The following is a 288358-nucleotide window of genomic DNA, read 5'->3' on the forward strand; positions in this document are numbered from 1 at the left end:
TTTTTTTTTTTTTTTTTACTCCATGCACCTTTTTGCTTTTGACGCTGACTCGTAAACATCACCTAACCCGAACCCACAATCAGAATTGGGACACATTCAGCTGCAGTGTGAACAAAGTCAAACATGCTGCTTTGCATTTTAAAGGAACAATATGTAACATTGACACGCAGCCCGCCCCCTCCTGCCCAGACTCGTTACTCCCGCAGGTTGCCAGGTGAAAACGGAAACAAAACAGACAGAGTTTCCATTTTCATAGATTGGAGAGCATGCAGCTAAATAGTAGTATGGTAATTAGGCCTAAACATGGAAGACATGACTCTGACTCCTGGAGCTTCTGCACCAAAACAAAACAAGAAGCCTATAAGTAGCCTAAAATAACTAAGAGGGAGGGCAGTGCGACACCCGGCTGGAGCTCCAGGAGCCCCGCAGATCATTCGGCTCGAAGTTCCTGTTCCCCGGCCCCCTGCAACACGGGAGACCGGACAATCCAGTCACCAATCCCTGGGGACCTGAAGGACCCATCGGCACCAAGCACTAGCTATATAAAATGCTAAAAAGGTATAGAACGGAGGGGGACAAAGCGCTGTCAGACCAAACAGAGTATAACCGGCCAGGGCCTTCACTCATTGGAAAGCTATACGAGAGCTACTGTATGTAAGTTAATTAAGGCTCTCATATTGTGTCACCAAAGCTTTTAAATTTACAGTTTATACTAGGCTGGGTAATGGCAAGGACCTCACAATACGATACGTATCACGATACATGGTTCACGATACGATTGTATCACGATACATTGCAATACAATACATATTGCAATATATTGCAATACTCTACATAATTGATTGAAAATAAAAAAAATAGAGCTAAAAATACAACACGCTGTGTACCACCCAGGTAGTGTAATAATATGTACATCACTTTATAATGATAACTTAGTGGACAAAATGAATCAAAACTACTGAGTGTTGAGTGTGTTACTAAACGCACTGAAATAAAAAGTATTCATATTGTGTCATTGAACACACGGCTGTGCAAAATCGATATGGCGATATATCACGATATTTTTCTGAAATATCGATACAGTATTGAAAAAAATATTGCGATATATTGCCATATTGATTTTATTGCACAGCCCTAGTTTATAGGACGAATCAGTGTGACGTCACTGCCACCCAAAAATGCGTCGGCAGTTAACTAGTATGAGTTGTGCCAAACAAACGTTAATATCTCAAAAGGTATACATCACATCGCTTATATTTTGACATTCTGAATGAGAGCATAATTAGCTCAAGAGTTTGATGTATAATATATGCATGTCGTGTTAAAGTTGTGTGACTGTCGCAGTTTTTAAATTGTAAACGCGGTCAGCCAGCTAGAGTAAGACGCTCAAACTCAGGCTCCATAGGGTTCCATTGCCGTTGCCACCCAGTGACGCGGTTTGTTTACCAAAATGCTCCCTCATATACTGTATATGCGGTTATGTGTAATGGCATCAGGTTAGTTTAGGTTAGGTTAGGATAGGTCAGCTATATTCTCAACCAGGAGCCCTGGCCCACTGGTGGGCCTCAGAGCGCCCTCTAGTGTGCTGCAGAGGCAGTGGTCCTGCCAAATGGTTAGATTATTATGTGCTCAAGAATTCACACCAAAAAAACAATCAATGACCAGCTATGTTTGAATATCACCACGCCAATCACAACACATCATCAGGTAGAGACAAACGTGGAAGGTGGACGTCTTTTTTTTTAATGATCAGAAGTGGGCCTTAAATTACAAAATGTTGAGAACCCCTGGTCAACCTTCATTTGAAGTATATATGCCAAAATGCAGAGAGTATTTACATTCAAGTCAATAGCCGAGTGGTTAAGACAGAGGACTCTGAAGCAGGCGCGCCGAGATAAAACCTCGCTCGGGCATCTCTTTTTTCTCTCTGAACATAGCCCTTGTGGGAGCGGCATATTTCGACGTTGTGGGGAAGGAGACGATCTACGTCCACCGGCTGTGCAGGAAACGTCATCGACTGTGCAGGAAACGTCATCGACGTCGCTACGATTTCCATTCCAGATATTTAATTAGACCCTGACTAGACGTAGTGGTTTGGCGTGCAGAAGACGGTCGTTATACGTGAAAATGTTTGCTGGGTCTTTACGCAGTGTGTGGACTCTACTTTTTTTTACTTGTTGCTGACCATTTGTTTGTCCTGCACCTGCAACACTGAGTGCATGTGCGTGCTCTACTTTTGTCTACACACCTTTTAAGGCATTACCTCCCAGCAAACATCGTCTTGACCGCAACGTCACCAGACGATAGAATTGTGGTTTGGAATCTACCCAGAAAGTCATGCCGCTGCCGGCCACAAGGTGACGTTCTCTCCACGTTCCCCCATAGTAGCGTCTATACCTCTTGTAAAACAAGAATTTTTGATCTCATATTGCTCTGAAAACACCACATGTATAGGTGTCTTTTGTGTTTTTGTTGAATAAAACGACATTTGATTGACAATTTATGTGTTGTGTGATCAGATAGTCACAGTGTGACAGTGCCCTCCACGTGCAATGACGACTATTATTGGACGCCCTTTTCTTTTTTTAAATATGAAAACACGTTTATGTCATATAAGTGACATAAAAGTGTTGTGCTGTATGGTGCTGTCTGCTAAATAAATGGTCAGGTCACGTTGGTTACATTATCGTAAATGATATAAAATATATACCTGTCTCATCGCTGGTTGGAATCATGAAACAGAATTAGCGAGGCAGCTAGCCTAGCAATGCAAGTTCCAGTAGGGACCGTCACCTCAAAATGCTAAGTTCTCAATGTTAAGGATTCTATATATGACCAAATCCAGACTCTTTCTAACAAAACCGATAGCCTAGTCAGTGGACACAGGACACCGAAGCGGGCGCCGACGAGGTGATATTTGTTTTCTTTCGATGTAGCAAAAATTGTTGAATCTGGACATACAATAGGCTATATGCAACGCTGCTGCATGCACACTGTGCAGATTTTGTATCTGAATATAGCCGTTGTGGGAGCGGCATATTTCAACGTTGTGGGAAAGTAGACGAATTACATCGCTACGATTTCCATTCCGGATACTTTTTTAGACCCTGACTAGATGTAGTGGTTTGACGTGCAGCAGACGGTCGTTATACGTGAAAATGTTTGCTGGGCTAAGACCTTTTACAAAACTCAAGACACTTTTCAAGTTTGTGCAATGGTGTGAGGACCACCACCTCATTGTAAACACACAAAAAACAGAAGAAATTATTTTCGATCCGGGGCACCTGGGGGACCATTCTCCTACACTGGTCCACGGTGCCCACATTGCCCAGGTTCATTCATATAAATATCTGGGTCTTCATATTGATGACAACTTGTCGTGGAATTTCCATGTGAACTCTGTATGCTCTAGGATTCAACAGCGACTCTACTTTCTACGGAGACTCAGGGTGTTTGGGGTCGGACAGAGGGTGCTTTTGTTGTTTTATTCTGCTGTTATAGAGAGCATTTTACGTTATGGAATTTCTGTTTGGTTTGGCAACTTATCAGTTAAATCAAGATCACAAATCAATAGACTGGTTAACACGGCAATGAAAGTGATGGGGGTGAGAAATCATCCCACCCTCCAAATGCTTTTTGAGAAAACTGTAATTAGACAAGCTAGGAAAATTACTGCTGACCCCTCCCATGTCTTGCATATAGAATACGAACTGCTTCCATCTGGTAGACGCTACAGAGTCCCAATCAAAAACAAAAAACGATACCTCAACAGATACAAGAACTCTTTCATCCCCATATCAGTTAGTCTCCTAAACTCGGGTCATAATAAGCATCTACTGTAACTATGATGCACTTGCACTTTAATTGTATGTTTGCACTGTCTTGTGGTTTGCACTGTTTTGTATGTAGCAGCCGTATGTATGTCCAAGACAAATTTCCCTTGGGATAAATAAAATAATCTTGAATCTTGAATCTTGAAGTTGGCATTATTCCAATCCACAAAGCAGCTCTTATTTAAATAAAATCTCATCTTTTAAGTTCACAAAGTTCAAACGTTTAGTTTAGTTGTTTGTTACCTGCTCCTGCTCATTACCATCCTCCCTGATCTATTAAGTTGGAGGAATACATATAGAATAACTTTGTTGAATAGCATCCTAATTCCCTAGGATTTGCCTCTCTGCCATTCAGCCTGGCCTGTTCACTGCCGCCGCCTCTGAGCAAAAGTTAATTCCAGCCTCAGCTCTTCCAACAGAAGAACAGGCAAACCAATTGTAGGATGTGAAGCTTTATTGGAATAAGTGCTGCATGGTGGACAGGCCTTCTGAACAAACACCCTTTTCATAAGACTTTTTCTTTTTGCTAATGTAATGTGTGTTTATTTGGTAGCATTTTTTGATATACTCCAGATCGTTATTGAAAACATAGGATAAGAAAGATTATTACCGGTAGTTACTCTCATCATTCAACACTCCCACTTTAGTATCTCGTGTCAATCCAAATAGAAGTACATCTGAATAAATGATCATCTTAATCCAGACCCAGAACCAGAGAAAACAATGGTAGAAAATATAGCCTACAATATGAACAAGCATGGGCGCCTGTCTATGTTTTAAAATGAGGGAGCAATAGTGAAAAATAGGAGGTGTGGTGTGAGAGAGTGAGAAGAGAAGAGGGTCATTTGATAAGAGTCTCACTCTCAATGAGTGAGACTTGGGAGCTATGATATCATTATGCTATCACTTGAAAAGCACAAGTTGTGCGGCCAACAAACTGGCTGAAGTACACATTTGATGCTCAGCACACTCCAAAAACACCATGTGACATCATCCAGGCAACATGATGTGAAACAAAGGAGTCCACAGCAGCGGCAGCAGTTTGTTTGTAATAAATACAAGAAGAACAGGCTAGTTAGTTAGCATGAGCAGTGATATTAAATACAAGAACAGGCTAGTTAGTTAGCATGAGCAGTGATATTAAATACAAGAACAGGCTAGTTAGTTAGCATGAGCAGTGATATTAAATACAAGAACAGGCTAGTTAGTTAGCATGAGCAGTGATATTAAATACAAGAAGAACAGGCTAGTTAGTTAGCATGAGCAGTGATAGCCACCATGATGCCTGAACAGACAAGAGTGCCAACGACTGAAACTCAAACTGCATGAAAAGGAGATCCAAGCTCCGCCCATGCTGTTTGATTGACAGATGATTTCTGGGAAGTGCAGCGCAGAAACACCACAGGAATGAGCGCTCAGCAGCACCCAAGGTGTCACCCAAAACCCACAAACGAGGAACTCAGAGAGAGACGACCGCTTTAAGATCAAACCTATTCGTTTTAACAACATTCTTAGCCCAAGGTTAGCCTTAGGCCAAAGCTAACAGCTAATCAGTGCTAATTCAGACGCCATAAGGTTAAGTCGTTGATTTCAATCGTTAACCCTGCTTAGTCGGGGATAACCTTTCTCTATAGAGGGAATGCTTCTACTGCAGTTATTCCTGTGATAAGTGTGACAGAGAAAACTTGTAATACAAACTGACAACCTAGCAGTGTTCTGTGTTGAGACACACACACAAAGATGGAATTATTCCACTGTATGCTGAGAGGTCTCATACTTGTTCCGGTACTTCCATATTCTTAATATGTAATATGTAATATGTTTCTTTAGTGCAGCAAGCACTTTGTTTCTCCTCCGGCTTTGTCAGGTTTGTACAAAGCCCGGAGGCGAAACACGTCATCCGCTCTGATGCAGCTACAGCTGCTCTGCAGAAACATGAAGATTATGAAAATCATGGAACAGATCTGAAGCCTTTGAGTGGGTCTTTTGTGCTGGACCTGCCATGGTGAAGTTAATAGCCCTTGATTGAATTACAAAAATAGAGCTATTTTTACATACACACAGTGAATATACTGACTTGACTCCAATAGCACCACCCAAATGTGTTTGATAACGGGGTGGACTTGTGCAGTGGTTCTCAATGCGGGGTCTGGGGACCACCAGGGCTCCTTGAGGAGGTTCCAAGCAGTCCCCCAGCAAATTGATGAATCCTTTAATTTCACCATTATTTCATTTTAACACAATAGAGCTGAACAGTCACGTAACATCTTTTGCCCCGGAAGTGAGTTTCCCATTCATTTTCTCCATAGACATAAAAAAAAAATCCTTATCTAACAAGTTTTAAGGCTGGAACCAAACCACCCCGTGACCTACTGATTCGTGGGTGACCATAAAACATTTAGTTGGAGCAAAAATAAAAATAAAATAACATCGGGGGGAAAAACGAATTTTTTTATTTTTTTGTCTTTATTTTTTGTTTTTGCTGGAATGGACAGTTTGTGTTGTACTTTGAAAGTTTTTTTTAATCAAATTGTACATTATCAGCTTTATTTTAGCATTCAAAAGTAGCGCAAGAACCCTTCCTGGCTGTTCATTGGCTAGGGTCCCGTATGAGTCACGCATTTTGGTCCTCCGCTGACGCCACACTCTCTCTCTAAATTGTTCTGATCCAGACCCTAATGAAGGATTCATTGGGACTGGATACCAGGCTAGGTCCGTGGCCCTATGGACTACACTAGAATTCACTGATGTGAAAAAGGTTGAGAATCACTTGACTGACTAGTGGTTGTTAGAGACTGGTCTGTAACTGTAAGGTCACAGGATTGATCCCTGCAACAGCCAATGTGTGTCCATCATTTTCAATATTTAATCTTATTTGTTTTTCCATGCTAACAATAATCCAAATCTGATTAACTGTAACTGGAAATCTAACATTCAAGTGCAGCATGCATCCAAAATTACATGTTATGGTTATCACTTAAGGTCCCATTCCGTGCAAAAGCTGTTTTTACTTGTAAATGCATATATACTGCTGTCATCCCTCCCTGTAATAAGTGGTCACAAGCTCAGAACTGCCACAGTTGGATTTGTCCCTATCCAGCTTCCCCCTGCAGTCTCCTTCAAGCCACGCCCCCTAACGCTCTGTTCCCCCAGACGGGTTAATGTGATGTCACTCGGGTCCTTAAACATACTGCGCGCGGTCTCTCTCACACAAGCTACCTGCACCATTTTGTCTATAGCCACAAAATTAACACTTCTAGCTTGAGCGACGCCAACTGTACGTGATCCAGCAACTGCGGAGGTGCATTCGGTAAGTCTAGGCATTTTGAGATGTCCTCTTTAGCGTAGCAACCGTTAAGTTAGCGATAGCTCGTTGCTAACGTTAGTTGTGGACACAACCTAGCGTGCTGGTCCACAGACGCTAATCTGATTGGCCGCTGGGAGCCTGGGGCGGGCTCTCCCTCAGCGGCCAATGGGAACTGTTAGTTCTGAATATATTATAGAAACAGACCATTCTTGGGACGCAACGAGATGAGGAAGTGACAACTCCGTCAGAACAAACGGGGTTGCTATATTTTCGACAAATTAATCCAGAATCATGTTTTATGGACCAGAGACACACGTTTTTAAGAGGTTACAGTTGCACAAATTGGGACCTTTAATATTTGTCTTTTATCTCAATTAGCCTAAAGCAGGGGTGGGCAATTATTTTTCATGGGGGGCCACATGAGAAACCCAGATTGTTGCCGGGGGCCGAACAAATATTCTCATGCCGTAACCCATGGATGGGTAACTTTGATGATAGAGAGGGCCACAGAAAATGTCCTCGCTACCAGGTTTTGCTGAGGGCCGAACGGCGCCAGCGTGAAAAATTTGGTGCATTTGAAGCCAGGTTTAGAGGAATAACTCATTTTAAATTAACAGTTGTGATGTAAGTGTCCCGGGATGATCAAAGCCTGTGTTGAGGGTCACACGAACAAAAATGCAGTCTTGAAGCTAAATAAATCCAAAACCAATGAGTTATTTGAGTTATTTAAATTTCTACTTCAATGTAGCCTTTTAGTCATAAAGATTATTGAAAGATATTCCATATTCCAGACTGAAATGCTATAACAGAAGTGAGTTTTTGCCAGAATATGAACATTTGGACACTTATTCAGTCGGTATCTTGCATGTTGCGTTCAGGTGCACTGTGTGTGTAAAAAAATAATAATAATAATAATTGTTGCAATTCCATCGCGGGCCACACAGGTGGCCGTATTTTGTCCATGTGTGGCCTAAAGTCATCATAAACCTGCTCATTGCCATATTCCTCAGTACCGTACAATATAAACCAAAAGTTATGTTGTACTGTAAAAAAGTAAACTTAGATTTATGGGGTTGATTTATAACCAAATGTTAAACAACAGTGCTGATTGGGCAGATCACATGCAGTCAAATGAGCATTTGGCCAATAAGCACATGCTGTAGCAAGCCCGAGTACAACAGCATCAATTACTATAATTACACGTCCTGAGAAAATGATGTCATAATTGTCATTACCCCCACGACTCTGTCATGCCATGGTAATTCTGACAAAGCTGACACATGACAGTCATTTTGGGATTAGTGTCGGTGCTGAGTCCAGCTGCAAGCAGACAGCTACTTCACACGCCTGCATCGGAGAGTTTTTAGTGTGCTTGTGCTTAGCCGTCTGCAAAATAATGTGCCAAAGGGAGTTATGTGCATTGAGTCTGCTAGCTAGTTGATTGGTTGACTATGAATGCAAGGTAGGCTAATGTAAATGTTGTTGCCGAGAACAAAGGGCATTAATACAGATAAAACTAAGCAAAGACTTAACAAATGTTAAGATATGAGGCCAGAGTGTCTGTGTGTCATTGCAGCACGGTCACGGAAGTTCGTGAAATAATCATGAAAATGTCATCCTGTACATGGACACAAATTTGGCAAATTTCTTCGGGAAATGAACACGACCTAAAAAAAAATGTGACTCCACCACTAATTTGAAAATGTAAGTTTAGGCAAATACAACAACTTGTGTTACGGTTATGGTTAGGCAACTAAAACAACTTGGGTCAGGTTAGAGACATGATTTGGTCATGGGTAATTAATAAAAATGTTCGTTAAAAGTTTGGGCCACCATTTTATTTGAACATCACACTATGTGCTGCGGGCACTATGAGACTTCCAAATGAAATACTGTACATTAATTTGAAAATCATTCTCCATCTGTCTGTCCGAATCCATTTATCTCTTCAACGGGTTGGCCAATCGATCTGAAACTGCACATGGGCTTTGAGCACTGGAATAGGCAGCCAGTTTTTAAATTTTCCCAAATTTAAGTCGTTTATTAAAAAAAAATCTGCATTTTCTGCATGTATGATGACATCATCACTGATGACATCACTCACTGAACTCTGTCTGTCTGAATCCATTTATCTCTGCAACGGGTTGACTGGTTGATCATAGGCAGCAAGTGACAAAGCCGGTTCTTCTATTTTGCCAAATTTAATCTGTTTATTAGCATTTTTTGCCATTTTTTGCAAGTCTGCACAGAGTTGCGGGTCGGGCATCCCTGGGTATGGACTAGTGATAACATTACTTGAAAGAAAAAAACGATCTGACAGACTTACTACACCAAACTCTCTCAACAGGTTCCTTCAGCTGTAACCAAACTCTTAACAACAACTCAAATTCAACAGCTCATCTGTCTCACATGTCCACACCCTCCTCCAATTTCTCTCTTTTCCTCTCTCATGCTCTTTCCATCTCTGTCTCCCGCTCTGGGATGCTATTTTGTGTCTATTTGCGCCGACTGTAGGGCAGTGAACTCTTTCAAAGCCCGTTAGGCAGTGGCTTTGAAGCTACGGATGGCCAGGGGATGGGAAGACTCCAGAAGTGCTGGAGGGATATGCTGATTAACTGTACATGTAAAAGTCATATTCTTGGGTCATCCTGGTGGCTCAGTAAGTCTGCATGGGTTCTATAAGTGTCTGTCAACACCAAAAGTGACAATAGATCAGCACATTTTTTGAGATAATAGAGATGTGAAAGTGCCTCCAGGCTCCAGCAAAGACCAACATGGTACAAAGTAAAAAAAAATAGATAAGTAGATAAGCAAATGTGGTTTGATGAAATTCTTTGGGAAATTGCCCGTTTCTATTGACTCAAAAAGTTGTCATGTATCAGGGTCGAATCTACATGACTCGAGTCTAACTGTACTTTCATCACCAGGATCTGCATGGTGTCTGACCTTCTGCTGCACATACCTTTAGAAAACAAGATACACAAATAAGGTACAGATTTGTACCTTTTGTTGCTGGTGTTGCACCTTCTTTAAAGAATCACTTTGCAGATTTTGAACCACCTTTGTATCATTACAATTGCTACGGTCTGATTGGTTAGGCGGCATGTTTGCCATGTGTTTGAGCAGATGATTGGCTGAGGCCTGACTTGATGGCGGGCCGACCTAGCGCTCAGGGGTCATTTCCAGCAGGAAGCATGAAGTGAGGTAGAGTGGGGCGTTTGGGAGCTTGGCAGAACGCCACACGGACACTGAGTTAAGCTGGACCTCAAAACCTAAGATAGTTATCTAACTAATGAATTATTGACTGTATAACCGTGAACCGAAGCCAGGCTCTGGACCAGGACACTAGCTCTCACCAGAGACAGCATCTCTGCTCTCACTAACGCCCTACAATTTGCCATTGAGCTTTTCCCGTCTGTCTACTGTACGCGTACTTCTCTAGACATTACTTACAGTAGCTGGGCACTGAAGTGAAGATGGTTTTCAAACGATGAAAGCCTTTTCTCTGAGGTGACATGTTTTGTGTCATCCGGCGAAGTTTCTCACTCACAGACAGTGCCCGTTCAAAACACACCTGTTCTGAATGGGCTTGGCCAGTATGGTTTTTAAATATGTACACCAAAAAAGTCAATGACAGCGCTTCATCACAAAATAACTCCTGGAATGCATTGGACATCAGATTGATGATGATTCCCTCATGCCGCTTAGAAAGTGTGTTTTGGGTTTCCTTTTCAAAAACCAAACAAGGAGTTATGACAACTCTTCTTTCAAATGGAAGAAGACAGCACGAAGCAGGCATTTGTTACTGAAAATGACACAATGTGTTTCCATTTACTGATACAAAGAACAGGCAGTGAGTGTCCGGTAGTTACTGGCGCACCACATGGGAGACATAGCTACAAACAGTGCATTTGATCAAACATCAATTGCCATACAAATGTCTCTGCAAATGTTAAGCTCCCTATTGTTTCTTGGCATTGAGCGCACACTGTGATTACTTTCAGCGTGGCGTCTGCAGCGAATCCCACGGCTTGCTAAACGCTGTCCTGTTGGCTCCGCCAGAGAGCCTGAGAGCAGACTGAAGGCTAAATTGACTTTCTGTGACCTTGTTATCTTTATTTGCCATATCAGATTGCAACCAGCGGGCTCCCCCACACCACATGGTCAGGGAGTGAAGCTGTTCTTCACACACCAGAAGAGAAATATGGGCCGCTATCACGCACACCAGCTACTTGTAAAAATCCCAGGCAGAAACCCTCTCTCCCCCTCTCACTGTCGAACCCCCCCCCCCACTCTCTCTCCCCCTCTCACTGTCGAACCCCCCCCCCCCACTCTCTCTCCCCCTCTCACTGTCAAACCCCCCCCCCCTCTCTCTCCCCCTCTCACTGTCGACCCCCCCCCCCCACTCTCTCTCCCCCTCTCACTGTCGACCCCCCCCACTGTCGACCCCCCCCCCCCCCCGCCACTCCACCTCTTTCTCTCTCTCCATCTGTCGCTCTCAGGCATGCTAGACATTTATGCTGGGGAGAATTATGATGTTTCCATCTCAAGGTATAGCCTATATATACTGTACAGCCTATATATAAAAGACAGAAAGGCATTGTTAACTCCCCCAGCTGCCCTCTGCCCTTCTCTCTCCGTTTGCCACTTACTCCCCTCCACCTCTGCAGCCTCTTCCCCCCCTTGAATGCACTCCCCACTCTCTCTGCGGCTCTCTTCCTCATTCCTTCCACTGTCACTCTCTCCCCTTCTCTCTCGTGGGTGTGTGTGTAGACTGGAGTGCTGGGTGTGTAGTGTGTGTAGACTGGAATGCTGTGTGTGTGTGTGTGTGTGTGTGTGTGGACTGGAGTGCTGTGTGTGTGTGTGTGTGTGTGTGTGTGTGTGTGTGTGTGTGTGTGTGTGTTTGTGTGTGTGTGTAGACTGGAGTACTGGCAGTGCAGAATTAGTAGGTGAAGCTGAAAAGGGATTAAGGAGTGAGAATCCAGGGAGTTGACTAATGGGAGTGCTGCGTGTGTGTGTAGTGTGTGTAGACTGGAGTGCTGGGTGTGTGTGTAGTGTGTGTAGACTGGAGTGCTGGGTGTGTGTGTAGTGTGTGTAGACTGGAGTGCTGGGTGTGTGTGTAGTGTGTGTAGACTGGAGTGCTGGGTGTGTGTTGTGTGTGTAGACTGGAGTGCTGGGTGTGTGTGTAGACTGGAGGGCTGGGTGTGTGTGTGTGTGTAGTGTGTGTAGACTGGAGTGCTGGCTTGGCTGCCTGCCGCTTTTGGCCATCAGCTGAGGCCAATTATCTGAAGGGCCACATCTGGACCGGCTCTGGCCCGGCTTGGCCTTGTAGGAAGTGCTGTCTGGTCACTTAGAAAACCCCCCTCACCCCTCTAGTCTAGAGGACAGAGAGGGGTGGCCGTGGGGTTAGAGAGACTGTCCTGCATATGAAAGGTCACATGTTCCGACCTTGCACCAGCCAAGGTGTTGTGTAGAAGTACTGAGGCCAACAGCCAATGTGTCGTGTAGAGTACTCACTCATTCATTAAAACTGCACTTGGCAAGACTTGTGTAATTCAAGTGATTATTGTGACTTGAGCTTTCTGGAGTGTCTTCAAATCAAAGCAACAGTAGAAAGGTCTGTCTGAACAATTAACCTACTAACCTAAGCACTGTAAGCAGCCTGAGAGTAAAGGCTTTTTGCACACCAAGTCCGTATTTTTCATCCAAAATTGCCACTACTTTTAAAATAAATACGACCTCATGCTGTGTCACTCATGTTTACACACTGACTCCAAGACTTTCGTCCGCCATTAAAGTTTTCGGAACAGGTCCGATTTTCTGTGTTTTTCGCATCGGTCGAAAGCCTTTTGCGAGCTGTTTAACCCGTCTGTGTTTTCAGATGACCGATTAAACAAGGGCAAATTTGGCCCAGGGCCACGTACGTACAGAATACACCACAATGACAGATTAGCAAAAAAGACACATTATCAAACTGTCACAGTAATCAAGAGAAGTGAAAGTAAAGTAAAATCGCACTGTTTCAAGCCATCTCAGCCTTCAAGGCTTAACATTGCATGGGGAGCTGTGTACCCCTGCATCTCATGCATAGGACCTGCTTCAGCAATGGCATAACAAAGGCTGATTTAGAGAAACTGAGGGCATGTCTACATTGGGCCGTACTGCACTTCGTTTGCATCTATTGTCCACACTACCTCTATTGTTTTGAGTGTTAAACACGAAGACTCCGGTCTCCGGCGGCCGAGCCCGTCTTCGTAATCAAAATCCGGATAGGCGTTTCAATTTTGAAATGATGCAAGTAACCTACTTGTACAGCGGGTGGCAGTAAGCAGCTTGAAGCTTTCAGCGACCCGCCTACACACAAGAGAAGAAGAAAGTGTGTCGCGCTGGTAACGCACTTTTGGTGGTGACACGATAACCCGCGACCGCATGTGGAAGACCAGCGTCAAGTGAGCAGGAATTTCTCAGCTCCAGCAGGAATTTCACTTCCACAAGATTATCTCGACAAACTGTTTCAGTCATCATCCGACAAGTCTGTTGGGCCATCGGGCCATCACCAACATCCTGGGTCCAGACTACATCAAAACACCGACAACAGAGATTGAAGTGAAGGACCTTGTCGGTATGCCTGGATCAAAGGATTTGTGAAAATTAACGCTATTAAATGTTGGCTCATTATTTACTATTCAGCTCGCCTGAGATTATAATGCTAACGTTAAACTGTGCAGGTTAAGAATATTCATCAGTTTAACTATGTTAAACCTAGGATATCATTGCAATAACAAGCCAACTGCTGACAGATTTAAGACTTTGAGAGATTTGCTTTGAACCATTTGTATGTATCTGCCAGTGAACGGAGAATATTATTTGCTTGTTTTAATGCTTTTGTCAATGAATGATGCCAACAAAGATGCCCTTGTTGTTAATTATGTAGGCTATGTACTTCACTAAATCACATATCTGAATCATCTGAATGTATCGCAAATGAGCCCATTTAGAGGAAGGTTGTGTAAAATGATAAGATGTTGATTGATATAATAATAAAGATTGTTGAGTCAGCGGGAGTCTCCCACTCTAGCCCCGGCTATGTTGTGACAGTTCACACAACTTTAACTAAACATGCATAATTTATACATCAGACTCTTGAGCTACTTCTGCTCTGAATTAAATCCTAATCACAATGCTACGAAGACATTAGCTAATCACCACAGAACCAGACAGATCACTTAATCAGGCCATTTCGCCGGGTATCACGGACGTAAATGTGTCTGTCCAGGCAAGCAGCTCTGAAGTCGGCTTCCATCAGCTAGCATGGTCGCTGTGTTAAAAGAACAAGCTGTTTTCTGATAGTTTGCTAAATTACGTCACCTTCTTCTTCTTTGCCTTGACCGTAGGCGTAGTTGCTGCCCTCTCGATGTGGACTCCAGTACTACACATTGAGGCATGCACATGCCCAGTGTATGTAAAGTGCATGGACTGTATATAATATCTGGACTACCTGATCTATGTTTTTGACACGGCAAAATGAAGCTCACTTCCCGATATTGTTTGATTTCGTTTGATTGGATGAATGGATTTTCCTGGTGCATTGTGGGAAATCTGTTCAAACCTGGAGCCGGGAAAACAGGAAGGGGCGTGAGCGTGGACGGGACTCGGGGGAGGGTCCGAATTGCTCTCTGAAAAATTTCCTCCTAGCCACGACAGCCATCTTGTTCAAGACAAGTTGTTTTCCCCCGATAGCCGTTAGCTTGGCTAACAAATGTTGCTAACGTTAGTTGCTATTGCTAGCCTTGCTCCATTGCTCTCACAGTGAATACAGTAGCCCGAAGAAAAACCAGAGTATTATTTCCTCCAGACCTCGCGCGGCGTCACCAGCCTGCCGCTTGCATCTTCCACAAAATCGAGGTAATCTTATTTTCTAACGTAATGCTAATTGCATAGCATGACATTAACGCTAGCTACATGTCCATTTGTCATTACAGGAGGACTAAGGTTAGACTAGAGTAGCAGAAGTTAACGTTATACAACGTTAAACAGTATTGCATGCTGCACAGATTCGGACGTAGACAGAAAACAAACGCAGTTCTGTTTACCTAGGTTACCTCTTTGAGATGAGGCAGACTCAGAGCATACTCATCTACCAGCTATAGCGTTATATATCTAGCTAACGTTAGATCAACTATCAATCAATGAGGGGTAACAAGGGGGTTAAACTCCTCTGGATAGTTTATCCACCTCTGCATTTACAGTATTTACCAATCGCACGTAGTGTTGGGTAAGCAAGTCAAGTCAAGTCAAGTCAAGTTTATTTGTATAGCACATTTCATACACAGAGGCAATTCAAAGTGCTTCACATAAAATGGTTGACAGGAAAATAAAAGAAAAGAAGAGAGTAAAACGGACATTTAAAAGCATCACAACAACTTTAAAAAAAAGAGTATAAAAAGTGTATTACAGGAAAATAAACGAAAAGAAGAAATAAAATGGACATTTAAAAGCATCACAACAAAACTTAAAAAAAAAAAAAGAGTATAAAAAAGTGCAATAGGCAGCAGGCGCAGCAGTTGCAGAAAGAGCTAAAACTTATAGAGGACTCATTTGGGTTTGCATAGTAGCTGTCAGCAGTTAAAAGCGACGGTAAACATAAAAGTCTTTAGTCTATTTTTAAAAGTAAGTAAGGTTGGGGCAGATCTGAGGTCTTCAGGCAATTTGTTCCAGCTAGCAGAAGCATAGTGGGTAAATGCAGCCTTCCCGTGATTTGATTTGATCCTAGGGACAGTTAATAAGCTGGACCCTGTTGACCTAAGAGTTCTAGACGGTTCGTAGCGTGGGAGCAATTCAGCTATGTATTTTGGGCCTAGGCCATTAAGTGATTTATAGACTAATAACAGTATTTTAAAATCTATTCTCTGACACACTGGCAACCAATGTAAGGACTTAAGAACTGGAGTGATATGATCAGCTTTCTTAGTCTTCGTTAGTACCGTAAATTCCGGACTATAAGACGCACCGGTCTATAAGCCGCGGGACCAAAATTGACTATTTTTTTCTTCTATAAGCCGCACCGGTCTATAAGCCGCGGGTGTTTTGATGTTTAATTACCATATGAAAGGGTTCGTGCACAGAGAGGAATGTCGGGAAAGCGATGGCTGTTTGGGGAAGCTCCCATTTATTAACATTTCAACAAAACAAAACAAAAGTCAGGTCACTAATCCCCAGACAAAATCACACAACAATAGGCTATATGTGCAGCAAACCTGTAACCAGAGAAGTCAAGTCACTAATCCTCGTCTTCCTCTTCTTCCTGCGTACTGAAACCACCAAAGTCCTCATCTTCAGTGTCGGAAACGAACAGGTTCAGGGTGGCTTCGTCAACCACTCTCCTCTCTCCTTCATTGTCACTCAAAACCAACGAACTCCTCTTCATCACTGTCGGCATCGAACAGCCTCTGAAGCCTCTGACGGCCCTCAGCGCCAGCTGTGGCGGCGTCATTCTCTTCATCCCGCAGCAGTCCAGCGTTTTGGAACCCGTTGGTGATTGTGGATGTTTTCACACTCCTATAATATTCCGTGCTGAGACAGTTCCTCCTGCTGCACCGTCCAACGCCTCACCATTGACTCATCGATGCCCAGGTTACGCGCGGCTGCTCTGTTTCCCTCTTTTAATGCGAGATTGACTGCTTTCAACTTGAAAGCTGCCTCGTGTGAATTTCTGCGTACCTTCCCCATGGTAAGTGAGAGTGTTGCTTCTACTGCTCGTTCTCATGCTGTCGAGAACGAGCAAAGCTTTTTTTTGGTGAAAGAATCCTCCAGGGCGCTTCTTGTTAACAGTCCGAGTGAGTGGCAGGTCGAACGTCAAAGGCACTTCATCCATATTTATGATCTGCTCCGGTTCGATGGAATATTCCTTGATCTTCCTTTGTGTGAATTCGCCGAAGTTTGTGATTTTCTCCTGGTAGTCGGGGGAGGGAGTTGATGGCCGAGTGGCCGTTTGCTTACCGTAATTACCATATGTAAGTGGTCACGCACAGAGGGGATTGTCGGGATGGCTGTTTGAGGAAGCTCCCATTTACAGTATTACCGTAACATTTCAACAAAACAACATAACACAACACCACCGTTGTTTATTTTTACAGTGCACACAGTGTCCGCGGTGTGGTGAAAAGAGGGCAAGAGAGGAAATTAAAACAGAAGTGGATTTATAGTTAGAAAGAGTGCTAAAAAAGAGAGATTTTATTTGTATTTTTTTTTTTTTTTCTGAAAAAATCCATAGATAAGACGCACCGTTATATAAGCCGCAGGGGCCAAAAAACGGGAAAAAAGCCGCGGCTTATAGTCCGGAATTTACGGTACTCTAGCAGCAGCATTCTGAATGAGTTGAAGTTGCCTAAGTTCTTTTTTGGAGAGACCAGAAAAAAGGCTATTGCAGTAGTCTAACCTACTATAAATGAAGGCGTGAATTAGTTTTTCTAGATCCTGTCTGGACATGTATCCCCTAATTCTTGCTATATTTTTAAGATGATAAAAAGCAGATTTTCTAATTGACTTAATGTGGGAGTTAAAGTTGAGATCGGAATCAATAATAACTCCAAGATTTTTGACTTGATCCTTAGGCTTCAGGGATCGAGACTCAAGGCATGCAGTGATTTTAAGCCTTTGTTCTTTGTTCTCCTTTGTTCTAAGCAAACGTTAACGTTATACAGTGATTAACAGTGTCATTCGTTTCTTCCAGGGGTAGCCGCCGTCCAGTACCGGTGATGGGACACACAACAGAGGATCATGATTTGTGCAGATCAAAGCTATAATATTCTGTTCTCCTGAGATTAACGCTAAACTACATGTTACTGCTGATCAGTTGTTTCAACATAGGATATTGCAATAACACACAAGCCAAATGCTGACATGAGAGATTTGCTTTGAACAAGTTGTAGCTAGTATCTGCCAGTGACCGGAGAATATTGTTATATTTGCTTGTTTTAATGCTTTTGTCAATAAACATCGTCAACAAAGATAGCCTTGTTGTATATTATCATGTATAAGATTGTTGATGTCGAGTGAACACAAACTACGAACCGAAGATTGGACATGACGACGGAGAAACTTAACCGACCAGCAGTCTGCTTCAATCAATGAATGCTTTATATTTATTGAAATGAAATATGGTGATATCTGGTGGTCTGAAATTATCTCTCTAGCTAGGGTAACTGGCTTATATTGTGTCATATTATTGTAACGTCTGAATCAGCGTTTCATAACTTTATAATAGCCTAACGTTACTGTATAGCCTGGATGACGTTAGCTAATGCTACCCAGCCTACCATTGGCATATGCTGCCTTTAGCTTGTGGTATTATGGTACAGTAATATTGTATAGTTTATCTGGAATCAGTGTGACAAGATCCCTGCTGCTAGCTTGTCTGCCTTTCCGTGTCAGAGTATCTAGCTACAGTATCTTAGCAGACTGCATTATGCTACACCATGCAAATATATTTCGATATAATTCAAACAATTAGCTCACCATACCATGGTGGGCTGGACTGTATAGTATTGCTGTGAAAAAGTTACATTTGATTGTGTCAAGTGTTACACGTTATCTTTTTAACTGAGCTTTGCGGAATTACCTCAACACAATTGTGTATCAGCTTTAAATGTCCAATATATACAGCATTAAACAAACGACCAGCAGCATTCAAATGTGCAAAAACTTTATATTTATTGAAATGTGGTGATCATGTCACATTAGCCTACATAACGTTATACCAAATGGTCTACTGCCCAGAAGCGTCACTTTACATGTTTGGTAGGGAATTATTTTCATTATGTTAAACCAGCATTTATCTTCCATAATGCATTAAATCATAATCACAATGCTATGAAGACATTAGCTGATCACCACAGAGCTGCACAGACCAGTTTATCAGATCATTTCGCCGTAAAATGTGTCCAGGTGATCAGCTCTGAAGCCCCAGCTTGTACGGTCGCTGCCCGTCCGCTAAAACCCGATTTCGATATAGCGTTAGGTATTATTTTGATCAACAGACCTCATAACGGGGATCTATACTGTTACGTGTGTCTACTAACATCATTAAAAGATCATAAAGGTAACGCTGTTTCTGGTAGTTTACTTTTAATCTATGGCTACGTTGCTAGCTAGCTAGCTAGCCTGCCTTGGCAACTGGTTGTGCTGTGGTTGGGATCATCTGGTTTCCTGTGGCTGGTGTCAATCAAGGAAAATCCCGCCCCAAAAGTTAGTCTTTTTTTATCGCCTCTTACTCGAAATTGGAACATCATTTAGAAAATGGAGCCCATGAGAGCATGAAAAAGACTTGAAATTGTTTATTCACACCATAAACTCATTCGGAAAATGTTTATTTAAGATACAGACCGAGTCGGCTCATTTTTCAATTGAAGCCAATGTACGTGTCGTCACTTCCGGACCTGACGTGCGCCCCCCTACGGCCTTTCGAATTAATGATATTCCAGGATGGGCTTCAGAAATTCCCCCATTCTGTTGGCCACTGGTAAAGTGTCATGTAGCGGGCGTCTCGCATGAGCTAATATGGACGGAGACTGCTCAAAGCCTGCTCTAGTGTAGACTGGGAAGGCTTTAACTGCGTTTTTGCATATGAAATAATGACGATGTAGCTTGAGGAAGCTTACAATTTCCACTAAATCAATTGATGACATCATCACTGATGACATCATATCCGTTATCCATGAATGCACACCAAAAAGCTTTCTCTTGACCACGCGCTGTGGACATGGTAAAAAACACATAAAAAATACAGATTGTGTGTGCAAAGACCTTAAGGGACAGCAGTGTGAACCAGTATGAACTAGAGTTCTTCACAGTTCCAAAATGTCCTGCCCGAACCCAAAAAGACCCGGAAAAGTAGTACGCAGAACCGAACCGGACACGTCTATTATTAGAAAGCTGAAACCTGGACCCGTACAGAACCGATAAATGTCGGACCCGGACCCGCAGTTGCTTCTTTTGAATGGACCCGAAACTGGGCCAGGTCTGGGTCGGACCCTCGGCTATCCAGGGATACCTGAAGAAGACCTCTCGTCATAAGTCGCGCGTCTATGTTAGAGGATGGGACATGACCCAAACTAAAAAAATCAAACTACACATCACATACATTTTCCCCAAAGATGGTTTCTGTCATTTTAGGTAGTTCTTATCATGCTGTAGACTGTAGTAGGTTCAAGTGCCAATTTTTTAGATAAGTTTGTTTTTAATTCATTTGACAGTATAAAAAGGGCTGATTGACAGTTGTGACAGCCACTTGCCGGGTCCACTTGGGTCCTAATGGACCCGACATTTCTATGTCAGCTATCTGAGACCTGCAGCAAATGGTACCGGACCCGACCCGGACCCACAGTTGCTTCTTTTGACCCAAGACCCGGGCGGGTCCATGTCGGAGTCGGACCCTCGGGTATTGGGGGGTTTGGGCATACCCAAAGACCTCTAGTATGACCCAGAGAAGTGCATAGGAGTTTAGTACTGTAATGAAAGCACTCTGCATAAGTTCCAAAAGCAAATATGACTTACATGGTTCCTCCTTAATGACCATGCCAAATAAAACACTGAAGATGTTGTGAAGATGAAGATGTGTTTGGAGTCCCAGGTTGTCTGGTATTATTTTCAGCCTTGCCGTTTTCTTCCTGAGAGAAAGGAGATGGGGGCGATGTAGGATTTAACACACAACAGATGCAATAACTGCCTAATTTTGGTCAGAACTTGACTATACAGATGGATGAATTGGGGGTCAAGTACTCACAAATAATCTATGGAATATGATATATATCAAAGTTTAGTCATGTGCGTCATCTTGACCGATGTGTGTCTGTGTGGGCCTGCATGTCCTTCACTGTGAAAAGGTAGAACAATGTGGAGGTTTGGGAAATTATCTAATCGAATGATTCAAGTTACAGCAAACAATAACAACTGTGATCCAGCGCTGCAATCAGAACAAAGACATTGAATTCTAAGTCCAGCTTCCCAGCTGACCTACCCAAATGTGAAAGCTGTGTCTATAGGTTCAAAGGCAACTTCACATGTCGGTCAGTCGGTGAGAGGCCGTTTGAAAATGTTCAACGCAGAAATCCTGTTACTGTATGTGACGTCCGTAAACGTCATGCAGCACGCTCATGTTTCCCAACCGGACGGTCTGTGATGCTGACTGCTGACAGTTTGGATTTGTCACGTCCCGGCCTGGGGTCAGGTCGTGGCCTGGGGTCACGTCCCGGCCTGGGGTCAAGTCCCGACCTGGGGTCACGTCCTGGCATGGGGCTGGAGAGGATTTACCACCAGTGCCCATAAATGACCCCACAATTTTATTTTGGCACATAGAGTGAACGCATGCCGTCTCTATTGCAGCCCCACCACTTTGTGATTGAGGCTGTGGTGTAGCCCAGTTATTCTCAACATGGGGTACTGGGGGCCACCAGGGGTCCTTGAGGGGGTTCCAGGGGGGCCACAGCAAATTGGCGATTATTTAATTTACAAGAAGTTAAAACAATTAAATGTAGTTCAATCATGAGAGACTAGTAAGAAGGTTCAATAAACCTTAATGATACAATAAACAAATTAAGTTTGGCATGACTCCATAATATGATGCTCCTCCTGAGATGTGAGGAGGGCGTCAGTGATGTATAGGATAGAGAATCCCCCATAGGGAATTCTTCAGGAGTCTTGACGTTGGTGGTGGCAGGGGAGGAGGTGGGGCGAAACAACTGCTTCAGCGATGATCACAGCAACTGTGAGGCGACAACACATAGGTGAGTAATGACATGATAAAACAAGGACTTCTAATATACTCCCGCTTAGGTGATTGGCTCAGCGGACAAGCGAGGGAAATGGCTTGAGCTGCTTAGGTGATTGGCTCAGCGGAAAAGCGGGGGAAGGAATGGCTTGAGCTGATTGCAGGGCTCCAGAGTGCGTGTATTTACACGCATTTTCCCACCTTAAAATCTGCCAGTGCGCATACATATTTTCATAACACACACTGGTGCGTGCACCTTGGAATGTGTAGCGTCTCAATCTCTCTCTCTCTCATCTCACCCTGCTCTTGTCTCACAGTGTGCGGTGCGGTCAAGCTAAATCTCTCACATAGAAAGACAGGGGAAATACAAAAATAAAACATTTTTAGTTGCTTCCGAATCCTTTTACTTTGAAAATCCGACTGGAAGTCGTATCGTCCTTATTGCTAGTAGAACACAGACAGGATAAGCAATAACCACGCCCTGTGGCGCCGGGATTGGCCAGGAGCATTGAAGCTTGGGACTAAAGCACCTGGGTTTTTCATCTTTTAAAATAAAGATGTTTAAAAAACTATTGCTTGTTACATTTTCAGTGCTGTACCTTTTCTCTGGGTAAGAATTGAGCTTGAAATTAACGATATGATACTGTAGTGATCCAGGTAATTGCAGGTATTGTGGTGTTTCCGTGTGTAGCTAGGAACTGATATGTGTGGGTGTGTTCCTAGGGGGAAGGGGGTATATGGGACCAGCGGCCGCGTGGCGGAAGTCAGTCAGGCTATGTGAGCGAGCTGACCGGGTGCGTGTAGAGCTAGCAGCGAAGCTAGCTGCTAGGTGCTGTTGTGAAGCCAAGAATAAAAGCCTTGTACCAACTTCAAGTCTCCGGTTCCTTGGGCGAATACCCGATTCGTTACATTGGTGTCTAGGAGTGGGATCGATAACCCTCTGCGACGGCCAAGAAGGGAGAGGGTGAGAGAAGGAACGGCAAAAGAGACTGTGTGGTGCGGTTTTTGGGCTCAAGACCTAGCGCTAGTAAGTTAGCTACCAGGGGTGCTAACTGCTAACTGCTAGCTGCTAAGACCACGTGCGATGGTGCGCGGAGAATGGCCATCGGTGAACGGGAGGAAAGGGGAGCTGACGGCGGGGATCAGCTCGATGCTGGCGGGCATGGAAGCCCGTGTGTTGAAAGAAGTCAGATGGCTGGTGGAAGAGACTCCTGCCTGGGCAGTAGAGGTGATGCGGGCGCTGCGGGAAGTCATGCAGCGGGTGGATTTGATGAGCACGGAGGTAATGCAGCGGGGAGAGCGGCCGGAGGAGCCGCGGGGGAGACTGTGTTGGACATGTGGGAGACCGGGCCATCTAGCGAGGTGGTGTCGCAGCGGTCCCGGGGGAAAGACCAGGTACGCGACGCGACGGTACTGGGAAAGACCGGGAGCCTGCTGGTTATGTGGAAAGATGGGACACCTGGCCAGGGAGTGTCCAGAGGCTGTCGGAGATCGGGGGACAGCGGGAGAGGAGAGACGTGCAGGCGGCGGGCAGGTGAGACTCTGTTGGACTTGCCGTTCGACGGAGCACTTAGCCAGGGACTGCACTGAGAGTGTGGAGGCCGGAGGTGAGACGCAGGCTGGGAAGAGTGTGAGCAGCCGGGGAGAAGAGAACGTTGTGACGGACAGGAGAATGGTGCTGCAGGGGAACAGCCAGAGGGAAGAGAGGGACATCGTCTGCAGCGTTGTTACAGTCGAGAGAGCGACACTAGTGTCTCCGGGTGAGCGAGGGGGGTTACCGCCGGGGGAACCGGCCCAGCCTAACCGCTATACACCCCCTAACGTTGCACTGCGGAGAGCCGAGGGGAAGATCGACGCCGGTGGTGTTCGCCCTGCTGTCCTGAACACGCCGCCCCCTGGGGGAGCGGGACGGGAGGACGAGCGAGTGCAAGCTGTGGACCTGATGGACGACAGAACGACCATCAAGGATGTCGACGTGGGTGAGTGGAAACGCAGACAGATGGAGGATGCGGATATCGGTCCGGTGTACGGGTGGGTAGCGGCCGGACGCTGCCCCCCTGGGGAGGAGATTCCCCTGTGTTCCGGTGCCACGAAGGGACTGTGGAGCTTGTTTGCCGAGCTGCGTCTGGACGAAGATGGGCTGTTGGAGAGGACAGGGCCCGGCGAAATGAGGAGACAGACTGTTGTACCCAGTTACCTGCGAGAATTGGCACTGAAGGGGGCGCACAAGGGCCCTGGATCCAGTCATTTTGGGCCCGAAGAGACACTCACCCGCATCCGTGGACATTTCTACTGGGGCAAACAAAAGGAGGATGTGCGAAGCTACTGCGGTGCGTGCGATGGCTGTGGGACACAGGGGGAACCGTAGAGAGCCAGGGGCTCCGGGACACTTGAGGGACTTTGAGCGGTATTAAAAGAAGAAAATGATGTAAATGTTGGGGGCTTGTGTTTAATTGGAAATGTGGGGGTTATTGTTGAATGGGAAATGTGGGTTGAATTTAAATGTGTGAAAAAGAAAGGAAATAATGCAAAACTAGACATTATGGGGGTACCTAATGGAAAACTAGACATTACGGAGTACCTGATGCAAACTGGACATTATGATGGGGGTGTTGGAAAAAAGAAGGGACTAATTGTGGGGAATTGAAATGTTGTGGGGTTTGTGGGAATTAGAATTTGATGTGGGGATGGGAAAAATGTTGTGTTGGGTGTGTTTTTGTACAGGGGGATATGTGTGGGTGTCGCGTGGGAGCGACATTAAAGTTGGTGGGGGAAATGTAGCGATCCAGGTAATTGCAGGTATTGTGGTGTTTCCGTGTGTAGCTAGGAACTGATATGTGTGGGTGTGTTCCTAGGGGGAAGGGGGTATATGGGACCAGCGGCCGCGTGGCGGAAGTCAGTCAGGCTATGTGAACGAGCTGACCGGGTGCGTGTAGAGCTAGCAGCGAAGCTAGCTGCTAGGTGCTGTTGTGAAGCCAAGAATAAAAGCCTTGTACCAACTTCAAGTCTCCGGTTCCTTGGGCGAATACCCGATTCGCTACAATACATTATATTATATGAGCTATGAACGTGAACACAACACCGTTTATATTATTGCATGTTTTTGTAGATTGTGTAGCGTTACATTGTGTAGATTACAATTATTATGTTTATTATTATTATTACTATGCTAAGGAAGGTAGGTGACCATAATTCATTTCAATGTCCGCTCGCTGTCCGTTCTCAAGAGCTATTCAGTTGGGTCATGAAATCGCTGGGCAGCGTGCCCTCCAGTGTTGCTCCTGGCCAATCCCGGCGCCACAGGGCATGGTTATTGCTTATCCTATGTGGGGTTAGAAATCACGCATCCATTACTGGTGTCCGGCCAGACTCACGTCGTACAGGAATCGGAGTCACAAACACATGGAATTAAAATGTGTCAACTGGTGGTTTTGTACACGGGAGACAAAGCTACGGCTTCAGCAGATGAGGTTGGCTGGCAGTGGCATGACAATGACATCTTAGCGTCTAATGTTACCATCGCTAGCTGGATGCTAGCTAACTATCAAGCAAATTCTAGGATTACTAACGTTACCAACATGTAATTTAAGATCGCTAAAATGTGTTGTTGACAATATGACTATGCTGTCTGTTAATGTTAGACCATCTAAGAGCAGCTATCTGCTACGGTTTTTCACTGTCTGCAGTGCACAGTGAGATTTCACAGCACACTGGGATATGTCACTTATAATCACAGTAACGTGAACTTCCACAATCATGACCACCATTACATAATGTTAGGCAAACTACAGATGACTAAATAAATGCTTATCGAGTCATTCTTATCTGGTAAGACCTTCATAGTGCATCATGAGAATGGTAGCCTACTTTAATTGAATTAAACTAGATTGTAATGTATCAGAGATGAATCATTGTGTCCTTAAATGTGCTCCTAACTTTTTCAACTTAGGAGCATAATGTAAGGTGATAATCACATCACAGACACAAAGTTCATAAATGCTGCAATACTTAAAATGCAAAGGCTTCCATCAGTGGGCCATAGGCTCAATCCCCACTGTGTTAACTCGGTTGGTGATAGTGACTTTAACAGACGTTTATTGACATGAAAATCTTTGATTGTATCATTTAATAATTTGACAATATGAATACAAAATGACAAAGAAGGTAATGCTTAAAATGTATTATTGCGGTGCCAAAAGGCATGGTGAAAAATTTGGGTGCACCTAAATTATGTACTGGTGCACCTAAATTTAAAAGTAAGGTGCACCGGTGCACCTAGTGTAAAAACTTAGTATGGAGCCCTGTGATTGGCTATTGCCAGAGAGGGAAAGTGTGGGTGACTGTGAATGGACGGGGGAGAGACATGAATGAAAGGGGGCATGCATAGTAATGTTGAGCTGGGCATGGGCTGGGAGGTAGTCTTCATCATTGAAATTAGTACAAGACATCACAAAAAAAGACTGTTTTGATCATTTGTCACTGTTACCTCTCTACCTACAATACAGATAGTCTTGAAATTCTCGACAAAAACATATCTGACAATAAAAACTATTCTCAGATTTGGGTGAGAGGCGGAAAAACTCATCAAATGGGATGAAATTACTGGTCCTTCATAAGAAAAAGGTTGAGAACCGGTGTAGCCTATTGATAATGGCCCTAATAATCATTTGATGTGGGGCGTCCCAATAGAGACACTGCGGAGCCAGAAACCACGCCCAAAACGGGGGGAAACAAACCCCCCCCCCCAATCATGGTGTTCTCCTATGTGACGTCACGTGTTGCACACAAAGATCAGCCCGTCCGTCTTTATTGTCACACGAACACACTACAACACATGCATGCGGCCACTACACACACTCATGCTGACGGTGGCCGGTGAAATATGTCCTCTGCATTTGACCCATCCAGGCTTGTCCTTTCCTCCAGGGGGCAGGCCGGGAGCAGTGGTCGCTATTTCTTTCCAGCACCCGGGGACCTTCATTGGGGACAATCATTGGACCAACTTCTGATGTTGTCGTCACTGGTCGGATGACGATCTTCTGCATGTTTTTAGTGGGGGGTTATGTACGGAGGAACCTCCTGGGGGGTACGGGGAGAACATGCAAACTCCACACAGAAAGGCCCTTTCGACGAGATAGCCCACCTGGGCAGTAGGCACTGAAGATATGGGGGGGTCACAACTCCAGCGCCCACAGCATCCCAGGTGAGAATCGAACCCAGGACCTTCGAGCTGTGAGGCGACAGCGCTTGCCACTGCACCACCGTACCCCCAAGATCATATATACGGAAGATGAACACTCCAACTTACTTCCTTGACAGCTAGATCCACATTTTTCTTCTTGCCAATTCTCAATGGCTTCCTTGTTTTGCTCAGGAGTACAAAAAAACTTTAACTAACTTTAATTTGATTTTTTACATTTGTTGTCTGCGCAGCCCACCACACAACAGCTTTTAGCTATGTTTAATTCAAGGAAAATGACGCTGGTGTATGGAAGTGAATGGAGAGCTTTCCCCTGTGATGGACATGGCCTATTTCAGTGGTTCCCAACCTACGGTACGCGTACCGTAGGTGGTACTTGCGACCCCTGCTGGTGGTACTTGGAAGGCTCTGTGAAAATTCAATTTTTTTTTTTTTTTTAGTTTTTGTGCAAAATCCATGGTGGTCATTAGTAGTAGTTTTCAAACATGTGAAAGTGAAATAATAATTATTATTATTAATATTATTGGCAGTGTTTCTCAAGGTAGGTGGTACTTGCGCCCCCCCTGCTGGTGGTACTTGATCCCTGGAATCCCAATGTTTAAATTATGAAGTGGATCAAAACGGGAGGGAATCGTAAAAGAGCTGTAGTAGAGGAGAGCAGCAACGATGAAGCACAAGGAGGTGAAGACAGCAGTCAACCCAGCACAAGTGCAGCTGCTGCAGGTTGCACATAGGCTGCAGGTTGGAATAAATTTGCCTCCTGTGTGAACTGTGCATAGCTGAATACAGGCCCGTAGCTACCATTGAGGACACCAAGGTCATGACCTCGGTCCCCAGATCTATTAATCTGTCATTGATGTTTTAATGCGACAGTTGATCGGAAATGCAACAATTTGCTTCCTCTCTGTGTGCTATAGAAGAGAGATAACTCACAACATTCAGATTTTGCATTGAGGCTAGATTGGGGCTAGACTTTGGGGACAGTTCTATTGAAGTGAATGGGTAAGTAACTCCCCTGTAAGTGATGTTTGTGTAGATGGGCCATTGTATTTAATTGAGCAGTATTCTGCCATGTGACCTGTATGCAGAATATAAATTATATCATATGGGGAGACATTTATTTTTTGTATCATTTTAAAGCAACAGCACAGTAAAGAGGATATTAATCTAACATGATGTATGTAGTTCTTTATAGATCTAGCCTCTTCATTTTGCTCTCAAAGTGCACCAGATTGAAGCATTTTACTTTAAAATGGACAAAATTTTCTATCCGGGGGTGCACAGCCCCCCCTGGTCCCCCCACGCCGCGCTAAAATGACCTTGGTATTTCTCAAACCCTGGCTACGGGCCTGGCTGAATAGACTGTATTTTAACGTCGGTCATATGGTGGTACTTGGAGAGCCAACTACTTTCTCAGGTGGTACTTGGTGTAAAAAGGTTGGGAACCACTGGCCTATTTCATGCTGTGGCTCAATGGCTCACCTGATACAACACCTATCACAAAGGCTTAGTCCTTCGCACAGCTGACCCGGGTTTGAATCCCCTCCTTTCCTGTCTGCCTACTGTCCTATCAAGTAAAGGCAAATGCCCCAAAAAATAATCTAGAAAAAAAAATTGTTATTTGAGGTGATAAGTAAATGTTGGAAATTAGGCTGCACATTGTTTACTGTTTGTTCACATTCCTACATCCCCCTATCCCCGCGTGGGATACAGGAGTATCTTTTTTCCAATATTAATTTCAACATAAAGTAAAAAAAAAAAAAAAAAGTATTGAGGAAAAAAGTGCTAGTTTCCTACCAAATTGTAAAGCAGTCCGTTCCTTACTTTTTATTTCCCCTAACCACATATTGCATTCTGCCTCAGAAACGAGTCGAGCCACAGCTGAATTCTCACAGCAATTCAACAAAATGCAAAAAGGCTGGAAAGAACCTCAGCAGAAGATATCAAGTGTCTGATGATGCTTATGGCTCGCAGACATCTAGAAGTCACTGCACACCAAGCATTTCTGACTACCGTACATACTAAAAATGAATAATTTATTGAATGTAACCTCAATCCCTCCAAATTTTTTAGGCACCCTCAAATGGAGGCACATAAACAAAAAGTACCGTACTCTAGTTCTTTAACTGTTTGTCCGATCTGACAAACACATACAACTCAAGCTGACAGACTGCAATTTACCCTCTTAGCCATTATGTCATTTCACATGCAAAAAATAAGGGAATGAGGCCAAAATGTGTTGTCCAAACTTGTAGAGGTCAATGTGCAAGAGCCATACCACAGCTCTGCTGCTGGCTGCTGCCAAGCATGGCAGCCACCAAACACGCCTTCTGAACAACAGCATCAATTAGAGCTCAGGACTTTTTCAGCCCAGTGCATGTTTCTGCAAAACACGGGTACGTTGAATCTCAACATTTGTAACTCAAAAATATTTTGCATATCAACATTTCTACATACAGTAGGTGTAATGTTATAGCCTCTAGTGGCCGTGTAAATAACAGTCTAATCAATCAAGTCATTATATCTCAAGTCCGAGTTGAGTCTTGAGTCCTGAGTGTTTGAGTCCATGTCCAAGTCGAGTCGAGGCCGAGTCGGGAGTTACTGAACATGAGCTTGAATCCACATGTAGGTGGAACACACATGCCTGCCCTTATCTTAACACCAAATTATTAGGGCCTGCTACAATAAAACAAATCAACAACAAAACAGTCTTTATCAATTAACAATTCAGTCTCCAACTTCCGAGTCCGAATGCATGAGTCCAAGTCCAAGTCCGAGTCATCAGTGCTCAAGTCCAAGTCGACTCACAAGTACTGAAGATGAGTCCAGGACTCACACGGTGAGATGTTCAGTGCCTTGCTCAATGGCACACAGACTAGACTTAACTAGATAGATGTTGATGGAGGGGACAGCATTATGTGTTCCCTTCCCTGTCCAGGATATGGTCCAAAGCATCAGAGAGAAAGGACATAGGAGGCCAACATGAAAATAGCCCTACTGACTTGGCCTTTACTAAAGCAGTCACAGCCCAGTCACACCCTATCTGACTCATCCTTTACTAAAGCAGTCACAGCAGCCCTATCTGAGTCATCCTTTACTAAAGCCTAAATCAAATAAATCCATTCTGCCTGACCATTCAAACATGTATGATGAAGGTGCTCTTTGGTGGGGATTACAAAAGTTAAAAAAAGGAAAGGTCCAAAAGCACTCTTCTGGCAAAAAATCTTAAAAACCGAGATGGCTATTTCCATCTGAAATTATTACAAACATACTGTAGCTAGTAGGGGTGTCACGATACACTCAGTTCACGATACAATACGTATCACGATACTGGGTTCACGATAACGATACGATACGATACGATTTTAACAATATTTTTTTTAAATTGAATAATGACAATATATGACTGGAAAAGTAGTATTTTATTTGAAATGCACAAATACAAAACAACCTGGCTGTTGTGGGAAATTGTTATTACAATAACAACTAGAAAAAACATGAGATTGGAGATAAGGCTTATCTTGAAATAGAATGAGTTACACGTCACTTAGATTTACTTTGAACTAAAAGGTTTCTCAGCAGTATAAATTCTCATTATGCATCTTCAGTTTTTCTTCAAACTCAAACAACAAGACTTTTCTTAATCTATTTTTTATGCATCTTCAGTTTTTCCTGTCAAGTAAACAGTTTTGCCAGAAACTCAATTGAATGGTTTCTCTCCTGTATAACTTCTCATGTGTCTCTTCAGAGACTTGTTCAACTGAACTACTTTCCACACATTGAACTTCAACAAACAAAGACGTTTCTTAGTCTATTTTTTGAAAAAAAAAAAAAAAAAAAAAAAAATTGCGATATGAGATTTCATCTCAACGATACATATCGTGACGTTTTACTATCGCGAAATTTCGTGGGACGATATATTGTGACACCCCTAGTAGCTAGTGTGTGTTACAACTGAGATACAACCCATGCGTAGCGCCACAAACAACCTTCTTCCTGTTTAGCTGTTTGTGCCACTATGCATGGTGCTAACCCACTAACCCTAACCCTAACCCATGGGTGAATGAGTGCTAAATCCTGGAGGTTAGCATTGCCTGGTTCCCTCGTCTGGAAGTCAATGGGTTTTTAGTATGGGAATTTTGGTTAGATGCCTGAAATAAGGTCTGTGATTAACAAAAGTTTATGAAACTGTGACCTTTCTGTTCAACAAGTTAATGTTCACAAATTAACACCATGTTTATGATTTTTGAAGCGTTTTCTGTCATCGCCTTTTTCTTTCAAAAATGATGAAAGGTCGCAGTTTCTAACCAAAATCCCCATACAAAAATCCCATTGACCTTTTTCACAGCAGCCATTTTGTGTCTAAAAGGCAGGAAGTAACACAAGTGCAAGCAAAACATTAATGAGGGTTCCCAACTTCCAATCCATTTAGATGCTCCAGCGCCGGGGCCCTCATTAATGTTCTGGTTGAACCTGTGTTACTTTCTGCCTTTGACACACAAAATGGCTGCTCCAGATGAGGGAACCAAGCGCAATGCTAACTTTGGGGTTGGCCTACAAAAATACGTCATCCCTGCGGTACTCTATTTTAACATGCATGTTATGTTTTTAATAATAATAATCATAATTTCACAATGAAATAGCAATCTCATTAAAGGCTTTTAAAATGTTTGCTAGAAGAGTGCCTTGGACCTTTTTTTTTTTAACTTATCAGATATAAGTGTTGAACAATTAAACTCGATTCTATTTTCATGTGTGAAGATAAAAATGGTTGAAAATAAGAAGAGCACAGTGACATCACAATGAAATGGAATCTGGCAGAATCGGTCAGCAAGGGAATTCTGCAACTTTCTCTGCAAGTTCCATCTCATTCAAAGAGCCAATGATGCTGGACTACTACAGGCTGTAAATCAATGACGGTATACAGAGTACACACTTTCTCTGGATCTATTCTTTATTCTAACACAAAGCTTGTACAAAATATAGTGTACATCAAAAAAGAAAAAACATCTTTCACAGATTTCAATGAAAACTGGAGACTCAAAAAGTTACATGGTAAGTGTGATTTTGTCAATAAACTTGGCCATTTTGATGTCCCGTTTTGACAGTCCTCCACAGTCATGTGTAGTCAATGTGATCTGGACCTGTGTGGAAAATGAAGAAGTGAGCATTGTTTGCCATCAATAAATAACCACAAAGGAAGGACAAACCAAGACATTCAGAATAAAGGATAATCAAGGCTAGCCTAGGTAAACCCAGCCCCCACGTGACCTGCTCTCTCAGTTCCCAGTCACTAGCGACTGAGAACAGGTCTGAGAGCAGGTCACGTGGGGGATGGGTTTACCCAGGCTAAATCAAGGCTATATTTAGAGCAGATTGGAGTTTTAGTTAAACCATATAACATTTCTCACAGGTTGAGCTAATATGGAGGCAGAGATAATGAAACGTAATTCCATTGCTTGAGTTAAAACTCATGTTAGCTAACTGGCACAGAGGGGACTCTGGTCAAAACATAAAGTAGCAATTACTTATTTTTTTATTTTTTAAATTTTATTTATAAAGTGCATTTCATTACAAGTAAACACAATGTGCTTTACATACATGTATAAAACAGAAGAACATAAACAACAAGTCATGACCACGGTATTCACTGTTCGTGATGTTGGAGGGTTAGCAGCTAGCTAACTACAGTAGCTTACCTAATACCTAGATAGCTATAGGCTAGTATGGCTGGTTGGAAATTGGGAGGTCAGCAATATCCTGGTAAACCATGCTGATCACATGACCTTACATTATGTTTCATTCTGCAGATCAGCCTGGCCTCCAGCCCGTCCACTGCGATTTCAGTGGGTGGGAGTTAGGGATGGGAATTTCGACTAATTTCCCTGCCGACTAGTCTCAAATTTTATTTGCGACTAGTCGACTAGTCTATAAGCAAGAAAACTTGCAATTTAATATACATATTAAATTAAAAGTTTAAAAGTTTAAAATGCAAATGTTTTGTGTATTTAGGAGCTATCTTAGCCCAAACATTCAGTACAAGCTGTTAATTTAAATTATATTGATGTAACAACAACTGATTGAATAAAGGTGAACAAATTAAAGAGAAATACATTTCTGATACGTTTGCCAATGCAATGCATGGCATTTATTATGAATAATGTTGTAGGACGGAGTTCCAGCGTGTCTTGCATGATTGTGTAAGCTATTTTTATGAAGGTGCTATATAATAATAATAATTTATGTTTACGTTCTAGACAGCCAATGCACTGTAGGCTCTTATGTTGAAGACAGGAAACGGAAGTGTGTGTGTTGTTGTTGTTGTGGGGGCGCTTGACGCTAGGTTATGCTGGAAGCAGAAAAATAATAAAGCTGGCGTCTCATGCTGAGATTGTTCACGATTGGAGTTGCCCCGTTTATTGGTTTTTATGTATTATCATGCACACAGGCGACGACTTTGTTATCCAGTCCCCACTCACTCATCGCACCTCGCAGGTGGGCAGCCAAGTTTTCAGCGGTGTGTCTTTCCCGCAGGGTGCACGTCTGAAGCACACAGCTGCGGAGATGTCCTTCATCCAGATAATGACATGTTATAGTCATGTATGACTGACAGTTCCTCCAGCCAATCAGTGTCACCAAATCCAATCCCAAATCCACTCGGAAGAAGGTGAAAACGTCTTTTCTGCCAAGAAACTCCGCTGATGCATACTCTTGTTCTTGTTTAATTGTTGTTATTGCGACTACTTCTTTACTCTACTAATGTTAACGTTACCGCTTGTTGCTTCGGGAGCTGCCATACTGTTTTGCCAGCGGTGACCCTGATTGGCCGGTTACGTTGTCAACTACGAGGCAGGTCCCTGATTGGCCCATGCACTTTGTAATTTCTGGAAATCACTGGTCAGACTGATCTACAGAATGAAACAGAATGTGAGTACATGTGATATGGTTTACCAGGCTAAGTCAGCAAGGCTAAGAAGCTAATCTATGTACAGACTGAATTTTCTCGCTTAGTAGCAAGAATGCTAGGCTTAATAATATTAGCTTCCTCCTCTCTTACCCTTGCTTTTTTCAATAGGCTTCAGTCTAACTTTACTAGCCATAAACAAGCTAATTTTTATATATTTTATTTTTTAATAGAGCACTGCACAAACAAGACAAAACAAACAGGCTCAGGCACAGGAAAAGAAAAGAAAGAAAAAACATCGACAACATTGCCTTATAACATCTAGGGACAAACATTGCAAACTAGCTTAGGCTATAAATGTCAGGATATATAACAAAGACTGTTTCCTGTGAATGCTCTATGTTTATGTATCTGTCCCTATAGAAATAAACTTTTCAATCAATCATTCAATATTACAACATGGTGCTACCACAGGATCCCGCGCGAGGGGTCCATGAGAAACCAGCCAGGCGAGTCACCCATCACCCCTAACCTCATTGAGGTAGGCTAGAAACAGGTCCCAGATCGTGAGTTGGTTCTCAGGAACCTGAGCCTCTCCATCCGTATAACAGAGATCATGTCCATCAACCACAATTGAAAAGGAGGTGAAGAGGGGGACTTCCATCCCTTCAAAAGGAGTTTTTTGGCAACAATTGTCCCCAGTGTCAGAGACTGATGCACAGCTGTAGGGAAGTTCAGAGAGGACTCCGAGCAGCCAAAGATGGCAAGTTCTGCCTCCGGCTGAAAGGTTATTTTGTAGGCATTGCACAATAATTATTATAATTATTTTTAATGCTGGTTCCGCCCATTAAGGTTTACCTCAACCAATCACATTATTTCTGCCTCCAGCTCTGCCCCTAAAGCTCTGCCCCTAAAGCCAATAGAACTGTACAGCATAGTTAGGGCAGTAGTTCTCAATGTGGGATCCGGGGCCCACCAGGGGTCCTTCAGGGGGTTCCAGAGAGTCCCCACCAAAGTGACCAATTGTTAAACTTCACCATTACTACTTAACAAGAAGTTAACACAATTGTGACCTGCTCTGACAAAATCAGTCGCATGTCGCACTGGCCCATTAGAGAATGTAGAAGAATTGTATTGATCATAGTTTTAGATAGTCATGGACTAGATACTTGTGGGGCCCTATTCTCCCACAGGCCTTAGGTGCAAAAACTGGCGTTAAACGCAAAAAAACGTGCCTTGCGCCTGCCTCGGGAAGATAGCAACATGGCTTTACGCCCCGAAATGCGCTTTACGCCAAAGAGGCGTGGCGCAGTGTCAGAATAGGCCAGAATGGGCGTTTCAGCCTTAAATACCGGCCTAACGATATCTTCCGCCCTTGCGTTAATTTAGCGCTTAGCGCTTTACAAAACCAGGCCTATTCAGTGCGCCGGTTGATGACTGATGGGAAAAAAGTTCGCCGGCTCTATTATTGTGCGTAATTGCGCGGACTCTCCTCTGCCATCTCACTCTCTGTTCCCCCTCTCTCTCTCTCACTCCCTCACGCATCAGACAGCAGACAGGCACAAAGCCACACATGTGAAATGACTGATGGGAAAAAAGTTTGTCGGTTCTATTATTGTGCGTAATTGCGCGGACTCTCCTCTGCCATCTCACTCTCTGTCCCTCCTCTCTCTCTCTCTCTCTCACTCCCTCGCGCATCAGACAGCAGACAGGCACAAAGCCACACATGTGAAATCTCCCAGCATGCATTGGGCTAATACATTTAGATAATAAATAGCAACCAAATGAGCCTAAATAGATAGAAAGATAGATAGAAATAATGTGTAATGTTAACACAACATGCAATTGTAGAACATTTCAATATTGGACAAAATAAAATCTCGAAATCAAAACACAACCCTATGTGAAACATATATGTCACCCTGGTGGTATATATATCCCTCGCAGATTTAACATAATTTAGGAGATGAGTGACAGCCGTAACTCGGTTCTACTGTGACTTCCTACTGTGATGTCGCTCCAATAAGACGACTTACTTCACATTTTCTTTTACAATAAAAACACATTTATGCAATGACTTTACATAATGTAGGCTATATTTATGTGCATCATCCTACCTGTGCAGCAGGGGAGAGAAAACGATATCATTCTGGACAAACTTTCACCAATCTAATCTCATCATGACAAAGGGATAGGCTATATTTTTCTAGCCAATGCGTTTAGAACATTCTTTTCACTTTGATCTTGCTATAGTGTAGCGTATTTACATGCTTGCAGTATTTAAACTGCAGTTAGATTGGATTGAGAAGCATAATAATATGGAATAATAGCCTATATATGGAGACAGACAGACGGGGATGAAAGGGAGGGGGGCAGCAGAGCGCTTGGCTTTTCTGGCTTTACTTTAATGGAAGCTTGTGATTCGTTTACTGCACTTCCCCAATGAGCAGATTGTGCATAATTTTATGCTTAAAAGGCGTGGTTATAATGCTTAAGGCCACCTGTAGCGCCGACACCAAAATATTGTATATATATTGTATATACACTAAGCGCAGTTTTTAGGCCGTTGCAACGATAGAGCCCGTGGAGTTTGGACCAAATCATATCAACAATAACAATATTTTTACAGCGCAAACACATTGGAAACGGAAGTGGTGCCGCATGTAAATTCAGCTCGAGCAGGAGCCTGGCCATTCACACCAGAAGCGCTCCGTTTTGCTCCGCACCGGTCACAACTTGTACTGACTTCCAGCATGGCTGCATACAATGGCTCGCGTCAAAAATAGTCCAGACGCAGAAGGTACTGCTGCAGGCCGCGGCCGGGTTGACGGGTATAATCTGATAACAAGGTCGCCGAACTGAAACTGCCTGTGGTTCCAGATGCTTCGCCTCACTTCTGCGTCGCTTCTGTGTCCAGTGTGTTTGTGCCATCAGATTTGGGTCCGGGAGACAAAACCCCATCAAATGGGGGCGCTAATGTGGACTAAATTATGGGTCCTATGAACAAGGATGGAAATCACAGTATTGGAGCACATAATAGTGATGTAATAGTAACAGAACACAATACAAGACAAGACCACAGAACCGAATAGAATAGATTCTAGAACATAACAGGAATAAAACATGAGTAATATAATAGAATAGAATAGAACATGTATTTTCTCCAGGGGGGGACCTCAGCGAATGTGGGATTTATTTGGAAGTGTCTGGTGGAAAGAGCTGTGGGGCCCAGGGACCTGCAGCACCGTCCTACAGCCACTTTCATAAAGAGTGGATTATCTCCCAGCAGCCGGGGCCGCCACACACTAACTCAGTGGCTACAGCCTAATGCTGAGAGATTTTCAGGGACTGGCTTTGTCATATCAACCACTACTTTATTTCTGACGCAAAGAAGAGTATGTGTGAGTGTGTGTGTGTGTGAGAGAGAGAGAGAGAGAGAGAGAGTGTGGTGGGGGGAGTGGGGAGGGGAGGTGTAGATATTTGCAGAGCTTTTCACAAGAAAAACGATGGGATTACTGCTTGAAGCTACTGCCTCCCCTCGTCGCCCTGACTAACGGAGTGTGTTTCAGGCGCTGGAGCGGAACGGAGGGGAGCTCTCCAGAGCCTGGGAGGATTGTTTGACATGAAGAATCTGACTTTATCCGGGGCTGATTGATCTCAGTGCATGTGTAATTTGTTATCAAACCAACCGTAGCATTGCAAATATGGCGGTCACTCAGAAGACGCATTCATGTTAACGCTGTTTGACTCTACAAAGTGTGATTTCGGTGGGTGTGTGTAGTGGATACCAAACCGACCACAGCATGGTCCATGAGTGACTTTTGAAGTGTGAAGTATTAACTGTTACCAACCATTATAAAGTGTAATTTTTGGCTATAACCTGAAGAAAGTTATTACCTTATTATAAACATTGAACCATTCTGGATGATGGTTCAACTTCTCTGCTTGCAGGGCCACACGTGACATGAAGCCAAATGCCTGTAGAGAGGGAGAAACAATCAACGTTCAATCAAAAACTGTGGATTTTCTTCAAAAAATGAAAAAGTGGAAAACATTGACCATAAAAACGAGAGTTCATTTGCAAAAACAGGTAACTCCGTTTGGATTTTTTGTAATTTTATTTTATATATTGATGTATTTATACTGTAATTAATTTATTTTTGGGACATTTTTATTATCAATCATAAGTAAAACATATTCATCTGATAATTTTCACATAAATCAACTCAACAATGTTTTCTATGTGCACTCCAGGGGGTATCAAACAGATGTTGTTTGTTTATTTTAAGAATGGTGTTTACCTGTTTTTGCAAATTAACTCTTTATAATATAAATCCATAGACAGGAATTAAAGGAGAATTTCGTTTTTTTACACCACGGTCCTCATTTCCAGCTTAAAATATGATGTTTTACTCAGCCAAATACGTTTGGCTTCATTCGGATGCCCACGGAAGATTTTGAGCTCGGAGTAGCATCCTCAAACAGGCTATAACGGGAGCAAACGGGGCAAGGTGCATGCGCTCTGTAAATAACACTTTTTCTGTCACATCGCGGTTCATTATGGTTGTTAATATAATTATGAGAACATGAAATAGATATCTAACTAACCATCCTCTGCTACCGAGTGCCGACAGCCCGCTCTGTTTGCTGTCCGGGTGTCCATCACATAGATAACATCTACCGCTGCTGTTTGTTGTTGTCGATATGTGGCCTGATTCCACATGAGCGGTAATGGAATTGAAACGTCCATAATCTTGACATCAGATATCTATGCCAAGCTAGAAGCTAAGCTAACAAGAACACAACAGAGAGCGAGTCAACTCTGATCTGCCCCGGATGGGCTTACAGTGCTTATGCTCTTCTTCTGTGGTTTCTCCTCTTCTTCTGTAACCAAACAGAAGCGCTTCTCACTGCTTCTTCTGAAGCACATCCGGGGCACCCGGACAGCAAACAGAGCACTCGGCAGCAGAGGATGGTAAGTTAGATAGCTATTTCATGTTCTCATAATTATATTAACAACCATAATGAACCGCGATGTGACAGAGAAAGTGTTATTTACAGAGCGCATGCACCTTGCCCCGTTTGTTCCCGTTATAGCCTGTTTGAGGATGCTACTCCGAGCTCAAAATCTTCCGTGGGCATCCGAATGAAGCCAAACGTATTTGGGTGAGTAAAACATCATATTTTAAGCTGGAAATGAGGACCGTGGTGTAAAAAAACGAAATTCTCCTTTAATAAGTGAATTTACATGTAAAGCTTAGTTAAATTAAAATTGATTGTCTTTATAAAATTCCCCTGGTAGAAACCTGGATCGCAAGACAATAAATACTTGACCATAATAAATGCCACTGTAACAAAAAAGTAGTGATGCACGATATGGAAATTTTGGCCCATACCGATATTAGCATTGCTGTTATGACCAATAACTGATATTTACCTATGTCGATCTGTATAAAAATAGGTTTCTATGATAATCAAATTTTGTAAATACTGAAAAACACATGTAAGTGAATTTGAAAAAAGTTTTTTCCCCTCTCAATATGAACATTGGCACATTGGCACATTTTGGCACATTGGTCTCATATGTTGAGCTACGGCTGGTGACCATCTTTGAAAATGGTCATAGAAATGCCAATCTGCAATGCCCCAATATCCAGATATCTTCTACATATATTAAGCTATTTCTGTGCCAAATTTGGCACTTTTAACACAAAATGAACAATAGCCGCACTAATAGGCCTATAATGTTCACACATAATATAATGAAATGACCAATTACTTTGTAAAAGTCCATATAATTTTGAATGACTATTTTTATTTGGTTCTCAGGCTTACAAGGGATCTATATTATGTCTGGTATTGCTTGTGGGTCCAATGGGATAGGAAATGTAGACAAATTGATGGTAGCCATTTTGAAAAATGTCTGCCACAGCCACCAGGGGGCAGATTTGCGATGCCCCAATATCTAGTTTTGTTCAGAATATATCTGTGGACATATCTGCAGAATTTGGTGCTTTTATCACAAAATGAACGATAGGTTAGCTATGCCGCCCCACTATTATATTAAAGAATGACTAACATCGCCGATACTGATATGATTGGCGATATATTGTGCAATGCTTCCATCTGACACAGTTACCCAAGACGGCATTTCTGTGCATGTAGAAAAAAAGATGAATGCATGCGCGCGTGCGCGCACACACACACACACACACACACACACACACACACACACACACACACACACACACAGGCGAGCATTCATGCACGCGTGCACACAAACATACACACTCTTCATATTTCCAGTTTGGCATGTGGCGCCCTCCAATCACAGGCCATCCAGGGAGTGATTATGGTTATTGTAATTATCTACAAAGAGGAGAGTGAAATCCCTCGTCATGCCGACTGTGAAGAGAAAAAAAATCAGGTAGACCTATTTCAGAGCAATTTCCCACTGCAATCTCAATTAAGACCCTAAATACTTCCTCCCTGCCTAATTAAATCAACTGAAACGCCATTGTTTACGTCGGCCGTCGCCGCGGCCCGTCCACCACCTGACATGACGAAACAGAATTACTCGCCGAGAGGAAATTGCGTTGAGCCTTTTTAGTGCATTGTAACCAATTTGGAAGACCCCATGTTCGGTGCCCGTGCAGCGCGGCGCGTGTAACACGATCGGCAGACGTGATCAAATTGGTTATCAAGGAAACCGTCTCCCGATCAATTTAAGTAATTGGCATATTCCTGCAACTTGACCCCGCTGGCACCAATTTGGAGGCTGAGATGGTCTGCTTTTTCTCAGCTCTCATTGGCTCTAATGGAGACGGCGAAGCAGCCTGTCATGTCAGGTGTTGTCCAAACATGTCCTCTCTCTGAGCTTGGGCTAATCTGCTGCTGAGGAACATTGACTGACAGGTAAAAGGATTGTGTGTGAACACTAAAGAATGGCTTCCTCCTTTTCCCTTTTCAAAACCCCCATGCCCCCCTCCCCCCCACCACCAGACCTTAAAGAGGCCGTAAAAGTCAGACTTTTACTGCCCTATAGCACAAAATGGTTGATCGGGTTACTGATCAATACCAATGACCTCAACAATGACTTCATTAGGTGCTGAGAGTTCTAGCTTTCAAAACTCCCTTTTCAGCCAGCACTGCAAACACAACTGCCATCCATTGGTATTTCAAGACACTCCCAATCTCCTCCCAACCGCTTACTGATGATGAACGATATTTCAGCTACAGATGCTAAAAAGCCATGTTTTCAAGTCAAAAGAGCAAACAACAAAGCAGCATTATTATTCCAGTATTTTGTATTGTGATGTATTAGCTCTTCATTAGACATTTCTGCTGGGTCTCTGCTCTTATTTGCTAGCTTGCTTGTCTCCATTGTGATGTGACCTTATTGTTTGTGTCAGGCAAACTGACACACTCATTCAAGGGAACAGGAGGGGGGGCTGTGGCAGAGACTTGTGTAGGAGACAAGTTGTGTCCATGTCATTTCAATTCCTACTGTCACCAATTATGTTTGGTAAAAAATGATTAATGCTCGTCCTGGTCGCTGCACTAGCGCCTCCTCTGGTCGGTCGGGGTACCTGTTCAGGGGGAAGGGAACTGGTGGGAATAGCGTGATCCTCCCATGTGCTACGTCCACCTGATGAAGCTCCCCGTTGTCAGGTGAAAAGAAGCAGCTGGCAACTTTGCATGTCTCGGAGGAAGCATGGTGCTAGTCTACGGCTCTCCCCAGATTGACAGAGGGTGGAGCAGCGACCGGGGCAGCAGGGGGAAAATTGACCAAGTACAATTGGGGAGAAAAATGGGGGGATATCGAAAAAAATTATATATATAAAAAAAAAAAAGTTTAATGCTCCTTTAATTTCTTGATGAGATGCTGTAGATTTTGGTCAGTATTCCAAGTTATTGTATGATGCCAATGCCAACAATCACTGGGCTAACTGGGTCATATCACTATAGCTGAATATTCTTCAACAAATATCCCAATAGCAGCATGGCTGTAGGCCCACTGAAAAGACTGCAAAAATGTGCAGTCATATCTGTATGGGGACTCTTCCAGACTTTTGCAGAAGTAACTTCTAGCCTATACCACAGCTGCATCATTATACATTAATTCAGCTTCATTCAGGAAGTGCATTTTCTTCAAAAAATCAACTCATGGCATGAGGAGTTTGTCCTTTTCAACCCATTAGAGATGATTGAGAACAAATGCTCCATCATTATCCAAAGAATTGTGGTTTTGATTTGAATTTATTTTCAATTTGAATTTGACTGAATGGACAGGGAATGAACCCCCAGCATACACTTTTTATCTAACTACAAAGCGCTGAACACAGAAACTGCAGGACACACTGCTTTTACAAAGAGACCTGTTACATTCACCATCCTAATGTATGAAAACCACAAAAACTGGAGGAATGTGAAACAGAAGACGACAAGTTCAGCCTGTATGGAACAAACACCCTGAGAAAGACGCTTCTTGTGTCTGGGATGTGCTCAGGAACACAAGAAATGGGGGTAAAAAGCAGGAAAGAGGTAATCCCTGGTAGAAATGAATGAGAGTTGTATGTCCAAAAAGCCTGAAATCCTGAAAAGAGCTGGAAAAATGGCATCCTACATGGCTCTACTCTGCGAGTGGCCCCTCGGGGGCAGTAAGGAGAGTCGCGGTCGACACAATGCCGCGGAGTGGAGGTGCCGCGCTCGCCTGTCACCCGTAGGTCATCTCGACACTCTCCACTTGGGCCAGACAAGAAAATCAAACGGACCCTCAACTCCCAGCTGACGCTTCATGTCAACAGAGGTCAAGGACTCTCCCTCTCACAGCACTTTGTTTACCTTGTTGTTTTGTATGGGCCACACTTCTCCAGCCCCACAGGTCAGCGAGCCACTCAGCTATCTGCCCCCAAAGCAGCCAGCCAGCCAGCCAGCAGGCCCAACAAGCTGTAGCTGTCAGCCTCAGAGCCAGCAGGCCCAACAAGCTGTAGCTGTCAGCCTCAGATCATTTGACGTGACATTTTACAGGCCCCCATCTCAAATAATCAGAAACACCCGACGGCGGACCCCTGCTACGCCCCCTTTCCCCACGCACCCTCTTTTTTTGAGGGGCCATTTTGGCGCTATTACAGCATGATTGTCATATAACACTGGATGAGACAATTTGACGTGGGGAGCGGAGCGGTGTTCTCTCTCTCGTTGCGGCCGAGGGCTGGAATACAGGCCTCAGTTTCAAACACATGTGTCTGTTATTTACGGATCGCTTTTCCACCGCCGCGCGGTCCAGGGGCTTAGGAACGCCTGCTCTGCCTTGCCAGGACTAAGTGCATGCAGATTGTGCCTACTCTCACTAGTCTCTGACACACACACACACGCACACCTCCTTAGTATACAGACCAGTACGCACCTACACACACGCACGCGCGCGCGCGCACGCACACACACACACACACACACACACACACACACACACACACACACACACACACACACACACACACACACACACACACAGACGCACACCTCCTTAGTATACAGACCAGTACGCACCTACACACACGCACACACACACACACACACACACACACACACACACACCTCCTTAGGATACAGACCAGTACGCACCTACACACACACACACAGACGAACACCTCCTTAGGCTACAGACCAGTACACACCTACACAAACACACAGAGACGACGGCACACCTCCTTAGGATACAGACCAGTACGCACCTACACACACACACACACACACACACACACAGACGAACAACTCCTTAGGATACAGACCAGTACGCACCTACACACACACACAAACGCACACCTCCTTAGGATACAGACCAGTACGCACCTACACACACACACACACACACACACACACACACACACACCTCCTTAGGATACAGACCAGTACGCACCTACACACACACACACACACACCTCCTTAGGATACAGACCAGTACGCACGTACACACACACAAACGCACACCTCCTTAGGATACAGACCAGTACGCACCTACACACACACACACACACACACACCTCCTTAGGATACAGACCAGTACGCACCTACACACACACACACACACACGCATTCTCTTCCTGCAACCGCTCTCATACATTACATGCCGCCATGACTACCCGATGATTAGGCTGCGAGCCTCATCATCACCAGCGTCAGCCTCCTGGAAAACCTTCGCTCCTCCACAGTCAAAGGCAAGAACGCTGTGAATTGCATGGTGGTGGTGGTGGTGATGATGATGATGATGACCACACCTCTTATGTCTCGTTTCTCTTCTTTCCTAAACAACACTTCAGATGCTTCCACTTGGCAGGAGAAAGCTCTCCCCTCCAAAGTTGACTTATGTAACTTAAAGCAAAATGTCGACTAATTCTCCAGTAAAGCTGCCAAGCGCCGAAGTTCTTTCATGTAGCACAGGCAGCGAGTCTCGCCGGGCATGTGCCACATCACCGGTGTGAAGATTCTCAAATTAACATCCCCAACGTTGAGGAGAAATTTCAATTTGATACTCTGACAAAGGTGATGCACGCTCTGCCACCCTGTGAACAGGATTAAAGTAACTAATATCACGTGTAACAGTCTCAACTCCTATTTGTGTGAGGAGTGTCATGTACTTCTCAAGCATGGCGTTAAGGCTAACTTATGCAAACCCCTCATTAGCTACAGGGTTACCAGCCAGGGCTTAAAAAGACATTGGGCTCGTCAAAAGACAGCAGACGTCAGGGCCATCTTGGCTTACCCGAAGACTGATAGCTAGATTATCTAACCACCTCCGCTTGGGCGCCACACCTCGCGGCTTCCCTGCAGCCATTTTCACGGGATGAGATCAATGGGGGACGCCTGGGACGCCTCCAGTTCCCAGGGAAAGTTCCATTTTGGAGACGGAGGTGGGAACTGAACACCGCTGAGCCGATTAACCGGCCTCTCGCTCGGAGTAAAGGATATGTGTGAGTGCATGTGTGGGGGTGAGTGTCTGTGTGATTGCGTGCGTGCGTGTGTGCATACTAGGGTTCAACCAATATCTGACGAGTTTTGAAGGTCCATATTTTTTGAGCGAAGTTGACGATAGCTGATATTACGCTGTTATTCTTTAGATTTGACCATTTCCATGCCATAAAATTACCACACACAAAAATCAGCGCTTCCCACAAGATTGTATTCTTGTGAGGATGGAAAAGCCCGAGACAGCATTTAGTCCATCGTTGTACACTAAAATGATTGTCTTTTAGTTACAAACTCAGGCAGGGAGACTCACCACACCTATTCAATGGTAGACTCACCACACCTATTCAATGGTAGACTCAGCACACCTATTCAATGGTAGACTCACCACACCTATTCAATGGTAGGGAAACTGGGGAGCATCTGGGTAGTGTCGAGCCAAAAGTGCTCGCCTACCACCGCAGAGACCCGGGAAAAATATCCCGGCAGCGGAACCTCCAGCTTGATCAGCCGTTCCTACAGACACAATTGGCTGCGGGTGGGAAGTCGGTGGGGTATGAGTCCTGGTCCCTGCGCTAGTGCCTCCACTGGTCGGTTCGAGGCACCTGTTTGCCTAAAAAGAAGCGGCTGGCACAATGTATCGGAGGAATCATGTACGGCTCTCCCCAGGTCAGCAGAGGGGGTGGAGCAATGACAGCGGGGGGATTGGCCGAGTACAATTGAGGAGAAAATGGGAGAAAAATCGGTAAGAAAAAGAAGGAAAGAAAAAACTTAAAAATGCGGAAACTGTGGGATATATTACTACATTATGAACAATGAAATTACAAAAAAGAAACGAAAATGCAGATTTTGCAGGAGGAACCTCAATTATAACGGTTTATAACTGCCAGTGAATGACATGTATATCCAATATTTAATGCAAAGCCAATGTCGGTAAGCTGATACATCAGTCCAACCCTAGCACATACATACCCCTGTGTGCATGTGTGTGTGCACGCTCGTGCGTGTGCGTGTGCATGTTTGTGTGTGTGTGTGTGTGTGCGTGTGTGCGCACGCGTGCTTGTGTGCTCGTGCATGCTTGTGTGTGTGTGTGTGTGCGCGTGTGTGTGCATGTACTGTATGTATGTATGTATGTACAGTATGTGTGTGTGCGTGCGCGCGTGTGTGCGCATGCTTGTGTGTGTGCTCGTGCATGCTTGTGTGTGTGTGTGTGTATGTGTGCGTGCTTGTGTGTGTGTCTGCATGTATGTATGTGTGTGTGTGTGTGTGTGTGTGTGTGTGTGTGTGTGTGCGTGTGTAGCAGAAGGGAGATGGCCTTGAGAGGTAGCTTTATCCAGGGGGCTCAGTTTTAGTTGTAGGACAACTTATTGAACACAAGCAGAGCACGGGCCGTAACGAGAGGGAGAGGCTTGACGGGAGGTTTGGAGAGAGAGTCCCTGACGGGATATAAAAAGGGGGATCAGCCTCCTAGAACGAACCTGTTCTCCTCAGGAGGGGGAGGGGCTGCCTCACTCTTCAAATTGGAACTTAAAGAGCATGATGCAGGTTAGACACCACTTTGCATTAATATGTGGGACTTTTATGTAGCAATTAGGATTCTCTTTTCTTTTTCCCCACACATAGCTGCATCTAGACTGGTTTTTGTGAAGCATCTGCCACGCAGAGTTTTCTTTTTCTCCCGTCAATGCCGAAATGCATTCTGGGCAGTGTCAAACTAACGTACCAGACAGATGGTCAAAATGCTATTGGTTTTGGTGGTAAATTATCGTACAAATACGATAATTATGATAAATCTGGTGTTTTGGAAAGTAGACACATTGACTGTATATATTTTTTTTGTTGTTTTTTGTTTTTACATGTGCATTATAATGCCACCTTTTTCTCCATATTTCTGCCCTGGGGGCATGTTTTAATTTCCTAACTGTAAAAAAAAAAAAAAAAGAATTACCTGCACCACGCTCTTCAAGTACAGAAGCGGTGTAAAAACACTGCCCTTTACAGAGTTTTTCTGTAAATGTTGTGAATTTGTAAATGGTGTTTGCTATCTTACACTTGTTGTTTTTGGGTGGTGTGCGCTGTTTTCTCCCAGCAAACATTTTGACCTGAGATCAGGGATGCAAATTCCTGTAGAGTGAAAAAAGTGACAGATAACATTGCAGACACAAAACCACTCAAAATCATTCACCTAAAGGTGACCAATTTGCCTCCCTGTGAGATCAATGATTCATCAGCCTACCTTTGAAAATCTGTGTAAATGTAGTGCGATAATTAGGACAATGTCCATAGTCATCCATTGCTACTGCCTGTACCTCATTATGTGAAACCACCACTAGGGGTGTCAAAACGATTCCCTAATCCCGATTCAAAATCGATTCTCGATTCAATACAGAGGGGGATTTCAGGAACTGCTCCAGTCTGCTGTGTGCTAAGAAAGACGGTGTAGCAGATGAAGGCATGAAAGCAGAATGAAGTGTTTAAGATTATGTAGTTTTTATATTTGAAAAAGGTTTATCAACTGATTGCAACAATGTAAACAAAGTACACATGCACACAAAGGCAAACCTAAGACAAAAGGGAACATTTCTCCATGCTAAACTTGCACAAATAAAACTGCTCAGTATTTCTCAGTTCTCAGTGACTTCAAGAAAATTTTAATAAAGTAATACAAAAAATACAAATGAAAAGAGAATTGATTCTTTGAAGTTGTGAATCAATTCAGAATCATGGAAGACAGACAGTACATGTAGAGTGAAGTCACTGAAGGCTTATGAGGGAAGATCTCTAAACAAGTTGTTTTTTACAACATGCCCCAAATTGTAAAACAACTTTAACCCCATTAGGGATGTCGACCGATAATCGTTTAACCGATAATCGACCGTTTCAACATTAACCGATTAATACTATCAGTTAAACGGTTAAAAAAAAATGTTGCACGTGCCCTTTAACACGTGCTATGCCATGTGGGTGGGCAACGGAAATGCAAGTAAAAATTTCAACGGCTGATAATCATGTTGTTGTTGTTGTTTCCCTGCATAGTGCATTAGTGCATTAATCATTGTGGTTGATAGTAAAACATTACTTTTTCTTCACTGGCTCACTCTCTCTCCCTCCCTCTCTGCACGTTCATCATGCACACGCACGCATACGCGCGCACTGAATGATGAAACACGCAAAACAATTTACAGTAGTTTTTACCGTGTTCCAAAGATGCAGACATGAAGCGATTGAAAAGTATCAATTAACGTTACTCTTTACTGTCCAACACATGGCAGTAAGGAGAAATTGTTTCACAACGATATACGGATTGTTTGTAGGCTATGCATTGATTAAAGCCCCAAACGCTGGCGTTTTGAAGCCCACCCAGCTGAAAGCGCACCAAGAGCATTCTGATGCGCGTCAAAGTGCCTTGACGCCAGTACTCTGAACCTGTTTCCATTTTGGAGCGTCAAATGAGGAAACCAAAGTGCTCTGAGCCCCTCCCCCCCCCCCTCTCTCTCCACGCAGCGACTTTCATCCCCGCCGCCATGTGCTCCGCAAACAAATCTCACGGCACTTTAAATATAGCAAGCGTGTAAAATATAACGCTACACTACACTATTATATAGCAAGACTGAGTGAGAAGGCTCTTGTAAACACATCGGCTACTAATATATTTCCCTGCATCTCTTTTTTTTTTATAAATTTTTTATTTTATTTCCATACTAGAGGACAAATTCAGTTTGACAAGACAAGATCATTAGTTGTTACATCCATTTACAGGAGCATGAGTCATTTTAACATAAGCATACAAAGAACGTAATACTCTTTCTCCTGCCCAGTCTTAAAGGTTCCCCTCCTCCCTACCCCGGATGGTACAGTACATGACATACACACACACACACAAAAAGAAAACAACAAAACTATAAAAACAAAACAGGTACATTTACGTGAATGAGCGCATGTACACACACACGTGCTGTATATACAGACAAGCACATACACATAACCATACAAAAATAAATATTATTATTATTTATTTATTTCCCTGCATCTCATGATGAGATTAGATCGGTAAAAAGTTTGGACAGACTGCTTAATTTTTTCATCCTCCCGCAGCACTGCATGATGGACAGGAAGGAGGACGATTAATTACAGCCTCTGGCTGACAGCGGCGCAAAACTACATTATAACAGCTTTTTATTCGTCGGTCATTGTGCCTGCCTACATATAAATTAGTGACCTTTTCCCCAAAATACTGATGGTTCTGTGCTGTCAGTATGTAGCCCATCTGATGCCTGTGTTTGGGGCATAACACTGACAGCTGCGTGCGGACTTGCTGCACTCGTCCTCGTCGTGCAGCCGGACATAGAGAGCATATAGCCACCTACAGCGCTCGTCACAGATGAAGAGTGAGAGGGAGAAGTAGTAGGGTCATCTGTGGCACTTCCGTGACCGTGGAGAGCGAAGGTCCGTTTCTCAATGGATTTGTCATCTAGGAGGGTTAATAAACAAATTTAGCCGGGGTGTATTTTTAAAAAAGGCGGGGAAAATATTTGAGAGACCAAAATCCAAAATGGCTGCTGTGGAAATGAACTTTTTAATGCTTTGACCTACAATGATGCACAATACATGGTTTCAGAGCTTATTCTGGTCAAGGAATAGATATTTGGTGTTTATATAATGATTTGACTTATTTTTTACCTTCAAATCCAAGATGGCTGCCAATTTTGAGCTCTAAAAGGCAGTTTTTTCAAAATCGTCATAGAGTGAGCTTCATATTAGGCTTGAATGACAGGTCTTCTCATGATGAGTTGAATAATATACAGTATAAGTACACAGAAGTAATCTCTGAGGTCATTAAAGTCAATGTTTGTGTGTAAACAACAGTTGCTGATTTGCGGTTTCCCATTAAATAGGGTAGGCTACTGAGAATATGGTGTCCAGTTCATCCCATCACATTTTCATAATGAACCAAAAACAATTTTGCACTATAGCCTAACATAAAATAGTATTCTGTATGCAAAGCTAGCAAGGTTAGTTGCTTGAGCTGAATTTAAAGGTCAACTCAAAACAAACAATGAAATTTACTTTGAAATTAAAACTGAATCCTAGGCTACTAAATTTCATCAGCACACAGTAAAGGAAACTTGTCTTTGAACTCAGCTGACTGTCTAGTCCTAATCCCTGTTGTGCAATGTCCCTTTTCAGTGAAGTTTTAGTTTTTGTTAAGAGTATGGACTTTTAATCTTGACCTTGTTGGCAGGCCCGCGGGAAGTAGGGGTGCTGCAGCACCTGCAGCACCTAGATTTTTTTCCAATTTTTTTTTTTTTTTTTTTTTTTTTTTTTTTACAAATGTAATTAAAAATATTTTGCAGTGCACTATGTTCCTTTCTTGTTTAAGAATGTTTCGGGAAATGAAAATGTAGCCTATTTAAATAGAATTATCAACAATAACAATCAAGGAAGTTACATGCTTGTAGGCTATAGAGAAGAAGAAGAAGCGCGCATGCACGCACATGTTGTGTTGAACCAACCAACAACCAATACGAATTGTTTAATCTGGCAATAAAGAAATGTGAACTTGACATGCTATTTTAATAGCCTACTCAAAAATGCACCTCCCACTATACAGCAAAGAGAGGAGTCAATGTTTCTTGATATATGCCATTCAGATCAGAATAGTTAGTCTACGGTAGTCATTAAGTTTGCTGATAATAGTTCTGTCATGTTAAGTCTGTGTCATGTTAACTGGTGTATTCAGAGCAAATAGGGAGATATAGAGCATTATCATCATGCTATATATCTCCCTCTTTGCTCTGAATGAGTGAGAAAAGGAGAAAATACTGAATAATTACATCACAATAGTATCCTAATGTTAATTTAAAATGAGATATTCCTCTAAATATGGCAAAAAAATGTAAAAAAAAAAACGTCAATTTTTTTTTCGGCGGGGCCCTAGCGGGCCCCACCGAGAGTCCCTTCCTCCCAGCACCCCCTGCTTAAAATGACTTCCAGCGGCCCTGCTTGTTGGTAGGCAACGGCCCTTTTTCAGTCAAGCATTTTCAGATTAGCTCAGTCAGTCTGTGAAGCAGTCAGTGTCAGCACTTGCGCGAGCTCGCTTTTTCTCTAACTAATGTTAACATTACACACTTTAAGACACTTTGTTTGAGGATATCAACGTTATTCACTAGTCTAAAGATAGTTCTACCATCAAGAACATATAAAACAAAAGCAAAAACAATTTTTATTTGCAGAAGTCATCATTGATATTTGGTGTTAGCTAACGTTAGGTAACGTTATTATTTTTTAGCTAAAGTTAATGTTATCTGTCTCCACACTTCTGTCAACTGACATATGCATTTGCTTTTGAAAATAAACAGCCTGGCTTGCTTAAGCATAACTGAAGATTAAATAGAAATATAACATGACGAATGCATGTACCGATTGGTTGGCCCATCTTCCCAGGAGGTGGTGGTGTAAACATCATCAAATTTATCAAGTCCTGACCAGTCTTGGGCTTTTAATTGTAAGCTGTCCCATTTGCCTTGATTTATTGTATCGGTGGGCTTGCAAGGCTTGTCACATTTTAGGACACATTCATAGGACATTGTGTGCTTTGTCTTTCATTGGGAGGGAAAGCAACTCGCTATTATATTACTGTTATATTATATTGCTGTTATATGCTGTTTATTTTCAAAAGCAAATGCATATGTCAGTTGACAGAAGTGTGGAGACAGATAACATTAACTTTAACTAAAAATAATAACGTTACCTAACGTTAGCTAACACCAAATATCAATGATGACTTCTGCAAATAAAAATTGTTTTTGCTTTTGTTTTATATGTTCTTGATGGTAGAACTATCTTTAGACTAGTGAATAACGTTGATATCCTCAAACAAAGTTTTCTTTTTATTTTATTATATATATATATGAAGGGGGTTCCTATATGAAGGAAACCCCCGGGAGGCACGGGGAGAACATGCAAACTCCACACAGAAAGGCCCTTTTGACGACCCCACCCGGGCGGTGGGCACTCGAGGACATGCAGACGGGCACGCATTCCTTCAGCGTTCACATCGTCCCAGGTGGGAATCGAACCCACGACCTTCGAGCTGTGAGGCGATAGTGCTTACCACTACACCACCGTACCTCCTTTTATATCCTCAAACAAAGTGTCTTAAAGTGTGTAATGTTAACATTAGTTAGAGAAAAAGCAAGCTCGCGCAAGTGCTGACACTGACTGCTTCACAGACTGACTGAGCTAATCTGAAAATGCTTGACTGAAAAAGGGCCGTTGCCTACCAACAAGGTCAAGATTAAAAGTCCATACTCTTAACAAAAACTAAAACTTCACTGAAAAGGGACATTGCACAACAGGGATTAGGACTAGACAGTCAGCTGAGTTCAAAGACAAGTTTCCTTTACTGTGTGCTGATGAAATTTAGTAGCCTAGGATTCAGTTTTAATTTCAAAGTTAATTTCATTGTTTGTTTTGAGTTGACCTTTAAATTCAGCTCAAGCAACTAACCTTGCTAGCTTTGCATACAGAATATTATTTTATGTTAGGCTATAGTGCAAAATTGTTTTTGGTTCATTATGAAAATGTGATGGGATGAACTGGACACCATATTCTCAGTAGCCTACCCTATTTAATGGGAAACCGCAAATCAGCAACTGTTGTTTACACACAAACATTGACTTTAATGACCTCAGAGATTACTTCTGTGTACTTATACTGTATATTATTCAACTCATCATGAGAAGACCTGTCATTCAAGCCTAATATGAAGCTCACTCTATGACGATTTTGAAAAAACTGCCTTTTAGAGCTCAAAATTGGCAGCCATCTTGGATTTGAAGGTAAAAAATAAGTCAAATCATTATATAAACACCAAATATCTATTCCTTGACCAGAATAAGCTCTGAAACCATGTATTGTGCATCATTGTAGGTCAAAGCATTAAAAAGTTCATTTCCACAGCAGCCATTTTGGATTTTGGTCTCTCAAATATTTTCCCCGCCTTTTTTAAAAATACACCCCGGCTAAATTTGTTTATTAACCCTCCTAGATGACAAATCCATTGAGAAACGGACCTTCGCTCTCCACGGTCACGGAAGTGCCACAGATGACCCTACTAAAGGGTGGAGATTTTGCAGATCTCAAAAGCAGATAAACCACTGTTTAATTAGTGAGAATGATGCTAAAAGGAGTAGAGAGTGATGAGCCCTACAGCCTGGAGCGGCTGGTGTCATGAGTGATGTGCTCTCCAAAGTGGAAATTCATTCAATTAGCAACACACTTTCGTTCTGAGCTTTTAAAATTAATTTCTGATGGTTTTATTAGACTAATTCCGACACCTGCAGTAAGATAATTAATTTGTTTGAGAATTGTGAGTGTGAGCATGGGTTTTTTCCTCCACGTTACCCCCTGCAATGCGTGCAGCTCCTACACAGTAGCCTATCGGAGGAATGTTTTTGTTTAGTGTGCTGGAGGATTCAACTTGTCTTTTCATTTTGTTAATATGTTTTTTCTGCTTGTAGATGTAAAAATAAACGCTTTCTAATGGAAAAAAATAAAGCATTTGTTGTGGTAATTGTTTAATGGGACGCAGACAGTCAAATAGCGCGTTTTAATCTTCTCGGTTAACCGACCAATAGTCGGCTAATGAGGGTCGGTTGTCGGTCAAGAAAATTTTTCATTTTCGACATCCCTAAACCCCATATAAACACACACCACAGAGCAGACAGAATAGATATTCCTATTAAAATCAAATTCATGAATACTAATTTGAATACTACTTTAAGATAGCTGCCATTCATTGTTTGATATTGTCACGGAAATGTGGCTCATGGGGCTAAAATAGCAGATTATTTCTTTACCACACAAAAAAAGAAAATAAGGGGGAATTTTTTTGTGTGTGATTTGAGTTAAATATTTGAGCTTTGTTGGTTTCCATGAAAGAAATGTCAGCTACTAACTGTTACACCCAAAGAAGTGCCCTTACACCTAACCCCCCTAACTCTGTTTTATTAGGTGAGTAGGGAAAGTCAATTGTCAATCCCTCACGTCACCAATGAGCATCTAGACACTAATCATTGAACTCTTTAACAGTTCTCCTGCTTTCACAGGTTAACCAAAAAGGTGTACTTTGGACAGCGATGTTTACCTGGGTGAAAATGCCTCCTCCCGTCCCTCAGTTAAGGGAATATTTGTTCACTTTGCAAAAGAGACTTAAGAGAACCGTGAGAAAAAAGTTGAATCTGATTATTCTTTTCCATACTGAATGCAGCTTTTGAGTGGATCCCCCCACCAACCCCCCACCCCCACCCACCCCGTTCCTGGATGAATGAATGTTTGTGGGGAAAGACGGAATGCCATCGTTGTCAACCTCAGCTAACATAACAAAAAAGTTGAGCATGCACAGCTCACCTCTCCTATACATACTGCATCTGAAGTCATGAATGTCACATAGATGTTTCCACTTCATCCCACCCAAACGTAAAGCAGATGTAATCCGTAAACATACATAACATAAGGCTCTATGGATAAACAACATCAATGAACTTTTGAATCCGATGTATCAATGACTGCAACTTAAAAAAACGCACCACTCCAAACCAAAATGTACAGTTTAAAAGAAAGAGCTAGTCCTGTAACACAAGGATGTTTCCACATATGATTGCATGGATTCTCCTTAACCAGAGCGACTCCAGAAAGAGGATTTCGCCTCTCAAACCTCATTAGATATTACTGGACTTGACGAGGACAATAACTCACATTTACTCCTCAGGCTACTGCCAATGACGACGCATTGTATTCCCGCATGCCCACAGAGAAATGACTGCGCTGCTTACAACAGCATAACGACACTTTCCACTTGCCGTAATCAAAGAACAATCAAGTTGAAAAGGCGAGTGCAGCTGTCATTTTCCCTTTGATGTCATGTGCAGCACAGAGTGGCATGGTACTACTAACATGGGGCTCCACTCCACAGTTTGCTACTGTGGTTTTGCACAGCCAATGGGTACAGATCTACCGCCCCCTAGAGGCCACAAGGGGAAGTGTGTCAACTCACAGACTGAGGGATTTGTTATTCTCATTATAAACTCCGGGGGATCTGATTTCCACAAGCCCATCACTTGTAGATAAGTGGCGAATGGAAATCAGCCAGCGTGTCCCTCCTCATCTCCGCTCCCCTCTGGTTAAAAAAAAAAAAAAAAAATTGAACAGCCATGGAAAACGAGCTACAAGGTTTGTGAAAATGCATGGGAGAAATGGGCGATGTTGGAGAAAGAATAAAAGAGAAAGAGGGAGAAAGGAGGACAGAGAGACAGACAGACAGAGACAGACACAGACAGACAGACAGACAGACAGACAGACAGACAGACAGAGACAGACAGAGACATACACAGACAGACATACACAGACAGGCACAGACAGACACAGACAGACAGACACAGACAGACAGACAGACACAGGCAGACAGACACACACACACACACACACACACACACACACACACACAGACAGACACACACAGACAGACAGACAGACACAGACAGATACAGACAGACAGACAGACAGACAGACAGGCACAGACAGACACAGACAGACAGACACACAGACAGACACAGACAGACAGGCACAGACAGACAGACAGACAGAGACAGGCACAGACAGACAGACAGACAGATAGATACAGACAGACACAGACAGGCACAGACAGACAGACAGAGACAGGCACAGACAGACAGACAGACAGACACAGACAGACACAGACAGGCACAGACAGACAGACAGATACAGACAGACAGACAGATACAGACAGACACAGACAGGCACAGACAGACAGGCACAGACAGACAGACAGAGACAGGCACAGACAGACAGACAGACAGATAGATACAGACAGACACAGACAGGCACAGACAGACAGACAGACAGACACAGACAGGCACAGACAGGCACAGACAGACAGACAGACAGACAGATACAGACAGACAGAGTTGCCAGCACGTCAAATTGGAACACCGTGAGCTCATTCCCCAATAACATAACATGGAGTAGAAAGTGGGAATGAGAAACAGAGATGGAAAGATAGACAGAAAAAAGACAGACAGACAGAGAGAGGGAGATGGGGACAGACAGAAAGACAGACATAGAGGGAGATGGGGACAGACAGAGAGGGAGATAGGCACAGACAGAAAGACAGACAGAGAGGGAGATGGGGACAGACAGAGAGGGAGATAGGCACAGACAGAAAGACAGACAGAGAGGGAGATGGGGACAGACAGAGAGGGAGATAGGCACAGACAGAAAGACAGACAGAGAGGGAGACGGCGAAAGAAAAGGAAGAAACACACATCTACCAGAAGGAATGATGGGCTTGTTAGTGGTTTGTGAACCAGATGAAACATTTTAACCAATTTGATTGTTTGTGAAAGAAATCATTCTGATCGAAACCCCAACTGCTGCCAACTGCCAGCCTGGTGTGTGTCAGCGTAATGCGGGCTGACGCATGGCGGTAAGAGGAGAGGCTTTAGAGGCAGGAGGAGCAGATGGGGGAGGTCAGCGCGCGCCCCCCCCGACTTCAAACACGGGGAAGTGTAAAAACAGACTATGTTAGGGGCTAAAACAACTAACCACGGGATTAAAGGAAGTCCGCTAAGTGGCCTCGAGATGCTGCAGTTTACTTGGGCGAATAAGGAGTTGTGGCGATGTAGTCTAGGCTACCTGCCAGACCTGGGAACAAAATAATTCTTAACGTTTGTTTCCCTCCGCCTGGACTAACCGACTGGTAGAGATTACCACATAAGACAATGATGCCACGTTCCATTTCCACTGGGAACTAGGAATATCCCAGTTGAGCGACGCCACACCCGAGTTGACCGCGTTCCAGTAAAACAGTCGGAAAACCAGCCAGAGTTAGCTCTAGCCAGGCTAGCCATTGTCAGCAATAGAAGTTGATAACAATGCGTTACGCGGTATTTTGCGTATACAAACACTGTAGCAACATGTCCACAGATAGAAGTTAGACCGTACTGTGTGTACATCTGATTTAATGAGACACAAATAAGACAGAAGTGCGAATAAATTAAAAATTATCCTGATGTGATAAACCCCACCTGTCTTGTACTCCGAGTGAGGTATAAACGATTTAAATATGGTTTGACCTAGGAGCTTCCTACGCAGAAAGACTACTATGGCTTTAAATACTCAACAATTCTTCCCCGGGGAGGTAGGAACCAAAGTCCAGGAACCAAATAAAACCACAGAAAGCAGAGAGGAACATGTCCCCTGCTGCACCTGCAACCAATCAGCGCATAAACACATGAATTTGTGCATTTCTGATGGTTAGAGAGCCGGCCGTGTGCCTGGTGGTCTACATCCTGATCCCCATCAAACAAATCTCCAGCCAGCGTACAACAGCCCCCCGAAGACCAGCAGCAGCCAGAGAGCTGCTGCCACGCAAACCAGGAAATAACACAGACATCATAGACTCTATTGGCAGGTTGGGAAAAGACTGTAAAGACTGATGCTGTGTGTGTGTGTGTGTGTAAGTGTGTGTGTGTGTGTGTGTGTGTGTGTGTGTGTGTGCCCACGCACGTTAGGGATGGGCATCGAATTTCGAATTTTCGAATAATCGTTGTTATTATCAAGGTCGACTTTTATTATTGAAAGTCGAAATTCGTTTATTGAATTTTTCTTTTTTTTCTTTTCTTTTTTTTTGTGAGTGAATGTTGCATTGTCTCCCCTGATTCTAAGTATAGTCGAATCGCTTGGTTTGAGCAAGTAAAACAATTTTTATAAGTAACCTCTCCCTCTTCATGGGATTTCATCCGCCATTCATTTCTCCATAAACCTTGCTTAAAATGCTTATAAAAATTGTTTTACTTGCTCAAACCAAGCGATTCGACTATACTTAGAATCAGGGGAGACAATGCAACATTTAACTCACAAAAAACAAAAACAAAAAAAAAATCATTTTTTTTTTTTTTACATTTTTTTTTTTTTTTCAAATTTCGATTAAAAGTCGACTTTGGCCAGCGAATTTCGAATAGTGTTTTTGCTAGAAATGCCCATCCCTAGCGCGCGTGCATGCATGCATATATGCGTGCGTGCATTTCTATCTTAGGTGAATTTGGATAGACCATGGCTGATCAATTTGTTTGTTTTGGCTGCCATGGTTTGACCCAAAAATATTGCAGACTCAAGAAGTCTGCAATATCATCATGGATTTAAAGAATTCAGCCCCAGGACACGATAGTATCAAGAGCATCCTTATCAAATAATCAATTGATTATATAATTAAACCTCTAACCTACATTTTATCATTATCACTGCAATTTGGTATTGTCCCCCAGGATCTCAAAACTGCTAAAGTCATTCCTATCTTCAAAACAGGTGATACCAAGGACTTCAGCAACTATAGACCAATATCCATTCTGCCCTGTATTTCTAAAATTCTGGAGAAATTAGTTTATTCAAGACTATCCAGTCACTTAGCTACAAACAACATTCTATATGAACACCAATATGGCTTCCGAAAAAAATATTCAACAGAACATGCATTACTTCAGTTAACAAATATAATTTCAACAGCCCTGGACAAAAATAAGTTCACCCTTGGTGTCTTTTTAGACCTTAGTAAAGCCTTTGATACTGTCAATCACGCTATCTTGATTTCAAAACTTAACAGGTATGGAGTGGAGGATACTGCCCTGAACTGGTTTAAAAACTATTTAAATAACAGAGAACAATTTGTGTCGCTTAATGGATATTCTTCTACTAAATCCAGAATTATGCATGGGGTTCCCCAAGGATCAATCCTGGGTCCTTTATTATTTTTGATTTATATAAATGATTTAACCATGTCTTGTGAACATCTTCTACCTGTATTATTTGCTGATGACACCAACCTTATTGCAACTCATAATAACTTCAGTCATCTGGTTGGCTGTGTGAATGATGAATTATCTACTGTCTCCAAATGGTTTCAACTCAACAAATTAACACTTAACTCATTGGCTGCCAGCCACTTCTGGAAAACGGATGCTCCCAGTGCCAGCCCTTTCAGAGCGTTTTCAGTGATTTCTCAAGACCCACAGAATATTGTGTGATATTACTATGTAAACACCGAACACGCCCAAAGAACGATGACACTCTCTTGTATCATCAGCAAAAAAAGTTTATTGATATCATTTTCCGTTCTTTAGTTATGAGCAGTAGAAGATAGGTTGGTTTCACCAAAAACAGACGTTTCAAACTAGAAGCTGAGATAATGAGCCTTTTGTGAAATGAAGCATTTCAAGCACATCACTGACTCTGAAGCTAATATTTTCTGATGTAGTGACACCTCAAAACTAATTTCCTTCAATAAAACAGCGAAAACAAAGGAATTTTGATGGCAAAATAATATTTTTTAGCTGCAACCAGCAGCGCTGGCCCCTGCGTGCGCAGACCCTACACCTTCTTGCTGGTCTTGATTTACTGCTGGTGGGCATCAGGTATTCCAGCTTGTGTTTGCCAATCTGTCCATCGAGCCTGCTGTCTGGGTCGGTGTTGTATGGTGCCCTACATGCCCCACCCCCCTCAACTGCAAACTCCTCCATGGGAGTGTCTCTGGTGGCTCTCTGCTGCACGAATTTTCTGCTGCGCGTTTCAAAGTGCGCTGCACCCAGCCTATTTTCACAGCGTTCCGCCGTTTTTGTGCGCCGGCTCCCAGCGCTTCCAGCTGAGAATGATTTGGCTTTTCAGAAAGACGCTGGTGTCGGGTGCTCCTTTTCTGGCAACTAATCATGTTGAGGGGCTATCGCAGCGGAGACGGAGGGGCTCAATTGTGGGAGCAGATTGGCTGCTGTTCACAGCTAACGTTACAGCATGCATCGGTTTCCGTTTCCCCAGGCTTCTTCTACTCTTTTTTCTCATCTTTCTCTAATCCGGAGAGCACTGTCGCCACCTAATGGGTCCGTAAAATAGCTTATACACCTTCAAAATCCCCCATACTTTTACAGGAGATGCATCAGGCTTTGATCCACGTCCCACCGTCAAAAAACGCAATTGACGTCTTTAGACGTCATTGGCACTCTACGTTACTATTTGAATTGACGTCTTTAGACGTCATTGGCACTCATTGAGTTAATGTAAATAAATGCAACTTCATGATCTTTTGCAACAGAAATAAGTCCTACCCTAAAGAGTCCGCAAAAATATTCATCACTGGATCTGAAATTTTACAAGTCAATTCTACTAAATTCCTGGGAGTTATTGTGGATGACAGACTCAATTGGTCTAACCACATTAACCTTGTGTGCAAAAGGTCTACGAAGATGCTGGGCATTATAAGAAAAGTCACCCCCTTAATACATCCTTCAGCCCATCTAACTCTGTATTATAGTTTTCTGTTTCCCTACCTAAATTACTGTAACATTGTCTGGGCTGCTACATTTCCCACCTATCTCAACAAACTATATATTATTCAGAAAAAGTTCCTAAGAATCATCTCACATTCCAACAGACATGCTCCATCTACTCCACTTTAAAAAAAATATTCTTTGTTACCTATTCATGAACTTAATATTCTTCAAACATGCTTATTCATCCACAAGTTTACTTACAGAAAGCAAGATCTTCCAGACACTTTTCGAAATTTCTTTACATTCACTTCAGACATACATTCATATCACACAAGGCACAGCAATAATAACCTCCATTTACCTTTCACCCGAACATCAAGTCATCAACACAACATTTCTTATAGAGGCCCCATGCTCTGGAGTGAATTAAGTCTCCAACTCCGATCCACAGCTTCTCAGTCACTCTTTAAAAAGCATCTTAAAAAGCATCGTATCCATACATGAACCATCCAACCATCAATCCAACTCCCTCTCTGCCCTTGCCATTGTCACGTTCCTTCTTTTTCTTTTGCCTTCTTTTGTGTGCCCTCCTCTGATCTGTGTATATTGTCTCCTTATTCCTCCATCTGCTACGCTCTGCTTTGTACCTTGTCTCCTTATTTATCTGCATAAGTCATTGTGTTAGCCTGGGGATGTCAATAGACTAATTTTCTGTTAGCCTATTGTAACTTTGTAATTTTTTTGATATGATTATTTTTTATATGATTATGATTGTACGATTATGATTGTTGATAGGGGTGGAACTCTGTACAAGCCCTGTGGGCTTCGTTCCCTCCTTGCACTGTTTTAATGTGTGCTAAATAAATAAACTAAACTAAACTAAAGAAGAAAAAAAAGTGGCAGATATTATTGTATTTCAGAGTCTGTGGCGGGCAGGAATCCAGTGATATCAACCCTGTCCACCTACTTTGTTGGGAAGGGGGCTAAATAACGCTCCAAGCTAAATTTTGGCAAGGGAAAAACTGGCATGGCCATCCTTATTCAAAGGGGTCCCTTGACCTCTCACCTCAAGATATCGGAATGAGAATGGGTTCTATGGGTAGGGTTAGGGCTACACACCTTGAGTTACATACACTTTCTTTCAGAAAGGTGTCTTTCCCTTTCAATATGTTCATACATTATTTGTATTGTTATTTTTACGATCAACTCTAAATCTAACTCTAATAATAATGTCTGTTAAACAGATAAAAGGGCAGTGTTTTTATTATTTTGAAAATGTATTTTAGATGTAGAATGTAAATTGTCTATCAAATATAATACATTTTAATGTGATGTAATTTCAGGCCCTCCATCCAGATTTGGCCGTTCATAGGAAATCATTTGGGCACCTCTGGGATAGACAGAGCTTGCCCTTTAAATGAAGGCCTGCATGTGTGTGTGTGTGTGTGTGTACCAGAGCCATGTACAATATATAGAAGAGTCACGACATCTCCATTCACTGCAATGGACCAGTTTTTTACTCTCAAGAGTTCCAGAAAGTAAGGTCCTGGATTAAGCAACACTGTCGAGTTGCAGCAAAATGGACAGTTTGTGTTGTACTTTGAAAGTTGTTTTTTTATATATATATCAAATTGTACATTATCAGCTTTATTTTAGCATTCAAAAGTAGCGCAAGACCCCTTCCTGGCTGTTCATTGGTTAATGGGTCACACATTTTAGTCCTCCGCTGACGCCACTCTCTCTTTAAATTGCTCTGGTGTGTACCAGAGGCCGGACCCGAGTCACATGACCTGGATTCAAGACAGACTCAAGTCATCTATCTATCTATACTATTCACCTTATGTTCAGACGTGGGGGTGGGCCAAATTATTCTGGGTCGCGTTAACACTTCCGGCGGTCACGGCGCGAAATACAAATGAACGTGATGAAGAAGAGAGTTGTTTTTGTAGGGGACAGTGCAGGGGGTAAAACAGCCTACTACTTTGAGCTCGGTACACAGCCAGCAAGCGGAGTATCCACTGTTAGCCAGGTCAGATAACGTTATCGTCGACAATGACAAGCACTTTCTTGTAAAACATACCTGGACTCCAACAAAGAAAGGTTTTCTCTCCTCCGACACAGCGCGAGCCATTTACGTCTATAAGACCCGCAAACGTTAACGTAATTCCCTGGAATGCGAGAATTAACGAGCCAGTTACATGGCATTGCATTCTTAGACATTGCCGTTTGCTTTTATTTGGTATGTTACATACAATTGGATAAATTATTAGTTAATTCATAGTTAGATTATATTGGAGCAGCCAGCCATTTTTTTTCTTTTTTTTTGCCGGAAGTCGTCACACGACCACACAACCGGGTCAAATGGGCATGGCTACATAAGGTGAATAATTGGAGGATCGTCTGTCTCCCTCTCTGTCTCTCTCTCTCTCTCTGTCCTTCGCGTATCTCGAGAACCGTTGGTCGGATCAACGTCAAACTTGGGGAGTGTGCTCAGGAGGACCTGACGGAGTGCAGTGCCCTGTTTTCGTGCGATTCAGACACGAAACACGTCCAAAATTAATACATTTGTGTTCAATCAAGCGTGTGCTCCTTCAAACCCCAGCTGATCTGGGCTAAGTGAGAAAAGTAAACACTGCTGTGAGTACGGTCGTTGAGAGTGAATGGTGCTGTAAGTAGGGTCGTTGAGAATGAATGGTCGAGAATGAGGGGGGGTAAAGTAGGGCTGGGCGATATGACGATATATTTCGTCTGGACGATAGAAAATGTATTTCGTATGATATGATGCTCTATCGTTTATATCGTTGTGTTGCAAATCACACTCTTTACGGCAATATTGTCCGTCATTTGGATGACGCTGTGCTTTCTCTCACGTCCACAGTCCACACACGCACCAGACTGTCAACAAGCCCGTTGCGTCCCTTTATAAGTGGCACAAATCAGCCGTGAGTAGGCTAAAGAGCAGGGAGATGTTACCTCCATTCCGTCCGCCTAGTCTACCCAGGCATTTGCGCTGTGTTAAGTCCGCGTTTGATCCATATTTGCGTGTGTCCTCCTAACGTTAAACCTGGCAAAACATCTCCTCTCATCATCCCAAGGAAATCCCTTGAGGGCTGACAACAAAACGTCTATCGTTAGCTTTAGCTTTTAGCTTTCCCTGTGTGAGTTGTTGGTTAACGTTGTTCTTCTTCTTCTACAGTTTTATTCTTCTTCTACTGAACATGTAGGTATTTTGACGTTGACTAAAGAAATACTGCCGCCGAGTGTCAGCTTTTAGATATGATTCCAAATTAGTGCTTAAATCAAACACATCAAATGCTAGTGTCCTCTTTGAAAATCGAACTGGTGGCGTGGTTCAATTTGTGTTTCATTCTACTGCCCTGCTTTCAGGTGACAGCCAGTGCTCCCGGATTGAAAGGTGAGCGGAGGCATTTCCACCCAGCTCCTCCTAGCCCAAATGAATATTTTCATAGGTTAGTGTAGCCTAGGCTACTGTATGATGAACAAATTCATTAAACAACCAAACATCGCCGATGTACGCCAGCCAACGACGTGCAGCTGCGCTCGTTAAGGATCTAATTATTCCCATGAAGTAGCCTAATTAGCGTCCGTTCTGAAAGACGACGCCCGCATATCAAACAGCTGCAGTCTGCATAACGTTCGTCGGGGGAATAGTATAGGCTATAAATGCACATGACTACTACGTTAGTAGTTTTTGTAAGGGAATGCACAACTGGCTAGCTGGACAGATTGCAGTTCTGGAGCTGGTTTCCAGAGGGAATATCCACAGACCAACTCGCCACAGACAGCTATAGTCCTCTGAAGCTTATTATTATATTTATATCTGTTCATTTTACCTACTAATGTCAACATCGTTTCAGCATAAAGCCTAACCTACTTACTAGGCACGGAGCATTCCTCCTGGCCGCCTTTTTTTACTTTCACTTATGCCTTTCTTGCTGCATGAGGTGATTTCCCCTGTATTTTTTTTAGGAATGAGCTGACCATTCGCACCGTTCCGGGTTGCCGCTCCTACGCTTTCAGGTGGAGGTGGGTTGCAGGGTAACCCGGCGCTGTGACTAGGTCCACTGGCGGAACAAAAGGCGTACAACAATTACCCATCAACCCACCTCAACTTTCACATCAGAGGCGCGGCTTTCAAGGCCGGTGTGAAAGCAGCTTGTATGTCTGTCTTTCGCGTATCTCGAGAACCGTTTGTCGGATCGACTTCAAACTTGGGGAGTGCGCTTAGGGAGACCTGACAGAGTGCAGTGTGTGTGTGTGTGGGGGGGGGGGGAGCGCCCATGGGGTGGTGCATGGGGGAACGGGCACTGCACTAGTAGTTATAATTGCTTGAGACTTGACTTAATGCTTGAAGAGAAGACTTGAGTCTTGACTTAGGTTCTGGTGACTTGGACCTGACTTTGACAAGTTGAAAAGGTTTCTAAAGTCTTGACAAAAGATCTTGCATTTTTGTAAATGACTTAGATTGAATGTGATAAGATTTTGTTCCACCACATAAATTCAGTTTTCTGAATTTGTATGGATGATTGAATTTATTGAAGTTGAACTGATTATACAGTAGAAATCAAACTCATGATGCTCTTACCAATTTCGTATTCTTTTTTTTCCCCAGATTTTTTATCCCATTTCTATCCCCCGTTAGTGCTAATTTTAATTTATTTATCCTGGTTGCTGCTCCATCCTCTGCCAATCTGGGGAGAGCCGAGGCTGGCTCCATGCTTCCTCCGAGACATGGGCAGTAGCCAGTCGCTTCTTTTCACCTGACAGGGGAAGCTTCACCTGTAGGACATAGCACGTGGGAGGATCACGCTATTCCAACAAGTTCCCCTCCCTCCGAACAGGCGCCCCTAACAACCAGAGGAGGCACCACATCAGCGACCAGGATATTGCATGTTTTGGTGAAGGGGTTCCTATATGAAGGAATCCCCAGGGGGCATGGGGAGAACATGCAAACTCCACAAAGAAAGGCCCTTTTGACAACCCCACCCGGGCGGCGGGCACTCAAGGACATGCGGACGGGCACGCATTCCTTCAGCGCTCACAGCATCCCAGGTGGGAATCGAACCCAGGACCTTCTAGCTGTTTCTTAATTTCTTTTCTTAATTTTGTCTGCTTTTTGCAAGGTATATTTAAAAAAAAAATGTAATTGGCCAAATCCAAATATCGGTATCGGAATAATATCGGTATCGGCATATATCCAAATTCAGGTATCGGAAACGGATCGGAAGTGAAAAAATGTGGATCGGTGCATCCCTAAAATGTTCTAAGTGAGTTGGTCCACAGGAACCTGAGTCTCTCCATTCGTATAATGGAGATCATGTCTGCTAACCATGGCTGAAAAGGAGGAGGAGAGGAGGACTTCCATTCCTGCAGAATCAGCTTCTTAGTGACAGTAGTGCCCTGTGTCAGAGACTGTTGCACAGCTGTAGGAAAGTTCAGACTTCAGAGCAGCCAAAGATGGCGAGTTCTGCCTCCGGCTGAAGGGTTACTTTGTAGGCTTTAGAGTACCAGTCAAATGTACCACGGACATGCTCCTATCCCATAGATAAGTCAATGCCAAGTCCCCCTTGCCACTCCTCTCAGTAGAGGCTATGGTGCAGTTGTCAAACAGACATATAAATCTAGAAATGAGGTGCTTAGAGTGAGGAGGGTTAAGCAAAAGGTAGAAAAAAGCATGCTCGTTAGGGAGCGCTTCAAAGGTATGAATCTTGGATCTAACATAATTTCTAACTTGCAGGTATCTGAGCCAGTGCATGCCGGGCAACTCAAACTTCCTTTTCAGCAGATCAAAGGATGCAAAATGACCATCTAGGTATAGGTCCCTGATGGAAGCCAGACCCTTCTAAGCAAAGTTGATTGATTGATTGAGACTCAGAATTGAGAATCAGATTGAGAAAGACAGACAGTGAATCATATCCACCTAACCTTAACCTCAACCCTTACCCGGCCTAATCTAAAGGTAAACCTAATTTTAACTTAATCCTTAGTTTAGTCCTTAGCAGGACTAAACCCCAAACACTTTTTTTCAGCTTTTAACCAATATATATGGCTTTTGGGGTGGTGTGTGAAGAATTCTGGTCAAAATTCCACATTTGAAACCAAACTGATAATATTCTACAAACTTTATCATTTTTAGCAGCCTAAGTACCCTCTATAGCCAAAACGCACAGGGAGCGAAACTCAATTTCTGCCCCTATAGCGCACTGCAAGCATCAGATCTGAAAGGTATACACCACAGAATGACAGAACCATCAGTCTACTACCTTTTTGACTACCTTTTTCCCCAAGACTAAGACGAGACTAAAATGTTCAGACTTTTAGTTTCATTGACTAAGACGAGACTAAAATACTCAAACTTTTAGTCGACTAAAACTTGACTAAACAAAAAGAGGATGGGGTTGACTAAATATGATAAAAACTAACAAGGACATTTGACACAGGACTAGACTACGACAAAATTTAAAAATAGACGACAAAATTAACACTAATTATAGACAGTTTCTTCCCCTCAATGCAGCAGTTCAGGTTCCTGTGCTGCAGCATCATAGATGTAGCTGACATGTAGCTGTCTTAAAAAACATTTACAGTAGTTACAACAGAACCCACCCAGTCTTAGCTAAGGGTCTTATCTACTATATGTGTATGAGTTCCCAAAATGTACAGCTACTTGCTTGTCTACATTATATCCAGAGAAGTCTGAGTGCTTTCCGCACAGCCAGGCTTCCTCCATTCTCCCCTCAGCTGCGGGCTGAGCAGGGACTGTAAATACGGTCCACTTGTCATTGCTACTGTCGTACGCCGACACTGGCCCGGGCGGGCAGGGTCAGCATTAGCTACTTTCCCTGGGAGAGTTGCCAACACTGCTTCAAATTACAATTACTAGTGCAAGCGCATCAGCAGATTCAACAGTTTTCATTGACTAAAACTAGACTAAAATGTGAACAGTTTTCGTTTACTAAAACTAGACTAAAATACTTATGGTTTTATTTGACTAAGCTGAGACTAAAATGCTCAAACCTTTAGTCGACTAAAACTTGACTAAATAAAAACAGGATGAGGTTGACTAAATATGATACAGACTAACAAGGACATTTAACACAGGACTAAGACTAAGACTAAATATAAAAATAGCTGACAAAATTAACACTACATCTAGGGAGGGGAGAGGACAGCCAGTTATCCTCTCGGCTGTCCTGATCACCCTCTGTAGCCTTTTCCTGTCAGCTGCGGTGGAGCCAGCGTACCATAATGTGATGGCATACGCCAGTACGCTTTCGATGGTGGATCGGTAGAAGGTTACCAGCAGCTTCTCCTCAAGATTGTTCCGTCTGAGTACTCTCAGGAAGTGGAGTCGCTGCTGGGCCTTCTTTACCACCGCTGCAGAGTTGACTGACCTGGCGAGGTCCTCAGAGATGTGTGCCCCCAGGAACTTAAAGTGGGAGACCCTCTCCACACAGTCCCCATTGATGTAGAGCGGGGCAGGGGCAGTCTTATTCTTCCTGTAGTCAATGACCACCTCCTTGGTTTTCTTGGTGTTGAGGGAGAGATTGTTCCTGGCACACCAATCCACCAGCCGCTGCACCTCGTCCCTGTACGCCGTCTCATCATTATTCGTTATGAGCCCCACCAGGGTGGTGTCATCTGTGAATTTGATGATGGTGTTGGTGGGGTGGGTGGGAATGCAGTCATGGGTGTAGATGCCATACAGGAGCGGGCTCAACACGCGGCCCTGTGGGGAGCCAGTGCTGAGCGTCAGGGTGGAGGAGCTGTGTGTCCCGATTTTGACAGATTGTGGGCAGTTTGTGAGGAAGTCTTTGATCCAGGCACAGGTGGATGAGGGGAAGTCCAGGGCAACCAGCTTGTCCACTAGGATGTCAGGAAGGATGGTGTTAAATGCCGAGCTGTAGTCGACAAAGAGCATCCTGACGGAGGACCCTGGATGTTCCAAGTGGCTCAGAGCAGTGTGGAGAGCCAAGGAGATGGCATGGATTATTTTACTGGCCTCCCCACAATCATTAAAAAACATATCCCAGTCTGTTTGTTCAAAGCACCCCCTTAGTGTTTCAGCTGCATCTTTATTCCAGACACAAATGTTTTTTGTAACTTACAGGTACACCTGTTTTCAGTTGTGATCTGTACTTTGGCAGTAGGAGGATGACGTTGTGATCAGAACGACCAAGAGGGGGGCATGGTTTTGAAGCATATGCATTTGGAATGTTTCCATAACACATGTCCAGTGTATTCTGCATTCTGGTGGGAATTGTGACATACTGCTCAAGGTTGGGTAGGTGCGTGGCAACGTCGCATCTGTTAAAATCGCCCAGCAGAAATACTGGTTGTTTGCTGTCCGCTATGCGCTCCGCAGCTAGGGTGTAATCAGGCCCAGGTACATACACCAATATGACGGTGATTTGGGAGAATTCTCAGGGTAAATAGTACGGTCTAAAAGATACAGTCATTAATTGGTAATGCTTACAGCACTCAGTCTCTCTCACTGTGAACTTTGTTGCCCATTTGCTGTTGACAGCCATACAGAGTCCACCCCCAATTGATTTCCGTGTTCTCTTTGCGTCTCTGTCAAAGCGTATGATATTAAAACCGTCCAAGTTAAAGTCTACATCTTCGGAGAGCCATGTTTCTGTGAAACAGAATAGACTGGTTTGCCGATAGTCCAAGTCGGATCTCACAAGTGTGGAAAGCTCCTCTGTCTTATTCCGTAACGATCTGACGTTTGACAGGAGGATGGCAGGTAATGGTAGGCGACTGCCTCTTCTCCTCATTCTGTTCCTAATCGCTCCTCTGGACCCTCTTTTCCTTCGTATACGCTTCGGCTTGGATACACAAAGTAACTCAGGAGGTATCTGATCAGTGAGGAGAGAAAGTTGCGATGGCTCCGGGTGAAGGTGACTCAGTTCCAACAGGTAGGCCCGTGAGTAGGCGAGCCTACCTGGAATAGCGGATGGTGTTTGTGTTGGTCCATTGCAGAGTCCGTTTATGTGATTTAGATTGGCGATCATGAGCCAGAGGCACGCTATATTGAACACTGTTGACATTAACAGCTTGAGGAGACATAAAACAAACAATAAAAATGCCTGAAAACACCAGAAAACATTGATTTACAGTGCACACACTGAGCCGTGTCAGGAGTCGCACTGGCAGAGTAGCGCCCCCATCGGCCTTATGAAACAACTTTTATCCATTTTGAGTAACACCGTTTCCATACGGACCATCAGCGTTGGTTAGTTGTTTATAACGTGGCTATATTTAGAACTTACTCTATCTTTGATACGCTGAAAATACTGCCTGTCATGCAAAAAAAAGAAAGAGGGGTTGGGAGGCGGGCCATAGCGTCTCTGTCGATGATTTGATTTGACAGTTCTGGGCACTGGAGTTGGCGTTGGCCAACCCTGGCGTGTTCCGCCCCCAAATCGAGTGTGTTCTGGCGCTAAGCGAGTGGGTTCCGGTAGGGCTGCTCGATAAATCGATTTTGAATGGTAATCGAATTAATTAGTTACGACGATTAACTCTCATCAGGCCGTGTCTGGAATACAGCTCAGTGCTCTTGGTGGGCTGCTCAAAAAAACAACAGGCAGAGCTAGAGCGAGTCCAGACACGTGCCTGCAAAATTATCAGAAGGAGAGCTGGTAACATCTCACAACCCCTACCATCACTCCAAACCAGGAGGGAGGAGGCTGCAGTGAAGCTGGTCAGGGACATGCACAACAAACAAGACCCTCTGCATGACCTGCTACCTCCAACACGAGGCAGCTGCACTGCCAAGACACCGAGGAACCAGCACAAGCTGGCTGAACCCAAGGCCAAGACCAACAGGCTGAGAAACTCAACTCTGCATACTGCAGTTCGACTATATAATGAGACTCTTTAGTTGGCCGCACAAATAACAGCAATGGCTACCATGACTGCTACCTGTCCTTGCTGCCCTGAAATATTTTTAACCCTGTAATTGTTTTTGTATGTTGCCTATCTTTTTATATTTAGTAATTGTTGTGTGATTTGTAAAGTTCTGCAGTTTTTCAGTGGGGCCCTGGCTTCACTGCAATGAATTAATAAAATCAAATCTCAAATCTCAATCTCGATGTTAAAAACGCGAAAATCGTAAAATCGATTTACACTTCAACTAGGGTAATTACGTTACGGCGGGGCGGCTCTCTCTCATGTACGCATGCTGCTACTTGTCCATTCTCCCCGCTGTAAAGTCTCTCTAGAGGCTGTGATACTGGCTACTAAAGACAGCAGCGCAATGGACTTATTTCAACACCTCCGACCAAAAAGCACAGAGTGAACACTGAGCGCAGCTTGTTGCACTGCGGGCTGTAGCCTACAAGATAACGATTGCCACAACACACTCACGCGCGCACATGAACACAGACGTTATCACCGGATGATGAAACGTTGCCTTTACAGTTCACATAATAACAAAACAACACGTGAGGCCACCGAGTACTGATAGATTGGCTGTATTATTCATGGCTGTAAGTTAGCAGCCTCAGCTGACTCACCTGTCCCTGTGTGTCTGAATTTCCCCCTAACTGCTATCGCAGTTCCCCGCATACCTGTTGTGACTTTGTGTTATTCTAGTACAGATATAACTCTGAGTACGGGTGGTCGCTTAGACACTACTAATATAATTACGTCACGGTGGCACACGCAAATCCACCAGTGTCAAGTGACTGCAGGTTAGCAAGCAACAGCCAGGAAGTTAGGCATAGCTAAAACAGGAAGTTGGGTTGTTCTGCCTTCAGAGTAGGGGTGGGAATCGCGGAGTAACTCACGATACGATATGGTCACGATACTTGGCCCTCGATAACGATATTATCACGATACAGCGATTCTGCGATAATCGATATATTGGACGAAATTTAACCTACGATACATCACGATATCTGTGTAACTGAAGAGAAAAAAATTGCCCTAAAAGGCAAGAAGCATGGTATTATGTATTTATTAGCAGAATTGACATGAACTCACTCAGAGTTCACTCACTCACTCATACCATTTTCGATACCACGGAGGAAAAGTTACACATTAAGAGTATTTTTTTTTAATTATTATTAAAACAAGAGAACAATGGCATATATTCACAATATATTTTTAAGTTGTCTTAACACATTGAGTGCCACAGCGCTTCAGTAAAATTGTCTGGAGCCTGTGCCAGATTCACTTCCATTCAGTTGAAAACAGCTATAGAATTTTTTCTATTAGGGCTATATGGACTAACCTGACGCTGCCAGATTGATGAGTTTGCTTCACATTCTGTTTCACAAACGACATCCATCTGGATTTGGTCAAGCTACCCTGCTGAAGAGGGCGGTCACTTTTTTCAAGCTACTTGGCAGGTGATTGGATGGACCGTCTGTCTGTCACCGTCTGGGCGTGCCAACGCCAACCAATCAGATCGACTTGCCTTCATGACGTAGCCTCGCCTGGTAAACACGAACGGCTAGGACTACAATTGCTAATTAGTTAGCATGGAGGTCGCAGATTTTTTGCTGTTTTTGTAAGGTGAATATTGGGTGCAACCATTGACTATTCAATTTGCCAGAAGAAAGAAGAATTACTGCAGATGTCTGACTGAGGATGAAGTGCAGGTAGGCCATTTTGCACGTTAAATGTAACTGATTGGATTAACTGATGTTACGCTAACGTTAGCAACATTTGGAGGTTGGGGTGCTACGTCTGATGATTATTGATTTGATGTTAACGTTAACAGCGATTCATGACTAACACATATCGTTGTTCGTTTATTCAGGGAACTGATGACACGATATGACACCGAGTGGCACGCACCCTGGACTGGCCTGGACGGCTAACGTCATGGAGACGCAACGCTCTCTAGCCTTTATGATCATGGCAATCAGAATCAGAATCAGAAAGACTTTAATGATCCCCGGGGGTAAATTGGGACAAGTTACAGTAGCTCGCTCAATAACAACCAAAACAATCAATAACAACCAAATACTTTGATACAATATAATGATTTAACGCTACTATTTAGCATTAAGGACTGGTGAATTTTAGCATATCTGTCAGTGGAATGGTAGATGTTTACGCATGACTGGAGAATGTTATTTGCTACTTTTGTGATAATAAACTAAACGGAGAAAAGACGGCCGTGTGGTGTTGTTGTTACATAATCTGCTGGTCTTGAGGCACGATTGGGTAAAATGATAAGATGATGTAAATTCATAAAGATGTTTATGTCAGAGATGAATCTGCGAAAGGGAGCTGCCTGGAGCCCAGAGGACGTCAACGGAGAAGAGGAAAAGCACCCTTTAGCTTACACCATGCAGCATTTGGATATAATCTAGTATTGGCTCCCATGCCGTTAGTTTGTTTACCCCCTATCTAAAGAAAGTACAAGTGCAAAATCTTAAGATATGTTCTATCGATAAACCAATTTCTCGAGTAACATCCTGTTATCCTGAGATCTTTAATCTCGCCTGTATAACATAATATGTCACTCGGACACCAACGTGAGTTAACGTGGTTTATTAAACGGCAGCAAACATTCCAATCATAGCAGAATACACTTCAGCTAGCAGTAGGGACAATACATCACACTGATCTTTGCAGTTCTGTGTTGATTAGCTAATATTTCAGTGGCATTTTGATTAACGTTATGATTTATTTCTATTTGGAACAAAAATGATGGTTTAACAGATTGCATATTTACTGGGCTGTGGTGAGAAGGGCTTTGTGTTTGTGTGACTTGCGTGAATGGCTAACTGCTAGCCTACAGCTAGCTGATGGCTGCTATGTTCTCCCAGCCTAGCAACCGTCTGAAGGCTATCTCCCCAAATTCTACAACAATGTCTTGTTTACTAACGTTCATAGTTGATAACGTTACAGCAATACAGTTACGGTTTCGTACTCACTGTAAGATCAAGTGTTTAACGTTTATGTTAGCTTATTGTTTTGAATAGAATGTTTGACTAGGTCACTGGAGCTAGCCTCGGTAGCCGCCGCCATGTTGAATAGTGAAAGAACTACAAACGTCCAGCGCCTCTCGGTGGCGTCACATCCGGTCTCGCAAAGCCCGCCCTTAGCTCACGCTGATTGGTGCGCCTGGGTGGCGGCCGGTTTGAATGCCTCTCTGAGGCCAGGGCCAGACTGAGGTGGATTGTGAATTTGTGGAACAATGCCGCCCCCGTCTGGTGGAGTCAGGCTATATATGGACAGGACTGGACTCTAATGAAACATTGGACACTCCTGCTTCTTTCAAAGAAGAAATTTTGTTTCTAGACAGTTCCATTATGAAATGACAGCCTCTGAAAGAAGAGCACTTTCAAGGGTTTTCTGCTGTCTTTTTTTACTTTTCAAGATAGTCACTTTTATGAATACTTTTTGCACTCTAATTTCAAGCACATTCACTGACTCTAGCTACTATTTTCTGATGTAGTGACATGGTGTAGTTCTGTGCAGCCTGCGTGCCCCACCCCCCTCTCCCCCCCTCTCCACCCCTGAGCTGCGGGCTCCTCCCCACACGCACACAGTCTGTTTTCTCAGCCTCCGTTTTTGCCCCGGGTGGATCCCAGCGCAACAAGGAAATGGCAAACGGGACTGAAGGAAAAGGTTTGGCCGTTCGGCTTCGGGTGCTGCCTTTCTGGCAGGGAATCGTGTGGAGAAACTATATGCAGACAGATAGACAGAAGCAGAAGAGCTCAGTTGTGGGCGCGGATCGTAGCCAACTGTCAGCTGCAGACAGAGCAATCTATATGGCTCTGGCTGCAGCATGCATCGGTTTTGCTTTGATCACGGCTTTCTCCGCTTTCTCCTGCACAAAGTAAAGGATCTGAGGTGGGTGGCGCAGCTCCCGTGTAGATGTTTAAGGTGGCGCCGTGTGATCCCTTGAAGGGATTCATGCTCACCGGCTGGGTACGACCTTAAACAGCAGAATTATGGAATAATATGAATTATGATTTTAGGACGTCCACAGACGTCCTTGGCACTTCTCGTTACTTTTTTTTAGGACGTCCACAGACGTCCTTGGCACTCAATGTGTTAAAGGCCGGCTTTTCCGTGGGGGATATGAATATATATTAAATCTCACGCCCCTAAGGTTTTCGAATCCGTTGAAATTTTTGAAATTGGAGGTTTACTCACAGAGATATCAACCGAAATCCACTCTGTGTGTGGGGGGGGGGGGGGGGTGCGGGTGCGGGGACTCGAAATACTACATTTCCCACAATGCACTGGGCTCGCGTGGCCTTCGTTTTCATGCCCACCCCTCAGGCATTTGGCTGATATCAAACTCCAGTAGGTGGCGGTAATGCACATATATGTTTGCCAACCGCCCTAAAACTGAAAGAAGAAGAAGAACAAGGCTTCGACAATAAAACATACAAAGAAGAAGAAATAAATCGAAAATAAATCGAAAATAAAATTGCCTCCAAATTGCACCAAATTTAAACGGTAGTATATATGTCGGGAGATGTCTTCATAAAAAAAAATTCATGCATTTTAAGGCATTTTCGTAGGAGTTACGCGCATCTGATGTTGTAACTATTTTCTGTAAAAATTTGTAAAAACGGGTACATTGCTCAGCGTTGATTTCGTTACTTCAACCCACCTACTACTAGATGTAAAATTTGACGAGCTTTCCAATGCCGCCAGTCCCGTGTCTATTAGTGCTTCCCTTCCCGAGATATGGTCTCTTTGCAAGGAACTATGGGAAGCTAATATTAGCTACAGCAGGCTAGGCGGTTGAAAAAGATGGCTGCCTTTTCGTTTTTGTTGAAGACCTCTGAAGGGGCGTGGAGGACCTCTAGAGGCGGGACCATGGCTCACAACAGTTGTAGTTCATAGGTGCATGACTTCCGCAAGGCGGACTTGGGCCAGATGACGCGAAACGCGTCGGCTGGCCCAAAAAATATGTGAGAGATGCTTGATATCTCTGGGAGTGAAGCTCCAATTTCAAAAATTTCAACGGATTCGAAAACCTTAGGGGCGTGAGATTTAATATATATTCATATCCCCCACGGTAAAGCCGTCCTTTAAGTAGTTAGTGGGGGGTGGGGATATTCCAGCTTTCATGTTTCATGTAGGCTACAATTCCCTCCAAAGCCTCCCTCAAGCTGAGCTGCTGCCCCCAGTATGGTCAGAGTGTAGCCCAAGACAGCCCAAACACTAAAGCCCAATTTAAGCTTTGTCTGCCGACACTTTTGAAACGGTCGCCGACAGAAATGAGGACTTGAGTCGACACTTTCAAGTGTCGGCGAGCAGTGTCTGCTACCTAGTGAAATGTCTAGTGTCGCTAACTACGTCACATAATGTCGCGCAAGTGTGATTGGCTATATAGACGGGCACGCGTTTTCGCTGAAATGAATGAACGTGTCTCCGCTATTTTTATCAGCATGTCCTTGATGTATGACTTCGTGAAAATCACAAAGAACTCCGTGACCAACTTCCCAGAGAGAGAGGAGGTGATTGTGTGGTTGTGTGTCGTTATATTATATGCGGCTGCAGTTACATCTTGCCTCCGATGTGGGTTCACTGACAGCATTCCCTCTCTTGGCTGTCTACTCTGCACTAGTTCTCTGCCTCCCTCTGTCTATAGTGTCACATGACCGTTGAGCCGAGGAGAGAAGCATAAATGCAGCAACATGAGCGACACTTTATTTTTCGTCTGCGACCATGTGCTGAGCGACACTTTATAATAAGTATAAATTAAGCTTTAACTCTGCATGTCCAGGATTCAGTTATAAATCGCAACTTCAACAATTCTGCACCAAAGAACTTAAATCGATAAGAACTGACGACTGGATTGTTCCCCTCAGTGGTTCCACTGCAACATCAAGGCGGGAGCGCTGTTGTAAAAAAACAACACAGGCTTCGTCTCTTGCCTTCAATACTCTTTGTCTGCTACATCCGGGTACCTCCACCGGCAATGCGTTTAACGTTAAATTTAGCTGCCTGCAATCTACAAGCAGGGTCCATGTATCAACAGATTTCAAAGCCAATATGTTACTGGAAAGAGCGTCACTCCGACTGGTTAACAAGTGAAATATTTGGTCACTCACACTGGCGTTTTGAGCCTGGTGTTGGTGAACAGCAGCTGGTTACAGCAGCAGCAGTGGGATTAGCTAATGTAGCTAACAGCTGCGGTGCTCTGTGTGTCTGTGTGGAGGAGGCAGAGGGAGCGCTGCTGGTATCGATAAACTTGATACTGTAGAAAATGAGTATTGTATCCGTTTAAAAATGTTTAGTAGCCTATCGAGTAAGTACCTAAATATCAATATTTTTGACAACCCTAGGACTATGTTTATCAAAATGGCTGTGGCGGAATCAGTTTAAAAATTCTGCATATTTTAATAACATATCGATACTTGGTGCCAGTGTATCAATAACATATCGCAAGTGGAAATATCGCGATACCGTGAGTATCGATATTTTGTCCCACACCTACTTCAGAGTAAAAGCGTAAATTGTCACGTATGGAAAAAAAGGGAGAAAAAGAGCTCTGCAGGGCAACAAATTTTTAGAGAAGTATAATAGTATAAAAAAATCGAAATCGAAATCGAAAATCGAGTTTTGAGAGAAAAAATCGTCAATTTTAGTTTTAGGCAAAATCGAACAGCCCTAGGTTCCGGGACAACCAGGCTCTCTGGGGCGCGAGCCACTTACATTAACTTTAGGAGCAGTGCGGTAAATACAATATTCCTGGAATGCGAGTTTAACGAACCAGTTACATGTCCTCTGCATTCTACATCAAATGAAGACATTACTGTTTGTTTTATTTTGTATGTTACATACTTATTGGCCAAGTTATTAGTTAGTTTATGGGCTAGGAATTCTGCCAGGGTACAAGGGACTATAGGTGGCCATCTTGCCTGCAGAATTTTCAAATGAAGTAGAATACCGTTTTGCCAGAAATCTGGGGAGTTTAGACCCCCTTTAAACTCAAGTCCTAGTCCTAAACTAACCTTGAAGAAGTCATAAACATCCTCACCAAAAATCACACACAGGAACACACACACACACCTGATTAAAGCTTTTGAAGTGAAGCTCCTTGTAGATTGCGTCTCTCTCCTCCACCTCCACCCAGCCGGTGGCCCTCAGCCCCATCAACAGCTGCTCACGGTCTGCTGGGGAAAGCCAATGGCAGTCTGAGGCCTGGAGACGAACACACACACACACACACACACACACACACACACACACACACACACAAACACACACACACACACACACACACGTCAAGTCAAGTTTATTTGTATAGCGCATTTCATACAGAGATGCAGTTCAAAGTGCTTCACATAAAATGGATGACATAAGAAAATAAAAAAAGAGGATATCCTCCTACACACACACACACACACACACACACACACACACACACACACACACACACACACATCCGATTGTTCTCATCATAGTTTCTGCAGTATAAGTGTTTATTTACTCTTGAAAACATGAACAATGTATTTTAATTCATATTTAGTAGAACAGAGAGTTATTAGGCTACTTAATAGTATCACTTATTTAAAAAAATTGTCAAAGTTGCTACCATCACTTCAACTCAGACTTCTTGGTCAGTGGACTTTAAAGTTGTGTGAACTTTCGCAGTTTTTAAAATGTAAATAGCATAGCCGGGGCTAGAGTGAGAGACTCACGGCTGGCTCCATAGGGTCTCATTACCGTTTCCACCCAGTGACGCCGTTTACCGAAATGCTTATCGTCTGATCACCCGAGTGCTATGAGCGCTGTGTCCACAAGGGGGCAGTCTGACACTAATAACAATGGCCTAAATAAGGCAGCAGTGTTATCAAAGAGCTGAAGATTACACAATTCCTCATGTGATCTGTCCAGACAGAAATTTTAGTCAAAACTTCCCATGCGGAGTAGTACTTAGTCAGTCAGTCAGATCAGTCAGTAAAAAAAGAAAAAAAAGTTTTTAACACCAAGTATGTGCGCTTGCCGATAAGCAATGTCAACATTAAACTGTCAGATTGTTGAATGTCGTTTGGCGTGACTTTGCCTCACGTGAGAAAGAACGGGTCTGTAAAATAACCAGCCCACAACTACTACAACTAACGTCGCCTACTACTGTACTTGTCTCTGGTGGTTACTCGCATCACACCACAGCGACCTGTGCACAATGTGTAAAGCTAACAGATAAGATGCTTATCAGTATGCTAATGCCACGTCTGCAGCACTCACCATTTTAGAAGAATTCCTAGAAAGCGGAGGCAGCAGCAGACGACAGGGCCATAACACGCTGCTCGTCCTGAGGCTGAGAGAAGTAAACATTAACCCAGCAGCAGCGATCTATGGGCATACCAACCTGACTGACAGCGGCGGCTCTCTGTCTCTCCGCTCTGAGTCGCGCATGCCCGCTGCCAGAAACATCTGACCCGGAAGCGATCTTTTTTTCGGATGATGGCGAAGAAGCCCATGTGGCGAAAGCATAACCCGCCCCTCTCGCGATATTTTTTTTCCCATGATAGCGAAGGCTAGGCGAAGGCATGACCCGCCCCTCTCTGCCTCTGATTGGCTGACTGCACTCGGCTGCTCTCGGCTACGTCCAAGCATTGCTGGACAGCTAACATTCATACTTTATTAAAATGACTATGCAGTTAGTTCCTGCTGAGGCATGTAAGCATTTTGTTCATAACGTGAGCAGCAGGTGCAAAACAATCATTAAATCAACAAGCATGAGATGGCAGATGGCAGCACATAGAATCAAAAGGTTATGTGTGAAATCTTACTTTATTAACGCTATATTGAACGTTACAATTGCAAACCGTATAGTAACTTGAGTTATTTAGGCCTACTATAGCCTATTGCACAATGCACATACATATGAATGTGCATTTTTTTCTTGTCATTCTAAATTGCATCACCTTGTTTCGATTTATTGTTTTAATCTTGTTTTGATTTATATTTCAATTCAAATAGGCTACATGTCACTCTTGTGTTACAATGAGCTGAAAGTCCACTGTAATGCATTGACCCTGTTTTTATATCACCCTTGAGCAAGCAAAACTGCTGTCTGATCCACTGAGTCTGACCCCACAGACTGTGATTGGATTAACATTTGACGCTAGGCCAACCAGAGGCAGAGAGAGGCGGGTCATCAGAATATCGCGACCCGGAAGGCCAAGTCTAGTGGTGCGGATAGCTAATTCTTCCGATGGCGCAGCCATTCGTTCCTAAGATGCAGATATAATGATTTCTTAGCTTCAGATAACAAAACAACAACAAACAAATAGTACTTGTATATACACTTTTACAATATGACGGTATTTTTAGATAAACTCCATCTTATGTACGCCGTATTATTTATGTTGTATTTTTCTGATAGCTTGAGTTTTTCGTCGGTGATAGCACATTCACAAGGTAAGACAGACTGACAGCCGCTTGCTAGCTAGTCTCGCTTGCTGTACCAGCGCAGGAAGGATCATTGCGAATACAACACTGGATGGCTAATGTTACCCCGTCATTTCAGTTACTGCCAGTACCAAATTTCCAAGCTGGCAATGCAAAGGGAACTGTTGGCTGGTGTTTGTCATGGCTGTCGACGTCAGTTATTAAGGAACTCCCACGGGGAGAATAATTTTTCAGAGCCTGATACATGTCTCCATTGCTTCCACAGAGAATGACGAACTACCAGAGTTCAAGCTGTCAGAGGATGTGGCCCTCGACTTGGAGAACAGCCCCAAGTTTGTGGAGACAGAAGACCTGGAGTCTATGCCAAAGAGGCAGTTCAAGACAGCTGAGATTGCAGATGCAGTGATGGGGACCGAAACTCCCATCGACCCGTCCGATATCGAGGCCCTCTTCCCCAAAAATGTGAAAGACTTCCAGTCGCCTGACTGGACGTCTTTCTTACCGCCTTGTGATCGTGATTGGTGTCCTTCACGTCCTAACTCAGAGTCATCAGAGCAGGTTGTCTACCAGAAGACTATTAATGGGAAGGGTGGGGAATTAACACTCACTCACCTTCACTGAAAAGCTGGTAAATGTTGGCTGTAGCTGGTAAATGTGACTTTACCACACCTTCTGACGGACAATCATCCATTGTCCTTTTTACTAAAATATAAATATCTGGTTAAGAATTTAAGTGGCTGGTGAATCCTTGAAACCACCAACCAACGTGGCAAGTGGATAAGAAAGATGACAAACAAGACAGTGTGATTAAAGGAAAGTCAAGTGCCACAGTTGCTGTAGATGTTTGTCGAGTGCTGACATTAAGTAATTGTAGGAAAATACAAATAGCTCCACTAGTTGAGAATGACCTGTATAGTTTTTTTTTTATTGGCGTAGGTTTTATAGTTTGATCAGATTTTCTATGTTGTGCTCACTAGACTCATTCATTCTGACCACTGATTCTGGACCCATGTAGAAGAAGCCTTCAGTGTAAATAGTTTATTACATTTAATGAATGCAAAGACTAGTGTTATGCACAGCAGCTGACACCCCCTTGGTTTCTGTTCCTAGGTGACTTTGGACATGGTGTATGTGACAACCGAGGAGCAGAACTCGACCGAGACTGCTAAGACGTACAAGGTGTCGTGTGATAAGAGGAACATCACAGGGATGGACAGCTTCACTGTGCAGGTCCTCAACGTTTCACAGGTATTCATGTAGTCTGGAGCCGTTATGTTTCGGGACCTGGGTGTGTGACCAATGCGCAATGGCAGGAACCAGAATCTGCGTGTGCGCCAGAAAAATCTTCTGTGTAGCTAACGTTAGTTAGAGGTGACTAAAAATGTACATGGTACATAAATGTTTTAAAACAAAGGTTGCTGCAATATGGCATTGCCACCACCGTTGCCATTCGTGGCGACTAGTTTCATTCGTGGCGACTAGTTAGCCTACACAACTCGAATCAAAGTTTCAACAGGGGAACGATAAAAATGTGGCACATATCCGGTTTACAATTCTGGTTCCGCTGAAGCTGGGCGGGGTCTATGCCAGAACCACGCCGAGAGGTGTAATTCAAGTGTAATGGGAACCAGGCTCTTCTCCTCGCGAAGAGCATGGTGACGCGAGGTTAGTATTCATGAAGGTTGCAGTATAGTACAGGAAGGCACTAACACTGGAGTTTGGTTCCTACTGGGGCCGACGGTTCTAAATAATGTACTCACAGTACTGCAAAGTGCTGCCTACTATACTGTATGTAAAAGCAGAGTTTACAAAGCGCTTTACAAAAGGGATGTAAACAAGGAATGGAACAAAAGATGTACTTGGGTGATGCTAATCTAGCTATCTATCTATATTATATCTATAAAAGGGGCAAGTGGGCAATCTCTGTCTGTTAAAATGTTTGTCCCACTGATGATGTCATAGTGATGTCATAAGAGCAAATTCATCTTATTATGACATCACTGATCAATCAGAATCAGAATCACTTTTATTGCCACAGTATGCAAGTTACATACGAGGAATTTGTCTTAGTGTCTGTATGCGGCGTAGCGGTCACATCAATATACAGAGATAAGAAGTAGGAAGATAACTAAAGACAATCACAAAGTTGCAAGTGCAATCAAATCGAGTAAATATATATTATATGTACATGAGTGGTGACGTGTTCTGTGGATGATAAATATGAATTTACGTTGGATTTACATGAGATTTACAGACTGAGTTAAATAGACGTTAAATAGGCAGTGGATTTACATCAATTTAAAGTCGGAGTTAAATAAGAGTTTACATTGAATGTACTGATGTGCACTGATGATGTCATAGGCACTGATGATGTCATAAGAGTATAATTATCTCATGACATCACTGATGATGTCATAGGCACTGATGCTGTAATAGGCATTGTGACATCATCAGTGATGCCATTGTGACATCATTGTGATGTCATCAGTGAGTGATGTCATCATGATGCAAAGTTGAGCAAATGTGCACTGCGCATGCCAATAGAGTAGGTGAGGCCACGCAGCAGCTGAGCTGCGAGCGAGGCCACGCAGCGGCCGGGCTGCGGATGTGAGCTGCAGGGCCAGCTCGGCGAGCTGCAGGGCGGGCGAGGCCAGGCAGCGACCAAGCTAGTAAGTCCGCACAGCAGGCGAGCCTAGGAATCGATGTCTAGTGATACAATACCTACCATTTGCATCAAGCTTAAAGGAGGGCTTTGCCGCTTTTCAACCAGCTTTCTATCATTACAATGTCAGTAGTATATCATGCAGATGAACAATGTCTACCTTCCCTCCATTTTTCCTGCACCGGGAGATCCCCGTTCGTCACATGCACGCATACATTTTCTTTTCTTCTTTTCTTTTTTTGCAAAAACAAATGTGTGGTTCAAAGCAGAACATCTGTTCAGGTCTGTCTCCAAATGACGAGGAGACGGAAGTGCCTGCGAATAAACTGGGAGCTCTTGGTGCAGGCTAGATGGAGGGAACTTAGACTTTGTTCATTTGCACGTACTACTAACATTATAATGATAAAGCTGGTTGAAAAACATCTAAGTCCTCCTTTAATCATTGTTGTTCCCATAGTTACAGTAATACAGTCCAGACCAGGACTATTAGCGCATTGCCTACTTTCCTTTAAAAAATCTGAACCAAGCCTTCAATCTGCATCCTTATTCCTCACTTCCTGCAGGACTTGATGGAGTTCCTGAATGCCAACAGCACTGAGTGTTCTGTGGTTTTGTTCTTCACCACCTGGTGTCAGTTCTCAGCCAGTCTGGCCCCGCACTTCAACGCCCTGCCCCGGGTCTTCCCCAGCATGCACTTCCTGGCGCTGGATGCCTCTCAGCACAGCAGGTAAGTGGTCGCTAATGTATTTGCAAATATCATACTTTTTAAAGAGATATGCAACCCCATTAAACCAGAGCGTTCGATCAGACTTCATCATGTCAGTTTTTCAAAAAAGGGCAGGGAGTTTTCAGGCTTTCGAATCCGCCAACTCCACATTTGGATAGGATGAGCTTTTGTGGGGCTGGCAAATTGACAGACAGGAGTCGGCTAATTAGCGTTGGCCGAAGTTTTGCAATGCATTCTAACCAGCCGAGAAACTGATGAACTGAACACCGGTGTAGCTTCAGTTTTGCACCCGGGAACACAACACTTTCGACCCATGACTATCCCTAACCTGTCCCTGGACACTAAACTCAACTCAACAAACAGACAAACATTTATTTAGATTTTTACAAACAAACACAACCTAGGCTATCTGACATACTCTAAAACTAAACCTAAGCCTAAACTACTAAATACTACAAAGAGATACTCAACACTTTTTCCACTTTTTCTGCTGAAAATCAATATATATTGGAAATTAGCTGTGTTCTTGATGAATCCAGGTCAAAGTCCTGACATTTACTGTAAAACCAATCTCTTACATACTAGAGATGCACAGATCGATCGGCACGTGACCGGAAATGGCCGATTTTCAGCTGATCGGCCGTGACCGGTGACCTGCGCCGGTCAGTCTACATAGCCGATTCTGTGTGCCGGTTGGCTCCCCCCCTTTTTCACATGATGTGCGCGCACCCCAAAGAGCACCGAGACAGGCAGCCACCACACCACACACGCCAGCATACCTTCCTCGTTGTGGAATTTTTTCACTGTCAGTGAAGAAGACAAAGCTCGTAGTTTGTCACACCTGCAAGTCGAAAATAAGCCGTGGAGACAGAGGTGCGGTCGAGTCCCGCTCGGCTGGAGTCCAGTCTAAGCGGCTCGCTTCACCTCACTGGCCCCTCTCTCTCTGCTCTCTCTCCCTGGGAAGCGGTGCTCCAGCAACCCGCCACCGCGCACAGCCGGCTTGGCGAGGTGAACGTGAGCATTGTGTCCAGTATGATAACCATTCCCCGACCTGCCTTCTCCATTCCACATCACCGCTGCTGCCTCAGCCTGTCAGTCATGTTGTAACGTGGATACAGGAGAGACTATTTGTTTCGTATTTGAAATAGAACGACGGACATAATAATAAAAATGCATCGGACTCAAGTGTGCAAGGTTTTCTGTGCGTGACGATCTTTTTTCGGATGGCAGATAAAAATAAAAATAAAACGCATACGAAATTTCGGACTGTGTGTAAACTCCGCCTGATATTCAGACTGAAGATCGTTACTGTAACTCATAAACTCTTTTCCCCTTTTACTCAAAAGGACTGGTCTGGAGCCAGGCTATAAACTCCTTGTCCATGGATCACATTTTGATGTTCTGTTGCACCTGTTTTCTTTTGGAAAAGTAAATGCATGATAGCTGTGGGATATAGGCTATTGGATTTTATTAAATTTTGTATTCATTATATTTGCACAAAAAAGCTCTGTCCAGTAACCTGGAACACTTTTATTTTCAGATGTGTTTGAGTGAGATGGTCCTACTTAATACAAATGATAAGAATTGTTATATGAATCTTAATTTTCAAACAAAGTTACAAAAATGTTTGTGTAAGCTGTCAATTATTGTTCTTAGAAAGAAAATCGGAATCGGCAAAAATCGGTATCGGCAAATCAGACTACCGGTATTCAAAAATCGGAGATCGGAACCGGCCAACAAAATTGCAATCGGTGCACCCCTATCACATACCTATGCAAACAGACGAACATTTTTTTTTTCTTTTTTTTACAAACAAACACAACCTAGGCTATCTGAAGTACTCTAAAACTAAACTTAAACTACTAAATACTACAATTTACACTATGCACTCTTGAGATGCGCGGATGAGCTTTTATGCCATCCTAATCCGCGTGTATGCATGAAACACAAATTATTTCATACTATTTATAGATCCGTGCCCGCAGTGCACCCGACATTTCACAACGCTATAAAAGGAGCGAACCTTCGATTTCTGCTGCCGTTGGTGTGATCGCTGCAGTCCAAGACTCCAAATAAACTTCCATACTGTATTATGTCCAGTCCACCACTTGCCCTCATGTAGTTTACTCGGCTAACGCTATAGCTTTAAGTTTAGTTTACTGGATTGCCTCATTGTATGGGGAAATACGAACGCGTCTTCTCTTCAAACCCGTCTTCAGCGGAGACGTGTTTGAAGGGTGACATCATTGGGTGACATCATTGACCATATATGGACCAAAAGTGGAGCCTAGCGACCTAGCACATGGCTATTGTTTTGTTTACTGCCGTGGGTCCTTTGGGGGATCTACAATAGGCGAGTAAGAATGTGCCTGACGAAAAATGTAGCTTAAAATACGTTCATAGACTAGAGAATGTAATTAATATTATTTTTCCTCATTAATGATACATCGTTTCAACCGCCCGCAACCCATCCGCTATTAACTCATTGAGTGCCAGCCACTTTTGGAGAACGGACGCTCCCAGTGCCAGAGTTTCAGAGCGTTCTCAGTGATTTCTCGAGGCCCACAGAATATTGTGTGATATTACTATGTAAACACCGAACACGCACAAAGAACGATGAGACTCTATTGTATCAGCAGCAAAAAAAAGTTTATTGATATCATTTTCCGTTCTTTAGTTATCAGCCGGAGAAGATAGGTCAAAAACAGCAAAAACAGGCGTTTCCATCTAGAAGCTCAGATAATGAGCCTTTTGTGAAATGAAGCATTTCAAGCAAATCACTGACTCTGAAGCTAATATTTTCTGACCTGAAACATCTGAACAGTAATTTCCTTCAATAAACAGCACCCCCACCCCCCTCTACTGCAAACTCCTCCTCCGTGGGTGTGTCTCTGGTGGCTCTGCTCGCTCTGCTGCTTGTCAGGCGAGTCTCTGCTGCTTGCGGATCCACGTTCGGATGGCGGCCGCTCGTCGGGGGAGTCTGGATCGGGCTCGCTCGTTTCTGGGGTTTCGGTTGTGAGCTGGGATGAAGCTGCATCCGATTCTGGGCTTTCTGCTGCGCGTTTCAAAGTGTGCTGCACCCAGTCTATTTTCGGAGGCCCCCACCGTTGTGCGCCGGCTCCCAGCGCGACAGCGAAAAGCCAAACCATTCTCATGAAAATGGTTTCATCACGGCTTTTTCTGCTGTTTTTACTCAACTTTCTCTAATCTGGAGAGCACTGTCGCCACCTAATGGGTCGGTAAAATAGGTTATACACATTCAACATGCCCCAAAATTTTACAGGAGATGTATTAGGCCAGTGGTTCCCAACCTTTTCCAACTCAGGGCCCACTTTTATGTCTCAAAAATGTTCGCGGCCCACCTCCGACCCCATAAATACAAAGGCCATATAATGCGTTCTCAGAGCACTTTTTTATTGAAAATTGAACATAAAGGACTGAACTGAATACAGGAGAAACATGTTGGAAGCTCCACAGTCACTAACACAGCACCTGTAACATGTTGCAACACCTTCAGTATTACAGTTTTCAAGGAGCTGTCCACACACACACACACATACACACACACACGCACACACACACACACACAGACACACACACACACACACACACACACACACACACACACACACACACACACACACACACACCAACAGGGCTCCAAACTCGTTTTTTTCCAGGTAGCACTAGTGCTACCTACTGTTTCATTAGGTAGCACAAAAATAAATTAGGTAGCACCATATTTTTTTACCGTGTGACAATTAACACATAACCTTTTCATGCCATGATGCCGATGATACATTTATATTCCAAATACCGTAGTATTGCCGTGATCTGATGTAAAAATTGACTATGACTCAAACTTGACATTTATCAAATGTTTTAATCGATTGATTAAACACTGCATGAGCAGTTGACACAAGGTCTTCTTATATGAATAATAAAATCAAACCATAAAATAACATACATCATGTAATGACATGAGGAACTAGTGCTGGAGATGGCGGAGGAGATGAGGAGGTAGAGAGAAACAGACAAGTCGATTCTGAGTGTTTCCACAGCACAGACAGCATCCTCAACTTATCCAACAGTGCAACAGCCAACTTAAAGTGACACTCCACCTGACCACAGCAGCATTAACACATTCAGTTCAAATAAGCTCCAGTCAATAAAACTGCACAACTTACAATAAACATAAACAGCAGCATACATTTACTCACTGTGTTTTGGATCACATTCAACATGTGTTCTATGGCAGCATGTCAGCACCAAAACAGACAATCTAGAGCTTACAGCTAACTGTGAGCCTGTAGATTGCCTGTGATGCTGCCATTTCTATGAGATCCAAAGACTGGAATCAGTCCTGGCCTGCATGGACACTGGCCAACTCTTAAAGTTAGGCCTCCTGGGGGCCTTTCCCTTGGAGAACCACACCTTAACATCCTGCCTGGCATCATAGTCCTCCAGTGCTGGACCCTCAACACTAATACGTAGAGATGCTCCGATCAGCTTTTTTGAGGCCGATCACCGATCACCGATCACTGGAAGCAGTATCTGCCGATCCCGATATGGCCGATCACCGATCACCGCGTCAAATCCATCAATTCAAGCCTTCTATTTATTGTGTCGCATTATTCATATATTTAATTATTCTTAACAACATCGACATTGTATATTAAGTATTAAAATTAGGAGATGAGAAAGTATCATGAGTTGGCAACCGTTTTATTATTATTTATTACAGAGTAGACTGTATACTGTAACTTTCCTGTGGAAAAATAAATAGTCTTATAAAACAAAAAATATAATACTATGTACACAACATGTGCACCAACACAGCTTGGAACATGTCTGTGAAAGCTGCAGCGATAGCCTCCGCGGTGTGTGACCCAGAAAACTCTTGTGAGTGAAGTACAACTTTGTTCAGGTCGAACTTTTCATCAATAAACTGCGCAGTTAGGCTCAGCATGGACATAGGACAGACACTCGAACTCCAAATGTCAGTCGTGAAGCTGATTGACGTGGTGTTGTCTTTCATAAGGCTCTCGATGTGCTTGTAAACAATTTGGTATAATTCCGCAAACGTCAGTTAAATATTTACGTCCTGGCAGCGTGTAACGTGGATCCAAGCAGGATATGAGGCGTTTGAACCCGAGGTCTTCCACAACAGACAGCGGCTGCTGATCAAGACATATGAATTCCATTAGCTTTGCATTTATTTCTTTTCGTTTCTTGCTGTCGTTGCTGACTGTTATTTCCATCAGTCTTTGTGTTGCTGACTTCGCCTCTGGTGAAATAAAGTCGTGGCGGTGGTTTCAATTGTTTTCAGAGTGAAAAAAGTCCGCTGCTCAGCAAGCTCCTGTAGTTAGTTGAGCTGCAGCGCTCCGCTAGGCCGCAGGGTGTTTGGTGAAGCCGCGGTCTTGCCTGGTGAGAGGCCGCGGGGTACAGGGCAGGCTTCACTCTGTTGCGCCTCTTCCCTCCGTGCGCAGCGCAGCGCATGCCTGAGTTTGACTAACTACAAAGTGATATCCATTCTCCTGGCGGATTGTCACATTCGCCCATGCGGTATCTCCTTTGAGCACACAATGCAAACGGCAACAAGTTGTAAAATTGCCAGACAGGCGACGCCATGTTAGCTGCTCTGCTGTTTGTTCTCGCCCAAGCTGCTTTCGCTATAGAGAGAGTGCAACTTCCAAACACTTTTTCGCCACTACCCGGTGTGTGTATTGTGAGTGAGTGACGTAACCGCTGTCTTGCAGCACAGAGGCACGCGCAGGCAGACGGGGAGCAGAGGGGACAGAAAGATGCGATCTGAAGCAGGCGATTGGTTGGGGGGGGAAAAAATATTATCCTCTCTCATTCTCCCAAGTCGCACGAGTGCGACCTGATTGCAAATTAACTCGCACATTTTGAAATTAGGTGGCACATGCGACCTAATAGGTCGCACTTTGGAGCCCTGCACACCAATCATTCAAGGAGCTGTCCATCAGCACCACACAGATGTCAGAAATGACAAGCAAGGGGCTGTCTGTAACAGGCTAATTAACAAATGATTAATAAATAACGGTATCCTTCAACAATGGAAAAATGCATTCTCATAACAATTTGACATCCAATATCAGATCCAAACAAAATCCAAATATCAGAAGAAAGCCCATTAAATCGATAGGGTTACAAATAATCACAAACCCAATATAAAGATGATGTAAAGATGAAACTTCAATTCAAGCAAAAGCAATAACATCAAAGAAACAAAAATCATACTTTTTCAAGTATGATTTTTCAAAATCTTTCAAAAAAAAATTGATTTTTTTTTTTTTTTTTTTCTTTTTCAAAAATCATACTTTTTTGGAAATGATTTGGCGGCCCACTTGCAATACCTTCGCGGCCCACCAGGGGGCCGCGGACCACAGGTTGGGAATCACTGTATTAGGCATTGATCCACGTCCCACCGTCAAAAAACGCAATTGACGACAATCGTCGTCATTGGCACTCTACGTTAGTATTCAAATTGACGACGATTGTCGTCATTGGCACTCAATGAGTTAATCAGAATGTTTATTTTTATGGCGGGGCGGGATATCCGCGGTCAGTGCGGTTATAACTGCGGCCCGCGCATCTCTAATGCACTCTAATCAGAACACTCCACAAATCTCTCTCTCTCTCTATTCAACAATTATCCACACTCCATAGGCCCAGCCTGGTGTGCAGGCACTTTTATAAACTTTGGCTGGGAGGGGCCTAGGCACGAGAGATGGGCGGGCTGGGTTTGGTGACGTCACTGATCAAGCTACGTCACTGATCAAGAGCTCTGCCAATAGAACGAGAGGGAAATGTGAGTCTACTTTTTGCCTTTTTGGATTGTATGGTACTGCATAAGTATGTGAGAAGAGATGAGGAATTACTCAGTTTTACAGTAAATGTCAGGACTTTGACCTGGATTCATCAAGAACACAGCTAATTTCCAATATATATTGATTTTCAGCAGAGAAAAGTGGAAAAAGTGTTGAGTATCTCTTAACAAAACTGCTAAAATGTCAATAAACCCCAATGTATATTGCACAAGGAAAGAGCTGATACCTAAATTGCATTGTCATCCACTAGGGCTGGTTGATATGACCAATATCAATACGATTATTTCAAATTATAAAACGGCTCTCTCAAATCAAGCAATCTGATTGGCTCACAGCTGTGGTATATTTAGCATATACAACCACAGCAAATATACCACAGTTAGAGCACTCACTGTGTGTACTTTGGGCCGTTAATGGAGAGTTGATAGGAAGGTGAGCTGTTTGGACCTGAACCAGAGAGGCTTTGTCGCTTTGGATAAAAGCATCTGCCAAATGACGTAATGTAATATATGTAATTCTCAGGTCCAAACAGTGATTTAACACATTTAAATCAGAGTCGTTTAGTATACTTTCATATTGATAACTATTTTATAAAAGCAATAGATCACTTCAGACTGTGATATATGCTCATTATACCACACCTAAGGGTGTTTTCGAAGCACGACACCTAAGGGTCGTGCCACCTGTCGTGATCTATTGCTTAAATGTTATCTTGATTATGATTAATGAATGATTATTTATTTTATACGCTTTTTTAACACTACCCTCATAGTTCTCTGACAAGGTCTCTATTGGTGTTTTTGCTCGTGTTACGGTTCGATCCCTCCAGATTATGTGTGGTAGATATTATTGTTATTTTTCTTTCATTCCTTTCTCTTTGGACTGTCATGGACGGGTGTGAGTTGTGTGTTAGCGGGGAAGTGATGTCATATCCAAGTGGATATAATTTGCCCCAGAAACAGTATTTGGGAGTTCACGCTCCTGTCAGAGGACTTGGCTGAAGAGGAGACGGAGGTGCACTTTCCGTGCCCCGTCATTTTACACTATCGGCACAACCGGCTTGAGCTGGCCGGGTGCAGCCGACTCATTGCCTGAGCCAGAGAACACATCAGCGAGCTAGGTGAGCTATCAGCTTCTCACTCTCTCTCCCATGGCAGTCTGGTTTATTCTTTTTTTACGACATCGGATCATATGCCAGCTAACCTCTAGGCACGAGAGAATACGAGCTTGAAGATGAATATTGATATTAGCTGGGCGTCGACCCGGGACACTCGTGTCATCCTCGTGACATAGTATTTTTTAAGGGAGCAGTTCATGATTACACGCATTGGGGAAAGCATTAACCAAATCATCAATAATCCTGTAATAAGAATGGGAAGTGTCTGTCTGTCTGTCTGTGTGAGTGAGTGAGCAGAATTGTGTTCGGCCACAGCTATGCCATTTTACGTGCGCTCACGCTGAATCTTTCAGCAAGTGTAAAGAGCACCCCTGTGGGTGACCTAAATGGAGCCGGATTTCTTTAATTTGGTAATTAGGGTCAACTAAATGGGCAAAAATGCCTAATTAGTGGCCAAAATGACTCAAGACTGGTTCAGCACCATGGAGAGCTCCAAAGTGGAGGAGCCTACAGGTGCTCCACAGTGGAGTAAGCCACAGCTGAGCTGAGTTGTAATCACCAGGGGACGAGGACTATGAAAACCCTCTGGGAAGAGAGAGAGAGAGAGAGCATGCCAACTCTGTGAGCGTCGCAAGGCCCTAACTAATGGCCAGTCACACAGGGATGGGTATTTCGCTAGTTAATTGAATTGACATGAGCAAGATTAAAGGTATTCTATGGGACTTTTCATTAAAAACACTATATAGACTTATACAAAAGTTTTCCATCAAAACCATCACTTCTGACTAGGGGTGTCACGATACACTCAGTTCACGATACGATACGTATCACGATACTGGGTTCACGATAACGATACGATACGATACGATTTTAACAATATTTTTTTAAACTTGAATAATGATAATATATGACTGGAAAAGTAGTATTTTATTTGAAATGCACAAATACAAAACATGCTGTTGTGGGAAATTGTTATTACAATAACAACTAGAAAAAACATGAGATTGGAGATAAGGCTTATCTTGAAATAGAATTAGTTACACCGTCACTTAGATTTACTTTGAACTAAAAGGTTTCTCAGCAGTATAAATTCTCATTATGCATCTTCAGTTTTTCTTCAAACTCAAACAACAAGACTTTTCTTAATCTATTTTTTATGCATCTTCAGTTTTTCCTGTCAAGTAAACAGTTTTGCCAGAAACTCAATTGAATGGTTTCTCTCCTGTATAACTTCTCATGTGTCTCTTCAGAGACTTGTTCAACTGAACTACTTTCCACACATTGAACTTCAACAAACAAAGACGTTTCTTAACACATTCACTGCCAACAACGTATGAACACGTTTTCAGAATCCAGCTGTTCCCTGCCAACAACGTGTTTACACGTTTTTGGCATCGATTTTTTTTTTTTGACGGTGGGTTGTGCATCTAAGCCTTTTACATCTCTTATATAATTATTGGAGCCACCGAACGTTTACAACCCATTCCACCGACCCACTAAGTGGCAACAGTGCTCTCCTGGCTAGAGAAAGGAAAGCATTTTTTTAACTTGTCACCCCATTCTCAGCCCAGCCATTCTCCTTTTCGCGCTGATTGCTGGCGATGCGGGATTGCAAATTTACATAATAGATTCAGCCGATCTACTATGATCGGGTGATAGATTACAGGTGGAGGAACACACTTTGAAACACGCAGCATAAATATGACCAGAATCGCAAAAGCTTCTCTCAACCAAAACTCCAAACGAGCGAATCCATCCTGACTTCCTCAAACAGCGGCCGTGCAGACATGCAGGCACAGGAGAGCAGCAAAGCACTGACTGGTGACAAGCTTGTCCGCCCACGGAGGGAGGAGTTGAAGCAACTCGAGAGGGAGGGAGAGAGAGAGAGAGAGAGAGAGAGAGAGGGAGGGAGAGCGAGAGGGAGGGAGAGAGAGAGAGAGAGCGAGAGGGGGAGGGAGAGAGAGAGAGAGAGAGCCAAAAATGAATGGTTAAAGTGACTGTTCCATCCAATTTCACAAAAAGCCGTTTATCTCTGAATATTCTTTCTCACGCTAAAACCATGCTGTATTCAACTGCTAATGCTTACATAACTACTAACTCTACAAACTAACTCTTTTAGACAGAGAAAGTACACATTCTATTAGTACTTTTGAGATATTGTATGTTCACAAACTCCAAGCTGAAACGAATCCTCGGCTCTTATAAAATGAGCCATAATCCTCAAAAAACGGCTTGGCAGAAGCTACCTACAGCAAAAAAAACGTCTGGCAGTCAATGTGTTAATTCTTAGTCTATTTTTTGATTTTTGATTTTTTTTTTTTTTTTTTTTTTTTTTTTTCGATATGAGATTTAATCTCAACGATACATATCGTGACGTTTTACTATCGCGAAATTTCGTGGGACGATATATTGTGACACCCCTACTTCTGACCCATACAATAGTGTGGCAGTGTGTTTATGTGGAGAGACGTTGCACCCTGCCTGCTTTTCGTGCTTTTCCATTTGTTTTGCTGTCTCGGGACGTTTCTAGGCGGCAAAATGTGCAAAGCCCCATGTGGGGGCATGTAGCGCCCAGCCAATAACATTGCTCAGTGCTCACAGTGCAACAGCCCAGCCAATAGCACCGCTAAGATGTTCTGAGAGCAGATCAGCAGAGTCCGTGGACTAAACAAAGAAATGAGCTTCTTCCCATTGCATTTTGCGAGCTGTTTGGAGCTCATACCTCGATGGTCCAAATTGGAGGTATGTGTGTGCTTATTTGTGCTTTTATAACATAACCGCTGTGAAACTATCAATAAAACCTTTAAGCCCCTAGCAACAGTGGGATATCCAGACATCAATCAGATCTAATGGCCTTTTCAACATTACTAGCTCGCCGGCTTATTCTTTTTAGCTGGAAATCGCCCACACCTCCATCACACTCACGCTGGATTCGTGAGGTAATGTCATTTCTTAAGCTAGAAAAAGTCAGATGCACAGTCCAGGGTTCTCTGGAAAAGTTTGAAATGACTTGGCACCCCTTCTTAGATTATTACCATAAGGAATTTGACGCAAGAACTTTAGATTAGTAGCCCCTAACAGCTCTACCCTACCCTCTTCCCACCCCCCTCTTGTCCTTTCCTTGTCTTTTTTTTTGTTTTTGTTTTTTTTTGTTTGTTTGTTTGTTTTTTACACTTGGTTTTCATTGCATCACAATTATTCAGGAGATTGTATACATGTATGACATCATGCAACCTTGCACCTATTCTGTATTGTCTGTCTTCCACGGGGTTTGTTTTTTCTTGTTTGTATTGTTTAAAAACGAATAAAAACAATTTGAAATAATAAAACCTTTAAATCCCTGCATTTCAACAGTTTTGCTCTGCTCGGTCCCTCCATTTACTGTCAGGCTCGCTCGACCACAATAACACAGAACACAGCAAAACAATGACAAAGAATGAAAATACACACAGGGGGGGGCAGCGTCTCTTCACATAAACACACCACACAATTCTAATGGGTGAGAAGTGATGATTTAGAGGGGCTAGTTGCATAGTATACCTTTAAGTCATTTAGAGGTTCTAAATATCGGGTTTAATACATTTTCGGTGTATTGCCCAGCCCTAACAATCACCCACACTATGATGTCATCAGTTAATCTTGTATTGTGTCTGTCTCTGTGTTCCACCAGTCTCTCCACAAGGTTTGTATTGTGTCTGTCTCTGTGTTCCACCAGTCTCTCCACAAGGTTTGGGACTGTGGCGGTGCCCAACATCCTGCTGTTCCAGGGGGTGAAGCCCATGGCCCGCTTCAACCACACGGACAGGACGCTGGACACACTCACCTCTTTCATAGTTAATCAGACAGGTAGAGAAACAGTAGAGACAAGCAGTGTTTATGTTTGGTTCTGCAAGGAAACAATCGAAAAACTATTCTGAAAATGGTCAAGATGGCCAGGAGTCTTTTTTTTTTTTTTTTTTTTTTTTTAACCAGATCAGACCCATTGAGAGACAAGATCTCTTTTACAAGGGTGACCTGGCCAAGAGACAGCAACATCATCAGCAAATACATACAATTACAAGTCAAAACAAACAAACATAATAGGCTAAGAATACCATCTACTCAAACAGGAGAACAATAAAAACAAATTCAAATCTAAAAAGTGCTAAAACATCAGTGCGGAAAGTACTAAAAGACACAACTGAAAGTAACAAACTATGCGTCATGGCAGGAGCAGCCAGTGGTGAGTATTTCAGATTGTTTTTGTTTAAAACTCGATAAAGAGATGAGATAGGCCAATTTAAGATGGGCCTGAAGGTCGTTCCACGACCAGGGGCCAAAATAGAACAAACTTCTTCCACCAGCCTCAGTCCTAGCACGTGGCACTTTAAAACGGACCTTGCCTGTGTTCAAGTCCAGCTTTCTCTGGACAGAGCGCTCGCTCACTGCTGTTCAGGAGAAAGTTTTGTACTTTGGTCTTTGGATTTGTCACTTCCTGTGCATGGGGAAGATTTTCTATCGATGACCATACAGACACCAAAATAATGATCATTTCAGCAAATGGCAAATGTACAGCATTTCAATTAGGGGGAATGGGAAGCTCTTCTTTGTTGCAGCCCCATGCTTTGATATTTTGTGTGATAAGATGGGTGTATTTTGACATGAAAATCATGCACCATTCATACAGTAGATGCAACTCAAAGTGCTTTACATACAAGAAATGGATTAAAACGATACAAGCAAAACTTAAAAAAACAAAAGCGGAATATAAGCAAAAGCAGAAACTATAATAGCATTTGAAAGAAAGAAATTAGACTCATATTCCAGTATTCACCTTATGTAGAAGAGACAGTCTGCCTTGAGAGACTAACAGGAAGTGTAAAGACAATTGGATGTTCTGATTGTCTCTACACTTCCTGTGACTCATAAACCTAGTCGGACTCATGTGTGAGTCCGACCAGGTTTGACCAGGTGAGTCAGACTAGTTTGAGCAGATAAAACAGTCTGCGTTTTGAACACGAAGTCGTGACACAATGGGTCAAGTGGGCAGGGCTACATAAGGTGATATTCACCTTACTGTATGTAGCCCCGCCCACTAACCTACCTACACAGTGACAATCCACTAAACTGCCCTTTAAACTTATTCAAATCTCAACTATGTATTCCAACACTTCATGACAGACTGTGTGTGTGTGTGTGTGTGTGTGTGTGTGTGTGTGTGTGTGTGTGTGTGTGTGTGTGTGTGTGTGTGTGTGTGTGTGTGTGTGTGTGTGTGTGTGTGTGTGCGCGCACTGCAGGGTTTGAAGCAAGCGCGGACAGACAGGTGACGGAGGCGGACCGCATGGGTCCACTGCCCGGCGTCCCGGTGAGGAGCATGGACTGGCTGCTGGTCTTCTCTGTCCTCTTCCTCAGCGGCTTCACGCTGTACGCCATCCTGCGCACCGACAGCATCCGCTGGCTCATCCCCGGACACGAGCACGAGCACCAGGACTGAAAACACACTCAAACTCATCTGGATGTATATAATTATTTGATAAATGATTTTGTTTGTTATTGAAACTAACTGCTGTTTATTTGTTAATGTTTCAAGTGTTTGATGATTAAAATACATAATGTGAGGATAACATGCTGTCTTTGTGAATTGCTATTTATTTTTATGACTTGTAGTCAATATAAAGGAGTCTGTAAAGAATTAAATTAGTACATTAAACTGTGGGCAGGAGGATGGCTTGTGTCAGAATTCTGAGGGTTTTTTCTTTTTCAGAATTATGACATTAAACTCAGAATTCTTAACTTTATTTTCAGAATTCTGACTTCATTCTCAGAATCCTGATTTAAAGTTATAATCTCAAAGATTTTCATCTAAATTAAAAAATAAAATAAAAGTCACTATCTGATAGTGAGTTAAGACAATGGTGATTGAGGCTATGGCCCGCTCCTAAAACCAGTATAAATCCAAGCTATTATTTATTATTATTAGACTAGTCCCCTAGTTGTAGAAAAACACTGGTAGAAATACAGTAACTAAATAGATAGATAGTCCGTGTTGGTGTGTAAGCACTTCCCTTGTGCCCTGACATGTCTGTGCATGTTGCTTCCCTTTGTCTATAGCAGATAGCCTATATTGTTATGTGAAAACCTTGTGACTCCAATTTTGGGGTTTCTGTGTTTGAATTTAAGTCTTAGGGCTACACACCTGACGAATCTGCAAGCTCATGTCATGTTTAATTTGCTCTGGCATTTGTGGATTGGTCTGGTGATGTCAGGCTGCTATGGTTTGAGAAAATTACACTAACTCTTTCAAAAAAGTTGGCATTTTGGAGATAAGAGGTTTCCACTCGAGAATAAAGCCTATAATATCTCATGAGGGTCTTATGAAAGAAAACACTTGTTTCAAGGAAAATGTCTTCCTTTCAAATTTATTACAGAACGTTTGAACATTCCACAACAACCATGCAAGAATCAAATGGGAATATACAAAGCTGTAGCCTATAGGCCTAACCGATTACACTGTAGTAATAACTGGGCTACACATCTCCCTAGAAACACTTAAAACATGAGGTAATATCTTTAAAATCATCATTTACAACTGCAGAACTGTATGGTGAGCATTGTGGAATAGGGTGAGAAAAAATTGTTTTTCACAAAGGACAAGTGAAAAATAGGAAATAAACTGAATTCCCGTACCTTGCATGTGCATTGATTTGACTATAGGCTTCTATTATCACACCAAAATGCATGTGAATAAGTCCACCATTTGGGATAGATGATATTTGATCATTATCACTTCAGTATCAGTTTTTACCATTCCTTAAGGTACAAATTTCATTTTTGTTTCTCTGGGCCAGACAGAAATCACAAACCACAACTGGTGGGTTAAGATCCCAAACCTCTGTGCAAATGTCAGTACCTTTCACTGAGTATAGGCTAAACAAACTGACAAAGACAGAAACCTTTGAAGTTCTTGGTGTTACATTTAACATAACATAGCCTCTTCAAAGTAAGAAACCACGGCTATGGATCATCTGGGTGTTTGTGTGTAGAGCGAACATGCTACCACCAGTCACTATTTGCTGTTATCATTGCAAGGTTTTGATTTTCACCATTCAGAACAGTCTATTGCCTGCCAAATATCTTAAAGTCAAAACCGTGACGGTCTACTAAAAATACCAAATAGATGTTTACAATTGGTTCACAGGCAATGTAAAAATGCCTTCAGAGCATCCTGCTAGCATGTTTTCCCCCCACTTAGCCACTGCCTCACTGTGTGCATACACACCCTAAACACACTGCAGTCTGCTAACGTTATATGATCAACAAAACTCTACTAGAAAAGCAATTAAACATTCTCACACAAAAACTGTGTAAACCAAACTTCACAAGGTGTAAGAGGCATCCTGCCAGCCCTAACTGCAATCATGTTTACATTAAGAACAATTATCTGTAACATATCAAACATTGCGACATATACATTATTTAAAAAAAAAGTATTACTGTACTGCAAAGTAGAAGAACAGATGAATATAAAAATGGAGTGTCAGGAAGGAAATGTACATTGTCACTGTAAAGCAATTTACAATGCAGTAAAGGAACTGCCAGTTTAATAATACAGGGAATATGGGCTTAAAAAAGGACCATTTCAAAGGAGGTTCTGAGTATTTTTCACCAGAGTGGTCACCAAGTGCTTTTTCCCTACAAGTTATATGGCAAAATCTGTCTTTTGATAATTTGTCAGTTGTTGTGATTTGTTATCAAATACACTCTAGCTCACACCTCTTTGTAGCTTATAGGTAGAAAACATTCTTTGGTAAAGGAGGATGATAAAGATGTTTTTAAGTGACCTCAGTTAATACTACACACATAATCAACAAAACAAGTGAAGAAGGCCTTGTACACAAGTATCAAAATACAACAATAATAAAAATGGATAGTATCAAAGTTATCACAGTACAATACATACAATTATTGCAGCCAAATTTAACAGCAAATTGAATGTTGTCATTTTTATTCTACTGCCAAAAGTTGATGTGGAGAGAACAGCTCAGTGAAGCAATGCTATCAATCTTCAATTTGAGGATTTGAATTCCCCAGACATGAATAATACTGAATACATGTTATTTTTAGAGTAAGTTGTAAGCTTCAAATGTTATGCAAACTCATTGCCAATTAGTTATTTTTCTGATTGATATTTGACAATCATATGACTTTTACTGTGCAGAAAACATGTGATATGACGAATAAACCATCCACTCTACTGCAACTCTTCTATTCTTCCTTAAACTATTGGCAAAGGACTAATATTTCTTGTTATTTCAGCATTTTACAGAATACCCAGCTTCCCTGCCAATCAGTCAAGTGTTCTGCAGGGCTATGGTATAGTATCTTCAAATTATTTCGTTTTGTTTATTTATTTTGATCTCTCTCGACTTTTCCTTACCAATCAATGTAAAAACCAAAACTGGGAGGTTGGAGTAGGCGGAACATCATTTTGATTGTCTATCTATGCAATTAAAGGTGCTGCATGTAGCATTTTAAAACACCAATAGACAATATCACTGTCAAAATAATTATTATTTATGTCTTGGTATCCCATTAGGATTTAGAACCTTAGACCAGAAAATTAGACCATGATCGACTTGAGATCATAGCCTCTGTCTCACACCAGTGGTTTTGTTAATGCTAGTGTTTTACAAAATGTGCTTCCTGAAAAGAAATGTTGCCATGTGTTCTTGTCTTCAGTCAAGGTTTTCTCTTTGGCATGTTGGAAATTATTTTTCCATCAGCCTTTCACTTATTCTACCATCTGCCATTATGAGAAACGTTAGCACCGCGTTTGGAGAACAGCTCCTTTGTCCTGTTTTGTGGTATTAATATTATGAAATGCAAAGTAGAGATTCACAATCTTCTCAGCATGGTCTTGTTTTTTATGGTAATTACACAAATGCCTGAGAATTAATGTTCTAATGATTGTTGGTTGTTAAAATACTACACTTAGCACCTTTAAATGCAAAATTGCAAAATGCAAAAATGCAAATCAAAAGCCACATCTTTTTGGTTAACTTTTTTTTATCTGCACACATGAATAGCATATTTGAGGCCTCAGTCTGTCACATAAATAGCACAAGACATAAGCGTTTTGAAAGATATCAGTTATGTCAATGAGTTAGTGTTCTGAATGCAGTGAAACTGCCATGTCAGGTCAGTGCTTTCGGCCGCACACGATTACACCTTCAAAATCCAATTTAGAGATAAACTGATTGTATTTTGACATTTTGAATCTTGTTTGCATTCCTCATTCACACATCGGACTCCGAGTGAATACAGAAACTTTCTCCACAACATGACAAGACAGAAGAACATAGAACATTCCAAAAAAATTACAGTATCCCTTTAAAGTAAAGCAATGTGTTTGTTATAGCCTGCTACATAATATAAACGCTTAAAGAGAATGTCAATACTAGTACACATGATTGGGTGCTGATTAGTGGCATCAACCAAAGGTTTAGCTGTAGCCAATGTTTCTATGGCAACCGTGATCCATATTATAAACTAATGTTTCCCTCGTCATAGAAAATGCATGGACACCCGGTGACAGGTGAATTGAGTTTAGTCAGTAAAAATCATTAAATTGCGTTTGGATTACAACTAAACAGTCTTTTACTTCACAGCATACTGTAATGTTGACTCAGCTGTTTTGATGCCATCTGCATGCAAATACCACAGTAGACAATTGAGACAAGACCTTTAGAAAGTGAACAATAAAATATTATATTAGCAGGAGTGATTTCCAGAGTCCTGTGGGAAATGTTGGATTACGTTTTTGATTTTTGTGGAGCTATTAGCCTGCAGGTTGGAGAGGCGGTTTGTAAGCGGGGGTTGCCAGTTTGAATCTCCGCTGGATTGGCTGGGGGGAAAGTGACTGAGAGGCAGGCTCCCCTCCATGACCAACAGAAGTTGATTATGCAAGTTCAATCAGGAAGACTAGCTAATACAACCCACCCACCTTGTTTCTTTCATGCTTTCTCTGTACCCAATCAAAGCTAACAAACACAATCAGTGTTGGTCAACACTTTCCCTCTCTTTTCAGACAGCCAATCGTCTAGTGATGGCAGTATAATCATATAACCTAATTATGCTATTGTAGCCTACTACTCACAAATTTTGCCTGTCCACCCCACCAACATCCGGAAGGATTGCGGGGGGGGGGCATCCATCCAGATATTCTCCTGAGCCACCACGGAGCCTGTGCCACAAGTTCCTAATGATTTCGCTTTTGAATAAAGTTTTTATTCGAGCATTCGACCTGGTCTCTCCTGACCGAACTGAGGTGCCATTGAGCAAGGCACTTAACCCCCCCCCCCCCCACACCGCTCTGGAGCTGCTCAGAGGCAAACAGTAGAAAAATGTGGTTCTACTGGGCAGCTGCCAGGTGTGAATGTGTGTAACTGTATGTATGAATGTGTAGGGAGTTGCCGAAACAGAGCATGCATGCTCATGTCTCCTCGATAAAGATTTTAAAAATTACATACCAAACTCTCAAAATCAGTTAGTGTATATACACCATGACAGTGAATATAAGACTTTCAAGAATGGGATGTCCTGTATTTTTTTAAATGCAACATCTAAAACGTAAAAGGTGCTGCATGGAGCATTTTGTGTTTTTCAAAATTGTCATGGTGATTTATTCATAGCATTCTGTTCACCACCACTGTTCATCACCACATGGTCATCTTGGTAGGAAAATAACAGTTAACTGAATAAGCTGTGTTGTAAAGGACCATATTGGAAGGAAATGCATGTGACATGGGAATACTATGAATTGGTGTTAAAATGCTACATGTAGCACCTTTAAAGTGGAAACGCATTGTGATTATGTTATTAGCTATTTAAAAACCTCTGTCTACAAAATAACATTTAAGATGACTGAGTCATATTCTTCAGATATTGAGCAATGAACATCTGGTATAATCTTTTCCAACCTCACGGATATAGCATTTTGTAGTGAAACCCTTCACACACTATAGATCTCCAACAGTAGCAGGAACATCTCACACAATATCAGGTGACAGGCACACAGATGAAACCAACACCTAGAATAGAAAATCCATATTTCCTCTTCTGGCCGTCGCAGCAAACGGACAGATTACAATCATACCTGATATCTGACGGCAACCTGAAAACATGCGTCTCTTGTTCCAGCGATGGAGAGCGAGCAGGAAGCGAACAAAGTGGGGGCTTTATTCATTTGCTGCCTTCTCTTTGCACAAAGCTTCACAGAGGATCTCTTTGTGCGCTGGTAGGGGATAGGGGAAAGCCGCCCCGCTGCAGGTCCCATAGGCCAGTTTGTTGAGGCGGGAGAGGCCCTTGATGCTGCCGGGGGGGCGTCCGGGGCTCACTTTGTACCCCGCCGCCCTGGTGGTACCCAGTGGCCGTCCCGGGCTCGTCTTGAACCCGGCGGCCCTGGTAGTGCCGAGGGGCCGTCCCGTGCTGGTTCTGTACCCGGCCAGCTTGGTGGTCCCCGCCGGCCGGCCACGTCTCCCCGTCTTCCCCACAGCCTTCTTCTTTTTGGGGTCCTCCGGCGACTGATCAGGGTTTTTGATCCCTTGTAAGTTTCCAGGCGAGCAGGGGTCGCCTACGAGCGGCTCCGGTCTGTGGCAGGCCATGGGTTTGCGGGGGCCCTGGGTGGGCAGGGGCAAGGGAGCCAGCGTCATCTGGAGGGATGGAGGAGGGGGGTAGAACTTGTTGGACTGGGAGGCGCAGAGGTCAAAGTGGCTGGCCGGGTGGTGGCCATCTTCTGCCAGGCAGGATGGCCTGCTGCTAATGCAAAAATCGCTGGTTGTCACCTGACGCATCATCTTCTGCTGGGGGTTGGACACATGTGACAAAGGTATTAGTATGATATCACACAGATGAGAGTGGGAAACACTTTTTTCGCCACTGGTAGATTTCATAGCAGCTTAGCATACCACTTTCACCATTTTAACAGTCAGACTGATTTTGGAAAGGAAAAAAAAACACTGCCATACAGTGTTTGGGTACCTGCCAGCAGACAAATTTACTAGCCACAGACAAACTTACATGTAACATATCAAACATGGCGACATCATGTTTCCACTTTGCCAGCATTAGAGGGAATGGTTTTACCAATTTCTTCAAATCTGACTCCAGTCCTGTAGCTTCAGCTTGTCTGCACCCTTATAATATTGCTCAAGGAGTTGGGAAATGTGCTATTTGGCCCATATATTGAGAACTCCAAGTTTGCACTCATTCAGTTAGTTTATCTATATAAAAACACGATTTCAGACGGCAGCCCGTCTTTATTGTCACACGAACACACTACAACACATTCATGCTGATGGTGGCCGGTGAAATATGTCCTCTGCATTTGACCCATCCAGGCTTGTCCTTTCCTCCAGGGGGCAGGCCAGGAGCAGTGGTCGCTATTTCTTTCCAGCGCCCAGGGACCTTCATTGGACCATCATTGGACCAACTTCAGATGTTGTCGTCACTGGTCGGATGACGATCTTCTTCTCTTATGACATCAGTGATGTCATAAGAGTCCCACTGATGATGTCATCAGTGATGTCATAAGAGCAACTTCAAGTCCCAGGGGCAGACACTGAAAGAAGTGGGAGTCTGGCTTCAGACCCCCCCGTCTTCAGCCATGGACAGCTGTATTTTGCCAGCTCCAGGACAGGTGATCCAGCATCCCTGAAGTATGCCAACAAGGAACAGCCAGGGCGAGGCCGCGCAGCGGGCGAGCCTAGGAATTGAGTGCATGAGATGCCTAGTTTAGTTATATTTCCAGGCTTGAGTAACTGACCCAATTTTGGGGCCATTTCCTGTGGTTGGTTTGGACTAGGACTGTTTGTCTGTCTGTCTCACTGATGACATCATCAGTGATGTTATAAATTCACACACACACAAAGTCCCAGTGATGTCATAAATTGTGACATCATCAGTGATGTCAGAGGCATTGTGACATCATCAGTGATGTCATCAATGTCATAAGAGCAAAATCAAGTCCCAGGGGCAGACACAGAAATAAGTGAGTCTGGCTTCAGACCCCCGTCTTCAGCCATGGCCCATGGACAGCTGTATGTTGCCAGCTCCAGGACAGGTGATCCAGCATCCCTGAAGTATGCCATCAAGGAGCAGCCTCGCCTAGGAATCGACCGCGCAAGATGCCTAGTTTAGTTATATTTCCAGGCTTGAGTAACTGACCCAATTTTGGGGCCATTTCCTGTGGTTGGTTCGGATTACATTCTCACAACTAAAGAAGCGCACATTTCCAAACTCTGTGCCATTATTTGGTGCCACCATAGTTTGAAAGGCGTTTTTCTCACCTGACCAAACAAACTACAACAAAGGAAACACTCCAGAGTTCAGATAGGGTGTGAACGCACCCTAAAAGTGCAGTAGAGTGGTGTAGTAATTGAACCAGAAGGCTCATGTTGAAGCCTGTGTGTCTGACAGCTAGCACCCCCCGCTAAGGTGTCCTTGAGCAAGACACTGAACTCTGACCTCCCTGTGGAGGGGGAGTGATCGAGGGATTTCTCCTACAGGATGTCAATAATGAACAAATACAAATAAACATATAGTAGCCTAATTGCCAATCAACAAAACAAACTGCTTTTATAAAACTAGCCTTCATGGTTCATGCTGGGTCATTTGGTTAATAGGCAACAGGATGCCCATAATGAATAACCAAATCCAGGGCAGAAATACTTTACAAGGCAAAGGACAAACTGTCCAGACTGCTGCTGATGATAGGCTACTGGTCTACTCTATTCTGCAGAGGGGGTGTACTTATCACATAGGCGACAGACACTAGTAAATTTCATTCACAAAAAAATATACACACAGGAGTAACGCATCATCACAAAAATCCTCTGATCCATGTCACTCCTGTTACGTTATAGCACAACATTCAGAATTCAATGTTTGCCTGGAGGTTTTCGCCAATAAGGGTTTTATTACTGGAACCGGTTTAAAAAGCTGGACAAAGGAACAGACAACAAATCCAATCTGACTGCTTATATCTGGGCCAGATCACCTCCATGCCACTAAAATTAGCACTACTGTACCTCGATTGTTCGCAGATCACGGAGCGGAAAGGGTTAAGCAGAAAAAAAAGATATTTCATCCCTCAAAGCGTGAGTCGATCCATTTTTCCCAAAAGCACCTAAACACATCGACTATCATCAGAGAACTACCGCAGATTGCTTCGCTGTAAAAGGCAGTAAACAGCGGGTTTACGGCGTTATTTGCAGGCTCCAGAGGTTTGGAGAGGAAACGCAGCCATTTGCCATTAAAAATTAATAAGACAGGAGCGCGGTCTGAGCATGCGCAGATGTCCGAACGAGAATGCAAAGAGGTTTTCCCATTTTCCTCCCCCGGTTAACGTAACCGCTTTCACGTCCCAGCCTTGTTTTCATTTAAATCATAATAATCCACAACAGTTTGTTCGCACCAAACAAAGCGCATGAATTTACACTTGAAATGGAGCCATAATTCAGTTAAACAGGCGACCATGCAGCAGCACATTCTGCTGCTGATAAATAATATAAAACGACAGGCTATTAATAATTCAAGTGAGAGCAAAGCATTCTCTCCTCAATCTTTAACATGCATTGCAGACACCTGGACACATTGCGTTTATTTCCAGCAACACATTGTTTTATTGTGAGGAAAAGTAAAAACAACTTACATCACTGGGTTTCTTCATAAACAAAGACTATGTTTTAAATTATCTGTTACTTGTACAGATGACAGAACTGACCAAAAAACATTTAAACATAGAATGAAACTATCTTACATTTCAGAGACCCGCTGCAGATAGACGAGACAGGGAGCTCAAAGTTTGAGCTAAGTTTGATTTCAGATGGTAAAAACAGACTTTTGTGAAAACTGGATCAAATATTTTGTATGGTTTTGTATAAAATTGCAAGCTTAAATGAAGCATAGAATAGATTTATGGGGAAAGGGGAGGAGACAAAATACACTAAATTAAGGTAATTAAACATAAAAAAGAAAAGAAAATATTCTGCAACGAATCCAGTGAAGCTGTAGAGATGAAAGGAGATTTCTTGACGAGCCTTGGTTCTTCCTCTACAGCACTTTGTAGCGGCCCTTACTGGTCGGCTGGTAGGAATTTTGCTGTGAGGAGAAAAAGAATAACAATTAAAAAACAAAACACACACACACACACACACACACACACACACACACACACAATATGAGCAGCATCTTTCATTGATATTTGCCATGTATCTGTCCCATATGTTTTCCATTAATATTTGAGAGACATCAGTGGTGCAGAGATTTGGATGATTTACATCAGAAGCAACAGAACTTGATCCAGGCAAAAATGAAGCAAATGTTTTCAGAGACACACGATACCTTTTCCACTGCTGATTGAGAACACAAAATACCAGAGGTGTAAAGTACTCAAGTACAAGTACAAATACTCCCCCCCCCTACTTGTTACATATTTTTTATAATGCTATACTTTTACTCTTACTTGAGTAATTCAAATACCAGATATTCTACTCCTTTTAAATTTCCACTGAGTAAATGAGTAAATTCAGATTTTTGTTTTGCACCCTGCACTGAAAACAGCACAGTAGCATTGGGACTGCTCGCTAACAGGTCCAGAATCACTTCTGCATTTAGGGCATCCAAACTGGTGGCTTGTTAGCACAGTGGTCAATTAAATTAAATCACACTTGTAATGAACCCCATCATCATATTAATTCAGAAATGTGCGTTTCATTTGACACTGCTGATAGCCAAAGTAAAATTGCTCCTAGCAGCTCTAACTTGTCTGGCAAAGGAGAGAATTACCAAACTGATCTCTGGCTGCATCTGAACGAGCTGTTCAGCACAAATGACAAGACAAAGACAGGAACAGCTTAGGTAACACTGGTAACATGCTGTATGTGTCAAATGAAATTATTAGGGTAAATAATTAAAACATAAAACATTTTTAAAGTAAAGCAAATGTACTTTTACTTGAGTACTTTTAAATACCGTAGGCTACTTTTTACCCTTGAGTAATTTCCTGGACTAGTACTTTTACTTGTACTTGAGTTAATTCTCACTAAAGCAACAATACTTGTACTTGAGTAGGATTTGTCAGTACTCTTTCCACCTTTGCAAAATACTGATCTGATGCAGATTGATTGATTGATTTAATTTGTGGATATAGAAACAACAAAATCCAAGGGATGACATGTAAAAGTATGAACACTTATTTCCAACTTGGCCCTGATGTAGAGCTTTTTATGGACAATATATCTGCAAATTATTATCAGGGCGGGGGGGGGGGGGGTGACGACATTTTATTTTTCTCAACTAAGGAGATTTAAAACATAGACAGCTAGGAAATCAAGATGCTGTGTTTCTATTTTTAACATGTTAGTGTGAGTGGCAGCGCGATGTACAAAGCCAGTATCATATAGACCAAATCACCGTGACGTCACCATGTAAACAAATTTACTTCCGGGTACCACTTGGGAAAGGCGGCAGGTTTAAATGTGCGTGTTGTCATATAAATGCTGTCAAACCCTCTCGTTGTTTTCGGCCGACTACTTTCAATTTAAATGGTTAAACGGTTGGTAAACATGCTTGTCCGACGTATCTAGCCTTTCTTCTGTGTTTGTTTTATGTAGTGTTAGCTAGCTAATAATGTTTGTCTGTCTGTCAAACTCGCTGTTTTTTTACGTTACAGACAGAGTAACCTCGCGTCACCAGGCTCTTCTCGGCGAGAAAGAGCCTGGTACAGACAGAGCTACTGACGCCAGGTCAATTTAATTTAGCTTCAAGTCTACTCTAGTCTGGTCCAACAGGTAAATTAGCTAGTCTGGTCTCCACTAACGTTAGTGAAAGTGTTGTTATGAATGATATTAAACAACAACACAACACGGACGAACCATTTTTGTCTTCTTTGTCTGTTTTTGTCTTCAACATGTCAGTTTGTGCCGTCCACCGCCATTATAATGTGTGGACCTCAGGGGTACCCGGAAGTAAATGTAAACATCCCGCTGATTTGGTCTATTGATTAGGGGTGTCACGGTACATGTATTCGTCCCGTGAATTTACGGTACGACCCTCACGGTACCTCGTTTCACGGTACATGAAACGACACGACGAATACGTCAAATCCAGAAGCACCTAAACGCTGTTTGAACGGCATTGAATTTAATTTAATTAAACGCCACAGAAGAAGACACACCAAAACAACACAAGGGCCATAGAAATCCGCGTTCACAGAATGGGACGTTTTGTGGCGATAAGCTGTTTTGCAAATTCTGTCAACATCAAGCCAACGAGGTAAGCTTGCCAATGTAACGTTACGTAGCCGCGACAAAGTCCTTTATAGTTGCGCGTTGCGGCTAAAAGTTACATAACACTGACAAGGCTGTTAACTTGTAAACAAGCAACATACATCGCGTGGGATGAGTGATGCGGTCAAGCAGACATCTGCGAATGCAGACAGGCAAGCTGCGGTGAGGAAGAGGCGATGACTCCTTGTCATGTTCCAATAATCCATTAGATGACCGAACGTAATCATATTATGCTAAACAAAACTCACATCCAATAACGTTAAGGCGCTGACAGGGTTCTTTCCCGTACTTACTGGGAAAGCGAAACCCACCCCGTTGTCTGTCAGACAGTGGGGGTATCTTTCAACAGGGTTTAGAAGTTTTTCTTCTTCTGCCGTTTTATTCTTCTTCTGAACATGTACCGGTAGGTATTTTGACGTTGACTAAAGAAACACTGCCGCCTAGTGGCCGCTTTTAGATAGGATTCCAAATTAGTGCTTACATCAAACGCAAATGCTACATAAAACAAATACAACGGGGAGGGGTTGGTGGGAGTATTAGGCTACTCCACACATGCGCTCTGTTTACAAACTTGTGTACAATAAAGATTTAAAGTGGGGGGAAATGCCTTTGCCCTGTCAAACAGCTGGAATACAGACATCTGAGAGGGAGGCGCACCCCACACTTTGAAAATCACTGCTCTAGAGTAAAACCTTTTTGTGTGGATTGCCTAGATCTTATTAAATAGTGGACATTTATTCATTCCCACATATTAGACACTATTTCTGATTGTAAAAATAGGGTAAAAAGCAGAATTCAGACATATTCAAAGGGAAAAAAACAGAATTTGGGATTTGTTGCTTTTTCCCCCCATTTTCGTACCGTGCCGTATTCGTACTGAACCGTGACCCCAAAACCGAGGTACGTACCGAACCGTGACTTTTGTGTACCGTGACACCCCTAATATTGATGCATCTTTGTTTTTAAAGCAGATAGTACTTACTAATCTGATGAGCTCTTCCTTGATAAGCCTGGTAATCTCCGCTTTGGCTTTCTGCACGGCCAGTTCGTTTGCACCTAGAAAACAAACATCATCAATACACAGCATACATGAACACACTTCCGTCAAAAACACAAGAACATTGGAATCTCCATTAGATTGTTTTAAATAAAGATGAATGGAGATTTTTAATGAGCTGCCAAGTCTCCCTTGAAAAAAGAAAGAATAGGAGTTAGGTTAGTATGTTAGTTATATATATTGTAGTTATATATATTGTATCATTCACGATAATACCGGTAAAATTAATATTCATATCATCAAAAATTAATATTGTGACATCTTGATAATGGCAATATTCTGACTTGTTGACGTAATGATGTGCATAGCTGAAACCGGCTCCACGGTAGAGCAGTTAATAGGTTAAGAAATTAAGTTAAGAAGTTACTACTCCCGTAGTCTCGTTAGCCAGCCTCCCCTCCCTTCCGGGAGAGGAGTCTGGCAGCGCTGGTCTCCTTTCTGGAATTGCTGGGGGGAAATGCTCTGTTTGGTTGAATCAATCACACTCGTCTTGGGCGGCGCATAGCGGCAGTGCCCTTGGAAAATAGTTTCCAACAATCCAAATCTTCATCAAAACTTGCCATTTTCAGCGTGTACTGTAGCAACGAGCTAGCGTGTGCCGTGTAGGTTTCTGCCATTAGCTTGCTAGCTAGCTAGTTAGCATTGTTGTTTTCATTTCGGCGGCTGGGGACATTTACAGCAACACACAGGGAGGAGGGAGCGGAAGCCATTCTGATTGACATGGTTGGAGCCAATAACAGAGCTTGTAAGCGGGGAGCAGAAATCCGGCAGTGACTGAAATGGTCGCCTCCAATGGGAGAGCAGCTGTAGAGCAAGGGAGGGCTTATGCCAGCAGCCTGTTTCCATGCAGCCAGACTGCTCTCCCGGAAGGGAGGGGAGGCTAGCAAGCGCGACTACTATACTTCAGTAGTGTAGAAGTGGTTTGGTTACAAAAGAGCATGTACAACGAACCACGGTAAGGTCAAGGTTACTTTATTTGTACCCATAGGTAGATATTTGAAGGCATATTTGAAGGCAAACTGTTAATAAAATATGTTTGAGTATTTTTTCATATCGTCAAGAATATCATTATCGCATGAAATATAGGTTGTGAAGTTCACAATTCTTAAAAAGAAAAAGAAAAAAAAAAACATAAAAAAGACACCTACTTTCAATAGCCAGGTAGATCTTGCGTTCTCCCTCCTTGGGCTCTTTGCCTGGAGGGAAGTAGGTTCCTCTGATGGTGATGGCGGCTTCAGAGTATTCACCGATCCTCTGCAGAGCCTCTTTGGACGTCACCTTCCACCTGGCCGTCTGTGGGACAACACAACAACAAATATTCTCCTACTTCACATCCACACTTGCATTACAGTTACCACATGCATACAAGCAGGTTGGTGCCACATGTTAACTCATTGAGTGCCATGGACGGACATGTTCGTCATTTCAAATAGTAACGTAGAGTGCCAAGGACGGACATGTTCGTCAATTGCGTTTTTTGACGGTGGGGCGTCGATCAAAGCCTTCTGCCTCTCCTGTACAAATATTATAGCTATTGGAGGTCTATAACCTATTTTACAGAACCCTTAGGTGGCGACAGTGCTCTCCAGGTTAACAGAAAGGCAGAGAAAAACAGAGAATAAGTCTTTGGGGAAACGGAAATCGCATCGCATCCGTATGCATCGATATGTATGAAGCGTTTTAACGTTAGATGTGCCTACAGCAGCAGCAGCCAATCTGCTCCCACAATTGAGGTCCTCCATGTCCGCTGCAACAGCCAATTCGCATGATCAGCCGTGGATTTGTTATTATTCTCAACTGGAAGCATAGGAGCCGGTGACAAACACACGCGGAAGCTGTAAAAAAGCTGGATGTCGCGCACATAGACGGTCGCGCACCCTTCACAGTGCAGAGCAAACTCAGCAGAGAGCCACCTCCCATAAGGAGGAGTGTGCAGTTGAGGAGTGGGAGGGGGGGGGGGGGGGGGGGCACGCAGAGCAGCACACAACACACAACACCCAGACAGACCCAGGCAGCAGGACATTAGCTTCAGAGTCAGTGATGTGTTTGAAATGTTTAATTTCACAAAAGGGCCAATATCTCAGCTTCTAGAAAAAAAAGGATATTTTTTGTTAAATCAAGCTATCTTCTCCGGCTGATAACTAAAGAACAGAAAATGATATCAATAAACCTGTTTTTGCTGATGATAGAAAAGAGTCTCATCGTTCTTTTTGCGTGTTCATTGTTTACATAGTAATATCACACAATATTCTGTGGGCCTCGAGAAATCACTGAAAAAAGCTCTGAAACTCTGGCACAGGGAGCGTCCGTTCTCCAAAAGTGGCTGGCACTCAATGAGTTAAGAAACAAAAAACCCAGAGAAAAAAATAATTCCAGAACCATCCCTTAAATATTTTCTATCCGAGAAAAGCAGTCATCCTTCAGTGAGGAAAAATAATTTCAGATACAGTGACAGGTGTGTACTGAGCATGCACAAAAGTCCACTGCAAGTTGTGTGTGTGTGTGTGTGTATATATATATACATACACACACATATATATATATATATATATATATATATATATATATATATATATATATATATATATACTGTGTGTATATATATATATATCCCATCCGGTACGGGATGGGTTTTAGCACCCCAGCCTGGCTCTCTCGTGAGGGAGAAATCCACAAACGCTACGGATCAGCCTCCTGAAAATCTGCGTAAACATCGGCACGGCCTGTGGTCCTTCAGGCTAGAGCGAGGTGCTCGGCGTAGGTGAATGACGTGCAGCGCACAGGCCTCCCTGAGGCATCCTCCCTGCCCATGGTATGGCATGGTAGGATTGCCTTTTTCCGCGGGAGGTTCTGGTGAATCACCCCACAGGGCCTTAGACTTCCATGCACCGAAGGTCTCGCAATACTGCGGTGTAGCACTAAACTCTATTGCAGCGGATTGGGCGTGATCAACCCTTCTGCGGGCAACGTTGCAGACAGAGTAGGAAGGCTGATCCGTGAGCGGCTGCTTCTGGGACGCGGGTCGGGGTCGTAATCGGCCTCGGCTGGGTCTACTGGGCGAGGGTGTATGATGTTGTCAGACCCGAAACACCCCACGACCCCAGTTAACATCACTGATGACGTGTCCCAGCGCATGCAGTAGTATGTATACTTGAACCTAAACCCCTGGCTCCCCCTGGCCAGTGACACTTGGGAATAGACTAGGTGACAACCAAGTATAGTTTGGTGACAAGCTGGATAGACAGTTGACGGTCGGAGAGACGGCATCCGGTACGGGATGGGTTTTAGCACCCCAGCCTGGCTCTCTCGTGAGGGAGAAATCCACAAGTGCTACGGATCAGCCTCCTGAAAATCTGCGTAAACATCGGCACGGCCTGTGGTCCTTCAGCCTAGAGCGAGGTGCTCGGCACAGGTGAATGACGTGCAGCGCACAGGCCTCCCTGAGGCATCCTCCCTGCCCATGGTACGGCATGGTAGGATTGCCTTTTTCCGCGGGATGTTCTGGTGAGATGAAGGAGGTGCCCGGCCTGGAATCACCCCACAGGGCCTTAGACCTCCATGCACCGAAGGTCTCGCAATACTGCGGTGTAGCACTAAACTCTATTGCAGCGGATTGGGCGTGATCAACCCTTCCGCGGGCAACATAGCAGACAGAGTAAGAAGGCTGATCCGTGAGCGGCTGCTTCTGGGATGCGGGTCGGGGTCGTAATCGGCCGGGTCTACTGGGCTCCATGGTATGATGTTGTCACACCCGAAACACCCCACGACCCCAGTTTACATCACTGATGACGCGTCCCAGCGCATGCAGTAGTATGTATACTTGAACATATATATATATATATATATATAGATACACATACATGGGCCATTTGGACACAAGTCTGGGGCTGATCACCCCTGACTAAGGTCGCCCGGGCGAGGGTGTCTGATGATCAAAGACCCGAAACACCCTATGACCCCGGGTTCATCACTGATGATGTGTCCAAGTAGCACCAAGAGGTGTATTCTAGAACAGTGGTTCTCAAATGGGGGTCCGTGGCACTTTGCCAGGGGGTCCGCGAAAAGTTTTCAGGAAAATAAAAATGAAAACTTTTTGTTTTGCAAAAGCTTCACAGTTCAATGAAAATATTCTATGCTTTAAATCTAAAATGCTTCATGGATTACATTCTAATCTAACAAACCTATCAATTTAAAAGTCAAGCAAGTTACCGTGGAAACAATTAAGCTTAGCCCAAAATCACAAATCAGAATGAGGGGGTCCCCGGTATATTTTCTATCTTGTAAGGGGTCCTTGGCTGAAAAACATTTGAGAACTTCTGTTCTAGAACATACATACATACACATACACACACACACATATACATATATATATATATATATATATATATATATATATATATATATATATATATATATATATATATATATATATATATATACTGTGTGTGTTTGGTAGATTATTTCTCTGTTGTAACAATGCTTCTTGGCAATACATTTTATACCGTTGGAAAGCCTGTTTATTTCCCTTTTAAATGGTGCCCCATTTGTAAGGAACATGCATTTGTGGAATGAGCAGCACAGCTGAGTATGTGGGTTGCACTCGTGAAAGACTTCTTTGCCAAATCTGCTGTTGCTATTGACTTGTTTGGTGGATTGGATGATTGAAGTCTATCAGTAACAAGGAAGAAACAAGACATACTGGCAATTTTACAATTTATTTATTTAACAAACAGTCAGGAGCCTCATTAGCGTGTGGAAGAACCATACACAGCCACAACAGCCTGGAACCTCCTCCTCATGCTGGTCACACACTGCTGTGGGATGGCATTCCACTACTCAAACAGGATTTGTTGCAAGTCAGCCAACGTGGTTGTGTTGGTCACTCTAGCACGAACAGCACACCCAAGCTGATCCCACAAATAAACACGATTTCAGACGGCAGCCCGTCTTTATTGTCACACAAACACACTACAACACATGCATGCGGCCACTACACACACTCATGCTGACGGTGGCCGGTGAAATATGTCCTCTGCATTTGACCCATCCAGGCTTGTCCTTTCCTCCAGGGGGCAGGCCAGGAGCAGTGGTCGCTATTTCTTTCCAGCGCCCGGGGACCTTCATCGGACCATCATTGGACCAACTTCAGATGTTGTCGTCACTGGTCAGATGACGATCTTCTGCATGTTTTTAGTGGGGGGTTATGTACGGAGGAACCCCCTGGGGGGTACGGGGAGAACATGCAAACTCCACACAGAAAGGCCCTTTCGACGAGATAGCCCACCTGGGCAGTAGACACTGAAGATAAGGGGGGGGGGGGTCACAACTCCAGCGCCCACAGCGTCCCAGGTGGGAATCGAACCCAGGACCTTCGAGCTGTGAGGCGACAGCGCTTACCACTGCACCACCGTACCCCATGTTCAATTGGGTTGAGGTCAGGACTGTTGGCAGGCCATTCCATTCTCTCTACTCCCAAATTCTGGAGGTAGTCTCTGATAAACCCCGCTGTGGGGGCGAGCGTTGTCATCTTGGAGGATGGAGTTCGGTCCCAGACTGTGGAGATGTGGGATCGCCACTGGCTGCAGAATCTTATCTCGATATCTCTCTGCTTTGAGATTGCCTCCAATGATGACAAGCCTGGTACCAGGCTGTTGTGGCTGTGTATGGTTCTTCCACACGCCACTGAGGCTCCTGACTGTTTGTTAATAAATTAATAAATTGTAAAATTGCCAATATGTCTTGTTTCTTCCTTGTTACTGATAGACTTCAATCATCCAATCCACCAAACAAGAGTCAATAGCAACAGCAGAATAAGCTGTTTGGCATTGGCAGAGAAGATTTGGCAAATTTTTCATGTGTGCAACCCACATGTGCTGCTAATTGCACAAATGCATGTTTCTTACAAATGGGGCACCATTTAAAAGGGAAATAAACAGGCTTTCCAAAGGTATAAAATGTATTGCCAAGAAGCATTGTTACAACAGAGAAATAATCTACCAAACACAAATTTCCCAACTTTTTGTTCGATGTTTATATATATATATATATATATATATATATATATATATATATATATATATATATATATATATATATATATATATATATATATATATATATATTGATAGAGAAAATTTACATCACATTAGCCTTTATTTGGACAATCACTAGTTATGGAAATGGAAATGTGGAAATGTTATATACATTTCCATTTTAGTTACAGTTATGACACAGACATACTTCATATTTACATGACCTGTGTACATACAGATAGACATCATATTTGGATAACCTGTGTACATACACAGACAGACGTATTTAGATAACTTGTACAAAGGCTAATGTGATGTAAATTTTCTCTATCATATATATATATATATATATAGATAGATATAGATATAGATAGATATAGATATATATATACAGAGATATATATATATATATGTATATCATCTAAGTCGCAAGGGTTGGATGGGCCATGGAAGATTTTCAGATTTCAAAGTGGGTCACGGCATTCTTAAGTTTGGGATCCCCTGGACTAAACGGTTAACCAAAATAATTTTTCACTGAATTGGCACACATTAGAAATATATTTCCCCCACAATGTGATGAAAGCCTGCCACAGGGAAAACATGCAGGCCTCCTTCAGAAAATGTGCGAAGAAAGCCCTGGCCTGTGTGCTGCTGACCTGAGGGAAGTCATTGATCTCCAGCTCCTCTTCGTATCTCTTGACGGTCTCGGCCTGTTCGGCCGCCTGCCTCTCCTCCTCCAGCTTCTCCACCGGCGTGTAGTTGAGCTTGGCGTTGATTTTCTCAGCCAGCTGCTCCGCGATGGTCTTGGCCGACACCGAGGGAGCCATGATGGTGCCGCCGCGCAGGATGGCGTTGGTGGCCTGCTGCATCACGTCCTGTCCAGGGAGAGAAAAGTCAGTTCCAGGTCAAGACTTGACTAGTCACATATGGGGAAATGGGAAAGTTGGGTGCCACAAGGCATAAAACATACCACAAAGTGACAAGAGACGAACAACAGGCAAAAGAAAACATACAAGACACATGAAACGGGTGGCACAGTGGCCCGCGCTGTCGTCTCACAGCAAGGCTGTGGGTTTGAATTGGACATTCTGTGAGGAGTTTGCATGTTCTGGTTTCCTCCAGGTGCTCCGGTTTCCTCCCACAGTCCAAAGATCTGCTGTTTGTGTAGTATCGTAATGCAATCTAATAAAAATGTCTAGTATGTATATGATGTATAACCTACGTTGTGTATAGGATTAGTATATGAGTGTGTGATTATGCTATGTAAAGCCCTTTGAGACATGCTTGTGATAAGGGGCTATAAGCAAAACTGAACTGATGAAACTAACCATGTAAAGTGCAGAAAATGACCAAGGAAGTAGAGGTCTTCACGGGTCCAAAATGAGGGACCCCGACCCTAATGGACCAGGGAAATTTGTGCCCGGACCCGAATTGGACCCGTCTATTATTAGAAAGCTGAGACCCCGACGCGGACAGAACTGATAAATGTCGGACCCAGACCCGTATAGAACAGAGCATACCGGACCCGTACACAACCGAGAAATACAGAGGCAGAGACTAGCGGTGCCGACGCCAAAGTCGCTTACTAATTGCTATTACATGTTGTATAAAGGAAACTTTGGGCATCTTTCTTACCTAACGTTAATCTCTCGAGACAGACTTTCGACTTGCATCGAAAATCTGTCGGCAGGCTCTGTCAAAAGGGGTGTAACAGTGCTCGCACGCATGCTGCGCTTCACCCGATCAAAATGAAGTGAACGTGACCGAGTGTGTAGTCAAAACTTACCATTTTCAGCGCATGTCAAGTTGCTACTTGCTACTAGCAAGGAGCTAGAGTTGTTATTTGTATTTCAGAGCGACGGACGGATTTGAGAGCGACATGCAGGGGGGCGGAAAAGAAATGCATTAATTGGCAGAGCCGGTCGGTTGGAGCCAATAGCAGAGCTTGCAGGGAGCGGAAAGGGATTTTCACCCGCTGCCGACCGCGCCTCCTGAGTTCCTGTTGCACCACATTGAAACAGGGCTGCCCCCAGAGGTTAGAGAAAAAAATGTTTTTGTTTTGTTTCGTTTAACCGATGGGTTCCCAGATTGACCTAACGTTAATGTAGCATTCTCCCCTGGTTGCTCCTGCCAGACACTGCCTGACCGTGACGTAATGAATAATCCATTCATTCAAATTACTTTGTTTGCCTGAAACGCATGTGTGTGCATGTGTGTACATGCACACACATGCACCTCAGGCAAACAAGGAAGTATTTTTTGTTGGAGAGGGAACCCACTTGCTAGTTCTTCGCGCTATGGATTTACTTGCAGTTTGTGACAACAAGCCTCACGTGCGGCGTGTGCTGTGTTTTCATGCGTTTCTCTCGTGATCAGCACTGATCACGGGTCTTCTTGGATCCATTCAGGTATTACACATAAGGATAAACAGACCCGGGCCCCGTGGTGATAGAATCGGACCCGACCCGGACCCTAATTGACCATAATAAATATGGATCCGTCCCCGTATGGGTCTCGTGTCGGGTCCCGGGTCCTAGGGTCCGAGTAGACCCGTGAAGACCTCTACAAGCAATTACAAATTTACGTTTAACGCAAGTTTAATCATTTCGTTTTGTGTGGTTTTGTTTGTTTGTATGTATGTATGTATGTATGTATGTATGTATGTATGTATGTATGTATGTATGTATGCATGTATGCATGTATTTGTGTGTGTGTGTGTGTGTGTGTGTGTGTGTGTGTGTGTGTGTGTGTGTGTATGTACGTATGTGTGTATGTAGTATGTGTGTGTGTATCATTGATAGTATAATAGTGTATGTATGTGTATATACAGTATGTATCACTCAGGAGACGCACTAATTTTGTTGTAGAGCTTTCTAATGACAATAAAGGATTTCTAATCTAATCTAATTCTAATTCTAAAGATACAAAAAAAAAATCATCGCTAATGGCAGCTTCAAAACAAAAATATAGGTATCGGCCTTGAAAAACCCATATGATTGAAACCCTACTAACCCGACTATTGTTGATCTTGAAGAAGGCCGGAGGACCGAAACATCATTCAATTAAAGAAATGCATATGGAGCCAGAGTGTGCGACGCTTTTTCCAACATTAAGTTTGCTTCCAGTGGTAGGCACCTCACCGCAGCTTTTGGTGTGCGTGACTTTTCCTTTTATAAAACCCTACTACACACATGCTCTACCAAATAGTAAATATTTTCCACACATAAAAATACTATCATTCACAGCACTGGCATTGTGGACCTGCAAGAAACACTCCAGCACTTATACACTCCATGTTTCCCGGTCCCACCTGAGCCTCGGCACCCAGGTTCTTCTGAGCATTGATCCGGAGGGCCAGCCTCTTGGCCATCTCCAGTTTCTGGATGTTTCCGGCGGAGGGAGCCCCGAGGCTGGTCAGCCCCCCAGCAGCGGCTGCCGCCGCGGCCATGGCGCCCGTGGCACCGCCGGCCACACCGGGAGCAGACAGGTCCTTCACCCTCTTCTTGGAGTTGAACATGCTCTCGATTTGCTCGTCAATCTGAGAGGGAGGGAGGTATGGCAGGTGATATTAGGTTGGAAGGCTGGGGGAACCAAGGTCCCTTTTGTGACTAAGTAAAATGTGGAACTGGTCTTCAATTATATGGATAATATTGAAGCAGCTGGATAACATTTATTTCCAAATAATTATTTTGTTGTTCCAAATTTCCCATCTTTCTCCTCTCAGCACTCTCTACTGTGTACCATCCAATTAACTAAAAAGGCAATTAAATATACTCTAAAATTATAATAATTCATATTTGTATACTGCACAGTGTTGAGTATATGATCTTTATATATACAGTATGTCAGGGGTCGCCAATTACTTTTCACCAAGGCATTTTAACACATTCACTGGCAGCCATTTTTTTTTTACTGTAGGTAGGTTCTGCCAGAGGGTTTTTTTGAGGATTCTGGCTCATCTTTCAAGACCCGAGGATTCTTTTCTGCTAAGATTTTGTGAACACACAATATCTCAAAACAACTAATAGAATGTGTGCTTTCTCTGTCTAAAAGAGTTAGTTTGTAGAGTTAGTAGTTATGTAAGCATTAGCAGTTGAATACAGCATGGTTTCAGCGTCAGAAAAATTATTCAGAGATAAACGGCTTTTTGTGAAATTCGATAGAACAGTCACTTTAACCATTCATTTTTGGCATCAGTAAGACCTAAACAATAGTTTTGAACAGTAATTTCCTCCATAACAGCAGGAAACTCCCCTCTGCTTCCAACTCCTCCCTCCGTGGGCGTTCTTCTTGGCTGCAGCGGCCGTGTCACAAGCTTGTCACCAGTCTCACTGCTTTGCTGCTGCTGTGCGGCTGTGCCTGTCTGCGCGGCCGCTCTTTGAGGAAGTCTGGTTGGACTCGCTCGCTTCTTGGAGTTTTGGTTGAGAGCTTTGATGAAGCTTTTGCGATTCTGGTCATATTTATGCTGCGTGTTTCAAAGTGTGTTCCATCCGTAATCTATTATGCAAATTTGCAATCCCGCACTGCCAGCAATCAGCGCGAAAACGAAAGCGTTTTCGCCAATCCATTCTACAGTATGAGAATGGTTTCATCGCGCGTTCCCCTGCAGTTTTGGCTCTGCTTTGGAGGGCACTGTCGCCACTTAGTGGGTCGGTGGAATGGGTTGTACACGTTGTACACGTCCAATACTTATATAAGAGATGTAAAAGGGTTAGATGCACATCCCACGGTCAAAAAAATAATAATAATTTTTTTGACGTATTAATACGTCGTTGGCAGTGAACGGCTGGATTTTTTTTTGACGGATTAATACGTCATTGGCAGTGAACGTGTTAAGCAAGATTTAGAGGAATAACTCATTTTAAATTAACAGTTGTGATGTCATTATTCAGTCTTAACCACCAATATTTGATCCTTTTCTCACCACCTGCTCTATGGAGGACCAGGAGAGTCTTACGCTAATGAATAGAGTGTCCCCTTAATAATTATCCAATCGTACAATTAAAAAGAGTAATTTCAAAAAGGATTCACAAATGACGTATTAATACATCATTAAAAAGTCGTATTTGGAAAAGGAACTTCAAAAACATCCATTAAACAGTGTATTTCAAAATGGAATTACGAATACATCATTTAAAACATAATTTAATACATTGTTTCCTTATTCCTATTCGAAATAACCATTTGGAATTGTATTTGAAGTGACTATATTAAATCCCTGATTCGAAATAATGATTGGAAATGCCATTTACCCATTGCATGACACTTTTGGCCTTAGCCTAGAAAAACTGTGTAAAACAATGCAAATTAGACATGTACTTTAATTTTAAATTTGACATACCTTGTAGGCCCTGGAGAGTCTTAAGCTAATGAATAGAGTGTTCCTTTAATAATTATCTAATCGTACAATTAAAAAGAGTAATTTCAAAAAGAATTCACAAATGACGTATTAATACATCATTAAAAAGTCGTATTTGGAAAATGAACTTCAAAAACATCCATTAAACAGTGTATTTCAAAATGGAATTACGAATACATCATTTAAAACATCATTTAAACAGTGTATTTCCAAATGGAATTACGAATACATCATTTAAAACATCATTTAATACATCATTTCCTTATTCCTATTCGAAATAACCATTTGGAATTGTATTTGAAGTCACTATTTCAAAACCAATTCAAAAAACCGATTGGAAAACCATTTCGTTTTAACATGACACTTTTTTGCTCTTTGTCCCCAGCCAAACAGTGTCAATCGTGAATTGAGCCCCCTAATGCAAATGAGCCATGTAACAGGCTCTCTGATTGGCTAGAGAGCTTTGAGGCGCGAAAGAGCCTGGCTCAGTGGACTGCCTCTCTAGCCAATCAGAGAGCCTGTTACATGGCTCATTTGCATTAGGACCATGGATTCACGATTGACACTGTTTGGCTGGGGACAAAGAGCAAAAAAGTGTCATGTTAAAACAAAATGGTTTTCCAATCGGATTTTTGAATTGGTTTTGAAATAGTGACTTCAAATACAATTCCAAATGGTTATTTTGAATAGGAATAAGGAAATGATGTATTAAATTATGTTTTAAATGATGTATTCGTAATTCCATTTTGAAATACACTGTTTAAATGATGTTTTAAATGATGTATTCGTAATTCCATTTTGAAAAACACTGTTTAATGGATGTTTTTGAAGTTCCTTTTCCAAATACGACTTTTTAATGATGTATTAATACGTCATTTGTGAATTCTTTTTGAAATGACTCTTTTTAATTGTACGATTAGATAATTATTAAAGGAACACTCTATTCATTAGCTTAAGACTCTCCAGGGCCTACAAGGTATGTCAAATTTAAAATTAAAGTACATGTCTAATTTGCATTGTTTTACACAGTTTTTCTAGGCTAAGGCCAAAAGTGTCATGCAATGGGTAAATGGCATTTCCAATCGTTATTTCGAATCGGGGATTTAATATAGTGACTTCAAATACAATTCCAAATGGTTATTTCGAATAGGAATAAGGAAACGATGTATTAAATGATGTTTTAAATGATGTATTCGTAATTCCATTTTGAAATACACTGTTTAATGGATGTTTTTGAAGTTCCTTTTCCAAATACGACTTTTTAATGATGTATTAATACGTCATTTGTGAATTCTTTTTGAAATTACTCTTTTTAATTGTACGATTGGATAATTATTAAGGGGACACTCTATTCATTAGCGTAAGACCCTCCTGGTCCTCCATACTGCTCTCCCTGCAGGGCTTGAAATCATCCACCTGCCAATATGGCTGCTAGATTTTAAAGTTACCAGCCAATTAGAATTTCCACTAGCCCATTTTTTTTCTTGAAATAAACCAGAATATGAGTGGGTTAAATTTAAGCATAAGTATCAGGAGGCGAGCTGACAGATGAGACACACTGCTCACTGCTCTGCACCAGTGTTTGTTTAGAGGGGGAGGGGCTCATAGCCAGGTAAATACGGAGAGCAGCGCGTATCTTGGTGCAGTGTAATTTTTCTTTTCTGGCGCGGGCCACACAGGGGGGCCATATCCACCTTATTTTTGAATGCCCCGCTGTAAAATAATTAGTTAAGTTATCCTTTATTTATCCCATGGGGAAATTCATCCTCTGCATTTGACCCATCCTCTACTAGGAACCTTCCTAGAACTAGGAGCAGTGAGCAGCCACAGTGCAGCGCCTAGCGACCAACTCCAGTTATTTTTGCCATTGCCTTAGTCAGGGGCACTGACAGCAGTATTAACCCTAACATGTCTTTAGGTGGTGGGAGGAAACCGGAGAACCCGGAGAAAACCCACACGAACATGGGGATAACGTGCAAACTCCACACAGAAAGGACCTGGGACAGACCGGGGTTCGAACCCGGGACCTTCTTGCTGTGAGGCAACAGTACTAACCACTGAGCCACCTGAGTCAGGCACAAGGGTACAAGGTCCGGTTTAACGTGACTTGATTGTTGCAGCTTGTGCATTCCCTCGTGCGCAAGCTGCAACAATCAAGTCACGTTAAGTCTGAGTTTTAACAAGTCGTTAAAACTCCGACGCTGGGCAGGGTGGGGGAGTTGCTTGTCACAATAAATAAAACTGGTTTGATGATTTATTTGAGGGAATGTAATAATTGTATCTATCAAATCCGCTATTTCTGTTGCTCTTTGAGCAAATCTGGATATTTATCAATGAGATTTTTGCCAAGCTGGACCTGATTTGCTCCGTTCGCCTGCAGCTTTGAAACATCGTTTACAGACGGGTGTCAAGCTGTCAGCAACATAACGGGGAGGGGGGGCTGGTGGTGGCTGGGAGGATTACACGGGAAGAAGCACCCATAAGGCATCATGGCAGCTAGAAATAAAGTGGATAGACCGTTTTCACAGGGCCATTTTGTGTCGAAAAGGCACAATAAACACAGGTGCAATCAAAACACTAATGAGGGTTTCCAAATTCCAATCGTGGAAGTTTGAAACCCTCATTAGTGTTTTGCTTGCACCTGTGTTTACCCTGCCTTTTCGACACAAAATGGTCCTTGTGAAAAGGGTCCATTGTTTTTGTGCTGGTTTATTATTCTTGTTGTTGTTCATCTGCCTAACCTAACCGTAACTCCGCACCTGTTTGTCTGATGATCGTGGAACTTGGCACATATATCAAGGAGGCTGAACTATAATTGGTGAAAATAGGCGGGGCCTATGTAGTCATAGACAGATATTGGTAACTATTACCAGCTCATAAATATTTATCGAATCGGCCTGATAGGGGCGCTGTTATTACAGGTTAAAATTTCCCAACTTTGAAAGGCCGTAACTCCAATTTTCAACCATTTTTTCCCCACATGTTCACCTGTGTTCTACAAATTTGCCTCCAGGACTATTAGGGGTTAAATTTGGCTTGAACCCTTGCTATTGCCGCTTGCGGCTATATTTTAAACTTGTATTACTAATGGTATGACTGTGTGTCAAAGCAGAGGTTGAATCACACATGGCATGGTTACTCACATCCAAGGCTCCATCCTCATCATCGGAGTCCTGCAGTCCCAGAGCGGCTTTCTGCAGCTTCTTCCTCTCGTTGGCAAGAGCGTGTTCCGTCTCGTCAAACTTAAAGCCTTTTCCTGAGAAGCCACTGCTGCTCTTGATGGTTTTACCCTCCTGGATGGACAGATGAAGGAAGAGTAGAGGAGAGGAGAACAGAGGAGAGGAGAGGAGAACAGAGGAGAGGAGAACAGCGGAGAGGAGAGGAGAACAGAGGAGAGGAGAGGAGAAAGGGGAGGAAAGAGTGGGAGAGAGAGACAGACAAAAAGTGAAGAACTTGTACTTAATTTTGACTATTTTTTTTCTCTCTTTTAAAGGTGCACTAGGCAAGATTTTTTTCTCTTAACACATTGACTGCCAGCCGTTTTTTTTTTGCTGTAGGTAGCTTTTGCCAAGCCGTTTTTTTGAGGATTCTGGCTCATTTTACAAGAGCCGAGGATTCTTTTCTGCTTGGAGTTTGTCAACACAAAGTTCACAAAAGTACTAATAGAATGTGTGCTTTCTCTGTCTAAAAGAGTTAGTTTGTAGAGTTAGTAGTTATGTAGATATTAGCCGTTGAGTACAGCATGGTTTTAGCGTCTGAGAGTGAAAGCTGAGATAATCGCAGTTTTGTGAAATTCAATCAAACAGGCAGAACAGTCACTTTAACCATTTATTTTTGGCATCAGTGAGAGATCAGACATCCAAACAATATAGTTCCGAACGCCCTCTCCTTCAACTCCTCCCTCCGTGGGCGTGTCTAGTGGCTTTCAGCCTGCGTTTGTCACAAGCGAGTGCTCTGCTGCTGGGAGTTTGAGCAGCCTCCCTCCCTGGCAGCGAGTTTGAGCAGCCTCCCTCCCTGGCTTGGGTTTGAGAGCCCCGATGAAGCCCCGTGCGACTCTAGGCTTTATGCTGCTCACCCAGTCCATTTCTGGAACCCCCCACCGCAGCAGCGCGAAAGCGTCCCCGCCTACAGTATGAGAATGAGGCTCGTTCGTTTCTGACTGTAAAATCGCCAAGCCATTTCCTTGAGAATGGAGGAAGCAGCCGCGGGAGGCGGCTGCTTTTGGTTGACTTTCTCTCTGTCGGGAGAGGACCGTCGCCACCTAGCTGGTCGGTAAAATAGATTATACACATTCAATACTTCCAATATCTCCATAGGAGACGCGGGGGGCATTGATCCACGTAGCACCGTCAAAAAAAATAAATCTGGATTTTTTTTTTGACGTATTAATACGTCAGTGGCAGTCAACGTGTTAAGAGTGTCACAAATTGGGGCTGCAACGGAGAAGACCTACTAGGCTACTACACCCCTACTAGAGAGGCTATAGATTCACCTTATTTACCCAAATTAATTTCAGGTATTGGATATAGTCAGTGGTGGGGAATCTTCTCGGTACAAAGAAAGTGACAAATTTAAACTTAGGGGCAAAATGTAAAACCTTCACCTAAACCACAGACAGAGCACTTGTTTAAGTGTTCTGTCCAGAGAAAACTGGACTCACCAAAAATAGCTGATCACCACCTCCACCCATCAGTATTTATGTAAGGGATAATGTATTGTGAGCCGGTGATTACTGGCGAAATAATGACCGACAGGTGAATGATTGAGCCCGACGCGCAGCGGAGGGCTTAATCATTCACCTGAAGGTCATTATTTCCAGTAATCCCAGTAATCCCGCTTAGAACATGGCCTACAACTAAATTATTTCAGTAATCTGACAAAAATAATTATTCAAATAGATTTTTTAATAGCGTTTTCAACGACAAAGCGGTTTCATTCGTAATTGGCACACAAGACACCACAGCTGCAACTGGTTGGCCTAATTAGTAGTGTCTGCAGAAAAAAATGCTCTTATCAACTGATTAATCCAGGTGTGGCAGAGCAGCGGTCGGTTGTCGAGAAATAATGACCGGTGAATCTTGTTGATTGACCAATCAGAATCGAGTATTCAAGAGAGCCGTGTTCTAATTATTAATAAAATGTATTTTATTTAAGTATTTTTTATTGCAAAGTACCACACATATAGGAATACAAGATGAGTAACACATTTTTCATATTTTCACCCATCCCGCCACCCCCGCCCCAACCCTTCCCTACAGGATTAAATTATGTTTACATGAAATGACAAAATGAAAATAATCATACTGTTGGACTGAACAAGGACACAAGCACATAATTTCCAAAGCATTGAATCCAAGTTACATGAACTGAAATTAAATAAAATGACTCGCTCATAATCAGTTACCTTTTTAAGATCTTCCAAACACCCAAGGTATATTTGAATCATTGACATGTTGCCTATACCCCTGCTCCGCTTAAATTGATTGAGTAAATTTACCACAAAAGTAATAGTAAATTAACATATAAATAAAATAAAACTAGAACGACCGCACCGCGGATATATGCCTCTGCCAAAAAGAGAACAGTCGACATCCATGTCTGCCCAGACTTTGACGTTTGAGCAAAATGTGAAGAAATTCCATCAAGGCGTTACTGAGGTATGGCGTTACCGAGCTTGAAAATGGCGTTTGTGAGGTCACAGTGACCTTGACCTTTGACCACCAAAATGTAATCAGTTCATACTGGAGTCCAAGTGGACGTTTGAGGCAAATTTGATGAAATTCCATCAAGGTGTTCCAGAGATATCGCGTTAACAAGCATGAAATGAGCAGTCGTGAGGTCACAGTGACCTTGAACTTTGACCTCCAAAATCGAATCAGTTCATCCCTGAGTCCAAGTGGACATTTAAGGCAAATTCGAAGAAATTCCATCAAGGCATTCCTGAGATATCGCGTTAACGAACTTGGAAATGGCGTTCGTGAGATCACAGTGACCTTGACCTTTGACCACCAAAATCTAATCGGTTCATCCTTGAGTCCAAGTCGACGTTTGAGGCAAATAAGAAGAAATTCCATCAAGGCGTTCCTGAGATATCGCGTTAACGAACTTGGAAATGGCGTTCGTGAGGTGACCTTGAACTTTGACCTGGCTTTGACCACCAAAATCGAATCAGTTCATCCTTGAGTAAATTGGTGTGAGTGGAGACGCATTTATTAAATGCTGTTATTTGGATTTTTATTTGGATTGTTTAAAATATCGTTACTTTCTATAAGCTAAACCAGCCTTTTATCATTTTGTTTTAAGAAAAAAGCAATGTCTTTTGATTGTTACATTTGTTTTTAAGTAATTGAAGCAGTACTGTTTTTAAAGTTTTCATATTTTTTTAAATAATTATAAAGATAATATTGTATATTAAGATAATCATACTCTGAAAGTTTCATATCAGCACAGAACTACTTTGCACACACACTCATATTACCGCTTTCTGCTGGTCTTTGAAGGAGGCCCAGAGCTGCTCCAGTTCGGGAGGGACAGGGGAGCCAGACAGCTCCAGGGCCTTGATGATGTCACCGGCATTGCGAACCTGGTCATGTGTGATGAAGGTGTAGGCGAAGCCCTGAGGACGACACAAGCCGGAGAGGAGGATTTTAACAGATTACTTTTGTGTCAGTGTTGTGCAACTGCTCAAAATTCAATTATTTGAAGCAGTGGGATAACATTTAATTTCACTTTTTTTTTTACTGGCTCACAGTCTTTGTTGCATGTAATTTTCTTGTCTCTCTTCTCTCACCTGTAACATCCAATGGCCTAAAACCTTTACCAAGTCATACGTATTCTGTATATACCCTCGCTACGAACTGTCAAATTAATTTAGAGCCATTAACAGGAGCTAACCAGTCCATTTCAGGTCATAAAAATGACCGCTGTGTCTAAAAATGCTCCGTCAGCACGCTCAACTCTGTACGAATAAAAGATTTTGAGTTGAATTTGAACTGACGGACCTTGTTGCCGGCTCGTCCCGTGCGTCCGGCCCGGTGGACATAGTCTTCATAGTGGTTGGGACAGTTGTAGTTGATCACCAGGATCAGCTGCTTGATGTCCAGGCCTCTGGCTGCCACTGACGTGGCCACCATCAGACGACAAGCTCCATTCTTAAAGTCGTTGATGACGCTGTCTCTGTCATACTGGTCGATGCCTAGGAGGAGGAGAGGATGGAAATATACAGTATGAAAGATCAAAGACTTGGGAGTGCTACTTGGTAGTAGAAAGCAATCAACAGGCACTCTTCAGAATGGGCACTGCAAGAATGTATTAACAACCAAATAAGGTCCAAGGCTGTGATAACAAAAGTAAACAATAACAGTAAAAAAAGTAAAAAGCCATTTATTGTACATTGGTAATCTGTAAAGTTGAAATTGACCCTCCCCCATTTTAGCTCAATTGATGCTTGTTTGGGAAGTTTGGGAAGGCTCTTAGTCTTAACCCTAAGGCAAAACTAAAAATGTTTGTTGTGACTATTGAAAAGACAATCATCCCACTTAACTGTGGTACTAACTACAGATCAGTGTACAGTTTGAATGTGGTACTAACTACAGATCAGTGTACAGTTTAACTGTGGTACTAACTACAGAGCAGTGCACGGGTTAACGGTGGTACTAAATACAGAGCACAGTGTACAGTTTAATTGTGGTACTAACTACAGAGCACAGTGTACAGTTTAACTGTGGTACTAACTACAGAGCACAGTGTACAGTTTAACTGTGGTACTAACTACAGATCAGTGTACAGTTTAACTGTGGAACTAACTACAGAGCAGTGTACAGTTTAACTGTGGTACAAAATACAGAGCACAGTGTACAGTTTAACTGTGGTACTAACCACAGAGCAGTGTACAGTTTAACTGTGGTACTAAATACAGAGCACAGTGTACAGTTTAACTGTGGTACTAAATACAGAGCAGTGTACAGTTTAACTGTGGTACTAACTACAGAGCACAGTGTACAGTTTAACTGTGGTACTAACTACAGATCACTTTACTTTACTTTACGTCATTTAGCAGACGCTTTTGTCCAAAGCGACTTACAATGCAATACAATACAGTGCAGTACAATATACAATCAAAGAATACACATTATCAGCAACAATACAGAAAAATATATCAAGCAATGAACAAGGTAAAAAACAACAAATACTTATAAAAGTATCACTTATAAAGACACAGCAAACAATAAGCACGGTTAGGGCTGCACGATTATGGCAAAAATCATAATCACGATTATTTTGATTGATATTGAGATCACGATTATTTAACACGATTACTCATTGACATTGAGAACATCATGAATTTATTCAACATTTACACTGCCTTTTTATTTAACATTGGATGTCTTTGGATTTTAGATATAATTGAAAATAAATAAGTGAAAATAAATAATAAAAGTGCAAAGATTTAGAAATAAAATAAAAACTAAAATAAATATACAGTATAGGCCTACTATGTTGCAGTGAACTGCCACAACCAACTGCAACTATTAATCTACATTCAATATGTTGGTAAACATCTGAACTAGTAGTCCTTAAACCTCAAAACTAACCAAATGAGAACACTAGTAACGTTCGTTTACATTACATTAAATTACTAATTTGGCAGATGCTTTTATCCAAAGCAACTTACGTCGTTTAGGTTCATAATAGGCTATTGTTAATGTTTATCTGTGAGCTCGTTAGCTGTTGAATATGCGGTCGCATTGTAAAGTGTCCTGAATCGATGACTGTATGCGGTGGCAGTAACTAGATGGGGCTTTGTATTTTTGTTCGTTTAGCGTTTATTGCTTGGTCATAGACCACTTTGTGAGTGGATTTCAAGTGATAGGTTGTGTTGCGAGGTGCAGCCACGACCGCGCATATCTTGCACTGTTTGTTCCAAGTCTGTGGCTGTGATTGACAGCAAAACTCGCATCGCAATTCCGTGCTGTATATTCGCATCGCTCTTGATGTGTGGACCTTCAAACTCGGCGAAAGTAACCATAGTGTTTCCACCCCACATACGTTGTTTTACCTCTCCTCTCGACCAGCGGCTCTCTTTCTGTGACTTCTCTCATCTTATTCTTGTGCTACCACGAAATAAGCGGGGAACAGAAGTGCCGTGGCTCTCTGTTCACATGACAGTCATTCCCAACTCGAGCGGTGTGTGTGTGTGTTTTGGGCTTTGGGGGAGGGGCCGAGCACACCGCTGCAAAGGAAAGGGTGCACTCGATTTACAACACAAGACAGAACGAGAGTGACAAGAGCCGCAAAATCGTTGTATGTCGATTATCTTGTTTTCGTAATCGTGGACAGCCCAAATCGTAATCATGATTAAAATTCGATTAATCGCCCAGCCCTAAGCACGGTGAACAATCGACAACTGAAAAGTAGCACTCTACTGTAGCGCTTTCAGCGTTCTACTGAAAGGTCTGATCCGGAAGGGCCAAAATATAGTCCAAATAGGTGAGTCTTAAGTCTCCGACGGAAAATAGGCAGTGTTTCAGCTGAACTGACCGAAAGGGGGAGCTCATTCCACCATTTTGGCGCTAAAGAGGAAAAGAGTCGGGATCTAGATGAGCGATTTGATGGAGGGGCTAGACGGACAGGACGGGTGGAGGTACGGAGAGAGCTATGCAGTGGTTGGAGCTTGACCATGGACTGTAGATATATAGGGGCTGACCGGTGGAGTGCCCTGTAAGCCAGTACCAGAGACTTGAATCTGATGCGTGAAAGAATGGGAAGCCAGTGGAGTTTATGGAGGAGGTGAGTGACGTGAGAGAATTTGGGCAGGTTATATACCAGACGGGCTGCAGAGTTTTGGATTAATTGAAGAGGTCGGATAGCAGAAGCAGGTAACCCTGCCAACAGAACATTGCAATAATCCATGCGGGAGAGAACCAATGCCTGGACCAGGAGTTGAGTCGCCTCTATTGAGAGACAGGACCGAATCCTACGGATGTTGTAGAGTGAAAATCTGCAGGCGCGGGCAGTGGCTGCGATGAAGGCTGAGTTTGATAGCTGGTTATCCAGGATTACGCCAAGGTTTTTTACTGTTTGAGAGGGCAGTATGGTAGTGTTTTCAATGGAGATGGAGAGGTCACTGAGAGGACAGTCTTTAGCCGGGAGGAAGAGGAGCTTAGTTTTATCAATGTTCAATTTGAGATGGTGTGCGGACATCCAGGCTGCAATGTCATTGAGGCAGGAGGCAAGGCGGGCTACAATTTGGGTGTCAGAGGGGGGGAAAGAAAGGAAAAGTTGCGTGTCATCGGCGTAACAATGGTAAGAGAAACCGTGAGAGGCTATCACATGGCCGAGCGATCTGATGTACAAAAGAAAAAGGAAAGGGCCCAGGACTGAGCCCTGGGGTACACCAGTGGTAAGAGTGGAGGGTCGAGAAAGGGCACCTCGCCATAACACCTGGTATGAGCGATCGGAAAGATAAGAAGTAAACCAAGAAAGTGCAGAACCAGAAACACCCAGGTGAGAGAGAGTAGAGAGAAGGATTTGGTGATTTACGGTGTCAAAAGCTGCTGATAGATCTAGAAGAACAAGGACAGAGGAGAGGGATGAGGATTTGGCAGAATGTAAGGCATGAGTGACTGAGAGGAGGGCTGTCTCGGTGGAGTGATATGGCTTGAAACCTGATTGTAGGGGATCTAATAGATTGTTCTGGGAGAGATAAAGTGAGAGTTGATCTGAGACTGCACGTTCGAGGGTTTTGGATATGAAGGAGAGAAGGGACACGGGAAGTGGTTTGACTCTAGCGGTCTTGAGGAGAGTGGGAACAGAACCAGAGGACAAGGATGAATTGATGAAGGAAGTGAGAAAATGGGAAATATCAGAGGATAGCCTGGAGGAGAGAGGAGGGGATAGGATCGAGGGGGCAGGAGGTAGCACGGTTGGACATAATAAGTTTGAGTACATCTTCAGGGGAGAGGGGACAGAAGGAGGCAAGACCAGTGGGGGGGGTCGGAGAGTGTGTGCTGGTGACGGAGAAACTGCTGTTGGTGACTGGAGGGGGGAAAGCAGAGCTGATGTCATCTACCTTCTTGGTGAAGAAGGTCATGAAATCGTCGGCAGTGAGGGAAGGGGGGGGGGGGGGGGGTGGAGGGTTAAGCAGAGTGGAAAAAGTAGAAAACAGTTTACTAGGGTTTGAGGCGGAAGACTGGATTTCTGAGATGTAGAAAGAGGACTTAGCAGCTGAGATAGAAGAGGTGAAATTTGAATGGAGGAGGTGGTAGGCAGAGAGGTCAGTGGGGAGAAGAGACTTTTTCCATTTTCGCTCGGCTGCCCGAAGCTCAGCACGACTGGTACGCAGAGCCCCGGACAGCCAAGGAGCAGGAGGGGAGGTTCTGGCAGGTTTGGTGATGAGGGGACAGAGGGAGTCGAGAGCGGAGGAGAGAGAGGAAAGAAGTGCAGCGGAGGCTAGGTTGGTGGAGAGACAGGAGAATTGCTCTACTGAGGGAAGGATGGAGAGAACAGTAGAAGAGAGGGCTGAGGGTGAGAGGGTTTGTAGGTTACGCCGAGTGGTGAGTTGTGAGTAGGTGCAGGGGGGGGAATGGGGAGAGAGATGGGAAGGGAAAAGGTTACAAAATGGTGATCTGATACGGGGAGCGGAGTGACAGTGAGGTTGGAAGTGCAGCAAGAGCGTGAGAAAACAAGGTCGAGCAGATTTCCGGCTTTATGAGTGGGAGGAGATAGGGACAGAGAGAGATCAAAAGATGAGAAAAAACTAGTGAACAAAGAGGTCTGAAGTGTCGTGGCCGGGATATTGAAGTCCCCTAACAGGATGAGCGGTGTGGCATCTTCAGGATATATGGAGAGGAGGGTGTCTAATTGCTCTAGAAAATCACCAAGCTGACCAGGTGGGCGGTAAATGACTATGATGCTAAGTTTAATGGGTAGGGATACAGTGACAGAGTGAGCTTCGAAGGAGGAAAGAGAGAGATGGGAAAGAGGGGTGACTGTGTATGTCCATTTAGGTGATATAAGAAGCCCAGTGCCCCCCCCTCGGCCAGAGGCTCGGGGGGTGTGTGAGAATGAAAAGGCAGAGGAGAGAGCAGCTGGGGTGGCAGTATTTTCTGGAATAATCCAGGTTTCCCTGAGGGCGAGAAAGAGGAGAGATTGAGAGAGGGCGTGACCGGAGATTATATCGGTGTACAGTTTAACTGTGGTAATAACTACAGATCAGTGTACAGTTTAACTGTGGAACTAACTACAGAGCACAGTGTACAGTTTAACTGTGGTACTAACTACAGAGCACAGTGTACAGTTTAACTGTGGTACTAACTACAGAGCAGTGTACAGTTTAACTGTGGTACTAACCACAGAGCACAGTGTACAGTTTAACTGTGGTACTAACTACAGATCAGTGTAGTTTAACTGTGGTACTAACTACAGAGCACAGTGTACACTTTTTTAAGGAATAGAACCACAGCCTCTCTAATATAAACTAACTAGGGCTCGGCCGCTCGTCCTCGCCTGTGCCAGCAGCTGTCCTGCCCTTGGGGTCAGTAGCTCTCCTGGCCCATGAAGTTGACTTTTTCTAGTCCTTTTCTCAGGAGCTCGAGTTGATGATTCTTCTATAAATAGGTCACAATGACATCAATTTCATTGTGACATCATCAGTGACATCATTTGTGCTGTCATAGCCTTGAAACACAGGCTGGTGCCTTGAGTGATACCACGGATGATGTCATCAGTTATGACATAAGACTGTACAATGTCTATGACATCAGTGGCACAAAGGCTGAAACAGACAGAGTTTGCTGACTCATCACTGATGACATCACATCAAAGTAGGGCTGGCACGGATCAGAAAACCCACGGATCGGATTTTGAGCCACGGATCACGGATTTTTCGGATGAGCAAAAAATATATATATACCGTAAATTCCGGACTATAAGCCGCGGCTTTTTTCCCGTTTTTTGGCCTTTTTTGGCCCCTGCGGCTTATATAACGGTGCGGCTTATCTGGATTTTTTCCAAAAAAAAAAAAAAAATCTCTCTTTTTTAGCACTCTTTCTAACTATAAATCCACTTCTGTTTTAATTTCCTCTCTTGCCCTCTTTTAACAACATAACATAACATAACATAACACAACACAGGTAAGCAGAAAGAAAAAGACGAAAGAAAGAAAGAAGCAATCACCGCCATGAATGAGGAAATGACTCACCTGCTGGAGGCTGGAGATACACGGCTTGGGCTAAACTTTTACTCCGTGAAACACTATCGATTAAGTCCGACATCGCTCAGAGGTTTGAGCAGCTTGAAAACAAGTTTGAAAACGTGCAGAAGTCCATCCACTCACTCACTAAAGAAAATAATGCAACCGTGAACAGAGTTTCTAATGCGGAAAAGCGCATCAGCGCACTGGAGGACAAAAACAACACAGTGAGTCCGAAAGTGGATAAAATGCAAAAACATCGAAACGCTGCACACGCAGGTTGATGACTTAATCAGCAGGAGTAAAAGAAATAACATTCGCCTGATCAATGTAAAAGAGGGAGCTGAGATTGGTGACATGGACGCTTTCGTGGCAAAATCCTGTGTTACATCCTGGACCTGAAGGAAGGCGAGAAACCACCAGAGGTGGACAGGGCACACCGGGCGCCTCGGCCACGTCCAGACCCCGGCCTGCCACCGAGGGCCATCTTCATCTGCCTACTCCGCTGGCCCGACCGTCAACTCATCCTCCAGGCTGCGGGGAAGAAGCCCCTCACCTGGGAGGGTACGCGCTTTTTAGTCCGGCAGGACCTCTCCGCGTTGGTGCAACAGAAACGCGCAACATACAACAGCATCATCGAAAAGGCATGTTATATAAGTCAATGGATATCGCTTTGGCGTACTGTACCCAGCGAGACTCGTCATAACCATTGATGGACAGCGGCGGAACAAGAGCTCAAAGTGAAACTGCCGAATATCTTTTGAGTTGGACTGGTCAATAGTACTGTGAGTAACTAAAATAAAAAAATAAAAAACGGAATTCTCTCTTCTTTAGCACTCTTTCTAACTATAAATCCACTTCTGTTTTAATTTCCTCTCTTGCCCTCTTTTCACCACACCGCGGACACTGTGTGCACTGTAAAAAAAACAAAAAATACCATTAAAACACCCGCGGCTTATAGTCCGGTGCGGCTTATATAAGAAAAAAATAGTCAACTTTGAAGGTGTGGCTTATACACCGGTGCGGCTTATAGTCCGGAATTTACGGTATATCAGATTTTTTCTCTCAAAATTAGATTTTCGATTAGATTTTTTAATACTATTATACTTCTCTAACCATTTGTTGCCATGCACAGCTGAAAAAATATTTTTTTCTCATAAGTGACACAATTTATGCTTTTACTCTTAAAGGGATAGTTCGGTTTGTTTGAAGTTGGGTCCTATCAGCTAGTCACATACACTAACGTAATTAGGTACAGTGTTCTGGACGCTGAGCGCAGTGTCTAACGAGATCCGGCACCCAGAGGAGCAGCCTCGCGCAGCCTCACCAGCTTTTTCTCTCTCAGTACTGGGGGTCAACAACTAAAACGTAATTTAGCCACCTAAAACACCTAAAACAACGCCCACCTAAACAAATCGATATCTGTGTACATGCACGCTCTATTTTGACAATTTTCAGCGCTTTACACAGATATCGATTTGTTTAGGTGGGCGTTGTTTTAGGTGGCTAAATTACGTTTTAGTTGTTGACCCCCAGTACTGAGAGAGAAAAAGCTGGTGAGGCTGCGCGAGGCTGCTCCTCTGGGTGCCGGATCTCGTTAGACACTGCGCTCAGCGTCCAGAACACTGTACCTAATTACGTTAGTGTATGTGACTAGCTGATAGGACCCAACTTCAAACAAACCGAACTATCGCTTTAAGGCAGAACAACCCAACTTCCTGTTTTAGGTGGCACTGCTATGCCTAACTTCCTGGCTGTTGCTTGCTAACCTGCAGTCACTTGACATGGGTACAGACCAGGTGAGTCTGGAAACATAACGTTGATGCTACGTTAAGCTACTCAGTGGCCCCACGTGTTGTTATGTGTCCTAAAGGCAACATTTCACCGTCCGGTGATAATGTGTTCGTGAAAAGTGTGCGCGCGCGCGTGTGTGTTGTGGCACTCGTTATCTTGTGCAGCCCGCAACACGCTGATCGCATTCCTGTGCTTTTCCAGAGGTGTTGAAATAAGTTTGTTGTGATGCTGTCTTTAGTAGCCACTAGCCACAGCCTTCAGAGAGACTTTACAGCGGCGACAAGGGATGAGGAAGCTCACTTGTGCTTGCCATGATGATGCCTGTCTGTGTCTGGGTGCGCTGCAGGCGTTCTCATACACGAACGTTAAATTAAACGAAAGGGGGGGGGGGACCATTGACGTTCCGAACCGCGTTCCGATCCGTGGGGGCTGATCCGTATGGGTGTATCTGTGCCAGCCCTACATCAAAGATCCGGCTCCATCATCACTGATGTCACTATGACATCACTGATCAGTCTTGTCACAATGCCTCCTTGTGTGCTAATTAGCTTAATTAAAAAATCCGGCTCTGTCAGGTCACCCGCACTGGTGCCCTTTACACCCCCTGAAAGTTTCAGCCCGATCGCACTTGAAACGGCGTACCTGTGGCCAGACACAGAATTGAAACATACAAATTGCTTGTTGTGTCTCTTGTTGTTTTTGCACTCATATGCCCTGTTATATTTGTACTATGTTGTAAACGGAGTCCACAGCACAAGAATTACACACGTGATACTTGTACCATGGAGTGACAATAAAAATCTTGAATCTTGAACATATAAATATCGCAGACATACTCTATTTGATAGAGATAGATTGATAGAAGACTTGAAAACCATCTTCCTCTATGAAAGTGGTGAACTGATAGGGAGTCCTGGCGCCATGCACCATGTACCCACAATGTCCTGGGTTAGAAGCTTACCTGGGACCTTTATCGCATGTCATAACATTTTACATAATAATGTAAATTGTTCAATAAAGGGGGAAAAAAGGCAAAGGAACTCCCCTACAGGAAATCAATAAAGCGTCACACAGTGGTGTAGGTGCACCCCTAATCAAAATGAAAGCGGTACCTCCGTGCAGAGACATGCAGGGGTAGGAGGCCTTCATCAGGTCTTTGAGCAGCGCATCGGCGTGTTCCTGCTTATCCACAAAGATGATGACAGAGCCCTTCTCCTGGTAGTGACCCAGTATCTCCAGGAGCTTCAGGAACTTCTTGTCCTCCTCAATCACCAGCTGCAGAAACAAAGAGAGGTGGGGGGGGGGGACTGAATTAAACATTTTTTTCAGTGTAAAATGTCAACACAAGTCCAAATTATAAGGAGGTTCTCGTTAGGGCTGGGCGATTAGGGATGGGGCCGATCCGATCCAATATCAGTATCGGGTGCCGATGTTGGCACTAATTCACGGATCGGAATCGGGAAAAAATATATATATACTGTATATATTATTTTTTTTGCAATTCCAGTGCGGGCCGTAATTTGCACATGTATAATAGTATCCTTCTTTGCCTTGTACATTTTCTTAATTTTGTCTGCTTTTTGCAAGGTATATTTAAAAAAAAAATCTTTAATTGGCCAAATCTTTGCCTATACTGTATATTCAAGAAAAATATTGGTATTGGCATAATATCGGTATCGGCAGATATCCAAATTCAGGTATCGGAATCAGATCGGAAGTGAAAAAATGTGGATCGGTGCATCTCTATGGGCGATATAGCAAAAACTATCGATATCAAATATTTCATATCAGTCGATATCGATAATTATTAGGGGTGTCACGATACACTCAGTTCACGATACACGATATTGGGTTCACGATAACGATACGATATTTTAACAATTTTTTTTGCGATCGATTTGTAAGTTGCATCCTCCACGCTAATTTGAGTAATTTCACCATTTTCATCCTCCGTGTCTGTAACGTCCCTCGTCTGTTCAAACAAAGCAATGAAAACGAGAGCGAGCATGCAATCAGATGCAGATCAGTGCCACCATGTTCAGCTTCTTTTTCTCACGATATGAGATTTCATCTCAACGATACATATTGTCACGTTTTGATATCGCGATATATTGTGGGACGATATATTGTGACGTCCCTAATAATTATTGATCATTTTTACTTAAAAAACACACAAATTGAGTGTTGCAACTGTGTAATAAATATTAGTTTCTGAGATATCGCATTATCGAGTTAGAACATGGCATTCATGAGGTCACAGTGACCTTGAACTTTGATCTTTGACCACCAAAATCTAATCTGTTCATCCTTGAGTCCAAGTGGACGTTTGAGCCATATGTGACAAAATTCCGTCAAGGCGTTCATGAGATATCGCGTTAACAATCTAGAAAATGACTTTTGTGAGGTCACAGTGACCTTGAACTTTGACCACCAAAATCTAATCCGTTCATCCTTGAGTCCAAGTGGGCGTTTGAGCCAAATGTGAAGAAATTCTGTCAAGGCATTACTGAGATATTGCGTTAATAAGCTAGAAAATGGCGTTCGTGAGGTGACAGTGACCTTGAACTTTGACCCCCCAAAATGTAATCAGTTCATCCTTGAGTCCAAGTGGACATTTGAGCAAAATTAGGCAAAATTCCATCAAGGCGTTCCTGAGATATCGCGTTAAAGAAGATCAGACGGATGGACGGAAGGACATACAGACGGACAACCCGAAACCATAATGCCTCAGAGTCCGGCTTGGCTATTGCCAGCGGAAGCATAAAAAGATTCTCTCCATTGGTTTATTCAAGGTTCACTAGAGCTAGACGTTACAGAGTAGTTATGTTTGTTTTAATTAAATTCGATAATGTACAATATGATAATTTCCCTAAAGATCCATTTCACAGTTTTTCTCATGTTTTGGGATAAAGAGTAAATAGTCTAGGCTAGCAACTAATGACTACACAGGTTTCTAATCGATCCATTTTCTTTTCTAGTCTAATTTTGGAAAAACTAAATACAGTCAAAAATAAGGCAATGTAACACAGGGTTCATACACATTTTGACCAATGGATTTCCATGACTTTTCCATGAGTTTAAACATTTTGTAAAGTCTCGGTGTATACATGAAAAATATTCTATGTAATGTAACTACCGTACTAACAGATGACAATAATTGAAAAACTAACATGGAAACTAACATTTAGTACTAAAACACGTTACTAGCCCCAACACTGACGACAACAAAGATCTCTTGAGTAGGGCTGGGCGATATGGACCAAAAATCATAAAATCAGTATTTTTATTCTGAATGGCGAAAGATGATATATCTCGGAATTATCTAGTAAATTGGGCTGGGCGATATGGACTCTTACAAAATATATTTACACAATGTGATTTTTGATAAATAATCATCAGTGAATAATGAATAATGTTAAGTGGGTAAAGGCAAATAATAGAAGAGCTAGAACAGTCTGGTAAGTCATCTAGTCACAATATTGGCCAGCCCTAACCTTGAGTGCCATGCAGAAACACTGAGACACAATTGGCAGAAAAACATTATTAAAGTTGATTATCAATCTGCTTCCTTAACTCATTGAGTGCCAGCCACTTTTGGAGAACGGATGCTCCCAGTGCCAGAGTTTTCAGAGCGTTTTCAGTGATTTCTCGAGGCCCACAGAATATTGTGTGATATTACTATGTAAACACCGAACACGCACAAGAACGAGCTGGCTCTATTGTATCATCAGCAAAAAAAAGTTTATTGATACCATTTTCCGTTCTTTAGTTATGAGCCGGAGAAGATAGGTTGTTTTCAGCGTTTTCAGGCTTTTCAAATTATTAGCTGAGATAATCCGCCTTTTGTGAAATGCAGCATTTCAAGCACATTCACTGAGTCTGAAGATAATATTTTCTGATGTAGTGACGTAGTTGTTGTGTGATGCCCTGCGTGCACCACCCCCCTCCCCCCCTCCCCCCGTAAACTCCTCCCCACACTGCACACAGCCTCACGCAACCATTATATTTTCGGAGTGCTGCGTTTGTGTGCTGCTGTCGGCTCTCAGCGCCACAGCAGGGAAGAGCCAACCCGGATTGCTGAATGGTTTGGCGTCAGGGGCTGCTTTCCTGGCTGCTAATCGGGTGGAGAAACTATACAGACAGACAGACAGACAGACAGGGACAGAGGGGCTCAGTTGTGAGCGCGGATTGACTCCTGTTCGGAGCCAATGTCAGCTCCCGCGACAGAGCAAATGGCTCTGGGAGCATGCATCGGTTTGTCTTTGATCCACGGCTTTTAGGCTGTTTCTCGGACCTGTCTCTAATCTGGACTGCACCGAGCAAGCACTGTCGCCACCTAATGAGTCCGTAAAATAGGTTATACACCTCCAATAGCTACTATAGTTGTACAGGAGCTGCGGAAGGCTTTGATCGACGTCCCACCGTCAAAAAACGCATTGGACGTCGAAGGACGTCCGTGGCACTCTACGTCACTATTTAATTGGACGTCGAAGGACGTCCATGGCATTCAATGAGTTAAATGGTATAAGTGACGATAAATTACTTCGTTTTAGACACGCGCGCACACACACATGCAGCTCGCTGATTGCTGTTGACTGACTGGCATTTATTATGGAGCCGACGTTCTGGTTCACTGTGGATTTATTTAACGCTACCGTAGTTTGACTGTCATCCCTTTACCTCGTCTTTTGTTGAAACGCCAAACTATTCGTATGTCGTAAGGGACGCTAACGTTAGCGTTGGTGGTTTTCCGCTTCACATCAGCATTTTACAACACAGATTGCATTTAGCGCATCGTCCATCTTTCGCGAGCCATAATTGGTACTTATCTTTGAAATGCCACATATTGTTGACGCTGCATTTCCCTTCGACTTTGCTAACTGCTAATGTTACCTCAGCTGCAGCCACAGGCAGATGTAGGCTAGTGTGGGCGTGCCTGTAACTCACTGAATTCACTTCTCACACACAACAGAAACACAGCGACGGTTAACGTTACTTGCCGTGCCAATTTACACTATAGTGAGGTCTCCAGACCATATTTCAAGCAGAAGGCCACTCACGCATAATCGTTGTTTTGCCCCACCCACCTCCCCAGTCCGCCACCAACGAGTCTTGACTCCTGATCCCCCACGGGGGAGGATCTCCTAGCCTATGCAGGTGCCCTCCTCTTGCCTCAAGAGCAGCGCCACTGGCCAATGGAGTCAAGCGCCAACGCTTCGGAGGCCTGCTTCAAGGGGGATGGACTGCCGTGAGCTGCTGCTGCTATGATCGGCCAGAGAGAGAGAGGTGACGTAGAACCCTTGCTATATATATGAGGATTAACTGACGTCATATTTGACGTCATAGCAGACGTCATACTAGGACTTTTGACTGACCACGTTATGCTAGAACTTGACTGTCATCAGGGGATGATCGGATTATGCGTGAGTGGCCTTCTGCTTGAAATATGGTCTGGAGACCTCACTTCAATCAGGAGAGGCCAGTTGGTAGGATTAGACAAACTTTATTTAGCAATCGGTATGCATGGCAAATGCTTTGGCGCTTGACTCCATTGGCCAGTGGCGCTGCTCTTGAGGCAAGAGGAGGGCACCTGCATAGGCTAGGAGATCCCCCAAAAGGAAGATCTGATTACCGGAGGTTAATTGAGATCTGCAGGCGCCAGTAGTTGATTGCACTTTTCCGGCCTTCAACCTTTTTTAGCGACTTACAGCTATTTGCGGCTGGCGCTCCCAACTCGGTCGGGCACCTCGCGATAGCGCTTCCCGGCTTGGCCTACCTGGCCGCCTTGGCGCTTCGCGATCGTACTTTCCGGCCTTCGACCTTTTTAGCGACTTACAGCTATTTGCGGCTGGCGCTCCCAACTTGGTCGGGCCTTCGATCTTGCTTTTCCTGCCTTCGACCTTTTTAGCGACTTACAGCTATTTGCGGCTGGCGCTCCCAACTCGGTCGGGCACCTCGCGATAGCGCTTCCCAGCTTGGCCTACCTGGCCGCCTTGGCGCTTCGCGATTGTACTTTCCGGCCTTCGACCTTTTTAGCGACTTACAGCTATTTGCGGCTGGCGTTCCCAACTCGGTCGGGCCTTCGATCTTGGTACATTAAAATTTAGCTTGGCGCTTCCCGGCGTGGCCTACTTGGCTGCCTTGGCGCAACTGCCCTGACTTTCTGCTCTCTCTTTCTCTATCCCCCCCCATACCGATTGCTAAATAAAGTTTGTCTAATCCTACCAACTGGCCTCTCCTGATTGAACTATTTTTATGCTCTGAACTTGGTGTAAATGAACGTCATGAAAATATTTATTAAACAAATTTCCATGACTTTTCCAAAACCTTGTTGGATTTTATGTTTTTCCAAAAATTTTCCATGACCTGGAAATTGAATTTAAATTTCCATGATTTTCCAGGCTTTTCCATGACCGTACGAACCCTGTAACATTTTGGTGGTCAAACATGAGACATGAGACAAAAAGGTCCACCACCACTATCCTGGCCATCAGTAAAAAAATCTACGCTTGCTAGCCTGTTCTCTCCTCCCCACATTCCCCCCGCTCTCCCTCCCTTGCTCCCCCCCACTTCCTCCCTTTCCCTGCTCTCCCCTCCCCCACATTCCCATGTTCCCTCCCCACCTCCTCCCCCACATTCCATCCCCCTTTTCTCCCTTTCTCTCTGCATCATACAATTGTTCAATCTTGTTGTTATTATTACTACTGTAATTGTTACTGTTGTGTCAGCAAGATTTAGCTAGACATATTCTCTGTGAAGTCCTCTGAGACATGCTTGTGAATTAGGGCTATACAAATAAACTTGACTTGACAAATCCTGGTCAGTGAGAAAGAGATGAAGATGGTTTACCACGTGTTGTTCCACGTCGGAGCAGACCACGCTGCGGCCCCCCACCTGCACCTCGATGGGCTTGGACAGGATCCTGCGGGCAAGAGCCTCCATGGCTCTGGGGAAGGTGGCTGAGAACATGACCGTCTGCCGGTCCGGACGCACGTTGTCCATGATACGCATCACCTGGTGCAGGAAACGGATGACACTTGGAGGTTAGCTTATTTTGTTGATTCATTCATGTTTTTAATCTGCCGATGTGCAAAACTGCCTAGCCCGTGGGGGGGGGGGGTAAAAAAGAATCTGATGCTGCCCATTACTTTGAAGGACATAACACATCCCACTATGGCAAAGGCATGGCCCGCCGTACTCTGCCTCCGATTGCTTACCCTGGTGTTTTACCCTAACCTTTTTATTTAAAGAATTCTGATTTCCCCCCCTTTTTCTCCCCAATTGTACTTGGTGTACTTGGCTGATCTAGGCGACACCCACCTGCGGCTCGAAGCCCATGTCAAACATCCGGTCTGCTTCATCCACCACCACGTATGTCCCTCTACGCAGGTTGGTGACACGACCTAAAAACCAAAGGAGAGGAGCAGAGGGAAAACCATTCACCTCAAGAAGGGTTGGGTCCTCAAACAGATCCTAGCTATTAAAAAAAACACATCAACTAATCTGTAAGAACACAGAAAACCCTTTCCAAGATTACACTATGGAACAGTACTTTAGAGCAAAACAAGGCATCCTACATTCAACAGCATATTCTTTTGTTTGTACATTTAAGTGACCTTTTTTACTATTATTATTTTAAAATGTTTTTCCTTTTCGCTTCTCTGGTCGTACCATCTCAGGCGCATGTGGGACCTGTAAAGTCAGAAAACTGCCTCAAGATACAATACAAGAGATGGAGCCACATCAAGCATTATCTGACCAAGCGCCTTTTCACCTACAAGGGAAACATATTAGAGATTACCTCGCATGTGTGGAAAGAACAAGCCCCATTTTTTATTATAACTGTGCAGAATCAAGAATTTACATTTACAGCTATTATTTAATAAAAACATCTCAAGTGCACATTTATGTAAACACTCTATGTTGCATGGCTCTACAATGATATTCAATCAAAAAGGAGCCACATAATCAAAGCTCATTAAGACCATAGGAAAGGTATTAAGGAGCATGATCTGTGAAAATAACTGGAAAATGCCTGCCTGTGCTTTGAATCCCAAGCTGCACATGTGCTCCTTTTTAATCTTCTAGGCTAGTGGTTATCAAAGTGGGGTCTGGGGACCCCCAGGGGTCCTTGAGAGTAGGGATGCACCGGTTGCCATTTTCTTGGCCGATTCCGATTTCCGATTTTTGAATAGTCTGACTTGCCGATACCGATTTTGGCCGATTCCGATTTTCTTTCCGATTCAGTCTGAATATCAGAGTTTACACACAGAGTCCGAAATTTCGTATGGGTTTTTTCTTATCCGCCATCCGGAAAAAAAATCATCACACACAGAAAACCTTGCACACTGAAGTCCGATGCGTTTTATTATTATTATGTTCGTCGTTCTATTCGCAATACGAAACAAATAGTCCTCTCCTGTATCCATGTTACCACATGACTGACAGATAGCAGCAGCAGCTGATCTGCAGCAGCGGTGATGTGGACTGCAGCTGCAGCAGGTCGGGGATATATATATCATACTGGACACAGGGCTCCATCTCACCTTCACTTTGCCAAGCCGGCTGTGTTGCGCTGTGGCCGGGGAGAGAGAGGGGCCAGTGAGGTGAAGCGAGCCACTCAGACTGGAGTGGACTCAAGCAGAGCGGGACTCGGCCACACCTCTGTCTCCGCAGCTTATTTTCCACTTGCATGTGTGACAAACTGCAACATTTCCACAATGAGGACATGCTGGCGTGTGTTTCCTTTTGGCTGCAGCCCGTCTGTCTCTCTGCCTTGGGGTGCGCGCATGTCACGTAAACGCGTGCATCTTGCAGCTGCAGGTCATTGACCAAACAAAAAAAGGGGGGAGCCGACCGGCGCACAAAATCGGCTATGTGGACTGACCGGCGCAGGTCACCGGTCGAGGCTGATCAGCTGAAAATCGGCTATTTCCGGTCACGTGCCGATCGATCGCATCCGTACTTGAGAGGGTTCCAGGGGGTCCCCAGCAAAAAGGTGGATAATTTATTTTCACTATAATTCCATCCATAAGTAACACAACAGAATGTATGACTATTTTGGTCATGGGTTTCATACACTTTCTGTAATAAAACATATATAAGCAAAACTCTTATTAGATGGGGGACCCTGGGACAAACTCTTATCAAATGTTCATGTCCATGGTCTAATTTGTTTCAGTTTAGGTGTCCTTGATGTGGAAAAGGTTTGAGAACCACTGTAGGCAGCTTTAATTTATTTACAAGAGCATAATGCTCCTAAAATACTGTAGTTGAGCTTATTCTCTCATTTTATGATCTGAACAAATGCTGACCAACTACTTCGACGTTTCATTACAGCTATTGAACATTTTCACCGACTCTGGCCTGGAGAAGCAGGATCCACGGAGGTAGAACCAGTTCCACCTACCTGTAACTTGCCCTTATCTTCAGGGACCGCATCACTGTCTTGCAGATATGACTCATCCCCAAGGTGGTCAAATAATGTCAACAGTTTAGTAAGTGGTACTGACTTGATTCATTATTATGTACTATATCACATTGTAATATTTATTCCATGCAAAGGTAATTAGCAAAATGAGCGCTTATTTGCACTAACGTTCTGATAGACTAATGAAGTGGGAGGGTCGCTCGGGTGTTTGGAACTCACCGCTATTGGCACCTAACATGTCGATCATCCTCCCAGGCGTGCACACAATGATCTCAGCTCCTCTCTTCAGCTCAGCAATCTGCAGCGCAAAGATGACAGCAAACATGATAGATCCACATGTTCACACAGACGGCATTATTGTGTGTGATCAAGCTCCTTCCTCAGCAATATCACAGGGTTTCGGAAAACCAAATTTAAGACAATTTAATGCTAGCTGGAAATGAATGGCCCATTTTAACATCAAAAGAAACAAAAAGAAACAAAAATCAACCTATTTCTGTTTTAACATGTCTAATGAAACGTCTAACTATAAATGGGCAGTATAAGAAAGATTACATCAGGGAATTAATTGAGTTTAGTAAAGCAGATACAATGTATATTATCGATACTTCTACTCCTGTTCTGTATGAAACTAAGAGTAGACATAAAGAGCAGAGAAAATTGTCATTACATGGTGGAAAACATAGACCATTTTAATGGCCTTACATTTAGGTACTTTCTTCTAGGGGTTTCAGACATTTTAACACACCTGCAGATACCTTGTATCAACTAGGGGTGCACCGATCGATCGACACGCAATCTGTATCGGCCGATTTGGACCTCAAATATGTGATCTGCTGTTTCCGATATTCCTTTAATGTTGCCGATCGCATAGCCGATCATGCTGCACGTGAGAAACATGAGGCAGCCCATTTTCATGTCTTCAATGTCTATCGTTTAACTTTCATATTGTGCTCTAACGTTTATATCATTGTGTTGCAAAGCACACGCTTTGCTTTCGTCAGTGTACTCACCTCCATGCACACACCGCACCAGACTGTCAACACACCCCTTGCATCTTTGAATCACACAAATCAGCTGGTGATTAGAGCAGCCTCAGCAGAGAGAAGTTACCTCCAGTCCTCCCGCCTACCGAGGCATTTGCATGCTGTTAAGTCCGTGTGTATTAAAGTCCCAGATTGACACGGTGCTACTGTGGTAGTCGGGGTAGTGCACGCGCACACACAGACAATTTCCACGCAAGCATTGATGTTCCCGCGGGCACTTTGAAGGAAGCGAAAGTGTGCGGCTGAGTATGTGGATGTGCGCTCCGTTCAGACGGACTTTCTTCCTTTCTTTGGACATCAGTTGAACATGTTCTAATCCCCTTCTTCCATGTGTGCGTATATGACCAACCAGTAAGTCATTATTATGTTAATATTCCTGTATTGCATTCCCTTTTGGTTTTAGATCGATCTACCTGCAATCATTGCAATAACGTTTGTTTAGGCGTGCACTTGCGGTTTGATTGTCTGTTGCGCTAATTAATGCCACTACTCAGATGGAGTTTAGCTCGTGTGTAGCTTGTGATTCTGTTGTTTCTCCCGTCATGTAACCCTGTCACCATTATGTAGATCGCACTCATAGTGCTGCTAATTATAACACTGTAACTCAGCCTCGATGGGCGGGTCGTTTTGATGTTCGTTCGATGCGGATCCCAATGTATGACGGTTATTGTGCATAACCCCGGTTCTATGAGTGGGAGCTCTTTGGCTTTAGTCATGGTTCAAGACTGGTGTTTAAGAGTAACTGACTTACAGTTTACCTAATTATCATTTATATATTATTAGTTGTTAATTATCACTATAATTGGCCTATATAACAGCAAGCTTGGTTACTGACCTGTTTGTATATTTTATTGCCTCCTTTTTCCAGACCACACACAATCCTACTATTCCTGTCATAATGCTGTAAAGAGCCTATACTGCTGTACTGTACTGAAGAGAACTGACAACTAAACGGTTGAACTCCCATCTGTCTCCTGCCTCGTGTTTTTACGGACACCCCAGGGCGTATATATATATATATCGGTGATCGGTAATCGGTGATCGGTCGATGATCGGTTGGGCAGATATTTCTCATAGGTGATCGGCAATCGGTGATCGGTGGCAAAAAACGTGATCGGTGCACCCCTAGTATCAACAGATATAGGCCACATTTCTCTATCTTGTTTTTGGCTTTGGGAGAGTTATCACAGTTTGCAAATATAGATTAGGCTCTCCTACACCATAAAGGCCCAGTTATGCTCAACGTTACGCATGGATACGCATACTAGGGTTTAGTCCCGGGAAACGGGATTCCCGGGAAATGCCATCCAACCCATTTCCCGTTTTTACATGCAGAACATATTGGAATAGGCCTATATTTAGAAATATGCCGACAGTTTACTTTCTTAAATGATGTAGCCTATGTTTTAAAAGAACATGTAATATATTAGGCTACTGTAAGCATTGTAAAGTCTTTAAATGATCATGATGTAGGCCTATATGCATTTCGGAGACATCAAAGTGAATCAATCAACCAACAATCGATTTTCTATTTATATAGTGCCAAATAACGACGTATTGCAGGCAGATTTTAATACTAGCTTCTCTGACAACAATGCTATAGCCAGTAATTTGAAATTTCATATCCTTTGCAGAGTGGAATTCATTTCTGATTTTATTTCGGCTTGTTTTGGCTATGCGCCTTTGTGCGCTGTGCGCCGGTGGAACACACACTGAAAGCTTATTGCACATAGCTTAATAAACACAAATCCCGCCCACGATGTTTCTTTTCTTTTCTCTACACTTCTGACTTGCTTGAGGGGATTGTGCCATGACCGTTAATGCAGTAGCCTACGAGACGGCGATTGAGCACCGTGCAAACTTCACCAGCAGTGAAAACGACAATCAGACCAGCCGTGCGTCCTCGGTTCGTGTGCCCCAGGTTGGGCATGATGGTCTGGTTGTAGGCGATGTCCGTGCACAGAGCGGTGGAGATAGTCTGATAAAGCCATGCTCTGGTATGCGGTATGGAGATTATGACTGAGCACGGCTGGAAGAGGAGCGGTGCAGCCGCCAGAGTGCAGCAGCCCAGATCCAAAAGCACACGGTGCCAGGTATCAGACAGCATTGATCTTGTGTGTAAAAGAGCGTGAAAACGGGCTGATCGACGCATTTACGGCTCCATTCCTTCCACGGCAGTTTCCACAACTCTCTAAGAAAATGTTTAGCCTAGGCTACTACAGGATTTATTCATTCGCCAATCCAGGCGATTGGTGAATTACTATAGGACGAATCAGCGTGACGTCACTTGCCACCCAGAAATGCGGAACCCCGCGGCAGTTAATAGTATGAGTTGTGCCAAACAAACGTTAATATCTCAAAAACTATACATGACATCGCTTATATTTTGACATTCTGAGTGAGAGCAGAAGTAGCTCAAGAGTTTGATGTATAATATATGCATGTCGTGTTAAAGTTGTGTGAACTGTCGCAGTTTTTAAAATGTAAACAGAGTTAACTGGCTAGAGTCAGCCACTCAAGCCTCGTGCCACTTGGGCTCCATAGGGTTCCATTGCCGTTGCCACCCAGTGACGCGGTTTGTTTACCAAAATGCTGCGTGGCTGATCCCTCGTATATAAACCCTAATGGCACTATATAGCCTAATACATATAGGTACAGCCTACATAAAGCCTAAAAATTTTGTTAAATAGCAATGTTTTGCCTTAATTAATAAATATGAATGGCACCAAATAATACATTCGGCAGGTTGGGAACTAATAGGTGTATTTTCTCCTTGATGCATAACAAAAAAAAAAAAAATACAAATTTCCCGGGATTCCCGGGAAAGAGGGCTTCATTTCCCATTTCCCGGTATGGCTCATTTTTGGGAAAAATATTAAACCCTAACGCATACGGACAGAGCTTTACTCTGCGCTCATTTCATGCGTAATTCTGCACATTTTCTGAAAGCTTACGGATATGGATGAAACAGAGCAGTACCACACACACACTTGACACTCTACTGCCCACTAGTGGATGTACTGTTTAACATGATACCAACGTGAAAGACGCATGGAAGTATGTGGGCATTGACGGTTAAATAGTTTGAAATAGACATTTATTTTTTGGACGAAAATGAAAATTGAGCATAAATGAGCTCTAAGAGTGTCTTTATTATGTCCTTGAGCATTGCTCACCTTCACCTCACCCAAAGCACTTCACTTACTCTGCTGTGTTAGATGGATTGCAGTCTAATAATTGCACCATCATTTGGCAAAAACAACCCTTTAGATATAACATGAACGTGTGTGTGTGTGTGTGTGTGTGTGTGTGTGTGTGTGTGTGTGTGTGTGTGTGTGTGTGTGTGTGTGTGTGCGTGTGTGTCTACCTGCTCACTGATACCCGTGCCTCCGTAAACACACACCACTCTGAGCGCCAGCGGCTTGGAGAACTTCTTACACTCTTTGGTGATCTGCAGAGCCAGCTCTCTGGTGGGAGTCATGATCACAGCTGCGGCGACCGAGGAAAGGAGACGATAAGAACAGCAATTAATTTCAATGTCCGCTATCAAGAGCAATTCAGTTGGTTCATGAAATCGCTGGGCTGCGTGCCGTGCAGTGTTTGTGGTGTGGGAGATTCGAGCTGTCAAAAGAAGACAAAAGACTTGCTCCTGACCAATCCTGGCGCTTGACTGCTGCGTAGGCGGGCACAGGGTGTGGTTTTGGCTTAACCTATGTGGGTTTCCAAATAACGCAGACTGGCTGCCTCAATAGAGTGCCAAAGTCACCCCCTCTCCCTCTCCATGGGATTTCATCTGCCATTATTTTTTTCATATACCTTGCGTAAAATGCTTATCATTTTACTTTTTAGTTTGTCAAACTAAGCGATTTAACCATACTTAGAATCATATCATCGAATCAACACTCAACTTTGGCCGAGCGATATTCGAATAGTGTTTTTGCTAGAAATGCCTGTCCCTACCTTTACATTTTCATCCTAAAGCCGTTCTTCAAAAAGCACTGGATTAGGACAGCCAAGCCTTCCTCCTATCACCCAAGCACATCCCTTCTGTCTTTATCGCAGTTCAATTATTCCAGTCAGAAGTTTGTATACAGCCAAGAGAAAATGTTTCAGTAAATGTTAGAGGGAAGGCTAGAGGAAGTATGAAAAGGAACAGGCCCTCACCGATGGGTCCCTCTCCCTCCTCCAGTGGGCGCTGGTCCATGATGTGCCGGAACATGGGCAGCAGGAAAGCTATGGTCTTCCCACTGCCGGTCTTAGCGATGCCGATGAGGTCACGGCCTGACATGATGGCAGGGATGCCCTGGGTCTGGATGGGGGTCGGCTTCTCATAGCTGTGCCTGTGTCAGGTAAGGTTAGGAGAAAACATGTGAAGATGTTCACCAGCACAATGTGTTGCTCACTGGATGTGCTGAACAACCCACTCTATGCATCTACCAGTGTCAAGTGCAATCAGAATACTTTTTTTGGCAGACCTAGGAGAGGGGAATTACATTCAAATTTTATGTTTATGTCAGAGAGCCGACTGAATAAGACAAGAGTGTTAATGCCTGCATAGTGCATCAAAGCAGATCTTTAGAAATCTACAAGATCCCCTCTCTGGGGGCACGGTGGCGCAGTGGTAGTGCTGTCGCCTCTCAGCTAGAAGATCCTGGTTCGATTCCCACCTTTCTGTGTGGAGTTTGCATGTTCTCCCTGTGCTCCCCTGGGGTTCGTCCATACAACATCGGTATGGACCCCCACTAAAAACATGCAGAAGATCGTCATCTGACCAGTGACGAGAACGTTTGAAGTTGGCCCCTGGCCGCTGTACACTAAGACAGCTGCCCACTGATCCTGGGCTGCCCCGCGGAGGAAGGACATGCCTGCATGGGTTAAAAGCAGAGACTACATTTCACCGGCCACTGTCAGCATGTGTGTGTGTGTTCAGCGCCGCTGCTGGCCATTTGGGTACCCTAAGCGTAATTTTTGTGCGCGCCCCCAAATATATATACGTATACAGTTGCAAACAGAAATATTCAATCCCCCTAAAGATTTTAAGGATTTATCAATTAAAAGTTTTTTCAAAAAGCAAGATTCTGCTTTGGATGACTTCTTGATGAGTTGAATGATACATAAAATCAACACAGAAAATGCACGATGTAGTATTTGTGTGTAACAGTATATTTTGTTAAGATAGCCATGTCACAATTATTCAACCCCTATATAATATTGTTGTTTTTAAAGACAGTTTTATGGCCTAATTGGAGTTGAAACATAATTAAGCCTTTGGGAACTCTATAATGATCCTTCATTTGCTTCAACTGTGATCCATATATAAACCCCACCCATGAAGTAGGGATGTCACGATACCAAAATTATGAGTTCAATACCGATACCTGCTTAAAGTGTACTAACCCCCAAAACACTTTTTTTCAGCTTTTAACCAATATACAGTATATGACTTTGGGGGTGGTGTGTGAAGAATGCTGGTCAAAATTTCCACATTTGAGACCAAACTGTTGCCATTCTACCATTTGTATCATTTTTCAGCAGCATAACTGGCATAAGTGCCCTCTATGGGTGGAACACTGCTTTTTTTTGCCCTCAAATGAATGGGAGATTTGGTACAACCTGACGTCACGTTGTCCCCAAAGACTATGGGATTTCAAGATAGTTACTCCCCTACTCCCCCTGTACCCTTTCGGCTCCTCACAACTCCAAGCCTATTCCCATGATGTCACTTGACCTGTTAATCACCTGTTAATTGATTACAATCGCCTGTTATTTTCCTACCAACTCCTATGTAACACAATACTATCAATAAACGCCACTATAATCATAAAAGGAAGGAAATGGCATTGTGTGCTGTAAATCATTCCCAACCTTTTTCATACTAAGATGAGATTTGGTCTCTCAGATGCAAATCTGATTTTATTTTTTATGTAGCCTAGATATGATTTTGTCCAGAATTCCATATTAGGTTGAGAGACAACATAGAATGCTGGAATCCTCTCAAGGATGACTGGTGGTCTTCTGTGCCCCTTTTCGCTGGGGACACGGAGCTGCTGCTGCACTGATGCTCTGCCCGCTTGTCTGTGACCACCGGCTTGCGCAGTCGTAACCTGTGTAACCTGTGAGTCCAGATGCGGGATTCCCGCAATCCTGTACCCAATCTCAGACACTGATTGTGCAGAAAAATCGCACACCAGCTATTTCTGTCTGTGTTTGTTTGTTGTTGTTCCGTGAGGGTTAGAAAGGGACGAGGCTGTTTCGCCTGTGAGTACCGCCAGCCTGAGGAGGGGGGAGAATGTTCCAGTACAGTACAGAGTGCAGCTCTGCGCTGGAGAGGAGCAAACTTTTGACAAGAATCATGGAAAAGGGAGAAACGAAAATTAAAAACGGATGTCATGGTGCGGTATATGGCAAGTTGGACGAGGGAATGACGTGGAGAAATCTCACATTGTGATTACATGAGCGTGAGAGCGGGGCGTTTGTCCTGACTATTGTGCTGTGCTGCGGTAACCAGCCTTGCGTCACTAGTCTCTTTTAACGTAAGTTTAGACAAGCCACACACACACACATGGGAGAAAAATAATAAAATTTCTAGTTCGGCACTGAATGGCCAAATTGATATAACTTTCAACCATTTTGAGCAACGCTGTTTCCATACAGGCCACCAGCGTTGGCTAGTTGTTGATATTTAAAAAGATATTGCAGCTCTCATATAAATTATTTTTGAGGCGGTGGGCAAACTGTAATGGCGTCAATTTCCGGAGAAAAATTCCTGACCTGAGCACAGCCAAAGAGTATATTATAGACAAGATGATACGTCATTTCTTGGTTTTTCCCATAGGTTTTTTCAAATCAAACAGCATGCCGTTTTGTTACATATCTGGGGGGGGGGGGGTTAGTCCCCCTTTAAGGATCTCGATACCGACACCAGCTGATCCAATTTAAAGTTGCTCACCATCTCCACTACTCCAAGCAGAAATTACACAAGATTTATCCTACTGTATCACCACTGTGTGAAAGGTGTCAAGTGCCGGAGGGCACACTATCTCATGCCTTTTTTGTTCTGACCTTCACTAACGGGATTCTGGGCCAAAATATTTGACTGGTACTCTAAGGCCTACAAAATAGCCCTTCAGCCGGAGGCAGAACTCGCCATCTTTGGCTGCTCGGAGTCTTCTCTGAACTTCCCTACAGCTGTGCAACAGTCTCTGACACAAGGGACAACTGTTGCCAAGAAACTAATCCTGAAGGAATGGAAGTCCCCCTCTTCACCATCTTTTCAATTGTGGCCGACTGATATGACCTCTGTTATACGGATGTGGAGACTTAGGTTCCTGAGGACCAACTCACTTAAGAAATTCTCTGCCATTTGGGACCCGTTTCTAGCCTACCATGTTGAGGTTGGGGGCGACGGGTGATTCGCCAGACTGGTTCCCCATGGATCCCCTGTGTGGGATCCCGGGCACAATACCTCTTATAAGCATATAAGCACCTCACGCGACTGGTAGCATGACTTAATACTGAATGTTGTTGATAATGTGTTTTTGTTTGTTTGTTTGTTTTTTCTTTTCCTGTGTCTGAGCCTGTTTGTCTTGTTCGTATGTTGTTCAGAAAAAATTAAAATAAAATATTGAAAAAAAAAAAGTATCTTGATACCGATACTGAAACGATACCACGGCAAAAACCTAAAACATCAGGAAAAATGCGCTCAGTAATCTAGTGAGCACATTTTTTCCTTTTCTATTTATTTTGCAGAACTCTGCCAAGGTGTATCGAGTCATTTCATTTTGTGTTCAGTCTACTTTAGTGCATTCATTGCACATTAACTGTAGTGCTGTATGTGGGCTAATAATCCTGGGTTTCTAAATGTGTTTTAACTCGGATTTTGGCACAAGGAAGGGATAGTAACATCTTGTCCTGTGTATTAATGAATGTCATTATGTTTATTATTTGCATGCACAATACATAGGCTATTGAAATATATGCTATGGCGGTGGTTTATTATGTGGTGTAATTTTTTCATACATGTAGGTGTGTTTTTGACAATAAATTACTATAACATTAATAATTGGATCATTGTAAATATTAGCAGGCTATGGGAGACATCGGATTGCTGCATGCCATGTAAGGGCTTTAATGACACTATATGGCCTTGATTTAACTATTTAGTACATATCTGAGTCAGGGCCATGGTGTTATTTGGGCTTCTGCATGGTATACAGTGGTCTGATGTCCCCTGTAGGTAGGCTACTGAGTTTATGATCTCTTTGATAGTTAGGCTACTTTATACACAGTCACAACTGTTCATCCTATCTGTGCTCGTAGCCTACTAGGCAGCACATATCCATTGCCTTAATTGCCTCGTCAAACTCGATGGTTTAACAAGTACGCTTATCACACAATAAATCACACTCGTTTGACTTATGAGGGCATGTATGTTATCCATTCGCTAAGCTGTCGGTCTTTGTTTGAACTGAACTATTTTGAACAAATCAGGATTGCCTGTCGGAGAGAAATAGCCTGGTTTGAGGTGTTGGATCCATTCACCTGTTGTGTTGAAACACTTTTTACCGCCTGGCTTTGATGTGTTTAGTGTCCAGGGGCTTGCCCTCGCTGTCAGGGTTTCCATCCAAAGGTAGGACCTATCGCAGCTTTTGATAGAATTTTCAGAAAGTCGTCAAAAGAAAATGCGGTAGCCTATTATGCACGTAGTTTTCCACCCACTACCGTTACGTGTAATATCAGGAATGTTGAAGAGGGGCAATTAATTGACGTGATTAAAACAACGGCAGACGCCAGTCAAACCCTCAAACGAGGAAATTAAGCCTGTTCTCTGAATAAATGTGATGTAAAGAGAAAAGATCCTAGCCTGATATTCAGACTGAAGTGGAGGAAATAATGATGGCTTGGTGACAGAGAGAGCGCACTGTATCTGCCTCTGCGGAGCTGCGAACGTTACACGTGCGTGCCATTGTTTCGCTATGAAAAACATCACATAGCCTATTCATTTGGTTCTTGATTTTACAGAGGTAGCAGACGTAAAATATATTACCAGACGCCACTCTTCAATTCAGCATATATATAATCCACGGAGAGGTTACTGTAAGACAAGTCGCCTGTTATCCCGCTTTCTTCCTCTGTTAAAACTGCATGTTTTTGAATGGAGTTTGGTTAAAGATTCGCTCCTCTGCTCGTCTCGGCTCCCAGACGTTTGGTGAGCGGCGCCAACAGTGCCGGTCGCAAACTCATGACATTTTTAAAAGTATCGGTACTAAATTAACGTGGTATACTACCCTTTTTAACGGCAGGTGGTATAGTACCCTTTTTAACGGCAGGGTCCGCGGTACCATTGTAGTACCGGTATACCGTGCATCCCTACCATGAAGGCATTCAAGGTGAGTTGCAATCATGGGAAAGACAAAGGAGCTTCCACAAAGCTGAGAGAGGAGATTATTTCATCACACCTGAAGGGCCTTGGGTATAAGACGATTTCCAAAGAATTTAACATTCCAAGAGACACCATCCATTGGGAGCATTATAAGGAAGTTTAAAACTTATGGAACAGCTGCAAACCTGCGTGGCCATGGAAGAAAGGCCAAAATGTCATCAAGGGCCCATAGCAACTTAGTCAGGACAACTAAGAAAACCCCCCGTGTGACTGCAAGACACCTACAGGATGACCTGATGAAGGCTGGTACCAGTGCTTCAGTGACAACTATAAGACGTGGTCAAGAGTGGAGTGCGTTTTGGAGTCTGGCCATGAAGTCCTTGTTTATTCAGTGCACATCTTATAGTACGGATGTGACCGAGGGAAACGGAAGTTTGTTTACTGCGTCGCATGTAGTTAACGAGGAGATCCCACAACTTTCTTTTAAGGGGGCACCGTGGCCAGTTCAAAATGGAATGCCAAACTGGCCGTGTGGAGAGTTAATTTTTAGAAGGGACATTACCAAACTGTGGGGCCTCCACCGCACTGTCTGTTTGACCTTGGTATTCCTGCTCTGGATGATGCCCTAAGCGACACTTGGTGCCATACACTCAGCGTGTTATGCAGGTGTGTGTTGTGTAGGTAACGGCGGACCTGTGTGTGTGGCTGGCAGCATGTGTGTGTTGGGTTGTCGTGTGATAATAAAGACGGGTTTGTCCGTCCAACTTTGACTTTGACTCACTAGTGAAATTCAACAATAAGGCTGAAACAACACAGGGAAATTCTTCCGGTAATATATTTTTAGGGAATATTTGACATGGACACACCCTAGTACTCTGTATTACTCTCGCATATAATGGCAAATCTGCATTTCTTGGTTGTCAGGAGTAGAGCTCAAATAAGGGTAGCAAAGCAACGGAGCGATAAAAATTGTTATTTACTGAGCTGTTTATTGCGATTTTATAATCAATTTGAATGCCTTGCTATGCTTTCATTAAATTTACCAATGGCTCTGTTCATTTCTCATTTGAAGGGTTATTGTCCAATGACTACATTGACCAAACAAGTTGCCGAGTCCCTCACAACCACCTCAAAGATCAATACGATCAGGCAGACTCACCTCTTCAGAGCATTGAGGATCTTCATAGAGGTACCACACTGCACCCAGGTCTTGATGGGTTTGGGACAGCCCTTCCCTTTGACTGTGATGCCCTCCAGTTCCAGCCGGTACACGTTTACCTCTGGATGGGTTCAAACAACCGGATGGAGAGGGCTTAGTTAGAGGGCTGTGATTCATAATAACAACAAACAAAATCACCAGAGTTTTGTTCACATACCTTCCGCAGTCATCTTGGCCAGTTCGGGCACTTCCACATAGAAGTTCTTGCGGTATGGCTCGTACTGGATCTTCTGGTGATCCACGGGCTCCAGGACCTTCCTCTGTTTAGTCTGGTATCCTGTCAGAGCCGTCTGCAGATCCACCTCCTCCTCCTCTGATGAGTACTGACAGACACATCATTTACATTTTAGGTAGATGTTTCGATACCATTTTTTCCTTCCCAATACCAATTCCTGAACTTATTATATCGGCCAATACCGATTATCGATTTGATACCAGTGAGTTAAAACTGCCTGACTCAGGTTAAACCTTTTGATTTCCAGCAGGGATACAAACTCTTGGATAGTGAAAAAGGTCATACAGTAGATACGACGGCAGACACAAAACCAGTCAGAAATCGTTCAATTAAGTCTCCTATTTTGTGATGAAAATGGTGGCTGCCGTCTAAAGGTGACTAGTTTGCATCCTGGGAAATGGCCATTTTATCTGGGTGAAATCACTTTTTCCCCCCCGGTGCTAATAAATGATGTGGTATCAGATTGGTGCATAGACTCGCATACTCGCAGTTACCCGATCCAGCATGTTACACCGTATTGGAGGCATTTCCGATACTGGTGTCAGAACAGCCCTAGAAATATTCCATTATACACATTTGTAATAGCATACATAAACTAGAACGACCGCACCGCGGATTTATGCCTCCACCATTAGTTCATTCTTGAGTCCAAATCGCCATTTGAGGCAAATTGGAAGAAATTCCGTCAAGGCGCTCCTGAGATGTTGCGTTACAGAGCTTGGAAATTGGGTGTGTGAGCTCACAGTGACCTTTAACCATCAACAGTTTATCCTTGAGTGCAAGTGGAGGTTTGAGGCAAATTTGATTAAATTCCGTCAAAGCGTTCCTGAGATCTCACATTAACGAGCAGTCGTGATGTCACAGTAACCTTGAACTTTGACAACCAAAATCGAATCAGTTCATCCTTGAGTCCAAGTGACGTTTGAGGCAAATTCGAAGAAATTCCATTAAGACATTCCTGAGATATCGCGTTAACAAGCTTGACTATGGCATTCGAGAGGTCACAGTGACCTTGCCCTTTGATAACCAAAATCTAATCAGTTCATCCTTGCGTCCAAGTCGATGTTTGAGCCAAATCAGAAGAAATTCCATCAAGCCGTTCTTGAGATATCGCGTTAACAAACTTGGGAATGGCGTTCATGAGGTCACAGTGACCTTGAACTTTGACCACCAAAATGTAATCAGTTCATTCTTGAGGCCAAGTTAATGTTTGAGGCAAACTTGACGAAATTCCATCAAGGCATTCCTGACATATGGCGTTAACAAGCTTGAAAATGGCGTTGGAGAGGTCACAGTGAACTTAACCTTTGATCACCAAAATGTAATCCATTCATCCTTGCGCCCAAGTCGACTGAGCCAAATTGGAAGAAATTCCATCAAGCCATCCTGAGATATCGCTTTAACAAACTTGGGAATGGCATTCGTGAGGTCACAGTGACCTTGACGTTTGACCATGAAAATCTAATCAGTTCATGCTTGAGTCCAAGGCGATGTTTGAGGCAAATTTGATGAAATTCCGTCAAGGCATTCCTAAGATATTGCGTTAACGAACATCGGACAGACGGGCGGACAGACAGACAGACAACTCGGATCCATAATGCCTCCGGCCTGGCTATTTTGGGAAGTGAGGCGGATTGTTGATGAATGAAAGAAAAACCCTCTGTATAAGGGAAATGCATGTTAATCGTCTTAAGTTGTGCCCTCCTTCACAAACAAAACACTGAGGTGGGGCATAACACTCACCTCCATAGCATCCTGGTCGTTTTCCATCAGTTCACCCTTCTTCTTGTGAGTGTGCAGTCCTTTCTTGGTTCTTTTAACGACTGTCACCATTTTGGTTATCGTTGCTCCTTTCTGTTGAAGTTGAAGAAGAAAAAGTCAAAAAGACAAAAAGGCAAAAAGACAGTGAAAACAGTTTCTAGTAGGATCTATGCTGGGGGGAGGGGGGGGGGGTTACTGCCCCACAGCACCAACTGACCATAATATATATGTGGGGGTTTGATGGTGTTGTTGATCAATACCAATGACTCAACGATTACTTCACTAGTCATTGCTGAAATTTCTGGCTTTCCAAACTCCACTACTTTTATGCCTGCACAGTACTTTGTTTTTAAGACAGTGCGTTGTCTCATAAGACTGTAAAGTTTAATCGGAGGGTATGGCTCCAGGCTCGCACTCCCCTTTAGGGTTGGGTATTGTTTGGATTTTAACTATCCTGATTCTGATTCCAATTCTATGTATCAATTCCGGTTCTTAACTATTCTCGATTCCGATTGTTTGAGGGGTGGGGTCAAAACAGGTCTCATGCTTATTTCACAGGGATTTTTTTTTACCTTTACACAAGTCATATTAATGCAGGGTGTGGATTAAAAGCCTCAAGAGACATTATTTCCAGGCAAATGAATGCAATCGATGGAACAAGGGGCAATCACAGGATCTGTAAGTTCTACAGTTCAGAAAGAGCACCAGTAGCGTTAAGAGACGAGATGACGTATACATTCATTCAAACTTGCATACAGGCACAGCAGCCGGGCACACACATTGGTTTTCCTGCAGACGACAAACCAAAGGACATGCCACTGCGGAAACTGAAACTAGCGAGAGTGAAATTTGTGTAGAAACCTATACGCAGAACCATGGGTGCTGGCCAGAAATTTTTTTTGACTTAAAGAGCAGGTTGCAGGTTAGACACCACTTTGCATTAATATGTGGGACTTTTATGTAGCAATTAGGATTATCTTTTGTTTTCCCCCCACACATAGCTGCATCTAGACTGGTTTTTGTGAAGCATCTGGCACACGCACATAAAAACCTGCAAATCTAGCAATAACACCTGTGACGATTTTAATACACAATAATCAATAAATGTTCCCTCGGATCATTACCTCCGTACGCTGACCGTCTGTCCGTCCGTCGAGAGGCCGCTCGCTACAGTACATCACCTCCACTCTGCAGCTAAAAATCCTCTTCTCATGAGCTCCAGCGAGTGCCACTTGCGTCCGTCTCCGACGATAAAGTTATCCGCCTCAGACCATTCTGCAGCTGGCTTACCAAATAGGCCTTATTTTGAAAAACTGATTGCATATTGGGGATCAACTAGTTTTACTACTAGTTACGTTTGACTACTGAAACTATTAAAACTTCATAAAGTGCCATATTAACCATAGATAGAGCCAAAACAAACCGAAACTAAATATTTGCCTTCGTGGGGAAATGGCAGAGCGGAGTTTTCTCTGCTGCCTCAGTGCCAAAATGCATTCTGGGCAGTGTTGAATTATCGTACCAGAGGGTCAAATTGATCATTGTTGGAGGTAAATTATCGTACAAAATCTACAAATACGATAACTATCGTATGTCTGGTGCTTTGGAAAGTTTTCTGCTGTACACATTGACTGTATATTATTATTATTACAGTAAGTAGAGTAGCCCAAGTGTCATTACAGGTGTTATCTGCACAGATGTGCATTATAATGCCACCTTTTTCTCCATATTTCTGCCATGGGGGCATGTTTTAATTTTGTTTTTTGGGGGTATTTTCATAAGAATCTTGAGTCATAACTGTAAATATATATATTTTTTTTTTTTACCTGCACCACGCTCTTTAACTTTTTTTTACTGGTGTCCAGGTTGAAGCTTTTGTTTGCGTCCCTCACTTATCGATACTCCTTAATGCTTTGGTTCTTCATCAATACTCTTTATTGGTTCTTTTTCATTACTAAATAATTGCTTAAAAAATAGTATATTATTTTAAATAACAATAAATTCAGAACATGTTTAGAATGTATTTATATTTTCAATATAACTAAATGTTTCTAGAGCAGCAACAGTAATGTTTATTACACTATAAATGGTCACTATAGAAACTCAATATCTCACTGGAAACAAATCTAAAATGTAAATAAAATAAATAATATTCCTGACATCACAATACTGAGTAGAGTTGCCATTTTCAATGTGCAAAAATAAGGGACACCTTGCCAATGGCCCTGTATCCGTGGTACACAAATCAGGCGGGGGGATCTGGGGGTCCTTGATTAAATTTTCTGATGACACAGTGATGCTGTCCCTTCTCCATGGGTCAGAATCAGACCAGGGGAATGCTCTCTCTGACTTTATTTCCTGGTGTGACGACACCTTCTTATACTTAAATAAACCAATTGCCCCTTGTGGGATTAATAAAGTTTCAAGTTTGAAGTCCTCCCCCATGAGATTTTGAGTGTCACACACTTCACTTCCTGCATTCTGGTGAATTTTTATGCGCAAATTTATCCTTTTTTATGCATCAATTTCAAAGTCCTCTGCTACTCTCAAAACAAATGTAAAGGAAATAAAGAGTCAATGACCAACTCTTTTTTTATGGGTCCCTGGTATTCGGCATTTGGGATTCAGTTCTGGAGTTTCGGTTCTCAGATCCTATTCACCTTGTCGTTTCCTTTGGTGACTCCCGTGTTGAACTTCTTCACCTCCGCCTTCACCTCCTCCATGTAGGCGTCCAGAGGATCCACATCGTCCTCCTCTGCCTCCTGCTGGACGGGAGGGTCCTTCTCCTCCTCCTCCTCCTGCTCCCCCTCCTCCTCCTTCTTCTCCTCCTTTTAGAGATGAAACAGTATGAACATTTCACATAACGAATATAGTGACAAAAATGACCACCGTTACAGCACAAGATTGCGGGTATCGTGCCCATTTTCTGTAATTCCCTTAGATTTGGGCATTATGTTAAACCAAACCTACAGAGGAGGCAGTGGACTTGTTTAGCGTTAACGTTAGCTGTTGTGGCTAGCAAACGTTAGCTCAGGCAGCCTCCCTGTTGTTAGCCTCCCTGCTCGGCAAGCAAACCACTTGTTGTGACCAAACATCTCCGTATTCAAAGCACTTCATACTCCCAGAGCTGGCGTAATCCATATAAAAACCCTTCATGCTTTACCCAAAATGAAACATCCAGGGATTGTCGGTCGGTGTGTCCAAAAACAATTGGCTAACGTTACGGTGCTAACCAGGAGCTAAAGTTAAAGTGTGGGCAGACAGCCCATTTAGTTGCCAGTAACATGACAATAAGGGCTCTATCTTCCCAAAAGCACTACCGTAAATTCCGGACTATAAGGCGCACCGGTATATAAGCCGCAGCACCAAAATTGACTGTTTTTTTCTTATATAAGCCGCACCGGTCTATAAGCCGCGGGTGTTTTGATGTTTAATTACCATATGAAAGGGTTCGTGCACAGACAGGAATGTCGGGAAAGAGATGGCTGTTTGGGGAAGCTCCCATTTATTAACATTTCAACAAAACAAAACAAAAGTCAGGTCACAAATCCCCAGACAAAATCACACAACAATAGGCTATATGTGCAGCAAACGGCTGTAACCAGAGAAGTCAAGTCACTAATCCTCGTCTTCCTCTTCTTCCTGCGTACTGAAACCACCAAAGTCCTCATCTTCAGTGTCGGAAACGAACAGGTTCAGGGTGGCTTCGTCAACCACTCTCCTCTCTCCTTCATTGTCACTCAAAACCAACGAACTCCTCTTCGTCACTGTCGGCATCGAACAGCCTCTGAAGCCTCTGACGGCCCTCAGCGCCAGCTGTGGCGGCGTCATCCTCTTCATCCCGCAGCAGTCCAGCGTTTTGGAACCCGTTGGTGATTGTGGATGTTTTCACACTCCTATAATATTCCGTGATCTTCCTTTGTGTGAATTCGCCGAAGTTTGTGATTTTCTCCTGGTAGTCGGGAGGGAGTTGTTCAGTAGTTCTCGCCCGGACGGACAGTCCCTTTCGTCTCATGAATCGGAAGCACCAAGATGGCCCACCTCTGAAATGTTCAATTTTCATTTCGGTGGCGACTGTTTTGGCCTTCAGTCGGATCTGCACCGTGGAAACGCCTCGGCCGTCTGCTCTCTGGGTCAACACCCAATCTTCAAGGGAATCTTCAAGTTCGGGCCATCTGCTTTTATGACCTCTGAAGGACTTTTTGGTCTTCTTGCACTGAGACAGTTCCTCCTGCTGCACCGTCCAACGCCTCACCATTGACTCATCGATGCCCAGGTTACGCGCTGCTGCTCTGTTTCCCTCTTTTAATGCGAGATTGACTGCTTTCAACTTGAAAGCTGCGTCGTGTGAATTTCTGCGTACCTTCCCCATGGTAAGTGAGAGTGTTGCTTCTACTGCTCGTCTTGTTGTGAATATTCCTTGATCTTCCTTTGTGTGAATTCGCCGAAGTTTGTGATTTTCTCCTGGTAGTCGGGGGAGGGAGTTGTTGGCCGAGTGGCCGTTTGCTTACCGTAATTACCATATGTAAGTGGTCACGCACAGAGGGGATTGTCGGGAAAGAGATGGCTGTTTGAGGAAGCTCCCATTTACCGTATTACCGTAACATTTCAACAAAACAACATAACACAACACCACCGTTGTTTATTTTTACAGTGCACACAGTGTCCGCGGTGTGGTGAAAAGAGGGCAAGAGAGGAAATTAAAACAGAAGTGGATTTATAGTTAGAAAGAGTGCTAAAAAAGAGAGATTTTATTTGTATTTTTTTTTTTTTTCTGAAAAAATCCATAGATAAGCCGCACCGTTATATAAGCCGCAGGGGCCAAAAAACGGGAAAAAAGCCGCGGCTTATAGTCCGGAATTTACGGTAATTTAGCGTTTGCGCTCGTTTTAATGCTGTGCGCAATGCAAAATGGGGGCGGACACAAGCGCATGCCTGTGATAATTGTACTGGGCATTGGCTGCCACAAGCCAAAGCAGGCGTTTCAGCGCTAAAATGTGGGATAGATGGCATTACCCTATCGTCAGCAGCGCACAATTACTTTGCGCTAAGAGCTTTGAAAAGGACCTCTTACGCGCAAATACCTCGCACTCTTGGAGCGCACCCGTAATCTCCGTCTAGCGCAGCGCAAAGTAGAATTCCTTTTGGAGATGTCATTACGCACAGCCTAGACATCAAATTATGCTGCTAAAATTGGGTATTAGCAGATAATTCAGTGAAGCAATCAACTATAACTCACTGAGAAACTTTTATCACATCGCAAAGAGGGAAATTAATTGAGAAAACTTGGACAATGGACATAGGCTATTTACCTCCATAACCCGAAGGGTCGTTGGCACCACAGACGATCTGTCAATAAGCTCCTTCTGTCCTTGCACGAGTGAGTACACTCTATTACACATGGAGAGAATTACAGCACATTGCATGCCTCACACAAACAGCCATTGCGAGACGGGAATCTGATTGGTTTTGATTGACGTAATGCCCAGCCTTGCCTGGCCACGCCTGTGAAGAATTCTGGTAGTTAAGATCGCCCAAATCCCGTTTGCGCAGGCATTTTGGGGCGCAGATGATTTTGGCACGGCTCTAATTTGCACTTGCGACACATGCCGTGAACCTTTCCGCATCCCGGCCAAGAATTGCATCCCCAACATATTTCGGGGCTGTTTTAACTTAGAAATGAGGGAGGTCACGTCTACCAGACAATTATATCACTTTTAAACAGTTACATGTCTGTACTGTGTTCACTACATCTGCCTTTCGTACCCCAGGGGCCGGTTGCACCAACTGGTCTTAACTATGCCTGGTCGTAACTCCTACGTCGGTCTTAGTTAAGACCATGGACTTACGCCTGTTGCACCAACACGGCTTATGTCTGGTCTTAACTATGCTGGTCGTAGCAATGCACGTCGATGTGAATTGCCAGGGAATGCACCCTAATTGGATGATGTTGCAAAAACTGTGCCTCGCGACCTGCTTGGAGCACTGTGCCACTACGCTATCTCAGCCACTACTGTAAAACACCCTCCCTCCCTCGCTCCGGGGGGGAAATGGCGGCTATTGAGCCAGAAAGACAGTCTGAATGAAATTGAATGTAACGTTCCCAATTCTATGTATTAACTTCTAAAAAACTAACGGCAACATTTTGGAAGGCTAAGCCACACAACTAGTTAGTTATAATCTAACGTCGTGCTTTCAAAGACGGCGAACTGGCGGTGTTACGACGATGACGGTCAAAAAGGTCTCCGCGGAGATCTCTGTTACAGGCAGGCTCTACGCCTCCTCCTGACCAGGCGTAGGAGTTACGCTTGGTCGTAGTGAAAATAAGGCTTAAGCCGTCTTGGTGCAACCGGCGTAGCTGTTAGGTCATAAAGTTACGACCAACTTAGCTTAAGACCAGCGTAAGACCAGTTGGTGCAACCGGCCCCAGGTGTGCATAAACTACAGTTTAAGAACTTTTTTTAAATACAAAAATATGAAATTATTATTGGTTATGGTATCGGTTATCAGACAGGAGAAGCAGATATTTATCGGTTATCGTAGCGGCTGAAAAAATCCCCCCCAAAGTCTATAAATCCCCCCTATGTGAAGAACCTAAGGGGGAATCCCCCCCGCCCCCTGCCCCTCCCTCCAGGCCCTGGGTTATCAGTATTAACGTGTATTGTTAAAATCACGGTGACACGGTTTTAATGATACCGTAATTAAAAACAGGAAACAGAACGCGCTCCTTTATTGCCTACCATGCCTCGTCCTCATTGCTCATTTCTACCATTCCTCGTTTGTTTCAACTCGAGGTCTCATGGGCTCACAGACACATCTCGCACACCCGGCCTCGCCCGCTACGTGGGCTCACATAGGCAGCTCGTGCTGGCTCAAGTTTGGCAATTGTGCATTGCCGCAACGCCCCGCTATTCCCTCACCAAGTGAGATACTAACCATAAGGAATCTTATCACGGTTTACCATTAAACTGGTTATCATTTCATCCCTACCTCCTTCACCTCCTTCTCCTTCCTCTCTCCCTCCGCATCTTCCTCATCCTCTGCCTCCATCGGAGCCGGCCCTTCCTCGTCATCGTCTGAAACAGAGAGTTCATGAAGAGACTGAGGACAGAAAACTTGGTGCAGTTTAATAAGAGTCTCATTTGAGATGAGCAAGTCCAGTTTGGACCAGCAACTTGTTTGGTCTGTTGCATGATGGCTAAAAGACTCCGACTGCGTGAGCCACGGCAGTCTGTGAGAGCAAGGCGGTTGCAGATTTGGAGCGAGGCGCTACAGCTCCTCCTGATCCACTGCACAGCTCTGAGGATGATGGGAAACATCTCAAACTGAGCGCTCATTGGTTCAACACAGTCGATTTATTATATATCCATTCCAAGATGTCACTCCATGTTTTCCATAAATACCACCTGTAATGCCTACATTAAAATAGAAATAAGTAACGCGAAGGGCTGGGTCGTTTGAGCAGTGAGTGTGTGTGGCGCTAATGCACATTTTAATTTGTTTTCCTAACAGCCATTAAAATAAATTGTAGAACAGCCATTCCCAACTAGGGCTGTCAAAGAATAATCTATATTTGAATCTATATTCGAATATAAAGATTAAAAGAGTATTGGAATATGAAAATTAATGTTCAAATTTATTATTATTTAAAACCTTTTTTTTTTTTACACTTAACCAGGTAAAAAAAACTGGCCAACATGACAACATAAAACATACATCGTTTGCCTGGTTATTTAAAAACATTACAATGCTACTACTAGTAGGCTAATACTGTATTAGTACTGGGGGAAATGGGGAAAAAAACAATGTTTATGTTGGGGGGGGGGGGGGGGGGGAGTTCAAATAAATATATCAAGTAGCTATATAAGATCTCTGGTTGTATTGGTTTGCTTTGCCACGCACGCAGGCTAAAACAAAAACAATGTATTTGAATATATTCGAACGAATATGTTTTGCTTAGAGGGAATATTCGCATATGATTTGGGGGCAATTTTGACAGCCCTATTCCCAACGTGGCGAAGGTATTATAAGTGGCCGCCAAATGAGTTGCAAAACATTTTGATCGTCATGAAAATATTGTATTATTATTATTATGGATATGTATTTCTCCATTGTTGAATGATACTGTTATTTAATTTGTAATAAGTTATTTGTTATAGCCTATTGCAGACAGCCCCTCACTTGTAGTTGATGATTTGTGTGGTGCTGATGGACAGCTCCTTTTACAATTAAAATAAAAAGTGCTCTGAGAACACATTATCTGGCCTCCGTACTGCTTACGGTCGGATGTGGGCCGCAAATATTTATGAGATTTTCAAGTGGGCCATGAGTCAGAAGAAGTTGGGAAACACTGCTAGAAGAAGAAAAGGAGCAGTGAGCGTGCAGTCGGGGGTGTTCAGCCTGTTGCACTCATCTGCTTTCCAGGTGAGGCAGAAGTAATCTCAAATGAGCCTAAGGCCGAATTCACACACAATCCGTCGAGACGTATAGTAGTCCGGCTGTCGTCGGGGTGGGCGGATCTGACTTCTCCCCCGCGAACCAGGAAAATATGAGTGTTAAGGCAGGCAGACTTTCATTTGACAAACTAACCTGAGTATTTTTATTGTGAAGAGAACAGATTTGAACAGGCTTGATTTTTTGAGAGAGAAGAGAAGAGTAAAACAGAGTTTCTGCCTTCTCCCTTTCAAAACAGCAAACCAGGAAAAGATGAGTGTTGAGGCATGCAGGCTTTCATTGACAAACTAACTGGAGGATTTGTATTGTTTTGAAAGAGAAGAGAAGAGACGAGAAGAGAAACAGCAGAGCTCTGTGCCTGTGTGGCGTCTAGGGATCTGCTTTGTCTGCTTATGTGGATAAAACGCCTAGAGTGTGCGCCGCACGAGTGGCAGCACGTCAGTAGCTTCCGTGTACTTAGTCTCTTTTTGTCTTGTTAAATTACCTTTGTAAGGTTTTTCCCTTCTACTTTCCTCTGATCTGCCTACGTTTTCACATACATTGTGGCTATGATTGTCAAGAAGCTTAATAGAGCTGGATCCTTTGTTTATACGAGGGAGGAGATGCTGTCCCTACGACGCACAAGACAGACCGCGGTTAAACACCTAATCCCGGATGAACTGAAACGACCGTACCGGGGGTGCAGGGCCGGCATGAAGCTAAAAGCTAAGCTAAAGGTTAAAAAGTGGAGGTTCAAGCCTTTCCTCCCGTCGATCGTGATGGGGAACATGAATTCCCTGGTTAACAAGGCGGATGAGCTGGCGGCTCTTGTGAGGAGTCAGAAGGCTTACCGTGAGTGCAGTTTAATGTGTTTTACGGAGACCTGGTTGAACGACAATTTACCGGACTCATGTGTGGATGTAGCTGGCTACACAAGCGTGAGAGCGGACAGAGACAAACATACGAGTGGGAAGAGCAAAGGCGGAGGGCTCGCTCTGTTCGTTAACAGTAGATGGTGCAATCCGGGTCATGTGACTGTTAAAGAGAAGATCTGCTGCCCGGACGTTGAATTGCTGGCAGTAAGTCTCAGACCTTACTATCTATCGAGAGAATTCTCTCATGCCATCGCTGTTGTTGTTTACATCCCACCACGGGGAGATGCTACGTCGGCATGTGACATCATACACACAACTATCGCGAGGCTCCAGACTCAACATCCAGATGCATTTATCGCGATATCTGGAGATTTCAACCACGTCACCCTTGCCTCTACACTCACTGGTTTTCAGCAGTATGTGGACTGCTGCACTAGGAAAAACAGGACAACTGACCTCCTATATGCTAATGTGAAGAATGCCTACAGTGCTGCAGCCCTCCCACCACTGGGCAGATCTGATCATAATCTGGTCTGCCTGGTCCCTCAGTACACACCCTGGGTGCTGACACAGCCCACTACCACCCGCTCATTTAGGAAATGGACACCTGAGGCTGTTGATGCTCTCAGGGACTGCTATGAGTGTACAGACTGGAGCGTGCTGCAGGAGCCATATGGAGATGACATCAATGGCATGACACACTGCATCACTGACTATATTGTATTGTATACTTTTGTATGGATACTTTTGTATGGATAATGTCATTCCCATTACCACTGTACGCTGTTACCCTAATAATAAACCCTGAATTACCAGCGACGTCAAGGCCCTTCTCAACCAGAAGAAAAGAGCCTTCAGAGACGGAGACAGGGAGGAGCAGAGGCGTATCCAAGGTCAGCTCAAGCATCAGCTGAGAGAGGCAAAGGAGGGCTACAGGAGGAAGGTTGAGCTGAAGCTGAAGCAGAACAATGCAAAGGAGGTCTGGAGTGGAATGAGGACTATCACAGGCTGTGGGCAGAAGAACAGCAGTGCAATGGGAGATGCGGGCAGGGCTAATGAGTTTAACCTTTTCTTTAATAGGTTTGACTCAGGAGCCCAAGTCTGCCCTGTTCCAAATGCAGTGCCTACAGCTCAACTGGCCCTCACCTCCACAGCCCCCACTCACCCCCCGGCTGGCTCAGCCGCCCCTGGCTCACCCCCCCCCCCCCTCCCCCTCCCCCCACCATCACTACAGAACAGGTTAGGAGGGAGCTTGGGAGGCTCCGTCCAGGTAAGGCAGCAGGCCCGGACAGGGTGTGTCCGGGACTGCTCAAAGCCTGTGCTGCCCAATTGGGTGAGCCCCTCCAGCACATCTTTAACCTGAGCTTGAGTCTAGGGAGGGTCCCAGATCTCTGGAAGACATCATGCATTGTCCTGGTGCCCAAGAAGAGGTTCCCCAGTGAGCTGAATGACTTCAGACCTGTGGCCCTAACATCACATGTGATGAAGACCATGGAGCAGCTAGTCATTCGCCTTCTCAAACCACAGGTCAGTCACGCTCAGGACCCTCTTCAGTTTGGCTACCAGGAGCAGCTGGGAGTGGACGACGTTGTCACCTACTTGCTGCACCGGGTGGCCACCCACCTTGACACCATGGGCAGTGCTGTGAGGATTATGTATTTTGACTTCAGCAGCGCATTTAACACCATCCAGCCCCGCCTGCTGAGAGACAAGCTGGAAGAGCTGCAGGTCGACGCCCAGTGGCGGACTGCATAATCGGGCACGTCGGGCAAATGCCCGGTGGCCTGGCCTGGCCTGGCAAAAAAAAAAAAAAAAAAAAAAAAAATCTGCAGGCCAGGCCAGGCCACTCACTGAACAGCAGGCCAGGCGCAGCCTACAGGTTTACTAGTGGTTTTATTACTTTATTCAGGTTTAAAGTGGGTGCATCTCATTGTAAAATTGGACTTGGCCCAAATTGGGCTTCAAACGGCCCAAACCGGGCTTCAAACAGCTCAAATCTGGCTTTAAACGACCCAAATCTGGCTTCAAACGGCCCAAATTGGGCTTCAAACGGCCCAAATTGAGCTTCAAACGCCCCAAATTTTTCGCCGCCGCCCTTTGGACGCCGGCACGCGCGTCGGCCCGTATCGGCCTGGCCTGCTTGGTATCTAATGCCCGGCCTGAATTATGATCCCAGTCCGCCCCTGTCAACGCCCCCCTGGTTACCTGGATTACTGACTACCTAACCGGAAGACCACAGTACGTAAGACTGCGGGACTGTGTCTCCGAGACGGTGGTGAGTAGTACGGGGGCCCCAGAGGGGACCGTTCTCGCTCCTGTCCTGTTCCCAATTTACACTGCAGACTTTCAGCACAACTGCGACTCTCCGAGACATGCCACATACAGAAATACTCGGACGACACCGCCATTGTGGGGTGTATCAGGGGGGGGGGGGGCAGGAGGAGGAGTACAGGGGCCTGGTCGAGGACTTTGTCGGTTGGTGTAAGAAGAACCATCTCCAGCTGAACACCTCCAAGACCAAGGAGATGGTGGTGGATTTTGGGAAGCACGGGACTCCGGTGCGGCCGGTCTCCATTGAGGGGGTGGATGTGGAGGTGGTTCGCTCTTACAAGTACCTCGGAGTACACCTGGATGACAAACTGGACTGGTCACTGAACACTGACGCACTCTATAAGAAGGGCCAGAGCCGGCTTTACTTCTTACGGAGGCTGAGGTCCTTCAATGTCTGCAGTAAAATGCTGCAGATGTTTTACCAGTCCGTGGGGGCCAGCGTCTTCTTCTATGCTGTGGTGTGCTGGGAGGCAGCATTAAACAGAGGGATGCAAGGCGGCTGGACAAGCTGGTTAGGAAGGCTGGCTCCGTGGTCGGTATGGAGCTGGACTCCCTCACAGCTCTAGTGGAGAGAAGGTCTTTGGCCAAGCTGCTCGCCATTATGGATAACCCTTCTCACCCTCTCTACAGCACTCTGGACAGCCAGAGAAGCACCTTCAGTCACAGGCTGATCTCTCTTGGCTGCAAGAAAGATCGCACCAAGAACACTTTTGTTCCACGGGCCATCAGGCTGTACAATGCCTCCCCATTGTGCAGGGGGCGTGGAGGCGTGGCCCCAGCAACCTGCAGGGGGCGTGGCCCCAGCAACCTGGGCCACTGAGACTTGAGACTTGAGACTTTTGTATTTGTTTGTGTATGTACTGCAGGCACTTTCTCTATGCATATGTTTGCACACTGCACAGGCACTTGTTTTCTCTCTTATTTCCATGTCCCTACCAGGACTGGCTCTCCTAACTTTTTTATCTTGTTTATCTTTTTATCTCTTCGTTTTTAGTATTTTAACATGCTTTTTATCCTTCATATGTACTTTGTTATTTGTATGTGCAACTGGAAGCTGCTGTACAACAGAATTTCCCTCGGGATTAATAAAGTATTTATCTATCTATCTTTATCTATCTATCTAGATTGGCCAGCAGAGCGTGACGTAGGGCTGCATCCCCCAAAAGTGGGATCTCCCCGAGCTCTCTCGCAGACCACGACCTCTGTGTTTTTCATGCATACCACTGCATTGGTCACTGCTGGAGCCGGTCGGACTACCCCCATTAACTATGAATGGAGCGCAGGGTGGGGGCAATGTGAGCGATGGATTGTGTGTGAATGGGGCCTAATGGCTTGGGCAGGTCTGAAGGAAAGTAATACTGGTGATTTTTCTGGGGCTGGACCCGAATATTCAGATTGTATTTTGCCAAATGTAGGCAGTTGGTCGACTGGCCCTAGGAGCCCGGGGACGTCGGTAGCAGTTGGGCTGGTCAGAACGAGTGGACGTCAAGGAAATGATTTGGCAGGGAGGAACACAATGACCTGAGTGGGCTACAAAGTACAAAATGTGTGTGGATAGTAGCTTTGTTTACTCCCAGATAATTATGCCATCATTTCTAAATAACCCTGCGTTCCCAGAAGAGGTTGAGATTGTCAATGTAGGAGATGCTGTGGGCAGCCCAGGCCATGAGAGCCAGTTGCACCAGCTGAGATTAAGTTAAGGTGTGCAGAGACAGTGGCCGCATGAAACACCAAACACTGCAGGCACAGAAAGGGATTGGGCCGGACACATGAACTTTTTCTGGACAGATGGATTCATTACCATAAATCAGAGGTGTTTTTTTTGTTTGTTGCATTGATGCTCCAAAACAACCCAATGGATCACTGAGGCATTTACTATAAGATAAATGCTGTGTGCTTGTTTCTCCCCCGGGGAAACACTGTTACCGAAAGACACGCGTTGCAGCGCTATAAGCCCTTTTCACAGCCACCATTTTGAGGTGGTAAAGCAGGAAGTAAAGCAGGTGTAACCATTAATGAGGGCACTGGCACTGGAACACCTAAATGGAATGGAACCATCATTAATGGTAATGATTACACCTGCTTTACCACCTCAAAACAGTTGCTGTGAAAAGGGTCTATGCCATCCATCCGAGTCCTCATGCCCCTCACCCCGAACATTCACTAATGATTACTACCGGAGCCACACATCTTTTTATTTGGGCCAGCCCTAGTTATTTCTCAGATTTATTTCTAATTCCCTCACCGTCGTCATCCTCCAGGCTCCACTTCTTGCCCTGCTTCATCTCCTCCAGCTCTCTCTTGATCTCTCCGATGTTCTCGATGGCTTTCTTCCTCTGCTCCTCCCTCCACTTCTCCACCCGCTCCTTCCTCTTCCTCATCTCCTCCTCCAGCTTGTTCTGGTCAAAATCTTGAGGCTTGGACAAAAAAAAGAGGCTATATTAAAAATCTAATTTCAAAACACAGTATGTTCCCGGCTGCGGGACCTTTACCAGGTGAGCCACTGGGGTGCCCCGTGACAACTTTTTGGCATTTGTTATAATCCTGGTCACTCCAAGACTGTCCTATTGTCCATCTAAGGCAGGGGTCTCAAACTCAAATGACCTGGGGGCCGCTGAGTGTCCAGTCTTGTCACAAGGGGGCCACTTCATGTATTTAAAAAAAAAAGAGAGAAAAATGCAACCGTTCGAATTCTCAACATTAACAAGTTATTAATTTATTTGAGGGACAATCTATTTTTTACATTAACAATTTATTTGTTTATTTGAGGGACTTTGTTTTCTTTGTCACTGTCACTTGACAGCTCAGTAATCCGCTCTGCCACTGTGTTGGCTGAAAGGCTGATGTTGCTTAAGTGAGTATTGGCCAGAATGACATGAACATTTGGAAACTTATTCAGCGGGTATCTTGCATGTTGCGTTCAGGTGCATTGTAAAAAAAAAAAAAGGAAAAAAATGCGGCCCGCGTCCGTGAGTTTGAGACCCCTGATCTAAGGGAAACTTACATCCTCAACCTTCTCATCCTCCCTCTCTTCTTTAACCTTTTTCTTGTCAGATGAGGTATCAGGGCAGTCCTTCTCCTTGCTCTTAGACCTGTTAAGAGGACAAGAGAAAACAGTAAGAGAAACAGTGGTATTGGGGAAGATTACACATCGGTTATGCAAGATATTGAGAAGGATCTAAAAGTTACCCCCAGGAAAAGATAGAGCAAGATCAATGACTATTTGTGGCAAGCGCATAAGAAACGAGTTTCATGCATTGGGCCTCTCTCTGCAAGAATGACATAATTCATTGAAGGCATCTGAACATGCAGGGCTTGGGACAGAAAACCATGTGTAGCCATAAACATAAACACTGAGCATGCACATCACCTACACTGGCCGCTTCTGTCCTATGCATACCCAACATGGCCCTACACAGGGCCGTTTTGCATGCAAAATTAACCTTAAATTGTTATCCTGTGTGTCAGTATGTGCCATGTACTGTTAAGTCTGTAAGCTGCACCTACATATATTCTAATAGGAGATTAAAGGGATTTTGATTGTCAGAGGTGTCTTAAAATGGTTTTTATGTAGTGTACAATAATTCTCACTTTTCATCCGCTTTCCTGCTCTTGCCGGGGCTGTGGCCTCGGCTCCTGCTCCTCCTGTCTCGGCTCCTGGACCTCCTCCTTTCCCTGCTGCGGGACCTCCTGCGCACGCAACACACACACACACACACACAAACAAACAACTGTATTAGACCAGTCTCTTTCCCTGCTTCTTGCCATCCCAGTCTCTCTCTCTTTCACACACACGAATTCTCCTCTACGTGTCGTGCACCCACCTGGGTCTCTTTCTGTCTCTGGATCGTGACCTGCGACGCTCCCGGCTCCGTGATCGCTCCCTCCTGTTTCGGTCCCGATTCCCGACCCGGTCATCTTTCTTGGACCGTTTGTCCGGGGAGCGGCTCTTTGACCGACTGCCGGACCGGCCCCGGGATGTAGACCGTTTCCTGTAATGTCTAAAAATATAATATACAGGATAATCAGAATAGCTACGTAAGCCAGTGGTTCTCAACGTGGGGTCCTTGAGAGGGTCTCTCCCCACCCCAGCAAATTGATGAATTGCTCTTCAGCATTATTTCATTTACAAATTAACATAATTACAGAAAGGTTGACGAACGTTATTTAATCAAATCTTACAATAAAAAATATTCTCCGATTTGGGTTCAAGATAGCCGTGACACACACTTGAGAGTAGCTAGCGTTCACGGCTAGGTTCAAGAGAGAAAATCGTATCCGTGTGTCCGTGGCTCTAACGTTATGTAAATAGGGGTCCTTGATATGAAAGAGGTTGGGAATAACTGATATTAATTAATTAAGCAAACAAACTAAAGTTGAAAACGCACTAGAATAAAGTTGTTTGCTAGCCAGCATTCAGCGACTGTTCTGTTGGTTTGATGTTTAGCATCGGCAGCTAAACGTGTTAGCTTGCTAGTGTAGCGTTAGCTATCTAAATGTATTTGATAAGTAACGTTAGCTGCAGAGTTGGCGAAAATCAGAAAAGATATACCAAACGTAAATAATAATTCTTACATACCTCGACTCCCGTCCCATTGTTATTGTGACTGCACACAGATAATACAAACAAAGAGTCAATTAGCAAAACAACTTGTACGCTTCATAAACCTGCTGCTACGTCATCAGACGGCGACAGGTCAAGTCAAACGCAGAGCTCCCACCACTAGGAGAGTGCGTGGAGAGTGCGTCTCCTAGTGGTGGGAGGTCAACACTTCATCTGTCATTTATTCTGAGAACTTTAGTTTAGTCAAAATTCGGAGAATAAAGTCAGAACTCAGAATGGCAACGTTATTCTCATTCATTCCCATTTAATAACATTTTTACCCCCAGGAAGGTATATTTTGTCGGTTTACTAGTACCTGTAGGGATCTAGGGATAGCCTCAACGCGAGACTCATCAGTTCCTCAGTCTCGGATGCGCGGTCCCTACAGCCACTGCAACGCAGTGCAATGCAACGCAGTGCAATGCCCAGTGCCGAAGTTTTTAGGTGCTCCACAGCGCCAGATGTATCGGTTCGGTGCTCAGTGGTTGGGAGGGTGTAGTGCAGTTTACAATTTTGAGCATCGGCTCCGCCATGTGAAAAAATGCTCGGTATTGGAAAGTACGCACTATTTGGGAGTACCAGGGCACCCATCCCATGGCTATGGATAACAACATTATCTCGGAGGTGGGAACAATTTTATTGTGATTGATAGCGTGTATATGGCGTGCAGCCACGGCGTTGTCGGCAAGTCGGCGTTGCAATGGCTGTAGGACCGCGCATCCGAGACTCTGAATGACTGATGAGCCTTGCGTTGAGACTATTGGAGGGAATAATGAAACCTGTGGTTATACTAATTTTTAAACATCCCCCTAATTGGGATACTTAAGTCTCCTACTCCTAACTATATAAATTTAAGCTGGTTGCAAAAGCACTATGAAAAAATAGGCTACTTGGCAGTTGGAAATGAACCATCGACTTGTACCCGCCCTCTTTTAGATGGCTTGGCATCATCAGTGCGCGTCATCGCTTCAGACGACAAGCCGACAAACGCAGGTTCATTGTGCTTTGTTTACTGGAAAGCAACGATGATCTGAGGGCTTTTTTGTCAACACTAACCGAGCGAGAGATCGTTGTTCTGCATCCACTGTGAACAGACTTTAGTTGGGTATTTTATTTACTTCAACATGGAGTCCGCGGAGGCCGACGGCCAGACCAGCCCCGAGGAGAAAAGCTCTCTGTCGGCGGCGCAGAGGAGAGCGGAGATCCGAAGGAGAAAACTCCTCATTAATTCAGAAGACAGAATGAACAGAATCGTGGGTTTCACAAAAAATGAGTCTGAAAACAACGGTACGTAACGATAACCGGTGACAGTTTTCCTGCTAAAAAATGACTTGGATAATAAGCTCATAGCTGCCTGTAAATTAGCAAACGCCTGTTGTGTCATATCATTCCTGTTCGTCAGCGCACACACACCCATCGCATCCAACTTCTACATAATTTACACAGTCATTCAAATCTTAATAATACAGCCTTGCTCAGGCTGCAACACTAGTAGGCCGTGCTCCCACCAGTGCCAGAAGATAAGATTACATTAATTGATTTAGGATAACGCTACTCTATCACAGAAACATTGGTAGATGATGTCATTGCTGAAAATGTCCTCAAGGATGTCAACAGTGATGATGTCATTGATTATTTCACTGATGATGTGATGTCACTGTTGAAGGTTATGATACCACAGTGATGATGTCATGATTGATGATGTTACACCTGACATTAGCCTCAACGCAAGACTCATCAGTCATTCTTCCTTCAGAGTCAAGGATGCGCAGTCCCTACAGCTACTGCAACACAGACTAAGTGGCTGCACGCAATATACACGCTTTCAATCACAATAAAACTGTACCCACCTCCGAGACAATGTTGTTATCCATGGTGTGGGTGTCCTGGCACTCCCAAATAGTGCATACTTTCCAATACCGAGCACTTTTTCACATGGCGGAGCCGATGCTCAAAATTGTAAACTGCAGTACACCCTCCCAACCACTGAGCACCTGACCGAACCGATACATCTGGCACTGTGGAGCACCTAAAAACATCCGCACTGGCATGTGAAAAAGGGCTCTGTATTGGAAAGTACGCACTATTTGGGAGTGCCAGGGCACCCACACCATGGATAAAAACATTGTCTCGGAGGTGGTAGTTTTATTGTGATTGATAGCGTGTATATCGCGTGCAGCCACTTAGTCAGCGTTGCAGTAGTCTCGCTGGCCAGCCTCCTCTCCCTTTTGTCCGAGGAGTCTGGCGCCACAGGTCTCCATAGTGGGATTGCGATTGGCGGCGCTTAGCGGCAGTGCCCTTGGAAAATAGTTTCAAATAACCCAACTTGCCGTTTTCAGCGTGTAGCAACGAGCTAGCGTGTAGGTTTCTGCCGTTAGCTTGCTAGCTAGTTAGCGTTGTTGTTTTCCCTGAGGCGGCAGGGGACTATTTACCTGAGTGATCGCTTCGGCGTGGCGTGAGCATGGCTTCGGCACGGCGTGAGCGTGGCACGCGCGGGGGTGGTGTGAATGGCTTCGCTGTTAACAAGGATGCCGAAATGAAACTTGTGGGTAGGGTTACAGCCGCGTAGGTACAGCTTTGTTTGAGCGTTGCTTTGGCATCCTGTGTGAACGAGGGCTAACATCAGACTTAATCTCACTCGCACCTTCCCTCCCTGCTGCTCTCCCTCCACCCAGCAGGAGCATCACGGCGTCCCACAGAGCCTCGCTTCCATCTCGATCTCGACAGGACGGAAACATGGCCGTCGTCGTCTTCGGCCTCTCCCAGGCCGTCGCCCTTCCTGCCGGAGGCTGCGGGCCTCAGCGGCCGCTCCCACAGCGCCACCCCAGAGAGGAGAGGCTCGCCGCTGCCCGACTGCAGCGAGCAGCCGGGCGGCGCTTTGGAGGACGAGGGACTCCGACAGAGGCCCAGGGGTGAACGGGTGTCAGATGACGGCTCCCCGCGCAGAGGCCTACAGAAGTACTTGTCTCGTTTCGACGACGCCATGAAACTCCGAGGTCAGCTGGCCAATGAGAAGCCAGCCCAGGACGGAGGCTCCGACTCAGAGGAGTTTGATCCTTTCAGAATCTTCAGGCTCATCGGCAGCATCCTCCTCGCCGTTTTCGTCAGGGTATTTGTCTGCAAGTATCTGGTGAGCTTGATCGCTATCGGAGCACTGTTGATGTGGTAACTGAAAAGAATACACACTCTGTTTTGGGGAGATCAGCCCATTGGTCAACCTCCTGTGTAGTGATCACAGCAGACACCTGCAGTGAATGAGCTACTGAATGATGTGAATGATGTACCGGAGATCAATGGATGATTATATCAGTCAATCAATTTTATATTTATATAGTGCCAAATCATAACAAGAGTTATCCCAAGGCACTTTACAAAGAGACCACAACACACTCATGCTGACATTGGCCGGTGAAAAGTGTCCTCTGCATTTAACCCATCCAGGCATGTCCTTTCCTCCGGGGGGCAGGCCAGGAGCAGTGGTCGCTTTCTCGTACAGCGCCCGGGGACCAACTTCGGGTGTTGTCGTCACTGGTCGGATGACGATGACGATCTGATCTTCTGCATGTTTTTAGTGGGGGGGTTATATACGGAGGAACCCCCTGGGGGAGCACGGGGCAGAACATGCAAACTCCACACAGAGAGAAAGGCCCTTACGACGAGATACCCCACCTGGGCAGTAGGCAGTGAAGATATGGGGGGAACACAACCACAGCGCCCACAGTGTCCCAGGCGAGAATCGAACTCAGGACCTTCTGACTGTGAGGCGACAGCTCTACCACTGAGCCACTGTGCCCCGGTGCCCACCGTGCACCGTGCCCATGCACAGTTACGACAGTAGTAACGGTAGCAGCTGTAATAAGAACAGGACTACGGTAATAATAGTAATAGTAGTGGTACTGTGGTAGGTCTCTTTCCACTGGAGTGAGCATCTGGTTCCATAGATCCTGCAGGAAATGGGAGACACAAAGACTCCGGGAAGAAGTCAAGTTAGTAAGATTCATGAATGGGACATGAATGTGAAATAGATATGGCTCAGTATGTCTTGGAAAAGACTTCCCTTTAATGGGAAGAAACACCCCGGCAGTCTAAGCCTATAGCACACACATGGGCAAAATACGGCCCGCATATTTGTTTTTACAGTGCACCTGAACTCAAGATGCAAGATACCCGCTGAATAAGTGTCCAAATGTTCATGTCATTCTGGCCAATACTCCACTTCTGTTATAATATTTCAGTCTGGAATATGGAATATCTTTCAATAATCTTTATGACTAAAAGGCTAAAAGTAATCTCATGTGTAAGAAATGACTGTTCTACATAGAAGTAGAAATGTAAATAATTAACTCATTGGTTTTGGATTTATTTAGCTTCAAGAGTACATTTTTGTTCGTGTGATCCTCAACACAGGCTTTGAGAATCCCGGGCCACTTACTGATACTTATGCTTAAATTAACCCACTCATATTCTGGTTTATTTCAAGAAAAACATTTTGGCTAGTGGAAATTCTAATTCACTGGTAACTTTAAAATGTAGCAGCCATATTGGCAGGTGGTCAAAAAAGTTAATTTCAAGTCCTGCAGGGAGAGCAGGTGGTGACATAGGAGTGAGTGAGAAAAAGATAAAATATTGGTGGTTAAGACTGAATAATTCCATCACAACTGTTAATTTGAAATTAGTTATTCCTCTAAACCTGGCTTCAAATGGCCCAAATTTTTGGCGCTGGCCCTCAGCAAAATCTGGTAGCGAGGATTTTTTTTGTGGCTCTCTCTATCATCAAAGTTGCCCATCCCTGGGTTACGGCATGACAATATGTGTTCGGCCCCCGGCAACAATCTGGGTTTCTCATGTGGCCCCCCATGAAAAATAGTTGCACACCCCTGCTATAGCAGCATAACTAGGGGCTGGTAAGCCAGCCCTAACTATAAGCTTTATCAAAGAGGAAAGTTTTAAGTCTACTCTTAAATGTGGAGAGGGTGTCTGCCTCCCGGACCGAGACTGGAAGATGGTTCCAAAGAAGAGGAGCCTGATAGATGAAAGCTCTGCCTCCCATTCTACTTTTTGAAATTCTAGGAACCACGAGTAGACCTGAGCTGCTTAACTCATTGAGTGCCAGCCACTTTTGGAGAACGGATGCTCCCAGTGCCAGAGTTTCAGAGCATTTTCAGTGATTTCTCGAGGCCCACAGAATATTGTGTGATATTACTATGTAAACACCGATCACGCACAAAGAACGATGAGACTCTCTTCTATCATCTGCAAAAAAAAGTTTATTGATACCATTTTCCCTTCTTTAGTTATGAGCCGGAGAAGATAGGTTGTTTTGAGCAAAAAGACACGTTTCAAATTAGAAGCTGAGATATTCCGCCTTTTGTGAAATGAAGCATTTCAAGCACATTCACTGAGTCTGAAGCTAATATTTTCTGATGTAGTGACTAGAGCTGCAACTATCGATTCTTTTAGTAATCGAGTATTCTACCGAATAATCCATCGATTAATCGAGTAATCGGATAAGAACCCTTTTTTGTGTTTTCAAAGGCTTATCGTAAATATACACCAAAAAATAAGATAAATCTCTTCAAATAAACAACTACATTAGTTTCTTTCTTAGAAAAAACAAAATTTTTATTTTTAAATTGCATAGAACTGGCAGTGGCACCATTCATCTTTTCAACCTGACGTTTGAGTTCTTCCAGTGTACAGCAACCGTTAAATAATATGAATGAATGGCTTACTAGCTAGTTTACATCCTTCATTTACCTTACAGCTGCATGACACACACACTCTTTCTCTCTCACACACACTCACTCTCTCTTTCTCTCTCACACACCAACAGGCTAGTGTGATCACACACACACACACACACACACACACACACAAAACGCTGTTAAATTAGCCGCTAACGTTAATAGGTTGAGCTTTGTATTTCTCACAGAAAACGGTCCAAACTTCTCAGAGAGAGCGGTCGGTATTCACTAAAGCCTTCATATCTCAGGCTCTGTAGTACATAGAAACATAAAATAAAAAGCATTTGAGAGCTTAACCCTTTGGCTTTTCGTATTATATTTGCTCTAATGTTAATTAAAAAAAAAAGATCTTTAACCCAAAAAAATAAAAATAAAAATATTCTAATGCATTTTAAGAAATGTTAATAAAGATTACGGCAAATGTAACCCTTCCAAATAAAAAGCCACGGGTTTAAGCTGTCAAATGCTTTTTATTTCATGTTGATAGCTACTATACAGGCTGAGGAAATACTTTCTGTTAAACCCTTGACAATTACTGCAGCAACGTTAGCGTTAACGCGTTAACGTTAACGATCTCTGTTTTGCAGTCGTTGTGAAGACAGTGAAAAGCCCCGTTATCTAACAACTACAACGGCAGTGAAACAACTTATCCAGCTAACGCTAGCTAATTAAATAACGTTACCTGATGTTGTAGTCGATGCCTCTCTCAACGTTACAGCTGAGGAGGTGCGTGCTGCTAACGTTACCTGCGGTGCGCTGCCTGCTTCATTCACCCAGCCTATCTAGTAATACGTTACAGTCTTCAGCATTTAGCTACTGTAAATATATCTTGTGTTTGACCATGCTTCCTCAAGTTTGAGGTGTTTCCCTGGCCAGCTTTGCAATTCACATCACAAATGTTGCAACCAGTGTTGTCTGAGTCTATCTTGGGAAAGTGTAGCCACATTTTCGGGTGGACCCGTTTGTTGATGTTTTCAGGTAGAGTGACATACTGACGTAACGCGCTCTCGCGTGTTGCCTTAAGGTTCCGTCGGAATTTCTATTTTACCCACTCTCTTCTATTACTCAGATGCGTGTCGAGGCGAATCATTTTGGCCTCGATCAATTTAATTATTCGAGTTATTCGAGGTACTCGAGGAATCGTGACAGCTCTAGTAGTGACGTGGTGTAGTTGTGTGGTGCCCTGTGTGCCCCACCCCCCTCTCCCCCCCTCAGCTGCAAACTCCTCCCCACACTAACACACAGCCTCACGCACCCAGTCTATTTTCGGAGCGCTCCGTTTTTGTGCGCCGGCTCCCAGCGCAACACGGAAAAGCCAAACCGGACTGCTGAGAATGGTTTGGCCCTTCGGCGTCGGGTGCTGCCTTTCTGGCGGCTAATCGTGTGGAGAAACTATGCAGACAGACAGACAGAGGCAGAGGGGCTCAGTTGTGGGCGCGGATTGACTGCTGTTCGCAGCCAACGTCAGCTGCAGCCAGAGCCATCTATATGGCTCTGGCTGCAGCATGAGCGGTTTCTCTTTCATCACGGGGCTTTTTCCTGCTGTTTTCCTGACCTTCCTCTAATCTGGAGAGCACGGTCGCCACCTAATGGGTCTGTAAAATAGGTTATACACCTTCAATAGCTCCCATATTTTTATAGGAGATGTAATAGGCTTTGATCCACGTCCCACCGTCAAAAAACGCAATTGACGACAATCGTCGTCATTGGCACTCTACGTCACTAATCGAATTGACGATGATTGTCGTCATTGGCACTCAATGAGTTAAGATATGATGGTGCCTGTCTGCCTGACCATTTAATGCCTTATAGGTTAGTAGAAGGATTTTAAATTATATTCTGGATTTTACTGGGAGCCAGTGCAGAGAAGCTAGTATGGGATATGATTTATTTTCCTAATCAGCTGGAAAGTCTTTAGGGACTTTTTGGGGCAACCTGATAATACAGAATTGCAGTAATCCATCCTAGAAGTAACACATCCATGAACTAATCTTTCTGAGACAGGAAGTGCTGAATTTTTGCAATGAAAGAAGGCACTTCTTGACATTTGTTTTATGTGAGAGATAAAGGACAAATCCTGATCAAAGATAACTCCCAAATCCCTTACATTGGAGCTGGAAGCCAAAGTAATGCCAGCCAGAATAGCTATATTATTAGATAATGTTTCTCTAAAGTGCTTAGGGCCAAGCACAATAACTTCGGTTTTGTCTGAATTTAGAAGCAGAAAATTGCACACCACCCACTTCTTTATGTCCTTAACACATGCTTGAAGTTTAATTAATTGATGAATTTAATCTGGCTTCACTGATAGATATAATTGGGTATCATCTGCATAGCAATGACAATTTAGTGAGTGCTTCCTGATAATATCACCAAAGGAAAGCATAAGATGAACAGGATCGGCCCAAGCACGGAACCTTGTGGAACTCCATGTCTAAGTTTTGCACACCTGGAGGATTCATCGTTAACGTGCACAAACTGAAATCGATCTGATATCAGCACTAAGGTAAGGTCTAGCAAAGTCCTTTGTCTGATGCAGTTCGAAGGTAATTTGTAACTTGGGGAGGGGGAAAATATACTTTCTCCAGTCTCCACCCACGCACGCGAGATTTCGAGTTCCACAAAAATGTACGATGTAATCCATTTTCTTCCCATGAGAGATATACAATCCTTCTAAGTGTGAAAAGGTCATAAGTAGTGTTTGCGTGATATTTTCAATATGGCGTTGGCTTTCTTTTGGTATTACACATTACTGTTTTGTCCTATTATCCAATGCCAGCATCAGTATTGGTGCATCCCTACTCACTATTGTCAGCTGTTGTCAATAGATGAGTGTAAACATGACATTATTTTAATATTGTATTCCTCTCTTCTAGTCAATATTTGCTCCATTTCTCACCCTGGAACTGGCCTACATGGGGTTATACAAATACTTTCCAAAGGTGAGTTGGCACTAGATGTTTGGTTTAGATCCATTTCCCATTAGTAATTGACTTGGTGTAACAGTCTCTTTGCGTGTTCTACCCCTCCAGGTAGAGAAGAAGACCCAGACCACTGTACTGACCGCTGCCCTGTTGCTATCCGGCATCCCGGCTGAGGTCATCAACCGCTCCATGGACACCTACAGGAGGATGGGCGATGTCTTCGCCGACCTCTGCCTCTACTTCTTCACCTTCATCCTCTCGCACGAGATCCTGCAGCTCTTCGGATCAGACACTCCCTGATTGGCAGGGAGGACCTCAGTTAGCCCCGCCCTCCTTGTTGGTCTGTTCTGTGTTCTTGTAAACAAATTCTGCTGGTAAAATGGTGAAATCTATATGCATCCATATCCAGTGGGCAAATTAGTTGATTTCCTATCCAGTATACAACACTATTAATGCTGTTTATAAACATGCTCAGTCAGCCCTTTAGTGGGTCAAAACATTTTCAATTCATGCCATTCAAAACCTAAAAAACCTAAAATCCAAAGTGATGTCCACATAAAACTGATAGAGGCTTCCTTTCCTTTATTTATTGCCTAGAAGAAGCATTTGAGAGTTAAACTTTTCCCATTCATGATTTTGGAGATGATCATCCTCCTGAACTGACTGAATTGTAAGAGACTTGACCACAACCCTGCAGTGAAGAGGTTACTGAGGTTCTTTATCTGTTATGACTGACAGAAGCAGTTGCTGTTTGAGTTAAGCAGAGGATATAATAATAAGACTAAATACAATAAGATAAGGTTGTTTTGTGTCCAAATGTAATTCAACCAGAGAGACACATTTCTAGAATGACAATGATTTATTAGATGATTAGATACATGAGCCTGTAGGCACATAAATAGATATATTTTTTGGCGATTAGACTCCATCATGATGTCAGCTTGATTATGACGTCATGATCAGCAGGGGTAGATGGATGCAGCCAGAGTAGATTGAATATCCCCCCTGTGGAGTCTAGACCTGGTGGTGGTGAAGTAGACTTGGTCTTGCTGGAGAAGGCTTCTGAATCTGAAGACCTCAGAGAGGACTGGAGGAGAATGGGGTGGAGGAGGGACGCAGGAACGTACTGAAACCCAATGAGACGACACAGAGAGAAACGGGAGGTTTTTAGCTATGACAGTATAGACCATAGGCTGAATGGGAAGATGTGTCATGCTCTGATTGGCTTAATCTAAATGATACCGCCCACAAACAGTGACGCTAGGTAGAAGCGGGAAAGGGGTGATTGATGACTGAGTTTTATGAATGAGTGGGCGTGACATAAAAGGTTTTCTCCTGACAGGGAAAGATGTGAATGAGGACAGGAGGGATGAATGAGAGCCAGTGACAACTAAAGGGTTTCTCCTAGAGACAGGAAAATGCAGGTTGATTAAGGAGTGGGTATGAGTTTTATCCTAGGAGAGTGAATGAATGACATTACAGTCTCTCTTAAAGAATTTTCACTTAAGCTTAATTTACCGTGACACAGTAAACTGTCTTGTCTTCAGTCAGCTCAGCTAGAAAAAAAACTGTTTGCCAGCTAACTAGCCAGCAGGCTCATTTAGCAAAACTATCAATGCTAAAGCTAACAAGCAAGTGCTAGCAACTACTAAGCTTCTACTAGATGTTAGCTAGTGCTTTAATCAGTTTCTGACACCAAAACAGTGATGGTTAGCTCACCAGATACTATCATTTACAAGCTCACACGCTGACAATATCTAAAGACAAAATCAGCCAGATTTATCTGTGGTGAAATGATCAGTTCCCAGTCAAAATCAACATGGAAATCAACAATGTCTACTGAATTCTGTTGAAACGACCTAATTGTACATTTAGACACACAAAATCAGCTGTTGACACCCACTGTCCGAAGAGCTGAGGACCTCCAACCTGCGGGGGAGGCTACATCACTTGAAAGCCATCTATAGTGTGAGGAGGAAGGAGTTCTCCATATTTAGCAGTGTCACCTCAGCAGTCGGCCTCATGAAACACACTATATAGCGCTCTAATTATGGATCAATTTGGGTCCAAACCCTTCAGGTCTAGAAACCCCTGCCTTGAGTGTGGTAGAACATCCTGATTAAAATGAATCAATAAATAGCTTTTAATCTCTCCATTGGAATACTGATGGAAGTCACTACATGCCTTTAATCTCTTCTACTGACATTGTGATAGAGTTTAAAAAAGATAGTTCAAGCATTTAAGTATTTGAGAAGGTGCTTTTTCTGTCTAGTAGCAAAGCTACATCCATTATCTTAGAAACAAACCGTGAGGAGGAGCACAGTTGTTTCCCTCTAGACTAGAAGTCAGCTCCTAATGAATCTGATTTGGTGTCTTAAAAACCCCAAACTATCCCTTTAACAAGTGGATGCTGCTGACGTATTTGCATTGTGATCTCTTCATACATTTTACATCTGTGCTCTGTCCTACAGTGTTCAGAAGAAGCATTTTGTCTTTCGGGATGTACCGTGTGGAGTAAATTTCTTTGCACCATCTATCTATAATGAGCTTAATAAAAATCAAGTTCAGTCATATCCCCATATTGAAGTGTGTTATGGAGGGGAGAGAGGAACATTTCAGGCTGTAGCCTACTGGAAAGTTGTGTGTTGTCACTGCTGCTAAGTGTGAGGCAGTGGGATTGTTCAGCATTCACTTTTAAAAGCCACAGTAAGTAATCTATTATAAAAGGGAGGAAGCCAGCAATGTTTCTTTGTTTCAATTTTTGTCCCACTGATGATGTCATAGGAGGCATTGTGACATCACTGATGATGTCATCGGTGATGTCATAAGAGCAAAATCGTCTTATGACAGGCACTTATGTAAACTTAAGGGGCACACACACCTGCGTGCATGTAAGCTTAAGGGCAATAAAATTTTGTGAGCAACATACGCGTGCCAATAGGGCAGGCGAGGCCGCGCAGCGGCTGAGGTGCAACACGGCCTCGCTGCCGAGCTAGTGAGCCCGCACATGCGCGCTCGATGCCTATGTTAGATTACAAATTATGAATTTGACTTGGTGCAAGTATGGAATGCATACATAAGTGCATGCATTTTTTTAAGAGGCTTTCGGATCTTGTTGAAGAGGCGGATGACAGTTGGGTAAAAACTGTCCCTGTGATGAGAAGTTCTGGTACTCCCAGATATCGTTCTTCTGCCATGGATGCCATCCCTTCTTCTGAAGGGATGGCAGGCTGCATCCGACCACCTTTTCAGCACCCTTTTCGTATGCTTAGTTGTATGTCTCTCTTGTATTTGCGCTGGGGCAAATCTGATGAAACCTCCTGTCTTGCTTTGCTCTGTCCTCAGCCTCTCATACTCTCATATACTCCTGTGGTGTGTTACGTCCTCTTTCCATACTCGCATTTCATCAAATTAATTTATTAAAAAGTTTGTTGGTGAATGTTGTGTTTCTCTCCTGTAAAGGTGTTGGTGTGATTTACTATTCATTAGACTTCCTTGATTTCTTTGTTTATAGAATTGTGCATTGGTATTCTGTTAATTGTTTTGATTGATCTTATTTGATTGTAATATAAAATTCAATGTTAAATCAGTGTCCACATAATCTAACAGTATCTGCTTAGGAAAAAAACACCGGTATGAATAACCCAGGACAATTCAAACCAAATAAATGTGTAAAGTTTCATGGTGCCTCTGCTTTAAGACTTCACTTTATATTTACTATATTTATTTTTACTCCTTTATCAGAGTTGATTGCCTGAACACTAGAGTCCCATGATGGCTTGGCTCTTTTAATTGCTTGAGACTTGACGCAGGGGTTCCCAACTTTTTTTGACTCGTGACCCTACTTTGACGTCACAAAAATCTAGGGATCCGAGACATTCAAATTCCAGTACACCATCGATAATAGCATCAGTGACATCGTCAATATAACCACATAGTATGTTTCTTTTTCCCCACAGAATTCTGACTTTATTCTCAGAATCCTGATTTAAAGTTATAATCTCAAAGATTTTCATCTAAAAAAAATAAGTCACTCAAAATGTTGATTGAGGCTATGGTCCATTGATGGAAGCCTTTGCCGTATATAGTGACATTATGTGACATTAGTAATGTCACATAATGCAACAGTTTGGATCTCACCTGCAATTACCACTCATCGCCATAGGTGTCACCCAAGAGAATAAAGCTGAAATCTTAGAAATTATCACTTTAAATTCAGAACAAAAATAAATCGCAAGTGACCCTAATCATCTTCGGTAGTATTAAATTGTGTGTGGTGTTTAATTAAAAAAATGAATTTCAGGCGACCCTATTTGAATTCCAGGCGACCCCACTTGACTTAATGCTGAAGAGAAGACTCAAGACTTGACTTGGGTTGTGGTGACTTGGGAGTTGACCTGTACATTAATTACTTCAAAATGTTTCTAAAGTCTCAACAACAGATATTGTGTTTATGTTAGGGGTCGTTCGTTATTTATGGAAGGGGTCACTGGAGGAAAATAGGGGAGGGTCATGCTTTTTAAAATTTAGTCTCAGGGTTACTAATAAGGTATCAGCATACTGTACATATATACTGTATATGTATAATAATGGTATTGGTGATCAGAAATGCATGTAACATATTGGGTACCTGTGATCATCATTGGAAGGGGAGACACACACACACACACAGATCAACAACCCTTTGCTTAATGTTAATCATCATCATCATTTCCTTTATTTTACCAGGTAGATTATTGAGAACACATTCTCTTTTACAATAATTACCTGGCCAAGAGGGCAATAAGGGTTAATAATGTGAATATTTTCAATTAACACATTCAGTGCCAAGGACGTCTGTGGACGTCCTAAAAAAAAGTAACGAGGAGTGCCAAGGACGTCTGTGGACGTCCTAAAATCATAATTCATATTATTCCATAATTCTGCTGTTTAAGGTCGTACCTAGCCAGTGAGCATGAATCCCTTCAAGGGATCACACGGCGCCACCTTAAACATCGTCACAGGAGCTGCTCCACCCACCTCAGATCCTTTACTTTGTACAGGAGACAGCGGAGAAAGTGGAAACCGATGCATGCTTTTTCTGCCAGAGCCGTATATATTGCTCTGTCTACAGCGGACAGTGGGCTCGGCTGCATCCGCGCTCACAACTGAGCTCTTATGCTTCTATCTATCTCCACACGATTTCCTAGAAAGCCAGCATCCGAAGCCGAACGGCCAAGCCTTTTCGTTCAGTCGCGTTTGCCAGCGCGCATCATTTCCTTCTTGATGGGCGCTGGGATCTGTCCGGGGCAAAAACGAGAAAACAAACTCTGTGCGTGTGGGAGGAGCCCGCAGCTCAGAGGTGGAGAGGGGAGAGGGGGGAGGGGGGGGGGGGGGGGGGGGGAGAGGGGTGTGGGGCACACAGGCTTCACAGAAACCACACCACACGCCACCACATCAGAAAACACCAGCCAGAGTCAGTGAATGTGCTCGAAATTAGAGTGCAAAAGGTATTCATAAAAGGGGCCATATCTTGGAAAGTAAAAAAAAACGACAGAAAACCCTTGAGTACCCTTAAGTGCACTTTTTTGAGAGGCTGTAATTTCATAATGGAACTGTCTAGAAACAAAATTTCTTCTTTGGAAGAAGCAGGAGTGTTCAATGTTTCATTAAAGTCCAGCCCCGTTAATATAGCCATAATAGAAAAAATTCTATAGCTGTTTTCAACTGAATGGAAGTGAATCTGGCACAGGCTCCAGACAATTTTACTGAAGCGCTGTGGCACTGAATGTGTTAATATTGCAGTTGGATAAACTGAGGAAAATGCATTTCCACAACAGGTCGTGTTATTCAAAATTTTGACACCAAGGTTTTTATTTTTACTGCAAATGTACAGTATATCGGTTCCAATTATCGGCTATCGGTCATTTTGATTACCGATAATCGATATCGGTATCGGCCCTGAAAAAAGCACATCAGTCGATCCCTAATTTCAATCCAGCAACATGTAGTAGCCTGTTGGCTGACACACACGGAGCAGGTTTGAGCTTCATTTGGAAAAACTGAAACTGCATGATGGTTTTTTTGCTCGCTCATTCACATCGACTATTTATATAATAATAATCTGTCACACTGGCTTTCTGGCTCTCTCCCTGCCTCATCCTACTTCACGGAGCTCTGGAGGGGGGGGCCTATCCGCCCCTGATACTAGGGTCGGAGCTGGTCTTAGAGCAGGAGAGTAGGAGGGTCGCAGGAGCGCGCATAGCTCACCAAAATGTGTTCATACATACACCGCCACCCGGATGCCCTCTAGATACAGTAACTCCCGAGTTCCAAGGCATGTCTGAAAGCGGCTTTAGAGAGCAGATACAGTAGACTCCTCATACCAATATTACCTCTATAAACACTTCCCTTAGAGAGCAGTTACAGTAGACCCCTCTCACCATATTACCTCTATACACACTTCCCTTAGAGAGCAGAGTAGACTCCTCTCACCATATTACCTCTATACACACTTCCCTTAGAGAGCAGTTACAGTAGACTCCTCTCACCATATTACCTCTATACACACTTCCCTTAGAGAGCAGTTACAGTAGACTCCTCTCACCATATTACCTCTATAAACACTTCCCTTAGAGAGCAGCTACAGTAGGCCTTTCTTGGCCGCGCCTGGCCAGAACACAATGGGAGCCGGAATGCTCCAGACCGCACACCAGTCCCCCACTCCACCGCGTGATTTCTAACCCCACATAGGATAAGCAATAACCACGCCCTGTGGCGCTGGGATTGGCCAGGAGCATTGAAGCTTGGGACTAAAGCACCTGGGGGTTTTCATCTTTTAAAATAAAGATGTTTAAAAAACTATTGCTTGTTACATTTTCAGTGCTGTACCCTTTCTCTGGGTAAGAATTGAGCTTGAAATTAACGATATTGTAGCATTGTCAGGAACCAGGCGAGAGCAGTGACGGCGATAAACCGGGGCAAGGGGGGTCTAAAGCCCCCTCGCAAATTGCTGTAGCCCCAGTTAAGCCCCCTCAGGTGTCATTTGAATAATCTGGAAAATGATTCAGACTGTAAAGCATTATTTTGGAAACAGCTATGAACTTGCAAATCGTCTACATAATAAAGTTCAATATAACAATTGTTCTTTGTAGTGTCTGTTTCACATTACAATTTAAAAGCTCATGAACACACCAAACAACATGAACAAGTTTAGAATCTGAAAGGGTAAAATCCAAGGAGCACTTGAAGTTTCTACCTGAAAGCTGAAAATCCGAGGAGCACTTGAAGGCAACATGCCTGTCAGCTGTCACTGCAGACAGTGAAACTGAAAGATGCTACGTTTTCTGAAAAGAGTTGAGAAACAAAAGTAAATCCAGATCCTGTCGCCGTCGAGGACGAGGAGGACAAAGAAAAAGTTGGAGATAATGATGTGTGCTGTGTGCTATACTGCTTTTATTGAGGAAAAAACGAGAACCTATTGTATAGTAAGTAACTCTGTCGAAGTCATGAAACTTGATTGTTTTCTTAGCACCCTCACAGATTGGTTTAGCCCCGCTTTAGCACCGGTAGAGAACTCATCCTGGCGCCGTGCCTGGGCGAGAGTCAGGATCTAGTTACCGCACTTTATTTGGTTTCATACAGGTCCGGGGGCTACTGTCAGCCGTAGCCCACGCCAAAACAAACCCCACAACACACACCCAAAACCCCGCTATCTCTCCTAGCTTCTCCGCTCTCCCCAAACACAGCCGTCTCTCTCAGGCTCACGCTCCCACTCCCCGAGCTGTTCCCCTCTCGCCCACAGCTCCACTCCCCCCAGCCAATCACAGGTGAACCCCCCTCTCACCCCACCCACTGGCTATATGTCGCCTTCACAGACCCCCGTAAATCTCCACAGACATGTCAATCCCACCGTTAACCCCCATGCACAGAACAGTATCACACACTTACGGTAGCACACAAACCCAACCCGCTACACTTCCCCCTCACATCAAAGCTTCTGGCCCACCAGAAGCACACTAGTCCCTCTCCCCCCCCAGTGGGGTCACTCCTCCGCCGGGTGACTCTCCTCAGCCCCCCCTGTGTCCCACAGTCCTCACACGCACTGCAGTAGTTCCGCACATCCTCCTTGTGTTTGCCCCAGTAGTGTCCCCCACGAACACGGCGGAGCGTCTCCTCAGGCCCGCGATGCCCGAGACAGCCGAGGCCCTTGTGCGCCCACCGCAGTACCAGCCCTCGGAGGGAGCTGGGTACAACCGTCTGGAACCCTCTTTTCCCGTGCTCCCCCCTCCCCAAAACTCCATCTTCACTCAGACGCAGCTTCGCAAACATGTCCACAGTCCTTTCGTGGCACCGGAAAACGTGTGAATCTCCTCCACAGGGGGCCGGCGTCCGGCCACCACCCACGTGTACACCGGACCGATATCCGCGTCATCCGCCTGCCTGCGTTTCCACTCCTCCGCTTCGACCGACCAAATGGCCAAGTCGCCCGCCAGGTCCACATCTGAACACTCCCCCTCTTTCTCCGCCTCTCGCCCGCGCTCGTCCTCCTGTCCCCCTCCCCCAGGGGGCGGCGTGTTCAGGACAGCAGGGAGAACACAACCGGCCACGACCACCACCTCGGCTTCCCATACAGCAACCGTGGGGGGCGTAGCGCAGCTCGGCTGTGCCGGTCCCTCCGGCGTTAGTAGCGACACCTGCTCACCTGGAAATATGAGCGTCGCTCTCCCGATCCTAACAACGTTCTCTTCCCCCCGGCTTTCCACACTCTCCCCAACCCGTGTCTCTTCCCTGACCTCCACTGTCTCAGTGCAGTCTCTGGCCAAATGTCCAGGCCTCTTACACGACCAGCAGAGTCTCACCTGCCAGCCGCCTGCACGTCTCTCCTCTCCCGCCATCCTCTGCTCCCCGACAGCCTCCTGACACCCCCTGGCCAGATGCCCGAAGGCTCCGCACGACCAGCAGCCACCCGGCCGTCCCCAGTATCGTTGCTCTGCGTACCCCGTCTGTCCCCCGGAACCGCTGCGACACCACCTCGCCAGGTGTCCATGTCCCCCACAAGTCCAACACTCTCTTTGCGGCTCCTCCGTCCGCTTCTCTCCGCGCTGCGCGACCTCCCGTATCAGGTTCATAAAGGCCTAAACATGGTCGTCCGTCAGAGCCTCGCCCCGCCCTCCCCGTATGACGGCGGGTGGAGCGCCGTCCTACGGGGAGGGGGCCCCGTCGGCTGACGGGGGCTGCTCGAAAATGTGACTTCACGGCGACGATACGTGCGTGACGTCAGCTGCAGGAGAGTTGTGACTGGCCGTTGCCCTGGCTCATCGTCGTAAAGTCGTATTTCAAAGCATGATGTTAGATTATAACGAACTAGTTGTGTGGCTTAGCCTTCCCAAATGTTGAGGGTCGTTTTTTAGAATTTAATACATAGAATTGGGAACGTTACATTCAATTTCATTCAGACTGCCTGGCACACAATTTTCACACGGAGCTTCCACAGGAGGGAGGGAGGGAGGGCGTAGTGGCGTCCGAGCATGTAGGGCTAGCTGGCGCCGGCAGACGGCGAGACGGCTCCAATTCGAGGCGGACGGACGACCATGTTTAGGCCTTAAGCCCCTCTGCCCAGGCAGGCGTCGCCTCCAACAGCCGTCTGATCTCCTGCATCAAGCGGGCCTCCACGCCGGCAAGTACCGTGCTGAGCTCCTGCTTCAGGCGGCCCTCCATGCTAGCAAGCACCGAGCTAAACTCCGGGGTCGGTAGCTCCTTTTCCCCCCCGTCCACCGACAGGCGTTCTTCTATGCGTACCATTCCACGTGGTCCTTGTAGCAGCTAGCACACAAACAGCTAACCGCTAACGCCAGGTCGCGCTCGAGTCTTCCAGTCGTTCTTCTGACACCAGTGTAGCATTGTCAGGAACCAGGCGAGAGTCAGGATCTAGTTACCGCACTTTATTTGGTTTCACACAGGTCCGGGGGCTACTGTCAGCCGTAGCCCACGCCAAAACAAACCCCACAACACACACCCAAAACCCCGCTATCTCTCCTAGCTTCTCCGCTCTCCCCAAACACAGCCGTCTCTCTCAGGCTCACGCTCCCACTCCCCGAGCTGTTCCCCTCTCGCCCACAGCTCCCCTCCCCCCAGCCAATCACAGGTGAACCCCCCTCTCACCCCACCCACTGGCTATATGTCGCCTTCACAGACCCCCGTAAATCCCCACAGACATGTCAATCCCACCGTTAACCCCCATGCACAGAACAGTATCACACACTTACGGTAGCACACAAACCCAACCCGCTACAATATGATACATTATAAAACGGCTCTCTCAAATCAAGCAATCTGATTGGTTCACAGCCATTGTATAAATCCAATAACCCACTCCAATAACCCATGGCCATGGGTTATTGTATTGGTTGCCATGGCAACTCTCTTACTAAAAGGCTTTGCAATGTAGAAAAAACAAATGGCGGAGACAGCTGTCAGATCCTTGTGAATCGATCTTCGCTTATAACTTTACTAATACTTCGCAGAAAATTATGTTTTGTACAAGAATAGACGCGGGCTAATGTCTTCTTTGCAAAAAAAAGGCTGTTAACCCCGCATTTACCCCCGTAACGTTAGTTGGTGTCGGGCTTTGCAGAAAGCACTCAGCTCGAGCTGCCTGTCGGTAGTCTGGGCACCTTTCATCCCGCTTTTTGTCATGGGGCGTAAACCACGGAACCAGAATGAACACCGGAAGGCAGTGCGCCAAAAAACGTCTTTGTTGCCGTTAGCTTGACGTCTCTTGCCTCGATTAATTGTCTGATGCAAAGCTTCTGTATCGGCTTAAAAGATGTGAGATTGTGAATCCGCAATGTTTCTAAAAGAACAAAACTTCGTTCGGTACGTCCATCTTTTGTTTTGTTGTTTGCCGTTCTGATACTTGGGTCAAATTGTCAAGTTAACGTAAAAGTTGACGAGCTAGAAACGCTGCCCATCCGGTCTAGGGCGGGCTCTAGGCCGGAACCAGGTAGGGTGACAAAATCAATTGTGGGCAGGAGCCAGGCTCTTTCTCCCCGAGAAGAGCCTGGTGACGCGAGGTTAGCCTGTCGGGCTTTGCAAAAAGCTCTCAGCTTCTCAGCAAGCGCCAGGATTGGCCAATGTCAACTTCAGTCTACAGAACGATCCAATCAAATCACCCGCACGTCTATCTTCTTGCTAGAGGTCCCGCCTTACAGTCAGTAGTGTCAAAACAAAAAGCTACTCGCTTGCAGCCAGACGTTTGGTGAGCCGCGCGCTTGAAAAGAAACAAGAATTAGGAAAAGAAACATTAGAAAAGACCCCGCATCTTAACCCCGCATTTCTAAATAAGACGTAACGTTAGTTGGTGTCGGCATACGGCTCTGGTGTCGGGCTTTGCAAAAAGCTCTCAGCTTCTCAGCAAGCGCCAGGATTGGCCAATGTCAACTTCAGTCTCCAGAACGATCCAATCAAATCACCCGCACGTTCTTGCGGTCCCGCCTTACAGTAGTGTTTCAACTGACTCTACCAGAATGCCATGGCATTGGCAGTCGGACTTATAGTATTACTATTATTATTATATTATCATACTTGGAAACCGTTTTATAAAAGCAATATAGCACTCGAGCAGCGTGTGTTGTGGCATATATCCCGCTGTTCAGCTGTTATTCCACTCGGCCTGCGGCCTCGTGGGATAACAGCTGAACAGCGGGATATATTTGCCACAACACACTAGCTCTCATGCTATATTGCTTAATTATATTATATGACTATGAACGTGAACACAACACCGTTTATATTATTGCATGTTTTTGTAGATTGTGTACATTGTGTAGATTACAATTATTATAGGCTACTTATTATTATTATTATTACTATGCTAAGGAAGGTAGGTGACCATAATTCATTTCAATGTCCGCTCTCAATGTCCGCTCTCGAAATCGCTGTCCGTTCTCAAGAGCAAATTTGGTTCATGAAATCGCTGGGCTGCGTGCCCTCCAGTGTTGCTCCTGGCCAATCCCGGCGCCACAGGGCGTGGTTATTGCTTATCCTATGTGGGGTTAGAAATCACGCCACTCCACCACGGCCACATGGTGCCCTATGGGCCTGATGATGGAGTGGGGGACCGGAACACGGTACGGCCACCACCGCCCCGAGCAGCTACAATAGACTGCTCTCCCCATATTACCTCTATACACACTTCAGTTAGAGATCAGTTACAGTAGACTCCTCTCAACATATTACCTCTTTACATGTGTTAGTTAGAGCAGTTACAATAGACTGCTCTCCCCATATTACCTCTACACACTTCAGTTAGAGCAGCTACTATAGACTGCTCTCACCATATTGCCTCTTTACACACTCCAGTTAGAGTGCAGCTACATAGTTACCTCTTTACACACTCCAGTTAGAGTGCAGCTACAGTAGACTCCTCTTACCATATTACCTCTTTACACACTCCAGTTAGAGTGCAGCTACAGTAGACTCCTCTTACCATATTACCTCTTTACACACTCCAGTTAGAGTGCAGCTACAGTAGACTCCTCTTACCATATTACCTCTTTACACACTCCAGTTAGAGTGCAGCTACAATAGACTCCTCACCCTATTACCTCTTTACACACTCCAGTTAGAGTGCAGCTACAATAGACTCATCTCACCCTATTACCCCTTTACACACTCCAATTAGAGTGCAGCTACAGTAGACTCCTCTTACCATATTACCCCTTTACACACTCCAGTTAGAGTGCAGCTACAATTGACTCCTCACCCTATTACCTCTTTACACACTCCAGTTAGAGTGCAGCTACAATTGACTCCTCACCCTATTACCCCTTTACACACTCCAGTTAGAGTGCAGCTACAGTAGACTCCTCTTACCATATTACCCCTTTACACACTCCAGTTAGAGTGCAGCTACAATTGACTCCTCACCCTATTACCTCTTTACACACTCCAGTTAGAGTGCAGCTACAATAGACTCGTCTCACCCTATTACCCCTTTACACACTCCAATTAGAGTGCAGCTACAGTAGACTCCTCTTACCATATTACCCCTTCACACACTCCAGTTAGAGTGCAGCTACAGTAGACTCCTCTCACCCTATTACCTCTTTACACACTCCAGTTAGAGTGCAGCTACAATTGACTCCTCACCCTATTACCCCTTTACACACTCCAGTTAGAGTGCAGCTACAATTGACTCCTCACCCTATTACCCCTTTACACACTCCAGTTAGAGTGCAGCTACAGTAGACTCCTCTTACCATATTACCCCTTTACACACTCCAGTTAGAGTGCAGCTACAATTGACTCCTCACCCTATTACCCCTTTACACACTCCAGTTAGAGTGCAGCTACAATAGACTCCTCTCACCATATTACTTATTTACACACTCCAGTTAGAGTACAGCTACAATAGACTCCTCTTACCATATTACCCCTTTACACACTCCAGTTAGAGTGCAGCTACAATTGACTCCTCACCCTATTACCCCTTTACACACTCCAGTTAGAGTGCAGCTACAATTGACTCCTCACCCTATTACCCCTTTACACACTCCAGTTAGAGTGCAGCTACAGTAGACTCCTCTTACCATATTACCCCTTTACACACTCCAGTTAGAGTGCAGCTACAATTGACTCCTCACCCTATTACCCCTTTACACACTCCAGTTAGAGTGCAGCTACAGTAGACTCCTCTCACCATATTACTTATTTACACACTCCAGTTAGAGTACAGCTACAATAGACTCCTCTTACCATATTACCCCTTTACACACTCCAGTTAGAGTGCAGCTACAATTGACTCCTCACCCTATTACCTCTTTACACACTCCAGTTAGAGTGCAGCTACAATTGACTCCTCACCCTATTACCCCTTTACACACTCCAGTTAGAGTGCAGCTACAGTAGACTCCTCTCACCATATTACTTATTTGCACACTCCAGTTAGAGTGCAGCTACAATAGACTCCTCTCACCATATTACTTCTTTACACACTCCAGTTAGAGTGCAGCTACAGTAGACTCCTCTTACCATATTACGCCTTTACACACTCCAGTTAGAGTGCAGCTACAGTAGACTCTCTTACCATATTACCCCTTTACACACTCCAGTTAGAGTGCAGCTACAGTAGACTCCTCTTACCATATTACCCCTTTACACACTCCAGTTAGAGTGCAGCTCCAATAGACTCCTCTTACCATATTACCCCTTTACACACTCCAGTTAGAGTGCAGCTACAATAGACTCCTCTTACCATATTACCTATTTACACACTCCAGTTAAGAGTGCAGCTACAGTAGACTCCTCTCACCATATTACCCCTTTACACACTCCAGTTAGAGTGCAGCTCCAATAGACTCCTCTTACCATATTACCCCTTTACACACTCCAGTTAGAGTGCAGCTACAATAGACTCCTCTCACCCTATTACCTCTTTACAAACTCCAGTTGGAGTGCAGCTACAATAGACTCCTCTCACCCTATTATGTGTGCATGTCAGTCAGTGGCTGCTGCGGCTGAGATATGGGACGCTGCAGTGAGTGTAGAGTGTAGTGTAGTGTAGTGTGTGTGTGTGTGTGTGTGTGTGTGTGTTGTAGTGACTATCCAAAAAATCCAAAACTTAATTAGTCACTTCTGTAGGTGTGTAAGGAATGTTCTTCACTCGTATCCATGTATGAAAAAGTATAATGTCCAGAAATCAGATTTCCATTTGGGTGATGACGCCACAGGCGCTCCCATTTATTAATCACCAGGTCGCAGCAGAAAAAGAGTACATTACCAAAATGATATGTTGAGAATGAGTTGGAATGCCGGGTTTGACCAAGACAGTTTTACGGCTTTACGGCCTTACGGTAAGAACCGTGTGCTTCCACCACCTACAGAGACAAAACTGATTCTCCTAGTAATTACTGCTAGTTTAAAACACCTGTGGCAAATTGTGCTACCTGAATCACATGGAAAAATTATATACTGCCATATTGTGGCCAGAATAAATCTCTACACCACAGAGTGAACCACAACCAGACAATTCTAATAAGAAAACATAATTATTGTAATTTAAGAATTTCATAAATAAACGTTCAAGTTAGCTGTTAAAGTTAGCTATGAATAAACGGCTCCTACATGTGTTGTTCAGGCTATTTGTCAGTGAATAAATGCTACTGCTCTATATTTAAACATGTTTCTGATGTCCGCAATTAACCTTGTTAATAAAATCTTTAATTACAAACAATTACAAATTGTTTGCTGTCGCTTTTGTCCTTTGATCTGCTCATCTCATCTCGTCTCTCTTCTTTTTTTCTCTCTCTATCTTACTATATAATCACAAATGTCTGTCCGAGCACATTATATCTCCAGTCGTTGCTCCGATCACCTCAAAAATTTGCCAAAACACTTTTCAGGGGTCTGGAATGAGTCTGTTGCAAAAGAAAAAAAAATCTGCCCAATGTATGACATCAGTGATGTATGACATACATTGTGACATCATCAATGATGTCATTGTGACATCATCAGTGATGTCATAGTATAGTAGGGCAGACTCTGTTGGGGACAATGAACCGAGCACACACGGACACACAACTCTCCAATTATAGTAGTATAGTATTGACACTGAAGAACTAAATTTAAGAAATGAAAATAAATAAACTTGACAGTCCTTCAAGTCAGTTTTGGTGGAGTACAAAGTCTTTCATCACTTGTGTTAATGGTAGGGAGTGGACCTGCTTCAGGTGATGTGTGCCCAGTGCTTGGTGGATCTGGATCTGACACGTGGGCGAGAATGCAAGGACATCTGTTGGCTTCCAGAAAGACCCGGAGCGCCTTGGGATCCCCCATATCCTCCAGCTGTGCCTACGTCTTCACCAGGGCCAGGTCAGCGCCGTGGTCCAGGAGCAGCTGGAAGGCCGCGTCACACCTGAGCCTCATCAGCACCTCACCGAGCAGGAGAGAAGCCACGTCACGGGTCAGAACGCCAGCGGCCTGGAGTAGCAGGCGGAAGCAGTCCAGGCGGTGGTGGCGCGCACTGATGTAGAGAGGAGACCGCCTGAGGGTGTAAACGCTGACCATGTCAACAGCAGCACATAACCTGATGAGTTCCACTTCCTGCAGTAGGCTATCTCCAGCCTTCCCGCCGAGGCAGCACGGTAGACCAGGGTGTCTGAGGCAAGTACGCTTCTGTTAGGGTCGGCCCTGGCTTCCAGGAGGATCTGGACACAGTCTTGGTGACCCTGGTCCACGGCCAAGTCGAGAGGTGTGTGTAGTCTCTGCCATCAGCTAGGTCTACATGGGCTCAGTTTGGTAGGCCACATGGGCACAATCTTTTTTTATCGGAAGTCGGAAACATCTCTATATAAAACTAGCGTCACCCCGCCTGGCTGCGCTCCCCAGAGGGGTGAGCGGAATCCAACATCAATTCATTGATACAGCTTCTGAAGTGGTAAATAGTTACTCCTGGAATGCGAGTTAACGAGCCAGTTACATGTCTTTGCATTCTACATTAAATGAAGACATTACAATGTTTTATTTTATATGGCGGCCATCTTGCCTGCAGAATTTTCTCCTCGAAATGATTGATAGGTGCCATGTCATGATATGATTGGTTGAAATGGGGTAGAAATTTGATAGTCCGTTACGTCACCATACTGTAGAGTTATGAATGAAATCCTGAAAAACCTATCGGCTCATACCAGTGCAGGAACATTAGAGGGGATTTAGAAGTGGACAGAGAAAAAATAGGTAGGTATACTGTGTATAACCTGCACTACACCACTGCATATATATTTAATCGCTTCTTTACGTGGAACAAAAATGACAAGATATTTGGTTGTAAATGAAGCAGACTCAAAGTCTTCAGACTCTGTAAGGAGCCGTCTGCTTTGTTTAGTAAAGATTTAAATAGGGTTTGGTCCATCAGCCTGTTTGGATGTTGGTCTACTGCTGAAAAACTCTTCTTACACGGAATGTGAATCTGTTCATTCTTTAATTTGACTTTTGCTTTCTTACATTGTTTTATGAGGTTTGTCTACCAGAGTTTTGCCAAGACTAATATTGAATAATTTATACTGATCAATATATTTTTTTGTTAGCCTTGTAATCCCAACCCAAACACTTAATGCACCACGACACAAACTACGATTAAAAAGTTCCAAACATTTTATTTTCTTAGCGTCATTTCACTTTAATATGTTCATACTAAAATCAGCATTTCTTTACCTTTATATAATGTAGTATTTTCAATATACAAGTATCAATAAGCATGATTAAAAGATCAACAATGGCTTTGTTATGTCTGTGTTAAAGAATTTCCCATATCCTATTATATTAAAATATTTCATATATAGTCTGTATTTAAACAGAGGCTTAATAATCATAAAAAGTGAGTTCCCATAGAAGGCAATTACAGAATTTAATCAGATTGGGAGTCTCATAAGTTAAACAAACAAAAGCAAGAAATAAAACACAAACAGAACGGCAACATCATCAGAGGTGTTGAATGTCCACAGATAGAAAGGATGAAATAATTTTTTTGAAGAGCAGATCAGACCATGACAGGATGAAAAAAAAAGGAAAAAAATGCTTAGTCGACACATTCAAGGCAGCGAATTACAGCGAGGTCGGTCCACCTTCAAACATCTTCAACGTTTCCATTTACAACAAAGTCTACAGATTTGTTCGACACACGATTATAATGACTGAAATAAAAAGCACACATCCTGTCCTTCACTACTAGAGATTATTGTTAGAGTGCAGGTGACACCCAATAAGAGTCTTTGAGTGCGGACACATTAATCATCCTCATAAGCCTAGCATACACACATTATTTTATTAGTAAAGACAACTGTGCTTTTTGTACAAAAAGACTTCACACATCCATTTGCCTGTACTGTATCTGGACGATACCTCTGTTAGACAGCATTGTTCTATGAGAATAAACACTGATTCATTCGATCATTGATATATATAATCATCATCATTGCCACCATGGATATCTTGCTTCTTATTTTTTTCTTTTTCCAAGAGTTTGCTCCAGCTGGGTGGGTGGGGGGGGGGTGCCAAATCAGCTTCTAAATGGAGATTCCTCGTCTCACCGTCCTCCATCAGTCTGTCAAATAGTTTGATTTGTGATGCTTCACATCAGTTCAGTTCAGCTCCAAAGAGGCTTTTTCAGAGATATCCTGGACCACAAACGGAGGTGGAGCGAGAGGCATCCCTGAACATGCCTCCTGCTGTTCTCACTCACTCAAACTCACACATGCGCTCACACACACAAAGTCAAATACATACAACGTCTTGTGCGCCCTCGCATCAGTGTTCCCTCATCTCCGCGGTCCGACGGACTTATTATTTGGAGACTTGCTGTTGAAGGTGGAGGAGGACTTATTATTTGGAGACTTGCTGTTGAAGGTGGAGGAGGACTTATTATTTGGAGACTTGCTGTTGGAGATGGAGGAGAAACTCGTAGTAAGACAAGGCCGACTCTGTTCGGTCCTCGATCATGTTCTGCACAAAGTTGGATTTCAGCTGCTGGCTCTCATCCCTGAAAGTCACACAGAAAAGGTTTGTCAGTATCTGTCTTAACACGTTCACTGCCAATGACGTATTAATCCGTCAAAAATAATCCAACGGTTGACTGCCAATGACGTATTAATACGTCAAAAAAAATGATTTTTTTTTTTTTGACCGTGGGATGTGCATCTAACCCTTTTACATCTCTTATATAATTATTGGAGCCACCGAACGTTTACAACCCATTCCACCGACCCACTAAGTGGCGACAGTGCTCTCCTGACTAGAGGAAGGCAAGCAAAAAGCAGCCATTCTCATGAAAATGGATGGGGGAAAACGCTTTCGTTTTCGCGCTGATTGCTGGCGATGCGGGATTGCAAATTTGCATAATAGATTACAGGTGGAACACACTTTGAAACACGCAGCATAAATATGACCAGAATCGCAAAAGCTTCTCTCAACCAAAACTCCAAGAAGCGAGCGAGTCCATCCAGACTTCCTCAAACAGCGGCCGCGCAGACAGGCAGCAGCAGCAGCAAAGCAGTGAGACTGGTGACAAGCTTGTGACGGCCGCTGCAGCCAAGAAGAACGCCCACGGAGGGAGGAGTTGGAAGCAGAGGGGGGTTTCCTGCTGTTATGGAGGAAATTACTGTTCAAAACTATTGTTTAGATGTCTGACGTCTTACTGATGCCAAAAATGAATGGTTAAAGTGACTGTTCTATCGAATTTCACAAAAAGCCGTTTATCTCTGAATAATTTTTCTGACGCTGAAACCATGCTGTATTCAACTGCTAATGCTTACATAACTACTAACTCTACAAACTAACTCTTTTAGACAGAGAAAGCACACATTCTATTAGTTCTTTTGAGATATTGTGTGTTCACAAAATCTTAGCAGAAAAGAATCCTCGGGTCTTGAAAGATGAGCCAGAATCCTCAAAAAACCCCTCTGGCAGAAGCTAACTACAGTAAAAAAAAAAAAGGCTGGCAGTGAATGTGTTAATAATCATATTATGGTATATTATTTGAAAATTTCAGTTTGGATTAGGGCTGGGCGATATAGCTAGATAGCTAGATATAGCTAGCTAGATAGTTAGGCTTTACCAGGCTAAGAGACAACTAACACTAGACGCACTTTCTACTTGATTCTACTCTCTGCTATGTGGTGTAACGCCCACCTGATGAAATGCAGGGTGGGGTAGAAAGGCCTCTGATCCCTCAACCAGCCAACGAAAGCCCTGGTTCTCTGGGACTCTGCAGTGTCCAGCTCTGGAAGCACATACTGTTTGAGGACAATAATAGTATTAGTACAGTACAAGTTTTCATCTAAATTAGTTTCATTTGACAATTCAGGTGAGGGTGTTATGTAGTTCTATGTGGTGGATTGGTGCAACATGAGGTTTGCTACCAGATTCGGAGGCACAGCATTGTAGTTGGGAACTCCCAGGACTTGCGTGAGGAAGTTGGGGTTGCAATTCTTTCCAATCCACAGATACATCACCTTTTGGAATAGGGGGAAGAGTCAACGGTAAAGAAACATGCAAATATTCAGCAGAAATTTGACAAAATAGCAACCTATGGCTAAGTACTCCTCCTTATTGGTTGTTTGTAATGTTAGAGATGTAGGAATTGAAGCCTTTACTGCTGCACTCTGAATCAATATGGATAAAATGTGTGCGTGTAAAATGAAAATGTAAGTGTACATACTCTTCTAGACCTTGTACATTCAAATCGAAGTATATAGGAAAAATACACGTTGGTAGTACTGTATGTACCTTGGTAGTATACAGTAAGTGTTTATAATGTAGGAAATCACTAACTGAAGTAGAAGCAGACAAGGTAGCAGCATCCATTTTGTATTTCTGTTAACTCATTGAGTGCCAGCCACTTTTGGAGAACGGACGCTCCCAGTGCCAGAGTTTCAGAGCGTTTTCAGTGATTTCTCGAGGCCCACAGAATATTGTGTGATATTACTATGTAAACACCGAACACGCACAAAGAACGATGAGACTCTCTTCTATCATCTGCAAAAAAAGTTTATTGATACCATTTTCAGTTCTTTAGTTATGAGCCGGAGAAGATAGGCTGTTTTGAGCAAAAAGACAGGTTTCAAATTATAAGCTGAGATATTCAGCCTTTTGTGAAATGAAGCATTTCAAGCACATTCACTGACTCTAGCTAATATTTTCTGATGTAGTGACGTGGTGTAGTTGTGTGGTGCCTGCGTGCCCCACCCCCCTCTCCCCCCCTCAGCTGCAAACTCCTCCCCACACTAACACACAGCCTACACGCACCCAGTCTATTTTCGGAGCGCTTCGTTTTTGTGCGCCGGGCGGCTCCCAGCGCGACAAGGAAATGCCAAACCGGACTGCAGGGAAAGGTTTGGCCCTTCGGCGTCGGGTGCTGCCTTTCTGGCGGGTAATCGTGTGGAGAAACTATATGCAGACAGACAGGCAGAGGAGCTCAGTTGTGTGCGCGGATTGACTGCGGTTCGCAGACAACGTCAGCTGCAGACAGAGCAATCTATATGGCTCTGGCTGCAGCATGCATCGGTTTCTCTTTGATCACGGCTTTTTCCTCCTGTTTTCCGGACCTTTCTGTAATCTGGAGAGCACTGTCGCCACCTAATGAGTCCGTAAAATAGGTTATACACCTTCAATAGCTCCCATATTTGTACAGGAGATGCCTGAGCCTTTGATCCACGTCCCACCGTCAAAAAACGCAATTGACGAACATACTCATCCTTGGCACTCTACGTTACTAAACGAAATGACGAACATACTCGTCCATGGCACTCAATGAGTTAAGTTTGTTACGAGTGCTAATTCCAAATCCTCCTTACAGGCCTGGTTCTACTGGGCTGTAATAATGCTCCAAATTTAGGCTAAATTTCGGCGAGGGAAAAACTGGTATGACAATTTTCAAAGGGGTCCCTTGACGTCTCACCTCAAGATATCGGAATGAGAATGGGTTCTATGGGTACCCATGAGCCTATTAACCTATTAAACGCCTAAAGGACATTCACGTTTATACCGTAGCCCTACACCTTGATTTACTTTATTTTGGAGTGTGCTCGCTACTGCTGTTGTTTGACAACAAGCACCAAATTTGGCACAGATGTTGTCCATACCATACTTAATCAAATTTTACCGGGCGCCAAGATAGGCGCCCCACGGGGCCGCCATATTTGCAAAATCCAATATGGCCACCACCCAAAAAAACGAAAAGGGTTCGAATCATAGATTATACCACTTTTTAGGGGTTTTCTGTGTCGTAGAATCTGATTCTGATGTTATTTCAATTATTTGAGGTCAAGTTTACCCCTCAAAGTTAGCATAAAGGTCATTTTGGGGTCAAATCCAGTGTTTCTGGTGCGTCATCACAGATTCTACCTCCAAAAAAGTATTTCTCATTATAAGCTGTACATACTGTATATGTCACATTAGTTTGACATCTCATTATTTGACGTTTACTCAAGGTCACTAGCATATAGGTCGTTTTGGGGTTAAATCCAACTTCTTTATATTTATTCATTATTATTGCCTCCGCTGGCTATCGCCAGCGGAGGCATAAAAAGGATGTTATAAAATAATTGTTTCCTAAATAAACGTTTTGAATCCATTTATTTCTCTATAGTCTATTCTTTCTAGCCTCTATAGTTGATCATCTTTATTCCAGTGTTGTCATTAACTCATTGAGTGCCATGGACGAGTATGTTCGTCAATTGGTTTAGTAACGTAGAGTGCCAAGGACGAGTATGTTCGTGAATTGCGTTTTTTGAAGGTGGGACGTGCATCAAAGCCAGATCCATCTCCTGTGAAAGTATGGTGGCTGTTGAATGTGTAAAACCTATTTTAGGGACCCATTAGGTGGCGACAGTGCTCTCCAGATTAGAGAAAGGCGAGGAAAAAAGAGAGAAGAAGTCATGGGGAAACGGAAATCGCATCGATATGCATGAAGCATAACGTTAGCTGTGCCTGTGAACAGCAGTCATCTGCTGCCACAATTGAGCCCCATCCGTGTCCGCTGCGATAGCCCCTCCATATGATTTAGTTGCCGACACCAGCGTCTTTCTGAAAAGTTACATTATTCTCAGCTGGGAGCCGGCGACACGCTGTAAAAAAGCGGGGGGATGCAGCGCACTTTTCAGTGCAGAGCAAACTCAGAGCAAACCGCAGCAGAGCCCCAGAGACACTCCTCCCACCACGGAGGAGGAGGAGGAGGGGGGTGGGGCACGCAGGGCACTACAGCATACAACCATTGACAGTACACACAAACCCAGGCAGCAGCAGGCTCGATGCACAGAGAGCAAACAAGCTAGAATAGGCTATCTGATGCCCACCAGCAGTAAATCAAGACCAGCAAGAAGGTGTAGGGTCTGCGCACGCAGGGGCCAGCGCTGCTGGTTGCAGCTAAAAAATATTATTTGGCCAAACAAAATTCCTTTGTTTTCACTCTTTTATTGAAGGAAATTATTTTTGCGGTGTCATTACATCAGAAAATATTAGCTTCAGAGTCAATGATGTGCTTGAAATGCTTCCTTTCACAAAAGGCTGAATATCTCAGATTCTAAATTGAAACGTGTCTTTTTGCTCAAAACAACCTATCTTCTCCGGCTCATAACTAAAGAACGGAAAATGGTATCAATAAACTTTTTTTTGCAGATGATAGAAGAGAGTCTCATCGTTCTTTGTGCGTGTTCGGTGTTTACTAGGGATGGGCATCGAATTTCGAATTTTCGAATAATCGTTGTTATTATCAAGGTCGACTTTTATTATTGAAATTCGAAATTCGGAAAAAAAAAAAAAAAAAAAAAAAAAAAAAAAAAAAAAAAAAAAAAATTGAGTGAAATGTTGCATTGTCTCCCCTGATTCTAAGTATAGTCAAATCGCTTGGTTTGAGCAAGTAAAACAATTTTTATAAACATTTTAAGCAAGGTTTATGGAAAAATGAATGGCAGATGAAATCCCATGAAGAGGGAGAGGGGGTGACTTTGGCACCCCTTTGGCACTCAGACCTGAGCCTACTAAATATTTAATGAACCACTCATGATTGTCAAAACTGTTTTTATTTTCGAAAATGTCAATGTCATGTAACATGTTCTTTACTTCAGTGGTGCAATGCTTGTTTGAGCTAAAAATACACAACAGAAGCTTTTTATATTAATTAATAAAGCCGTAGACTTAGAATCAGGGGAGACAATGCAACATTTCACTCACAAAAAAAAAAAAAAAAAAAAAAAAAAAATCTTTTTTTTTTTTTTTTTTTCCGAATTTCGAATTAAATTCGAATTTGGCCAGCGAATTTCGAATAGTGTTTTTGCTAGAAATGCCCATCCCTAGTGTTTACATAGTAATATCACACAATATTCTGTGGGCCTCGAGAAATCACTGAAAACGCTCTGAAACTCTGGCACTGGGAGCGTCCGTTCTCCAAAAGTGGCTGGCACTCAATGAGTTAAGAGGCCGATATTTCAGCAAGAATATTTAATTGTTCTGCATTCAACAGGCACGTCGTTCTCGGTAAGGCCGCTTTTGTTATTGAAACAGACAACATGCACGCTCCTACTGTAGCCTATCTATCTGCATTTGCAGACACTCATCAACCCATATCTTCTGGACATTGTCTTGATGAAAAAATAACGTAGCTAAAAGTAATAAGTGCGACAGTGTCAGTGCAGACAGCGCACAACTTGAATCTCCAGCAATAGGCTACGCACCTTAATCTTTCCCACTCGACACCTGGCACCTGCGGCAGCTCTCCTGCACTCGTTCTCGGCTCCCATTTGGCTTTATTTGTGGCAAGCATTTTGATTCATCTCCTCATCATACGAGCGTCGGGCAACAAGCACGAGCGATTGATTGATTCGGCCGACGTAGGTAAAAAGGCTTTTTACCTCCGCTAAATTGACAGCCTACGTCAGGTCTCTTTCGCTTTTGACAGCGGCAGGCATGCTTTTGTTTCTTCTTGAGGAAGAATAGCAGGTGCTTGACGCTTTCCTGCCGTCTTGCTGGCCTCGGCTGAAGTACTTGTCGTTGCACGATCTAGATTAAAACTAGAACGACCGCAACGCGGACTTATGCCTCCGCCATTAGTTCATTCTGGGGTCCAAATCGCCATTTGAGGCAAATTGGAAGAGATTCCGTCAAGGCGCTCCTGTGATGTTGCGTTACAGAGCTTGGAAATTGGGTGTGTGAGAGGTCACAGCGACCTTGAACTTTGACCACCAAAATGTAATCAGTTCATCCTTGAGTCGGTGTTTGAGACAAGTTTGATTAAATTCCGTCAAGGCATTCCTGAGATATCGCGTTAACAAGCTTGAAAATGGCGTTCGAGAGCTCACCTTGACCTTTGACCTTTGACCACCAAAATCTAATCAGATCATCCTTGAGTCTAAGGCGATGTTTGAGGCAAATTTGATGAAAGTCCGTCAAGGCATTCGTGAGATATCGCGTTAACAAGCTGGAAAATGGCGTTTGAGAGGTCACAGTGACCATGACCTTTGACCTTTGACCAGCAAAATTTAATCAGTTCATCCTTGAGTCCAAGTCGATGTTTGAGACAAGTTAGATTAAATTCCGTCAAGGCATTCCTGAGATATCACGTTAACAAGCTTGAAAATGGCGTTCGAGAGGTGACAGTGACCTTGACCTTTGACTTTTGACCACCAAAATGTAATCAGTTCATCCTTGAGTCTAAGTAGATGTTTGAGGCAAATTTGATGAAATTCCGTCAAGGTATTCATGAGATATCGCGTTAACAAGCTGGAAAATGGCGTTTGAGAGGTCACAGTGACCTTGACCTTTGACCACCAAAATGTAATCAGTTCATCCTTGAGTCCAAGTCGATGTTTGAGACAAGTTTGATTAAATTCCGTCAAGGCATTCCTGAGATATCGCGTTAACAAGCTTGAAAATGGCATTCGAGAGGTCACAGTGACCTTGACCTTTGACCTTTGACCACCAAAATCTAATCAGTTCATCCTTGAGTCCAAGTCGATGTTTGAGACAAGTTTGATTAAATTCCGTCAAGGCATTCCTGAGATATCGCGTTAACAAGCTTGAAAATGGCGTTCGAGAGGTCACAGTGACCTTGACCTTTGACCTTTGACCACCAAAATCTAATCAAATCATCCTTGAGTCTAAGTCGATGTTTGAGGCAAATTTGATGAAATTCCGTCCAGGCGTTCCTCAGATATCGCGTTAACAAACATCGTACGGACGGACGGACGTACGGCCGTACGGACGTACGGACGGACAACCCGGATCCATAATGCCTCCGGCCTGGCTATCGCCGGCGGAGGCATAAAAAGGACTGGCCTAGCAAAGGATGTGTGTTTTGACATTTGGGTTTCCTCCTGCGTCGTCACAGCGGGTCCAGCGCTGGCCGGCGGGACTGGCTGCGCTACAGTAAAGAAAGCGTCTGCTATATTTTTCTTTTTCAACAATCAACATAACAGCGGGGGCGGAAAAAATATGATCTAAGTCTCTATTTAACTCGTAGCTTATTGGCAACATCACTTAGGCCAGGGGTGCCCAATACGTCGATCGGTAGTGTGGTAGATCGCATGGCATTGAGGGAAAAATATATATATATATATATATATATATATATATATATATATATATATATATATATATATATATATATATATATATATATATATATATATATATATAATAAAATAAAATATAATGGAAGTACATGCAGTTGTTTATTTTAATTATGGATCATAATACAATGCAATTGTATTGTAAAGTGAGTAAAAATAAATCATGTATTGGGGGAAAAAGTGATGCATCGATTTAAGATGCATCGATAATCGTAATCGAATCGAAGCCCTCTGAATCGTAATCAAATCGAATCATGTGGCCAGTGAAGATTCACAGCCCTAATGTCAAGTGGTTGTGGGACAACGAGAAAGTGTTGTGAGGTTAGTTACTGCAGGCTGGAAACGATGTGTGTGCGTTTGCGATGTTGAAACTGGACTGGTAGATCTCGGGAGGCTGGCTACTTGAAAAGTAGATCTTGGGTCAAAAAAGTTTGGGCACCCCTGACTTAGGCTATAGGTCACACAATTAGGAATTTATTTATCTAGCATATTTTAAACCAGCCACTTGAGCCGGTGACCTTTTAATTTGCCGGCCCACGGCAACAAATACTGGCTAAAAGCCGGCTAACGGAACCCCTGGCCCCCACCACCTGTCCTGCAGCCTGTTCACCCTCCTGCCATCCAGGAAGAGATACAGGAGTATCAAAGCCCGGACAAGCAGGATGACAAATAGTTTCTTCCCCCTGGCAGTGCGAACCATGAACTCACTGCGCCCCCAGCGAACATGCCCACTGCCCCGTATTGCCCTCTAACTACTCAGGCACTCAATTCAACCGAGTTAACGGACAAATGTACAGTATATATGCGTATAGTATGTATGTGTGCTTTTTTATCTCTTATTTTATGTTATCATTGCACTGGCCCCTCGTGTGACTCGACAATCTAAAACCCTTTTTTTAATCGAATATTCTTTGCATTCATTTTAGTCTCGAGTCTCGACTACTGTTTAGCTTGTCACTGCTTATACTAGTGAGGTACAATTTTTCATCTTTGTTGTATGCAAGTATAACAAAAATGACAAATAAAGGAATCTTGAATCTTGTGGATTCAGTGAGCCCAATTGTATTCATTCATGTGTAATGTTAGTCCCCATAGTAGCCTAACATTACACTATTTTTCCTTGCTGTTGCCGGCACGCACTGTCGCTATTAGTGCACCCCCACTAAGCCTTTGTTCACACTATATCGCTGAAGCTGAGCTCACACCTCACGCTAAACCCGGTCACACAAGAAGCACTCTCTTTTCCTCAGTGCCTCGCTCGGCGCGCCTTGCCCCCGCCCACAACTTGCACTGACTTCATGTCTGGCTGCTTCACGCTTCGAAAATACAACAGAATCCTCAACGATCGCTTCAGCGTGGCGTGCGGCTGTTGTGAACTGTCTCACCTGTTAACAAGGATGCTGAAATGAAACTGAGGGGCTTGAGCGTGGCTTTGCCGTATGGTGTGAACAAATGCTAAGATGCACGCCAAGTCATTTTGTTCTGGAAGTGTGCCTGCCTCCTTACCGTTCCAGCATCCATGAGGAAGGCTCCCTCCCTGCAGAGCTTCTCCACAGACAGCTGCAGTATCCGGGGCTGAGGGATGGTCCGCTCATTGATGTTCAAAGCCCCCTGAGGATGGAGGAGAGAGAAGAAAGAAGAGAACATTTAGTAAGAGAGGGACACTTAAAAAAATCTGTGGGAGATATTGAAATGGAGTGACAAAAGCAGTTATGCACTAGGCAAGACTTAAGTAAAAAATACACCCATCTCATCAGTCTAAATCACAAAGTGGGGCTGCAACTGCACTAACTGACAATATATCTATAGCTAGAACATATGGGAATGAGGATTTCATGTCCTCACCTCGTCGGTGAGGTCATCGACGCGGTAGAGAGCAGGGTGGATCATCAGCATCACATAGGCCAGTGGCTGGTACTTGAGCTGACACATGGCAAACACCCGGTCATCTAGCCTGGTGCTGGTCGCCGTCCTGAAGGCTATCTGTGGGTGCACACACGCAGGAACAGAGATCAGTAAAGGGTTAACAAAGGTTCCACAGCTGGGTCCAGAGATTCCACAGGTTCCTGAGTAGGATCCAGTGGGAAAGTGAATAAATAAAACAGCTTTTTGTCGGAGGAAGAGCAGTCTGCTCTAAACGTTACCAAACCAACGGTGCAATAAATCTATTCACTGGAGCCGTTGCAGTGTGGGAACTGTTTTATTTATTCACTGTTCCAGCCTCTCTCCAGCTCTGCACCTGCCGGATTCGACCTGGATGTGCGTTTTTCACAGCCTAATGTTGGCAGGTGTGTGTGTGTGTGTTTGTTTTGAACCTGCTAGTAGCCTTATATTGTAATTTAGCCTTTCTGCTGCTATTGCATGGTTAAATCAGACAATTCTATTTTATTGTGGGGGGGGGGGGGGGGGGGGGGGGGGGGTTGGTATACGCAGTGGAAGTGGGCCCTGGGAAATTTGATTTGGTACGTAGTGGTACTTGAACGGAAAAGTTTGGGAACCCCTGGTGCAGACAAGTTAGTAATAGTTTTAGTAGGGATCCTAGGCACATATTGATAAATGAGAGCCCTGGGGTGGTGTAGAGAGGCAGACCTGTTTGAGCAGGGCGAGGATGTAGAGGGGGAACAGTCTGAGGCAGGCGGGGGCCAGCAGGCCGGGCTGCTGGATGGTCAACACGGACTGACGGTATGACGCCAGCGAGTCGATGGCCGCGTTGGTCATCGCGTCTCTGGCATCACTAAGGCTGGCCGACACCGAACGGTCCACAGCTGCAGAGAGAAAGAGAGAACGTGTCAAGTTGTCAGTGTCTCCCACTAACTTAAGCATCGCAGGGAAACATTTCAATTGTGTATTTTTCCATAATTCAAAGTATTTCTGACTGAAACAGAATGTTGAGGGGAGGGACTTGATTTGTCAAAAACTTTGGATTCTTTCAAATGAATAAATCCTGGTTGCTGAAGTGGTGGCTGCTCTGGTTGTTCAGGGCGCCTGTTCGGAGGGAGGGGAACTCGTTGGAATAGCGTGATCCTCCCACGTGCTATTTCCTACCGGTTAAGCTTCCCCTGTCAGGTGAAAAGAAGCGGCTGGCTACTGCCCATGTCTTGGAGGAAGCATGGACCAGTTTCGGCTCTCCCCAGATCAGCAGAGGGTGAAGCAGCAACCAGGATAAATGAATAAAAATTAAATCCCAGCCGCTGGGAAGCAAACATGGTATATATATATATATTTTACTTTTATATTGTTTTAAATATATTGTCTTGTTTGTTTTTCTTTAATCAAGTCTTTAATTTGTTTAGATTTTCTTTTAAATAAGGTGAGACTCTATAAGCCCCTCCAGGATTCTTTCCCTCACGTGCATGATTTTAATAATAATAATTATTATTTAAAAGCGCCTTTCAGGTCACTCAAGGACACTTTACAGGGTTACAATCAGATGCAGAACAACAGATACAAGCAAACAGTATAAAATATAAGAGAGTGCAAGGGAAATAAGATAAAACAAAAACAAAGAAACTAAACAGTAAACAAAGAAAACACCATGGAAATTACAGGGAGTATGCTAATTTGAAAAGGTGAGTTTTGAGGCTGGATTTGAACAGGGGGAGGGTGTCAATATAGCGGATGTCAGGAGGGAGTGAGTTCCAGAGTTTGGGAGCAGAGCGGCTGAAAGCTCTGCTCCCCATGGTGGTGAGCCGGGCAGAAGGGACAGTGAGATGGATGGAGGAGGAGGATCTGAGGGAGCGGGTAGAGGTGGCAGTGTGGAGGAGGTCAGACAGATAAGGAGGGGCGAGGTTGTGGATGGCTTTGAATGTGTGCAGGAGGATTTTAAAGTCTATGCGGAATTTAACCGGGAGCCAATGGAGTTGCTGTAGGACAGGGGTAATGTGATGGAAGGAGGGGGTTTTGGAGATGATGCGGGTGGCTGAGTTCTGGACCAGTTGGAGCTTATGGAGGGATTTCTGAGGGAGACCAAAGACCAAAGACCAATTTTCTTTGTATTAAGATACTTGTACTCCTCATTAGGGGTAAAACAAGGGGATTCCCTGTCTCCCACGTTATTCGCTCTTTATATTAATGATTTGGCCAAAGAAATTAATGCTTTAAGGAGGTTGCGTTTTTGGAACGTCCGCTTGAAGACGATGGATTTGATTTCCGGTTTCGTCACCGGCCATGACTCTGCATTCAGCTTAATCAGAGACAGTGACTTGATTTCGGCCTAGACAATGGCAATGGATTTGATTTCCAGTTTCGTCGACAGCGAGACTAAGCATTCAGCTTAATCAGAGACAATGAATTTAATTTCTAGCCCCCTCAGCAATATTATGTTGCAAGGACCAGAACTGAATGAGTGGGCAGAGCTAAATGCAAATGCACCATGTGACTAGGTCTGCCCTGAGCTGGATATTACGGGCCAATAATTCGTGGGGATGATCACATGTAGGCCCTCTAAAGCCTTGTGACCGGTCCTGCTTACGCGACGGAATGAATCAATGACACTTATTTAACACTTGAACTCTGGAAATCTTGGCCAGCAGAATAGCACCTTCAAATATTAGCAATTATAGGCATGCATGAACTAATGCCCCTTCCGGCATACCTAGCATTATGGACACTAGATGCTCAATTCGTTAAATGAATGGGATTAATGCCGGAATGCGATGAATGCCTTTTCCGAGGCAACCCGGTGCTGAAGCTATGGCATTGACACGTGATTGATACAGAGATAGAGGGACGCAGGAGGTCTCTCAGCCTGATTGATATGACTGACATTCCGCAAACGGCATGATACCAAGAAGCATTATTATTATGAATGATGAAAGGATACGGTGACGCACGGTGTTGACGGCCCGGCGATGCCTGGAGAAGCCTGGACACCAATGGTTGCTGCCGGTGCGGGAGCCCTGGTGGACGCTAAGTGCTGGTTCTGCTGGCGACGGTGCGATCGCTGCAGTCCTGGACTCCTATATAGCCAGCGCTTTAATGACCTGCACAGTTAACGTGACGAGGGCAGTGATAGCCTGAACAGATATTTTTAACTTGCAGCATTGTTACCATGGAATAAGAGTATATGTGGAGCCGTATACCGATGATGGGCATCGCCCCGCAGCACAATTAAATATCCAAATCGTAGGCTACTGTGACCTCAGTTGGTTTGCCATTTAATGAGGAGTATATTTAATGAGCAGCACAGCTTCTGTTTATTTGACTGAATGACTGGAGCATCGTCTCGGAGAAACAGAACCCTCACAACATGCCGCATGGCAAGGGATTTCGTTCTCAGATGCAAGTAGGGAACTGATTCTAGATCTTAATTTAGATTATCTTATAGAGTTATTTAATTTCACGTTATTGGATGCGAAGAGACATTTAATGTAGCTCCGCTGTCTTTCTTTAGCTATAGGCGAGGATATAACAACCAGTTCACAAAGATTGTCAAGAGTTCATTCATTCACTATGATAAATGCATTGCTGCTTGTGTCCAGCTCGTTTCCTTTACGCCCGACGTGCAGACCGCAGTGAATGTTTTTTGTTTTTTTTTCAGTTTTTCAGAACATATGAACAAGACAAACAGGCTCAGACAGAGAACCGGAAAAAAAAAAAAAAAAAAAAAAATACACATTTTCAACATTCAGTGCTACCAGTCGTGTAAGGTGCTTATACTTTTACAAGAGGTACATTATTGTGCTCATCCGTCTCCCGCAACCTCAACAAGGTAGGCTAGAAACGGGCCCCAAATGGCAAAAAACTTCTTTAGTGAGTCGGTCCTCAGGAACCTAATCCTCTCCATCCGTATAACAGAGGTCATTTCCGTCAGCCACAATTGAAAAGATGGCAAAGTAGAAGACTTCCATTCTTTCAAGATTAGTTTTTTGGCAACAATTGTCCCTTGTGTCAGAGATTGCTGCACAGTTGTGGGGAAGTCCAGAGAGAGTTCCGAGCAGCCGAAGATGGCAAGTTCTGCTTCGGGCTGAAGGGTTATTTTATAAGCCTTCTAGTACCAGTCAAATATCTTAGCCCAGAATCCGGACAGTGAAGCGCAGAACCAAAAAGCATGTGACAATGTGCCCTCTGACCCCTGACACCTATCACATAGTGGTGAGACAGAGGGATATATCTTATGTAGCCTATGCTTGGAGTAATGGAGACGCTGAGTGACATTAAACTGGATCAGCTGATGTCTGCTATTAACTGAGCAGAGTTGTACAACCGACAGGCTCCTTTCCCATATAATGTCAGATAATTCAGTACCAAGTTCTTCCTGCCATGCCTCTCTGATCCTCTCAGTAGAGGCCATGGTACAGTCATCAAATAGACACACAAATCTAGAGATGAGGTGCCTGGAGTGAGGAGGGCTCAGCAAAACATCAAAAAGAGCATGTTCATTTGGGAGCGCTTCAAAGGCCTGAATGCTGGATCGAACATAGTTTCTGATTTGTAGGAATCTGAGCCAGTCCGTGCCGGGCAACTCAAAATTCCTTTTCAGTAAATCAAAGGATGCAAAATGATTATCTACAGTATATATAGGTCCTTGATGGAAGCCAGACCCTTCTCACTCCAGGCATGGTAGTTTCTATCTGACCAAGGAGGCAGAAAAGAGTGATTCAAACAAATTGGAGTGTGGATCAAAACATCTGGTAGACTTAAAACTTTCCTAACTTGGTTTAGAATTCTGAGGGAGTTTCTCACAACAAAACCCAAATCCTTAAGAGTCCCCGGCCTCTCTAGCTTAGAAAATAAGATGGCTGGCAGAGAAGAGTTGACAATAGAGCTGGCCTCCATTTTCAGCCACAGGGGGGCCCCGAGAGCTAAATTGTCAGGGGTCCCTTGCCGCCAAAACATTAGAGCTCTAACATTGGCAGCCCAGTAGTAGTGCCTAAACACTGGTAAGGCCAACCCGCCTTCAGACTTAGGTTTCTGCAAGTGAATTTTTGAAATTCTATGATTTTTATAATTCCAGATAGGACAGAATTATTGAGTCCAGTTCTTTGAAAAAAGCTGATGTAAGGAAAATGGGGAGGTTTTGACACAGATAGAAAAACCTGGGAAGTGAAACCATCTTAACTGAGTTTATACGGCCAATCATAGACAAGGGCAAGATTTTCCAGTTTTCTATACATTGTTTAAGTCTTAAAACAAAATCATCAAAATTCAACTTAAATATTAATTTAGGATCTCTGGGTATGGTCAGGCCAAGATAGGTGAGGCGGTCCTTTGCCAATTTAAATGGGAGACTTTCCAAGAAACTGGGAGTGAAGACATCAGAGAGAGGCATAAAGTCCACCGCAGTGAATGGTTAGATGATTGTTTTTGAAATACACGCCAAAAATGATTTAAAATTACGATTTGATTGCTAAAAATATATGACACTATGTTATGTATTTAAGAGATGATTACATCTGATTTTACTGGGCCGGTAAATCGCCCATTTTAATACTGAAATACTGATACTTTTCTCGCGGGTCCTTTCACGTCCACGGGTGGCCGGTCCTCCATCGGGCCTTCACAGTGACGCGCCTCCTGCCTCTGGGCCATTCATCCGTCCCCTCGTGCCGATCACCGGCCTAGATGCGGCCTGCCGTTGCGCTCGGGCCTGCCGCTCAACTGAATGTCCGAGACGCGCTCCGCGGGCATCCCCTGCGCTCGGGGCTGACGATGGGAAGCATGCTGCATGCCGTCCCCGGCTGGAATAGCATTTAATCGTGGGAGCCGAATTCCCCGACCTCGTCGTGGAACTGCGCCTGCCTCAAACGTGGACATGCTGAGAACGATGATCAAGCAGGACCCGCGATTACGATGGCTTGATTAGCAGGATCAGAACAGCGGACGCTGGGAGACTGAATGGCTTGATGGCAGGAACAGAACAGGGCAGCGGATGGATGAGACTTGAAAAATGAGCGAAACACAGCTTCAGAGAATGGAATGCAATCAGCTCAGGTACAGCGACCAGAAGGATCAGGGAAAGAGGACGAGGACACGCTGAGCATGGCTATAAGTACTGCCACGTCATAGCCTCGGCATTGACGACATTACCGGCATCATATTGGCAAGTGCGTCACACGGACATCACACTAGGATTACACTTGTCGTCACACTAGGATTACATATGATGTGAGGCAGCGTGTCTGGTCTTCATCTTGAAACTAGGTCGAGACCACCATAACAGCAAAATCAACATTGCTATACTTAGAGAATCTGTGTTTACTCAGTATAAGGTGCGATGGGCTGAGGATATATGGACTAAACCAAAGCTGTGTACGTTTCGTATGATTAAATATGATTTTGGTACTGAAAATTATGTTAGTTATAATTGATAAAAAAAACAGAGCCCAGCTGAGATCTGGTATTTTACCGCTTATGATTGAAACTGGACGGTATGTCAGTTTGGAAGAAGAAGAGCGGGTGTGTCCAATGTGTTGTTTAAATGATTAAATGTTTTTTATTGTCCTTTTTACAGTGAACCACGCAATATTTTGTTCAGTAAGATAAAAACAGATTTTGATTTTCTTAATAATCATGATGCACATAATTTGAGTTGGTTGTTTACGTATGAAACTTTTGGACTGGCTTGTTACTTGGAAAAAGCTTGGAACATGAGGAAAAAAAGCTCTTTATCAGGAAAAGGCAATGTAAAAAAAAAGAAAAAAGAAAAAAAAAGAAAAAAAGTGTATGTATGCATGCGAGTACCGGTATATGTGGATATGTATGTACAGTATGTGTGTGTATGTACATACGTATGTGTATATATTATATACTTTGTTTATTTTTGTTTGTATATTGAGGTACAGCCGGATGGTTATATATATTTTGGTATGATAGTGTCTTGTAATCCCATGTGGGATGGGCCAGAAATGGCATAACACGGGGAAAAAAATTAACTAACTGTACTATCTGTTGTTATTCATTTTCTTTGTGCAAATAAACAATAAACAATAAACTATCTTAGGTAAAGGAAACCAGATTTTCAGGGTTGAACACCCAAAGATACCATAACATACCATGTTGCCATTTATGTCAGTTTGGAAATTGTGAAGTTCCAAGTTTTATATGATCGATGCAGCGGAGAAGGGATGGCTAAAAAAATAAAATCTGTGATGTTGCATTTTTATGAACACCACTAAAAGTAAGCCATTTTGTGGGAAGTAATAGTAGTGTGAATTTGATTTAAAAAAAATCTGTGTACATAACATGTAACATTTGCTTAAAAGGTGAATCCATTCTTCATTTCATTGTGACTGTAACCATCTATTTCAGTCTTATGTAGCGAATGAGTGGTTGTGTGGGTGTACTTTCATTAATGACATTCAAACTTGGATAGACTATACATTTACAGTTGCTTAGTGACCAATGTTCCCACTGAGAAGTTTGGTGAAGATTGGACTGAGCTACATGTCAAACTCCTGCTGTTCCATATTGAAAGTGTCTGTTGTATAAGTAGTGTTTGAGTGTCACAAAAGCCCAGGCTCGTTACTAGGCAACCGGAGCTGCCATCACTCATCACCGCCATCTGTCAGCGCTAATTACAGAGAAGCGGAGGAAAAGCCTGCTATGAGTATAGCATCCAGCTATATCCAAAGACCATTTACCAACAATTAACAATAAAGATCAACGGAGAGCTACCCTTTATTGCGCCCACGAATGCACGCACGCGCACACACACACACACACACACACACACACACGCACGCGCACACACAGACAGTAGGAAAATGTCCTTTTTGAAACATACTATTGGAGTGAGGCTCTGATCCATCAGAAACAGCCTGGTATTAGTTTAAATCGGACATCTGTGTTCACTGTTCCGGGCCCGAAATTAACACCTGCCAAGCGCAAATGGCGACTAGATTTTACGTTTGTCGTGTGACGCTCAGGGGTCTACTCGCCACGTGGAGGGTCTCAAAATAGTCATATAAAATTAAAATTGTGTGCTTTGGTGCGCAGCCGGCCAACATGAGCTTCGTGAGACTGTCTCTAGTTTTCTGGCTGTTTCATTCTGGTTCTCCCGTATAGGCTACCAAACGTGACTCGGGAATGAAATTTAGCGGAGGTATCTGCTAAATTGACAGCCTATGTCGGGCGAATCAATCAATTAATCAATCGCTCGCGCTTGTTGCCGACACTCATATGATATGAGGAGATTAATCAAAATGCTTATCACAAATAAAGCCAAAAGGGAGCCGAGAGCGAATGCAGGAGAGCTGACGCAGGTGCCAGGTGTGGAATGGGAGAGATTAAGGTGCGTAGCCTATTGCTGGAGATTCAAGTTGTGTGCTGTCTGTACTGACACTGTCACAGTTATTACTTTTAGCTGCATTGTTTTTTCATCAAAGCAATGTCCAGAAGATATTGGTTCATGAGTGTCTGCAAATGCAGATACATAGGCTACAGTAGGAGCATGCATGTTGTCTGTTTCAATAACAAAAGCATCCTTACTGAGAATGACGTGCCTGTTGAATGCCGACCAATTAAATATTCTTGCTGCAGAATCGGCCTCTTAACAACATTGGAATAAAGATCGACTATAGAGGCTATGAAGAATAGACTATAGAGAAATAAATTGATTCTTTAAACAATTATATATATATATATATATATATATATATATATATATATATATATAACGTCCTTTGTTTAATAGTGGCCGGTAAATATTCGATATGGCCGGAATTCTGGAATGTTACCGGCTGCATTGGCCGTCTGAAAAAATGCCTAGCGGAATCCCTGATGTATACGTGACAAAAATGCGATATTATTTTGGCCGGTAAACAATATCCCTGGCGGGTGGATTTTTTCCATACCTGCCACCTGGCCGGTGAATTGCGGGCCCTGCCTGTGTTGAAATGATGACTGGCATGAAGATAAAACTCATAATGGAATATAGTTTCGGTGTACTTGCGCAACTTTGTTGAAATTAGTCAGACATTTGAGGAACTAAAGGCAAATGTATGGCAAATGGACTGTATTTATACTAGATCGCACTTTATATCATCTACCAACTACCCAAAGCGCTTTTACATGAATACCTCACATTCACCCAATCACACACCGACGGCATCTGCAGCCATGCAAGGCACCAACCGCTTGTCGGGAGCAGTTAGGGGTTAAGTGTCTTGCTCAAGGACATTTTGGCATGTAGCCCGGAGGAGCCAGCCTCGAACCGGGAACCTTTCGATTTCCAGACAACAGCTCTAGCTCATGAGCTACTGCTACCCCCTAAATGCTTACTGCGGTGTCTCTGGCGTTCGCGGTGTTCACGCTAAGACCGTTCTCGCCGCAGAGGCACAGCATTTCATGGTAAATGTTGTAGCAGTGCAGTGCCGGTCGTCAGCTGTCAGTTTGTGCGAATTGAATACTTCCCTACAGTAACATAGCAACCATTACCCAATCATCGCCTTGGAACTGCCTGCAGCGTTTGCGGAGGCCTCCATGGAGTAACATTTTTTGAGAGGAGTGCGGAGCTCAGTGCGGACCTTCCGCAGACCTCCTGCGGAGGTCCTCTCCCAGGGTTCATACAGACATTACTTCTTTTTTTTTCAAGGACTTCACACAAAGCAAATAATTAATTTTCAAATATAAATTTGCCCCAAAGGGGGGCATCATTTTCCCTGCTGTGCTAATTAGCCAAAGTGTTCGCCACTGTAGTTTGTTGACAAAAATAACCTTATTTTGGGCTCAAAGTCGTAAACATCGTGTCATGCTAAAAACAGGTGGTGACGTCAGACATTGTTGTCCAACGAGTGACGTGTCAGACAAATTATATACAATATTTAATATACTACAGTATACCATCTGCTGTTAGCTTGGCCACTACGTTTGCTAACTAAGTGTTCTGGCTCAAAATGCTGCGATAGTCACTTTTAACCAGTTCGAGTTACGCTCTTTCCATATCTTTTCCATGTAAGTACACCAGCTTTGATATCTGTTGGCTGGTTGTTGATATTTATAACAATATTGTGGCTTCTGGACGAGATCGCATTGAAGGTAGGAGTGAGGCTCGTATCCTTTTTGGACAACAGTGCTCCAGCAATGATGTTGCAGTAGAACAAGGTATAAGCCTTCGGTTCTTACCAATAGATGAACTTTGGCTCAAATGATTAGACTAGTGATGTAGTTTATTACGGTGCGCGCAGCTTTGCGTTTCTACTGTACACCCAGGATTTACACAGGCGCAAATCTGTCTGGAGGGGGGCTTTAAGCACTTGGGGGGAGGGTTATTTTCAAGGTATTCCAGTACTGATTTCTTCCCCTCAAAATCCAAGCACTTCAAGGACCTTGAACCCTGCTCTGCCCCATGAACACCGCCTGACACATCGCAGTAACCATAAATCTGCCTTACGGCTGTGCAATATGCATTATGAACATTATGCAATTGTGACATTTATGGACAATATTATCTTATCAATCTTAAATATAAAATGTAATAGTAAGAAGAGAAGATGTAATGCGTCAGGTTTGGTCAATTTGAATAAAATCCAACCAATTTTCTCCAACATGCAGTTTGATTTGTAAGCCAGGTATTCTACACAGTGACAGCACCAGAATATCTTGTTTCAAAAGTTGCCGAAAACAACTTTATTCTAAGAAGAAGAAAGAAAAAAAGTCTGCCTGTTTGCAAGTGTGGTACATACCCATACTAGCCAGCAGTCCAGTGACGGCTTGAACATCAGCACCGGCAAAGATATCTGACAGAGAGTTGACCACAGGGAGACACATGGTGTGGACACGGATCCTCCGCTCTCCTGAAGACAAGAAACAGGACATACTTTCATTATTTCTACTTTTTACATTTGGCTTTGAAGAAACCTCTAACTACAGAGACAGTTCACATTTAAGATGTTTCAAGTTTCATTTATTAAGATTTGATTAGGCAGGGTACAACAGTATAAAAACACAGTTTTTAAAACAGTGATCCTGAAATGTATCAAAACTTTACAGTGATCAATCATCATAGACAAAAGCTATGAATTTATCAACATAAACCCTGAAATAAATAGGTAATTTAAATAAGATAAATAAGATAAAGTCATTTATAAAACAGCTTAAGAGCACGAGGAAGAAAAGAGAGTTCATGTCTTTTGGTTCTGCTTGTGGGCACAACGTATTCTCTGGGGAGGAGCTATCCTTGAGTATGTTGGTGAGGGTACGCAGGGCGGCCTCATTACGCCTTTCACTCAAAGATGGAAGAGTAGAAGACGGAATTCCAATGATCCTGCAGCGTCGTTTCTGTACCTTCTCCAGCTCCTCAGAGAGGCCTTTTGTCAGCCCACCCATGTTTAACTTAAAGACGTCTGTTTAGTTTAAAGATTTTAAACATGGCGGCTTTCCACACACAAAATATTTTCAATCCGTTTTTAGAAATCTTAGACATGTTTTCAGGGTCAAAGCTAACATTTAATCATCTAAAATTCAAAGTTTGAACATTTTTCATGTTTAATTACCTGTTTCACTATCATCCATTCCATTATAACTCCCATATGTGAATAAGTCTGTGGACTTATCATATCTGTGTATGTACAATTGTGCATGCATAGTCTCATGTAGCATATTGGGTTAAGAGAATAGCATCAACACAGTTACTGGTCCATCAGAATCAGAAAGACTTTAATGATCCCCAGGGGGAAATTGGGACAAGTTGCCATCCATATGAACATCCATAATAAATCCATGTGAATGCATGGCAGCCAAATAGAAAATGCATGGTCATGGTATTACAAGTCACTTCGGATAAAAGCATCCACTAAAAGGTATGTGCATGTTATACAAGGTTCCAACTATGGCCATGATGTAAAAACCCAAGATCTTTCCCATTGCTTTCTATAACTAAGTCAGAGCTTCTTAACACATTCACTGCCAACAGTTTTTTTTTTTTACTGTAGGTAGCTTCTGCCAAGGTTTTTTTTGAGGATTCTGGCTCATCTTTCAAGAGCCGAGGATTCTTTTCTGTTAGGATTTTGTGAACACAAAATATCTCAAAAGAACTAATAGAATGTGTGCTTTCTCTGTCTAAAAGAGTTAGTTTGTAGAGTTAGTAGTTATGTAGGCATTAGCAGTTGAATACAGCATGGTTTCAGAGATTTTCAGAGAGTTTTGAGATAAATGGATTTTTAGAACCACCTCACGTGCCTGTGATTATGGGTGCCCTTGGGCAAGTGTGTATACTGTATTGTGTTGTGTGTGTGTGTGTGTGTGTGTGTGTGTGTGTGTGTGTGTGTGTGTGCGTGCGTGCGTGATTCGATAGAACAGGCAGAACAGTCACTTTAACCATTTATTTTTGGCATCAGTAACACATCAGACATCTAAACAATATCGTTCTGAACAGTAATTTCCTCCATAACAGCACCCGCACCCCCCTCTCCTTCAAACTCCTCCCTCCGTAGGTGTGTCTCTGGTGGCTTTGCAGTGTTTGTTACAGGCGAGTTTCTGCTGCCTGTCTGTCTGTGCTGCTGCTGCTGGCGCGGCCGCTCGTCGGGCGAGTCTGGATTAGACTGTAAAATCGGGCTCGTTTGTTTCTGGGTTTTCGGTTGTGAGCTTTGATGAAGCTGCGTGCGATTCTGGGCTTTCTGCTGGTGTTTCAAAGTGTGTTGCACCCATAATCTATTATGCAAATTTGCAATCCCCCACCGCCAGCTCCCAGCGCGAAAGCGAAAGCGTTTTCGCCAATCCATTTTCATGAGAATGGCTTCCTCACGCTGCTGTTTTTTCTTGGCTTTCTGTTGCTCTGGAGAGCACTGTCGCCACTTAGTGGGTCGGTGGAATGGGTTGTACACGTTCAGTGGCTCCCATATTTTTATAGGAGACGTAGGGGGCTTGGATCCACGTCCCACCGTCAAATCTTTTTTTTTTTTTTTTTGACGAGTTAACTCGTCCACGGCAGTCAAGCGTTGGTTTTTGCTTGACGAGTTAACTCGTCCACGGCAGTGAACGTGTTAATGACCTGGAAATGTTCATCCTTCCTGGTTTATTACCTGAGTTGGCCGGGAGGTTATGTTTTCACCCCCCTGTCTGTTTGTGGGCATGATATCTCAGAAAGTTATAGTTATGGGCGTGGCCAATCACAAAAAAGGCGCCTAAGTTCCAAACGGATTCACGTAACACCAAAATTATTTTTTGAAAAATAAGTCATGGGCCAACTTGGAACTGATTAACTTTCCACGCCCACTGGCCCAAAAAACGGGCGCATGGCCAACTTCCAGACGGATTCATGTAACACCACAAACTTTGTAGAAAGGTTGGCGGAGGTATGACCTCTCCCGAGTGCCCTCTGGTTAATATTTTTCAAAAGGGGTGAAAGCCTGGTTTCCACTACACCTGTTCTGCTGTGGAGAAAAAATTCTGAAATTCCTGTTAAGTGAATTTACTTTCCCTGTCTGGAATACAATCCCTCAAAATTCCATGATATTCCAGAGATTCCATAACCTGGTGTGTGTGTGTGTGTGTCTCTGAGTGCGTGTACCTTTACTGGACGTGTACAGCAGCGCGGCCTGGAAGGAGACGACCTGCATGTCCACCAGGTTTTCCTCAATGGACATCTGAACAGCGAAGCCAGCGTCTGGGTTTACGTTAGGAAGTGACAAAAGATCGGTGGAGCGCACAAAGAAGTTTCCGTGGAACGTGTGGATGGACAGACCTGCGGAGAGAAAATGGGGTTACCAACCTATAATACTATCCTATGCAAAAAGGTAGCCCCCAAAAAATCTGTGTCTGGGGTCTGGAGACGTTTTGTCTTTCAGATTGATTAGCAGAGCTTTTACTGCAAGGTCGAACAGCCATCCATCACATTTTAATGTATTCACAAGCTGTGCAAGCTCTATTGTTGGTAGAGAGCTGTACGGCCCTGGAATTTCAGCCCCAGCCCGACCCAGGCCGGTGGCATTCCGGCCCCGGCCCTACCCATTGGGCCCGAGCCCGGCCCCAGGTCCGAAGTCAATATCACGATATCATATGATGACACATCTCTCTCTCCCTATCTCTCTGTCTGTGCTGCGCATGCTGCAGAGCCACCACTGCTCTCTCCCCGTCTGCCCCTCTCCCTATTGAATAACGTTAGGCCTCCTCACATGTCACAAATCTTCGCCAACCGGCTAAATTCAAGAATCAGCCAAAACTATTAGACTTTAACTTTCCATTTGCAGGCACTTTGCAGGAACATGATTGTATATTTTGCAGCTTTCCCTTGGGAACTTTCAAAAACTCTCGCTCTGCTAGCTTTCAGCTTGACCATCTCGATGACTGCATGTAGCGTTTAGCTTTGTTTATTTTTCACAGCCAGCTGGAGGGATTGTTCGGACTTCCTGACATAATTTTTCAAAATAAAAGCATATGCTGTTGTGAATGACGTGCTGTCTTTTGTGTAAAATTAGGTGAGAAATACAACTTTATTTTATTTTTGAAACAAGCCCCAGTCCCATCACTGGATAAAAAAAAGCCCGACCCCGGGCCTAATTGGTCAGGCCTGAGGGGCCCTTTCGGGTACCCTCGGGCTAGGTATGGGCGATGTGGCAAAAATATCATATCACGATTTTTTTCAGGCAGGATCACCATCCATGATCTTATACGATTCTTTTTCATATTGGTTTTTAAGATTATTTTGCAAGTTACTGAACAGTACAAGTACAACCAAACTAATTTCAGGGTTCGTATGGTCATGAAAAGTAATGGAAATTTAAAATACAATTTGTTTTAAAAATATTTTCATGTCATTCATTTACGCTGAGTTTACAATAATTAATGTGCTAAGAAATAATGTTCACAAGCATGCATATGCTCACTCTATCTATCTATATATGTATTGGTTCACTATTATTTAGGCTATACAGTGGGGTTGGGCGATGGGACGAATATATGGGCTATTTGCGATTGAGTCCACCGTCGGTTGCTTTTGTTGGGTGATCTTGCACGTGATTGTTGTTTTAATTTGCTAGTTTAATGGAGAACGAGAGACCGACAGACGGAGAGAGAGAGAAAGAGGTCTGTCTGACATGCGGGTCGGCACCAGCTCGGCACACAACATGCACGCGCACATACCACAGCGTTGAGGTTTAAGCAGTGAGAGAGGGGGAAACGGAACAGAAACACGCTCACCTGGGAATACGAGGCAGGATGACAGCAGATTAAGAGTAATGCGTCCTCGCATTTAAAATAACTGCCCAAATCCGACTGAAGCAAATTAAACTCAGACTGTAAAGCAGCCATAGATATGATTGCGCCATGAGCTTCACTCTATCTGCCTGTCTGTCTGTCTCTCTACCCGCATTTGTTTAGTGTGTGTTGTAAAGAGGTTTCATTTGCGTTTGTGTCATTTTCATCGCCGTTCATTGTCATTGTAATGAGCGTGTGTTTAGGCTATTTTTATTTTTTCAACTATTGTCCCGGCTCCGTCCCCAAATAAATTTTCATCGTCCCTGACGCTATTTTTAACGTCCCCGGGATGATGGGAAGTCCTTAGTGTCGAGCCCTGGTTAAGTGTGTATGTGTGTGTCAAACCAACTCCCCCTCTAGCCCCGCTATGCTGCTCGCACTTTTGTGAAGTGAAAAGGGGGATGGGAGGAAAGCCTTGGAAGCGTCTTTCAGACATAGAAATGCAACTGATAGAATGTGCACTACATGTAGCACGATACTAACGATCTGTCTGGAAAGGCAGATCGTGGAGACATTCTAATCGCTAACGATCAAATATCATCATATCGCCCACCCCTACCTCGGGCTTTGCAGCTCTCTAATTGCTGGGACGTACTGCAGTAAAAGTGGCCTGTATTATTATTTATTAACATGTTAAGAAAGTTAGAAAGAGCATATCATCTTTCTATAAGTCATAGAATTCAGAATGTAATAAATAAAGTAGCTAAAAAATTAAATCAAAAAAGGTCTTCTTAGAAGAGGGGCTATAAAGGTCCAAACTTTTGATATGGACTGTGTGATACACACACAAGTAAGCTCTCATATAATTCTCACAGCAGGCATGTGTTCTTCACAGGGAAGAACACATAATCTATTTTTGGTGATTAAAATAACATAAAATAATAAATAAAAGAGGGGAGAAGAAAAGCAGGGGCAATAAAAACACCTAAAGGATGTGACAAGGAACACAAAAAAGCATAAAAACTAGAACGACCGCACCGCGGATTTATGCCTCCGCCATTAGTTAATTCTTGAGTCCAAATCGCCATTTGAGGCAAATTGGAAGAAATTCCATCAAGGCGCTCCTGAGATGTTGCGTTACAGAGCTTGGAAATTGGGTTTGTGAGGTCACAGTGACCTTGAAATTTGACCTTTGATAACCAAAATGGAATCAGTTCATCCTTGCGTCGAAGTCAATGTTTGAGCCAAATCAGAAGAAATTCCATCAAGCCGTTCTTGAGATATCGCGTTAACGAACTTTGGAATGGCGTTTGTGAGGTCACAGTGACCTTGAACTTTGACCACCAAAATGTAATCAGTTCATCCTTGAGGCCAAGTTAATGTTTGAGGCAAATTTGATGAAATTCCGTCAAGGCATTCCTGAGATATGGCGTTAACAAGCTTGAAAATGGCGTTGGAGAGGTCACAGTGACCTTGAGCTTTGACCTTTGATCACCAAAATGTAATCCGTTCATCCTTGCACCCAAGTCGACGTTTGAGCCAAATTGGAAGAAATTCCATGAAGCCGTTCTTGAGATATCGCTTTAACGAACTTGGGGAATGGCATTCATGAGGTCACAGTGACCTTGACCTTTGACCACGAAAATCTAATCAGTTCATCATTGAGGCCAAGTCGATGTTTGAGGCAAATTTGATGAAACTCCGTCAAGGCATTCCTGAGATATTGCGTTAACAAGCTTGAAAATGACGTTTGAGAGGTTACAGTGACCTTGGCCTTTGACCACCCAAATCTAATCAGTTCATCCTTGAGTCCTAGTCGATGTTTGAGGCAAATTTGATGAAATTCCGTCAAAGCATTCCTCAGATATCGCGTTAACGAACATCTGACGGACGTACGGACAACTCGGATCCATTATGCCTCCGGCCTGGCTATCCCCGGCGGAGGCATAAAAAAGTATATATATATTTTATTTAATGGGAGTTATGTGTCCAAAAGACTGTAAATCACACCACTGCTCAGAGAAAAAATGTGAGATTATGTCAAATATCTCAAACCTTCCTGTCACATGTACGAATGTGTCAGGAAGGTTTAATTTTCCTGAAGTTCTCCACTTCGGACTCCACCTGACCTTTGGTGCAGCGTATCCTCATGACGGCCTCGAAGCCGATCTTCCTGGTCAGGTATCTCTTCAGATCCTTCTGGAAGCGCTCCACCTGCGAGGGGCTGTGAAGCTGGTGGTAGGAGGGGTAGTAGTACACACTCCCCGCAGAGTATCTGGATATGCAACCTGGGAGGAGAGGCAGGAATGAGATGTGAGGTCTTCTTTTCCTCATGATAAAAAGTAGATTTATACTGACTCTCCTGCTCGCACCTGGTCTAGTTGAAATCAAAAACCCTTTCCGATTGCCTCTTATTTCTTTATCTAGCTTTTTTGAAATGACTGATGACACATTGATGTTGTGTAGACAAATTAAAGGAGAATTCCAGTTTTTTACAACCTGGACCTTATTTCCAGCTTTAATTATGATTTTCTGTTTGATCCATGCACTGAAACGATAATATGCTTTGAGCAGTGGCCTGGAAACGAGGAATACGGGGCATGTGTAATGCGTGTATTTACGTCCTGTAAATAGCTTATTTTCTGACACACAGCGACTCATATCCTTATTAGGTATATCATAAGTGCCTTTTAAACATGTTATCTGGATCATGTCAGGCTAGACAGAGCAGAATATTTTCAGGTTTTGCCTTTCTAAACATGAGGGGTCTTTGTTAAGAAACAACTGGATATGAGCCGTTTTTTCTGCCAGTGGGCGGCGGGGGGGGGGGGCCCGGTAGCATGTAGGCCTATCGAAAAAAAGAAATGTGATAGGAAACAGCTTTAGCGAATTTGTAACCAAACCAGGGATTCCACTAGCATTTTTTCTGGCCGGCCAATTGAGCCGCAACATTCCAGAATTCCGGCCTTATAGAATAATTACAGGCCCAGTCAAAATGTAGCCTATTGAAAAAAGATAGATGTATAGTAGCCTGATCATTTCATAAATACATAACACATTATTGTATAATTCTTAGCAAACGAAATCTAAATTTTAAATCATTTTTTGATTTCCAAATAATTTTCTAACTATTCACTGCGGTGCGGTCTGCGCAAAGGGAGGAGCTGCACGCACACCGCTCCTTATTTAATTAATTAATTCGGTTCGGGTTTGCAGACCCATTAAGATTAAACAATAAAACACAAAAAACAAAAGGTATTATCCAACAAATGTATTTTATTATAGTGAATGAACTCGTCACACACTTTGTGAACTGAGTTTGTCATATATTCCCGTTTAATTACGGTAAGCCTAAAGAACACTGGCGGGCCTACATTAAATGTCTCTTTGCATCGAAGAACATGAAATTAAATAACTTGAAAGATAATCTAAATTAAGAAGTTGCCTACCTGCAACAAGCCAGAGATGAGACGTGCAGTAAGTCAAACTTTATAGCCTATATTTTCTGAAGCGGTCTATATTGACACGATGACGAGGGACTGCAGCTGGTTGACACGCGGGCATCCAACTCGCTTTCAGAACGGACTTATAGCCTACTTCACAACATGAGAATATTTGCTTTACTTTCAACTGAAGGGCAAAAGGTAAGAATATTGTGTTACCTGTAGCCTACATCTGAGAACGAAATCCCTTGTTGCGTGTTGTGAGCTTTGAGACGATGAGCTCCATAAAGTGTTCAGACAAATAAATGAAAGCTGCCCATTAAATACTCCATGGCAAATCAATTGAGGTTCTAGTAGGTTATTTATGCTGAAATGATGTTGATATTAGTGGCTAAATTAACGGACATAATAATAAGCTTTACAACCTGCAGAGGACTTCTCTGTCGCTGCGAGAATTCTCGCAATACGCTTGCGGCAGTTTCTTCATGATCAGCGCTCCGCATGTGCAAAGCAAACTTGCGATTTTTATCAGCAGCACTTGAGGAAACCGTGAGTTTGCTCATTGATATAAGCGATTGCCCGAACGATTCATTAATTAATAAACTAGTGAACGTGAAGTGAGTCACGAAGAGCCACACCTGCCCACTACGGATATGCGGATAATGACCTGCCACTGTTAAACATGAGCCACGATTGCGTGGAAGCGGATCTTATACCGGTGGTCGAGGTAGATAAGATACGGAGTCGCGGGAGTGCGCATAGGCCGGCTAATTGTTGTTTAACATGCAGGCCAACCGGCTAGGTGCAGGTTATAATACGGATTCCACTGCATGTTAAGAAGTGGCTATAGAGACAATGAGAAATGAACGATGTACCGTATTTACCTTGGTGCAGCATGTTCAGCCTGCTCTGTTTGCTGTCTCACATTGGTAGAGAGCAGCTCCCGTTCTCCCCAATCCTCAGTTTGTAATCCATATGATGTTATTCCAGCTCAAATAAATACAGGCGGCCATCGAATTCAAATGCATTGTCCATAATCTCGAAATCAGATAAATATCAGCGGTATTTACCATGCTGCTAGGCTACAGATCAACTGCTCTGAGTGCTCAACTCGCTCTGCAAGTCCCCAGATGTGCTTTCATCTTACCCTGTTGTGAGACACATCCGGGGCGACTTGAGTGCTCTGAGCAGTTGATCTGTAGCCTAGCATGGTAAACACCCGTATCCATTTGATCTGGAATAACATCATATGGATTACAAACTGTGGAGCAGGGAGAACGGGAGCTGCTATCTACCGAGCGATGGCAGACTGTGACTGTGCCGGGCAATGGCAGACTATGACTGTGCCGGGTGATGGCAGACTGTGACTGTGGCGGGCGATGTCAGACCGTGACTGTGCCGGACGATGGCAGACCGTGACTGTGCCGGGCGATGGCAGACTGTGGCGGCGCCAGGCGGTGACAGACTGCGCCGGGTGATGGCAGACTGTGACTGCGCCAGGCGATGACAGACTGCGCCGGGTGATGGCAGACTGTGACTGCGCCAGGCGATGACAGACTGTGCCGGGCGATGGCAGACTGTGTGACTGTGCCGGGCGATGGCAGACTGTGTGACTGTGCCGGGCGATGGCAGACTGTGTGACTGTGCCGGGCGATGGCAGACTGTGTGACTGTGCCGGGCGATGGCAGACTGTGCCGGGTGATGACAGACTGTGTGACTGTGCCGGGCGATGGCAGACTGTGTGACTGTGCCGGGCGATGGCAGACTGTGTGACTGTGCCGGGCGATGACAGACTGCACCGGGTGATGACAGACTGTGACTGTGCCGGGCGATGACAGACTGTGCCGGGTGATGACAGACTGTGACTGTGCCGGGCGATGGCAGACTGTGTGACTGTGCCGGGCGATGACAGACTGTGACTGTGCCGGGCGATGGCAGACTGTGCCGGGGTGATGACAGACTGTGACTGTGCCGGGCGATGGCAGATTGTGCCGGGCGATGGCAGACTGTGCCGGACAGATTGTGTCCAGGTAGAAATCACACAGTGGATTATTGTGTTTCCTCAGCTGAAAAGCTTCGAAAAATAAACCTGGCAAAATCAGCAATACTGAATTCATATTTCATTCTTTAAGAACCTATAGGCCATACAATAAAAACTAGAACGACCGCAACGCGGACTTATGCCTCCGCCATTAGTTCATTCTGGAGTCCAAATCGCCATTTGAGGCAAATTGGAAGAGATTCCGTCAAGGCGCTCCTGTGATGTTGCGTTACAGAACTTGGAAATTGGGTGTGTGAGAGGTCACAGTGACCTTGAACTTTGACCACCAAAATGTAATCAGTTGATCCTTGAGTCTAAGTAGATGTTTGAGGCAAATTTGATGAAATTCCGTCAAGGTATTCATGAGATATGGCATTAACAAGCTGGAAAATGGCATTTGAGAGGTCACAGTGACCTTGACCTTTGACCACCAAAATCTAATCAGTTCATCCTTGAGTCCAAGTCGATGTTTGAGACAAGTTTGATTAAATTCCGTCAAGGCATTCCTGAGATATCGCGTTAACAAGCTTGAAAATGGCGTTCGAGAGGTCACAGTGACCTTGACCTTTGACCACCAAAATCTAATCAGTTCATCCTTGAGTCCAAGTCGATGTTTGAGACAAGTTTGATTAAATTCCGTCAAGGCATTCCTGAGATATTGCGTTAACGAGCTTGAAAATGGCGTTCGAGAGGTCACAGTGACCTTGACCTTTGACCTTTGACCACCAAAATCTAATCAGATCATCCTTGAGTCTAAGTCGATGTTTGAGGCGTCCAGGCGTTCCTCAGATATTGCGTTAACAAACATCGTACGGACGTACGGATGGACAACCCGGATCCATAATGCCTCCGGCCTGGCTATCGCCGGCGGAGGCATAAAAACTACTAACAACTTTTATTACTAAAGGTTAGTCTTCTTACTTTGAATATGCTGCTTGTCACCTACTATCACGTAACAGCATTTACTAAAGTGGTGTCTTTATTCTCACTGGGAGTCGAGTTGACCAGCCGGGCAATCTCGCCGCCAATTTTTTTTTGTTTATGTTTAATTATTACATTTCAATTTTTTAAACCTTAAGACGAATAGAGGCATCCTAAAATAAAAACGCTGATTAATAATTATTATTAATGCACAGGATTGCATTAATAATTATTATTAATGTACATGATCTACCCTCCCGTCTCACCACTGTGTGACAGGTGTCAGAGGGCATTATGTCTCATGCCTTCTGGTTCTGCCCTTCACTGACAGGATTCTGGGTCAAAATATTGGTACTCTACGGCCTACAAAGTAACCCTTCAGCCAGAGGCAGAACTCGTCATCTCCGGCTGCTCGGAGTCCTCTCTGAACTTCCCTATAGACGGTTTTAACTTGACAACAATAACAACCATCACAACCCACCTGGATATCCGGTTTACTTCCTGTATACGGTACATAGCTGAGCGCAGGCTGATATTCGGCTCATATTAAATGTTAACGTTAGGCCGTGTCTCTGACAGACACATTAACACGTTAGCCTATTTCGGTCTTTATGTATTGTAGTAGTTAGTACTAGTTGTTGATGATAGTTGCCATAACAACCACCCCTTTCGGAAAGACGTCCACACGCTGGGTAGTAGGAAGCGTTGTTGTCCGGTCTGGAGCTAGCCTGAGAGGCTAATAAAAACTATATGTTACAGAGTAAGCTGACTATCAGTGCGTTATTGCACACATAGGCCTATCTTTACATAAAAAAAATAGAAAAAGAAGTAGGCTATGTCAGTGTTTACCCCTGAATAGCTGAGAAAGTGGACACTGTAAATAGTTAGCACTGTGAAGCTGATAGCCTACAATTCAGGTTGCGGTAATGCAACATTTAAGGATGCCAACCGCCATAAAAGACAGTAGAAGAAGCTGAGAAAAAGGAAATGTCGTGGGGTTGCAGCTGGTGAAAACCGTCTATAGCTGTGCAACAGTCTCTGTCACTGGGGACAATTGTTGCCAAAAAACTCATTCTGAAGGAATGGAAGTCCCCTTCTTCACCTCCTTTTCAATTGTGGTTGACGGACATGATCTCTGTTATATGGATGCAGAGGCTCAGGTTGCCGACAACCAACTCACTTAAAAAAATTCGAACTATCTGGGACCAGTTTCTAGCCTACCTCGATGAGGTTAGGGGCGACGGGTGACTCGCCTGGCTGGTTTCTCATGGACCCCTCGCGCGGGATCCCATGTACATTTCTTATAAGCACATAAGCGCCTTATATGGCTGGTAAATTGAATGTTGATGATGTTTGTGTTTTTTTCTTTCTTTTCTTTTCCTGTGCCTGAGCCTATTTGTTTTGTCTTGTTTGTGTACTGTTCTATAAACAATTTGAAAATAACCTATTGGGGGGAGGGAACAATAATTATTAATGAATCTCACCTCTGTCTAATATTATTTAGACTTTTTTTATAGATAGCACAAAGTTAACAACGGGCCAGTAAATCATGAATCTAATGTCAAACTTTAACTAGCAATGCCAGCAGAGCATGCAGAGGATGAATTTCCCCATGGGGATAAATAAAGGATAACTTAGCTCACAGTACAGTGTATTGAGCACAATACAACTGAACAACTGAACCAGTCACAAGTAGGCCAGTAATGCCATCTCCCCGTCCCATCTGAACTCACCTAACGATGCCAGGTCACAGTACTGAGAGCTGAGCAGGAACAGGTCGACTGCCACCTGCTGGCCAGAGCAGTCTAGAGCCAGCTTCTTGTAGAAGTCTGTGGCTGGAGATAAGTGCTGGATGTCCTGGGAGGAGGACAAGACAATGAGGTCAAAAGACCATTCTAAGAAAATGTTGTGTACTGGTGGTAGGCAAAGATGGTAGAAATTCATAGTGTCACGGCTGGATTGGTTAGTAGATTCAAGATTCAAGATTCAAGATTTTTATTGTCACTCCGTAGTACAAGCATCACGTGTGAAATTCTTGTGCTGTGGACTCCGTTTACAACATAGTACAAAATAACAGGGCATATGGGTGCAGGAAAACAAGAGACACAACAAGCAATAAGGCAGTAAAGTGATAAGACAAGTCAAAGACACTGGCATATTCACTGCACATAGGTGCACATGGCATGTACATACTTTAAACATACTGTACTTAAACATAATTGATGTTCTGTTTGCACAGGTGCAAATAGCATATACCTAATTAAACATACAATTAAACATTAGACATACGTAATGGTAGCAGCTACAGTACAGTACAGTACAGCTACTACACTATTTGTGTATGTTAAGGAGTCTCGTGGCCTGCGGGAAGAAACTGTCCCTCAAGCGATTTGTGCGTGCTTTTGGGACCCTGTATCTCCTCCCTGAGGGTAACAGGGAGAACAGGCTGTTGTGGGGGTGGTTTGTGTCTTTGATGATCTGCAGGGACCTCCTGAGGCACCGCTGGTTATACAGTTCCTGCAGTTCTGGCAGCTCACATCCTGTTACGTGCTGGGCTGCGCGCCTCACTCTTCTTAGCGCCCTGCGGTCCATGGTGGTACAGTTCCCGTACCAGGTGGTGAAGCAGCCAGTCAGCAGGCTTTCAATGGTGCCTCTGTAGAAGTCCCTAAGGATTTCTGGCCTTAGCCCAAATTTCTTCAGGCGCCTGAGTCCGTGTAGTCGCTGTTGGGCCTTTTTGACAACAGTGGCGGTGTGGCCGGCCCATGTCAGGTCCTGGTGGATGTTGACTCCCAGGTACTTGAAGCTGTCCACCCTTTCCACCACTGTGCCATTGATGGTGATTGGGGGGTGTGCGCCCCCCCCCCCCCTCCTGTAGTCTACAATGATCTCCTTGGTCTTGGAGACATTCAGAGAGAGGTGGTTGTCCTGGCACCATTGTTCCAGGGCCCCCACCTCCTCTCTGTAGGCTGTCTCGTCGCTCTTGGAGATCAGCTCCACGACTGCTGTGTCATCTGCAAACTTCACGATGGTGTTCGAAGATTGAGTCGCCACGCAGTCGTGGGTGTAGAGGTCGTACCAGAAGGGGCTGGAGACGCACCCCTGGGGCGCTCCTATGCTGATGGTCAGTGGGGAGGAGGTGAGGTTGCCCACTCTTACCACCTGGCGGCGGTCTGTCAGGAAGTCCAGGATCCAGTCACACATTGCTGTGACTGATTGCTGTTATAAATATAGACACGTTATAAACAACTAACCAAATCTGGAAACAGTGTTACTCGAAATGGTTAAAAGTTAAATCAATTTGGTCATTCAGTGGCGTTTTTGCCATGTAAAGTAACTAACGTTAGCCGCTAGCATTAGCCACAGTAGCCGACTCCCCATAATGCATTACGTTATCCCAGCACCCGAACGACATTTAATGCATAAAATAAGGCTGAAAACGAAAACCAGATTTCTAAATAGCCATTATTTTGATAAACGGAGCACACAAGAGTACCGTAATTTCCGCACTATAAGGCGCACCTGAGTATAAGCCGCAGCAGCAAAATTGCCTGTTTGTTACATATATAAGCCGCACCGGACTATAAGCCGCGGGTGTTTTGATGTTTAATTACCATATGTAAGGGTTCGTGCACAGAGGGGATTGTCGGGAAAGAGATGGCTGTTTGGGGAAGCTCCCATTTATTAACATTTCAACAAAACAAGCATATCCCGCTGGGGATCTTTTCGTTTGGCATTGTGAGACGCTTAAAAATCACCATCGGCGGGAGCTTTACTCCAGATGCTGTGCAGCCAAGAACACAAGTGAAATTCGTTCTCTCGTGACCTGTGGTTCTCAACGTGATGGACGATTCACCTTTCTTGTTAACAGTCCTAGTGAGAGGCAGGTCGAACGTCAAAGGCACTTCATCCATATTTATGATCTGCTCCGGTCCGATGGAATATTCCTTGATCTTTCTTTGTGTGAATTCGCCGAAGTTTGTAATTTTCTCCTGGTAGTCGGGAGGGGGTTGCTGACACACAGTCGTCCGCGCCCTGACGGACAGTCCCTTTCGTCTCATAAATCTGAAACACCAGGATGGTCCACCTCTAAAATGTTCAATTTTCATTTCGGTGGCGACTGTTTTGGCCTTCAGTCGAATCTGAACGGTGGACACACCTCGGCCGTCTGCTCTCTGTGTCAACACCCTGATGCCAAGGTTACGTGCTGCTGCTCGATTTCCTTCTTTCCTTCTTTTTCTCGCCGCCATCGTCGTAACACAGCCAGTTCTCCATCTTTTGAAGCATGATGTTAGATTACAACGAGCTAGTTGTGTGGCTTAGCCTTCCAAAATGTTGCCGTTAGTTTTTTAGAATGTAATACATAGAATTGGGAATGTTACATTCAATTTCATTCAGACTGTCTTTCAGGCTCAATCGCTGCCATTTTCCCCCCGGAGCGAGGGAGGAGGGAGGGTGTTTTACTGTAGTGGCTGAGAGAGCGTAGTGGCACAGTGCTCCAATCAGGTCGCGAGGCACATTTTTTGCAACATCATCCAATCAGGGTCTCGCTCTCGTAATGTCTGTCTTGCTCTCGTTCTGCCTCATACCAACATCCATAGATTTTGGAGGTCCCCGAGCGGCCGTTAGCTGATAAAATCCATAGATAAGCCGCACCGTTATATAAGCCGCAGGGCCAAAAAACGGGGAAAAAGCCGCGGCTTATAGTCCGAAATTTACGGTAATCTAAATGGTTACTTTGACCGTCTACATTATTTTCTAAACTTATAAAAGTGACATATTAACCCTTACGGCTGTAGAGCAGAATGGCTCTGCTGTAAAACCATCATAGATTTTTTTTTTGTCAAGTTAAAACCGTCTATTACACCGGAAGAAGCACCCATCGGCATCATGGCAGCTAGAAATAGGGTCGATAGGGCTGTCAAAATTGGCCCAAAATTATATTCAAATATTCCCTCTAAACAAAACATATTCGTTCTACTATATTCAAATACTAAAATAAATAAATAAATGCATGCGTGGCAACTGGCAAGGCAAACCAAACAACCAGAGAGCTTATATAACTACTTGGTATATTTATTTGAACATAAAAAGAAATAAAATGTAAATGTTGTTTTTTTCCATATTTATTTATTTAGTCCGTACTAGTACAGTAGTAGCTGACACTTTTCTAATCTTTTTAAATAATCAGGCAAACAATATGTATGTTATTACATCACCCTCTTAGCCAGGTTTTTTACCTGGTTAAATGTAAAAAAATAAAAATAAAAATAAAAATTAAATTAAATTAAATTAAATACAAAATAAAAGTGAATATCAATTTTCATATTCAAATATTATATTTTTTTTTATTCGAATATATATTCGAATATAGAATATTCTTTGATAGCCTGGTTTCCCTGGTTAAGGTTATTTTTCATAGTGAGTACTTTTGATGAGCCTTGGATCTTCAAAAGTTGTTAAGACTCTTTGTATAGAGCTGTTACCTTGGCAGATGCCCTCTGGTTGGGGTCCTCTCTGGACTTGAGTGCCCCCACTCCCAGGTTGGGCAACTGGGTCTGAAAGACAGACAAGCGCCCCCCGGTGGGCGACAGCAGCTTGAAGGCGGCCTGCAGAGCCGGACCCAGGGCGGACTGTGTCTCCATGGTCTTCTCAAACAGATGAGGAAGGCTCTTCAGCAGATCCTGCACAAGCTGGGAAACAAACAAGATGAAATGAAATGCCTTTTTTTGGGGTGAAATTTGAGAATGATTAAAGTTCTCCAAAATGTTCTCAGTTAAATGCATCTTAATCTAGATCATGTTTTTCTTGAGAAATAGAAAACGCATGGTTAAAATTATGTTTGTAATTAAGAACAGTGATGCAAAAGCGAGGAAGTCTTGGACCGTTATTACATTCAAATAAATATGGCTACAACCTCAAACATATTCCAGTGCAAATGCATATTAATTTATGAGTTGGATAAATGTAGTGAGACAGGCCGCATCCCCATCAATGCCTGGAACACATGAAGATGTGCTACAGTTTCTCACCTCTTTGCATTCATTGAGGTTTACTAGAAGGCTGTCTGGTGTTGGTAAAAATATATCTGTGGAGTGAAGGAGGGAGAAAAAGCCATTTACAAATGCAGTTACAAACACGCCAACTTTACCATCTTGATGAAATTGATTCAAGAAAACCAGACAAATGTAATAAAGAAAAAAAAAGTCAGCCTTTGCTCATGATGCAATAAAAAAAATCAGGGTAAAGTGGGTAACTTAAAAAAAACAGCAGGGTCCAAACTAGCAGAGATGGGAGGCTTTTCTCTGTTGCTGTGCCATTTTGTGACTGAGGGTGATAAGATGGGTGTTTTTTGTTTACATGAAACTCTTGCCAAGTGCAGCTGTAAAATACAGAAAATGGGCCACTTTGGGATTATTTATTGGTTGTGAATTTCGGCACGTAGTTAGTGTCAAGCAGCTATTATGAGAACAAAGCCCTCGCTGCCGGTTGCCCCTCACCTTCTATGTCTGACACAATGAGCATCTGTGGCTGAGAAAGCCCCTCCTGCAGGTTGTAGAAGTGGATGGTGCTGTCAAAGGTGATGAAGCCTACTTTTGTCCGCGAGTCTCCAGGAAGCCTACACACACACACACACACAAACACACACACACACACACACACACACACACACGCACGCACGCACACATGTGACAGGGATGACCTTTCAGCTGCATCCCAAGCGTGACCCCCATTTTAACACAGCAGCAATCAGTTATAATTACTACTACCGAACGTATGGTGAAGAAAAGATCTAAACAGCTGGTCAATCATTATTGACACAAAGCTACAGTATATATCTATCCCAGTACTCCACAGCCAGAAAAACAGAAAAAACTGTATGAGGAACCTCTTGGGGATCAAAATGGTAATTTTGGTTTTCATTCAATCAGTCCCCATTCTGGTTCCAGTTTCGATTCAAGCACAGTTTGTGGCACAAAGACTGTTCTTATTTGTGTACTTTATTACACTAAAGCCTAGTTCCCATTGCGCGGCTCGCGAGACACTGGCGGCTCTCGAAGCTTTAGTTGGCGGCTCAAATAAGATTTTCTTTTAAAGATTTTTTCCCCCCTGCTCTCCCCAAAATTTCAATAAACGTTTATGGCATATTATTACAATACAACAATACTGGTGTTGACAGTAATATAAGGTGCCAAATCATTCAAAACAATAAGCATTTTGCTTTGAGTATTGTGCCAGCGTGCAGCGCTGTTCCAAACGTGTCAACGTGTGTCGTTGCCTGGGAAACGCACATCTCATAATACAACTGTTCGCATCGCATCCCATAATAGTATGGAAGATACTTGGGATGCCATTGCGAACATAGATGTGAACAGGTTAGCTAAAACTTCAGTGTCGCCAGCGACGGCCCCCACCGTTGCGGTTGGGGTACGTTTCGAAATCCCTCCAGGCCTGAAAGATTTTCTAGGGGAAACTGGTATATATATGTGTGTGTGTGTGTGTGTGTGTGTGTGTGTGTGTGTGTGTGTGTGTGTGTGTGTGTGTGTGTGTGTGTGTGTGTGTGTGTATGTGGAAAACAATAAAAATGGTAGGCAGATGTGCTTGGTTGGGGTGGCTTTTGGTGTTTTGCGGTAGAAGTGGCTCTCCTATTGACTTTGTCCTGCCAGTGCGGCTCTCATCGAAGAAATAGTGAGGATCACTGCAGTAAAGCACCGATTCTTAATATTAAAATTTCTGTAGAAAATCTAGCTGTTTGTGTTTCGTTTTTCTTTTCTTTTTTCTGTGGTGGCCCTCTGCTGCTGAATGAATAAGGAAACAGCACTGCATGTATACTGTATACATGTAGATAAAACAAAATATCATAAACTGCCATGGATAAGTGTCGTGATAACAAATAACATCTCAAACATCTGAGCCAGGTTTCTACAAAGCCCACCCCCATTAGTATAAAAACACAAGGGGCAGTTAAATCCTGTCTTCTCAACATGGACAATAACAGAGGATATAATGATGTACATACGCATTAATGTTGTCCAGCAGTGACTGGCAGACCACATTCAGGTACCCCGTCTCCACTGCATTGTGGGATACGTCCAGAACAAAGAGGTAAACAGCAGGCTGCGGCGGTCTCAGCTGAGGGCCAGACATTTCACACAGTAAGTCAATCATACACACACCATCACCGGCAATCAATCACTCTCACACACAATCAATCAGTCACTCACCACACACACACACACACACACACAATATCAATCAATGAATCAATCAGTCAGTCACTCACCACACACACACACAATATCAATCAATGAATCAATCAGTCAGTCACTCACCACACACACACACACAATCACACACACACACACACACACACAGACACACACACACTATATCAATCAATGAACCAATCAGTCAGTCACTCACCACACACACACACAATATCAATCAATGAATCAATCAGTCAGTCACTCACCACACACACACACAATCACAGGCAATCAATAACACACACAATCAATCAGTCAGTCACTCACTCACCACACACACACACAATCACAGGTAATCAATAACACACACAATCAGTCAGTCAGTCACTCACCACACACACACACAATCAATCAATCAGTCACTCTCCGTGTGTGTGTGTCTCTCTCTCACACACACACACACACACACACACGGGGCTGCATGACTCCAGATTTTTCATGTCAGCCTTTCTACCAATAAAGTCAAGACGACGACAACTAGTCGTCAAAAAAAAAGTCTTGGTCACTGAGTTGATGACAGAAGCCCGTGACACAGGAGGAATGTAAACACAATCATATTATGATTGGCTTTATTAAAGGGCCCATATTTTGCTAATATAATGTATTATTATTTTAGTGTTGGCCTCCACTAGAGTAGCTTTGCATGATTCAGTTAAAAAAAAAATCATTGTTTATCTTGTACTGGCTCTCACGCGCCCCCTTCAGTTCACCCTCCGTCTGAAACGCTCGGTTTTATTCTTCTTCTGCGTTTGTGCCGGATGCACCCAGCCATCACAGCGCCCCCCTGGTCAGAAGCTATCTAGGCCTGACAATTGCAACAACAAACACGAGGTAGAACCCAGAGACCAGAGGGGCGCTGTGGAGCGCTGTGATGGCTGGGCGGATCCAAGAAGAAGAAGACTAGCTTGAAAAAATAACATCACACTGACACAGAATTGGAATAAAAAGAGCTTTCAAGAGATAAAAAGAGCTTTCAAGAGATAAAAAGAGCTTTCAAGCCCCGGCGGATCTAATCAATGAAGAGTTCTGCTTTGGTAGGTGGCTTTGGAATGTCTCTGCGACACTTGTACGACGAGCGGATTGGTATGTTCTGCTGCTTGGGACTTTTTTTCGCCTCACTTAACATTTAGACAAGGGACTGTGGAGGCTAACTGATAACTCTGTTACAGTTACATGACTGACACACGTCCCAAAAGGGGCTAAGCTGTCTGGTGCTTTGTTATTTTTTAAAGGCAAACAAAGTTACCTTTCCTTCACAGCCGAAAAAACAGCGTTTAACATGAGGCATAACGTAAGAAAGACGAAAACTTGAAGACAGGCAACACAAGTAGCCTAGCATAAAACACATCCGAGCAGACAGCACAAAGCTAGGACCACGACGGAAGAAACTCGCCGACTTTAAACACCTAGACACTGCTTACAGCTACAGCTTTTAACCCGGACTGCTATCAGGAACTACTAGATACTTGAATAAACGCAGATAAAGTCAGACACGGCCGAGAGGAAACTACTTTGTTGTCTCGTGAGTTGGCAGCATTGGTTGGCAGTCTGTACTGGAACAGAGTCAGAACGGGGAAGGGAGGAGAAGGGGCTGCCGCCTGGCGGAGGCCGGGGCTACGCATCACCATGGCAACAAGGTAAAGTAAGGTAAAGGTAAAGTCCCACTGATTGTCACACAATGTGTGAAATTTGTTCTCCGCATTTGACCCATCCCCTGGGGGAGCGGTGAGCGGCAGCGTGCGCCGCGCTCGGGAATCACATGGTGATTTGATGTGATGTCATCAGTGATGATGTCAAAAATGATGTCATAAGGGCGCACACACACACACAAGGAGGCATTGTGTGTGACAAGATTGATCAGTCATGTCATAGGGGGGCACACGCACGCACGCACACACACAGACACACTGATGATGTCATCAGTGACATAATGGGGCACACACACACAAGGAGGCATTGTGACATCACTGATGCAACAACATTTAGTGAGCAACACACAGACACCCGCACGGGGGTACGGTGGCGCAGTCGGTAGCGCTGTCGCCTCACAGTCAGAAGGTCCTGAGTTCGATTCTCGCCTGGGACACTGTGGGCGCTGTGGTTGTGTTCCCCCCCATATCTTCAGTGCCTACTGCCCAGGTGGGGTATTTCGTCGTAAGGGCCTTTCTCTCTGTGTGGAGTTTGCATGTTCTCCCCGTGCTCCCCCAGGGGGTTCCTCCGTATATAACCCCCCCCCACTAAAAACATGCAGAAGATCAGATCGTCATCCGACCAGTGACGACAACATCCGAAGTTGGTCCCCGGGCGCTGTACGAGAAAGCGACCACTGCTCCTGGCCTGCCCCCCGGAGGAAAGGACATGCCTGGATGGGTTAAATGCAGAGGACACTTTTCACCGGCCACCGTCAGCATGAGTGTGTTGTGGCCACATGCATGTATTGTGGTGTTCGTGTGACAATAAAAGACGGGCTTGTCTGTTACGAGAGAGACGCACCAATAGGGCAGGCAAGGCCAAGCTACGGGCAGGCGAGCCCGAGCTACGGGCAGGCGACGCCGAGCTATGGCCGAGGCCGCACAGCGGTGATACAAGATTAAGTGGTGATACAAAATTAAGAAAGGCATAATATGGCCTCTTTAATGGCTTGGGGAAATTCCCTTGGGCAAGTACTGTAATATGATCGGATGGCTTTACCGATTATCAACCCACTTTGTATCATTATAATGTCATTATATATAAGCAGATGGGAAGGGGGCACGGTGGCACAGTGGTAAGCGCTGTCGCCTGACAGCTAGAAGGTCCTGGGTTCGATTCTCACCTGGGACGCTGTGAGCACTGAAGGAGTGCGTGCCCGTCCGCATGTCCTCGAGTGCCCACCGCCTGGGTGGGGTCGTCAAAAGGGCCTTTCTGTGTGGAGTTTGCATGTTCTCCCCGTGCCCCATGGGGGCTTCCTTCATATAGGAACCCCACACCAAAACATGCAATATCCTGGTCACTGAAGTGGTGCCTCCTCTGGTCGTTAGGGGCGCCTGTTCAGAGGGAGGGGAACTCGTTGGAATAGCGTGATCCTCCCACGTGCTATGTCCTACCGGTGAAGCTTCCCGTCAGGTGAAAAGAAGTGGCTGGCTACTGCCCATGTCTCGGAGGAAGCATGGAGCCAGTTTTGGCTCTCCCCAGATTGGCAGAGGGTGGAGCAGCAACCAGGATAAATAAATTAAAGTTGGCACTAATAGGGGATAAAAAAATCTGGAAAAAATATAAGCTGATGGGCAGTGTTTACCTTCCCTATATGTTTTCCGCACGATAGCTCCCATTTCATCCTCTGGCAAAACGCTCTGCTGTGACACGTTTTACGTCACAACACCACAACGGAACTGCGGAAGCTCTGCTCGAGAGTCGAGACACATAATCTAATCAGAGGGCTGTCGATTCAGCTTCCAGGGTGGCTGTTATTGTTTATTTTTTAAGTATGCGCACACCTTAACAGGCCTTAATGACTTGCAGCTGGCAGGGGTGGAGTTTCTGCAATCGGGACAAATGGAGGATATCTCTGTGTGGAAAACATATAGCGAAGGTAAACACTGCCCATCTGCTTATATTAAAGGATGGGTTTACAGGTAATCAACCCACTTTGTATCATTAATAATCTCAGTAATATAAGCACACGGGCAGTGTTTACCTCTCTCTGTGTTTTCCTCACGGATATCTCCCATTTCCTCCTCTGGCAAAGCGCTCTGTTCTGACGCGTTTTACGTCACAACGGGGCTGTGGAAGTTCTGCAGGAGATGTGGAATCTGCTCCGAGGGCGGCTGTTATTGTTTATTTTTATTTTTTAAGTATGCGCACATCTGCGGAGAATGCATTGAGAGCCTTAACGAGCCTTAATGACTTGCAGGTGGCGGGGCCAGATACATTTATGTCGTGTTAAATGTACACCCGGCGCTTTGAAGGTAACCATAATGCTGATGTGGCCCGGAATAAAATGAGAGTTTGACACCCATGTTTTAGAGATACTCTGAATGATGATGAGCTTCAGGTAATTATTTTGATGCATGTTTGGAAATGAACTCATGGACATTATAACACCAGTGTAGCAGTATGCTGAGTCCTACCATGTACTCTGAGGGAGCGATGAACTCGATAGTGGCGTTCTGGACCTCGGGTCTTTTGTGTGGCTCTCCGTATGATCTGCTGACTGGGTTGTACATGAACTCCTCAGGAACTGCAGCGACACGCACACACATCAGGTTAATAGAACAGTCAGATCACAGAAGCACAAAAGCAAGATAGGAAAATAGGCTTTGGGATTCAAAAGAGAAAATAATTTATTCAAACTAACAGCCGCAAAGTAAAAATGTGTACAGAGGCTGTGGAAGTTTAAACATGGCTACATAATACATGCAAACTTAAGGCGATGCATTTCAAATGGATACAATCCTTGCTGACAGAGGAAGAACGCATCAACATGAAGCACGCTGCCTAAAGTATGTGGACTGTTATGTATATTGTGTATTTACAGGACTTTAAACAGAAGATGATGACTGCCCCATGGTCAAATGTACACATCTCTATGTTTGTGACTGTTACCTTGAATAAAATGTTTCCTTTTTGCAAAAATAGTGGTTTCTCCTCCCTTATATCTTCCCACATCTTAGACATACCTTATGTGTGTATGTATTGTATTGTATTATATTGTATTGCATGTTTTTGTGCTGGACCCCCTTGTAAATGAGATGTTTCATCTCTCGGGGCTATCGGTTAATAGACTTTTGTTAACACAAACACTTCCAGGATTAGGGTGCTTGATTCCCACAGAAGCCGCCAATACTAAAGATATATGCACAGACGACAATGGATAAAGGTATTGTGTGGCTTATATAATATATGGCTTATATATTGTATATGAAAGGCATATATAGACAAACGTATTGCAGCTTCTAGCCTGTGTGGAATAATTAAAACAAAACTATCTCCTGTTATAGATTGCCTGTCTCTTCTGAACCTGAGGGTCAGGTTACAAGAAACAGATGTTCACGATCACGACCCATTTCTTTTCTTTGGTATGAACCAGAGTGGAAACTTAAGGTCCTGTAATCAATCAATCAATCAAACCTTTATTGACACACTTAGTCCATAGATGTCACATACACAATTACAAAGGACACAAAGCACGTAAGAGCACAATAAAAGAACAAAAACCTTATAAAAGAGAATCATACCAGAATGTCCACATAATGTGACTGGTATCTCACAGTGCTTAGCCCAGGATCAGTGAGCAACTTAATGACATTCTGAGACACGTTCAATCGACAGATGAACCTGTACCTCAGATTTCTCAGGAGCGCCTGGAAAGTGGCCACCTCCGCCTTACAGAACAGGTCACTAGCACTGCTCCACCTGGGCTTTTTCAGCAAGATGTGCATGCAGTCATTATAGGCAACCTGAAGTTTATGGATGCTCGCCTTCTTAAACTTTACCCACAAGGGGGCAGTATAGATAGGGGTACAGTAAGCCCTAAAGAGTGTGATCTTAACATCATCAGAACAGGAGTGGAATTTCCTGACCAACATGTTTGCCTGAATGTATAACACACGTCGCTGTCTATACATATGGTATAGGTTTGGTTTTATCACTGACACATAGAGTATGCTCAGACAAATGAAAAACAGGAAAAGAAGATCCCTGTCCTCTTTCGTTCTACAGATCATAACAACACTCTTCTTAGCATTGTATTTAACATCAAATTGAACCCCGTATACAGAACAGATATTCAGCAGTTGTTGAAACCCAACGCTGCTGGGGGAGAAGATCGCCAGGTCATCCGCATACATAAGATGGTTAACCAAGGCGTTACCTATCATACATCCCGTTCTGCAGCCTCTTAGCTGGACAGAGAGATCATCCATGTATAGATTGAAGAGAGCAGGGGAGAGTAGCCCACCCTACCGTACCCCATTACCAACACCAAAAGGGGTAGAGACCCTGTTGCCCCATTTTACCTGCATACTCTGTTGGGAAACCAGTATGCCAGGATGCATGTTATGCTGCAAGGCACACCTCTTTGACACAATTTTGAAAACAGCTTATGATGATTGACTCGATCAAAAGCCTTAGATGCATCAATAAAACCAAATAAAACAGAGGAGTTCTGCCTTTTATAGGCTTCGACAACCTCCTTCAATGCATAGATACACAAATCAGTGCTACGCTTGGCCTCAAAGCCAAATTGATTATCAGAGCTAGAAATAAACAAATTTAAACAGGGCTCGACGTTAACTTTTAAAAGTGGTTGCCGGAGGGGCAACCTGGCAAGAGCTTTTGGTTGCCCGAATAAAAATATGGTTGCCCAATTTTAGTCGCCTTATATTTTGAGTAATTAAGATACTATGCAGTCATAAGCCGGCTTAATAATGACGATGTGACAGAAAAGTAAGTATAGTCTATAGTATATAGATAGGCCTATTCAGTGTGCGCACCGGGTGTAGTAGTAGTAATAATGATAATAATAATAATAATAAATTTGTGTCATTTCGTTTTCTAAACAAAACTTATTTTTTGTTTTTTATAATGCATTTGCACTGAAAGGATTTAACTAATATTTGTGAACTTTCATTTTCATATATTTTTTAACAGTTATTGTTCATATTGTGCTTAATTTATTAATTAAAAGCGTTATTGATAATTAAGTAGCCTACCCTCCTCATGTTCATTCAGGGATACTATGATGACAGTGGTTTGGGGCCCCCACTCTGATGTTGCATAGGGCCCCAAAAGGCCCAGAAGCGGCCCTGCAATCCCTCTCTCTCTCACCCCGTATGACAGGCTGACAGGCCAGGGATGCAAATCATTCCTCAGCACATATACGCGGTGGTAAAACGTTTTTGAAGGATGTCCTGGTCGAGGTGTATGTTGTAGTAGGCTTGTTGTAGGCTACATGCTTTGCAGTATAGCGTTATGCTGGAATTATGCTTGAAGTTTGGGCTGTCGCACAGAAATGAGAGACACTGAATCTTGACGAGGAAACGTGTGGAGCTTTTATACACTGTGTGGGTTTCTGCTCGCGGAAGTGAGCGGGAGTCTTGAAAACTCCACTTTGTCCGCTCAGCCGCGTCCACGTAGTTACACAATTCGGGGTGTGCACGGCCAGGCGAAAGCCGTCTGCACAGGAGCCTAGTGGACGGGCGCGTCTGCTGATTTGACTCACTTTTCCATGCGGACACTCGCCGTGTAGGCTACATGCTTTGCAGTATAGCATTCGTTTTCCGTCCCGTTCAAAGACGCACGGGTATTTCACCTCAATGACAATTTCCTCGTCCTTTGTTTCTGTGCGGGGCTGCAGGCGGACGCGGTTCTTCTTGCGTCTTGCAGCCGCTGTGATTGTGTGCGAGCAGCCCCACCTGTCCAAGTCAGTACTCGTTAAACATACCGCACGTGCAGCATGCATCACGTAGGTTCCGACTGGTAATTAGTAACATCGTTCCGATTGTAACAGCAATAAAATGTCACATATATGTCACTGACAAGAAGTATTAAAACATTTATTTGGTGTATATTTTGCTGTTTGCTGCTGTACATATTTTGTTGCATGTTAAATCGTGGTTGCCCCTGGGGCAACCAAAGACCAAGAAATGGTTGCCCCATGTTTTTTTTGGTTGCCCGGGGCAACCGGGCAGCCGTTAATGTCGAGCCCTGTTAAACGATCTAATAAAACCATTTCAAATACTTTGGAAATCACACTGGCTAGGGCGATAGGCCTGTAGTTATCTAGGCTCTCAACTTTACCAGTCTTATCCTTGATAACAGGCACCAGAGTGACTAACAACATAGATGCCGGCAGAAAACCATGGGTCATAAAGCCATTAAAACACATGGCAAGAAGAGCTGCAGCCAAATATGATCTAATCCACATGCTTTGTTATTGGCTAGCTGTAAGATAGCCTGGTAAACTTCTTTAGCTGTAACAGACACTACACCATCATTCACAATGGTGCCCACATTATAAGAACTACTTTTAACACAATTGAAGAGGACAGAGTAATGTTGCCTCCACAGTTCAAGTGTAAATTTAGCTCAGCATCATGGAGATCTTAAGATCAGTTACGATGAAGAAACAGCTGAATATAAGCATCAGTTCAGACTGCATCAGTTCAGACTGCTGTTTGCCCTCCCTTCTTTGTGTTATGGTAGGCTTACAAAGCATGAGGAACTGCTGGCTGTCAGATGTCAACATCAGCCTCCAAACTTGCTTTATGTGAACGCTCCCTTACTTGGCACAACTGTTTTACAAACTCCAAATTCAGATCAAAGCAGCACAGTCAAAATAAAAGGGGTTTTGTCTATGATGGGGTTTGTTATTTTTTCCCACTTATTACTTATGGAAATGCATTTTGTTGCCACGCCAATTGGGAACTGAGGGCCTCCAGTGTTTTCCAATGATGATAGCCCTTTCAGATGATTGCCCTCCCTTTCGATCTCACACCCCTCCTCACCATCATTGACGCGGTAGCACAGGTTGCATTTCCACCTCCTCTGGTCCAGGAAGGTAACAAAGGGGTTGATGTAGGTTCTGCAGGATCGACACCTCACGATGGTGCTGGACGTCACCACAGGAAGTTGCTGCACAGGAAAAAAACAGTGCAATGGCTCTATGACATTTCAGTATAAACGCCTCAAGGAAAATTCATTTTCTTGGCTGCAAAGTAATCGCAAATACCATTCAAATAAACGGTTTAATTTAGCTCTACTCATCTCAAGTTCCTTCTGGATCATAGACAGCACAAGAATTAAATCATTCTGACAGCGAAATTTAAACCCGAGACATACAGTCAAAACCTATACTGAGAAGCATTGTCTAAACGACCCTCAATATGAAGCCATCATTTCTAGCCTTTCATACAGGAGCCCCGCCCCGCTTTTTTTTCTAACCATTACTCATTCAGGGGAAGACCTGAATCACAGCAGTTTTCTGGCAGCCCCTGCTTCACATTCATAAGCCATTTGTAAACATGAAGTCTGGAGCATGCCCTGTAAATCAGGGCAGGGTATTTAGGGTATTTCTAGGGCTGTGGCGATTCACTTATCTCCCGATTCGATACTATCACGATTCTTGGGTGCCGATTCGATTTATATTGCGATTCTTATGTATTGCGATTCTACGATTATTGCGATTCGATATTACGATTTATTGCGATTTTTGTTTCTTTTTTTCTTTTTTCAGTTTGTTTGCTTTTTTACACTAGATTAGAACATGGGAAAAGGCTTCAAAGCTCTGGAGCCAGGCTACTTCTAGACATGAGGCATCTTTGTTTCTATACATGGGGACAGCTGTGGTGCGGTGCTGCTGCAGACAGAGCTAGACGAGCTGTGGTGCGGTGCTGCTGCAGACAGAGCTAGACGAGCTGTGGTGCGGTGCTGCTACAGACAGAGCTAGACGAGCTGTGGTGCGGTGCTGCTGCAGACAGAGCTAGACGAGCTGTGGTGCGGTGCTGCTACAGACAGAGCTAGACGAGCTGTGGTGCGGTGCTGCTGCAGACAGAGCTAGACGAGCTGTGGTGCGGTGCTGCTGCAGACAGAGCTAGACGAGCTGTGGTGCGGTGCTGCTGCAGACAGAGCTAGACGAGCTGTGGTGCGGTGCTGCTACAGACAGAGCTAGACGAGCTGTGGTGCGGTGCTGCTGCAGACAGAGCTAGACGAGCTGTGGTGCGGTGCTGCTGCAGACAGAGCTAGACGAGCTGTGGTGCGGTGCTGCTGCAGACAGAGCTAGACGAGCTGTGGTGCGGTGCTGCTGCAGACAGAGCTAGACGAGCTGTGGTGCGGTGCTGCTGCAGACAGAGCTAGACGAGCGAGAGAGAGCACATAACACAATTGGCACCCAATGCCCAAAATGCACGCACAGCTCTCCATACAATGCACTACTCCATAACGCACATGTCTCACTGCGAAGTTACCGATGCATTCTGACGCATTCAAGCGATAATGTGGGGTGGCAGTGCGCCCAAAAGCCGTTAAAATAGTGGTCGCACTAACGTTAAACGGTGGATGATTTTACAAGTGGCATTTAAGTCATATCTGACTAGTTTTCAATGTATTTCTCCCCACAAGTTATGTCTCAAATATATAATGCAACACTATCACCCTCTTGCATTTTCACATACAAGACAGACAGGTCGACCGAGGAGGAAAAGAAACCATTCAAGCCGTTTGCAGCACTTGAGGAAACACATCTGGTGTTCATGAGTTTGCTCGTTTACTAATTCATTGATATGCGCAAGCGCGCGAACGATTAATTAATATGCAGGAACGTTAAGCACAATAAGCAGTACTATCATCTCGTTGCATTTTAACTTTCAAACTGGCAGATGGAGGAAACAATTCAACTTTTACTTGTTTACTCACCAATTAGGCTCTCTTCCAAATAATTCAGCCACGTAACTACGTCCTTTCATGAAATTATTAAATAGCACAAGGACATTAATGGTTTGTAAAAGTGACATTTAACCACCCGCCCGCCCGCTCACGGCATGTTCCGGAACATGAGCTGGGAGCTGCTAAACTACAGCCGCTCTGCCAGCGATGCGGACCTTCTGCTAGGGTCTGGGGTGGCAATGTTCCGATAATTGTTTCTAAACGGGTAGCACCTGGGAATGTTCAGGAATTCACTGCATGTTTAGAAATGGCTATACAGTAAAGGCTATTCACACCTAGCTTTATTGACTTTTATCAGCTAGTGTAAGTACTCCTTCCTGTCGCAAGTTACGGCTATGCTGTGCTTAGGGTTGGTTTGAGTGTGGAGTGTGTGCTTAGGGTTGGTTTGAGTGTGGGGAGTGCTTAGGGTTGGTTTGAGTGTGGGGAGTGTGCTTAGGGTTGGTTTGAGTGTGGGGAGTGTGCTTAGGGTTGGTTTGAGTGTGGGGAGTGCTTAGGGTTGGTTTGAGTGTGGGGTGTGCTTAGGGTTGGTTTGAGTGTGGGGAGTGCTTAGGGTTGGTTTGAGTGTGGGGAGTGCTTAGGGTTGGTTTGAGTGTGGGGAGTGTGCTTAGGGTTGGTTTGAGTGTGGGGAGTGCTTAGGGTTGGTTTGAGTGTGGGGAGTGTGCTTAGGGTTGGTTTGAGTGTGGGGAGTGTGCTTAGGGTTGGTTTGAGTGTGGGGAGTGCTTAGGGTTGGTTTGAGTGTGGGGAGTGTGCTTAGGGTTGGTTTGAGTGTGGGGAGTGTGCTTAGGGTTGGTTTGAGTGTGGGGAGTGTGTGCTTAGGGTTGGTTTGAGTGTGGAGTGTGTGCTTAGGGTTGGTTTGAGTGTGGAGTGTGTGCTTAGGGTTGGTTTGAGTGTGGGGAGTGTGCTTAGGGTTGGTTTGAGTGTGGGGAGTGTGCTTAGGGTTGGTTTGAGTGTGGGGAGTGTGTGCTTAGGGTTGGTTTGAGTGTGGGGAGTGCTTAGGGTTGGTTTGAGTGTGGGGAGTGCTTAGGGTTGGTTTGAGTGTGGAGTGTGTGCTTAGGGTTGGTTTGAGTGTGGGGAGTGTGCTTAGGGTTGGTTTGAGTGTGGAGAGTGTGCTTAGGGTTGGTTTGAGTGTGGGGAGTGCTTGCTGTGGTACCGAGAGGTCTTTGAAGGGGTGGAGCAGCAGGCCCAGCGGCAGCTTGGCTTTGTTCAGCAGAGACTGGGTCTGAGGGATGCTGGTCAGGGTGCAGCGGAAAACCCTGGAGACACAAACACACAAGCACTTTAGTCCGGCTGTTCTTGCTATTCTACACGTGTCAGCATTGTACGACATTTGGCCGACTGGATCAAATACATCAGGGATCCACGTTGGAGTGTTGGCTAGAAATTCCATTGGTGATCTTTTGCAAATGTAAATGTTTTACTTTGATCTTTAGTCATTCAAAAACATAAATTTATCCAGCCTCAAATGGGGAGGCAAATTGCAAGGACAAAGATTATGTTTAAGCTGATTTGAAATGTATTTAGAGGCATTCTGCCTCTAAATAAATTAGGAAGGAATAAGGAAGTCTCAACACAGTTAACAATTTCAGAGCCTTTCTCAGTGTGCTGATTAGGGATGAGTACGGTATATCATATAAAAGGTGACTCACTCTGGGTTGCAGTTGATCTTCTGGAGATCCTGGGGCAGACAGGGTGTGGGGGCAGGGATGGGCCCCTCTGGCAGCAGGTTCCTCTCCTGCAGTAGGTTGACCACGCGCAGGGCCTCGGGGGTGCTGGACATGAGGCTCAGAGCAGCCAGGGAGGGGCTGAGCTGGGCCGGGCCACCAGTGGGCTGGGAGAGGGGGAGGGAGAGTCAGCCAAGGAGTACAGGCACAGGTCCTACTTGGTGGAGCCATTTACCAAGGTGTCTTACTAACTTGTGAGAGCAACATTTAGCATGCGAGAGCCTGGCAGTGCTATTGCTATGTACTGACGGTAGGATTTGACCGATAGTGTTTCCCCTACCATATATCTTAGGGTGGCGCAGCACCAAAAAAACAGGCGCCGCTGCTAGCCACAGGTGTTTTATTTTTTTTGGAGAGGCAATCAATGCTTTTTCTTTTTCCCACCCTCCTAACCTCCCGTCTCTTTCTCTCTCAAATCAGGACAGATGAGGAGGTTTTTGTCACGAGTTTGTAAGCCTAGAAGAAAGTTTACTATGAGCCGCGGACGGTAAGTAGCCTACATGTTTGTTTGTTCCTATGGCTGTGTGTCAAGTGATATTCAAGGCACCACACAGCATCATCGCCACAGCCGGGAATGCGCAATATTACCATTATTATTATTAATATTGCCCCGCGGAGACCGTAGACGAAGCTTTGATTATGATCGATTTTATCTCCCCAAAGCGTCGACGCTCAAAATGGTATTCGGGACGGCCTTAAAATGTTTGGTTGTGATGCAAGCTAGATAACGTCATGTAAACGATCACCCAGTATGCGTCACATAATTAAACTGTTTGTCAAATCACGTTTGAATTCTCAGATGGCTCATTAAAAGAAAGGGGAGTGATGGCGATGGTGGTGAAAAGGAGCAGGTTAGCAGGGGAGGGTCTCTCTGCTGTCTAGCAGCTGTTTTGAAAGGGGAGCAAATGGATTAAAAAAAATCTTTTTTGTTTGGTTTTTTTTTAGGTGGTTTTACATGTTGCCAAATACAATTGAATTGACTGTATCTCCTAATAGACAGGACAGACAGTGAGGCAGGGACATGTGAGTGGAGGCCCCAGTAGTGAAGCAGCAGCAGGACAGAGGCAGAGAGGAGAAAAGTGAAGCAGACATAATAGAACCAGATACAGCAGAAAGAGCAGGACCTGTGGCTCCTGCCACTGAAGAACGCCCCGGCCCGAGTGCTGGTCATAGACAGGGTGGATTCATTGATGGTAAGACTGAATAATAACATCATAACAGTGTAATCCTAATGTTAATATATTCTCTAAATCTGGCTTCAAACCGCCAAAAAAAATTTTGCCGCCGACCTTTGGTCACCCCAGCAGGGGGGTCCCGCACCACTGCTACAACTCCATCCTAGGGGAAACACTGCAATATACTGTAGATATCTGCTAATACTAAATATCTTAGATCTCCTTTTCATCATCTGCCGGACCACAGATGAAGAAATTACTATGCGGACTATGCGTAGCTACTGAAAGGGGCAACATGCTGGACTGCTCTGACTAGGCTAGTAGTGCAGCCACACGGGGTCTTGAGAGGAGAGGCTCCGATTGAGACCGCGACAAGTGTCCAACGTTATACTAACAAACATGTTCCACGTGTTGATAATCCTAATATGCGTGATCAAAAAGTGCGTTAAAACAGGACTGACTTGGTGCTGTCTGCTGCCCACAGGACGCGCTCCGGGTGTACATAACGTTACGTTGTGTCATTTCCAATTTGCAGAGTTTAACATTACAGAGCAGCAAATTGTTGGGTCTTGGTATAAAATACTCGCACACTTTTGATGATTGTGGACGATGTTTTGTAGCTTGTCCTATCACTTGTGAATAAAGCACAGCCATGCTCGTTAGCCGCTTCCACTAGCAACAATGCAACAACAGCAACAACATTGTGATTTCCGGCCATATTTTTTCCAAATTGAAAACTATTCTACACAAGTCTAAAGCACACAGATGCCATTAAAAACTTTTATTTTGAAATATGATATTGGAACGGAGTTATCTAGTGTATTCATTATCTTTGCTTCACTTTTTAATTATTTTACATCACTATTTTGTCACTCGCCAGTGCCACGTGGCGGACAGACCTCTGAGTCTCACTCACCAAACGTAAAATCTCATCACCAATGGCACATGGTGGGTGTTAATTTCGGGCCCTGCAGGCGGGTGGTGCACCTCCCCGCCTGCCCCACAATGCATTGCGCAGCTGTCTCCAATACACAATGAATGACATGGGAGGCGTGAAAAAACACACCCTGGTGGACACACACGATTCTATTCGTGGTCTGCTTTGCCTCAGTGAATAATGCACACCAGCTCCTTATAAAAAACAGCAACGTTAGGTTTCTCTAGAGGTCTGCATAGACTAAAGGGTTTTGCATGTGTGCTAAAAGAAAAGGCAAATGCATACACAAGTAGCAGAGCATATCGCTCCCCAAACAAAGAGACCCGGCACACTGTTAAATAGGGATGGGTACCGAGACCCGGTACCAAACAGGCCCTGGGGCCGTATTTCGGGATACCGGAGGATCAATAAGCGTTCACGTTAACGGTTCTCTTATCGGTACTGGAGTGGAGAAATTAAGAAAATAGATTTCCTATAGGCTATATAATTGCTAAATAAACGTTACATTATCTTGCACATTTTATCTCACCAACTCCGTAAGACAGGCTTATGATGTGTTTTTTGCGATTTCCGAACGAGAAAAGGGATAATCTTTTCCGCGTTGCGCTCTCCGTCAGAGAGAGACACAGCTGCTGCTGCCAGTGCAGTCGAGACGAGAGGAGTACTGGAGTGAGGACAGAGAGAGGGGAGGGGCTGCTGGGCATGCCTTACAGCACACACACCACACATGCAGGGAACAGGGAAGGCAGGCAGGCTGATGGACAATAGACATGCAACTGAGCTGAGCACACGTTAAGAATGGCTGAAAGAACGAAGCGATCTAAAGTGTGGTTGTACTTCACTCGAGTCGATGGTGACAATTCACGTTGTCACAAGTGCAATAAAACCTTCGCTAGTAAAGGTGGAAACACGAGCAATTTGTCTAAACACAGCCAAAGTGCATCACATTCAAACGGAGAAATGCACAGTTTTTGACAAGCTAGCTCGCCCTCCATCATCTCCTGTCAATGATGCCACGGCTGCTGTTACCCAGTCTACCTCTATTATCATTTTTTACTTTCAGCCTCCGCCGCTGTTTGTATTGTTTTATTGTTTCTATTGATTTTATGGTTTCTATTATTTTATTGTTTTTAACTATTGATTTATCTTTCCTTACTTTGTGCACTTTACTGGCCATTCGTGCACTTTATTCTACTACCTCACTTTACCGGTCGCTGCGTGTCTGCACTTTACTTTACTGATCGCTGTGCACTTTACGGATCGCTGTGCACTTTACTGATCGCTGTGCACTTTACGGATCGCTGTGCACTTTACCGATCGCTGTGCACTTTACCGATCGCTGTGCACTTTACCGATCGCTGTGCACTTTACCGATTGCTGTGCACTTTAATGCTACCTTGCACATTATCGGTCATTGTGTGCCACAAACAAGGTCCTTGATGTTTATTTAGCCTTTTATTTATTTTAACTATAGGCATGTAACATTTAACATGCTACTTGTGTTGTTTCTTGTCAATGTTCTTATTTGTATGTCTATATGCTGCAACTCAATTTGCCCTTTGGGACACTAATAAACTTGAACTTGAACTTGAACTTGAACTACCTCATCAGGTAACTATGTGAACATGGTCATGATTAAGACAAGAGTAGTAAAACATTTCCCAACTGTTTGAGTGTGTTAATCATCATAAATCCAGTCTGATATAAATCGTCAGGTGACGGTCATCATCTCAGTTGTCGTTCAGACATTGTACTTTCAGAGCAGGGGATATAATATTTAGTGATTTGGGGGGAAGTGCAGCAGACAGATACTGTCTTGCTTTATTTTTATTATGCTTTCCCTAGTTGAATGTTGGAATTAACACAGTGTGGTAGAAGGATATTTTAGGATATTTAAATGAATAATAAAAACGCACCCATTAAGATTTTGCAACTTTTTTTGTTAAAGCTGAGGCTGCAGCTACAATGAACCAGCCCAGTCCCACTCCGACCCCCACCCCTCCTCCCTCTACTGCTGGTCCAAGCAGAAACCCCTTCACCATGGCAGCTAGTGGGAGAATGACTGAGGAAAGGATAAATGAGTGTCACCTAACCGTGACCAGGTTAATTTGTCTCTTTTCCCCCCCTTTCTCCTCTTAAAAATAAAAAGAACCGACAACAACCAGTCCCATTTGTTTCGGGGGGTTTTTCTCTTAAAAATAACAAAAAGTACCGATAAGAGTACCGTTAAAGTACCGGATCGATAAGCAGTATCGATAAGAGTACTAGTATCGTTAATTCCTTAACGATACCCATCCCTACTGTTAAATGCAAAATGCTCCAACAGTACAGTGTCAGAGTGCTGCTGTGTGAGCCAGCTCACCTGCTGGTACGGCTGAGGTGCTTGGGTGTAAGGCTGCGTGGCGGTCTGCATCGCAGGGTGCATGGGGGGGCTGCCGGCGCTGGGCGCGGCCGAGGTGTTCTGGTACCCGGGGGGGAGGGACGGGTAGTGGCCCAAGTGCCGGCCAGGGGGACCAGGCTGGGGCGGGCCAGCTGGAACGGAGACAGGAACAGAAACTAACTTAAGAGTCATATCAGTAGGAAGAAAAATAAATCAAATCTGTTCAGTAGTTCATTGATTATTTATTAGTAGGGTTAGTTATCAAAAAGAAATTCTGAACCCATACGGAAATCTAAGAATTGTAATGATAACAGCATGCCATGGCTTTGGGATGCTCCACTCATCAATTAGTTATGTATATTTGTGAAGCACTCAGGTCCCTGAGAACCAACTCAGTTAAAAGGTTCTCAACTATCTTGGACCTGTATTTGGCCTACTTTGATGAGGTCAAGAATGACAAGTGACTGAGGCTAGGGGTGACGGATGGCTCGCCCGGCTGGTATCTCATGGACCCCTTACATGGGATCCCATCCCGGACCCATACACATGATCTCTTACAAACACATAAGCACCTTATGCGGCTGGTAGCACATGTATGTTTGTTTGTTTGTTTTTTCCCCTTTGCTTTCTTTTCCTGTGTCTGAGCCTGTTTGTCTTGTATATTGTTCTATAATTTTTGTTTAATAAAATATATATAGAAAATTTTTTATTTGTGAAGCACTAAAGAAGGAATTTACTGTGCACATTTCAAAAGAAGGGAAATAATAAAGGTGTTTATTAATTTCCTCCAGTAATTAGCATAAGAATTGGTATTGACAGTTGAAATTGAATCAATAAGCAGAACCAGAGACAATGACGATTCACCAATACACAGTATCTGCTTTAACTGTCCCTTGTGCCATTAAACCAAATGCTAATGTGAGAGTCTCTAGACTTTACATGCGGTCAGTGTCAAAGCAGTTAAGTGACAGAAGCCGGCCTTACCCATTTTGTTGTCAACATGATTGTAGCTGTTTGGGGTGTGAGGGCCATTGCCAGCCACAGGTCCTGTGTCAGTATAAACAGACGTGATATGAATAGTTTCAGTGGCACAACCCGTTCCGCTACTTCCATCACAGTATGCTAACCACAGACAGTGGAGATGGAAGGAATTAAGCTAAAAGAAATGTGATTGAAATTGATAAAAAAGGGGTACTACTAATACACTACAGACAGCGCTGGGAAAAACGTGGAGAAAAAGGTCATGTTGAAAAATGGTGTAGGTTGTATCAAATAACTAGATTATCTAGACACGTGAAACATCTAGTTCTTTGGCAGCTACAGTATAAGTATATATATCGGTCATATGGGAGATGTGGTGAGAATGAATGGGAGAAAGATAGGTGATCAAACTACAAACAAGAAATAGACCTAAGTAGGGATGCACTGATATTAGGCAAAAATAGATATTGTAAATGAATCTCTGATAAAAAATAGGGCTGGGTATTGGCAAGGATCTCACGATACGATACGTATCACGATACTTGGGTCACGATACGATTGTATCACGATATATATTGTGATGCGATACATATTGCGATATATTGCGATATTCTACAGAATTTACTCAAAATTAAATAATAGAGCTAAAGATACAACACACTGTGTACCACCCAGGTAGTGTAATAATATGTACATCACTTTATAAGTTAGTGGACAAATTTAGTCAAAACTACTGAGTGTTGAGTGTTACTGAACGCATCGATATGGGAAATATCGATACAGTATCGATTAGGGGTGGGAATCACCAGATGCAGAGGCCTGGCATGGCATGGCCTGCAAAAAAAAGAAAAAAAAAAAAGAAAAAAAAAAAATTAATATCGCAATACTTGGCGTCCAAGTATCGATACAGTATCGGGAAATAAAATATCGCGATATATTGCCGTATCGATTATATTGCCCAGCCCTAATAACAAACAAGTAACATTTCAGAAATCAAAGCCAAGCCGTTTGATTTCCTGCCGTTTACACACATACAACTACTGTATGTCAGGAAAAAAAAGATTCTCTCTCTAACATTTTTGTCCAGTGAATTTTGTAACATTCTACATTGTCAAAAGTCATGGACCTCAGCTTGGTATCAGCCAATACTTAGAGCTTTGTATTTGGAATCAGTTTGAGTAGTGTTTCCCCTACAATTGTACAGGCTTGGCGGGGCCTGCCAGGCTTGAAGAAAAAATTACTAATAACATAAATGACTAATATGAATAATGACATCACAGTCTAATCCTAATGTTAATATTATCCAAATTTGGCTTCAAACGGCCAAAATTCGGTCGCCATCGAGGGTCCCCCCTCAGTGCCTCCAGGCCTGAAAAAAATTCTAGGGGAAACACTGGTTTGAGAAATCAGTGCATCCCTGGACACAATGAACAGCAGCACGGAAAGGACAGGATGAGCGCCACGGCACTGCCACTGACATAACAGCTAATAGCTATTGACAGACTCGGTCACACCTGGACATTCAATATCCCCCTCCTGGCAATCAGCCTCAGTGGGGGACAGAGTGCTGCCACACTGAGCTGGCATGGAGAGGAAGGAGGGAGGGAAACAAGCAGGCGATCAGAACAAAAAGCCTTGGTTTGTAGATGGACATACTGTCCCTGCCCCAAACATGGACATACTGTCCCTACCCCAAACATGGACATACTGTCCCTACCACAAACATGGACATACTGTCCCTACCCCAAACATGGACATACTGTCCCTGCCCCAAACATGGACATACTGTCCCTGCCCCAAACATGGACATACTGTCCCTGCCCCAAACATGGACATACTGTCCCTGCCCCAAACATATGGACATACTGTCCCTACTCCAAACATGGACATACGGTCCCTACCCCAAACATATGGACATACTGTCCCTGCCTTAAAGTGACAAGCACAGATCTATAATACGTTTGCAGTTCAAACACACCATCATACTTGTGGAATACTTGTTGCAGGGTTGTATGAACAGTAGGACACAGGCTTGCTGTCTGAACTGGTTAAACTCTTCAGACACTGTGCAACTGGTCTAAAATATCCTGTGATTGGTTGTGTAGTAGGGGTGTCGCGGTACATGTATTCGTCCCGTGAGTTCACGGTACGGGCATCACGGTACGTCGTTTCACGGTACGTGAAACGACACGATGAATACGTCAAATCCAGAAGCACCTAAACGCTGTTTGAACGCCATTGATTTGAATTGAATTAAACACCACAGAAGAACACACACCAAAACACCACAAGGGCCATAGAAATCCGCGTTCACAGAATGGAACGTTTTGTGGCGATAAGCTGTTTTGCAAATTCTGTCAACATCAAGCCAACGAGGTAAGCTTGCCAATGTAACGTTACGTAGCCGCGACAAAGTCCTTTATAGATGCGCGTTGCGGCTAAACGTTACATAACTCAAAGCTGTTAACTTGTAAACAAGCAACTTACATCGCGTGGGATGAAGCAAGATGCGGTGAGGAAGAGGGGATTACTCCTTGTCATGTTCCAATAATCCATTAGATGACCGAACGTAATCATATTATGTTAAACAAAACTCGCATCCAATAACGTTAAGGAGCTGACAGGGTTCTTTCCCGTACTTACTGGGAAAGTGAAACCCACCCCGTTGTCTGTCAGACAGTGGGGGTATTTCAACAGTTTCAACAGTAAGAAGTTCTTCTTCTGCCGTTTTATTCTTCTTCTACTGAACATGTAGGTATTTTGACATTGACTAAATAAATACTGCCGCCTAGTGGCCGCTTTTAGATAGGATTCCAAATTAGTGCTTAAATCAAACACATCAATAGGCTACATAAAACAAATACAACAGGGGGAGGGGTTGGTGGGAGTATTAGGCTACTCCACACATGCGCTCTGTTTACAAACTTGTGTACAATAAAGATTTAAAGTGGGGGGAAATGCCTTTGCCCTGTCAAATGATTTAAGAAATCATAGAAATTATGATATACATTTATATTTGTAATTATTAATATGGATATTGATGTTATAAGAAGGGGGTAGGAGTATATAAGTCTTTACTTCTTCCTACTCCTTTTTGAACATGTTGAGGTTGATCAATGATTGCATTTTCTTTTTAATTGTTATTTTTATTTTATTTTTTGTTGCTTACGGTAATTTTTATATCATGGCTTTCATTGATATGTTTTTATTTTTTGTTTTATCTGCAAGTTCAAAATAAAGATTATCAAATCAAATCAAATCAAATCAAATCAAACAGCTGGAATACAGACATCTGAGAGGGAGGCGCACCCCACACTTTGAAAATCACTGCTCTAGAGTAAAACCTTTTTGTGTGGATTGCCTAGATCTTGTTAAATAGTGGACATTTATTCGTTCCCACTTATTAGACACTATTTCTGATGGTAAAATTAGCGTAAAAAGCAGAATTCAGACAAATTAAAAGGGGAAAAAACAGAATTTGGGATTTGTTGCTTTTTTCCCCCCGTTTTCGTACGGTACCGTATTCGTACCGAACCGTGACCCCAAAACCGAGGTACGTACCGTACCGTGACTTTTGTGTACCGTGACACCCCTATTGTGTAGTCATTCCAGTTTATTGTCTTTGTTTATATCTTTGTGCTAACATCTCGCGGTCAACTCTTTCAAAATGATTTGCTTAAAGGCTGGCTTTATTGGTGTGAAATGTAAATCATGTTTAATGGACAACACAAGTAGCCTATACAAAAAATGTGTATGTGGCGTTGAAAGTATACTTTACAGGCATTGCACCTGAGAAACCAGGTAAAGAGAAAGATGCCAAGAGCCAGATTTGAGAAACTTACCATCTGCCTTGGGGGGTGGAGGGGTGGCATTGGTTATGGAGGGTCCAGTGGGTGGCGGGGTGGGTTTCATGGTTGGCGGGGGGCCTGTGGGTGGGGGTCCGTAGGGAGCCCTGCCTGGTTGGTACGTGTGGGGAGCCATGGGATTCATTGGTGGGGGAGCAGTGCCTGGTAAATAACACCAACAACAAAGAACAATCTTACAACAATCATTCTAGCGGTAACACACACGTAATATAACTTTCACCAACAACCTCCTCTCATCTAGGGCGGGGTATTGGCAAGGACCTCACGATACGATACGTATCACGATACATGGGTCACGATACGATTGTATCATGAAACATTGCGATACAATACATATATATACCGGTATATATAAATAAAAGTATTCTTATTGTGTCACTGAACAGATGGTTGTGCAAAAAATCGATATGGCGATATATCACGATATTCTTCTGAAATATTGATACAGTATTGCGGAAAAAAGTATCGCGATATATTGCCGTATCGATTTTATTGCACAGCCCTACTCTCATCCCAGGTGAAATTTCATTTTTAGTTGCATCAATTAGGCTGGATCATTCACAACCTATCAACATTACTGCTGCGTGCATCATGTAAAACAAGACCACTCACATGGCTGCTGCATGTCATGTAGCAGTGAGTTAGGACTAGGAGACATCGCTAATGGCTCATTTCCACCACATATAACAGCACAGTACAGCTCTACTCGACCTGGTCTTACTCATCTCTACTTGATATAGACTCTGTTTCCATAGCAAGTTTACTCGCCTCCGCCCACACCTGGTCGTCATAGCAACTGCATATCTGTCCTCCGCCCATAGCCAAAGTAGGCTATAACCTATAACGTTAAAATTAAATCCATACACGGAACTTTTCGATCGGTGGAATGAGACAAAAAAGCGAGACAAGCTGGGCCGCGCTGATACCAGCGGTGGAAATGGGCCATAAGTGTCTGTAACACTATAAGCTCTGAGTGGCGGTGAATACAGCTGGTGGTGCAACTGACCCACAGCAGACACACATCCACCACTATGGCCACACCAACATCAGAGGCAAGGCTGGACTCAAAGGTAAGATCAGGAGTGTCTAGCACTGGAAATCATGTTTAATATTAGGGCTGTGCCGATTCACTTATCTCCCGATTCGATACTATCACGATACTTGGGTGCCGATTCGATATATATTGCGATTCTTAAGTATTGCGATTCTACGATTATTGCGATTCGATATTACGATTTATTGCGATTTTTGTTTCTTTTTTCTTTTCTTTTTTCAGTTTGTTTTTTTACACTAGATTAGAACATGGGAAAAGTTGAATCATACACTTCTAGAGACTGTATATTATAGCATGAGTAGGGCTGGGCGATATAGTTAAAAAGCATATTGATATAACATCTTTCATATCAGTCTATATCGATAATTATTGATAATTTTAATTAATAAACAAAAAACATGAGAAGAAAAAGGTTGCATTTAGCCACTTTATTTTGAACCACCTTATTTTCAAGGCACACAGGTAGGTCTAATTTGTCACACACACACAGACATGAGTGCAACTGCAAGCAGTAATTTACAGACATGGTGACGTTTTACTTTGATGACAGCCTAACAGCCTAACGTTGCCAGCCTTCTAAAAGAAGGTTTGGTAACGTGTATTTCAGGGTTGTAGTGTTAACGTTAGGTGAATCAGAGGTGTGGAAAAGCCTGGGTTTTGCTGCTACAAATATGCCATAGGCTGTAGGGCTGGAGGGCGACCGCGCTGGGGACCGCGCGCCGGTGGTTGGACGAGAAAAAGCCTTGCCTGGCTGAAAATGCGGTAGGCTACATTTCTCCATATCAGTTTTATATACGCATCAAGACTCTCCGCCCAAGCAGAAGACATAAAAGTCATAAGCTTTGTGCTCAATAGATGACACAATTAATTATTCTTCCTGTCCCAAAGTACAAGTAAATCCTTTCCAACAGTTCAACTTTGTCTCTGCTGACAGAAGCGAATTGAGCTGCGGATGCCATTCCGTAAAGTAACGTTGCAGACATCCGTATTTGTGAAATTGGTGTCTTAACATTAACGTTAATTTCCCGGGCGCTTATTAATAGATAGGATACATGTTGACACGTTACGTTAACACGAATTGAAAGTCAACCACATCGAATTATTTGTAACGCTGGGTGAGATCAAACGAGTGGCGTCAGCGGAGGACCAAAATGCGAGACTCAATCATTAGCCAGGAATGGGTCTCGCGCTACTTTTTCTTGCTAAAATAAAGCTGATAATGTACAATTTGATTCAAGGGGGGGGAAACCCTTTCAGAGTACAACACAAACTGTCTATTTTCCTGCAACTCGACAGTGCTGCAGCCAGGAGATGTCGGGGCTCTCAGCTCTGGATCAAGGGATATGATTTGCTGTGTGTGAGTGGGGGCGGGTCATGGGGCGGGTGCACTCGGAGTTTGTCTGTTAAATGATTGGCTATTTCCGTGTCACTTGTACTAACAAGGTACATGATTGGCTGTATGAGCCACGGAGCAGAGGGAAGCGCTCTATATGTGATTGATGAAAGTGGGAGCATTTCATACATAAACAGAAAAAATGCGATTATCGATTCTGGAATAAAAGATCGATTCAAAAAATCGTGACATTAAAAATCGCGATACTTAGGTGAATCGATTTTTTCTCCCACCCCTATTTAATATGGTGTTGACGTTTATAACAACCCTTTTACGATGGAACTACAAGAATCTTCGAAACCATGTAGACTAACTACTCCAATTCAGGTTTGTTGTTGATTATTCATATAGTTGATCTACAGTTTTCTGTGAGGTCTTTGTTGTATGTAGCTAGCGGATATCAGCAAGCTGAGACATATCCACCCCGACGCTAAAACCAAAACATTACAGGCCAGGCTCTGGGCTGAGCTTGACCTGGTGAACTGACTAGAGAGCAGTGCCAGCTTCCCATCCCCCAGTCCTTACCAAAATATTGTGCACTTTGCGTGCTCCTTTCTAGCATATCGTGCCTCATTGGTTTGCCCTCGAGGTCGCAGATGCAGCTCGCCCGCTGCGCAACCTCGCCCACTCAACTATGCGCATGCACAGTTGAGCAATTGTGTGCCACGCCGCCGCCTGATTATAGTAGTGAGATGTGATCAAAGATGTTTGATGATGGCATTGTTTGTTTGAGTTGTAAAGTTGTTGCTTTTTACAGGCAGTTTCAGACTAACTAGGCCTATAATAGGCAACACATCACAACTGGACTTACATGTAGATTTGATTATCTTCTCTCTCATGAAACAATTACTAAAACCTTCCAATCAGGCAGGTTTGCAGCGGTTGAATTTTGGTGTTTTGGACCAGTAGGTATCCAGTACTTTTCTTTGATTATTATGGCTCTGAGATCTTAATAAAAACCCATCTCCTTAACCTATTTGCAAAACATCATAAAGGATATCACAATTAGAATTTAAAAAAAATGAAATAAATTATATATTTAAATGGATCCTCTCTATGGCATAGAAGCTCCTTGATTCCGATCCTTGTACTGATGTACAATGTACGGTAACATACTCTTTCACCTCTGTATTTGGTGCATATGCAAATACTTTTTGAAATTCTACAAAGCCTGTTTGCACAGTCCGCTAAAAATACAGTGTACAAAACATTACCATGCACTGACTGTAGCAAACTAAATAAATAGTGGGGGCGAGGTGAACCCTTTCACCTACCTTCTCCTGGCACAACAGCAAGTTAAGTGGACTGCATTTATGTAAGGCTATTAATGTAAAATAAATGTATTCCTCTGACCATAAGTGAGTAAATTATTTAAATATACCCCTGAGGAAAATGTCATCCTATATCACAACGTGGGACAAGACTTGAGATACCAGACCTGACAAATTATCCCCAGCTGTCTAAGAAATCACAGTTAGGGACAATTTTTCCGGGTTGGTTATTTATTCTTAGGAACACCAAGTAGTAACAGAAAAGGGAAATTTCCAATTATGAGGAAACAGGAAAAGTCAGTGTAGTGTAAGGAGGAACAGACTTCATTAGACTACTGAATTAAACTGGGGCTGCACAATTATGGCTAAGTTTGTGATATAAAGAACAACATTTTACTGTAATTTTTTGCGTCTTGTACCAGCATTGTGACGTTTTGTAGTGAAAATTCCAAATGAAATGTATTAATGAGAAAATATTTTATGATAATTGATTTTTATACAATAAAATCATTATATATAATTGCACAAAAACTTTCAACTGGGTCACAGCATGGCGTCTGCTCTGCTCTAAAAAAAAATCCTGTCAGGTTTTAAAATAATGTTGTGGTGCTACGCGAGTGGGATTCGCAGAGTACCAGGCAGCCAGCTGCTTAGTTGTGGAGCGGAGCGGACAATCCGATGCAGGAGTGCTGCCCGCCCGCCTGGAATCTCCGAGGGGCAACCCCTTACGTTAACGTTCAAGGTCAAGGTTCAAGGTTACTTTATTTTGTCTCCCAAGGGAGAAATTTGTCTTGGACATAGACCAGCAGCAAACATACACAGTACAGTGCACTACAAAACATTAACAATATGGCACACAGTGACACGTAAATCCCGTCACTCACCGACGTAATAAATAAGACACCTTAACTCCACCTCAGAGCCTTCTACCCCTCTGTCTGCCTTCCGCAAGGAGTCCATTGAGGAGTGTAATTGACAGAGGGACAAAAGAATACTATTATTAAGTACCTATTATATTTCCCCATACCTCCTGCCTGACGGCAGTAACGTATACTCTGGATGAAGTACATGAGAGGGGTCAGACACAATTTTCTTAGCCTGCCCAATGGTAGACTGCTCAAAAATGACCTGGGGGAGTAATGGGAGGTGTAGGCATCCCCATAATCTTCCCTGCCATTTTGACCAATCTAAGAATCTCAGCTCGTTATCCTGGAATGCGAGTTTAACAAGCCAGTTACATTTCTTTGCATTCTTAGACATTACAGTTTGCTTTATTTTGTATGTTACATACAATTGGCCAAGTTAGTAGTTAGTTTATGGGCTAGAAATTCTGCCAGATTACAGACACTAGGCGCCATTTTCTCCTTCATTTGGAGGAGAAAATTCTCCTGAAATGAAGGTTGATTGACAGTAATTATTCGCCATCCATCTAAACCACAATGAGATATAGTCCTAGAATTCATGTGTGAATGCTACCAACATGACTACAATCAACACTAGAAGCACAACTAGTAAGGGACGTGGAATCAAAGCTAAAATTACCCCACAAACAGCACTGCACTGCTACATCGAAATTACAGGCAGTTCTATAACATTCGTGTTTGGCCTTTGTACAAACGGACAGTAAATGAGTCTCTCTGCCTGGAAGTGAGACAGAGCGAGCACAGCAGCCAGCCAACCTGCTCAGCGTGGGAGCAGAGGGCAATGTCCAGCTCCAACACATCACTGCTAGATACGCATATCAGTAGCACATCATGGCAGCCAATGAAGGACATTAACAGGAAGGGGAAAAGCGCAGAATAAAAGTGTTATGGAATAGTTCTTGTTCCACACAAAATGAAATTTGGGAGGGTGGGGCACTATGGGACTGAGATTTTTATGAAACTCTTGAGAGATGCTGCATCTTGGCACTGTATTCTGGCATTTTGAATGACAGATAGGGTGGATGTGCCTGCTTTAATTAAAGATCAAAAAGTCAATGTCTGAAAGGCCATAACTCCCACTGGCCTGACTGGCCAAAACATCTTTTTACTGATTGGACCAAAGGGGACCAGCATTGTTCATGGGAGACAACATGTTTCATTTGTTATCATTGAGATGTTGTTTCTTCTTCGCATTATATTATTTTTCATACTGTAGCGTAGGGCTGATTATTTTGATAATCAATTAATCTGTTGATTATTTATTAGATTAATCAGATAAAAACAAATCTGTGGATTTTATTTCAACAATTTTATTTAAAAACTAAATGTTGTCCCAAATTGACTATATTAGTGCACAAAAGTGCTGCTTGACTGGACCAGAGCTGTCTAAACAATAATGAAAAATTATAAATCATTAAAAAAAGAACAATGTAAATCACTACCTAAGTCAGGGATACTCAACTTGCTTTGCCCGGGGGCCACTTTCGTGAAATGATAGAAGGCCAGGGGCCAGTTAATAAACAATCAATATACATTTTTCTGTAGCAGATTGTAGGTTTTTGGGGTGTCAGCCGGAGTTTAGTCAATGTTAGACAATGTTGTGCACACCGGATAGTTAGTTAGGTTAAGTACATACATAAATGCCTGGGTAGCGAGCAGACGGCGGTATTTGACAATTTAGCAGCTAAATCATAGATTATTGAAAGATATTCCATATTCCAGACTGAAATGCTATAACAGAAGTGGAGTATTGGCCAGAATGACATGAACATTTGGACACTTATTCAGCGGGTATCTTGCATGTTGCGTTCAGGTGCACTGTAAAAAATAAAAAATAAATAAAAATGCAATTCCATCGCGGGCCACACAGGGGGCGCCCGCGGGCCGCATGTGGCCCGCGGGCCGCCAGTTGAGTATCACTGACCTAAGTGTTAGGATTTTCTACGAGGGATCAGCCGAGCAGCATTTTGGTAAACAAACCGCATCACTGGGTGGAGACGGTAATGAGACCCTATGGAGCCAGCCATGAGTCTCTCACTCTAGCCCCGGCTATGCTATTTACATTTTAAAAACTGCGACAGTTCACACAACTTTAACTAAACATGTATACATCAGACTCTTGAGCTACTTCTGCTCTCACTCAAACTGTCAAAATATAAGCGATGTCATGTATAGTTGGTTCCGGGTGTTTTGCGGTGTCTAATCTTGTTTACAGTTCTGTAGTAACGTTAAACAGCTTACCCTGCTCATTTATGGAGAGATATATGTGTCTTTATTCTGTGACTGAAAGTTTACATCCTGTAACCAAAGAGTGTATCTGTGAGAAAATAAATCCACTTTGTAATCAAAAAATAGATCCGTAAGCAAAAACATAGATTTGAAAACAAAACTATCAACAATCCAATCAAAGAAAAATTTAAAAATAAAATTAAAAAAATATTTTTAGATTTTTCATTAATGTGAATTAAAAAAAGTTGCATGCAAACACAAACATTTTGTTCTCAACTCCAGACCATTTGTTTGCGAAACCATTACCTTTGCTTACAAAGCTCAACTTTTCTTTTGCGAAACGAAAAGTTTTGTTTGCAAAACCTGAGTTTTGCAAAACTTTTTCTGTTACAATAAGGGCGGGACCTACAGCAGAAAGAAGTAACGCACGTCCCTATTGGCCAGTGTCGATCGGAGTGATAGCTTGGCAACATCCAATCCAGTAAGAGACAAGGCGGAGGGCGGGCACTTGAACGGAAGTATTTCCTGAAGGAATCTCCATGCCATTTCAGCCCCAGTTATAACCACAGATTGAAGAGAGAAGCTGTGAGTATGTTCACACCAATGTTTTTATGTTTGGTCAGGTTACATGCACCGGTCCAAACATAAAAACATTGGTGTGAACATTCTCTCTTCAATCTGTGGTTATAACTGGCGCTGAAATGGCATGGAGATTCCTTCAGGAAATACTTCCGTTCAAGTGCCCGCCCTCCGCCTTGTCTCGTACTGGATTGGATGTTGCCAAGCTATCACTCCGATCGACACTGGCCAATAGGGACGTGCGTTACTTCTTTCTGCTGTAGGTCCCGCCCTTATTGTAACAGAAAAAGTTTTGCAAAACTCAGGTTTTGCAAACAAAACTTTTCGTTTCGCAAAAGAAAAGTTGAGCTTTGTAAGCAAAGGTAATGGTTTCGCAAACAAATGTTTTGGAGTTGAGAACAAAATGTTTGTGTTTGCATGCAACTTTTTTTAATTCACATTAATGAAAAATCTAAAAACATTTTTTTTATTTTATTTTTAAATTTTTCGTTGATTGGATTGTTGATAGTTTTGTTTTCAAATCTATGTTTTTGCTTACGGATCTATTTTTTGATTACAAAGTGGATTTATTTTCTCACAGATACACTCTTTGGTTACAGGATGTAAACTTTCAGTCACAGAATAAAGACACATATATCTCTCCATACTCATTGAGCCACGTTCGTCCGTTACGTTACTGTTTGTCCTCATTAACGTGGTGCGTCCGTGTCATGCAAGGTTGATTTTTATAGTTTGCAGCCAACACACGTTCTACTTTTACAGAATGTGAAGTGTTCCCATACTTAAGAGTGTATTTGGAAAGTTTTGGGCGCCTCTGCCATCTTAGCGCATCTTAGCATGGGGCTCCCATCTCGTCTCCATGGAGACAACACGTGGCGTAGTCAGCAGGAATTCCGTTAGCCGGCAATTGCCGGCTTGTGGGCGGTATCACATGCAGTGAGCCAGCAGATTGAAACGTCAACGGCCACAGTGGCCGGTTGGAAATACGCCAAAAAAATGTATTCATTCATTGACAGCATATTAAATAGCCTAATCTTGTGCGACCTAAATGCAATCATTAATAGCATATTATAGGCTATCCTAATATTGCGTGACCTATAAGATACGCAGAGTCAAGCAGATTAGACTACCGCTTCACAAACGAGCAGACACAGATAATTAATTAGAATTGCAACAGCGCTAATAATACAACGGCCAAGTAATCCGCAGTTCCGCACAGCTTAGTGGCAACTAAAGTGCAAATGGCTCTCCCATATAGGCTACCAAACGTGATTTTGGAATGAAATACAGTCGGGCAACAAGCGCGAGCGATTGATTGATTGATTGATTGACCCAACGTATGCTGTCAATTCACCGGAGGTAAAAAGCGCTCGTATGATATGAGGAGATTAATCAAAGTGCTTACCACAAAAAAAGCCAAATGTGAGCCGAGAGCGAGTGCAGGAGAGCTGACGCAGGTGCCATAGAGCCTTGCATGGGCCTCAAATCTAGGCGCCAGCCCGGCCCGGGCCCTACATGTTCGGGCCTGAGCCCGATGTGAGCCCTACTTCTTCCCCCCGAACCCTGTGTGTTTGATCCATTTTGAATAGCCTAAGCCTATCAAATCAACACTATACAAAGAAGTACATTAAAACACTTTGACACCACAATGTGTCAGTTCAATCATTAAAAAACAAAAAACAGCGAGGCCCGGCCCCGGTCCTGCTAGTGATGTGAAAATCGGCCCTAGGGTCGGGCCGGGTCTCACGGGCCAGAATGCAGGGCTCTAAGGTGCCAGTTGTGGAGTGGGAAAGATGAAGGTGCGTAGCCTAGGCCTATAGTGGAGATTCAAGTGGTGTGCTGTCTGCACTGACACTGTCGCAGTTATTGCTTTAGCAGCGTTGTTTTATCATCAATGTCCAGGCAAGATATTGACTGATAATAAGTGTCCACAAATGCAGGTAGATAGCTACAGTAGGAACGTGGCTTTCCTACCTGGCTGTGTGTATCCAGTGAGGGAGGTGGGGGGCATCCCTGGCACCAGGGGTTGCATGGCATTGTGGGAGACTGGACCTGGCAGTGCTGAGCTGAAAGCTGCTGACGACTGAGGCGGCGCTGGCGAGCTCGCCGCCGGGTTCACGTGATTAGCCATGGGGCCGCGGGGGGGCGTACTCATGGGAGAGGGCGCCCCCATCAGTGGGGGAGCCGTGCCGTACTGCCAGGCAGGAGCGGGGGGCTGCTGCTGGGGGTTTGGGTAGTAGCTGTTAGAAGACACAACAGGAGGTGGAGGGGTGGCCTGAGCAGGGGACATCCTGGGACCGGGGCTGGCCGACTGAGGGGGTGTGTGGGGTGGTGGACCCCCCATCGGAGGCCTGGTCAACAGGTTCTGGCTGGGAGGAGCCTGGTAGGAACTGATGGGCGGGACAGGTTGGTAGGAGCTGGCTGGGGGAACGGGCTGGTATGGCCCAGAGTGGTAGAGTCCGGGGCCAGGGGGCATGGGAGCCTTGGCCTGCATTGGGTTGTATGGAGCTGGGTGAACCATGTAGCCAACCCCTGGTGGCTGCTGCAGCGCTACTGGGTTCTGTGACGGACCTGTAGGACAGAGCAAGTAGAATAATGTCAGGTCAAAGAAGGTCCTTGATAATTAAAGAGGGTGGACTGAAATATTGACACACACATTTCAACAACTAAGTTTGAATATCTACTAGGGTTGGCACGATGGCCGATGGCATCGACCAGCGTGATTGGCCGACCCCCCATCGACCTCTGAGCCTTCTACATTGGATCATCGTGATTAATTATCTGTTCGAATTACATTTGTGCCGTTTTAATAATAAAACATACCAAGTCCACTTACCGTGACGCGTGGGGGATGCGCCGGCAGCATTAAACGAACGCACCCAGTTCAGACTCAGAGAAGCCTCCCCTCCCCCTCCTCCGCTCTACTGCTTCTCTGCACTGGGAGTGCTTGTTTAATGTCGCCGGGGCGTCTCCCGCGCATGAGAAGTCAGTTCTTTTGTTGTGAAAACTTTTAAGAGAAAGAAGAAACTTCACGTTCTTTCCTGTTTTCAACCCACAGTGAGTACAAGTCTTCAAATGTGAATTTAACTCGCCTATTTCCAAAGTGAAAGTTGAAGTTGATTGATACAGCACTAGCAATATTGAACGGCGCAAAACAAATAAGCTAACGTTACAGTCAGATCCTGACCAACAACGTGTGTGTTGAATTTAACTAGCTGGCAGAAAAGTGACCGAATTACTGGCGGATATAACGTTTACTTTCGCGTGGGCTTTTGAACCTAATAAGAGAGAGTTGAGGAGACTGGAGAGAGTTGAGAGAGAAATACAGCAGCAGTAGGCAGCAGCTAGGCTACTGCTAGCAGTACTGCTTGAGTTGCCTGGCTCTGCGCAGTAGCGTATGGCTCATTTCCACCGCTCTGCCTGTCGGTCTCATGAAGAGCTCAGCTGTCCTGCTTTTAATGTGCATTGCAGCAGCTGATGGCATAAATGACGATGCCATCGTTAATCACGATGTTTGACTGTGAAACAATCACGATGGATATTTTGGTGACATCGCACAACCCTAATATCTACTTTCACCAAAATGCTGATTGGGGGGGTGGGGGACTCATCCAAATTTAGTTTTTATTACTTAGTCTACTTTTTAAATTATTAAACTTGAAGCTGAGGCACAGGTCAAAAACGCAACGCGTTTCAACCTCTCTGGTCTTCGTCAGGCTGTACAGGCTCATACAGCCTGACGAAGACCAGAGAGGTTGAAACTAGGGATGTTCATTTTGAAAAATTTCCATAATCGAAAATCAGGGGAAATTAACGATCAATTATCGATTATATTAATAATAAAATAATAATATATATATATTTTTTTTTACAAAATGAATGCCTATGGCAGAAAATACGAAAGACAACGTGTTCTCCTCAATTAACTCTTTATTTCAATGTGTCTCCTCTCCAACACTCTGCTGTCCCCGGCGCATGCTTAAAACAGTTTTGTTGGCACAAAGGCCGGTGCCCAGCCAGAAAACTAGAGACTATATGAAGCTCCACCTCACGTTAGTCGGCTGTGCAATGGAGTGGGGCGAGGAGGAACGAATTCCACCCAAACCTAGTCCGCAAAAAAAAAAAAAAAAAAAAATTATAACAAAATCGATAAAAATTCCACATGATCGATTCCATTCCTTAACGATCAATTATCGATTTTCGATAAGTGATGAACATCCCTAGTTGAAACGCATTGCGTTTTGTGCCCCTGTCCATTGAAGATGTACATTGTTTAACTATTGTAGCAGACATGTACTTACGCACGTATTAAAACCTGTCAAAGTATCCAATAAGCTCTTTTTTCTCCTTTCTGATTCATTTTTGGCCTGCTGAGTTTCCTTGTGCCACATTTTTGCTTTTTCCTTACAGGTCAAAAAGTTGAATTTGAAAAGCAGTTGGCACAGTAATGGTAGAGGGGGGGCACGGGGCAGTGAGTGAAATGGCCAGTGAACTGACACAGCTCAGGTATAATCTCTTTACCTGGGTTTAATGCACCACAATCTGCCTGTAGTGACAGTGAGTACGGGGCTCTGAGCTGGGTCTGACCTACCTTGTCTGAACACAGTAGACAGACACCATCACTGCTTTTTCTAATCAGATATATCAACTTCCCTATGCTGATTAGCATAAGTGAAACAACTTTCAATTCAGAATACTAGGATTGGATATTGTGCTAGGCTAAAAGGGGACATTGGTTTAGCAATTTCCCAAATACTAAGTAGCAGTACAGTCTAGCTGGTGTATCATGCCATAGATGGACGCAAGATGTTGCTGAGATGTTGTTGTTGTCCCAAATCAGTAAAACAAATTGATCAGACTGGTTACTGCCGGTACTTCATATGGACCAATACATAATTAAATTATGATACTCTGAATCTGCCTTAAATCCACAACATCGGCGCATCCCTGCTTACCACCTAGGGGTAATTACATAATGGCAACAGATTCACTATCCACTTAGCCTTGCACTACTAACAGGAGAGCTAGGATACGTCGATAGAAGGGATTAGAAAACAACTCTTCTCAATGAGCAAAGAGGGATGAAGGCATATAATCCACTTCAAACAGTTGTCCTTCCTGAGACCAGGGAAAACCTCAAGAACTAAAGCTCCTGGTCAGGCGCAGCTCTTGGTCAATCAAACAGAGAATGGAGTGGGACCAGGAAGACCTCACAGTCAAATCAGAAATCAGCTCATTAAAAGGTAGAATGGAATGAATGGTAAAGGAAAATACTTCAAAATCAATTAATGGAAATCAAGAAACAAGGAGCCAATCAGCAGTGGAAAATAATGAAGTTTAAAGATGAATTCATATTAATCAAATCTTTTATTATAAACCTGCTGACAGGGGAATGTTTTGGAATGGTACGCACTTTCTGTAACTTAGGGTGTATTCACACCTGTAGGTCGTTTGCTTTGTTCCGATTCAGGTACTTAATTGATACAATTGTTGCATTTGTGCCTTGGTTCGTTTGTGTTCACACAGCCACAAATCAAACGGTCCAAATAGTATTGCCAAGCCTCCTGGATTCGCAAGGAGACACTCCGGTAGGCTAATAGCCTCTCGGGATGGAAAAAATAATTCCCAGAGATTTTCCTATATGATTATAAGAATGCGTTTTATTAGACCTACATTGTAGGCTATGTCGGGCGTGCACCGTGCGAGGAGAGAGAGAGAGAGAGAGAGAGAGAGAAAGGGGGAGGGATCGGGAGAGAGAGAGAGAGAGAGAGAGAGGGAGAATGCTATGTAGCCTATGTAAGCCTATGTATTTATTTAGCCTATTGAGGCTATCGGGAATTTGGAGCTAGAAGATCAAAGACCCTCGCAACTTCTGCTATTACTGTCATGGAGACTTAGCCTTACTGTCATGGAGACTTAGCCGAGACATAGGCTATATGAACACCTGTCCTGTCAGGAATAAAATATTAATAAATAATTTAATAATAACGGACATTTCGAGGAAGACATGCAATCAGTCTGATTGAACCAGACAATCTTATCACAAAGAAGGCTGGCTCTGATTACCACGACTTGTTTTCATTTATTGAATGGAGACCACCAGAGGTAAGTTGATTGAGTTCAAACTGCTGATGTGATGATCCAAAAATCCCCCAAAGTTTATCCATGCAAGTCACAAGTCGCCAAAACAGGATCTGAACGAAGATGTAAAAATGCCCGTTCTTCAGGCCATTACGCACAGCACAGCTGACTACGGCAGCTGGTTTATCCAAAAATGCACAGTTTCCTGTAGTTGTGGCGGATCGAGGTGGGATCACGTTCTCACCACAAACTAACCGCACTAGAGTTTGTTTAAAACGGACCGAGACCACCCTTTCTTGGCGATCTCGGTCCGCTTGTTTTGTCCCGCATCCGAGTGCAATTGCTGTGTTCACACTCCCCCAAACGAACCGCACCAAGGGGGAAAACGCTCTCTGTTTCGGAACAACTGCTCCAAACGAGATAGGTGTGAATACACCCTTATTGTATGCGCTTTGTGGGATGCTTATCCTTTTTTTTTTTACAAGTTCAGCACAGTGGCCTAAGAAGCCTCAGTGAGAATTTAACCCCAAACCCTGACAGCATTAGTGAGAATATGCATTCTGGGGTTTGTTTGTCATCCACCACACTGTTTTCATACTGATCAGAGCTTAAACAAGACAGCTAAAAGCCTTAAATGACTTAAATGATTCACAGGAGAAGAAAAAGATTAAGGATTAGAGGTTTTGACTGGAGTTCTCGACTGAGGCGTTATAAACTTGCGTCCTCAACCCTCAAGAACAAGAAAATGCCTCTACAAGCATCAATAAGAAAAAGCCCACAGTCACACTTTTGTCAGCTGTCAAGTGAGTGAATTCATCATTGTCTCCTAACTCTTGCATTCTTGGAAACACAATAGACATGTGTCAGCAGTCTGAAACTGAGGTACAGTAGGTTATGGGCTGAGGCTGAATAAAGTAAGTTATTCGGATCATATCTGGATCATCCCCAATGTGCCACATGTACAGTGAAACGTATGATACAAACACGCCAGGACTCCTAGCCTGCTGGATGTTCGTAGTGCACAACAGTGAGGGAACATAATAATATTGACTGATCTGATTACTCACTGACAACCCACGAAAAACCCTCAGCAGGGAAATATCACGGGACCCAAGCCAAAGCTGGATCGATGTATAGACATGACAGGAAAAGTTCCCTCAGTCGAATATGAGGGGTAACAGAGTAACGTTAGCTAAACGGGTTGAACTTAGCATCAGCTGAGAGCTAACGTTGTGCTAAATGGCTATTGGCGGGGCCACCTAATGCCTGGCGTTTACTGTAACGTTACTTATCCTCACTATCGATACGTTGTTGTTGGTTTGTCATCTTGACAAGCGAAAGTTCTCGCTTGTTAACGTTGGATAACTTAGCTACTTAGCATACCGACCGTTAGCTTTTCGACCGCCCTTCTGTCCAATGACTAGCTACTGCCTTGGCCGTGCCTACTACTAGCATCTTTAGCGAATTGTCAGTAGCCAAACATTTATCTGACATAAAGTAAGTAGCTAGCTAGCTTTAGATATGGCATAGCAAATAGGATGACGTTACAGTCAGTTAGCAAATTGACATGTAGACAGCTCAATCAGAGCCAACTGTTGCTAGTGTGTTAGCTTATTTACTAGCTAATTTAACTGGCTAACCTCACCTACCTATGTTAGACCAGACATGTACGAATTGATGTGAATTTGCTCACCATTCGCGTATGTCTGTCCTCCTCCTGCCCCATTCTGAGAGTTGAACCCCGTAGTTGACATCTTGAAATAGACACCGTGGTCTAATTCTGAGGTCTGGTTGGCGAATAGCTAGCTGCGTCTTTAGCTAACTAGCTGGCTAGCGCGGGGTAACGTAACCTGGCGACGCGATGAGATGTTCGATTAAACAGCGACTATTTCGCTGTCCCGTACTTTCTCAAAAGTAGTGACTGACTTGTTGACTATTACAGGACCATGGCTAGAGCCGATCCCCGTTCAACTACCTACGGTGTAGGCCTTGTCAAGATAAATCGTGTGAGACACTTCAGTTCTTCCACAGGAAGTTGGGATCACCCAGCAGGATCAACGTAAACCCTAAACCAGTCGGGCATGCGCAGTGTGTACACGTGGCATTTCCTCTTGTGCTCTGGAATTTCAGTGTACTGGAAACAAATATGAGTGAATGGAATCCCCGATTATGTCTGGCTATGCAATTTCGTTATTTTTTTCTTTCTTGTGTCATCAGTTGCGGCAGAACCAGTAAGACTGATTGAACATCAGAATGATCAACACCTCGCGTCCATCTCTCAGCAGCAGAGCAAGTTGAAACAAGTGACTGTGTGTAGAAAATATCATTCACGTGACTTTCCAAGACAGCAAAACGTTATCCGTCAAGTTGGAAATAACGATACTTCAGATCAGGGATGCAATAGTCACCTTTACGTGACCGCCACCTTTATCCCAAAAAATAGGTTGATTTTGAGTGGTTTTGTGTCTGCCCTGGTATCTGTCACCTTTTTCACTCTCCATGAGTTTGCATCCCTGCAGATGTTCCGTCATATATTTTAACCAGCCCAGGAAAATATTTTAGCGAAAAGTACCAATTAATATTGGTGTGATATTTTTCTAAAACGCGTTTTGTTCACCTACCGGAAAGATGACCGTGAAACAAAAACAGGAAGCGGCTAGGCAGATTCTTTTTTTGGGGAGGGGGGGGGGCAGAGTTGTTGGACAGCCATTGCAGTGTCGTGGCTCTCGGACTGTCAGGTAACAAAACACGAAAGCAGAAGAAGACCCGAATTTGCTGGCTGTCTTTTGACCGGGGACCCATTTTTCATGGTTAGAAAGGCGAACACAGTTAGTGAAATAATATACACGTAACTAACGGGTAAGTTATTGGACAAATTATCTCACAAAATATCGGAAAAGAGTGCGTGTGAAAGCTCGGCATCTCTGTTAGCTTATGCGGCTAGCAAGTTATGGCTGCTAATGATGCTATGCTAGTATTGAGTAATGAGTATATCAAGGGGCATCAAACTGTTGAACTGGAGATAGCTGGCTGGTGTGTGTTTTTCACACTAATATCTGCGAATTAGATGAAATGTGCTCTCGTTTTCACTAGTTCCAATTGTTATATGCGCAACCGTTAAGTATTTTCTAGCTAGCGGCTAGCTAGCTAATGTACCTGCCCCTTTTCTCACAGCGCTACTGGAGCCTGTTGATGCAACGTCGCCTCCTGGAGAACATGACACGTAGCTACTGGCTCCCAGCTAACGTTAGCCAACCTGTTAGCCGGCCTCACCCCAACATTGAGAGATAAACACGAAACCTCTGTTTGCTATGATTCGAATCTCTCCATCATTCCGAAACGTTTGCTTTTTAGAATTTCAGCCAGTGCGGAATTTGCTGGCGATCAGTGTAGCTAATGTCGCTGCTAACGTTAGCTAGCTAACGTTGAATGTGATTATTATAACAAGCCGGATCGAACCACATACATTCGTTTTATTTGATTTGGTTTTATTCCATGCACATCAGACCACTTTATTTGGTGTCTTTTAGATTAGCTAGTTATTCATTATTACAATATGTAACGTTACGTTACTTCCAAACTGTGAGAAAACTGCATCAGAGATTGAACTCAAAGGTAGAAAGCTTTAGAAAACTAGCAGTGATTGAAGTGACTACTGTATGTTAATGAGGGTAAACTGTCAGAACCTGCTGTATGTTAATGAGGGTAAACTGTCAGAACCTGCAGCTTATGCAATGTTTGAATTAACAATGCAGTTCCTGTCTCACCCTCTGTGGACTTTTGTTGCTGAAAACGTTTACCTGAGGTAATTGTCCTTAAACTGACAGATATTTGTTTTGCGGAGGCCTAAGGCCTTCAGTTATATCTGAAGGCATTACTAGCCTGACCACCTTCATTTAACAACAACCTCATATCCTTTAAAACCGGTCTTTGTTGCTGTCTGTGGGTGAACATTTCATGCCACGGGCTGGTTAACGCACACTTTTTTGGTTTGCTTAACTCTCAAGCTTTGATAGGCTTATGGTTGTGTGTGAGCTAGCTATGCAGCTATATCTTACGGTGCTTGTTGTTGTAGGTTTTCTGTCAAACCGTTTCACCGGCATCCACAGCTGTATCACGCCACACGTGTGAGCCTCTGCTTCCAGTGCCAACTCACTGTGTCGTAGCAGCCAGCTGGTGCGGGCGGAGAGAGCAAAGGGGACTGGAGCGTAGCTGACGTGTAGTTCAGCTGTATTTGCATGGTCTTGACCTTTGGCTACCATATATACTTTAGCCCTTATGCAATGAGGGCTACACGTCGGCCCCGGCTTACCTTGTTCTGATGCCACATAGTTGTCGCAGAGATGGATAAGCGGAGATTGTGTGTGTGTCTACTATGGCAAATGGGTGTTGTGGCGGGGGGGGGGCGCTCTCTTGTATCCAAAAGCCTCCCCTTTGGTCACAGAGGAAGTTTCTTTTCACTCTGCCTTATTTTTTTCTTCTCCTTTTTCACAAACGAGACGATTATGTCTGAAATGTTTGATCCCATGTCTCTCAGATGAGTGAAAAATAAGCTTGAAAGTGAACCAAGCTGTTGCATCTAGCTAGACAGCAACAGTTGATTTAATGTGGCTAGAACAGGCCGTGTTTAATTTCCATTTTGTTTTGATTGAAACACAATCTGGTTAGGTTATCTTGAAAGCTCGGGGTCTGGTCAGGATAATCGACTGCACTCTCAAGGCCTTCGCAGATATGCTGTGTCGAACAAAATCTATGTCTTGGCTGTTAAGAACTGTGTGATCAATGCTCTGATGATCTGATCCTTCCCTACGTGGATAAAAGATAATCATGACTGTAGAAACCCTGCCATTGACTGTCATTGTTCTTATCACAAGTTGCTAAAATCTCTGATAGGTTGAGGCAGAAATATTGTTTCTCCTCACAACTTGAGTGTCATCACGTTTATGAGGTCTGTGGATAGCGGTGCTGATTGGGCCTTAGTGATTCCCCTGTGTTCTGTAGTGTAATGATACTACTTACATTTTCCATATTGTTCTCTAAGGCTCTTAGGGTTTCCAGGAACATTCAGCAGTAGGCCATAGGGAAGTAACAATATATTAGTTAGTTTAGCTGAAAAAAATGCAGTGAATCGTGATATCAGTCATAATCCGATCTGGATATCAATACAGTGAATAACAATTACAAGTGGCTGTTGAAATCCCACCATTAAGACCATACAAACCTAAATGTGTTTGATAATGGACTGATTTGTCCTTTTGAACCCTGCTTTTGGTATACATATATACGTCACATGTCACAAGATAAATTTATCCTCACAGCCAAAATAAAATGTCCTGGCTGACGTTCATTATTATCATTGTTTTGTTTACATGTTTGTCCCTGTATTTGGTCTTCTGTATGAATTAGTGTCTTCTTCTTACCTCTGTTTTTTTCCTCTCTCCAGGATTTAACAGCTCTGGATATGTCATTCATATTTGATTGGATTTATAGTGGTTTCAGTAGCGTACTGCAGTTTCTAGGTAAGTACTGGTGACCAGACACACTATCACACAGTCAACATCATTTCACTGTTTAGAGCTGTAATACAAGGCTGCCTGCTGACTGGTATTTAAGTGGGAATTGTATAAGCTATGTCTAACCAGCACAGTCGAAATGTACAAAGCTTTTGCTGTAGTTATGATGTAACTCTGTGGGTGAGGTTGTAATTCTAGAGGCCTTTATTTGTGAGTAAATCCTGATTAATGTCTTCAGTGATCACAGGAGCAGCTTTAATTGTTCTAACTTCTGGTCTCTCCTCTATCTGGCCTGGGTGCTCACTCAGTGGAAAGGTGGGCCCCTAGTGTTGTGCACAATAGTAGGCTTTGTTCCTAGAAACCCATGTCCTCCCTCTTGTGGTAGAAGGCAGTAAGAAGCAGAGTTTCTACAGGTGTTGGTTTACTTTGTGCCTCACTGCCAAGTTAATCTGAAACACAAATACTCAGATAACGAGGCAGGCACCACTCCTTAAAGGCTGATGCACACTACTAGGTTTCAAGGAAACAAACAAACCACTAAAGCCCTTGTCAAGATTAGGGTATTTCAGCAGTACCTTAAATAGCCTTGGGTAGGGATGGGTATCGTTTGGATTTTAGTAATAATGATACCGATACCGGTACTGCTTATTGATACTAGGGATGGGCAATGAATTTAGAATTTTCGAATAATCATTTTTATTATCAAGGTCGACTTTTACTACTGAAAGTTGAAAATCGTTTATTGACAATCTTGTCTTAAAAAGTATGTTTTCCATTGTTTTTACCGGCGCCTGTCTCTTTAAGAGAAAACAAGTTTGTACATGTGACGTTGCCGTAACTGCTGCGCACTCACTCACGCAAGGAGGAGAATGGCTCAGCCTGTCATAGCAACAGTGGCACCCAGCAGCTCCTTGGTAGAAACGGTAGAAACGTAGTAGAAATGGTGTTAAAATGTCTACATTACATCAACACTCAGCCACAAGCAAAAGGGTTCAAGGCTTGTTACTGCATGAAGAAAAGCTGATATTCTGTCTGCTGTTCCCTGGGCCATCTAAGCTACACTAACATAGTCAGGTCTGTGAACGTCAATAGAGTGCCAAAGTTGCCCCCTCTCTCCCTCTCCCCATGGGATTTCATCTGCCATTAATTTCTTCATAGACCCTGTCTAAAATGAGTATAAAATTAGTTTTACTTGGTCAAACCAACCAATAGACATTGGAGAAAACAAATTGGATGCATTTGATTTGAGTATTTTGCATGAAATCCCATAAATCCCTATTTTTCTGGAATTTTGGCAATTAACACCTTAACTGCCAGCGACGAGTGTACTCGTCAAACACAATCCAGCTGTTAACTGCCAGCGACGAGTGTACTCGTCAAAAAAATCGATTTTTTTTTTTTGACGGTAGGTTGTGCATCTAAGCCTTTTACATCTCTTATATAGGTATTGGACGTGTACAACGTGTACAACCCATTCCACCGACCCACTAAGTGGCGACAAGGAAGGAGGAAGGCAAGCAAAAAGCAGTGTGACTGAAGCCATTCTCATGAAGGTGGATTGGCGAAGGCGCTTTCATTTCCGCGCTGATTGCTGGCGGTGCGGGATTGCAGATTTGCATAGTGGATTGCGGGTGGGACACACTTTGAAACACGCAGCATAATATGACCAGAATCGCAAAAGCTTCATCAAAGCCCTCAACCAAAACTCCAAGACGCGAGCGAGTCCAACCAGACTTCCTCAAAGAGCGGCCGCACAGACAGGCACACACCCGCACAGCAGCAGCAAAGCAATGGTGACAAGCGGGGACTGCCCCCTAGTCCGACACCAAATTGGAAACAAATCCCATTCTAAAAGGCTTTTAGAATGGGATTTTCAACCCATTCTTTTTTGGGTTTTTTTCGCTATAATTTAGAGTAATTTAATTTCTATTCAGAAATTTATTTGAGAGGTCGAGAGTATGAGAAAGTGCATTTGCAAAGGTAGGAAAGTGCTTGTGACAGGGCGCTGCACCCAAAAAAAACGCCCACAGGAGGGAGGAGTTGAGCAGAGGGAAGTTTACTGCTGTTATGGAGGAAATTACTGTTCAAAACTATTGTGTAGGTCTTACTGATGCCAAAAATGAATGGTTAAAGTGAGTGTGCTATCGAATTTCACAAAAAGCCGTTTATCTCTAAATATTTTTTCTGATGCTGAAACCATGCTGTATTCAATTGCTAATGCTTACATAACTACTAACTCTACAAACTAACTCTTTTAGACAGAGAAAGCACACATTCTATTAGTTATTTTTAGATGATTGGTGTTCACGAAGTCGTAACAGAAGAGAAACCTCGGCTCTTGTAAAATGAGCCTAGAATCCTCAAAAAAACCCCTGGCAGAAGCTATCTACAGCAAGAAAAAAACGGCTGGCAGTCAATGTGTTAAGGGGTTAATATCTGAAAATGCTCAAGGGTGCTCACCGGGCACCCTCCTGTATTTTGAATAGGTACCCCCAAACTACAAGAGTTTGAAATAAAAGTTTGAAAATCGGACCAACGGCGTGGAAGTTATGACCTTTAACGTAAAACCGTCGATTATAGCGCCACCTTCAGGCCGATTCGAAAAATCTTTCTTGAGCACCTACCAGCCAACAATATCTGTCATTGGGCCAAATTTCAGGTCTCTACCATTTACCAACTCACGGGAATTTGCGTTGGGACAGATGAACAACAAGAAGAATAATAATAATAAACCAGCACAAAAACAATAGGGTTTCAGCCCCTTCGGGGCTTGAACCCCTAATAATAAATATAGCCGCAAGCGGCGATGGGCGGGGTTCAAGCCTTGCGCAGATGACAAAGCTTCTGATTCTGACTAGGACATCCTCCTTGATATATCTGACAAGTTTCGCGATCATTGGACAAACAGGTGTGGAGTTACAGCCTTTTTTGTGTTAAGCCACGCCCATTTCTGGCGTTTATGGCGCCCCCTTTAGGTCGAATTACACAAAATTTGACACGCATGGTCTGGGATGGTCTCCGAAGATCTCCAGCAAGTTTCGTGAAGATTCCTTAATCGGTCATGAAGTGAGGACAATTTAGCTGTGAGGCCACGCCCTCTCACAACTTTAACGATCAATATCTCCGAAACGAAAGGAGATTTCAAAAATTCCAAATTCAGGATTGTAGAGCTTGCTCCAAAGATGCTTCCTTGCGATTCTGGTGCAAATCGGTCCAACGGTCTAGGAGGATATGTCAAAAATGTGTTTTCCAAACTTTTCCAAATATCTCAAAAACTTTCCAGGCGGACATTATGGCAAACTTGTAGAGCAGGTCCACCTGAACATCTGGAAAAAAAAAGTTTGAAAATCGGACCAACGGCGTGGAAGTTAAGGCCTTTAACGTAAAACCATCGATTATAGCGCCACCTTCAGGCCGATTCGAAAAATCTTTTTTGAGCACCTACCAGCCAACAATATCTGTCATTGGGCCAAATGTGAGGTCTCTACCATTTACCAACTCACGGGAATTTGCGTTGGGGCAGATGAACAAGAACGGGAATAATAATAATAAACCGGGTGAAAAACAATAGGGTTTCAGCCCCTTCAGGGCTTGAACCCCTAAATACCGGTTTTACAAAAACAATAGGGTTTCAGCCCCTTCAGGGCTTGAACCCCTAATAAATGGGAAACGGAAGGTGCGATGGTGATTCCGGGCCTCGTACCGCTACTTTTTCACCCCGAGTCCAACGCCGCCATCTGTGAGTCTCTACGAGTTACGGTTGCGGAGATACGTTGCTGTAGCGCCCCCCATAGGCAAACAATAGCGCCCCCTACAGGCCAAATTACACTTTCTTTTCTGAAATCAGTGTCAAGTGTCAATACAAGACGTCAGGCTGGCCATAATTCCAATGAATCAGCACTTCCTGCCGCCCTTCAAAATCAAACAATTTAGAAGGTACAGGTACTGAATGCTGCTATAGGGCCCCCTTTTGGTCGAATTGCACAAAATTTGACACGCATGGTATGGGATGGTCTCCGAAGACCTCCTGCAAGTTTCCTGAAGATTCCTTCATCGGTAATGAAGTTATGACAATTTAGCTGATAGGCCACGCCCTCTCACAACTTTAACGATCAATATCTCCGAAACTAAAGTAGATTTCAAAAATCCAAAATTCACGATTGTAGAGCTTGCTCCATAGATGCTTCCTGGCAATTTTGGTGCAAATCGGTGCAACGGTCTAGGAGGAGATGTCAAAAATGTGTTTTCCAAACTTTTCCAAATATCTCAAACATTTTCCAGACGGACCTTAAGGGTCCTTGAGGCAAATTTGTAGAGCAGGTTCACCTGAACATCTGGAAAAAAAAGTTTGAAAATCGGACCAACGGCGTGGAAGTTATGGCCTTTAACGTAAAACCTTCATTTATAGCGCCACCTTCAGGCCGATTCGAAAAATCTTTCTTGAGCACCTACCAGCCAACAATATCTGTCATTGGGCCAAATTTCAGGTCTCTACCATTTACCAACTCACGGGAATTTGCGTCGGGGCAGATGAACAATAATAATAGTAATACCGGTTTTACAAAAACAATAGGGTTTCAGCCCCTTCAGGGCTTGAACCCCTAATAAATACAATTCAAGTCACTTTCAGGCGGAATACCAAAAACCTTGTGCAATGTCAACTGAGTTTAGCAGCAGTCCAACATAAAATCATCATCTTACAGTACAATGGTGTGCAATTTTCAGTAACAGTGCTCTTAATTTTGGAGAAAGACAAAATGCTCCATGTAAGATGGTCACACATCATCCAGACACAAGACTGTGTCTGTAGCATCCACGCCCAACATCAGGGGCCGGTTGCACCAACGTCTTACGACTGGTCTTAAGCTAAGTCGGTCGTAACTTTACGACCTAACAGCTACGCTACACTACAGCTAAGCCTTTTTCTCACTAAGACCGGTCGTAAATATTACGCCTAGTCCAGAGCAGGCGTAAGGTGCAGTATAGACGGTTTTTACCTGTGTGTTGCGCAATAGTCACAACCCCTCAGCACGGCTGTATTCAGCCCTCAATTATAAACCGCAAACCGGTCGGAGTACGTTATAACGTTATAAATATGGTCACAACGTTAACAACTAACCAATGCTGGGGTTCCGTATGGAAAGTGGAAATCGAAATGGTTAAAAGTTAAATCAATTTGGTAATTCAGTGGCATTTTACTGCCATGTAAAGTAACGACAAGTAACAGTTAGCCGCTAACATTAGCCACACTATTTTTGTTTTGTGACGATTGGGACGCGTCGAGGCACGTAGCACGCGTCGACGTAATTACGTAGTCGACGTCATCGATTACGTCGACTCGCCGGGACAGCCCTAGTGATCATAAAGTAATGATACTGGACGAGTCGTTAGTGGATGATACTGGACAATGGACATGTATTGGAAATGAGCCTTCGCTTGTTTCACAACACTATTGTCTGCTCCGAAGCGCTAATGCCATCCATCCATCCAACCATCGGAGATACTGTCTGAGGTAGGCTTTAGACGTTACTTGTAGAGTCACCTAATATGAGAGTCAGTCGCTCTCCTCACAAAAAATGCTCCAGGTAGTGCTTTTTCCATGCAAAAATGTAAACGTTATGTGTGAACAGCCCCATACACAGTAGGTTGCTCCGTCATTACATAGTAATCACACAGACCCCCCTCCCGCGAGTACCCGGTTACTCGTTTATAATAGAAGTATTTAAATTGCCCATCCCTACTTTAGGGCTGCTCGATAAATCGATTTTGAATCGTAATCGAATGAATTAGTTAGGACGATGTTAAAAACATGAAAATCGTAAAATCGATTTACACTTTAACTAGGGTAATTAAGTTACGGCGGGGCGGCTCTTTACCATGTATGCGTGCTGCTTACTCGTCCTTCTCCCCGCTGTAAAGTCTTTCTGGAGGCTGTGACTACTGGCTACTAAAGACCGCAGCGCAATGAACTTAATTATATTTCAACACCTCCAAAAAGCAGAGTGTGAGCAAGATAACGATTACCACAACACACGCACACGAACACAGACGTTATCACCGGATGCTGAAATGTTGCTTTTATAGTTCACATAACAACAAAACAACACGTGAGGCCAGCTTCTGCTTCTTGGCTGTAACGTTACCAGTACTGACCCTGTCTGTCTGAATTTCCTCCTAACTGCTCCTATCGCAGTTCCCCG

At 43.7% G+C, this 288358-nt stretch overlaps 6 protein-coding genes across 6 annotated transcripts in view; 3 read left to right on the forward strand and 3 right to left on the reverse strand.

The window, feature by feature from the left end:
• The first annotated feature begins 79508 nt into the window (after positions 1-79508).
• txndc15 (thioredoxin domain containing 15) lies at positions 79509-96613 on the forward strand. Its single transcript, XM_083644362.1, has 6 exons — positions 79509-79697; positions 79954-80246; positions 80799-80936; positions 82914-83077; positions 94764-94894; positions 96325-96613. The coding sequence occupies exons 1-6, from the start codon at positions 79595-79597 to the stop codon at positions 96519-96521; spliced, it is 1026 nt and encodes a 341-aa protein (XP_083500488.1). The 5' UTR covers positions 79509-79594; the 3' UTR covers positions 96522-96613.
• Positions 96614-102264: 5651 nt separating this feature from the next.
• Positions 102265-102882, reverse strand: cUnh5orf24 (chromosome Un C5orf24 homolog; the record flags this gene model as incomplete). Its single annotated transcript, XM_083650262.1, has 1 exon — positions 102265-102882. The coding sequence occupies one exon, from the start codon at positions 102880-102882 to the stop codon at positions 102265-102267; it is 618 nt and encodes a 205-aa protein (XP_083506388.1).
• Positions 102883-105690: 2808 nt separating this feature from the next.
• Positions 105691-175215, reverse strand: ddx46 (DEAD (Asp-Glu-Ala-Asp) box polypeptide 46). The gene is made up of 24 exons (XM_083633318.1): positions 175101-175215; positions 174346-174522; positions 174113-174211; positions 173526-173613; positions 172767-172938; positions 165873-165958; positions 161543-161710; positions 158865-158975; positions 157044-157209; positions 156827-156947; positions 150450-150625; positions 149653-149774; positions 145459-145537; positions 143130-143212; positions 142659-142823; positions 136922-137084; positions 127825-128018; positions 127302-127439; positions 123967-124116; positions 118775-119002; positions 116121-116339; positions 110581-110725; positions 109358-109431; positions 105691-106186 (listed from the first exon to the last, which is right to left on the reverse strand). The coding sequence occupies exons 1-24, from the start codon at positions 175115-175117 to the stop codon at positions 106139-106141; spliced, it is 3189 nt and encodes a 1062-aa protein (XP_083489444.1). The 5' UTR covers positions 175118-175215; the 3' UTR covers positions 105691-106138.
• Positions 175216-176111: 896 nt separating this feature from the next.
• camlg (calcium modulating ligand) lies at positions 176112-187402 on the forward strand. The gene is made up of 4 exons (XM_083637939.1): positions 176112-176411; positions 177803-178254; positions 183745-183810; positions 183901-187402. The coding sequence occupies exons 1-4, from the start codon at positions 176249-176251 to the stop codon at positions 184090-184092; spliced, it is 873 nt and encodes a 290-aa protein (XP_083494065.1). The 5' UTR covers positions 176112-176248; the 3' UTR covers positions 184093-187402.
• Positions 187403-201766: 14364 nt separating this feature from the next.
• sec24a (SEC24 homolog A, COPII coat complex component) lies at positions 201767-278677 on the reverse strand. Its single transcript, XM_083649503.1, has 23 exons — positions 278339-278677; positions 272539-273135; positions 263092-263256; positions 259253-259315; positions 258251-258420; positions 253702-253883; positions 253206-253308; positions 250120-250246; positions 245743-245852; positions 241387-241499; positions 239867-239985; positions 239399-239454; positions 238853-239059; positions 235103-235226; positions 229094-229252; positions 225340-225513; positions 222515-222625; positions 212481-212656; positions 211737-211874; positions 211398-211502; positions 203688-203780; positions 203458-203561; positions 201767-202309 (listed from the first exon to the last, which is right to left on the reverse strand). Exons 1-23 carry the CDS (start codon positions 278397-278399, stop codon positions 202192-202194), a joined length of 3375 nt encoding a protein of 1124 aa, XP_083505629.1. The 5' UTR covers positions 278400-278677; the 3' UTR covers positions 201767-202191.
• Positions 278678-279351: 674 nt separating this feature from the next.
• sar1b (secretion associated, Ras related GTPase 1B) overlaps positions 279352-288358 on the forward strand; it is a 28730-nt gene continuing 19723 nt past the window's right edge. The window contains exons 1-2 of the mRNA XM_083638777.1: positions 279352-279504; positions 282089-282164. Of these exons, the coding sequence (XP_083494903.1) occupies positions 282107-282164 (58 nt within the window). The 5' untranslated portion in view covers positions 279352-279504; positions 282089-282106. The remainder of the gene's footprint in view (positions 279505-282088; positions 282165-288358) is intronic.

This window comes from Poromitra crassiceps (assembly GCF_964638095.1).
Source record: "Poromitra crassiceps genome assembly, chromosome: 1".
Classification (NCBI taxonomy): domain Eukaryota; kingdom Metazoa; phylum Chordata; class Actinopteri; order Beryciformes; family Melamphaidae; genus Poromitra; species Poromitra crassiceps.

Bases quoted from the DNA above. Each gene is read 5' to 3' on its own strand.
- txndc15 (XM_083644362.1), top strand. From the start codon at position 79,595: ATGACGGTATTTTTAGATAAACTCCATCTTATGTACGCCGTATTATTT. The intron at 83,078-94,763 runs GTAAGTGGTCGC...GTGTTCCACCAG, and splicing joins GATGCCTCTCAGCACAGCAG to TCTCTCCACAAGGTTTGGGA. The intron at 94,895-96,324 runs GTAGAGAAACAG...CGCGCACTGCAG, and splicing joins TTTCATAGTTAATCAGACAG to GGTTTGAAGCAAGCGCGGAC.
- ddx46 (XM_083633318.1), bottom strand. The intron at 165,959-172,766 runs GTGAGGGAATTA...TCTCTGTTTCAG, and splicing joins GAGCCTGGAGGATGACGACG to ACGATGACGAGGAAGGGCCG. The intron at 106,187-109,357 runs GTAAGTACTATC...TTCTCCTCACAG, and splicing joins AGGAAGAGCTCATCAGATTA to CAAAATTCCTACCAGCCGAC.
- camlg (XM_083637939.1), top strand. From the start codon at position 176,249: ATGGAGTCCGCGGAGGCCGACGGCCAGACCAGCCCCGAGGAGAAAAGC. The intron at 176,412-177,802 runs GTACGTAACGAT...TCCACCCAGCAG, and splicing joins AAATGAGTCTGAAAACAACG to GAGCATCACGGCGTCCCACA. The intron at 183,811-183,900 runs GTGAGTTGGCAC...CTACCCCTCCAG, and splicing joins TATACAAATACTTTCCAAAG to GTAGAGAAGAAGACCCAGAC.
- sec24a (XM_083649503.1), bottom strand. From the start codon at position 278,399: ATGTCAACTACGGGGTTCAACTCTCAGAATGGGGCAGGAGGAGGACAG. The intron at 241,500-245,742 runs GTAGGACTCAGC...TCTGGCCCTCAG, and splicing joins TCGCTCCCTCAGAGTACATG to CTGAGACCGCCGCAGCCTGC. The intron at 239,986-241,386 runs GTATGTACATCA...GTGTGTGTGTAG, and splicing joins CTGCTGGACAACATTAATGC to GCTTCCTGGAGACTCGCGGA.